Source organism: Phacochoerus africanus, chromosome 11 (assembly GCF_016906955.1).
Source record: "Phacochoerus africanus isolate WHEZ1 chromosome 11, ROS_Pafr_v1, whole genome shotgun sequence".
NCBI lineage: Eukaryota > Metazoa > Chordata > Mammalia > Artiodactyla > Suidae > Phacochoerus > Phacochoerus africanus.
In genome coordinates, this window is record NC_062554.1 from 49,574,551 (window position 1) to 49,862,908 (window position 288,358).

The 288,358-nt window shown below is 44.5% G+C and overlaps 2 protein-coding genes and 3 non-coding genes across 6 annotated transcripts; all 5 read right to left on the reverse strand.

The window, feature by feature from the left end:
- Positions 1-46,742: 46,742 nt before the first annotated feature.
- On the reverse strand, positions 46,743-51,321 carry HSPA8 (heat shock protein family A (Hsp70) member 8). The gene is made up of 9 exons (XM_047752604.1): positions 51,166-51,321; positions 50,225-50,434; positions 49,722-49,927; positions 49,352-49,504; positions 48,709-49,264; positions 48,308-48,510; positions 47,879-48,077; positions 47,442-47,674; positions 46,743-47,158 (listed from the first exon to the last, which is right to left on the reverse strand). Exons 2-9 carry the CDS (start codon positions 50,427-50,429, stop codon positions 46,973-46,975), a joined length of 1,941 nt encoding a protein of 646 aa, XP_047608560.1. The 5' UTR covers positions 50,430-50,434; positions 51,166-51,321; the 3' UTR covers positions 46,743-46,972.
- LOC125112301 (small nucleolar RNA SNORD14) lies at positions 47,274-47,357 on the reverse strand. Its single transcript, XR_007131095.1, has one exon. It is a non-coding gene; the product is annotated as a small nucleolar RNA SNORD14 (small nucleolar RNA).
- LOC125112299 (small nucleolar RNA SNORD14) lies at positions 48,158-48,243 on the reverse strand. The gene has a single exon (XR_007131093.1). It is a non-coding gene; the product is annotated as a small nucleolar RNA SNORD14 (small nucleolar RNA).
- Positions 48,578-48,664, reverse strand: LOC125112300 (small nucleolar RNA SNORD14). Its single transcript, XR_007131094.1, has one exon. It is a non-coding gene; the product is annotated as a small nucleolar RNA SNORD14 (small nucleolar RNA).
- A 5,216-nt stretch (positions 51,322-56,537) lies between the features above and the next one.
- Positions 56,538-157,800, reverse strand: CLMP (CXADR like membrane protein). Of its 2 annotated transcripts, XM_047752826.1 has the most exons (8): positions 157,694-157,800; positions 156,827-157,165; positions 80,638-80,795; positions 61,916-62,117; positions 60,515-60,682; positions 59,919-60,041; positions 58,193-58,334; positions 56,538-57,660 (listed from the first exon to the last, which is right to left on the reverse strand). In XM_047752826.1, the coding sequence occupies exons 2-8, from the start codon at positions 156,852-156,854 to the stop codon at positions 57,363-57,365; spliced, it is 1,119 nt and encodes a 372-aa protein (XP_047608782.1). In that variant the 5' UTR covers positions 156,855-157,165; positions 157,694-157,800; the 3' UTR covers positions 56,538-57,362. The 2 variants fall into 2 exon arrangements, with proteins under 2 accessions (XP_047608782.1, XP_047608783.1); XM_047752827.1 differs by lacking the exon at positions 157,694-157,800 and having other exon boundaries at positions 156,827-157,206.
- Positions 157,801-288,358: the final 130,558 nt, after the last annotated feature.

Sequence of the window (288,358 nt, forward strand, 5' to 3'; positions counted from 1 at the left end):
CAAGTCACCTAACCCCTCCCAGTTTCAGCTTTCCCATTTAAAGAAGGGGGACTACACAAATGTTGTAGAGGACTTTTCAAGAAAAAGAGTGTGACATCACTCTTTATTTAGTTGCACAAACAATGCCTTGTTTCAGAAAAGATCTGGGGCAACCAGAAAGCACTTAAGAAAATGTCAAATACTGGACACGTTTTTTCACAGTTTCACGTTTGCACATTTTAAAATGCACATCTTCAGATCTTCCTGGTGGCTCAACAGGTTAATGATCCAGCATTGTCACTGCTATGGCACAGGTTCCATCCTTGGCCCAGAACTTCCAAATGCCACAGGCATAGCCAAAAAATAGCACTAATAAAATAAAATAAAATGCACATCTTCAGTCTTGAGTTTCTCTGCTTCCTTTTACTCCAGTCTTTCCCAAGCCTGACAGGTCATTACCTGGAAACAAGCTCTAGAAGAGTTTCCTTTTAGAGGATGGTTCTTATCCCCAAAATTGCTTGTCTATAAGATTCATAGATACTGAAATAGAGTTATATTAAATCTAGTTATATATTTCAATCTATATTAAAAGTTATATTAAATTCATAGATACTGAGATAGAGTTATATTAAAAAGTACATTTTTCTGCTTTTTAAAAAATTAACTGAGGGAGTTCCCACTGTGGCACAGTGGGTTAAGGATCCAGTGTTGCTGTAGCTGTGGCTTAGGTCTCAGCTCCGGTTTGGATTCAGTCCATGGCCTGGGAACTTCCAAATGCAGCAGATGCAGCTGAAAAAGAAAAAGAAAATTTTGACAGAGAAAATTAGTTAGTAGCTCCAAACCTCAGAAACTTCATCTGTAAAACGGAGACAATAATAGTCCTTGTCACATAGGATTAATGTGAAGATTGAGATGGAATATACAGAAAACATTTAGGGAGTTCCCTGGTGGTCTAGCAGTTAAAGATTTGGCACTCTCACTGCTGTAGCTCAGGTTGGATTCCTGACCTGGGAACTTCTGTACACCGCAGGTGTGGCAAAAAAACTCACAAAATTTAGTATGATGTCCAACTCACAGAAAGCTCTCTCTGTATGTAATCATTACTTTTAATTATTTTATTAATAGTAGTACATTGTATTGTTATTTTATTTATTTATTTATTTATTTTGCCACAACCATGGCATATGGAAGTTCCCAGGCTAGGGGTGAAAAATCAGAGGTACAGCTTGCCAGCCTATGCCACAGCCACAGCAACTCGGGATCTGAGCCATGTCTGCAAACTATACCACAGCTTATGGCAAGACTGGATCCTTAACCCAATGAGGAAGGCTAGGGCTCAAACCTGTGTCTTCGTGGATACTAGTTGGGTTGGTTACCACTGAGCCACGATGGGAACTCTTACATTGTATTATATAAGTAATTCTATTGCTAATTATTTATTACTACTAATTATAAAATAATAAGTAGGGATATAACTGTGAACTCCAGGGAACCGGGAAAGTTAGAGATAATTGCAACAAACATTAACTCTTTTGATTACCTTCCTGCTGTCAAGCTGCCTACAGAACTGTAGGCTGTCATTATATGTCCACAGCATCCAGAATTTGTGAAATGAGGACTATAGAAATAAGAATCGCTAACACTTATATAGCACTAAATACATGCCAGACACTCTTCTAGGCACTTTACCTATGACATTTAATTCCTACAACATTTCTCATGAAGTGGGCCTTGCCATTCTCCTCATCTTAGAGAAGAAGACACTGAGGCAGAGGGAGGCATATAATTTGTCCCAAGTCACAAAGGCAAAACAGTAGAGCTGGGATCAAAATCACGTAATCTGGCTTCAGAGTCCACCCATGCCTTTACAGAGCAGATGAACCACACCAGGCTGCTTCCTTACTATTAGGAATTCACAGAAAAAGAGGAATTCTGGGCCCATTCCCCTCGATCCTCCTCCTTGGGAACTAAGACCCTTGCAGTGACTGACCCAGAGCCTTGCACTGCTCAGCAGTGTTTTTCAAAATGTTTTTCTCCTGAAAGCCTTCAGGCAAAATGTGTGCTCTTCTAGTCAAGACAGGGGGCACCACTCACTCACTACTGGCTGATACCTCTGTTATTTCCCAAGGATATCTGAACGTGTAACCCTGTGCTCTGAGAAATAGAATTGGAGCCTGGCATTTGGATTTGAATCCAAGCAGGTCTTCTGCTGTGAGGGGGATGCAGGGCTTTGCTGGTAGGGTGGAAATGAGAAGCTGTGACATGAGGGAAGAATGTCCTCTTCTCAGTCTTCATTCAAGGCAAGCACCTGAGGCTGGGAGGTTGGCAGGGGCCACAGGGCGTGCTTTACTAGAGAGTTTGGGCTCTGGGTTCCAGGCCATTGCCCCAGTGGCAGACCTGAACGTGCCTTTGCCTCTCTCAATCTGCTGCACATCCCATTTCCCTGGTAGACCAGGTGCCCCCCAACACTGCCTCTTTCCTCTGCACCTCCCTCTGCAGCCAGGTCAGAGCTCTCACCTCGGGGCACCCCTACCTGATGCGGATCCAGGCTCTCTCAGCAGGTAACTGGGAGACGGAGGAGACCCAGGCTGGGTGGTTCTCAGCAGCAGCACCTGCACTTGGGTCTTTGCTCAGGTGCTGCCACTGACCCAGCTCTCTGGGGGCAGCCAAGGGGCAGAGGAGGTGAGAAGCTGTGCAGCACATGGGTGCGAACACAGAGGTAGCCCCAGGAATGTCGAGGCCCAAATTTTGGTTTCCCTTCAATTCAGTGGTGGGACCTTGGCCAAATACTTAACTTTTTAGTGGCCCTATTTCCCTCATTTTTAAAAATGAGAACTAATAAGAATACCTAACTTGGAGAGTTGTGGCGATTAAATCTGCTAATCTGTTAATCCATCTACAGCATTTAGAACAGTGCCTGGTGCAATAATAAGTGCTCAGAAAAGATTCTTTTTTTTTTTTTTAATTCTTTTTCATCACATGTAAATCAGATATCTAGGTAGTTCCTTCATGGATGACCTCTGACCCCTCTGGCCAGCCACCCTCTCTCCTGATTGCCTTCTTCTAGGCTTGAGTCAAAGGAAGGATGGGGCCCCTTCCCCTCCCTACCCCCCTCTCTTGGGGCTGCAACTAACAAATGATAATGGCACAGGTTGGACTCAATTAGGACCAGATCCCAAAGCAGATGCTGCTTATGTGCAGAGGATGGAGTAAAAGAATTGGCTCCAGAAGGCTTGGGACCTGCTTGCAGAAGATACTAATTGGTTTTTTGCTGGTAATTTTTCACCCCCAAGTGAACAAGAAAGAGGGCATCTCAGAGGCGCATCTGCTTTGCAGGTGATCAGACAAATGAATATCTCTGTCCAGAAAGAGGTGAAGATTGTCTTTTTATTTTTCCTCTGAAGGGAACATAATCTCATTTGTCCCAGGCAAAGACTTAAGCCCCACAAGTTTGCTGAGCTGAAGGGGGATAAAAGTCACCTCCAAAAATGCATGGGGGGCTCTGACGCCTGCACACTGGCGGAAGTCCTAGGCTTGGGAAGAGTTGATAGGCACCATATCACTGAGGAGTTTGGGGAGGCATGAAGAGAGCTTGGCTGTTAGGGGGCAGGATCAGGTTGAACAGCAGACGAGCATCCATAAGAATCACTCCCCTTTAGGGCCCTTTCTTGCCCATATGCCTATTTCTGCAGTGTCCTGCTGGACTGGGCGACTACAGTTACATGGTGGCGTCCTTGAGGGGAGGGGCTTTGTCTCACACATCACATCAGCAAACACTTACCAATTACTTACTACCGTACCTGGCAGGCCCCATTCAATCTGCTTAACCCATATGAGCTCACCAAATCCTCATAGCACTTCTGTAAGACGGCTGCAATGATTATTTTAAAAGACTCAAATTCATTAATAGTTAATTTCCTCCCTATGGATAAATTTGTGATATATAGTCCACTAAACTTAATCCCACAAAAACATCCTTTTTCAAGCCTATATTGGGTGAGGGGATCCTTTTTATTTATCTCCCAAGATACATGTGACAATGAAAACTTAAAGGGTTTCCCAGACTTTCTTTGGCCTTATATTTATAGGTCAAAACATGAGGACTATATCGTGGTTTTGAAAGTTGCAAAAAAAGTAGATCCTCAAAGTTCTCATTAAAAGAAATGTTTTCTCCCTTATTCTTGTTCTTTTGTTTCTTTGGTTTTATTGTATCTATGTGAGATGACAGATGTTAACTAAACTTATTATGGTGATAATTTTATGATATGTGTTAAGTCAAGCCAGTATGCTGTACACCATAAATACATACAGTGCTATTTGTCAATCAGATCTCAATAAAACTAAGAAAAATCAAAGACAAAAAAAAAAATTCCTCCTTATCCATGACACTTCTTCTAAGTCCATCCACCATATGCCTATCTCCCCATGATAAACCTCCAAAGCTCCTCTCTTCCACATGTAGGCTTTATAGCCTACTCATTTGAGGGTTAGTTTTTTGCCACCTCAAGACCACAAACCCTTTGGAGGCCTTTATCATGTTTTCACCGCAAAGCAACTAACAAAACATCTTGCTTCTGGAAGACACACTATCACTGTCACCACACTTCTCCTTCCCTCTCCCTCCTTCTCCCCTTGCACTCCTTATCTGGCTCAGTCTCTTCTCTACATCCAGAGTGGTCCTCCCCCACCAGACTTCTCTCCTCTTAAAACAAAACTAGCTGGACCACACAGAATCAACCTTACAGCTTCCACAGAGGAGGCAGCTGCTTTTGCAAAGTAACTGCGAAATATTATGTGGTTCAGGATGCAGGTTCTGAGTCAGACTAACCAGATTCCAACTTTAATTCTACAGGCACACCTCCTGAGGGCTTGTGGCTTTGGTTCCAGAACACTGCAATAAAGAGAATATCACAATAAAGTGAGTCACTTGAATATTTTGTTTCCAGGTGCATATAAAAGCTATGTTTATTGGGAGTTCCCATTGTAGCACAACAGAAACAAATCCAAATAGTATCCATGAGGATTCAGGTTTAATCCCTGGCCTTGCTCAGTGGGTCAGGGATATGGCATTGCTGTGAGCTGTGGTGCAGGTCACAGATGTGGCTGGAAACATGTGTTGCTGTGGCATAGGCCGACAGCTGTAGCTCCGATTCGACGCCTACCCTACCCTTGGAATTTCCATGTGCCGTGGGTGTGGCCCTAAAAAGCAAAAAAAAAAAAAGTTCTGTTTATTTATTTTATTTTATCGTTTTGCCTTTTTTTTTTTTGCTATTTCTTTGGGCCGTTTTACTGTTCACAGGATATTTATTTATTTTGTCTTTTTGCTATTTCTTTGGGCCGCTTCCCCAGCATATGGAGGTTCCCAGGCTAGGGGTCTAATCGGAGCTGTAGCCACTGGCCTACGCCAGAGCCACAGCAACGCGGGATCCGAGCCGCGTCTGCAACCTACACCACAGCTCACGGCAACGCCGGATCGTTAACCCACTGAGCAAGGGCAGGGACCGAACCCGCAACCTCATGGTTCCTAGTCGGATTCGTTAACCACTGCGCCACGACGAGAACTCCCAAAAGTTCTGTTTATTAACCAAGGAGGTGAAAGACCCATATGCTGAAAATTTGAAAACCTTGCTAAAGGAAACCGAGGATGATTCAAAGAAATAGAAAGATACCCCATGCTCCAGGATTGGAAGAATTGATATTGTTAAGATGGCCATAATACCTAAAGCAGTCTATAGATTTAATGCAACTCCTATCAAATCCCATGACTTCTTTTTTACAGAACCAGAACAAATAATCCTAAAATGTATATGGAACCACACACACACACACACAAAATTTCCAAAGTAATCCTGAGGAAAAAGAACAAAACTAGAGTTATAATCCTTATAGAATTTACACTATACTACAGACTACAGTAATCAAAAGAGCATGGTTTTGGCACAAAAACAAACATATGGATCAATGAAACAGAATAGAGAGCCCAGAAGTAAACCCATGCACATAAGGCAATTAATCTACAACAAAGGAGGCAAGAATATACAATAGAGAAAAGACAGTCTCCTCAACAAGTGGTATTGGGAAAACTAGAGAGCTACATGTAAATCAATAAAATTACAATGTTCCCTCACACCATATACAAAAATAGACTCAAAATGATTTAAAGACCGAAATATAAGACATGATACCATAAAACTCCTAGAACATAGGCAAAACATTCTCTGACATAAATTGCAGCAGCATTTCCTTAGACCAGTCTCCTAAAGCAGAAGAAATAAAAGTAAAAACAAACAAATGGCACCTAATCAAAAGCTTTTGCTTTTGCACAGCAAAGGGAATTGTAAAAAAGACAAAAGACAATCTATGGAATGGGAGAAAATATGTGCAAATGACACAATGAACAAGGGGCTAATACCCCAAATACACAAAGAACTCATAAAACAATATAAAAAAACCAAACATCCAATCCAAAAGTGGGCAGAAGATCTAAAGAGACATTTTTCCAAAGGAGATAATACAGATGGTCACTACAGAAGGCACATGAAAAGATGATCAGCATCACAAATGATGAGAGAAATGAAAGTCAAAACTACAATGAGGTATCATTTCACACTGGTCAGAATAGCTATCATCAAAAAGTCTACAAATAACAAATGCTGGAGAGGGTGTGGGATAAAAGGAACCCTCCTGTTGGTGGGAATCTAAGTTGGTGCAGCCACTATGGAAAACATATCGTTTCCTTAAAAACTAAAAAGAGAGCTACCATATGATTCAGCAATCTTAATCCCAGGTAAATATCTGGAAAAAATGAAAACTAATTCAAAATGATACATGCACCCCAACATTCATAGCAATACCATTTATAATAGCTAAGACATAGACATAACTCAAGCACTCATCAACAAACCATTGGCTTAAGAAGATGTGTGTATGTATATACATAAAACATATATTGGAATATTACTCAGCCATAAAAAAGAATGAAATGTTTCCATTTGCAGCAACATGGATGGAACTAGAGATTCTCATACCAAGTGAAGTAAGTCAAAGACAAATACTATATAATATCACTTATATGTGGAACATAAAAAATAATACAAATGACTCTATATACAAAACAGAAACAGACTCATAGACAAAAAAAAAACAGAAGCAGACTCATAGAAACAAAACAAAATTATGGTTACCAAAGGGGAGGAGGGGAGGGACAAATTAGGAGTATGAGAGTAACATATAAACTACTATATGTAAAAGAGATAAGCAACAAGGATTTACTGTATAGCACAGAGAATTACATTCAATATATTATAATAAGCTATAATAAGCTATAATGGAATATGATCATAAAAAAACTGAATCATCATGCTACACACCTAAAACTAACATAGCAGTGTAAATCAACTAAACTTCAATTTAAAAATCATGTTTACACCATACTGTGGTTGAGTAAGTATGCAATAGCATTACATCTAAAAAAAACAATGTGTATGCCTTAATGTTAAAATACTGCTAAAAATTGCTAGCCATCTTCTGAGTCTTCAGTGAGTCATAATCTTTTTGCAATATGAACATGAAAGATCACTCATCGCAGATTACCATAATAAATAGAGCAATAATGAAAAAGTTGAAATACTGGGAGAATTACTGAAATGTGACACACAGAGTTCCCGTTGTAGTGCAGCGGAAACGGATCTGACTAGGAACCATGAAGTTCTGGGTTCCATCCCTGGCCTTGCTCAATGGGTTAAGGATCTGGCTTTGCCATGAGCTGTGGTGTAGGTCGCTCGGATCTGGTATTGCTGGCATAGGCTAGTGGCTACAGCTCCGATTAGACCCCTAGCCTGGGAACCTCCATATGCCATGGGTGCAGCCCTAAAAAGACAAAAACAAAAACGAAATGTGACACAGATGTGAAGTGAGCAAAATTGTTGGAAAAAATGGCATCAAGATATTTGCTCTATGCAGGGCTGCCACAAAACTACAATTTGTAAAAAACAATATCTGTGAAGCACAGTAGACGGATATGCTCCAAAGAAGAGGGCCAAAGAACGCATGAGAAGATGCTAAACATCACTAATTATTAGAGAAATGCAAATTAATACATTGAGGAATCACCAATCAGAATGGTCATCATCAAAAAATCTACCAACAGGAGTTACTGCTTGTGGCACAGCAGAATTGGTGGTGTGTCTCTGGAGCCCTGGGATGCAGGTTTGATCCCTAGCCCAGCACAGTGGGTTAAGGATCCCCCATTGCCACAGCTGTGGCATAGGTTGCAACTGCAGCTTGGATCTCACCCCTGGCCCAGGAACACCACATGCCCTGGGGCAGCCAAAAAAGGAAAAAAAAAAATCTACCAACAAAAAATTCTGGAGAGGATGTGGAGAAAAGGGAATCATTCTACACTACTGGTGGGAATGTAAATTGGCGCAACCATTATGGAGAACAGCATGGAGGGTCCTTTAAAAACTAAATATAGAACTATCATATGATCCAGCAATCCTATTCCAGGGCACATATCCGCAGAAAATTATAATTCAAAAAGACAGATGCACCCCAATGTTCACTGCAGCACTATTTACAATAGCCAAGACATGGAAGCAACCTAAATGTCCATCCACAGAGGACTGGATAAAGAAGATGTGGTACATATACACAATGGGATATCACTCAGCCATGAAAAAGAATGAAATAATGCCATTTGCAGCAACACGTATGGACCTAGAAATTATCATACTAAATGAAGTCAGAGAAAGACAGATATATGAGATCACTTATTTGTGGAATCTAACAAAAAAGATCGAAAAGAACTTACAAAACAGACTCAAAAATTTTGAAACCAAATTTATGGTTACCAAAGGGGAAATGTGGGCTGGGAGGGAAAGTTAGGAGGCTGGGATTTAATATATGCATGCTACTATACATAAAATAGATGGGTAAGAAGGACCTACTATATAACTTGTATACCCTGTACTACTCAATACTGTATAATAACCTATTTGGGAAAAGAATCTGAACAGAAACAGGTACATGTATAACTGATTGACTTTGCTATGCACCTGGAACTAACACAACTTTCTAAGTCAACTATACTCCAATAAAATTTATTATAAAAAAAAGAGAGGGGGGAGTTCCCGTCATGGCGCAGTGGTTAACGAATCCGACTAGGAACCATGAGGTTGAGGGTTCGATCCCTGCCCTTGCTCAGTGGGTCAAGGTTCCAGTGTTGCCGTGAGCTGTGGTGTATGTAGGTCGCAGACTTGGCTCGGATCCTGCGTTGCTATGGCTCTGGCGTAGGCTGGCAGCTGCAGCTCCGATTCGACCCCTAGCCCGGGAACCTCCATATGCCGCAGGAGTGGCCCAAGAAATGGCAAAAAGACAAAAAAAAAAAAAAAAAAGAGGGGGCTATGCCTGTACCTTCTTCTCTCACTGTAATCTTGGGCAACTTATTTTACCTCTTTGGGCCTCTGTTTCTTCGCCTGTAAAATGGGAGAAATATACAACAGCATTAATTTTATAGGGTCATTGGAAGAATTAAAGGAGATATCATGCAAAATCTTAACACAGTGCCCAGTATATTATAAGCACCCAAGAAATATTAGCTATAACATAAGGGCACGAAAAAAGGCTGCAAATGTCATTCACCACCTGCTAGCTGGTACCTAAACTCTACATAGTTAAAGAAAGTGGGCAAAGGAGCCAGGCTGCCTTGGTTCAGGCCTGCTCCCCTAATACCCAAAGCAGTATAGCTTTGGGTAAGTTCCCAAATCTTTTCTCATCTTTTACATGGGGATGATGCTGATAAGGTTCTTCTTCTTAAGGGTATTATGAGGATCAAATCAATGAATCCACGTAAACTTCTTAAGATGAGGCCTGCTACACAGTAAATGCTCAATAAATATTGGAATTCAAGTCCTGCCACCACTGCTCCATCCCCCTGCCAATGGTTGTATCCATTTGTTCCCACTGAGGCAGAGAAGACAGACATTTTCATTCTGGTCTGCCTCTGAACCCCCAAAGATAATGACTCTTCAGTCCCATTCTATCAGAGAACCGGAGCAGGAGGCTGAATGCAGAGATGACTCAGACATGAGTCCCATCCTCCAGGAGTGCCTGATCTGGTCCAGTGGATCTGGCCCATAAGGGCCTAATAATTAGGTAGCAACTTGCAGTTTACGAAGCACTTTCCATTACCATTCTCTGCTTGTTCACACCTCTCGAAGACAGATGCTATCAGCCCATTTTGTAATGGGGGAAACAGGTTCATTTAGTTTAAGTGCCCCTTAAAGGTCATACAGCCAGGGAACGGCTGAGTCACGATTAGGATGTGTGTCCTCTCCACAAGACACGCTTGCAGCCCAGAGGAGGGATTCTGGTAGGTGGGAAGGGGACCAAGGACCTGGGATTCCTGAGGAGCCCGGAGGCAGCTGAGAGCAGGAAGGGGAGAGCAGGATGCCAGTCACCGGCTGCTCTTACTTCATCCGCTGGCAGTGGAAGGCAAGTGACTGTTTTCATAGAAACGGCCTTGGGGCAGATGCTAGAGGAACAGGCCAGGGAAGCCTGCAGGACTCCCCTCCCCACTTCCTGTCCACCCCATCCCAGTTTTGTCAAAGGGCAATTAAGCCCCACTCTCCTAACTGTCTAGGAAGCTGCACTTGCCATTCAGTCTTTGAATTTCACGTCTGTGTTCTCCTCCCTTGTTTGGCAGCTAATGAGTCCTCCTCTAATTAGAGTTTTACAGTCACCTATAATTAGGCCCCTTCACGGCTTTCGAATAGGATTCTTTTAACCAATTTTGTAATTGGAGGGCTCCATCCAGGTGTAGACATGGCAGTGGGCACAGGTGAGGGTTGAGGGGACAGGGGCTGGGTCAAATGTACATGTGCATATAGACACATATGGACATAGACATATCTACACATATGCACATACATTAATGCACATAAAAACACCCATATTCACACATGGGACTCTTGCTGGGTACGTGCATGGGGATGTCTGTGAGGACAAGCAAACACGATGTCTTTGTGTGCAGAGTCAGTATACGGGTCAGCATCTGACTATATGCTAACTGTTCAGGTGTGCTTGTGGAAGGAAGGGGCGCGTGTGCAGAGTTCTAGTTGCAAGTGTGTTAAGGGAGGGGATTAGGGGGAGTTCCTTCATGGCTCAGTGGGTTAAGTCTCTGGTTGCAGTTGTGTCAATGGTTCGATCCCGGATCTGGGGGATCATGCTGTGCGTGCGGTCAAAAAAAAAATTCCCACTGTGGCACCATGGGTTAAGGATCTGGCATTGCTGCAGCTGCAGCCCAGATTCAATCCCTGGCCTGTAATTTACATATGCTGTGGGTACAGCCCCCCAAAAGGGAGGGAATTAGGGAAACAGGATAATGGTGGTGAGCTCCTACTATCTCCTTGCAAGAAAGGAATTCACTTTTAAAACAGGCACGTGGGAGTTCCCGTCCTGGCTCAGTGGTTAACGAATCCAACTGGGAACCATGAGGTTGTGGGTTCAATCCCTGGCCTTGCTCAATGGGTTAAGGATCTGGCATTGCTGTGAGCTGTGGTGTAGGTCGCAGATGTGGCTCAGATCCAGCATTGCTGTGGCTCTGGCGTAGGCCAGTGGCTACAGCTCTGAATGGACCCCTAGCCTGGGAACCTCCATATGTCGCAGGTGCGCCCCAAAAAGATAAATAAATAAATAAATAAATAAATAAATAAATAAAACAGATACATAGATTTTCAAAGCACGAAAGATACACAGTAAAGAGAGCTCCCTCCCTTGCTGCCCCCAACCATCAGGGGCTCTTTCCCAAAGACAATTTTTAATACCAGAGATATTCTATCCTCTACAGTATTTATTGACAACAGTGATATAGCTAAGTGTACACATTGTTCTGAACCTTGCTCTTTTCCTTTAAAAATAGATCTGTTGTCCTAATACTCCTAACAATCTTGGTCAGTGTTCCACATCTATATAGAGAGCTTTTTCCCTGTCTCTCTTTTTTAGGGCTGCACCTATGGCATATGGAGGTTCCCAGGCTAGGGGTTGAATCGGAGCTACAGCTGCCGGCCTACGCCACAGCCACAGCCACACGGGATCTGAGCCACGTCTGTGACCTCCACCACAGCTCACAGCAATGCCGGATCCTTAACCCACTGAGCAAGGCCAGGGATCGAACCCTCATCCTCACAGATTCTAGTCGGGTTCATTAACCACTGAGCCACGAAGGGAACTCCCTTTTTCCTGTCTTTTCAATGACTGCATATAGTGTATTGTTTTCATTCTATTATTACTTGACAGTATGCTTATGAAGTAAATGTTTCTTCTCTCTTTAAAAAAACACTTTTTTCTCCTTTTGATCCTAAGGAAGCTTAGTTTGCTCTTAAGCATGCTGACCAGAGTGACCCAAGCAACTCTAGATTCTGAGAAAAGGCGGGAATTTCCAAGGAGGGGCTGCAGGAGAGCAGGGAAGCTGACAAAAGACCCAGAGAATCTGCCTCCGAAAGACTGAGGCTGCTGCACCGTCTGAATTCTGGACACCAGAGAAAAAAGGAGTGGACGTGCCCCCTCTGGGTGATCGGCTCTAGGGCAGCGAATCAATCCTAAACATTGGCTGAGCATTTTCTCCATCAGTGACATTTTGCAGTGTCACAAACCGCCTCCGAACTCAGTGGCTTAAAACGATAATCATTTCTTCCCTCTCTTGATGTCTGGGACTCAGGAACTTGGGAGCAGCTGGTTGGGTGGTTGGGCTCAGGATCCCTTGTGAGGTTGCAGGTGGGATGTTGGCCGGTGCTGCACCTGAAGGCTTGAGTGGGGTGGGAAGGTCCCTTCCTGAAAAGGCTCACCCCCCCACCCCCCGCACCCCCCTGCCCTGGCTGTGTAGCAAGTGGAAGCTCACTTCTACCTGGAGGCCTTAGTTCTGCTCCACATGGGTCTCCCCATAGTGCTGGCTGAGTGCCTATGTTAGGTTCTTATTGCTGCATAACGAATGACCACAAACTTAGCAGATTCAAACAGCACCCATTTATTGTCTCACGGTTCCAAAGTCAAAAGTTCAGACAAGCTCGGCTGGATTTTCTATTTAAGGTCTTACAAGGCCAAAGTCCAGGTGTCAGCTGGCCTGGGCTCTTATTTGGAGGCTCTGGGAAAGAAGGTGCTTCCAATCTCATTCAGATGTTGGCAGAATTGCTCCTTGCAGGGGTATAGCACTGAGCTCCCCATTTTCTTGCTGGCAGTCAGTCGAGGGCTGCTCCCAGCTTTCAGCAGCCAATGCCAGGCCCAGGTAAGTCAGCAATAATGCACCAAGTCCCTCTCAGGCTTTGAATCTCTCTGATGCCATCTTTTACCACCAGCTGAAAGAAAGACTCCCTGCTTTTAAAGGCCTCACACGAGTAAACTGAACCCACGCAGATAATCTTTCCATCTTAAGGTCAGCTGATTAGTAACTGTAGTCACATCTGCAAAATCCCTCTTGCTGTGCAATGTTAAGAAGATGGGAATCACTAGAGGGCAAAGATCTGAGGCCAGCAGAGTATGAGAGTCACTCTGTCGTCCCACACATTTGGGATTGACTGTCTTTTTCATTTTCATTATTTTGGTACTTATTTAAGAGCATCATTCAGCAAATGTTTATCAAGTCCCCACTACTTCTTGCTGAGTGTAGTGCCTAAAACCATGTCTAGCACAGAGTAGGAACTCAGTAAATATTTAACTGATTTTCCAGATGGTGAAGATACAAAATTCTATGGTTGGTTTTTGTTTTTGTATTTTTTCGGTTGTGCCTGTGGCATTTAAAAATTCCCAGGCCAGGGGTAGACCAAACTCAGACATGGGCTCTGCCCTCAAGGAGCTTAACAATATGTATTTAGGGAAAAACTGGTGACCACAATACAGTGAAATAGCAATAGGAGCCATAAAGAGGGTATGTGAGAAAGCCAGAAGAACTCAAAAGAGAAACAAAATGTTTAATTTAGAGAGGACAAATTAAGGAAAACTTCCTGGAGGAGGTGGCACTTGAGCGGGGTTTTGTTTTATTTTGTGTCTTTTCGCCTTTTCTAGGGCCACCCTGGCGGCATATGGAGATTCCCAGGCTAGGAGTTGAATCAGAGCTGTAGCCGCCAGTCTATGCCAGAGCCACAGCAACGAGGGATCCGAGCCTCGTCTTCGACCTACACCACAGCTCACGGCAACGCCAGATCCTTAACCCACTGATCAAGGTCAAGGATCAAACCCGCAACCTCATGGTTCCTAGTTGGATTCGTTAACCACTGAGCCACAATGGGAACTCCTTGGTCGGGTTTTGTAAGAAGTTAGGATTTAGACTCGCAGAGGTGATGGAGAAGGATGGCTGTGGCTAGTAGTTCAAGCAGAAGAGTATTCAGAGAACCTCAGACCTGAAAGAAACCTTAATGAAAGATTCTCTAGTTTGTAAACCACAAATTAGTGGCTTTCTGGACACACTCAATGTCCAAAAGTAATTTTGTTTGGTCTTCTCAGTGTTTTTAAAAAATCTAAATGTGAATGCATTTTAGTAGGGCATACACTTTGCGATTCTAGTTTAGTCAGACTCTTCATAGACTTATGTTATCCCCACCCCCAGTCTTGAGGGATTTATGTTTAAGACCCTAAATTTTACACATAAGAAAACTGAAGTCCAGGACTGCTCAGGGAACCCTCCAGGAGGTGCTGACTGTGGAGTTTTCTGCATGAATTACAGCGCCTTGATGTCTAAGCTAAGCTTTTTTTGCAACAAAGCTGACAGATCAAGCCCCCCACCCCAACCCCCACCCCAGTCACACTTATTGTGAAGAGTCCTGGCAGGTCCTGGCATTATGGCTGTTAGCAAACAATAAAAGTTTGTTTTTCCTTGGAAGAAGTTTTAATGAAAGGAAAGGGGAAGGATCACACGGTTTCTAGGCAAAGACAGGACAGAGGCTAAATCGTGCTTCCTGTGTCGTTCTGCTGAGGCTGAGATGAAGACCTAAACAGCAAGAAATTTCTTAACTAAATTAAAAATCCAACAAGAATGTCTCTCCCACTTCTCAGGAACGCCATCGCTTCCTAAAAGCCAGACTCACCACTGGTGAGGCTGACTTTTAAAAGGAACTGCAGGGGACTCTCAGGCGCCACCTGGTGGCCTCCTTCAACTCAAGAGAAAATAAAGGGGGTTAAATTTGTTTGATCCAGGTAGAACCGATAATGGATATGGAAAACTCACCACGGATGAAGGCGGTCCGACAGGTATCAAAACGTTTTAGTTGGGCTGAGGCCAAACCAGTGGGGAGTTCGGTGGAGGCGGGCTAGATTGAAATTCAGGATTTTAAAGCACTTCTCAGAGCAGTAAAGAAACAGGTGATACTGGAACAGAGAAGGGTACTGGTGAAAATCATAGGGCAGGAAGTAATCAGGGTTTGAATCTCCCTACAGAAGAACAGGTAGAGACACTAGGAGTACCTAGCCTCAGAATATTTCTGGGTTATGAGCAAGAAAGAGTTTCATATACAGAGTGTTTTTCAAAATTTTTACAAATATTTTTCATTTTTAAAAACATGTGTTGACTTTATTACAACATAAAGTAACATAACCTAACCGCAGTAAAAGGTGCCAAGGAAGAAGAATTAATCTAAATAACTTCAGACAGCAATTTACACTATATTCTTTAAGGCTAAAGAGTACTGTATTGTACTCCAATTAGTAAATATGTGTTTCAAATAGTTTATAGATTAGCAATTCTAAACCTGCTTTATGTATGATCTAGGGTTGAGCAAATGTCAACAAATTATGCATAATGAGGCCCAGGTTTTTTTACTGTCAGAGGATATAATCACAAATAAGAAAAAGAAAGGACAGAATGGAACCCTGAGTGTGGAAATGAAATGGGAGGTATCGGTATAACATCATGCTTTTAATAAGTAGACAGACAGATGTGGAAATAAGAACAGACGTGTGTATGTCATACATAGATATAGCTCCGAGCTCTGCCCACTGAGTGAAGACACAATGACACCCCAGGAGCAATGAGCACCTAGTATCCAGATCTTTGTTTCTTTTTTTTTTTTGTCTTTTTGCTATTTCTTGGGCCGCTCCCGTGGCATATGGAGGTTCCCAGGCTAGGGGTCGAATCGGAGCTGTAGCCACCGGCCTACACCAGAGCCACAGCAATGCGGGATCCGAGCCACGTCTGCAACCTACACCACAGCTCACGGCAACGCCGGATCGTTAACCCACTGAGCAGGGGCAGGGACCGAACCCGCAACCTAATGGTTCCTGGTCAGATTCGTTAACCACTGCGCCACAACGGGAACTCCCAGATCTTTGTTTCTAATCACCAATAAAAAGAGAGCAGGCATTCTTAAAGAGATGGATGATTATATGACTGGGCAGAAAAAGTACAGAGTGAACATGGTACATCTTGTGGGACCAGCAAGGAAGGAAGGACTCAAAAAATCATGGGGATGGAGTTCCCTGGTGGCTCAATGGGTTAAGGATCCAGCACTGTCACTATTGTGACATAGCTTCAATCCCTGACCAGGGAAAACTTCTGCATGCTGGAGGTATGGTCTCTCCCCGCCAAAAAAAAGACCCAAACAACAAGAAAATGATGGATGGGGACATATTGAAATAACATAGGCTAACTTAACGGGGCTTTGAAATCTGGGACAATTTGGGCAACAAAATAAGAAATGATAAAAATGAATTATAAATGTACAGACTAAAACAGTAAATAAGAGTCCACGTTAATGACTGAATAAATAAACAAATAGATAAGTGGAAGAAAAGGGAAAGTTCTTTCTTACTATAACATTCCAATAAATAAATGGGGAAGAGATGACGGAAGTGGAATATCACCAATTGCAAACACCATGGTAATAATTATTTCAAGGAAGTATCATCAAGGAATGCTAAAATTTGTGGCTGAAAATATGACTGGGAATAGGATATTTACATAGTATCAAAGAACCTCTACATGAGATGCCTATTAATTACAGTGAGAAATAGAACAACTTTGGAGTGAAGAAACCCTGTAGATTTCTCCTTAAGCAAGTGGTCAAAGTAACAAAACATGCTGACAATCTGTAGCTCCCTGTGCAACGTATTGAGAAGGACCCCCATCACTTGGTGGAATCCTTGCCAAAATGAACAAACTGAATTTAATCGCAAGGAAACTCATACAAACCCAAATTGAGAGATAATATACAATTTAACTGACCAGTGCTCTTCAAAATTGTCAAGGTCAGAGTCCCCTGATGGCTCAATGGGTTAGGGATCCAGCATTGTCACTGCTGTGGCCTAGGTCACTATGCAGCACAGGTCACTACTGTGGCATACGTTCAATACCTGGCCTGGGAATTTCCACAAAAAAAAAAAAAAAAGGAAGCAAAGAAAAGGGTCAGTGTCATGAAAGATGAGGAAAATCCAAGACATATTCCCTTAAAAGAAACTAAGGAGACATGACAAATAAATACAAAGTGTGATTCTGGATTGGATCCTGTACCATAAGCAGGACATTAGTGGGATAGAGAAAATCAAATAACGTCTGTAATTAGTTAATAGTATAGTTGCAATGTTAATTTCCTGGTTTCATCACTGTACAGTGGTTATGTAATATGTTAACATTGGGGATATTAGGAGTTTCTGGTGTGGTTCAGCAGAAACAAATCTGACTAGTATCCATGAGGACACAGGTTTGATCCCTGGCCTTGCTCAGTGTGTTAAGGCATTCGTCGTTGCCGTGAGCTATGGTATAGGTTACAGACATGGCTCAGATCCCGCATTGCTGTGGCTGTGGGGTAGGCCGGCAGCTGCAGCTCCGATTCGACCCCTGGCCTGGGACCCTCCATATGCCACAGGTGTGGCCCTAAAAAGACCAAAAAAAAAAAAAAATTGGGGGATATTAGGCAAAGAATATATAGGAATTCTTTCCAGTATTCTTGTAGTTTTTGTAAATCTTACATTCATTCAACACAAAAAAAACTTTAAACAACTATTACAGATCATCCGCTATGCATATAAATCACTTTATCAGAATGTAAGTTCATGAGACAAGTTACCTGCAAATTAGAGATCTTTTACCACAATATCAAATAATTATCAGAGCATTGTTCTACTAGCTAGAAACCCAATGACTCTCTTCTTATACATCTCACACATCTGTATTAAAATTTATTGTTTTGTTGACTTTTTTAAAAAGTCATTCATTGACCTTTAAAATTAAAGGGCTATGGAGTAAGCCTCATGCTGGGAATACAACCATGAGTAAACCTGACATAAATCCTTACTTTCAGTGAACTAAAATCACATGGAGGAATTCCTGTTGTGGCTCAGCGGGTTAAGAACCTGAATAGTATCCATAAGGATGTGGGTTCAATCCCTGTCCTGGCTCAGTGGGTTAAGGGTCCGGTATTGCTGCAAGCCGTGGTGTAGGTCAAGGATGCAGCTGGGATCTGATATTGCTGTGGCTGTGGTGTAGGCTGGCAGCTATGGCTTCAATTTGACCCCTAGCTCAGGAACTTCCATATGCCACCGGTTTGCCCCCCCCCCCAAAAAAAGATAATAAAAAATAAATAAAATTGCATAGAGATAGAGTTAAATGGTCAGTTACAAGACAGTATAATATGATGTATTAAGCAACCAAGGCAGTGTACATAACAGTGTAAACTCTAGAGCTATATTTTCTGGATTCAAATCTAGGCTCCACTAGCTGTGTGGCTTTGGGAAAGTTACTGAACCTCTCTGCGCCTCTACTGCCTCATTGTACAATGAAGGTGATAACAATAGTATCTATATCTATGGTTGTTGTGAAAATTAAATGAGTTGATTTTATAAAGCATTGAGGATGGTTCTTGGCACACAGTAAAATTCATAAAAATAAATGGGAACACATTGTTAGGGAGCATCTAACCCAAATGTGTAAAGAAAGGGAGTATTTAAGAAAAAATATTCCAGAGCAAGTGACATAATAAGCTGAGATCCCCAAAGCAGAAAGATCAGCCTTTTCAAAGTTCCATAAATGAGATAGGGCAGAGATTCACAAACCAGAAAGAAGACATAAATGTCCAGAGTTATGTGTGGGGAGTGATAAGAAATAGGTTAGGAAGATAGCTGAGCCGGGACCAGATCGTGCAGGACATTTTAAGCTGGGTTAAGGAGTTTGGAGTTTACCTCTAAGACCATGGGAAGCCAGGACAAGATTGAAGCAAGAAACAATGTGACCAATTTGCCCTAGAAAAACAGTATGAAGATTCCTCAAAAAACTAAAAATAGGACTACCATACAATCCAGCAATCCCACTCCTGAACATCTATCCAGAGAAAACCATAATTTGAAAAGATACATGCACCGCAATGTTCACTGCAGCACTACTTACAGTAGCCAAAACATGGAAGTAACCTAAATGTCCATAGACAGAGGAATGGATAAAGATGTGGTGCATATTACTGGACTATTACTCAGCTGTAAAAAAGAATGAAATAATGCCATTCACAGCAACATGCATGGACCTAGAGATGATCATACTAAGTGAAGTTCGACAGTGAAAGACAAACATCATATGATATCGCTTATATGTGGAATCTAAAAAAAAGGATACAAATGAACTTATTTGCAGGGTAGAAACGGACTCACAGGCTTTGAAAAACTTACCATTACCAAAGGGGACAGGTGGTGGGGGGTGGGGGGAGGGACAGACTGGGGGTGTGGGATTGATATACACAAACTGAGGTATATGGAATGATTGGCCAATGGGGACCTGCTGTATAGCACAGGGAACTCTATCCAGTATTCTGTGATAATCTATGTGGGAAAAGAATCTGAAGAATAATGGATGTGTGTATATGTATATCTCAAACACTTTGTTGTACAGCAGAAATTATCATAGCCTTATAAATCAACTATACTTCAAGAAAACTTAAAAAAAAAAAAAAAAAAGCTCCCCAAGACAGCAAAGTGAAGACTGACACAGGACCCAGGACAGTTAAGAGGCATTTGTGGTCATCCAGATAGGAGAGGGTGGCAGGCTGGTCAGAGAGAAATGAACGAGTTTGAAAGGTACTTAAAAGGCTGAATCAATTTTCCTTTCACTAAAATATGAACACTATGAGAGGAGAACTTTTTAAACATCTTTATTGAGATATAATTCACATACACATAATTCACCAATTTAAAGTACACAATTCAATGACTTTTAGAGCTGTGCATCCATCACCACAATCAACTTTAGAACATTTTTTTTTTGGCGTCTGTGGCATGTGGAAGTTCCTGGGCCAGGGATTGAACCTACACCACAGCAGAGACCTGAGCCCTTGCAGTGACAATGCCAGATCCTTAACCCACTGCACCACAGCAGGAACTCCAATTTTAGGACACTTTTATCTTCCCATACCCTGTTTCAGTCACTCCACATTTCTCTCCAAACCTCTCCCCCCCAAACCCCTCTCCCAACCCAAGGCAACCATCAGTCTTCTGTGGCTATAGATTTGTCTATTCTGGACATTTCATATAAATAGAATTATGTAATATGTGGTCTTTTGTGACTGGCTTCTTTCACTTAGCACAATTCATTCAAGATTCATCTACATTTAAGCATGTTTCAGGACTTCATTTGTTTTAATGGCTGAATAATATTCCACTGTATGGATATACTACATTTTATTTATCCATTCATCAGCTGATGGACATTTGAATATTGATACTTTTTGGCTATTATGGACAATGCTGCTCTGAACATCTGTGTACAGGCTTTTGTGAAGAATATATTTTCATTCCTGTTGGGCATACAATTAGGAGTGGAATTCCTGAGTCATATGGTAACTCTATGTTTAACTTTTTTAGGAACTGCCAGACCATTTTTCAAAGTGGCTGCACCATTTTACATTCACACCAGTAGTGTATGAGGGTTCCAATGTGTCAACATCCTAGTCCATGTGAAATGGTACCTTGTGGATTGGGGTTGCATTTTTCTGATGGCTAACAGTGTTGAGCATCTTTCCTTGTATGTCTTGGCCATCTGCATATCTTCTCTGAAGAAATGTCTAGTCAGATATTTTCCCCATATTTATATTGGGCTATTTCTCTTTTTACCATTGAGTTGTAAGAGTTCTTTATGGGTTCTTGATACAAACTGCTTATTATATGTATGATTTGTAAAATCTCTCTCCCATTCTTTTGGTTATCTTTCACATTCTTGATGATATATTTTAACATGCAAAAGTTTTTTCATTTCTCTTGCAGTGCAGGGGGTTAAGGATCTGATGTATCCTTTTAATAACAGCCAGAATGGGAGTTCCTGCTGTGGCTCAGCGGTTAACGAACCTGACTAGGAACCATGAGGTTGCAGGTTCGGTCCCTGGAACTCGCTCAGTGGGTTAAGGATCTGGTGTTGCCGTGAGCTGTGGTGTAGGCTGCAGACTTGGCTCAGATCTGATGTTGCTGTGGCTGTGGTGTAGGCCAGCAGCTACAGCTCCAATTTGACTGCTAGCCTGGGAACCTCCATGTGCCCTAAAAAGACAAAAAGACAAAATAATAATAATAAGAAGAAGAATAGTCAGAATGGAAATTACAACTCATTCTTAGTGATCCACTATCTTCTTTCAAAGGCTCACAAAACATTTTTTTTCCATCTTTTTGTCTTTTTGCCTTTTCTAGGGCTGCTCCTGCAGCATATGGAGGTTCCCAGGCTAGGGGTCGAATCAGAGATGCAGCCGCCATCCTCTGCCAGAGCCACAGCAACACCAGATCTGAGCCAAGTCTGTGACCTACACCACAGCTCACAGCAACACTGGATCCTTAACCCACTGAGCAAGGCCAGGGATCGAACCTGCAACCTCATGGTTCCTAGTTGGATTCATTAACCACTGCGCCACAACGGGAACTCCTATACTTTTCAAATATATATTTCCCCTCCCATATTTACCTATGTCTTGCTTTCTGAAATTTTTTTCCCACAATTCTTTAGCCCAGACTGACATTATTTCCATGATTAAGGAAGTGGTTTCAAGAATATGGTTTCAGCAATACATAAGACCAACAACAAGGTTCTACTGTACAGAGTAGGGAATTATATTCCATATCCTATGACAAACCAAAATGGAAAAGATTATGAATAAGAATATATATGTGTATAACTGAATCACTTTGCTGTACAGAAGAAACTAACACAATATTGTAAATCAACTACACTTCAATAATATTTTTAAAGATAGATAGCAAAAGAGAGAGAGGGAGAAATACACATTAGCTAGAATAAATATCCTGATGGCCTGTTTTGTTTCCCACCCTTTGTAACTTCCAACTTGTCCCCATCTGCTCAAAGAACAAATATCACTTCACAGACAACTCTTAGAAAAACTCCCCAGCTTCTCCTTCCTAACATTAAATACAGCTTGTCATGAAACCCAACCCAAGAGAACCTGGATACATTTTGTTACCCAGTTTTATCCATTGCCCACCCTCCCTTTCCTTGAGCTCCACTGCCTGGTTTTCAAATCGGACTCACTCTGATTATCTTTCGGCATATGGGGCCAAGGCTGATTTTCCGAACTTGTTTTCAGCACAATAGGGCATTCTCACTTCAAACGACAACAACAAAAAAAACCCATCATGCTTTCTTCACCTGCTCAAAGATGCAGCCCCACCATCCCCATCTCCCTAAAAGCTTTCTGCAGCCCACTAAAAATATCCAATGTTGACAGATGCAAGCTATCAATACAGAGACTCAAGACCCCAGGGTGAGAAGAGGCCAGAGGCGAAGTCTTGATAAACAGCTCAAATTGGCTCTTACTCCACAGGTGACGCCTAGTTTATCTGGGTAATTGTAAAGGGCATTTTACAGCAAATCAATTAAATGAAAATCTTTTAAACCCTTTTTAAATGGGAGAGAAAGGGGAGGGTGGAAAGGGCCAACCTTTGTAAGCTAACAGGTGATTTTAATTGGAACCAGCAGTGTTATACCATGGTTTTGACCCATTCGGTAAAGGCAGAAAAAGAAATCAATAAATTTCCATCAGCATTTGCCCTCCTGGAGTCTTATAAGTAGAATGGAGACACGAACCCCAGTTAATGGCTTCATCAAGCATCTCACTGATTCTCTAACAGAATTAAATAGGTTGCAAGTTTTCTCACCATTGTCCTCCACCACTGAGACTCAGAAGGCCCTCGTGTGCTGGGTGCTGCTAGGTGACACATCATACCAACCTCCCCTTCACAAGCACAGGCTCCCAGCCCTCCGCCAGGACCAGTCATGGCAGCACCTCCGAAAACAGCCCTGGGTCTGGGATGTGACATCCACATGTTGATCTTTCATTAAAAGCAAAACACCGGAGCTCCAAGTTTCACTCCGGAAACTGATCCACAGAGACTCCACAGGGTCTAACAGGCAGCTTGACTTGAGCCACATGTTAGCTGTGCAGCTTTGGGTAAGTTATTTAACTTCTCTACACTGCCCATTTTCTCATCGTTATAAAGAGAAGTAATGATACCAGCCCCTTACCTCATTGGTCGCTATGACATTATTACTTTATGTCCGTATACTTAAAAGTCCATGCAAAGACTTGACCAGGCAGAAAAGTAAACATGGTCATGCAGCACATGAGGAGATGAACTACCTCACTCATAATGAGGGCAAAGCCAAAGAAAGCTACACTGAGATACTGCTTGACATCTATCAGATTGGCAAAAACTCCCAAGTTCCAGAGCACATTCTATTGATGCAGTGGTGAGGAGACAGGCATCCACTCGTTGCTGCTAGGGGCTCAAAAAGGCATCGCTCTTTTCTAGAAGGGGCTTTGTAGTGATCTTGAAAACATGTGCATTTACCTTTTGACCCAGAAATCTCACTGGTAGCCGTCTACCCCAAAGATACACTAGCAAACATTCAAATTGACTTAGAGTTAAATCTTTGCAGCATTATGTATAATTGCAAATGATCAGAAACAACTCAAATGCCCATCAATGTCTAGTTGAATGAGTGTGGTATGTGCATGCAATAGAATACTCTGAAGTTTTAAACAGTAATGAGAAAGAACTGTATATGCTGAGGTAGATGGTGCCACCTTTTGTATAAAAGGGGGGGAACCAAGTACAGATATGCATGTGTATTGGCTTATGTTTGCAAAAAGAAACACTGGAAAAATAGATCAAAAGCTAATAAAAGTGGGGGAGGATTCGCAGGATGACAGCTGGAAGCAAGATTTCTTTAAGTACACCTTATATAAATTTGATGTTGGAAACATATAAATGATTTATACATTAAAAAATGACAACATGTATATAAAAATCCCTAAAAGCTAAAAATGAGCAAAATTAACCATAAATCAATATGATGAATAAACACTCAGAGAAAATTATTATTGCAAGGTACTTCAGACCACAGTAACAGAGAAATGTATTCTAAAGGCAAACAAATCTGGAGAGAAACTTTAAACTGCATTTAGTAGTCCAATTGTCAGTACTAACATTAGCGGATTGTTTTAAAACCATTTTATGCATTGTAGACAATGCTAATAATAATTATTACTAATGTTGTCGGAAACCAAGATTTTTTAATGTAAGAAAAAAGATGTAAAAGGTACATTTTTAAAAGCTACTAAGAGCTTGGCAAATAGAAAGTGATTATGTGATAAATCATAAATTTTTTACATTTTGAAAAGAGATCTTCCACCTGAGTTGGAAGTGGACCAAGGGGTACAGAATACACTGGGTTTCTTCCCTTTACTTGAGGTTCTTTTATCCTGACTATTCATTGCAAGCAAAAGAGATTCACACTGCCTTTAGAGGAAAAATAACTTATTAGCATAGTCACAGGATCATAGGAAGTGCTGACTAGTCACACTTGGAGGAGAGTTCTTTGAGCAGGGAAGGTTGGGGGCTGTTTTATTTATTTATTTATTTAATTTTTGGCTATGCCTATGGCATGTGGAGTTCCCGGGCCAGGGATCAAACCCAAGCCACAGTGGTGACAATGCCAGGTCTTTAACCACTAGATCACCAGGGAACTCCAATTTTTCTACTGCAGCAAAATAAACCACCACTGAACTTGGTGACTTAAAGTAATAACATACGATTTCTCGTTTCCCTTATGGGTTGGCTGGAAATACTTCGGTTTGTTCCTTCTGGACCCACTCGTGTGACAACATTCAGCTGGTGGACAGACTGGGGCGGGAATCAGCTGGGAAGGTGGGGCCTCTCTTTCCACCTGGTCTTTTATCTTCAAGGAAGCTAAACTCTGCCTCTTCACTTGGTAATGGGAAATGCTTTATGGGAATGAGAGAGGAGCCATAAAGCTGTACTTCTGTTATGTTCTATTGGTCAAAGAACCTCACCAGACTATCTCAGATTCCAGGGTTAAGGAAACAGACTCCACCTCTTAATGGGAAAGACCCAAACAACTAGTGTCTATTTTTAATCTGCCAAAGTCCGTCCTGGCCACAATTATTTGCAGCTTCTCCTGTCAAGAAACGGAGCCCATGTTTCCACCCCTTGACTCTGGAGTGGCTTGAAGCAGGTTTTGAATGACAGAATGTCGGGGACGGCTCAGGCTGCACTCTCATGCCTTTTCCTTCTTGGAAAGCTGTCTTTGCCACATGAAAAGAAAGCCACCCAGACTCCCAGCTGGGCTCAGTGTGGGTCTGCCACCTGAATGGAGCTGTGTGAATGGGTCCAAATGAAAAGCTGCCCAATGAACTCACAGAGTCATGGGGAATCATAAACTGCTATTTTAAGCCACTACACTTGGGAGCAGTTTGTTACATGGCAATAGATAACTGTTACAGGGCCTCTCCATGGCAGGAGTTGTACAAAGTCTCTGAGCTGTCATTTAAGCGACTGCTCCCAAGTCTGGTGTCCAGGTGTCTTGGCTCCACATGTGGAATCTAAAAAAAGTCAAACCTGGAGTTCCTGTCATGGCTCAGAGGTAATGAACCTGACTAGCAACCATGAGGACATGGGTTAAGGATCCATTGTTACCATGAGCTGTGTTGTAGGTCGCAGATACAGCTCAGATCTGGTGTGGCTGTGATTTTAGGCCAGAGGCTATAGCTCCGATTTGACCCCTGGCCTGGGAACTTCCATGTGCCACAGGTATGGCCCTAAAAAGACAAAATAAATAAATAAATTTTAAAATAAAATAAGTCAAACTCATAGAACAGAGAGTAGAATGGTGGATACTGGGGACTAGGGGGCAGGGAGAAATGGGGAAATGTTAGTCAAAGGGTAAAAATTTCCAATCATAAGAATATGTTCTAGCACATAAAATGAACACAACATTGTAAATCAAATAAATTTTTTAAATAAATAATAAGCTTTTTTATTTATATTCCAATAAGCTTTTTTAAAAAGAAGAATACAGAGTTTCCATCATAGTGCGGCAGAAACGTATCTGACTAGGAAACATGATATCGTGGGTTCGATCCCTGGCCTCACTCAGTGAGTTAAGGATCTGGTGTCACCGTGAGCTGTGGTGTAGGTCGCACATGTGGCTTGGATCCTGTGTCGCTGTGGCTGTGGCATAGGCCGGCAGCTCTAGCTCCAATCTGATCCCTAGCCTGGGAACCTCCATATGCCATGGGTGTGGCCCTAAAAAGCAAAAAAAAGAAGAAGAATACGTTTTGGGGATCTAATGCACAGCATGGTGACCTAGAGTTAATAATACTGTATTGTACGCTTGAAAGTTACAAAGAGAGTAGATCTTACATGTTCTCACCACAAAAAAAGAAATGATAATCATGAGATGTAATGCAGGTTTCAGCTAGGGCTATGGTGGTAACATTTTTCAACATATCAATGTATCAAATCAATGAGTTATACACCTTAAAGTCCCACAATGTTCGATGTCATTTAAATCTCAATAAAGCTGAGGAAAAAACAACCAACCAGACAAAAAAGTCTACTTCTGAATCAACCAGCTATGGCAGAGGGGTCAGAGGCCAAGTCTCCTACCCCAGACAAGGGCCCAGGAGTCGCCCAAGTCGATAATTTTCCATCACCTCCACGCTGTGTCCCAAGGCGGCTGCCATCTCTGTTTTAACCTTCAAACCCAATCCCAAGCAGGATGAGTCTCCTTCCTTGTTTTCCTTTAACACAACTGAAAAATGTTGAAACTTTAAAAAAAAAAAAAAAAAGGCGAAACCTCAAGAGGAACCAAAGAGATCAAAATAAAGGAAATCATCCTGCTGTGTAGCACTGGGAACTATGTCTAGTCACCTATGATGGAGCATGATAATGTGAGAAAAAAGAATGTATGCATGTGTGTGTAACTGGGTCACCTTGCTGTACAGGAGAAAACTGGCAGAACAGTGTAAGCCAGCTATAATGGAGAAAATAAAAATCATTATAAAATAAATAAATAAATAAATAAAGGAAACCAAGAATCATCTAATAATCTAAGTAACAAGGTATCTGATGTGTGCTGGCCACAGAGTTACGATGGTCGTTGTGATGAATCCTACTAGCGGAGAATAAGCCTGTCCCTGCAGCAGATCGGACAGTATATCAATATTCTTGACTGTGCTGATACACAGGTCTGTAGAGCCTGGGTCTGTTCCGGGAATTTTCCATTCACAAATTCCACTAGGGGATGTCTCTTTTGAGGGAGACAGTGTTTAATATTATGAATATTAAAGAGACTAGTCTTCTCATTTCTAAAATGGGAATAAAATGTATGATTTAATGCCTAAACCTATGGGGCAGACTAAAAGAAAAACACAGGGAGTTCCCCAGTGGCCTAGAAGTTAAGGATCTGGTGTTGTCACTGCTGTGGCTGGGATCATTGGGTTCAATCCTGGGCCCAGGGAACTTCTGAATAATTTAGGAGAAGCCAAATAAGCAAATAATAAAAGAAAAAGCATGTACAGTCATCCCTCAGTATCTATGGCGACTGAGCTCCAAGACCCCCTTGGATACCAAAATCCACAGAGGCTCAAAGCCCTTATGTATAATAGCTTACTATAGCTGGCCCTTCATTCTGGATGCAGAGTCCATGGCAAGGAAGGGCTGACACTATAGTATTTAGCAGAGACAGCAAAAAGAAAGTGCTCAATAAATGTTTACTGTTAATAATAAACTGAGGAGTTCCCGTCCTGGCTCAGCAGAAACGAACCTGACTAGCATCCATGAGGACACAGGTTATATCCCTGGCCTTGCTCAGTGGGTGAAAGATCCAGTGTTGGTGTAGCCTGATACGACTCAGATCTGGCATTGCTGTGGCTGTGGTATAGGCCTGCAACTACAGCTCTGATTCAACCCCTAGCCTGGGAACCTCTATATGCCACGGGTATGGCCCTAAAGAGACAAAAAGAAAAATAATAATAATAAACTGAGAACAGCTTTGAACACAGGGGCCTGGCTCATTCATCTTTGTACTCTCAGCATATCCTAGGGCTTCAATAAATGTTCACTGAATGAGTCACTATATCCAGTGAACAGGGAGCACAGGGAGCATGAGGACACCAAGCAATAAAGTCATTGGCTCAAGGTCACCAGGCCACATTGTCCTTTCAAAGCAGTTTCTACATTTCTTTACTGTGGGTTTCCCTTTAAGTCTCTCGCTTCCTGCATGTTTAGATTGTACCTGACTGAGCATTCGTCTTGGGGAGAAAGATTCAATCAAGGTTCCAAGTCTGATTCTATTCCAGCCAGAGCTGAGTGTCTGTCTCTCCTTTTCCCTGGGCCTGCAACAATCTCGACAAATAGGCTTTTAAATTAAGTAGTGATTTGGAATGTAAGTGAGTGCATTTAAGATGATAAGAGACAGAGAGATCCTAATGGCTGAAATATTTGTCATATCACAAGTAAACGGAGTGTTTCAGGGAGTCGCTAATATAACTAATTTTTCCAAACCCTCCTCTGCTCTGTGTGAGAAGATGAGGTCACCTCGGGTTGAGCCAGCCCGCAGCGAGCAGCTGTTGGGGGAATGAAGAGAATACTGATGGATGGCCGAGGCGCCCGGACTGTTTTCCTCAGGAAACTGGAGCCCGATTGCTCAAATTAAGCTGTGGCTGCCCAACAACCAGCAGCACGTTGCTGCAAATGAAAAGGTGGGGGAATGAACTGCAGCCCAGATGGCCCCCCTTGACCCCAGAGAGCAGAGATGCTGATGGTTTGGGCTCAGCCCTGGGCTGGGGGTGTCTGAAGGGAAAGTGCAAATAATCTCACCCAACTCCCTCCTATCCACTCCCACCCTCCACTCTTTTTTTTCGGCTTTTCTAGGGCCATTCCCGTGGCATATGGAGGTTCCCCAGGCTAGGGATCTAATCGGAGCTACAGCTGCCAGCCTACACCAGAGCTGCAGCAACTCGGGATCAAGCCTCGTCTGCGACCTACATCACAGCTCATGGCAACGCCGGATCGTTAACCCACTGAGCAAGGGCAGGGACCGAACCCGCAACCTCATGGTTCCTAGTCGGATTTGTCAACCACTGCACCATGACGGGAACTCCCTCCACTCTTTTTTATTTGGCCGCAGGTGCAGTAGCTTGATGTAGGATCTCAGTTCCCAGACCGGGGATTGAACCCAGGCCACAGTGGTGAAAGTGCCAAGTTCTAACCACTAAACCATGAAGGAGCTTCCCCACTCTCCCTATTCATTTTCCTCTGCAACAAACCCAGGTGATATCAGGCAAACCTCTTTCGACCGCTCCCAGAGCCTGAGATCTCACTACCTCCAAGACAGCCCATTTCAATGAACATATTCAGCAGAACCCAGCAGCCTCCCCTACGGCAGCCTTATTAACATTTTTGTTCGTATTGGCGGTGAGCCCCAAGGTGGACAGCCCTGGTCAGCTGGGCTTGGCACGTGGAGTGTTTAGGCTTCTAGCCAAAAATGTGAGTTCAGGTCTTGACCCCACCACCAAACTTGCCGTCATGTCTTTAGCTAGGAACAACACTCTCTCCTGGTTTGTAAAAATGGGAGTGACATCTACCCCACAGACTTCCCCAATGAGAAGGGTTGGTGGAGAGAAAGAAAGGGTCATTTTACCTGTCTCACATTTTCTTGGCTGTGGCCATGGCATGCAGAAATTCCTGGGCCAGGGATCAAACCTGCACCACAGCTGTCATCAGAACCACAGCAGTGACAACGCGAGGTCCCCAATCCACTGTGCCACCTGGGAATTCCTCACCTGTCTCACATTAATGAAGCTCCCCAAATTTAGATTTTGACATTATCTCAACTTAAGTATACTATTCGGCAGCAGAGAAATACTGACAAGATTGAAAGAAGATATTCATCCTCCATTTGAACCTGATGTGTCATTTTTGGACCATACCTTCTCAGGCTCACTCTGCAGGATTTTTTAAAATAAATTTTGTCTGGGACAAATATGCCATTGCACTTTTTAAAGCATTCATTTATCCCATGTAATAAAAATGTAAGTATATCACAATTTTTGTAATCTCAATATGGCATTCCTTAATACCTTCAGACGCACCCCCACCCCCCACAAAAAAGGAAATGATCCAGGCCTCTCTCTAAAAGGCTCTTTCCCACCTGCTTATAAGATTATTATAATGATAAGATTGAGCATGTAAAATTAGTTGGTTAAGAAAAGGTTTTATTCATTATGTGAGGTTTCTAGAATAGTCAGAATCCTAGAAACAGAAAGGAGAACGGTATTTCTAATTTCCTGGGGTTGAGGGAGTGGGAAATGGGGAGCTATTGTTTCGTGGGTACAGAGTTTCAATTTTATAAGATGGAAAAGTTTGGAGATTGGGTACACAACACTGTGTATATAAAACAGTGAAACTATGCACTTAAAAATGGTTAAATATGATAGTTTGTTATATGTATTTTATTCCAATTAAAAATATTTTAACCATAATGGAAAAGAATATGAAAAAGAAAATATAAATCTATATAACAATCACTTTGCTGTATATCAGAAATTAATATAACCTTATAAATTAACTATAAGAAAATAAATTTTTTTGTTGTTTTTTTTGGGAGGGGGTGGTGCCACACCGATGGCATATGGTGGTTCCCAGGCTAGTGGTCAAATCGGAGCTAGAGCTGCCGGCCTATGCCACAGCCACAGCAACAAGACTCACATCCAAGCCGAGTCTGTGACCTACACCACAGCTCATGGCAACACTAGATCCTTAACGCACTGAGTAAGGCCAGGGATCAAACCCACAACCTCATGGTTCCTAGTTGGATTCGTTAACCACTGAGCCACGATGAGGAACTCCCCCCAAACCCAATTTGTTAAAGAATATCTATAAAAACCCAAAGTTAACATCATACTTAATGGTGAAATAGTAAATGCTCCCCTCCTAAGATTGGAAACAAGGCAAAGATGTCTACTATCACCATTCTACTCAACATTTTACTGGAGGTCTCAGCCAAAACAATAGGGAAAGAAAAAGAAGTAAAGCATGCACATACTAAAAAGGAAGAAATAAATTATCTTTACTTACAGAAAACATGATTGCTTATGGAAAAAATCTTACAAAACTCTGCAAAATCAGTACTGGAATAAGTGAATTTAGCAATCACATAGTACATGATCAATATTTAAACTCCACTGTACTCCTACAAAGTAGGAGCAAGTAATTGGAAAATGAAATTTTGAGAAAGTTCTATTTACAATAGCATTAAAAAAATGTAACTAGAAGCCAATTTAACAAAAAAGACAAAAGATTTCTTCATCCTAACTACAAAGCATTGCTGACAGAAATTAAAGACCTAAATAAATGGCAAGATATGCCATGTTTATGGGTTGTTAAAATATTGACTTTGTACAATTTAACCTACAATCAAGAAAATCCCAATTATAATTCAAGCAGGCAGTTTTTTGAGTTGATTTTTTAAATTTACATGGGGAAAAAAGATCTGTAAGAGTCAAAACAAACATGAAAAAGGGAAACAATATTGGGGGTTCAGACTACCTGATCTGAAGACTTACTATAAAGCTGAGGTAGGGAGGTCCTTTTGTGGCTCAGCAGTTAATGAACCTGACTAGGATCCATGAGGATGCGGGTTTGATTCCTGGCCTTGCTCAGTGGGTTAAGGATGCGGTGTTGCTGTGAGTTGTGGTGTAGGTCACAGACTCGGCTTGTGTCCCGCTTTGCTGTGGGTGTGGTGTAGGCTGGAAGCTGTGGCTCCAACTTGACACCTAGTCTGGAAACTTCCATATGCCATGGGTGTGGCCCCCCCCCCCAAATGCTGAGGTAATCAAACTTCAACACAAACTTAACCAAATTTGACTGTTCCAACTATCTATCACTGTGTAACACATCACCCTTAAACAGTAGCTTAAAACAATAGTAATTGTTTATTTTGCCCATGAACCTGGAGGTTGATTGGGCTCAGCTGAACTAGTCTCACTCAGGGGCTCTCTGAATGAAGATGTGGTCAGTCAATGGCTGGGGCTGGAGTCATCTCCAAGGCTGCTTCATTCACATGTCTGGTGCCCAGTCAAGGACCACTCAACAGCTGAGGCTCCTCAAGCATCTCTTTCTCTTTCTATGTGGTCTTTCCACATGGGGGACTCAGGGTATCAGACTTCTTACAGGGTTGCTGAAGACTCTACAGTAAATGTTCAGAGAACCAGGTGGAAGCAGCAGGAATTCAGTAATCTGGACTTAGAAATCACTCAGAAGTACGTGTTCCACCTTCTCTCCATTAGAAGTCAGTCCCTGAGGGACTCTACCTCAACATAGCAAAAGCCATATGTTACAAACCCCCAGCTACGTCATATTCAATGGTGAAAGCCTGAAAGCATTTCCTCTAAGTTCAGGAACAAGACAAGGATATCCACTCTAGCCATTTTTATTCAACATAGTTTTGGAAATCCCAGCCACGGTAGTCAGAGAAGAATAAGAAATAAAAGGGATCCAAATTGGAAAAGAAGAAGTAAAACTGTCACTGTTTGGTGTTCCCACTGGGTTAAGGATCCAGCATTGTCACTGCAGGAGCTCAGGTCACTGCTGTGGTGCAGGTTCAAACCTTGGCCTGGAAAATTTACATATGCCACAAACACTGCCAAAAAAAACCCTGAAACTGTCCTTGTTTGCACACAACATGATTTTATACATGGAAAATCCTAAAAATGATACCAGAAAACTACTACAACTCATCAATAAATTTGGTAAAGTTGCAGGATACAAATTTAATACACAGAAATCTCTTGGATTTCGACACAGTAAGAACAAAAGACCAGAAAGAGAAATTTTTAAAAATCCCATTTACCATTACATCAAAAAGAATAAAATACCTAGGAATAAACCTACCTAAAGAGGCAAAAGACCTGTACTCCAAAAACTACAAGATGCTGATGAAAGGAATCAAGGATGATACAAACAGAAAGATATACCACTTTCTTGGATTAAAGAATCAATATTGTCAAAATGATTAAATTACCCAAAGTAATCTACAGATTCAATGTAATCCCTATCAAATTACCAATGGCATTTTCACAGAAAATTTCTGAATTTTTATGGAAACACAAAAGATTTCCCAAATATCTAAAGCAATCCTGAGGGAAAAAAAAAAAAAAAAAGGAGCTGAAGGAATCAGGCTCCCTGGATGACTTCAGATGCTACCTCAAAGTTGCAATCATGAAAACAGTATGGTGTTGGCACAAAAACAGAAAAATAGATCAATGGGACAGTATAGAAAGCCCAGAAATAAACCCACACATCTATGGTCAATTAATCTATGACAAAGGAGGCAAGTATATACAATGGATAAAAGACAGTCTCTTCAATAAGTGTTGCTGGTAAAACTGCACAGCTACATGAAAAAGAATGAAATCAGGACACTCTCTAACTCCCTACACAAAAATAAACTTGAAATAGATTAAAGACCTAAATGTAGGACTGGATAATATAAAACTCTAGAGGAAAACATAGGCAGAACACTCTGATATAAATTGCAGCCGTATCTTTTTGGATCTACCTCCTAGAGTAATGAAAATTAAAATAAAATAAATGGGACCTAATTAAACTTAAAAGCTTTGGCACAGCAAGGAAACCATAAACAAAACAAAAAGACAACCCACAGCATGGGAGAAAATATTTGCAAATGATGCAACTGGCAAGGGCTTAACTTCTAAAATATACAAACGGCTCACACAGCTCAATGTCAAAAAACAAATAACTCAAACAAAAAATGGGCAGATCTAAATAGATATTTCCCCATGAAGATATAAAGATGGCCAGGAGTTCCCATTGTGGCATAGCCAAAACAAATCCAACTAGGAACCATAAGGTTGAGGGTTTGATCCCTGGCCTCACTCAATGGGTTAAGTATCCAGTGTTGCCATGAGCTGTGGTGTAGGTCGCAGACATGGCTTAGATCCTGCGTTGCTATGGCTGTGACATAGGCCAGAAGCCATAGCTCTGATTCGACCCCCGGCCCAAGAACCTCCATATGCCACAAGTACAGCCCTAAATAGCAAAAAAAATTAAAAAAATAAAGCTGGCCAGAAAGCAAAGGAAAAGATGCTCAGCATTGCTAATTATGAGAGAAATGCACATCACACGAGTTCCCTGGTGGCCTAGCCAGTATTATCATGGCTTTGGTCTAGGTTTGATCCTTAGCTTGGGAATTTCTGCATGCTGTGAGTGTGGCCAAAAAAAAGCCAAACAAACTAAAAATAGAACTACCATATGATCCAGTAATCCCACTGCAGGACATATATCTAGAGAAAACCATAACTGATGCACCTCAAAGTTCACGGCAGCACTATTTACAATAGCCAAGATATGGATGCAAACTGAGTGTCCACCAACAAAGGAATGGATAAAGAAAGTGTGGTATATATACAATGGAATATTACTCAGTCATAAAAAGGAATGAAATAATTCCAACGTGGATGGAACTATAGATTATCATACTAAGTGAAGTAAGTTAAAGACAAATATCATATGATATCATTTACATGTGGAATCTAATTTTTAAAATGGTACATATGAACTGACTTACAAAAGAGAAATAGACTCAGACATAGAATACAAACTTATGGTTACCAAAGGGGAAAGGGGGTTTGGGATTAGCAGATAGACACATATAGTTAAACAACAAGGACCTACTGTATAGCACATGGAACACTACTTAATATTCAGAAATAACCTATATGGAAAAGAATCTAAAAAAGAATATGTGTAAGTGACTCACTCAGCTGTATACCTGAAACTAACACAACATCATAAATCAACTATACTCCAATATAAAATAAATAGTAAATTTTTTTTAAAAGTCAATTCTTGAGGCCAGTCCATATTCCTGGAAAGAGGAATTACCTATACCTTGATGACAGGAAGGCCAAAAAACATTGCAGACATGTTTTAAAATTAACACACCAATCAAACTAGTGAAGGGCCTGAAATAAAAACCACTTTCAGCCCAGAAGAAAGTATGGTAGAAACATGAAAGTGTGTGATGAAATGATGGGAATTGTTGAGCTTCCTAAAGCTCCTGATAAGATTTACCAGCAGTGACAGGCAGGTAGAAGATCAGAACTCAAACAGGGAGGCAGCTGTCCCCACCTCATATGCTATGTTGGCCTCACTCTATTAAACGTGGGCCCCAAATCTCATGGGCCTTCTCAATAGACTGTTCCGCTGAGGCACGTGTCCTTCCTCTTTTCAATGACCACCTCTACTCACTCTTCAGGGTTGGTTTAGGCATCTGCCCTTCCAGGAAGCCCTCCTTGACCCCAAGCCTGGGTTAAGGCCCCTTCCATGAGGTGCCTAAACTACCTGTACTTTGTCCTTTCTCAAGACTCATTTAGTGTCTTGTTGCTACTTTTTATTTTTATTTATTTATTTTTGCTTTATAGGGCCACACCTGTGGCATATGAAGGTTCCCAGGCTAGGGATTGAATCAGAGCTACAGCTGCCGGCCTACGCCACAGGTACAGCAGCGTGCAACCCGAGCCACATCTGCAACCTGTATCACAGCCCACGGCAATGCCGCATCCTTCTTAACCCACTGAGCAAGGCCAGGGATCAAACCCACCTCCCCATGGATACTAGTCGGGTTCGTTAACCACTGAGCCATGAAGGGAACTCCCTTGTTGCTACTTTTTAAATTTTTTATTTTTATTTTTTGGCTACGCTCACAGCATGCAGAAGCTCCCAGGCCAGGGACTGAACCTGCACCACAGCAGCAACAACACCAGGTCTTTAACCCACTGAGCCACCAGGGAACTCCTTGTTGCTACTTATTTACTTACTGATTTTCTACCCCTTGCTAGAGTTGACCCTCTGAGGGTACAAGGCGGTTCTTTGAACCCCGGGAGGGTTGATGCATGACACATGATGAGGGTGTGGAATGTTCCTGAGCTACACCTGGACTCCAAGCCTCACAAGGAAGTGGCTGCACAGTCCCTGACTTGGTCCCGAGAGACTAGGCACCACTTTCCCACACAGGCAAACTAGAACCGGGCAGAGCAGCTCTGACCGAGTGATTAGCCAGTCCCTCAGGGTGAACAACCAACACTGCAATCTGCTCAACCGTGGCCTCCCCTCCAGCCTCCCCAAATCAGCAACTCCCCTTCCCAGCTCCTCTCTGAGAGCAGATCGACCTGCTTCCCATGAAAACCATAGACGCGATAATAGGAGGAAAAAAATAGGGTCGAGGGTAGGACAATTGGTGGCAACGAGATGAACAGAGATTAATGACGTGGGCCTCGCCCTGGCCACCCCGGCCTGGGCTGGCGAAGGTTCATAGTTGATACCCATTAAAGGACTTAATGAAATAATTATAATTCACACCCCAGAGCATCAAAGAATCAATACTGGGGAACTTTGGGCCGCTCTGCGGGTGGCATCCCACTGGCTTCACAGTTCAGCGCAGCGGGCAGAGCTGGTGGAAGCAAATGCAGTCGACGTGGAAGTTGCATTAAAAGAGGGCAGAAATAGATTAAAAGCTGCCGGGATCCTGGCGACCGGCCGTCAATATCCTTTATTCCCTACCTCGCCCCAATTCTGCCCCCTCCGTGCACTATTAGCCCAAATCGATGGGCTGTCAATTGACATCACCGGCTCCAGCATTAATGCGAGCTCACAAAAGAAGCCCTGCCCTGTATTATCACTTCTCTCACTTCCAAATTACCACATAATGCAGGCCGCGGGCAGCTTGTGACAAGTTAACACTATACACGATTTGTTGGGATTGAACTAAATATTTCATAGCTAAAGATTTCATCAGAGACTTGATGACAGAAATAAACTGCTGCCCATGGGGAAATCACTGGAAATAACAGAATTGGGCATTGTTTGGGCTCCGGAGGGACTAAGGGCTGGTAAAGGGATAGAGGGGAACACTGCCCACAGCTGGTGGCCTGCCTCAGGGAAAGAGGCTGCCACTAAAAGGATTTTTGATTGGTCCCACAAAAGAATAGGTATTGGGATTTCATCGTTTACTCTCTCTTAGGCGAAAGCTTGGGCAGGGATTCCTCTTCTGTGATAACAGGGACTGTTACAGGTGGAATGTGCTCCCCGCCTACCCCAGAGGAAAAAACCACACAACACTATACAGAATTCCAATTCCCACAAGCTCAGAATGTGACCTTATTTGGAAATAGCCTTTACAGAGGTAATCAAGTTAAAATGAGGTTATTAGGGTGGGCCCTAATCTAATACGACTTCTGTCCTCATACAAAGGGGAAATTTGGATCCAGAGACAGACATGTACAGAAAGAAGACACTGTGAAAACACAGGGAAAAGACAACCAGGTACCTGGAGTGACGCATCTAAAAGCTGAAGAACACAGGAGGCAACCAGAGGCTAGCAGGGAGGCACAGCAGCTCCCTCCCTGCGCACTCAGGGGGCTCAGCCCTACCGACACCCTGATTTCTGACTGCCCACTTCCAGACCTGAGAAACAATACATATTTGCTTAAGTTTTTGGAACTTGGTTATGGCAGACTTAGGAAATGTTAATAATTATTAATAGTTAATAATACTAACTAGTCCTTTATAGGAATCAAAAACAGTATCGTTTTGGCACAAAAAAATAGACATATGGATCAATGGAACACAACAGGGAGCCCAGAAATAAATCTGCACACCTACAGTCAATTAATCTTCGACAAAGGAGACACGAAAATACAGTGGAGAAAAGACAGTCTCTTCAGCAAGAAGTGGTGCTGGGAAAACCAGAGAGCCGCATGTAAATCAATGAAGTTAAAACACACCCTCAACACCATACACAAAAATAAACTCAAAATAGCTTAAAGACTTAAATGTAAGACATAACACCACAAAACTCCTAGAAGAGAACATGGGCAAAACATTCTCTGACATCAACCATACAAATGCTTTAAGTCAGTCTCCCATGGTAATGGAAATAAAAGCAAAAATGACACCTAAACAAACTTAGAAGCTTTTGCACAGCAAAGGAAATCATAAAAAAAAAAACAAAAAGCCTACAGAATGGGAGAAAATACTTACAAATGGTGCAACCAACAAGGGCTTAACTTCCAAAACATATAAACAGCTCATACAACTCAATATCAAAAAAACAAACAACCAAATCAAAAAAGGGGCAGAAGACCTAAACAGGCTTTTCTCCAATGAAGACTTAAAGACAGCCAGCAGCCACTTGAAAAGAGGTTCAACATCACTAATTATTAGAGAAATGTAAATCAAAACTACAGCGAAGCATCACCTTACCGTGGTCAGAATGGCCATCATCAAAAAGTCTACAGGGGTTCCCGTTGTGGTACAGTGGGTTAAGAATCCAACTGCAGTGGCTCTGGTTGCTGTGACGGCATGGATTCAGTCTGAGGCCTGGTGCAGTGGGTTAAAGGATTTAAAGGATTCAGCTTTGCCACAGCTGCCACGTAGGTCAGCAGCTGTGGCTCTGATTTAATCCCTGACCCAGGCACTTCCCTGGATGTGCCCATTTTAAAAAAAAAGTCTGCAAATAATAAATGATGGAGAGAGTGTGGAGAAAAGGGAACCCTCCTACATTGTTGGTGAGAATTTAAGTTAGTTCAGCCACTATGGAGAACACTATGGAAGTTTCTTAAAAAACTAAAAATAGGAGTTCCTGCTGTATTGTAATGGGATAGGAGGCTGCCCCTGCCCTGCAGTGCCAGGACGCACGTTTGATCCCTAGCCCAGCACAGTGGGTTAAACAATCCAGCATTGGCATAGCTGCAGCATAGGTCACAACTGCAGCTTGTATTCAATCCCTGGCCCGGGAACTCCACATGCCTTGGTGCAGCCAAAAAAGAAGAAAAAACGGAGTTCCCTTTGTGGCTCAGCAGTAACAAATCTGACTAGTATACATGAGGATGCAGGTTTGATCCCTGGCCTTGCTGGGTGGGTTAAGGATCCGGCATTGCCCTGAGCTGCAGTATAGGTCACAGACGTGGCTCAGATCCCAAGCTGCTGTGGTGTAGGCCAGCACCTGTAGCTCCGATTAGACCCCTAGCCTGGGAAGTTCATATGCTGCAGGTGCAGCCCCCCTGCCAAAAAAAAATGTAAAAATAGAGTGGCCGTATGATCCAGCAATCCCACTCCTGGGCAACTATCCAGACAAAACCTTAATTCAAAAAATACATGTACCCCAATGTTCATAGCAGCACTATTTACAACAGCCAAGACACGGAAGCAACCTAAATATCCATCAACAGATGAATGGATAAAGAAGATGTGGTGCATATATTCCTTGGAATATTACCCAGCCATGAAAAAGAATGAAATAATTCCATTTGCAGCAACATGGATGGACCTAGACATTATCATACTAAGTGAACTAATTCAGACAGTGAAAGATAAATATCATATGATATCATATATGTGGAATCTAAAATAGGATACAAATGAACTTACTGACAAAACAGAAAGACTCACAGACTTATGGTTACCAAAGGGGGAAGAGAATTGGGGGAAGGATAAATTAGGAGTTTGGGATTAGTAGATACAAGCTACTATATATAAAACAGATACTCAACAAGGACCTACTGTATAGCACAGGGAACTATACTTCATGTCCTATAATAAACCATAATAGAAAAGAATATGACAAAGAATACATATGTATGTATGTATAACTGAATCACTTTGCTGTCCACCAGAAACTAACACGACATTGTAAATCAACTGTATTTCAACAAAAATTTAAAAATTTAAATAAAATTAATAGTACTAGCCCTTACTGACTTACTCTATGAGTCAGACACAAAGCTAAACACTCCACACGTACTGACTCATTTCATCTTTGTAACACACCTAATGGTTGGTTATTATAATCCCCATTTCATAGGTAAAGACACTCAACTTCAGAAAGAAGAATCCGCCTAACGTCATACACCTAGTAAATGGCAAAGCAAGTCCCAGACAGACACATGAGAAACACTCAATCAACAAATAAATAAAAGGTCTCCACCGGATATTTCCAACGTCTTTTCAAGTGGTTACTTGTCTGCAGCCTGCTTTCTTTTCAGCCCCATCTAGTGTTTTCAACTCCCGGGTACGGAACCTCTATCTGCTTGGTTTGAGGAAAACACCAGCACAGGATAGTGGGCAAAGGGGAGGATTTGGTCCAAGTGTACACACTCTAGTCACAAGATGAGTAAGTTCTGGGGATCTCAAGTACGACCTGGTGACTACACTTAACCATACTGTCTTGTATGCTTGAAAGTGGCTAAGAGAGTAAATACTAAATTTCTCACCCCAAGAAGGAAAAGGTAAATGTGTGAGGTGATGGAGGTGCTTACTGTGGTAATCAGTTCACTGCATGTATCAAGCAACATGTTGTACCCCTCAGACTTACACTATGTCACACGGCAATTATGTCAATAAAGCTGGGGGATAAAAAGGAAAATGATGGCACAACATCATTATTAGATCCTTAAGAGTAAGAATCTTATCTCACATTCACACACATTCTCTCTCCCTCCCTCCCGCCTCCCTGCACTTTGGGGAAGCCAGCTCTGCAGCCTCTTGCTTTCCTAACTTAAAAGACTTTTTGGGGAGTTCCTGTTCTGGCTCAGTGGAAACGAGCCTGACTAGTGTCCATGAGGATTCAGGTTCGATCCCTAGCCTCGCTCAGTGGGTTAAGAAGCACTGCCGTGAGCTGTGGTGTAGGCCGGCAGCTGCAGCTTGGATTCGACCCCTAGCCTGGGAACTTCCATATGCCGCGGGTGTGGCCCTAAAAAAAAAAAAGGCAAAAAACCCTCCCAAAAAAAAGAAAAAATTTTTTTTCATTGTTATTGTTGGGTGGTGTTTTTTTTTGGCCACACCCACAGCATGTGGAAGTTCCTGGGTCAGGGATCAAACCCTGGCTACAGTTGGAACCTGTGCCACAGCTATAACCTATGCCATGGCTGTGGCAATGCCACATACTTAACCTGCTGTGCCACACCGGAATTTCCTAAGAAAGTTTTTAAAAGGTGCTTGTTGAGATACTGTTCATACATCAAGCAACCAATTAATCTATTTAAAGTGTGCCATCCATTATTTTTAGTGTATTCACAGAATTATGCAACCATTATCATCAACTTACCATCCCCAAACAAAAACCCCCTGTTTGCAAGAACTCTGCATTTCTCCCCAGCCCTCCTTTCACTCAGCCCTAGGAAACCACCTATCCACCTTCTGCCTCAAAAGATTTGCCTCATGACCACTGCACAACTATAAATGTAATAAATTCACTAATTTAAAAAAATTTGCCTTTTCTGGATATTTCATATAATCGTACCATGTGTAGGCTTTTGTCACTGCCCTGTTTTGAAGGGTCATTCATGTTGCAGCATATATCAGTACTTTATTCCTTTTCACAGCTGAATAATATTCCAAAGTATGGACATACTCACACTTTTTGGCTATTATGAATACTGCTACGGATATTTGTGTATAAACTTTTGTGTGCATGTATGTTTTAATTCCTCTTAGGTACGTAACTTGAAGTAGAATGCCTGGGTCATTTGGTAATTAATTCTAAGGTTAACTTTTTGAAAACTGCCAAGCTATTTTCCAAATTGGCTAGACCATTATACATTCATGCCAGCAGTGCATGAGGGTTCCAATTTCTCCACATCCTTGCCAACTTGTTCTTGTCTTTCCAATTATAGACATCCTAGTGGGTAACCCGCTGAGCCACGACAGGAACTCCCATGACCAAACTATTATGAAGCCCAAAGGGAGTACATTCTACCACTAACCTCTTAGGTGCTTGTTCTACCCCTTTTTATTCATTCATTTGACGACGTTATATGTTTATAATGTGCCAAATACTAGGTAGGACTACAAGAGCATGTGAATAGTCTTGCATCCATGGGTTTGAATTTGGTGGGGAATTCAAGCATTTCATACAAGTGAGAAGAAGCCCAGGAGTTGGTAGTTGGGTGATGAAACAAAATAGGGGCTTAAACTAGAAAAGAGTGGATCGCGAAGAACTATTTTTCTCTATTTATGGAGATTCATTCCCCTTCATGTTTCAAAGCTCTGTCTGTGTCTAACCTAACTGCCCAAGTACCCTAAAATCCCTACTTAAAGCCACATCACCACAACCCCAGCCCACTCCACCCTTCAGTCAGAGCTCTTGTTCAACTTACTCAGCTGGGAATGCTTTGCCAGGAACGTGAATGAATTTGGAGCTGACTTTTTTTTTCTCTGCATTTGCTGTGCTTCCAATTAAGCAACTTGTGAAACAAACAAAAAGCACAAACAAACCTTAGTGACCGTGTTCTAAGGAGCCTCTCCTAGCTACCCTGGTAATTTTCCAAATGGCTTACTGCCATCTAGTGGATAGAGATGGTCTTACAGTCACACATAAACCATAGAAGGGGAAAATACTCAGCCTCCCTCCACCTTGTTTTTAGGGCCAGTTTTAGGTTTTTAGGCCTATGTAAATTCCCAGACTAGGAGTTAAATCGGGGCTGCAGCTGCCAGCCCATGCCACAGCCACACCAGATCCGAACCATGTCTGTGACCTACACCACAGCTCACGGCAACACCATATCCTTAACCCAGGGGTTGAACCCACAACCTCATGGATACTAGTCTGGCTCGTTACCACAAAGTCACAATGGGAACTCCCTCTCAGCCTTTCTTATGTCCCACCAATCACTCCATTCTACTTTAACAGAACCCAAAGCACTGTTTTTCCTATGAAAGTACATTGTAGATACTCAACTATTGTTTGACAAAGGATTTTGCAGGCATTATCATTTTCTTTACAGTACATTTTGAGTCCATAAATACTGTAGCAACACTGTTGGGAATAAATGTATTGCTGTGGCTTTAAAGACAAAAATTATTCCTTCAGTAGCTTAAAAGTACCACTGCCATCGAGTAAAATGATCCATGGTAATAAAAATGCATTTTAAAACATGAACATATTGTTTATTGCTGAGTTCAGCTGAAAGCAGAATGTTTAAGTCTTAAAATTTGGAGTTCCCTTGTGGTGCAGTGGGTTAAAAGATCCTGCATTGTCACTGCTGCTGTGGCGTGGCTTCAATCCCTGGCCCAGAAACTTCCTCATGCCGTGCGTGCAGCTGGAAAAAAAAAAAATTAAAGTCTTAAAATTGGACCTGGAGATTGAGGGACAGTGAATTTTTTGCTCCCTCTTCCCAGTCCAGTGGTGGTACAAAACGTAAAAACTAGGCACCACAGCCTACGACTGAGATAGATTTAAAACCACAACCTCATTACAGTAATCCATGCAAAAGTAAAATTGCTTTTGTCACCCTCTATAGATTCACACATGCACAGACAGGCCATCCAATCATCCTGCTAAGTTTGTTTGGTTTTGGGGTTTCTAACAGCTGGGCAGATATAAGTTCCTGAGCCCAGACTGAATTGAAGTTAAGGTTGCACTTGGGGCAATGCCAGATGCTTTTAACCCATTGCACTGAGCCAGGTATCGAACCCACACCTCTGAAGCAACCCAAGCTGCTTCAGTAGCATTAACCCACTGTGCCACAGCAGGAAGGTTATGAAAACAGTCAAACCACCTAAGACAGGTGAAGCCATTTAACTGAATGCAAAATTGCAAATGCTGCTGCTTCAATTTCCTCTTCAATTTCTTCTAAGCTGTAATAAACTAATTTGTGATATTTATTGCCAGTATTTCCCCACATGTAACTGTCAGTCTTCTGGCTATCCTAATGAGGGGACAGGACATGTAAGGCTGAAACACATCTTTACCCACTTCTTAATCTACTCCTGCTGTCAGGGGTTAGGCCACAGCAGGAACCTAGCTAAAAAAGCATGGCAAAATTAAAGACAAAAAGTGACTGTCATTATGATCCTCAAATCCCCAGATTACTTGAGACTTCTTGCAAAAATTAAATACCCAAGTTGGAATACCAAAAGGACTGAAAGAAAAATGTGACAGTGCACTCAAACAAGGAATTATCAGATGAAGACTGCAACTAAATTGTTAATTATAAGGAGGTTCCAGTCCTGGCTCAGTGACTAATGAACCCAACCAGCATCCATGAGATTGCGGGTTCGATCCCTGGCCTCTCTCAGTGGGTTAAGGATCTGTCATTGGTGTAGGTCACAGACTCGGCTTGGACCCTGAGTTGCTGTGGCTGGGATGTAGGCCACCAGCTACAGCTCAGACTCAACCTCTAGCCTGGGAACCTCCATATGCTGTGGGTGTGGCCCTTAAAAAAGACTAAAGACCAAAAAAAGTTATTAATTGCATGTATTTTCAGAAGCAGATTACTAACTCCCTTAAAAATTCCTTTCAGTAAGCCTGAACCCCAAACACTGCACTGAGATAAGATGGTACCCAATTCACTACACTGGGATGCAGGAGCGAACGTCCAAGTTTTTGTTAACAGTGTACCCAAATTTGAATGCCAGGTTTCTCTCTGCCACTGTGGTTTACTCAGGATCTCAGAACTTCTGCTTTCAGACCTGGTCATTCTTCTTCAGGTTAATTAATACTAAGAAAACCTAGCAAAGGTGTAATTTCTAGTTCATTTTAAACCCCAATTATTTTCTACTGCACAGGCCCAGCAATGCCTCATACTTCCCACCTATGTAAAAGGACACGTTGTATTTTACCTTTGTCTCACGTTTAAGTTCACTAACCTGCTTTGTTGTAATTATTGAGGTTAACAATTTGCAGACATGGGTTCCCTGTCCTGGCTCAGGGGTTAAGAATCTGGCTTTGCAGTGAGCTGTGATGTAGATCACAGGGAAGGCTTGGATCCCATGTTACTGTGGCTGTGCTATAGGCAGCTACATCTCCAAACTGACCCCTAGCTTAATTTCATAACCCACAACCTAAGAAACAAAAAAAAGCAATTTGCAGTAATTGCTACCATTGCTACCAGTGACTGGCCTACACGTTTTTCACCAATCACACGCTCCCTTTTTCTTAGTAGGTTCCCACTTCAAACAGCAAAGTATTGCTCCTTATGAGCTAAATGGTCTCAAAACAAAAAAACCCAACATAACCCCCCCCAAAAAAACCAGAAAACCACATGGCTTGCTCCAATTCATAAAAGATGAAAGCTTCTCAGTCACCGAACACAAACGTGAAAAAGAAATGCAAATTACTTTCACTTTCCACCTTTAGTGAAAACAAATACACCTCAGGCTGCCACACATGCCCAGAGAGCCAGCGTTAAGTCAGTCCTACAACTAAGACTAGTTGTAACTACATACACTAACCTGATGTAGTGTTAGTGATCTAAGGTGACTCTTTAAATCCCAAACTTACTAGTTGGGTCGCCCAAGAATAGCTCCACAAAGAGAAATGGTGTCTGCTGCACTAGGGTGGGGCCACTCTCCTGAGCCTGAACTGTATTACATTCTACAAGACCCCACTAAAGCAGGATTAATCCTGGCCACCAGGCAGCAGGTTGGCATTACCCAGGCCTTGTAAAACCCAATTTCAAACCACAGGTTTAGAGTCCCATCAAGGAAATGACTCAGAGGTGATTTTAAGATTCATATTCCAGGAGTTCCCGTCGTGGCACAGTGATCTGACTAGGAAACCTGAGATTGCAGGTTCGATCCCTGCCCTTGCTCAGTGGGTTAAAGGATCCAGCGTTGCCATGAGCTGTGGTGTAGGTCAAAGACGCGGCTCGAATCCAGAGTTGCTGTGGCTCTGGCATAGGCCGGTGGCTATAGCTGCGATTCGACCCCCTAGCCTGGGAACCTCCACATGCTGTGGGAGTGGCCCTAGATAAAAGCAAAACAAAACAAAAAAAATAAAGTAAAAAAAAAAAAAGATTCATATTCCAAAGTCAAGTACCTTGGGCCTCTAGCTCGATTCGGTCAACCATAGTTCTACATACACTAAAACCCCACCCAATAGACAAAAAGCATCACACACTATTATCAGCCTTTACTCCTAAGGCTTACCTAAAAGGTAGTCCAAAGTAAAAGTTTTGGTAAGCACTACTGAGAATGAAGTTTCTGCCTCACCCAGCCTAAAGTTCCTCAGCATTTGTTACCTATGACTCAAAACCAGAATTAGGTTTTCTAGATGTCTCAAAATTTCAAGACATTTCACAATGCTAACCTTGGAAACTAGTAGACTTCTACTTTCAGATTACAGGATTTTAGGGGCACTCTGGTAGTTTCCTCATCCCAATTGGCCTCAAATGAATTTAAGGGATCATTTGGGATGCTGCTTTCCACTCTTAATATTTTAACACTGAAAAAGCACATTTATCTGTTACATCATTATTGTTAATAGCAGTCCATGTTATTTCCCCTCTCTGAAGCCTTTAGAAACTCAACTCAGATTGAACCCAGGCACTGTTGGGGGGTATGCAGCAGAAGGGGAAATCCACCCCCCAAGCCAAATGCTGTCTTACTGCCTTTGTAAAAAGAGCCAGACAATTGTATGGTGCCAATTTTAAATAGTTTTATTTAAGACATTGCATTTTCCACTTAACAATACAGTGCTTATAAAGTGCAATGTAATTTCCTTTCCCTGTGCATATTCCATATTCAAGTATCAAGAATGCCCAGTTATTTACTATAGCAGCTCAACTTTATAACTGCCATGGAATTTGCTACAAATTTGGGTCCTTCAATGTCATGTGGAACAATGCTAAATCTATACCAGTTTGGCTTAGTCAACCTCCTCAATGGTGGGCCCAGAGGACGCACCACCAGATGGAGGAGCTCCGCCCCCAGGGAAGCCCCCAGGCATTCCTCCTGGCATGCCTCCTGCACTCTGGTAGAGCTTGGTAATGATGGGGTTGCAGACTTTCTCCAGCTCCTTCTGCTGATGTTCAAATTCTTCCTTCTCCGCAGTCTGAGGAGGAAAAAAATTACACGTAAATTCTTCAAATAAAACTTTCAAGGCTGATGCATTGGGAAGACATGAGACACGCCAAAGCCTGTCACAAGTCTACATATAAGACCTTGGGTCACTCAGACATCCAAGGAAGGAATTGCCAACATCTGAGGTTCTGGTGGAAACCGCGAATGTTTTGGACCATTCATCATTGTGACCCTATAAATCCACCCACCCAAGATTTCCCAAAAGTCCTATATCCAACCCAACCCTACACCCCCAAACTTTCAGCAGTACAAACCTGGTTCTTATCCAGCCAGTTGATTATTTCATTACACTTATCAAGAATCTTCTGTTTGTCCTCATCATTGATCTTGCCTTGAAGTTTTTCATCTTCAACAGTAGCTTTCATGTTGAAAGCATAAGACTCAAGTGAATTCTTAGAAGACACCTTATCCCTCTGCTTCTCATCTTCAGCTTTGTACTTCTCAGCTTCCTGGACCATGCGCTCAATGTCTTCCTTGCTCAAGCGACCTGTAACATTAACCAATCTTTTAGACACAGCTTTAAAAGCTATCAGCTACTTGGCAGTTCTGTACCATGTCACTCCCGCAATACCATTTTGATCTCTTGGCTAAACACCCTCAAAGGCACTTATAAAAACAACCATTGTGATCTGAACTATTTTCTTTCTGTAAGACCAGTTATTAATGCCACAAATTAACAGTGCCAACTTACCTTTGTCATTAGTGATGGTAATCTTGTTCTCCTTTCCTGTGCTCTTATCCACAGCAGAGACATTGAGGATGCCATTGGCATCAATATCAAAAGTGACTTCAATCTGAGGAACGCCTCGTGGGGCCGGAGGTATGCCTGTGAGTTCAAACTTGCCAAGCAGGTTGTTATCCTTGGTCATGGCACGCTCACCTTCATAAACCTTGGTAGGGAATAGAAATGACTAAGAAACACGAAGGCTCTGTACTTTAAATTTGCATAAGCCTGACTGGAGAAGACTGATCGCTCAGACATCCAAGGAAGGAACTAGCCAACACAAAATTTCTGGTGGAAACTACGAATGGTTTTGGAATCCATCATCACAGCGAAACATCTTCCCCAGCTAATATAGCACCTCACTCAGTAAGCCAAGCCTACAGTACAGAAACATACCTGAATAAGCACACCAGGCTGGTTGTCAGAGTAGGTGGTGAACGTCTGCGTCTGCTTAGTAGGAATGGTAGTATTGCGCTTGATGAGGACAGTCATGACTCCACCAGCAGTTTCAATGCCAAGGGAAAGAGGAGTGACATCCAGTAGCAGCAAATCTTGAACATTTTCAGATTTGTCTCCAGATAAAATGGCTGCCTGCACAGCTAAATTAAAAAGCAACTTTTTAATAAAAAAAAAAGTACAACTTACTAGATAATTAATAGTTCTTAATCGCTCAGACATCCAAGGAAGTTGTGCCATCATTAGCTAAGCTTTTGGTGGAAACTACGAATGTTTAAAAATCATTCATCACAGCGAAACTAGCACAGGCTTGTTAAAGCTAACTACCATAGGGAAATTACCTGCACCATAAGCAACAGCCTCATCGGGGTTGATGCTCTTATTCAGTTCTTTCCCGTTGAAGAAGTCCTGCAGAAGCTTCTGGATCTTGGGGATACGGGTTGAGCCACCCACCAGGACAATGTCATGGATCTGAGACTTGTCTAGCTTGGCATCCCGAAGGGCTTTCTCCACAGGATCCAGGGTGCCACGGAACAGGTCAGCATTCAATTCTTCAAATCGGGCACGAGTAATAGAGGTATAGAAGTCGATTCCTTCATAGAGGGAATCAATCTCAATACTGGCCTGAGTGCTGGAAGAGAGAGTGCGCTTAGCACGCTCACAAGCAGTACGGAGGCGACGGACAGCCCTCTTGTTTTCGCTGATGTCCTTCTTGTGCTTGCGCTTGAACTCTGCAATAAAATGGTTAACCATTCTATTGTCAAAGTCCTCTCCACCCAAGTGGGTATCTCCAGCTGTAGATTTGACCTCGAAGATACCATCCTCAATAGTGAGGATTGACACATCAAAAGTGCCACCACCCAAATCGAAGATCAGCACGTTTCTTTCAGCTCCAACCTGCAATTAAAACACAAATTTGTTATTCCCTTTATCTGTACTTCTGATGACTCAAATCTTGACTGATAGGCCAAAACTGGTACATACCTTTTTGTCTAAGCCATAAGCAATAGCAGCAGCAGTTGGCTCATTGATGATTCTAAGTACATTGAGACCAGCAATAGTTCCAGCATCTTTGGTAGCCTGACGCTGAGAGTCGTTAAAGTATGCTGGTACTGTGACAACAGCATTGGTAACAGTCTAGAAAAACAAAAAGATTAAAACCTGTCACATCAACTGCTTGCTTGCACAGGCAATGCAATGATACCTCACATAATTAACATTCGAGTTTACCTACCCATTTTAATAGCTTTCTCTGTGCTGAGATCAGCCAAAATCCCACATTATCAGTAAACCTTCAAACTTGCTGTGGCAATCTCCACCCACATCCTCTCCTTGTACTACTGTATACACTTACCTTCCCAAGGTAGGCTTCTGCAATTTCCTTCATCTTTGTCAAAACCATGGATGACACCTCCTCTGGATAGAAACTTTTTGTCTCTCCCTTGTATTCTACTTGGACCTTAGGCCTGCCTGCATCATTCACCACCACGAAGGGCCAATGCTTCATATCAGACTGGACAACAGCATCATCAAATCTTCGTCCAATGAGGCGTTTGGCATCTGTAAGGCATCAAACACAACCGTTACCTTAAATTGCATTCATCAGCCTCTCCATCAAAAACCAAGACCCACCATTCTAAAACCAAGATCCTAATTCTCAGTATTAAATGGATTCAACTTCTGACGAAGATACTTCAAATTTTTTCCTTAAGAAGAAATGCCACTCACTTAAATTTTCTAACTTTCCCTATTCTTAAGGTTTTTAAAAGGTACCTAAAAACTGACTTTTTAGAATTACCTATATATAATCTGCCTAGATCAGTTAAAACTCATGCTGTTAACATTTCATTGGCTCACCAAAAACCGTGTTGGTGGGATTCATCGCAACTTGGTTCTTCGCAGCATCACCAATCAATCGTTCAGTATCAGTAAAGGCAACATAGCTTGGGGTGGTTCGGTTCCCCTGATCATTAGCAATTATTTCCACTTTTCCGTGCTGGAAGACACCCACACAAGAATAGGTGGTGCCAAGATCAATGCCAACTGCAGGTCCCTTAGACATGGTTGCTGTGGAGAGAAAAAGTCCATGTCGTTAAAAACCAGATTAAGCGCCCAAGATCGTCTATCTTAAAGACCACTCGCCATCAGCTCTCAAGACCACTCTTAAATACACATCGCTCGGAAACTGCCCTGGTCGGAAATAACCACGCGACAGGGTCAGAGCCAGCATGGCATGCTGCAGTTAAGGCTGCCATGCCAACCGCAGAGCCCGCCGCAGACTGAAAACAGCACCTGCCAAGAGGGTCTGCGCCATAGCCGACCACGTGGTCCGGTGCCCTGGACTGAACTTTCGCCCTCCCCCTTTCGCACCCTATTCTCCACCCTTGCAAAGGATGAGAATCCTCCTCCACCGCCTTGGGCGCGTGCCCATCAGGACTTCCTCTTTTAGAAGAGACCCGTCTACGCCGGAAACGGGGAGCGGCCGGGTCTAAGGAGCCAGCTCCACGCCCCGCAAAGGAGTGCAGCCCCTTCCCCCCTCTCTCTGCCCGCACCGGGTGCGGCCGCAATCGCGGTCACCTTCCTGGTTAATGAGGCCCTGCCCACCGAGCCCCGGTCCTCTATCCCGATTGCATCACTGCCTACCACCAGGAACAAAGCTCCCCAGCCTAGCAAAAGAATAGCTGCCCGCAGCCCGCCTGAGATAGAAAGCTGCAGGCCGCCACAAACTCAGGGAAGCTGGGGCGGGAAGCACACTGCGGCGGCACAATGCAGGCTTGGAAGATATTCAGAAGCCTTACCTGAAACGTAGGCCTGGTTTAGCTGGAGAAAACAAGCCGCAACCCGAAGCGCTCCCGACGGTTCAATGAGACCGGTTTCCGCCCGTCGCCCTATCTCTTATACCCGGCCTCAGAACCTTCCAGAAGGGGCCCGCCCCTGCCGGTGCCCATCACTGCTGCCTCAGCCAATGGGCGGGCGGTTACCTCCGCAAGCCCCAATGACGAACCCGGCTTGACTCTCGCACCTCCCCTTTCCCTCCGCAACACGCCCCGCCTCGGATGACGCACTCACCGCAGCGTTCTGGAACTTTCATTCTCGCCCCCGCTCTCTGAACGGCCCGGGGGAAAGGGAGGGTGGAGCCGACAGAGCCCGCGCGCGGGAGTCCTCAGTCACCCCGTGGGGGGGGGGGGGGCGGGAGGCGGGGAAGAGCGCGTCCGCCTCTGCGCATGCGCCCCCAGGAAGCGCGGGCGGGAGGGAACGGAAGGAGGGGGAGGAAGAGGGGCGGGCCAACTTGGAGCCAACCAATGACAGTGGCCGGAGCCGCGATCTGGCTCAGTGCGGAACCCCGGGAGGGTAAGCGCTCGGCCTGCAGGGAGGGGTCCGACTCCAGCAGCCCGGGAGAGAAGACGGAAGTGGAGCGAGGACAAAATGGCCGCGAAGGTTGTTGCGCCCCTCCCCCACCAGGTCCTCATTCTCTTCCCCGACACCCACTCCGGACATATAGACTGTCCCCCAGGCTCTCCTGGACTCCACATCCGCACATTTCGTGGCCGGCGTGACGCTGGTCTAGGGCTGACCGTGAGCGACAGGGCCGAAGGTTCCGACCCCGGGGCGCTGCTGGGGTAAATTCGGCCGGGACACCCAGATCTGGGGAAAGAAGGAGCCGCCCGGCTGCCGCCGCCGGTCCCGCCTCTGCATAGGGTGCGGCAGGGTAGCGTGGCAGGCCCCCGCGGCCATCCGTTCTCTGTGGCAGCTGGAGGCCGTCTGATCCCGACACAGGTTGGAGAGGCTCGATTTCTTAGCCCACTAGCCTGTGTCGAGACCCTCAGCAAAGTAAATGGCCAAGCACGCTCCTCGAAGGCCTCCGTTACCTCCGGCATCCCGCGGAGAATAGATTCGGCTTCTTTTCTCAGCCCCTCCTCCACCCGACCGAGCCCCGTTCTCTGTTATTTGTTTTAAAGGAAGAAAAGGTGGCGAGTTTTTTCCTTGTAAATGAACCAGACGTTAGGAACTTCGGTTCCGGTAGCTTTGTGTCCTTGATTTAGACTTCCTGAGCCTTTTATTTTCAGTAACAGGAGGGACTAGTTAGCCTGCTTTGATTTTCGTCAAAAACGAAAAGCGAGGCCAGGCAGAGATGCCTTGAAAACATCACTGAAGGAGTCTAGTGTACAAAGCAGTGGACCTAGAATTTTCAATTTTGTCTGGTGGCAGGTGTTTGGGGCCTTGTCATTCTAAAGGCTTCTAAGAGCCTTTCTTAGTACCATGAAGGCTTTCCTACGTGCTCTTTCAGGCAGGCAGGGCAAGTAATAAACCCATTTAGTATGTGTGTGGGCACGGATAGGTGAAAAGGTTTTTTAAGACTACCTAGAACTTTTATCGGCATCACTGGAATTAGAAAGGTCTCCAGACTTCCAGAAAGGCTGTTAGAAAAGTGAGGATGACTTGTCCTCGTCAAAGCCAGTAAAGCCTGGGGTTAGACTCAAATGTTTGATAAAAAGGGTATTGCCTTTTTAGGAGGGAATGTGGGCTTGAGTCTGTTGAGGAGCATACCTAATGCCTCCCCATCTCTCAAGAAGTTCATTTTACATGATGCTTTCACAGTGTACAGAGTGCTTTCATTTGCTACCTCATTTAGTCTTTTAAAACAATTCTCTGAGCTATGTATCATTCATTCCTGTGTTAGGAGATAAATGAGGTTCAGAGATGTCATTTCTGGGAAGATAAACAGCTGGCTGAGTTACAGTGGAATTCAGCTCTTGATTCCAGATTAAGTCTTTTTTTAAGTAGTAATTTCCTTTGTGGAAGCACGTGTAACTCAAAGTGCGGAAAGAGGAAGATGTGTACTGCGGGAGGCTTCTTTCAGTTTTCTTCAGCATCTGCAGTCTTCCTCTCCCCACACGATTTATCAGTACTATCTCTGAACCACTACATTTTGCAGCTTTATAACTTCTGAATTACCTACAACATTTGAACCACTGAACTAGTGGAAAATAGAACTGGGGCCCCAGTCCAGGGGTTTGATGTATTTTGCCAAACAGCAGTGATTAAAGAAAGCTGAACAGAGAACCTTTGTTTCTGGTTGCTTTCAATATATAAAGTTCAGATTATGATAAATGTCCTATCTCTACCTCTTCACATGCACAGGGTTTCAAACCCATTCCGGAACTAAAAGTTTGGGTGCTTGGGGCTGCAGAGTGGAGGAGTCTGAAGCCTGGGTGTCTGATTGGGGAATAGTGTCATTAACATTTTGGGATCCTGTTACATGCTGAGCTCTGTTCTGAGTGCTTTGCATATATTACCTCGTTTAATTCTCTGAATTTTTTTTCAGATTTATTTGAATTTCAGTGTTTACTTTTCAGATTTACTTGAGCCCCTTAGTGTGTACTTTTTTCCCCCCGCTTTTTAGGGCCCCACCCGTGGCATATGGAGGTTCCCGGGCTAGGGGTCTAATCAGAGCTACAGCTACTGGCCTACACCACGGCCACAGCAACACCAGATCCTTAACCCACTGAGCAAGGCCGGGGATCGAACCTGCAACCTCATGGTTCCTAGTCGGATTCGCTTCCGCTGTGCCATGACGGGAACTCCAGTGTATACTTCTTCGTTGGCACCTTACCTTGGCATAAAATACTTGCTTGGCAAATATTATTTGTTATTTTGATAAAGTTCTTAAGGGTAGAAACTGTCATGAGCTTTGTCATCATTTGGTATGTCCCATACTGCTTATATCTTGCTTTGTGAGGAAAAAAAGTATTGCATGCATTTATGACTGAAATCAATAAATAATAGATCATATTCAGTCTGAGTCCTTCTGTTCTTCACTTGGCAGCAAGCTAATAAGTAAATTTCCAGCACAGGTTATATGAGATTCAGCCTTTCCTACAGTATCACCTTTACTTATTTATTTTTAAATTGCTGATACAGATGCATCTGTAATAAATATTTGGTTTTTGTGATCAAACATAGTCCCAATTAGAAGTTGAAATATAAACAGCTTATCACCAGAAATGAGGCAAAGTTATGTATGTCTTTTTGTAATGGCAATTCTGAAATTGTTTTTATACAGTGTAACAACAAAGACACCACTTCCTTATTTACAATTGTAAGTTTAGTGTTCATATTTTATTGAATGGTTATTCTCTAAACATCCTCATCATTCCATCTGTATCTCTTCCTACAAACACTTTTTCTTACATGATTTATCCTTTTCTGTTTTATATTAAAGATCATATTATTTGACTTGCAAAGTTAATAGAATACAGTTTGAAACCAGTAGTGGCTCAGACTTTATCTTCACACCTGTGTATCTGAACCCAAAAGCCTGACTGAAGGAGAAGCACACTGTCATGGCTGAGACTTTAGCACCTTATCTCCCAGAATCTTGGATTCCTAGAATTTCTCAGATTTCAGGTTGTTTTGTGACATTTTTGTAGATTTCCTGTGTGAACTGATTTCCAAAATAATCTGGATATTCAATGGCATTTTAGTTTCCTAATAACTAACATGTTCAAATAATCTAAACCTTTTCGTGCAAAGGGGACTGATTCTGGCTTTCGGAGGTATAGGCAGAAATCCTTAGGCTCAAAGGTAATAAATAATGCTAAGAGCAAAGTGCCAGTGATGGTACAGCTGGAGCCACCAAAGCCTAGTCGTTGGCTCAGGTACTCTAGGAATGGGAAATCTCAGAATTACATAGCAGAAGTGCTCTGTTGCCTGGATACCACACTATCAGAATAAAGAAGTGAAGTAGGGAATTATATCTTACAATGAGGCAGTGTAGTATAAGAAGCATTCTGAATATGCTAGCCTTCTTAAACTAATAGCAGGTATTTTTTACATTACTTCCTTAATGTTTCTTATGGCCCAACTTTTTTTAGAGGAGGAAAAAACTCAAGATGAAACTTTCACTCAAGGGTAAACCCCTATTTTTTAAAGGATTTTGGAAGAAAATGGCATTTGTGCTATATGAGATGTAGATGTAGAGATGAAAATTAGAGAAATGGGACAGAATCCTGGATCAACCTTTTCCCTTTAAGCACCTGATTCCCATTTTAGAAACGGCTTTCATCACCATATTCAGTACTACTTTTTCTTTCCTATAGCCTGCTGCCCTTTTAATAGTAAGAAATGTTTTGCTCTACCAATGGTGATCTGTGGACATTTGCTTTAGAGTCCTTGAAAGGCTATTTCAGGTTTAGGCATTCTTGTCATCAGATGAATTTGACTATCAGAGTAGTCAAAAACTAATAAAAAGGCAAGTTATTCTACTGGAGGTTCTTATTTTTCAGACACCTTTCTTCTATGAGTCAGCTCTTCTGAGAGCTCTCCTAGTGAATCATTTCTGCACTTTCTTTCCAAGACGCTGACACTATTTAACAGGCACTAACCCAGATCTCTCCTGCCACCCACTAGTTACCTTCACCATCTCTTCCCTAAATGTTAATTTCCTTTCCTTCCACCCCAGAGCTAGGCTTCCTTAGAGGCTAAACTGGGAAAATGCAGAATTCCTCTGTCTCAGCCTTTCAGGAGGGAATGTTAAGACATCCATGTAGTGCCATCAGGAAACTTTGGCAGTCCCTGATTTTTTTTTTTTTTTTTTTTTAGTCTTTCTGCCTTTTCTAGGGCCGCTCCTGTGGCATATGGAGGTTCCCAGGCTAGGGGTCGAATCGGAGCTGTCGCCGCCGGCCTACGCCAGAGACAGCAATGCGGGATCTGAGCCGTGTCTGTAACCTACACCACAGCTCACGGCAATGCCAGATCCTTAACCCACTGAGCAAGGCCAGGGATCGAACCAGCAACCTCATGGTTCCTAGTCGGATTTGTTAACCACTGAGCCACGATGGGAACTACAGTCCCTGATCTTTTTGATAATTTATGGCCTAGAATTAACAAAAGTCCCAGGTTCACATCCTCCTAAAGTGAAAGACGTGAAGGAAGCTCCAAGTTTGGTGCAGTTTTGAACTTCTGATGCCACTCCTTGTCACATTTAAAAAAAAATTGATCTAATCTCCTTTTCTAGTCAGTCTTGAAATTCTCATTTCATATGTTCTCAGAAAGAAGAGACTGTAGCAGTATGTCAGATGATCTTGTAGCATCCTTAAAAGATCTTCCTAGGCTTCATTCTAAGGACATGCTTAAGTGATCCGGAGGGATGGTTTTTTTTTTTTTTTTGGCTCCAGAGATAGCCAGCAGGAAAGTCCTTAGAGACCTTTGATTTGAGGGAGAATCCTCAGTTGCTCCAGTATATATACTGCTGGTATCTGTAAATGACCCTCTGAACATAATTATGATGGAAAGTTTTTCAGTCGTTAGTTACATATTTTGGACTTCCTTTTTCAGTTCTTTTATGGTTTGGTATGAGGAAGATTAGCAATGGATAGAGTGGGAAAAACAATCATTCTTCTCCATCTCCCACTATTTCAACTTCTCTTGAAATTAATATCCAAACTTTATGGTAAATGAAGTCAAATCAGGATAGAAGAGACATACTTCCCTTTTTAGAGTCTCTCATGGTGCAGATAGGTGTAATATAAGGCTGTGGGTTCTGCTTGACTCTGAATAATCATAATAATCCAGTAGGTTTGCAGAAATGCATAGAAACATTATGAACAACACCGTATTTCTTCTTGACAATGATGAATTTAAAGTGTTGATACAAAACATCCCAAGTGAGAAGTTCTAATTGTGTTCACTTCCCCTTTCCCCAACTGTTCTCACCATAGGTCCAATACACAGCTTTGGGCCCCTACCTTCCCCCGACTCTGGTCTGAAGGCACAGTGAGATGCCTTTTTGGAGATGATCAGCTTACATCCTTTTCCTTTTTGGTGTCATAAGGAAGGTGTTCCTGTGAGTCTGTTCCATACAGTGGTCGATGCTACTTAAATGACCACTCATTTGGTTCAAGGGGGTTGTGTGGCTGGTGACTGAGCTTTAATGACTAGAAGAGTCCTAAGATCCTGACTCCCCGGAAAGGATGGGAGTCAGGTCCACTCTAATTCAGACAGTTTGGAAGGCTCTGCTCTGGCTGGGGGTTGTGCTGGGGGTGGTTTCTGCTCTGGTTGGGGCAGCATGGTGGGCTTTCTTCAGTTCGGAACTTCTCACGTCTGGCCCCACAAGGCTGTATGCGTGGGTGGCCAGCCCTGGCCGGGGAGCTTCAGTGGACAGTGTCCGATGGCTGCGGGAGGCACTGTTCGCTGTGGAGCGAGTGGAGGAGGAGCCAGAGCGAGAGCTCCGAGAGCCTGAGGAAGAGGAACTCGGTTTCACGAGGCGGGCTTTCGGGGCTTCAGCATCTTCTCTGAAGGGAAAAATCAGAGAGATAAATGTTAGCACCATGGGATTGTGAAAGCTCCCGCTGTGGCTGCTGCTTTCTGAGGCTATGGGACCAACTCCTCAAGCTGGAAACTCGGATTTCTATTAGAGGGCAGCCACTTACGGAAATAAGGACACCCCCACCCCCAATGTCCTGGGCCCAAATGGTTGACCCTGTTACTCTTGGGAGAACGGGCACTCACCCCTGGATGTCTAGACAGCACTCCCCTTGAGTTGGGGCTTGTCTGCATAAACCCTTTCATGGCCTGCAGGCTAGGCCCATTCTTTACTGCATGCCCTTTATAAATAGAAGGGAATCAGAACTAGTGCAAAGTTTCTCTAAGTCTGTGTTGCACAAGAAGGTCAAAATAAACCAGATCTGTCTCTGGGCTGGAACTGCTAATCTTTTTAACAAATTCATGGTCAAGAGGAAATGGTTATTTTCATTGGCTGTTCCTTATGGAGCTGGCCTTAGAAAGGCAGCCTAGTTGAGGAAGAGGATTTTGCAAGAAGCTTACCGAATTTCATTTGGTCTCTCTTCTTCTTCATATCTTGCTTTGTCTTTCCTTCGGATTAGCAGCCACACCACAAGGAAAATCAGCAGGGCTCCAGCCACCATACCTGTTGCTGCTCCTGCAACCATGCCGATGCTTTGTACATCTGTTTTCTCAGAAACAAAAGCAAAAGGAAAACCAAACATAAGCTAAGAAATACATGGACTTAACAAAACATCAGCTCTGGATAAAAATGAGTATTTCCAGATCTTTAAATCTATCCTCTTGAGTTCTCTATTTATCCTTTCTTGGTGTATGACTATCTGTCTTGATATTGAAGGGGAATAGAGTCTGTCACCCCAAAATCTGCCTTGTTCACATTAGGATTATTTTAGGCTGATTTTTTTTTTTTTCTTTTTAGGGCCACTCCTGCAGCATTATGGATGTTCCCGGGATAGGGGTCGAATCTGAGCTGCAGCTGCTGGCCTGTGCCACAGCCACCACAACACCAGATCCAAGCCACATCTGTAGCCTACACTGCAGCTGGCAGCATTGCTGGATTCTTAACCCACTGAGCAAGGCCAGGGATAGAACCCACATCCTCATGGATACTAGTCAGGTTCCTAACCTGCTGAGCCACAATGGGAACTCCAAAGCTGATTATTTTTTTGAGAAACAACAGGCACAGGAGAAGCTCTGAAAGCAGTAGAAGTTAACTGTTTGTAAGGGAAACTTATATTTGATCCCTTCCTGGATATAACACGTTTCTTTAAGGGGCTGGAAAATTCACACATACTTGTAAATATAGAGTTAGCTACAGCTGTTGAATAGTCCTTGACAACTACTGAATTTATTTCAGTGATAGCCATGTCTTTCTGGAAATAAAGATTTTGACCTGACTTTTAGTTGTGATTAAAAATATCTTAGGAGTTCCCGTCATGGCTCAGTGGTTAGCGAACCTGACTAGCATCCATGAGGATGTAGGTTCAATCCCTGGCCTCTCTCAGTGGATTAAGGATCTCGCATTGCTGTGAGCTGTGGTGTAGGTCGCAGACGTGGCTCAGATCCCAAGTTGCTGGTCTGTGGTGTAGACCAGCAGCTGCAGCTCCAATCGGACCTGTAACCTGGGAACCTCCATATGCCATGGGTGCAGTTCTGAAAAGACAAAAAGACCAGAAAATTAAAAATGTTTTAGGGAGTTCCTGTTGTGGCTCAGCAGTTAATGAACCCGATTAGCATCCATGAGTTCAATCGCTGGCCTGGCTCAGTGGGTTAAGGATCTGAGGTTGCCATGAGCTCTGTTGTAGGTTGCAGACTCAGCTCAGATCCTGAGTTGCTGTGGCCGTGGCATAGACCAGCAGCTACAGTTCTGGTTGGACCCCTAGCCTGGGAACCTCCATATGCTGCAGGTGCAACCCTAAAAATAATAATAATAATAAAAAGATTTTAAAATAACAATAAAAATATTTTAGGGAGTTCCCATCGTAGCTCAGTGGAAACAAATCTGATTAGTATCCATGAGGATGCAGGTTCAATCCCTGGCCCTGCTCAGTGGGTTAAGGATCTGACATTGCCATGTGCTGTGGTGTAGGTTACAGATGTGGCTCGGATCCTGCGTTGCTGTGGCTCCAATTTGCCCTTTAGCTTGGGACCTTCCATATGCCGTGGGTTTGGCCCCAAAAAGACAAAAAAAAATTTTACGCCAACCACAGCATAGAGACAAAACCAAACCAGCCCTTTGGCCACTTACACTGTACAGTCACTCGCACCACACAGCTCTCCTTCCCAGCCTCGTTGCCCGCTGTGCACTGGTAGAGCCCGGAGGAAGACATGGTGAGATTCTGCAGCAGCACTCGTCCAGGGTGGTTGTAGTCTACACAGGCAGAAAAGTGATTGTGATTCCCCAGTGACAGAGTCTATAGTTATCATTCACTTCATTGCATCATTGACCTAAGATTCTATAATACAGTTTTGTAAGGATGAGATGATAGAATTGATCCCTTTTTGGAATGTGGGAAGGAAGGTGAATATTCTTTTGAATTGTAGTGCATTTCTCAAAAGTTACAAAAGATTCTGAACATTTAAAGGATAGTAAACACAGTAATTAGTTATAATGGATTTATATAGTACATTCATTCCTAATTTCTTCACCACTTATATTTTTGCCATTTAAGGGAAGAAAAGACAGATTTTTCCTGTCTTCATTTAGGAATGAAAAATGGAAGTTCAAAGAGGTCCAGCAGTGTATTCAAGGTCACCTTGTGAGTTGCTGACAAAGCCAGATTTAGAATTCATGGAGAGAGTACTGTCCTGTTGTCTCAACAGATGGGTAGAAAGATGACTTACCAATCCTTGATTTGGGAGGCAGATGCTCATCTTCTCCCTCCTTTTCCCGGATTCGCTGCCAGTAATACACAATGGGCTTTGTGCCAGAGGATGACTCACACTGCAAGGTCAGGTCACTTCCTTCTGTCAGCTCTCCCTCCAATTCACACTTGGGCTTTGATGGTCTCACTGGCCAAAAAAAAGAAAAACAATATATGTGTGTGTGTGTATATATATATATATATATATATATATATGAGATCTTGTTGTAGCTCAGTGGAAATGAACCCTACTGGTATCCATGAGGATGCGGGTTCAATCCCTGGCCTCACTCAGTGGGTTAAGGACCCAGTGTTGCCATGAGCTGTGGTGTGGGTCACAAATGTGGCTCAGATCAAGCGTTGCTGTGGCTGTGGCGTAGGCCAAAAGCTGCAGCTCCGAGTTGGATCCCTAGCCTAGGGTCTTCCATATGCTGCAAGTGCAGCCCTAAAAAGCAAAAAAAAAAAAAAAAAGATCAAAGATCCCCAAACATCCAATTCAGTGGAAGAACTATATCCTGTTGTTTCTCCAGCCATATGATCGACGTTGAGTGAGGCTTCGCCAGCCCTTTGGTACCTTGCCATGCTTTACACCACCCCTGAATATACTCGCTTCCATCCCCTGTGAACATATCCACCCAATTCCAGCAGCTTTCAGAGGTGCTGTTGTAATTGTTGGAGGCTGCCCCAGAAGCTCACTTATCACTTCTCAAAGAAGAAACTTTTCTTTCGGCTGAGGCATGCAGAGGCTGGATGCGGGAACTCAGTTCCCAGACCCAGGACTGAACCTTGGCCACATCAGTGAAAAGCATTGAGTCCTAACCACTAGACCACCAGCGAGCTCCCAAGAGAAACTTTAATAGTTCAAAATTCTAGGAAAGTTGAGCGTGATTTTACTAATACTGAAATGGACAGAAGCTTATTAGCTTGGAAGCAATTAAATAGAATGTAGTAGCTCTTGCTGTCAAAACAGAAAAACAGATTTGAATCAGATCTGAGAAATTTGTTAAATATTAGGGTCCTATTTAAACATTAGAGGATATTTAAATTTTGTAAGGGGCTACCATGGAAAATCGTGATTGCTTTTTAAAATTTCATTATGGCTAAAATACAAAACACACACTTCCAGGGAACTAGACTGGGTGACCTCTATAGTACAAAGTACTAAACAAGAAGTTTTGTCCCACCATAGTGCATTTGCCTGTCCGTTGCAGAGACTTCCATAATGGCCTGATGGCCTAGCGGATAAGGAGTTGGAATCGTCACGGCTGTGGCTTGGGTCCCATCTGGGGCCCAGGGGACTTCCACGTGTCACAGCTGTGGCCAAATAACAATAACAATAATAATAAGATACCAGGGCATTTACCGGGACACTCTATCTTACCTAAGACTTTCAAGGTGACATGACTCCACACATAGCGCCCTGAATTCTTCACCTTGCAGGTGTACCGGCCCTCATCACTGGGCTTCAGAGGCTCAATCTGCAGGGAAGCATCTCCTGCCAGGAAATTGGAGGCAAAGGCCACTCGGCCCTTCTGTTCCTCAGTGAAGTTACTGTAGACATGACGGCTGGAGTAGGTGATCACCTGTGGGACAGATGAGGCAGAGTCAAGCTGTGTGGCTCTCAGTCTTGCTCTGCTGATGAGGTCAAGATGAGGAAAGGGAATCTCATAATGGAACAAAGCAGTCAAGACTGGGGCCAATGCCAAGGGTCCAAGAGAGCTCTGTTCTAAATAGTGAAATACAGTAGGTTTGTCCAGGCCTTCCTTCTCCTTCTAGGAATAAAAACACTTGATATCTGGTAGCATTTAAACTGTAAAATAGTAATTGTTTCATTAAATGCTTAGAACCCTTTCCATTTTATAGGTAAGAAACTTTTTATAAATGATTTTTATTTTTTTCCATTATAGCTGGTTTACAGGTAAGAGACTCTAAATTTGAGTTTCAGATTCAAGGTCTCATAGCCAAATCCAGGAAAGAAGGACATGCACAGAACCGTCTCCAGAGTGGCCTCTGAGGAGAACTGAGAGAGGGGAGGGTAAAGGGGAGGAGACTTACCTTTCCCCGCCCATCTTCCTCACTTTCGCAGTTCCTACCACTTGCACGTGATCTGGTCAAAGTACATACACTCCCTGTGCTAAGTGCTTTTACATCAAGTTTATGTCTCACACGGTGTTTCCAAGTAGGCTTTATCTATCCCCACTTCACAGGCAGGTGCCGAACTGGGATTTGAACATCCTGTTCATTATTCTGGTTACCACAGTGACCTCTCCTTTTCCCAACCGCATTCATTTGCTGCTCATAAACTGTTCTTCCATAAAGTTTGGAAGTAAAGGAGAAAATATGAAATGAAAAAATGTGTTTTGTCTTTACAAGAGTTTTTTTGTTTTTTGTTTTTCCCTTTTTAGGGTCAAATCTGTGGCGTATGGAAGGTCCCAGGCTAAAGGGCAAAGTGGAGCTGCAGCTGCCATCCTGTGCCACAGCCACTGCATGCCAGATCCAAGCCGTGTCTATGACCTACACTGCAGATCACAGCTACACCAGATCCTTAACCCACTGAGCGGGACCAGGGATTGAACCCATGTCCTTATGGACATTAGTAGGGTTCTTAACCTGCAGACCCACAACGGGAACTCCTATCTTTACAAAAGTTTGGAATCCAGCCAAAGTTACAGATGTTAGTAGTTAAAATCCAGGTCTAATACTGAAGGAGTCATTGCTGGCTTTCCTGCTTCTTTTGGCTTCACTGTTGATCAGTAAGAGTAAGTTAGGCGTGTTGTCGATAGTTATACTCCAATAACCTTTTTTTTTTTTTGTCTTTTTGCCATTTCTTGGGCTGCTCCCGCACTTATGGAGGTTCCCAGGCTGGGGTCCAATCGGAGCTGTAGCCGCCAGCCTACGCAACAGCGACAGCCACAGCAATGCGGGATCTGAGCCACGTCTGCAACCTACACCACAGCTCACAGAAACGCCGGATCCTTAACCCACTGAGCAAGGCCAGGGATTGAACCTGCAACCTCATGGTTCCCAGTCAGATTCATTAACCACTGAGCCACGACGGGAACTCCTCCAATAAAATTTTTGAAAAATACAAAAAATTTGTAAAACAGAGTAAGTTAGGTGGGAAAAAACTATGCCCTTTCCTTCCATAAAATACACGTGAGCTTATTTTGGTAGGGAGACCAAAGTTTAGATTTCCCCAAACAGAAAACCTTATTTTGGTAGAGAGACCAAAGTTTAGATTTCCCCAAACAGAAAAAATAATCATACTTTTTACTGAATTTACATCTGCCCGCATCACAAGCCCTAGTTCTTTAATGTTTTCTTGGTTCTCTTAGTCTATCACCTCCTGTTAATCACAAAAACCATGCTGATCTAGTCTACCAAGACTTCAAGTCATATAACTTCAGTTTTGCCCTCCCTGCCACTTAGGGATCGTATTCCTAAACTTACTGATGTAAACATCAGCACACATTTATGGAATGACTGCTCCCCATCAGGTCAGAAGGAAGCTTATTCAATGAGTAAAACCCTCTTCAAGTAATTTATAATCTAGTGGGATTAACAAAGGGAGAAGTATAAACACAGGAGTTCCCGTCATGGAGCAGTGGTTAACGAATTCAACTGGGAACCAAGAGGTTGCGGGTTCGGTCCCCGGCCTTGCTCAGTGGTTAAGGATCCGGCATTGCCGTGAGCTGCATTGTGGGTCGCAGACGTGGCTCGGATCCCACATTGCTCTGTCTCTGGCATAGGCTGGCGGCTACAGCTCCGATTAGACCCCTAGCCTGGGAACCTCCGTATGCCACGGGAGCAGCCCTAGAAAAGGAAAAAAAAAAAAAAAAGTATAAACACAGAAAAAGGAATGGTTAACTTGAAACAGTATCAAAGAGAACATCCTAGAAAAGTTGGTGGCATTAGAGTCAGGCCTTGAAAGATGAGTAGACTAAATAAGAGATGAGAGAGGCAGGGAGGAGATTGCCAGAGGGGCATTCCAGAAACACTGAAGGGCACTGAAAAAGGCATGTGAGCAGACAGGAGTCCCCCAAGCATATTTTTGGTTCCTGCCCCAGCTGTTCCAAGTGGTTTCACTCTAAGCCCTTAACCCCATCCTCAACCACGGGAAGCTCTGTAGCTCAGGAAATACTTTCCTGAAAAGATTTGAAGCCATCCAATAAAATGGTCATAAATTCTCCTACCATTCTAACAAAACCTTTCAGGACCATCCATTTTGCCTTTACCACCCTTCTGAAAAAAGTATTTTCTCCCCTCTCTGCAGTTTCTTTTTCTTCAGGAAATACGTATTGAGTTCACATGGCAGGGACAATGCCAGGTGCAAGAAAATGAGCAGGAATTGTTAGAGTGGAGAATCAAAGAAAAGGCAGGAGGCTGGAGCACTGAGACTTTAAGTGAGTTTTACTGACCCACAGATTGGCCAGGAGCACTGAGAGAGGGAACTCAGGCTCCCCAAGGCTTAGGGACCAGTTAGTTGTGTAGGAAAAGGGGTAGTTTCTATTTTTAGCACAGGTTTGTTCTTGGGCTAAGTCAGTATTCATGAGAGGCAGTCTCTTTAGGAATGTAGGTAATGGTTTGGGGTAGGGGGTTAGGGGGTAGGGGGAAGTTGCAAAGGAACATCCCATGACAAATGACATGTTTAAGTTTAATTGATCTCCAAGGCAGCTCATTGTTGGGGGAGGGATCAGCTTTCTAGTTTGGAGGTCTGATGAGAGTTTTGGTGGCCCCTAGCAAGCCATGTCGGATTGCCCACCTAAGAGGAGTAGACACAGTTCCTACCCTGAGGACCTCACAGTCTTGTGGGGAGAAGAGAAAATTAAGGTAAACACTGTAATTGATAATACATTAAAATGTTTTCAGTATTCAATTTTGCCCCCCTCCCTTCAAGCACTACCCCTGTTGTGATAATTCTGATATCTCTTTTGCCAACACATATTTGAGCTCCAGTTTTATATTTCCAGTGGCCTGGTCACTACAGACATCTGCCCTCTCCAATCTACCCTATATAATAACGAAAGTTAAAGCGCAGTTAATATTAATGGAAAACTCACACTATCTCTTTTCCAGACCAAAAAGCTCTCATGGCTCCCCACCACCTCTGAATGATGATCAGATTCAGTCCAGGGTCATCAAAATGACCTCTGCATTGCCACCTCAAAACTTGTTTCCTATTTACATTATTTCCCTTGCTTTCATAGGTGTGATTTCTTTGTACTCACATGCCCTTGTCTGCTGCATTTTCCCACTTAGAAACGCCCTTTTCTCAATCTCTCCACATAAAGAATCCCTCTTCCTCCTTTTAAAACTTCAATCAGGAGTTCCCATTGTGTCACAGCGGAAATGAATCCGACCAGGAACAGCGAGGTTGAGGGTTTGATCCCTGGCCTTGCTCAGTGGGTTAAGGATCCAGCATTGCCGTGAGCTATGGTCTAGGTTGCAGACACGGCTTGGATCCCGCATTGCTGTGGCTGTGGCGTAGGCCAGCGGCTGCAGCTCTGATTGGACCCCTAGCCTGGGAACCTCCATACGCTGTGGGTGAGGCCCTTAAAAAAAGTAAGACCTAAATCAACTGAATGCCTTATGAAACCTTCCCTGATGTGACACTCAGACTCAGAAAGCTCTCTTGGCTGTTATCCATAGTATGCCTTGGCACCATTTTTTTTTTTTTTTTTTTTACCATACTCATGGTATGAGGGAGTTCCAGGCAGGGCCAGGGATCAAACCTGTGCCACAGCAGTGACCTGAGCCACAGCAGTGACAATGCCAGATTCTTTAACCTGCTGAGCTTCCTGGGAACCCCTTGGCACCATTTTTATGTGAGGGGAAATTGTGAAAGACAAGACATTGAGCAAACCAGTTGCGGGATCCCCTTTCTACAATTCTGGGCATTGTCCTGGAGATTCTTAAGGCCATTCCAATTTTAGATACATCTGTTACCCTTGACTGTCTTTGGCTAGGGTTCTTTATTCAATTAACATTAGTTGAAAACATACTCTACACTTGGCACTGTTCTAGAGATGATAACAATACAAAGCAATGAGTTTTATGTGCTGTTGGGGACCAGAATCTGCCACCCCCAAATGTGCCACTTTGCATATGTGTAATGATTAATTTCAGCTGAAGACATCTGAGCTCCTGAAATCCCTTATCTGTCTAAAAGCAGAGCCTCCCAAAAGAATTTAAGTGTCCATAAATTCCCTTTCCCAGAGCAACTCTAATCCAGAGGTAGGCATCATACCCGGACAGATATTGTCACAAACCAGCATATTTCCCTTCTGCTCTTCTTCTTTTTTTATGTTGGCCAAACTCACAGCATGCAGATGTTCCCAAGCCAGGGATCAAACTGGTGCAACAGCAGTGACTCAAGCCACTGAGGTGAAAATGCTGTTTCTGCTGAGACACATGGGAACTCCTCTCATCTATTCTTCTAAGAGTCTGTTTATCTTTCCAAAAAGTGATTGGCTTTTTCATAAGTGCCCTTTCCTCCCTTCCCTTCCCCTATTAAATTAGGTACATATAATTGTCCCAATTCTAACCACGTTTCTGAGTCCCTCATCTCTGGCTGCTCCCAGGTGTTACTTAACACAATGCACGGGTTTATAAACTGCTTGCTTTTCTCTTGTTAACCTGTCTTTTGTCATTCTAATGGACAGTGCCCAAGCCTGAATACATAGGAGAGTAGAAGGAAAAAGATATTTTTTTCCTCCCCTAGTTTTTTTTTTCTTTAAGTGAGAATTGCAAGATTTTTCAATTTTTAAAACATTTATTTATTTATTGCTTTTTAGGGCTGCACCTGCGGCATATGGAGGTTCCCAGGCTAGGGGTCCAATCGGAGCTATAGCTGCCGGCCTACACCACAGCCACGCCAGATCTGAGCCGTATCTGCGACTTGCACCACAGCTCACAGCAACTCTGGATCCTTAACCCACTGAGCGAGGCCAGGGATCGAACCCGCAACTTCACAGTTCGTAGTCAGATTCGTTTCCACTGCACCTCAATGGGAACTCTGCCCCTACAGTTTTAGAGGACAACTTTAAAAAAAAAAAATTAAAAAAAAAGTAAAATCACAACTCTCATATTCTCATATACATAGAAAATAAACACATATCAAAGATTTTACTTAACTTATTAATTAATGATGGAACCAGAAAGCTGTTACAACAGGTTCAAAGGAGAACTGGACTAAAAGAGATTTAGATTCTCCTTTGGACAGAATTCATCTGCATCTCTATGAATAGGAATTATTTGCATCCTATGGATAAGAAACTGGCATAGCCCTGGGTATTCCACAAGTTAATTTCTATTTCTGCAGAAGTTAGTATAGAAGGGAAATTAGGACTCTAAGCAGAAAACCTGGACTCTAAGCATAAAGCTGATGTTCAGGGGAACCTCCCTCTGGCATATTGTCAGGAAGGGGCAAGTTTTCGGGCTCCGGTAAGGAGAAAGCCTCTACTGGTGTGACAATGAGGGGAATCAGATCCCATGAAGGCTGCTTCCCCCTTCCCTGCTGCTGCTGCCTCCCTTCCCTGTGGGCTCCAGGTTCCACTCAGAGTCTCTATGGTACAGCACCTGAAGTGCTGCTGGGAACTGCACTATGGGAATGTCTCCTTCTTACTGGGATGAGGGTATTGGGAACTGGGGTATTGTCACTAGGACAGCACCCCCAGGCTGCTCCCTGAGGCTAAGGTGAACTCTTCAAAGGCATCCTAAAGCAAATTGGCAAGCATGGGCACTTGAAGACTATTTAGGGAGGGAAGAGAAGTCAGGAGGAAGAGGAGCTGTCATCCATAGGTAAGGCTGGACATGTGACCAAAGGCTGAACTTGAATCTTAAGCTAAAGAGATGCAAGATGACAGTCATATATTCAACGTATTTTGAATCTCCACTACATGCTAGCACCTATTTTAGGCACTTGGGAGATACCAGCAAACACAACATGTAAAAATCCAGTCCATGAGAAGCACATGCTCTAGGGAAAGACTTCGAAGAACACTATATGGGAGATGTGACTCAGTGAAATACTATGAAACTAATCGAGTGGAGATGGGGAATTGTGGGCCAGGGAGACAGACTGCAATTTAAATAAGGTCATCCAGGAGTTCCCATCGTGGTTCAGCAGGTTAAGAACCAACTAGTATCCATGAAGATGCAGGTTTGATCCCTGGCCTCGCTCAATGGGTTAAGGATCCGGCCTTGCCGTGAGCTGAGGTGTAGGTCGCAGATGAGGCTCGGATCCAGTGTTGCTATGGCTGTGGCGTAGGCCGGCAGCTACAGCTCTGATTTGACCCCTAGCCTGGGAATCTCCATATGCCACAAGCACAGCCCTAAAAAAATAATAATAATAATAATAAGGTCATCCAGGTAGACCTCACTGGAAGGTGAAATTAGAGCAAACACACTTGAAGGAGATGTGGGGCCAGCCTTGGGGTTATCTATGGGAAGAGAGTTCTAGGCAGAGGAAATCGCCAGTGCAAGGATCCTAAGGTGGGAGTGCCCAGTGTGTCTGAGTAACAGCAGGGAGGCCAGGTCACCAGAGGACATCAGATGAAGTCAAGTGGTGGGACCACATCACAGAGGGCCACGAGGTAAAGATGGCTTTTACTCTGAGGGAAATGAGGGCTGTTTGGGGGTTTTGAGCTGAAGGGTATCATGATAGATTTATATTTTGGGAGCAGGCTGTGGGAGGCCAGAAAAACCAGTCAGGGGGCTACTGTGGTGAAGATTCAGGCAAGAGATACGCTGCCTGGAACAGAAGCAATGAAAGTGATAAGAAGTCATCAGATTCTGAATGTATTCTGAAGATAGAACCAACTAGATTTCCCGATAGACTGTCTGACCACCTACCTTATTTATTTATTTTTGCTTTTTAGGGCCGCACCCACAGCACGTGGAGGTTCCCAAGCTAGGGGTCGAATCAGAGCTGCACCACAGCCACAGCAACTCCAGATCCAAGCCGCGTCTGTGACCTACACCACAGCCACAGCAACGCTGGATCCTTAACCACTGAGCAAGGCCAGGGATGAACCTGCATCCTCATGGATACTAGTCAGGTTCATTTCCGATGAGCCACAAAGGGAACTCCCTGATCACCTTATTTACATGTATGTGGCATGAGAAAAAGAGGAGTCCAAGGCGACCCCTAGGCTTTTGTGCAAGGAGAGAACTGCCCTCGATCCAGAGGGGGAAGACCAGGCCGAGCAGGTTTGGGGTCAGAGTATGTAGAGTGAGGAGGGGTATCAGAATTTAGTTTTGGACGTACCTCATTTGAGACCCCACTAGACCCCCAAGGGAGACGTGGAGGAAGAGGCTACAAATGTATGTCTGGTGGTCAGGGGTGAGGCCTGGACTGAAATAGGCATTTGGGAATTATAAGCATGTGGTTGGTATGTAAAGCCAGGATGGCTGAGGGCATGAATAAGAGACCATGAACACAGAAGGGAGAATGAGGCTATTCACAGAGCGGACATGGACACATAAAGACAAGAATGCCAATAAAACCCCACCAGAGTTCCCGCTGTGGCTCAGTGGGTCAAGAACCCAACTAGTATCCATGAGGATACAGGTGGGATCCCTGCTCTTGCTCAGTGGGTTAAGGATGGGGCATTGCCACAAGCAGGCTGAGGCATAGGCTACAGATGCAGCTCAGGTCTGGTGTTGCTATGGCTGTGGCATAAGTGGGCAGCTACAGCTCCAATTCGATCCCTAACCTGTGAACTTCCATATGCTGAAGGTGTGGCCCTAAAAAGACAAAAGAAAAAAAGAAAAGAAAAAAGAATCTGACTACCGCAGCTTGGGTCACTGCAGAGGTGCAGATTCAATCCCCAGCCCTGTGCCGAGAGTTAAAGGATCACATCTGTGGCTCAGATGCATTCCTGGCTGGGAAATTTCCATATGCCTTGGGTGCGACCATAAAATTAAAACAAAACAAAAAACCACCACCAACCTCCAAGTAAAAGAGTGAAATAAATGACTGTTGTCTTGGATCTCTTTAGCTTAACTGAGTGTTAAGCCTTCTTCTAAGTCCAGCCTATTTCCCTCTGGATGACAGCTCTCTTCCTCCCTCCCTCCTTTCCTAGAGATTCAATAAATGAGTCATGGGTGAGCTCTCAGTGAGACTACAGACCAGGAGGAGGCGACGGAGGGAAACAGCTCCTGGGAGAGTTGACTCTCTTCATTATCATACCCTGAGAGGCGCAGCCAGAAACATTCCACACCCCTCCCACAATTTACATCCTAGGGAGGTGCCTCCTGAACCGGTCTTCAAGCTGAGGAATATTCTGGAAAGTACAGGAAATGCATGATGTCAATCAAAGGTCCGGTATTTACTCCCAGGCAGGCATTTTGTCCTGAATGTCTGCATTCTTTCCAACAGAAGCCCCAGGAGGGGGGTGGAGAAGAAGCACGCAGAGGGCTCTAACTCCAGGAATCTTGGGTCCAGATCCCAGCTCTGATAAGGCTTTCGCCACGGACAGTCTGTAAAGTTTAGTGTCCACATTTTCTGGAGATGAGGTAAGGTCTAATTTTCCTCAAGTATTAAAAGAAAATTACTATAGCAATCCTTACCTTACCTACTTCACAGGCTTATAGTAATGTGAAATAAAACTCATGTTTTGCGGCAAGAAAAAAATTTTGTTTGCTTTTTTGTTTTTCTGGGTGTTTCTTGTTTCTAGGGCCACACCTGTGACATACAGAAGTTCCCAGGCTAGGGTCTGAGTCAGAGCTGCAGCTGTCAGCCTACACCACAGCCACACTGGATCCTTAACCCACTGAACAAGGCCAGGGACCGAACCCACATCCTTGTGGATACTAGTCAGATTCTTAATCCATTGGCCCACAACAGGAACGATGTGGCAAGAAAAATTTAAACAGAAAAAATTCTTCCCTGCTGTCTGGCTTCCCCTCTCCCCCACTGCACATATGCATTGGCAGGGATCGCTGCTCAACTATAAGGAGCAACACTCTCCAAGTATCAACAAGAAAACGCCTTAAAAGACAGCATTTCTTCTTGATCTTGTAAGCGATCCCATGACCCACTAGGACGGCACTTAGATCTGGATGATGTAAGTGATCAATAAAAGGTCATTCGATGTACAGCCCTCGATCTCAAAAAACCTATAACCGTGCCTTGATTTCTTTCTTTTTTCTTTTTTTTTGTCTTTTGTCTTTTGTCTTTATAGGGCCGCACCCGCGGTGTACGGAGGTTCCCAGGCTAGGGGTCTAATCCGAGCTACGGCCGGCCGCTAGCCTACGCCAGAGCCACAGCAACGCCACATCTGAGCCGAGTCTGCAAACTACACCACAACAAACAGTAGCCGGATCCTTAACCCGCTGAGCAAGGGCAGGGATCAAACCCACAACCTCATGGTTCCTAGTTGGATTCGTTAACCACTGAGCCACAACAGGAACTCCCTGTGCCTTGATTTCTAAAGGGCAGAACAGTTCTCAGAGCTTTCTGAGATGCTCTTCTAGGGTTATAATCCTCAGATTTGGCTCAAATAAAAATTTCCAATTCTTTCTTAGATTGATTGATTACTTTTTCATTGACAGTAAGAATTAAACTTAAGAGACGAGGTTGGAGAAAGAGCACTGTTCCTTCTCTCAATGACTTTTAGCAACACCCCTGCCAGCACAGTGCTTGGCTCTGGCCTCAGGCATGTGAATTAGACACAGAAATGAAAATCCACCGACATAGTACAATACACCCAGAGATTTTTTTTTTTGTCTTTTTGCTATTTCTTTGGGCCGCTCCCACGGCATATGGAGGTTCCCAGGCTAGGGGTCGAATCGGAGCTGTAGCCACCAGCCTACGCCAGAGCCACAGCAACGTGGGATCCGAGCCGCGTCTGCAACCTACACTGCAGCTCACGGCAACGCCGGATCGTTAACCCACTGAGCAAGGGCAGGGATCGAACCTGCAGTCTCATGGTTCCTAGTCGGATTCGTTAACCAGTGGGCCACGACGGGAACTCCAGATTTTTGTTTTTATATAACAAACACATATACGGTATTTTTTTTTTGTGCTAGGCACTTTCCTAAACACTTAACAAATATTAACTCCCTACCATCAAGAAAAAAATAAAAAGGCAGGGAGTTCCCTTGTGGTGCAGTGGGTTAAAGATCTGGTGTTGTCACTTCAGCAGCTGGGGTTGCTGCGTGGTGCAGGTTCAACTCCTGGTCCAGGGACTTCCACGTGCCGTGGGGATGGCTGCAGGCTGGGGTTGGGGGAAAGGCAGCATGACACAGTGTAAAGTTTAAGACAAGATGAAGGAGATGAAGGCAGTAGTGTCTTCAATAAACTGCTTAGATTTAAGGCCATTTTGTTTGCTTGCTTGGTTTGGGTTGGGGGCGGAGGGGACGGTTTGGCCACAGCACTCAGAAGTTCCCAGGCCAGGGATTGAACCCATGCCACAGCAGCAACCTAAGCCACAGCAGTGACCATGGTAGATTAAGGCCATTCTTTTGTTTAATACACATTCGTAGAGTGCCTTCTATGAGGTAGGTACATATATCTTAACCTGAAACTGGGGCCATGGAGTTTAATTCTTCTCATGGGGTAGCTCCTTTGGGCCGCCTGTAGTCACTAATTAATCAATGCGTTTTCCTCTGAAGCTAGGCAACCCAGGGAAGGGCTCTTGGGAAGGGAGGTTTCCTCCTATTCTTAGGGAGAGGTTTCTTATCCGTTAAAATACAACCAGCCTCCTATGCCAGGATGTGACTAGCACAATTTCTGAATAACTTCTTAGTCTCACCTCAATTCTTTTTGCTTTCCTCTCAATCAGATAAAACCTATGAACTCTGACCCAGAAAAATGTACATAATAGATTATTTTCCAAATAATTCCTTAGGGTGCCTAAGATCCAACTTAAAGCCCTGTGCTTTCGATGCAGACCAGGAAGAGCTAGGATCACAGCCTTCTTCTCCAGATGTGGTAATTATTCATTTTAAATATTTGCAGACTATTCTTAGCCCCACATCCTGTTAGGAAGAATAGTTTTCTTTTGGGGTGGAAGGAGCTACCATAGAAATGCCAGATGGGTGGGAGGGTAGGCAGAGAATGAAATACATTGGCAGCAGGAAAAAAACTGGAAGCTTTAGAGTGTATCTCCTCTCTAAAATAGAGAATAGGGGGCTGATGTTTGAAGATAGAATAAGTAAGCTTGAAATATTAAAAAAAATTTTTTTAGGAGTTCCCGTCGTGGTGCAGTGGTTGACGACTCCAACTAGGAACCATGAGGTTGAGGGTTCGATCCCTGCCTGGCCTTGCTCAGTGGGTGAAGGATCCAGCTTTGCTGAGAGCTGTGGTGTAGGCTGGTGGCTACAGCTCCAATTTGACCCCTAGCCTGGGAACCTCCATATGCCGCAGGAGCGGCCCAAGAAATGGCAAATAATAATAATAATAATAATTAATTATAGTTGATTTACAATGTTGTGCAATTTCTGCTGTACAGCAAAGTGACTCAGTCAAGCTTGGAACATTTAATAGGCACTCAATATTATTTTCTTTCTTTCTGACTTTTTCATATTTATGTACATTTATGTAGGTACATAATCACCTATAAGGAAGTCAGTTTGTGCTTCCTAAGAAGAATGAGATTCTAAACCTATAAATCAGTACAGAGCTGGGTGATTTTTAGGGGCTTTTGGGTTTTGTGGGCTGTGGGAGATTGGTGACCCTGTGTGGTCTGGGGGATTTCTTCCTTGTTCATTTTAGTATTTGGACTACTATCAGAAGATACCTTTGTCTGGAAAGGTATATTTGACTTTGAAAGCCTTAGGAGGTGTGGTCCAGAATTAAATCTGGCTGCTGTGGGCTATTAGAAGTACACTACCGTAGGAGTTTTCGAACTTTTTGAACAGGCTCACACTAAGACGTACTTTTTTCTTTGGCCGAGCCTACCGCATGTGGACATTCCTGGACCAGGGACTGAACCCAAGATGCAGCAGTGACAACACTGGATCCTTAACCCGCTGTGCCACAAGAGAACTCTGAAATACATTTTTCTTCATGACCCAGCACACACATAGCACATACATCCATGACTGAAACACAGCTTTTCATGAAACTGTGCAGGTGCAGGACATTCCGAGATGTTCTAGTCTGTGTGAAAACAAAACATCTCGTAGGTTGGGATCCACTACTGAGTCACAAGTTTGAAAACTGCTGCACCAGGGCACAGTGATGGAGAGAGCTGGCTGGGAAGTGAATGCTCTTCTGTATTCAAATGGGAGCCCTCCACTTAGAGCTGTGCCTGGGCTCAGTTAATGAACCTTGACGGTCCCACGGGGATAAGCTGCTTCATAAGATGTCTGTAAGCCCTCGTGATCACTTTTATTAGGCTGATTCTGGGTTCCAGAAAGCCCTTAAGGTTTCGAAATTGGTCAGCCCCATTCATTTGTGCAGTGACGCTCCCCTGGCTCAAAGCCTGCATTGTTTCTCATCCCCTGTGCACACTGCACTCTGCAGTTTGGCCCCTGGGTGTGGCACCTAAAGCCAGCGAAGCCTGAACCATGACTCATCTTTGGCCCCTGTCCTCACATCTCGGAAGAGCCTGGTCCCCAAACTCGAGTCCCTTGATTCTGAACAATGTCTTCTGATGTGTCTTTGTCTTGGATCACACAGTCTTCCCCTGAAATGTCTCTCCTTTTCTTTTTACCTAAACAACACCAACACAGATCTCAAGATCACACTTGAGGGGCAACTTCTGTGTATACAGGCTTTCCTGGTATACTGCTTTTCTCTCCCTTTCCCCCAAACCCTGAAGAAAAAAAGAAATACCTACACTCAGTATTTAACAAGTCTGGAAAGCAGACATTACACAACTCGAAAATAATCTTCATGTAATTAAAAACTCCTTATTTAAGATGAGAATTTCACAACACTTCTGATACAGAATGGGGCTCAGTTACAGCTTCGCAATTTGGCTTTTTTTTTTCCCCCAGACATACATTGAATCCGGATGCTTGTAGGCCTCTCTATTTTATTTTATTTATATTATTTTTTATTTTTTGTTTATTTTTTCTTTTTGCTTTTCAGGGCCGCATGTGCGGCTTATGGAAGTTCCCAGGCTAGGGGGTGAATCGGAGCTACAGCTGCCATCCTACACCACAGCCACAACAACACGGGATCTGAACCTCACCTGTGACCTACACCACAGCTCATGGCAACACCGGATCCTTAACCCACTGAGAGAGGCCAGGTATTGAATCCTCCTCCTCATGGATACTAGTCGGGTTTGTTAACTGCTGACCCACAATGGAAACTTCTTATTTTTTTATTTTTAGGGCCACACTTGTGGTATATGGAAGTTCTCTGGCTAGGGGTTCAATAGGAGCTGTAGCTGCTGGCCTACACCACAGCCACAGCAATGCCAGATCTTTAACCCGCTGATCGAGACCAGGGATTGAACCCAAATCCTCACGGGTACTAGCTGGGTTTGTTACTGCTGAGCCACAATGAGATCCCCCCGGGAACTCTTTTTTTTTTTGTCTTTTTAGGGCCGCACCCACACACATGGAGGTTCCCAGGCTAGTGGTCGAATCTGAGCTGCATGTGCTGGCCTATACCACAACCACAGCAACGCCAGATCCAAGCTACATCTGCAACCTACACCACAGCTCATGGCAACTCCAGATCCTTAACCCACTGAGCAAGGCCAGGGATCAAACCTGCGTCCTCATGGATGATAGGTTCGTTTCTGTTGAGCCATGACGGAAACTCCTTATGTTATTTTGTTTTTAATTCTAAGAAATGTAGTGCTGAGACCAAGCTATTGATCAACTGGTGTGTGATAGGGGTACAGGAAATATCAATTTAATCCTTCAGCAAACAAACAAAAAATTAAATATATGAATTGCAGCTGTTGTGGGGCTGTCTGTCTTGTGACATTCCTGGTGGACTTGCTCCGGATGCATTTTTAGGGAGAGAAGGCAGGACAATTTGTTAGGACTCCAACAGAACAGACAGTCAGCTCAGCTTTCTGGCAGTTGCCCTGCTGTGCCATGCCCTGCATAGCAATGGTAACACTGCCTTTTTTTTTTTTTCTTTTTGGTTGCACCTGTAGCATGCAGAAGTTCCCAAGCCAGGTATCAAGGACCCATGCCACAGCAGTGACAACACCAGATCCTTAACTGCTAGGCTACAGGAAACTCCCCAAACTGCCTTGAAGGAGATGCATGTAGACCCTCCTAGGTTTTACATCAGGATATTTCTTATTCAAAGTCAAAGAGAAGGGGGAAGGGGTGAAGGGGTGAAGGGGTGGTCCGGAAGGAGGGAGGGTTGGTATGGGAATGAGAACATCTCTGGCCTGATTTTTCCATTTGAAAAGAAGAGGGGAAAGGCCTATGAAGGTTCCCAGGCTAGGGATCCAATCAGAGTTACCAGCTTCTGGCCTATGCCACTGCCAACAACAACATCAGATCTGTGACCTACCCCACAGCTCATGGCAAGGCTGGATCCTTAACCCACTGAGTGAGGCCCCGGGATCGAACTGGCAACCTCATGGTTCCTAGTGGGATTTGTTTCTGCTGGGCCACGACGGGAACTCCAGGGGAAAGGTTTCTGTTGTGAGTCCCTCACTGACCTTGGTGGAGGGGATCACTCTTACTATGTTTCCATCCCTGGAATCAGAAGGAAAGTTCCAGAGTTCTAGTGGCCATGTGGTCAGGAAATTCAAATATTCCTGAGGGTGCCTCCCCACCGCTAAACATCCTCTGCCTAGCTGAGCATCCTAGACAAAAGGGATGAAAATGTTTCTGCTTAGATGGAGATGCAGAGCCAACCTTGGGATCTAAGTCACTGGCCAGCCCACAGTATGTCCATTCCAGCCCCTCCTGTACTTCCTTCCTCAGTCCCCGTCACTGTCACTGTCACTGTCACTCCCAACACCCAGGCAATTAACCAGCTCTCGCAACTTTCCCCCCTGCTTGGTGGGCAGCTGCCCACATCCGTAGTTTAACCCTTTATTATTGTAGAGCCTGAAACCATTCAACTGATCTGGCTCCTACTCAAGTCCCCCTTAACTCAGCAGGCCACACAGTGCCAGAGTGATTGCTCTAGATACAAAGATGCCCTTTTGATGCTTAAAATCCTTCAGGAACACCGTGACATGATAGGAAAACCTCTCAGCTCCCGATATGGCAGACAAGACCTTTCCGTTTCTGGTGCTGCCCCTTCCACAGGCTCACACTTGCACTCCACCTGTACCAGCCACTTGGGAGTTCCCAGAATGTGCCTGCTTTTGTGACTTCCTCGGGGCAGTGCCTTCTGTCAACAGGGATAAGTGTGCCTCTGACAAGAAGCACACCTTGACCTCTACCCTCCTCCAACGGTTCTTAGCCAGTGGCTCCTTTGTTCTCATCTAGAACACTCTGTCTATCTCTGACATGATATGTATCTCTTCAAATAGCTTCTTTATGAGAGAGTGTGTGTATAGTGGGAATCCAATATTTTTTACATTTAATGAAATTAAAAAAAAAATCTTTTTAGGGCTGCACCTGCAGCATATGGAGCTTCCCAGGCTAGGGATCAAATCTGAGCTGCAGCTGGCTGGCCTACACCACAGCTGATGGCAACACCAGATCCTTAACCCACTAAGCGAGATCGAACCTGGGTCCTCATGGATGCGAGTTAGATTAGTTTCCATTGAGCCACAATGGAAACTCCTATCTAAATGGATTTTTGATCCTGCAGAACTTCCAACAGTGCCAAACTTTTTCCAGTGTCTGGGTCTTTTCATCATTAGTTCTGTCCGGAATCATTTTCTCCCCATATTTTCCTTACTTCCTATATAGCACATTTTCTAATTTCAAATTATTTATGAGGGTGGTGGTTAGTTGCTCAGGTACAGATGTCAGAGTGCCCAATTTCACAAGTGGGTGACTTTAAGCAATTTTCTCACTTTGCAAGTATATGTGCAAGATGAGCCTCAGTTCCTTATTTGAAAAATGGCCGTGATCATCCTGGTTGTGAGGATTAAGTTAACTGAGATAACATATGCCAAACAGATTTGGGCCTGGCATGTAGCTAATATTTACCGCTCTGTAATTTAAAAAAATTCTTTAAATTATTAAATGTCATTTCATTTTGAGCTCCAAGAAGGCAGGGACTCTGATGGCTTCTTCATTATTGTAGCCCAGCGCCTGCTGTGGCATACAGTAAGTGTAACCTAAATTCATGTCATGAGTCTCAGTGACTGAATAAATGATGATCCTTACTTTAGAGCATTCACTGAAGGTAAGCAGGGACCTATTCCTGCTGATCAAAATGCATTCAGAAGCCGTATCAGCGGCCTTCTTTAGTCGACTCTTATATACACTTGGTTACATAACCAGGCAACTTTTTTTTTCTCTTTAGTTTAAATAAAACCACTTGGGTAAAAATTAGATGAGTGATGTCATTCTTGGATTTTTCACGAGAGGAACATAGGCTCTTATTTACTTCATTCAGAACTGAGAGTATCATGTCTAGGATTGGTTACCAAGTTGTTGGAATAAACATCCCGAGGTTAAGGTGACCTTGCTCTGGCAAGAACAGGGTGAGTCTTAGGATGAGGTACGAAGAACAAAATGATGAGCAGCATCAAAACAACAAGGTGATGTAGGCAGCTGTATAAACAAGTTGAACTCGGACAGTGATCCTGAACTTTATCTTCAGCGAAAACCTTATCTTCTCCCCATCTTATGAAATTAGTGGTATAGATAGAAGGGGAGGAAAGGACAACTTTTCACTTTTTAGTAGGGAAAGGAATAAAGTTCTGAAAAAGAAGAAAGCCTAAAGTCAGCTTCCCTAGGTTATAAATTTTTGTTTTGTTTTGCTTTTGGTTTTTCTTGGCCTCACCCACGGCATGTGGAAGTTCCCGGACCAGGGGCTGAACCTGTGCCACAGCAGTTGACCTGAGCTGCTGCGATGACAACAGCGGATCCTTAACCCACTATGCCCCAGGGGAACTCTGGTTATAGATTTTGCTTTCCTGTTTTTGTCCACACCCATGGCATATGGAAGTTCCCAGGCCAGGGACTGACTCCATAGCCACATCTGTGGACATACACCACAGCTGCAGCAACACCGGATCCTCAATCCACTGTGCCACAGTGGGAACGCCATAGATTTCTTTTTAAATCACAAAACTTTCAACAAAAAGATTTCAATAAATAAGTCAATGGGTAAAGGGAGTGAGAATAGTTATGCCAGAAACCCAAGGTTGAGGAAATACAGAGGCTGAATGCAGCCAAGGCGAAAACGACAGTAACAGCAGGTTGCTTAGTTCTCATTCTCGGAGGAAGGCCAGCCCATTGGGTCGTCTGAAGCTGAGTGCTTCAAGTTCTGTTCACATGTCCAGAAGCTTATAAAAACCAAGAGGCCATCACGGTGGCCCTACTGAACCTGAGCACTGCAGACCCAGGGCCAGCTCCTTTATTTTCCAACACCAGAATCAGTATCTATTCTTTTGCTAACCAGTTATACATGTGTTATTCGTGTTCATTCATGTCCTGTACTTATTCCTCTGTATCCTGTGTTGCCGATCATATTACACAATCTTAGCGTTCAGAAGTCATGACTGTGCAGAGCCTAAGCATTGGCAGGTGGTAATGGTCTCAGAGGAGGAGGAGGAGCAGGCTTCCCAGTACGGGTGTGGTTCTGGCCCACTAGACCAGGCAATCAACGACTGCATTTTAGTTCTCTTCCTAGGAAAGATGCTCCTAGGGCAGACACCCTCCTTGGGCTTTCTTGTAGTTCTTACTTGTTCAAGGAACAGACACTCTCTTATCCTCATAACCATATACTCTTTCTTGTTTATTTATTTTTTTTGGCCACTCTCATGGCATGCAGAAATTCCTGGACCAGGGATCGAACCCAGGCCATAGCAGTGACCTGAGCCACAGCAGTGACAATGCTATATCCTTAACCACTCAGCCACCAGGGAACTCCCTTTCTTGTTTAAAGTTTGCAGTAGAGTCTTTCAAATATAAGCCAGATGAAAAAGCAATTCTAGCCCTTTCTGACACCATGAGAAAGACGAGCCAGTCAGGGGGCCAAAGGAAAGACACAGGAGGACAGGAGAAGAGAGGCAGGGCTCCAGCTTGGTGCACACTCACCACTTTTTGGTTCCCTTCATGATCAGTGAGCAGCCATTCGATGTCCAGGGTATCTTTCTCTGGGAGCCCCAGTTGATGGTGACAGGGCAAAGTGACCTTTTCCTCTGCCACTCTCTTGATCTCAGTGTGAGTCCCCAAGGTTCCGACATAGTAGGAAACTGGAAGAGGAAAACCTCTGATGAGTCAGGCAGGAACTGGATGGCAATGTGTGGAGAGCAGATATTACAACCAATAATTATCGGATGTTCCTGTGGGCAAGGGGCATATCAAGGTATTAGGAGAATCCTAGGCTGGAAGTACCAGAAGTCTCGGGGTCTCTGTCTGGCTCTTCCGTTAACTGAATTCATCATATCTTCCTTAACCTCTGCTCCCACTCCCAATTACACTCCTACTATAGCCCATCTCTCCTACCTTACTGGAGTTTTATGAACAATGAAATCACTCAGGTCAACGACTTTGGTTTTTTTTTTTTTTTTTTTTTTTTTTTAGGGATGCACCTACTGCATATGGAAGTTCCCAGGCTAGGGGTTAAATCTGAGCTACAGCTGCCAGCCTATACCACAGCCACAGCAACTCAGGTTCTGAGCTTGTCTGCAACCTATATGACAGCTCACAGCAATGCTGGATCCTTAACCCACTGAGCAAGACCAGGATTGAACCCACATCCTCATGTATACTAGTTGGGCTCGTTACCACTGAGCCATAATGGGAACTTCCAACAACTTTGTCTTTTAACCATCCTCTCCCCATCTAGCAAAGGCTTTTAAAAGGATGGAAACTAAAAGGGAAGGCAGGGGTAGGCATCCTCCCAGAACAGACACCAGATACTAGTTTAGTCTTAGATCCTAAAAACAGGCTGCCCGCACGCAACTCTCAGTGCAGCAATGCCTCTGGGAACAATGGGCTCTTTCTTACAGGTAGTTCCTGCCTCCCTAGGGATACTCTCTTACTCCCTAACTTCTACTTTCATTTTCTGTAGTTCCTTTTTCTTTTTCTTTTTTTGTCTTTTTGCTATTTCTTTGGGCCGCTCCCGTGGCATATGGAGGTTCCCAGGCTAGGGGTCGAATTGGAGCTGTAGCCACTGGCCTACGCCAGAGCCACAGCAACGCGGGATCCAAGCCGCGTCTTCGACCTACACCACAGCTCACGGCAACGCCAGATCGTTAACCCACTGGGCAAGGGCAGGGACCGAACCCGCAACCTCATGGTTTCTAGTCAGATTCATTAACCACTGCGCTACGACGGGAACTCCTTTCTTTCTTTTTTAAGGCCGCACTTGCGGCATATGGAAGTTCCCAGGCTAGAGGTCGAATTGAAGCTACAGCTACAGCTGCCAGCCTACGCCACAGCCACAGCGACGCTGGATCCGAGCCACGTCTATGGCCTACACCACAGCTCCCGACAACACCAGGTCCCTGATCCACAGAGCGGAGCCAGGGATCAAACTCGCATCCTCATGGATACTAGTCAGATTTGTTTCCGCTGCGCCATGGTGGGAACTCTGTAGTTTCTTTTTTTTAATTGAGTTATAATTGATATACAATTTTATTTAAGTTACAGGTGTACAATATAGTGATTCACAATTTTTAAAGGTTATACTTCATTTATAGTTATTATAAAATATTGGCTATATCCCCCATGTTGTACAATATATCCTTGTAGCTTATTTTACACATAATAGTTTGTACCTCTTAATCCTCTACCCCTGTATTTTCTCTGTAGTTTCACATCATGTGACTTCAAAGTATGAAGCAGCACTTGTTTGCTTGTTTTGGTTTTGTTTTTTTTCCAGCATGCAGAAGTTCCTGGGCCAGGGATGGAAACGGAGCCACAACAGTGACAATGCCAGATCCTTAACTGCTAGGCCACCAGGGAACTCCTGAAGCAGCACTTTCTATCTAGTCAAAATTCCAAGTTACCACATTTGGATCCCCTCACTTTATTCATCCAATATTCTTTAGGCCAATAGGAATTCAGTTCCACTTTTGCCTTCTTTTTTAAAAAAATTTTTTACTGCAGTTGATTTGCAATGTTCTGCCAATTTCTGTTATATAGCAAAGTGACCCAGTTATACATTTACACGCATTCTTTGTTCTCATATTATCCTCCATCATGTTCCATTGCAAGTGATTAGATATAGTTCCCCGTGCTCTAGGAGCAGGATCTCATTGCTTATCCACTCCAAACCCAATCATTTGCATCCATTAACCCTAAACTCCCAGTCCCTCCCACTCATGTTTGCTTTCTTTAGCTTTTTCATCTTTTTCCAGAATGGCATCATGTCAGCAACTTTAGTTTCCAAGTTCACTTTCTCTGCTTCCTATTCTTTTCTTTTAGTACCTGACTATTAAATCTACAGTATTGATGACTGATGAATTGATGTGATGAAACCTCACCTAATTCTACATATGATGTGTCCGGAACTCAAGGTGTGCTTTAGCTCTGATCTTCCTTTATTTCTTACATAGAAATAAGGAAGCTCTGCATGAAAAACGACCTCTTTCCAGCCATTCACAATATAACAAAATCATCCAACCTCTAAGCTGGAACAGCTCCAGGTGTCAGGGCTCATGGGAAATCCTCTCTCCTGCAGAGACCTCCCTCTGCCACTTGAGAAGGATTTTAAGTGCTGACGACCTAGGGTCGTGACTAATGAGAACATATAAATTACTCTCTTAGTTTCTGTTCATTTCCCAAAATTGATTAGCAGCAGATCTGTGGGAAGGAGAGAGGCCAGTCTTCTTGCCTTCGGAGAAAAGAAACAAGGAAGAAGGGAGCAGGGGAGGCCCATGGGCTGATATGCAGGGCTGGAGCCCTCAGGGGCCCTAAGAGATGCAGTGGGGAGATTCCCAAAAGCTCTGTTGCAAAGAAAGGAGACTAGAGAAATCTCTGAGCCTGAGAAGGGGCCTCAGAAGCAACAGGACAAGCCCCTTGTGGGGTCTTAGTGACATTCTCAGAAGGTTTCTGCTATTTCTGTTTAGAACTTGACACTGAAGCAGGAATGGCTGTCATGAACTAAGCACTTCCAATGGTGTGACTACACTGAGCATCTGTTCCATGAAGAAGGGATTATTATCCAGATCTATTGAGGAGACGTAAAGAGGGGGCTTAGCAACTTGCTCAATATCACACAGCTAGGAAGTGGCAGTGCAGGGCTGGACCCAGATCTGCCTCACTGTGAAACTCTTGCTGACAGTCAGGCTATGCTACTTTTGCCCTTTATTTTATGTGGCTTCCTAAATGCCTGGTTCTTCCATTAGCTTCTACACTCCTTGAGGTTAAGTTCCAATCACCATTGCATGCCCAGAGCCCTTAGCCTGGGCCTCATACACTGCAGGTACTCAATACCTACATGTCAGAGGGATTCAAATCTAACCCACGCACTGATTTTACCAGTGAGCAAAGTGAGGTCCAGGGATAAGGGGGACAGCCCAAGCTCCTACAATTCATTCAGTCGCAGACATAACCCGTGTAAAGCCCATCTTCCCTCAGTCCCCATAAAGTAGCTGTAGAGCAGCAGGGAAATGAGCTGGTTTGCACTGCACCAAGCTCAGCTTGTAAAGAGGAGCTCTGATCACTCCCCCTGGACACGATGTGCAAACGAAGCCAGTGTCCCACATCCCTGGCAAAGCTAGAGAACCCAGCACAAAGGAGGTACTCAGTCTTCATCGAATAAATAAATTCAAAGAATCAGCTATGAAACTTGCTGATTTGAGCCACTAGAGGGACTCAAAAGCTCAGATTTGGCTGATGTCACCAAAGCAAAGGACAGAGTGGTGGGTGGCAGGCTTTGCCAGAGGGCCAAGTTCTATTTATACTATGCCCAGAATTAAACACAGCGATGCAGGGATGGACCACTCGGTGAATGCAAATTGCCTTACCAATGCAGGGAGCCTCAAGATCAGGGCACATGCACCTCTAGTCTCCCCTGAACCTCAGTTCCCCAGGATCTCTGCAAATTTCTCAGGTCTTTCTGTGTTTTTAACCCACACCCTTGTTCTACAGTCTACAGGGACAGGGGCGTGGGCTCTGCATACAACTCCCAGGCTCAGAAATGCTCCTAGGGGTGGCTGAGCACTTGCCTGCCGCCTGGCAGGTGAGCAGGAAAAGGCAATCCAAACACCCAGGAGCCAGCCTTGAATTCCCTGGTAATGAAGGGTTTGTCTCCATTGAGAAAGATCTTAGGGATAATCAAAATTTAGCTACAGCCTGGAGAAGTGGAGTGTCAAGTCACCGAGGCAGTTGGTGGCAGAACCGCAAGTAAAGGAATCATCTCCACTGGGTGTCTGGGACTCTTGTGGCGTTTGATGGTGGGGAGAGGTGCTGGAAGGTGGTGGTGCTCCTTGACCAAATGCAGAGTCTTGGAAGCCGCCTCAGGTGCTTCCTAAGCTAAAGTCTGCCTACACTTGCCAAAGGACCTTTGCAAGCTTGGGAAAATGACCCGCTCTGAGCCTTAGTGTTATCACCTGCAAAATGGGAATTTAACAAGACCCTGGGGAAGTTAAAGTCCCTGGTGATGGCACACAAGAGTGTCCTCCTAAAATGCTCTTCTCTACTACAGACAGGAGCTTTTTCTCAGATGACTCTTGCCTATCTTCAGTTAAGATTAGTAGTAGTTTAAGGTTTATTCTCTAAAGGGCATTTACATTTAATAAAGTCTTTTGAACCTTTAAGATTTCCTTCAAAGAGAAGGGGCAGGAGTAAATTTTTTTTTAAGGGCTGCACCTGCAGCATATAGAGGTTCCCAGACTAGGGGTCAAATTGGAGCTTCAGCTGCAGGTCTATGCCACAGCCACAGCTGCAACCTACACCATAGCTCACTCACTGATTGAGGTCAGGAATCAAACCTGCATCTTTATGGATGCTAGTCAGATTCTTAACCCTCTGAGCCACACTGGGAACTTCAGGGGTGACTTTTTTTTTTTTCAACACAAATACTTGTATATAACTGAGGGAAAATAAGCCACATATTTTGAGGATGAATCCATTGAGAAGAAAATAGTAAATTTTGAACGGTTATTTCTATAACCAACTGACTATTCCATTCACATCGAAGCATCACAGTTGTGTGAGCAGCTCTTTACAGGAAAACCGCCCTCAACAGGGAGCTCCCTTTCCTTCACTCCCGGCAAAGTTATATTGTAACTAACTTTTAAACCAGGTATCTTTCTGCTCTACTCATTTCCTGCCCAAGCATACCTTTCAAATCTTTTTTTCTCTCCCACCATTCAAATCTTTTAATCACAAAATACCTTGCCTAACCTGTTGGTTCTTTCTGTAGATCAAAGCAGAAATGAAGAATAAGTAATTAACAGACGACAAAGTCTTTTCCCTAGCTTCCCCTTCAGTAACCTCCCAAAAAACTGTGTGACCAAACTGTGAATCAGACATCTATGCTGTAGAGCACAGGGAACTCTAGTCACTTGTGATGGAATGTGATGGAGGATAATATGAGAAAAAGAATGTACATATATGTATGACTGGGTCACTTTGCTGTACAGCAGAAATTGACAGAATATTGTAAATCAACTGTAATAGAAAAAATAAAAATCTTAAAAAAAAAAAAGTCTAGAGCAAGGTCACAGGAGTCTGACAAGACTGCACCTGGTGGGGGATGGTGACGACTCTGGCCCCCTATCTCAAAGATGACCTGAGATCACTTCTCTGTTTCTCTTTTTAAAATGTCATGGTGTGAACTGGGGATTGGCACCTGCCATCTGTCTCTGCACAGATTGAATTATGAGCCGCTGCAGCTGCTGACCCTCAACACCTCCCCTCCCCCAAAGGAGCTCAGGGTGGAGACCAGGAGGGAGACACTCTGTGCTCTGGGAAAACGGGCAGAACAGGTTTTCCGAGGGATATTTTCACAAGAAAATTTTATGAACCCAATTCTTGCATCTCCTCATACCTAGAAAAGCACTAAAATCCGGCGATGTCTGCTCCTCGAAACTAGCAGTAACCTTCATGAGACTAACAGCTAACTTTGGTAAACTGTGTACATGGTCGCATGTACCTCCCTCTTCACCAAAGTCACATTTATACTGACATGTCCCCTACCACTTGGGAGCAGTTTCTCAGAGCTCTCTGAAATGCTGCTTCCTGGGCTATAGTCCTCATTTTGCCCCAAACAAAACTCAACTCTCAGCTTTTAAGTTATGCAATTTTTTTTTTTTTTTTTTGCTTTTTAGGGCTGCACTGGTGGCATATGGAAGTTCCCAGGCTAGGGGTCGAAATAGGAGCTGAAGAGCTGCCAGCTTGCACACAGCCACAGCCACACAGGATCCAAGCCGTGTCTGCAACCTACACCACAGCTCACAGCAATGCCGGGTCCCCAACCCAGTGACCGAGGCCAGGGATGGGACCCGCATCCTCATGGATACTAGCCGGAGGATTGGTTTCCACTGAGCCATGATGGGAACTCCAAGTCGTGTGTATTTTTTTAAGTCAACAATCCCCAGGCAGAATCTTGGGAGGTGGTTTTGGGGGGGATGCTGAGTCTGCCACCTCTCCAGATTGCTGGCATTCTGATCAAAGGCACCTTTCTCCACTACCCTTCAGAAGAATGTAATTGATTTTGTAAGCGTTGAGCAGCAGGACCCAATTTATTCAGGAACAGTAGAAGTCCTTCTATAAATGGTACCTAGGAAGAGCTGGCATTGTTTCTGCGTGGCCCTTTCAAAGAAGTTCACTTAGTCTAAATAAGTACTTCATGTACTCTGTTTCCCTCACAAATTGAGGTTGTGTCTCTGGATCGGACTGTGTCAGTGTGAGCAGACGTGGCAGGAGTGAGAACCCTGGCAGAATTTTCTCAGATGGCTCCCCAGGGCTGCTGCTGACCCATTTGCTTTTGCAAATGCAAAAAGGCAAAAGCCCAGGATAACTTTTAATAGAAACTAGGATGCTACATGTAAAATCTCTCTCTCTTATTTCCCTAACCAAGAACTTTTCTTCTCAAATGCTTACTGAATGCCCTTGGGGCACAGGCTGCCCAGGGTCTATGTGTTACTCTCTCCAAAGAAGGGGTCCCTCAGTGCTGCATCATTGACACAGGTACCCAGGCTCCCCAGGGCCCCACCTAGGAGAGGCCACAGTGCTCTGTGCACAGGTCCTTCAACTATTTAACATACAGCAGGGCACCCACTGGGTGACGGGGGGAGGGAGTACCCAAGCATCCCTCCCACTCTTCATTGGGCCTGTTCACTTACCTGAATGGGAGGAGACTTTTCTTAAGTTTTGCCTTACACATATTTGAGAAAACCTCAGGGAAATCAAAATCATCGAACATCATTCAGAAAAATTTAAAGGATTTTGGAGACTTTAAAATAAACTTCTCTGATTTTGTAGGTCAAGAAATCGAGACTTAGAGAAGTGACTCACGCAAAAGCCTCCTGATTTCCAAACTAATATATATAAAATTCTGTGTGGGGGTGTGTGTGTGCAGGCCTGTACCTTCCAGACTGTTTTTGGAATACCATGCAATTCAAGAGGACTGGACTGCAATAGAAAGAGCATGTGTTTGGAGGCAGAGAGATGTGGACTTAATTGACCCTAAGGCCAATTAACTCCTTGACCACTGAGTCTTTTCTCCTCCTCTGTAAAATGAGTACAAAAATATCAACCATGAAAGGTGATCGTAAGGATTACGAGGGATGTATGTAAAGTGGCACTGCCCAGGGCATACAGTACAAACTCAACAAATGGTAATTATTGTTATTAATAATTGTACACACTGTATTTTGAAAGACAAGGAAAACCAGAAAAACATGCTGAGGAGGTAAAGCAGGATTTTGAGGAGTTTGAAAGTCATTTTGCTAGGTACATGTTAATATTTGCCCACATATTCTTTTCCTTTCTATATACATATGTGTGTGTGTGTTTGCTGCATATTTTTGCTGCTGCTACTATATTTCAACATCATGATCACACCTAGGAAAATTAATCATATTGTATGGAAGAGCAATCATTTCTGACAAGAGTGGTTAAGAAAACTACGATGAGTCAATAGGATTAAGCTAGTTCTGGAAAGACAGGCAGATGCCACCGAAGGGAGGCAGAAAGCACTCCTGGTGGAGGGAGCGGCCAGAGTGGAAGCCCCTCAGGCCCTGCCCACCGCCTGCCCCGCACCAGCCCCACCCCCCAGCCACCCAGGGAACCAGGGAAGTTTCTCTTCTCTCTCTTTTGCCTTCCCTGCCCCAGACCCAGGCCAGCCCTAGAATCCCACCAGCCAGCTGCCTTGATGAGGTCTTTGGAAAAGGAAAACCACATTCCCTCAGAGCTGTTAAATGACTGGTTCAGTTGATGGTCTTCTCAAAGACAAACGTATATTTGATATTTAGAGCGCGCCCTGAAGTCTGGCACTTGCCATCAGCCTCGACGTGGATTAAATCATGACCTGCAACAGCGCCTGAGCAGAGCTCAGGGTGCATATCAGGAGCGAGGCACTCTGTGCTCTGGGAAAACGGGAAAAACAGGTCATCAGATAGTCAGATATTTTTAGGAGAAAGTTTTTGTGTGCCCAATTCTTGCCTCTCCTCATACCTAGAAAAACACTAAAATCCTTCGCAGGGATGTCTGCTCCTTGTGACCTTCAGGAGATCAGCAACAAACTTTCATAAAATGTGTGCTGCACGCACCTCCCCCTCACCTTTACCACATCTTGATGTTCCCCCTTTTCCTCTGTGGATGGTATTGCAGCCCAGTCTGTAGTTAAGGATAAAGAACATCACGGTCATCTGTGAATGCCGTCACCTCCGAGGGTGAGAGCCTGGTGAGTCCAGTAGGCTGTGAAAACTCAGGATACTGGCCCTGATAGCGGAGGTGCATCTCAAAGGAATGGTTTCTTCCGAGCCCAGGCTTCTTTTGTTCCTGCTCCCTGCCCTCCGCTGTAAAAGCTCCTATATAATATATCCTATCTCCTCCCTCACGGCCTCGGAGCTGTTTCTCGGGGCCACCGGAGGTGCTGTCTCCCGGGCTTAAGCCCTATTTTACTCCAGATAAAACTTAACTCTCAACATTCAGGTTATATTTCTTTATGTCGACAAGAGAAAGCCTGGAGCGGCAGGAAGGCAGCAGTGGTTATCTGTGGAATTTCAGATGTCTGGGAATCAGTGAGATGCCTTGTTATTTTCCCCCCAGGAGGTGAGTATTTGTTCCTGTAATCCTAAAATTAGGGTGTGGGTGCCAGGACCAGGGTGGCAGCCTGAGTCATGGGCTTCAGTTGCGGGGGGCGAGTATAGAGCTTCCTCTTGCTTCCCTGTCTGGGGGTTGGTGTTAGAGGAGGAGAGGCGGGAAGGGAGGAGAAAGGTGGAGTTGGGGGTACTGGTTGGAGGAGGGGAGGAAGGGAGGATGCAGGGCTAGAGGCAGGACAAGAGGAGAGGGGAAAAGGAAAAGAGGAGAGGGAAACGGAGAGCCTTGTGCTCACAGAAGGTAGTCGAAGGCATTTCCAGACTAAACACAGGCTGATTAAAAATTAACTCACTTCCCTTTCCCTCCGTGAAAAACTGTCTCAATTTGTACTTTGTGTGTATTTATTTACATTAAAAAACTGTATGGAGCGCTTCACCTGTCAGGCACGCAGGGACTACAAAAGGCGGTAACAAACCATTTGAAAGCTAATGATTGGACTTCCGTCGTGGTGCATCGGAACCGAATCCCACCAGGAACCATGGGGTTGCAGGTTCAATCCCTGGCCTCGCTCGGTGGGTTAAGGATCCAGCATTGCTTTGAGCTGTGGTGTAGGTTGCAGATGCCGCTTTGATCTGGCATAGCTGTGGCGGAGGCCAACAGCTGTAGCTCTCATTAGACCCCTAGCCTGGGAACCTCCGTATGCTTCGGGTGTGGCCCTAAAAAAAAAAGCTAATGATTAAAGATACATTTATTTAGCAATTAGTTGTCAAATCCACCTATTCAAGTGCATTACCTCCTGTGAGCCCTCTGAGTATCCAGGGAGCTAAGGGTATTGGCTCTTTTCAGAGAAGAGAAAGCTGAGGACCACACAGCTGAGGCCACATGGCTGGTGGTGGCAGTGTGGGACATGGGCCCACCTCCAATTTTACTTCTCTTCTCTTTCCCACACCAAAGGTCCTTTGCCTTTAAACTGACTGATTGGAAACAGAGAGGTCATGTGTGTTAAATATGGATGGCACAGAACTAAGTCGCAGAGCTAATCTGAGCGGACACACTTAGGATTTATAATCATCTTTCTAGCTGGGGTTCTGAACCAAAAGCAAGATGAAATTTTATAGAGACAAGTGTTAGGGTATAGCTAGACACAAGTACAGGGTGAGAAAGACCCAGAGGACTGGGAGGCTACAAGGTTTATGCTGTCCACTAGTGTGATGTAACTGCTGAAAAAGCCCATGGATTTGGGGCTGCATTAAAAAAAGTTTAATGACCCAAATATGGGGCATAACCACTTCATTGCCCTCTATCTTGGTCAAATAAACACACCTAGAACTTTTTTTTTTGTATTTTTAGGGCCATACCTGAGGCATATGGAAGTTCCCAAGCTAGGAGATGAATCTGAGCTGCAGCTGCTGGCCTACACCACAGCCACAGCAACGCTGGATCCTTAACCCAGTGAGCAAGGCCAGGGATCAAACCTGCATTCTCATGGATATGAGTCGGCTTCATTACTGCTTAGCCATGCTGGGAACTCCAACATCTAGAACATTTATGTTTAGTTCAGATGCTTCACATGAGAGGGACATTAACAAAAAGGTGGCATCCAGGTTGTAATCCAGGAGATAATGGGATCTAAAAAACATGTCATATGAGGAACAGTTGACACAATTATCATTGAAAAGTTAGAAAAAGCAACAGGGTAGTCCCTTCCAACATTTAAAAGCCTGCAAAACAAGGAATAGGCTTACTGGGTGTTGTTCCAGAGAGTAGAATTAAGTCCAGATGGTGTAACAGAATTAAGCATAAAAGGATAAACTGGGAGATTTTCAACACCTCTTTCCAGTTCTGAAATGATAATGATTCTCTTACAAAGGATTTATTCCATTTGGCCTGAATATATGTTGATAGACTTTCTAACAGTCCCCACCTGATTTGAGAATATGCTGTATAATTTGGTGCATTTTCCATTACTGGAGTCACTCAAGTGGGGGCATGTTAGGCGCTGTGACAGGGATCCTTATGTGTGGATGTTGCACTCAATATTTCATGTCCTTCCTGACTGTAACATTCTATGAAATAATTATCTAGTGCTTGGTATAGTCAAGGCACTGTCCTAGAATACAAAGTGAAAGATACAGATGTATACTATTAGCTGTCAATATATTTTGTCAGCATCAATTAGCTCTTATACAATCTATACACATGGTCTAGCTTGCTCCACTCTCAACATTATTTTTCAAAATCCTTGAAGGGCTCTTCAACAGAATTAAAAGAAACTGGCCCTGGGCAACTATTGCATTTCTTTCTTATCTGTGGATATTTTAATCCGCAAGGGGGCAGAATTTACTTAGGATTAGCCATGCCTCATCCTGAATATAGTTCTTATACTACTAGTAAAAAGTATGAAAATTGACAAAGAATTATAGGCTATCTTGGATTTAAATTTGATAAGCACTTTGTTGCCATTTGTGGTTATACACTAAATTTCCAGCGGTATGCATTTAGTTTCCAAAGGGCATGGAAAAAATGGAAATCTTAGAAAATAAGGTCAGGCATTTGAGAGAAACTTTATTAAAGGAAGAAAAACATATGCCTTTTTCATAACTCCAGGTCACTGGTTATGGATGTTTACTTTGTCTAAGACCAAAGAACCCTTATTTTTATTGCAGAATTTATTATGAAAGAAATCAATCACTCACATGTTGTGAAGTTCCCTCTGCAGAGAGTCAGTAAGGAAAGGCAAGGAAGAAAGGAAGAAAAATCTGTCCCAGATGGCCTGGGGGGAGGGATCAGCAGAGGAACCCCCAGGGTCCTTTCAGTCTTGACGTTCAACCTTTGTTCTAGGCCAGGAATTTACTGAATTACAAAACCCTAGAATGCTCTGGTTCTCTGTAATCTAGAATCTCAAGTTTGGGAAGTCCCAGAGGGTCATCTCAGGCGAGCATTGCCTTGCCATTAAGCCTATTTCATATTTAAAACTAATCTGCTGAAACATATCAAACTGTTCAGACCTTCTCATTATCACTGAGAAACTGCAGTCTCAGCAAAACTGTTACAAGATCTTGACATGTCTGTTAGTATCAAACTGTTAATTATTGTACATCATAAGATATCATGAATACTGATTTCTACAGCATTTCCCTAAACGAACACCTTACCCATGAAGCTTCAGCTTCTGGGGGCCACAAACTAACAGGGACATTGATGAAAGATACAGATATATACTATTAGCTGTCAATATATGATGAAACCATGGCACCCAGAAGGGGGTAGCCAGGCGTGCACAACTCTTTGAAGAATATGAGAGGCACTCCTGTTACCATCCTAGGTGACGCCAGGGTACAAAGCTGAATGGCATTGCCTTTTGTCTATGAGGATGTCCCAAAATAGAGAAACAAAACAGGCACCCAACAAATCCAGTTCAGGACAGTGTGTGATCAATATGAATGTGAGGGCCAGATGTGCTTGAGGAATTTAGAAGAGGAAGTCACCAAGGGGATCAAGGATGCTTCATAGAAAAGGAGGTATTTATTTAACCTGGGCCTGAAGAATAGTTTGGACTTTTGGCAGCTCCAGTGGAGAGGTGATGATGTGGCAAAGACTGGCAATGGCAGCCAGCCTGACTGCTTAGGAAATGAGTTGCCGAGTTGACCTCAGGATTCAGCAGGCTAGACCATCACCATGGAGCCTCAGACCTGATAGCTCCCCACAGCCTGGTCAGTAACATCACATAATCACCATGCAAGCTCTACCACTGTCATATACCTGGGGGCTGACTCTCTGGGAGTAATGTTTTATCCTTATTTCTCCAGTAATAATTGTCAGGGGAAGGCTACCAATCTAGTCTCCAGGAATCACTCTGCCACAGAATTATTCCAGTTGTCCCTCAGAATGCTGTTCTCAGTAGTGTGCTTGTACATGTTCTATGTACGTATTCATGTTCACATATGCAAGGAAACACACACACACACACCTGTCTAGGGACCCCTACAGCCTGCCCATGTCAGGATGCAGATCAGACAAGAATGTAGCCTTTGATGCTGATACTCCGAGAACTAACCTGTTTCACTGACATGCCTATTTATAGCCTCTATCTCATTCCAAATGCTAAGTCGCTTTCTAAATCTAAATCTTTTATTACCTTTGGCAGAGAGTTGACCAGAGGAGAAAATTAAAAATAGACACAGGCTGGCTATTGAGGGAGCAGTAGTCAATTTTTAGGGATTCATGCCATAGAGAACTGAGATTATGTGGATAATTAAAACCCACTGATAAATTAAAGCCTCAGTTCAGCCTTTAACTTTATGCTTCCCCCTCTACCTTCCCATCAAAGCTAATGACAGATGACCAGAATGAACTTCATCCCATTTCCCCTCCCTCTCAAGGGGACAGACAAAAGAGCCATGAAACAAACAAAACTATAGTACGCATTTGTCACCCAATATATTTACTCCCCCATAGAAACACTCATCAATAATAGTTAACAATTTTGAATGCTTATTATGTATATACCATAGTTATCTCCTTTTTTTTTGGCCTTTTGTCTTTTGTCTTTTCAGGGCCCCACCCACGGCATATGGAGGTTCCCAGGCTCGGTGGCAATCGGAGCTACAGCTGCTGGTCTACGCCACAGCCACGCTGGATCCTTAACCTACTGAGCGAGGCCGGGGATCGAACCCGAAACCTCATGGTTCCTAGTTAGATTCATTGCCACTGCACCACGATGGCAACTCCAGTTATCTCCATTTTTAATGTCAACAATTCTGTGAGGTAGGTATTATTATTATTCTCATCCTATAGACAGAGATGCTAAGACAGATTAATTTGCCCAAATCACACAGTCAGGAGTAGAGCCATGATTCTAATCCAGCCATTTTCTCCAACACCCATACCCTTAACAGTATATTATACAGCCTCTCAGGATATATATTTAACAAAAATTTTAATGATCTAATGTAATGCTGGTATTCTGCTGAGTTTCTACAAACCTCACATCTTTCCTACTCTTGGTCATATATAGAAATGCTTCTCAATCTTTGCTCCCATTTTTCCATATACATCAAACTCTACTAGTATTTAGAATAAACACTGATGTCGCAAGACATGTTTCCTTGAAAACTCCATCTTGTCCTTCTTTACTTTATCCCATCTTCTTGTCTTATTTTATCCCATCTTCCTGCTTTGAAAAACAGTCACAGTACTGGTAAATGACTTAAGCTTAAGAGCAAAGACCTAAAGGCATAAGTGACTTAAGCTTAAGTACTGTTATGTGCCTAGAGGTCAGAGTAAGAGCTTAACCTTTTACCATCTAAGTGGCTTTTTATATAGTAAAAGAACTTAAACAAACCCTGTATCATCCACCCATAGCCACTCCTCATGTGATCTCATCTAACGAGCACAATAAAAGCAGTGTGGTTTCTTGAGGCGGCCGGCGCTCTTGGTTCCTGAGACCTTGTGTCCCCGGCTCCCACCTTTACTTAAGATAAATGTCTCTGTGTCTTGTTTTATGTTAATTATTTTTCCTTAAGTTCCACAGCACCCGTTCTTCAGCCCATCCTGCTGAGCTGGCCCCGGCACACTGCGATTAAACCAATGGCATTTTAGAGCAGGCTTTTAGAAACTAGACATAATCAGAGTTCCCTGGTGGCCCAGCAGGTTAAGGATCTGGTGTTGTCACTGCTGTGGTTCGAGTTGCTGTTGTGGATTCGAGTCATATCTGCAACCTACACCACAGCTCATGGCAATGCCAGATCCTTAACCCACTGAGTGAGGCTGGGATTGAACCTACATCCTCATGGATACTAGTTGGGTTCCCAACCTGAGGAGTCACAATGGCAACTCCCTGTATATTGTTTGTTACAAGCAATTAAATTATTCTAGCCCACACTCAAGGAGAAGGAAATACTAGGAGGCAGAAATTCTGGGAATGATCTTAGAGGCTGCCTACCATGTATTTTAATAAAATTTAAAAAAATTATACATTAGCTTCCCTACTTCCCCACTTACAGTGATAATCACTGTTGTATAGAATTTAAAATGCTTTAACAATTCACAAATTTTTTTGGTAACCACAATATCCCTAGGGGGTAAGTTATGACATAAATTCTTCATTCAGTTTTATAGAAATGCAATGACAAGCTTGATATTACCACTTTTATGTTTGCATAGCACTTTTTAGATGTTACAATTCTTTCCCGTATGTATTTTGAGTTTTATTATGCAGAATAAGTGGGAATTGTAGTTTAGTATCAGTCCATCTGAAAATACTCTGCAAATTATAAAAATGCTTTATAATATTAATAATACCCAGCATTGAGTGCTTACTATATATGCCAATTGCTATATATTAAGAAATATATACATACATACATATATATATATAAATTCATTTACTCACATAACCCTATGAAGCAGGGTTTGCCTCATCTTACAGAGCAAAACCTAAGACTCAAGAGAGATTAAATAATTTGCTAAGATGTCAGACTAACAAATTCAACTCAGTCTGACTTCAGACCTCCCATGCTCTACAAATGATATAAACTATGCTCTTCATATTATTCTGGTAATAAATTTTCCTAGAATATGTCATGGAGAAATTTTTACAGAAGCTGTGCCATCCTAATGCCAAGGAGGAAAAAGAAATTATCTTCAAAGATTATGGCAGGTAGAATGTGAATGACAGTAATTTCCCCAAATGGCATTTGTATCCAAAATTCAAGAATACAGTCTTTCTCCAAAAGACTAATGCTACTAACCTATTATCACTTGGATAAAGTGCTGGAAAATATCCTTACTAATATGTTCATGAAAAGGTGACCATACAATTCACTTAACACAGACTCTTTTTAAAGGGCTTAAAAATAACTAGTGCATTTAGATAAGATCTTAAGGACTGCAGTAAGCTTTGATTTTCTTCCTACATCAAATACCTGAGCACAACTCTCATCAGGCTTAGCTCATGCCTTGCAGGAAACATCTCAGAGGTTCTCATCTCCCAGAGATGGAGAACAGTAATTAAAAACCTGGACCTCGATCTTTATGCTACTTAATGACGGTAAGCAGCTAAATCGTAAACCAGACTTCAGCTCCTCGAATTAAGGCGGCAAGAGGAGACCTAGCATTGCAATTTTTTTTTCTTTTTTTTCTTTTTAGGGTCACACCTGCAGCATGTGGAAGTTCCTGGGCTAGCAGTCAAATCTGAGCGCTGCTGCTGGCCTATGTCATAGCCATGGCAACGCCAGATCCAAGCCCCATCTGTGACCTACACTGCGGCTTGCAGCAATGCTGGATTCTTAACTCACTGAGTGAGGCCAGAGATCGAACCCACATCCTCATGGATACTAGTCAGGTTCTTAACTTGATGAGCCACAACGGGAACTCCCTAGCACTGCAATTTGGCTCCACTTACCCAGTGTATATCCTTGCAGAAAATGTCAGGTCTCAGCAAGGGAGGATTTGCAAGGCCAAAGAATTTCCCCTAACTTTACTTCCTTCCTGTCATTCACCCATACCCAGATGACTCAAATGGCTGCTTCATGCTTATTTATTCTTTCATTTACTCATTTATTCAAATGACCTCATGATGAGTCTTGGCTTTGGCTCGCCAGAGGACTGTCTTCCAAACGATCTTTACAATTTTACCAGGGCAGTAAACGGGTTCTGGCTGATCTCTCTTTCTCCCTGCCTACTCCAGGCTTACAGGAGGGGAGTAGAGAACCCGAAATCACCCAAGGGCTTTCGATGGTTCCCAGATCTAATTGATTATTAGCATCATTCAAAAAGTGATTTTTTGATTCGAAACTTTTTGGAATGTTGTAATATAAGAACAAAATGATATAAGTGAAAGGTAAGTCTCTCCGCCGCACCTGGCCCTCGGTTTCCCTCCTACAGATAACACTTGTTACCAGTTCCTGTGGATTCAGTGTCTTACACTTGACTCCTGGTTTGGTTGCTATGGAATGTTCGGTTGGATGCAGTTTTTGCTCAAATTCCAGAAGGCATTGCTCCATTGACTTCTAGCTTCCAGAGTTACTACTGAAAAGTCTGATGTCTTTTTTTTTTTTTTTGTCTTTTCTAGAGCTGCACCCGAGACATATGGAGGTTCCCAGGCTAGGGGTCTAGTGGGAGCTGCAGCTGCTGGCCTACGCCAGAGCCACAGCAATGCCAGATCCGAACTGCATCTGCAACCTACACCACAGCCCACGGCAACACCAGATCCTTAACCCACTGAGCGAGGCCAGGGATCGAACCTGCAACCTCATGGTTCCTAGTCAGATTCACTTCCACTGCACCATGACGGGAACTCCTGATGTCATTTTTAATTCCAGTCTTTTGTAAATAACCTCTTGTTTTTCCTCCGGAAGTTTTTAGGGTTTTATTTCATCCCTGGAGTTGTAAAATTTTGCTAAGATGGGTTTGGTTGTAGGTCTTTTTTTTTCCCTATTCATTTATTGTTAAGCAATTTAATCTGAAAACTCATTTAAATGTCAGGAAATGCTATCATACTATTTAAAAGTAATTCCTTCCATTTTCTCTTCTTCCTCTTTGTACACATATGCACTGGATATTGGACCTCCTGGGTTGATCCTCTCATTTTCTTATCTTTTTCTCATGTTGTTTGAGTTGTTCCGAGAGGTTTTTTTTTTTTCCAAAAGATCTCTTAGAGGTCATTAAAATTAGCCATTCAAATATGTTGAGTACACACTTCTTTCTGGCTGTATAACCTTTGACAAGGTCCTTAGCCTTTTTGTGCCTCATTTTTCTCATCTATAAAATGGGGGAAATAATAGTACCCTATTCATAGGCATTTAATGAGGATTAAACCCTGCAATGAGGACTGAGTTTAAATACATCCCTGGTACATAGTAAATGTTCAATAAATATTGTTATTACTCCTTTTTTTTGGCTGTGCCCATAGCATGTGGAAGTTCCCAGGCCAGGGATTGAACCCACGCCATAGCAGTGACAAAGGTGAACTCTTAACCACTAGGCTACCAGGGAACTTCACTATTCTTTTTTTTTTTTTTTTTAAGGTTTTTTGAAGTATAGTTAATTTACAAGGTTGTGATAACTTCTGCTGTATCCACTCTTTTTCTTATTAATATGTTCCTTTTCCATAACATTCTACAATTTCTTCCCTTATGCCCCTTAGGATATTGATCACAGGGTTCCTTCTGTTGTCTCTGTCTTTATTTGTTTTCTTACTTTCCTCAAGTGTCTCAGGTTGGAGAGATACCAAAAAGCTCTGTGGAAGAGCTGTGAGTGCACAGGGCTTTTTGCACCACAGATTTCTCTGGAGGCTTTTTTTTATTGAGGGATTCCCACATGTTAGGGTCTGGTGGCTTTTTCTCTAAAGCTATTCTCTTCCTCCAGAGAATTCTCAAGGCATCCATCTGTTAGTGGCAGGTGGGTCACGGCTGCCAGTGATCTGTGAGCTGGGTGGCCGGCGGGGTGGGTAGGGGTGGGGGCAGGGGAAAGGGGTCTGGGAATCCTGTTCAGAACGCAAATCCAACAGCCTCAGAGAAAAGGCCTCCAGACCCTGACTTTGGTAACCTCTGTGTTTACAGTTTGGCCTTCTGCTCTTTGCTGGGCCTGATGTCTGTGAATCTGCTTCTCCAAGCTCCCTTCTCCTGTGGGAGCAGGGAGGACTTGGGGCTTCTCTGTTGAGGGGGCAGGAGAAAAATACCTTTTTTTTTTTGCTTTTTAGGGCTGCACCTGCAGCATATGGAGGTTCCCAGTCTAGGGGTCAAAATGGAGCGGTGGCTACCGGCCTACACCACAGCCACAGAGACGCCAGATCCGAACCATGTCTTTGACCTACACCACAGCTCACGGTGAAAAAGACCTTTTAAACAGATCCCCCAGCTTTAGGAACATACCTCAGCTCAGTTTTCTCCTGAACCAACGTAGCTTCAGTTCCTGAACCTTCCAGAGCGGGCTCCCCTCCAGAAGCAGCGTGTTTCAGCCCCCAGGACCTGTAAGTCAGTTCTCTCCTCATCTGCATCCCTTCATCCAAATACCTGTCGACATGTCTCTCTCCCCTCTATTTCCTCCCCCATTCTCTTGTCCTTGGCGGATTTACAGCTATTTTATGCCTTTACTTCCATCTGCATGGGATTTGAGGAGGAAACAGAAAAACACCTGTGTTCAACTCCCCACCAATAAGTGACTGGGGGCAGGGAACGGCCCTTGTCTTCAATTTTCTCTGCTCCATATTTGAGAACAGCTAACAACTTGGGAACACCTGTGGCTTTTTAGCCTCCCACTTCTGTTCAACAGATAGTCATCTTTGCAGGGTATGTCCCTTGACTGCGACATTACCATCTAACTGTGTGCCCCACAGGACGATCCTTCGGGAACAGAATTATGTGTCCTTGTCCTCAGGCAACTCCCGTTGGAAACGGGGGGGGGGGGGGTGTCACAGCCCTGCTGGAAAGCATTTCTGCTGCAACCTGCTGTGCTGCAAGCCACAGAAAAGGGGAAAGGATGTTTTTTGTCTTCCCCATAGGACCTTGTCTGAGAGCCGGGTACCAGAAAGTGTGAAAACAAGTCTCATCTGGAATGAGGAAATGATCAGCATTTTGTTAACCTATGGAACCCATAGAGAAAAAGGGTGTGGGATTTTTTTCAATGTCTTTCTTTTTGTTCCTTCCATCCCTCATGCTCACCAGACATGTTGTGTTTAAGCTATTTTGGTTGGGATTGGGGAAAAACAAATCCAGCCTTTCAGAATGCATTAAGGAAGTCCAGACACCTCTAGGGACGAAGCCATCCTGCCCAACATAAATGAAGCCCTGTTCAGTCCAGCACCCTCTGGCCTCCAATCTCATCTCTTTTGCTGCGCTTGCAGCTTAGAAACCCTACAAGAGAGTGAGGCCTTCATAGGAAAAATATTTGTTTAAAGCTTTCATTTTTCTCTGTGGTCTTTAAAAGCCACTGTGGTTCTTCGTCCCGGAATCAGCTTTTCTGGGCATATCATGTTCGCCTCCAGCTGTGACCCTTCTAGGGGCATGAACCCTACAGAACTCTAGCAGAGATCTGAAGATTTTTTTGTTCTTGAGAAATTGGTGGCGAGCCCTGCCAGGAGCTGCCTGGGACACGCAAGCAGATTTCCTTAACCGCTAACTCCTGTGTCAATCAGTGAGCCAACAGTGTGAGCATGTTAGGTTCCCACTGGTCACAGGGATTCTGTGAAAGAGACGAGGGTAGGATTAACATGGGATTCCTGATTCCCGCCCTCACCGAGTACCCAATATGGTTATAAGTTGTGTGAAAGATCAGAATACCATGAGACAGCACAAAATTGGCAAATCCTGTAAAGTCCCAGGAGCTCAGAGGAGATGGCAACTCATGGATGATGAGAATCAGTGCAGGAAGTAATCCCTGCGGTCTGAAAGAATCAGCATTTCAGGGGGGTGGATGAGTGACAGGTAGAGGGGAGCCAGGCAGAGAGGCAGGAAGAGCGCTGGATGTTGGAGTGGGAGTGACCACTCAAGGCTGGGTTGCAAGGGAAAGAGAAGAGGAACAGAGAGGAGGAATTGAGTCATTCAGGAGACAGAAGCTTCTGGAGAGATACTATGTCAAGTGGCCCTCAGAGAAGAGCTCTGATTTTTCTTTTGGCTGTTGTAACACTAGCCTGTGTTTTTATCTAGTTTTCCCATCAGACCTGGCTTACCATTCTTTGAGATTAATTCAGAAGCAGATGGAGACCTGATTTTATGCCCCCCAAAACCCCTCTGTTTTTTTCTTTGCCTGGGCAGCAGGTGGGGGGAGGGGGAGAACCTGTGTCCCAGACACGGCTGCTAGATCCTATTGTTACGCCACAGTGGGCCTCCACCCCTCCAAACCCTCTCACACCCACATTTTTTGTTTTCTTTTTTCTTTTTAGACTGCCCTGTGGCACATGGAGTTCTCCAGGCCAGGGATCAGATCCAAGCTGCAGCTGCAACCTAAGCCACAGCTGTGGAAACGCCAGATCCTTAACACACTGTACCAGGCTGGGGATCCAACTTGCGTCCCAGCCCTCCCAAGATGCTGCCAACCCCACTGCACCATAGTGTGAACTCCAATGCCCTGCATTTTAAAAAAATATTTAGTATAGAAGACTAGATTCATGTGATTTTTTTTTTTTTTGGTCTTTTTAGGGCTGCACCCGCAGCATATGGAGGTTCCCAGACTAGGGGTCAAATTGGAGCTGTAGCCCCTGGCCTACACCACAGCCTCAGCAACACCAGATCCGAGCTACATCTGCGACCTACACCACAGCTCACGGCAACGCTGGATCCATAACCCACTGAGCAAGGCCAGGGATTGAACCCCAGTCCTCATGGATGCTAATTGGGTTCATTAAAGGCTGAGCCATGACTGGAATGCCTATATATGCATTTTAAGCTGAAATAAGACTTTAAAGAAGTGGCTCACTTGTGGCAGATTGTTCTGGGCTGTTTTTCCAAAGCCCCAGAGGTGCATGCCCTTCTGCCTCTAGGAGCACTTGGGTGGAAAAGTCTGCAAAGCACTGTGCTACGTAACTTCTAGGGCCCTCAGCCTGGCCTACAGGATCGGGTAGAAACCCCTTTGTGAAGTTCAAGGTGCTCCAGGATCTGGACTGAGCCCACTTTGCACTCTCCCTGCTTCCTGCACCTGCCTCCTCCCACCGCAGGAGCAACTAGTTCCTAAACACACCAATTACACTGAACACACACCAGGCTCTGCACTGGGTGGGGGGTTGTATCTAATAAAACACACTCCTGTCCACCACCCACAAGAAGCTGCAACGCTCCACGGCTTCACATGCCCTGCCTGAAATCTCTCTCTCTCTTTCAAGGAAGCAGCCCAGGGATGTGGCTTTGCCTGAACAGCTTGGCTTTCTTTTATCGCCTTTCCCATAGTACTCGATAGACACCTATTAGAGTCTTTCTAGTTCATTGTGCTTGTATATTTGCTTATCTTTTCTCCCACTAGACATTAGCCTTCTCAGGCAGGGACATTTTGGTACCCATCTATAGTTATACAATGCTTATCACCAAATAGACCTATAATAAAAGGAAGCTGAACTAATTAATTTTTCAGAGGGACATGCACATTCTCTAGGAAGCTCATCTGAAAGCATTAATTAATTTATTCAGCATCTATCCATTCATTAATAAAGTATTTGTCAGTTTTCTACTATTGAGGTTTATGAAGATAATGGTAAAGACAGCAGGAGTTCCCGCTGTGGCTCAGTGGTAACGAACCCGACTAGTATTGAGAGGATGCGGGTTTGATCCCTGGCCCTGCTCAGTGGGTTAAGGATCTGGCGTTGCCGTGAGCTGTGGTGAATAGGTTGAAGATGCAGCTCGAATCCCATGTTGCTGTGGCTGTGGTGCAGGCCGGGAGCTATACCTCTGATTTGACCCCTAGCCTGGGGAATTCCATATGCTGTTGAGGGTGGCCCCCAAAAGACCAAAAAAAAAAGAAAGAAAGAAAAGAAAAGGTAAAGGAAACAGAACTATGCTTTTCCCTCATGAAGCTTATAATTGTGTGAAGAAGACTAAGAAAAGAAAAATAAGTATTAAATCCTGTTAAATGTGATCTATAATTAAAATCTGTAAGGGTAATAAATGTTTTAAAGGAAAAGTAGAGGAAGCTAGGAACAGGTATAATTCCATCTTGAAATGCACTTTGAGTTCTTAATATCCCACATAATTATATTGTTTGGATTATAGCAGAACTCTTCTTCCTTTTCCTTATCTTGTTCAAGCCCTTGTGAAGTGTATTTTTAGACTGTTCTACCTCTTGAGATAATGACTTCTTTTCCATTTTGGTAAATAAGACTCTTGTGCAGGGAAGGGGAGGAGTAAGAGGAAGAGTCTCTTGCACATTTAAAAAGGAGAGCCACACATTTCTGGAGAGGAGGAGGGATAGTAATTCTACACAACCTTGGTCAGAAAACAGAGAAGGAGGGAACACTTCCCAATGCACGTCATCAGTAGGGCCCTGGTCCTGCAAACCAGGCAAAGATATCACACACACACAAAGGAAAATCAGACCTATGTCCCTCATGAACAGAGATGCAGTCAGCTCTTAGTAAGACCAGATCAAGCAACAAATGCAAAGAATAATGCATCAGACCAAGTGGGTTTTATCCTCAGAATGTAAGATTGGGTTAACATTTACAAAATTGATCCTAGCAATTACTCATATTTACAGAAAAAGGGAAAAGGAAAAAGTTAAGTATATGAAGAAAAATAATTTAACAAATAATTTAACAAGTTCAACACCCACTGCCTTATTTATGGCCTCATCCATGGCGTATGAAAGTTCCCGGGCCAGGGATCGAACCTGTGCCCCAGCAACAACCTGAGCTGCTACAGAGACAACGCCAGATCCTTAACCTGATGAGAAACATCAGGAACTTTTATTTAAAAAAAAAAAAAGAAAAGAAAAAACTAAAATAGGAGTTCCCCGGTGATGCAGCAGGTTAAGGATCCAGCATTATCACTACTGTGACTCTAATTATATCTGTATTGCAGACTCGATCCCTGGCTCAGGAACTTCTGTATGCCATGGGTGCAGCCAAAAACAAACAAACAAAAAAAACCAAAACCGAGATAGAACTACAAGTTAAAAGGGAAGTGAACATTAATTAAAAATTTAACAATCAATGGCCTTTTTGCAAATTGAGTCATGAAACGTAGAGGTAGGAGGAAACTTGCAGAACGTCTATGCTAACAGCTAACTTCACTGAACACTTGCTAAGAGCTCTGTGAACATGAACTTAATCATCGCAGCCACTACAAATAGGTTCCGCTTTTATTCCCATTTTACAGATGATGAAACTGAAGCTTGGAGAAATCAAATAAATTGCCTAAGGAAATACCACTAGTAAATGGCACAGTCAGTATCTGAACCATAAATCTGTTGTCTGGAGTTTGTGGTCAGTACTATTTCTCATTTAGCTATTTCACCTTATAAATTAGGCATCGGAGTCTCAGGTCATGCTGATGCAGGTTGACAGCAAATTTAGGACGAGGACTCAAGCCTTCTGACTCCTGGGGCATTTATTTTTTTCTCCAGAAACTATGTGTTACGTTCACATTTAATCCTCCTACCCCTTCCTTTTCAACAAAACACACATTATTCCTCCTTGGAAGCTCCAGGCCCAAAATACTAGAAAAATAAATATAATTTAGAATGCCAAGAATTGCATTTCGTCTCCTGCTCTGTTTAGCCTTCAAAACCACTAAGCCACATAGAAGATGCTACCCACGCTCGGAAAAGAGCGTCTTCAAGTGGGATGGAGTGGAATCCTCCCTTCACAGGAATGCGGACGGTGAGAAAGGAAGAGTATCAAAGGGAAAAGGAGGTAAGGAAAGTTAGGGCTGCGTGGTTTTCACCTCTCAGATTTGAAACTCTGGCACCTGAACAGAGGAAAGCGGGGGGTATAAATGCTCCGGGAGGCCTCAAACTGGTCCTTTTGTGACAAAAATCAGTCCTCATCTTCCTACTCACAGCCCCTGGGGCTTCTTAGAATCACCTGAGAGGTGCTGGGAAGTGGTCCCAAAAGCATCAAGGCTCTGGAGCTCTGCCCTGCCCTCTGGAAAGGTTTGGCAAAGTCAAAAGGAAGGAAAATTCTTTGCTGTATTCCAAGCAATGTGAATTAAGAAGAGAGGGATTTCCCGTTGTGGCTCAACAGTAATGTATCCGACTAGTATCCAAGAGGTATCCAAGAGGATGCAGGTTCGATCCCTGGCTTTGCTCATTGGGTTAAGGATCCAGTGTTGCCGTGAGCTACAGTGTAGGTCACAGATGCAGCTCGGATCTGGGCGTTGCTGTGGTTGTGGTTTGGGCCAGCGGCTACAGTTCCAACTTGACCCCTAGCCTGGGAATTTCCATATGCTGCATGTGTGGCCTAAAAAGCTTAAAAAAGAGACAGAGAGAAATGGTATGGGCTTGATCGTATCTAAGCAGATCAGGAGGGAGAAGAACAATGTCAGCATCCTTCCTTTTACGCAGGCAGAGGTCCCCTAAGTGATGCTCCCACACAGACAAAAAGGAGTCCCTCTTTCCTGGCCGTACCCAGGGTGACTGGCATCATTCCTATGTCCCGAGCCACAGAGAGGAACATGCAGGGAGTGTTTTGAACGATCAAGGTTGCGCTGTTGAAAATGGTTGCAAAAAAAAAAGCACTTCAGGAGTCAGAAAATACTCACAAATCTAAAAAAACCTTCTTCTAAACATATTACAGTATACATGTACAAACAGCCTTCACACAGAGCAGAAAAAGTGTGCCCAAGACCAGCAGACTCTTTGTTCTTCTTCCCCAGGTGGATTTCAAAATTAATATAACTCACTTCAAAGTAGGGTGGATGTATATGATTTGTTTTCCCTTTCCCCCAAATAGTTTGATCATTTATGTTTTAGTCTTTTGTTCTCCTCCCTCAAACATAAAGGGTAGGAGTTCCCGTTGTGGCTCAGTGGTTAACGAACCTGACTAACATCCATGAGGATGTAGGTACAATCCCTGGCCTCGCTCAGTGGGTAAAGGATCTGGCGTTGCCCTGAGCTGTGGTGTAGGTCGCAGACGTGGCTCAGATCTAGCGTTGCTGTGGCTGTGGCATAGGCCGGCAGGGTAGCTCTGATTGGACTCCTAGCCTGGGAACCTCCATATGCCATGGATGCGGCCCTAAAAAGATAAAACAAAAAAACATAAAGGGTATAGAATTTTCACCTGCCTCATCAGTCGCATTAAGAAATATTTCCTGGTAGCCACAGAGGTTAGAAAGTTTAGAATAGATTAGGGGTTAGAAAATAAATATGGAAAAGAATATTTTGAGTATTGGCGGGAATTATTAACTTGCAGCAACACCAGATCCTTAACCTACTGAGTGAGGCCAGGGATTGAATCCACGTCCTCTTCGATACTAGTCAAGTTCTTAACCTGCTGAGCCACAACAGGAGCTCCTAGACCTGGTTTTATTATCTGTAAATTATATTGTAGTGGTCCCTAGTTCACAGGGCTTTTGTAAGGATTAGACAAAGGAATGTTTGTTTGAAAGCACATAGTATGAAATATATCTTAGCTGATATAGGACTACAAAAGTGGGGTAACCACCTCAAGGAAAGGGAGGACATATATGGAAGAAACCCCTAAAGAAGCAGCAGAACTGACCATAAGTGCTGAGGCAGGGCGTCTGCTAGCACAAACAGCACCTTTTTGGAGCCAGTTGCAGGAAGATATGACACATCTTCCTCCGGGCTGATTCAGTCTGATGCCAGGGCACACAGCTGGTGAGCGGGCAGCAGCTCTTATTAAGGGACTCAGCAAAGGAATGCTTGCTGGGGGACTGTCAGAGACAAATGCTTTATGATGCCACTTATTTGTGGAGTAGGGAAAGCTTGGGGGGGCGGTGGCTGTGGAGAAAGCTATTTCCTGAATAAGTTTCTCCAATGTCTCCTATGTCTCTGTGCGCTCAGGTTGTAACTGCTGACGAAGGAATTCCAGAGGTGCTGGGATGACCTGGAAATATGTTCATGGAAAGATGAGACATTTCCAGGAATTTCAGCAGGGTTGACAGGATCTAGTGACTGGAAATGAGCTGGAAAAGTAGGCTAGGCCGGAGCAGGAAAAGTTTGCATAAGATGCCAAGAAGGTTAGCGTTTATTCTTAATGGCGAGCTGCAAGAGTTTTTAAGCAGGGATGTTTCATGCTCAAATTTACAATCTAGCAGGAGAGCTCTGTTTAGCTGTGTGACAAATGGACTGCAGGGGAGGACTTGGTTCATGGAGGCCAGTGCAATAAATCCAGGGGCAGCAATAGATAAATAAACTATTTTTGACCCTGTAAATGTTTTCCTTTTTCTTCGAGGACAACATAAGACCCAAGAAAGTTGTTACACATCCTTGTAATGTTTTTGCTGACATTCTCAAAAGTAAACTCTTTCTATGAAAATGGTGATTTGATTTATAGAGGCTGTAAGGGCAAGGTTAAGGACTGAAAGTTAATGTCCCATGAAGGAAGGAAGAACAGTGGGGGAAAAAACTCCTGAATGAGGTGACAGATATTTTTCAGGAGTGTAGGCTGGGTATTGAATTGTTTGAAGATGACTGCCAGTAGGTTTTCTTTCCAGGTGTAAGAGTTCGTGGCTGGAACCTAGATTACTGCTTTTCAGCAATATATCTAAAATGTAGGCCCAAAGTGTAACTTTAATAACTTGCCATAAGTGAACTCTTCCTCATGGGCTGACTAACAGCCTTTGGTTTTAGGTGTGACAGGCTGCCAACATAGATTGACCGGTTTGTCCTCATTCCAAATTGGGGAAGTCAACCTCCTGTGCCCAGCTCCCTGAGCTCCAGAGAAGTCCCCAACAACCCTTCTTTTCTAGAGAAATAAATTAGCTTTTCCGGCTTGGAATGATGAATTTTCCTTGCAGATCTCTGTTTTAAAGCCCACCAAGTAGAATAAAATTCAGAGGAAAGCGGCTCCGAGGGAGGGTGGGAGGAGGGAAGGTGGGAGGAGGGAGGGAGCGAGGAGGAAGGCAGCAGAGCCGGCAAGGTCCCAGAGGGGAGATGGCCATCTCCTAAGAATAAACAGTTTCAGCAGAGGCGGCGCTGGGGACATCTGCTGGCTGTTTGCTTTGGACAGCGTCGGCCAAGAGGTCTCAGGGTTAAATGTCCCCAGAGATTCCGCGCGGCCCCAACCCAGCCGCCTGGCTCCCCCAGCAGCCGCCCGAGCCTGCAGCCCGTCGCCTGGGGCTGCCCAGTGATTTCCGGAATTTCACAGAAGGGGGAAGGCCGAGCCCCAGGCGGGCTCTGAGGGCGGCCACCCTCGCGGGGCCCAGCTCCTCGAGAACAAAGAAGTCAGCTGGGAGCCTGGGCTGGAGCTGCCCGGCTTCTGCGCGAGCGGCAGGCGCGGGGCGCGGTGATTGAAGCCACCGGGGCTGCAGCTTCCCGCGCCCGCCCAGACCTCGGGAGGGAGCCGTAGCCTCCTTCCTCACCCTTTGCTTCCATTGTCAGATGCTCTAAGGGCCCTAGAACCCTGGTAGGGCGGCAGAAAGAGCAGCAATTGGCTCCCCCCCCCCCCCTTTTTTAAGGAAAAAATGTGGAGTTCCCGTCTTGGCTCAGTGGTTAACGAATCCGACTAGGAACCATGAGGTTGCGGGTTCGATCCCTAGCCTCGCTCAGTGGGTTAAGGATCCGGCGTTGCCGTGAGCTGTGGTGTAGGTTGCAGATGCGGCTCGGATCCCGCGTTGCTGCGGCTATGGCTTGGATTAGATCCCTAGCCTGGGAACTTCCATGTGCCCCCGGTGTGGCCCTAGAAATGGCAAAAAGACCAAAAAAAAAAAAAAAAGTAATGAATGTAGTGTAATTCCACCCCCAGCCCAACAACTAGAAACCCCCAGGGCCCCACCTCTGCCTGGGAGCCCTCCACCTGTGGGAAACTTCAGTTCTCTCACATATGGAGGTGTGGATTTTCTTGTTTTCTTTCGGTGGTGGGGGAGAGAGTGGTGAGTCATCTTTGTCAAAATCATGTAAGATACACATTAACATTTTTATTTATTTTATTTATTTTTTTGTTATTTTTGTCTTTTTAGGGCGGCACCCACTGCATATGGAGGTTCCCAGGCTAGGGTCTAATCAGAGCTGTAGCCGTTGGCCTACCCCACAGCCACAGCCATGCCTGATCCGAGCAGTGGGGTCTGCGACCTACACCACAGCTCATGGCAACGCTAGATTTTTAACCCACTGAGGAAGGCCAGAATCCAACCCGCAACCTCATGGTTCCTAATCGGATTTGTTTCCGCTGCGCCACGATGGGAACTCCCACATTAACATTTTTAAAATTTAAAACTTAATGAAGTTCTAGGACTAGTACCTGATTATCATTTCTTTATAAAAAATAAAATGGAAACAATTTGAAGCCTCCCTTGACCCATTCTCTTTAATCCTCCTCTCCAAGTAATTCATAAAAGTTATTAATTTTATGAATATTCTAGATTTCTTCTTTCCAGGTTGAAGTCCCACATCTCATCTCTGGGCTCTCGATCGGTTCAGGGAGGGCCTATCCAGACCCTAGTGGAGGCTTCTGACAATCTATTCCCTGTGTGGGGGCACAGCTGAGTTCTAGGTGGTCTCCAAAAAAGCTTCCCAGTTTTTTTCTCATGCTGCCTGAGGGCAGGACCCAGGTCTCATTGTCCCTAAGCAGTAGAAGGAACAGTGGCCATGGAGTCAGAACACATGGACCTTGCTACCTACACGCCGAGTGACTGTTACGGGTCATTCTCCCCAACCCTCACTGCCCACTTCTGTTAAATGGGGATAATACTGCTGTAGAGACAGACTCACATGTTCCCACCACCTGGTGTTCATGCTTTTGTGTAATCACCAGCCCTTGAGAGTAAGCAAGACCTGTGTGTGACTTGCTTTTGAACAATAAACATGGCCATGGTGATGATGGGCTATCACTCATGATTATGTTAAATTGCAAGAACTCCCTCCCAGCAGACTGGCATTGGAAGCACTCTTGCTGGCCTTGAGCAACAAGCTGCATGTTGTGAGCTGTGTGGAGAGGGCCCCATGACAGGGACCCCAGGGTGGTCTCTGACCCATGGCCAATAAAAAATGGAACCAAGAACATGAATGCCGCCAAGAACCCTGTGAACAGGGACTCACACCCTTCCCCACTTGGGCCTCCAGATGAGAACCAGCCCTGGCTGACACCTTGCCTGCAGCCTTGAGAGACTAAGCAGAGGACCCAGCTATGCCACATCTGGACTCCTGGCCTGCAGAAATTATGAGATAGTAAATTGTGCTGTTATAAGCAGCTACATTGGTGGTAACGTATTACATAGCAATGGATAATCAGTATTTTTCTCCCTTTGGTTTGTGTGTGAAGGGCTTTGTAGTCTGCTGGGCACCGTATGGCCGTAAGACATTACTGAATCCAATATCTAGCACAGTTTCAGGTCTACTCTCAGTCACTATTTATTTTGTTTTTGTTGTTGGTTTTTTTTTTTGGGGGGGGGGAGGCTGTGCCCGAGACATGTGGAAGTTCCCACGCCAGGGACTGATCCCACACCATGGTAGCAACCCAAGCCATAGCAGTGACAATGCCAGGTCCTTAACCTGCTGCACCACCAGGGAAGCCCCCTCAGTGATGTTAAAATGGGCACCAAGGTGAGCACTGTGACAGAATCTAAGCTGTCTCGAACAGTTTTTTTGATGCACGAAGCCCTCCACTTGTAGATTTATAGGCTGACAGCATGTGGCACTCAGGTTACCAGCTGGTAGGTCCCCTTCTACCCCGTCTCTCTGGCTGTATGTGGTCTGCCCCTATTCCACTGCCTGACTGGAACCTGGAGGGCCTCTGATCACTCCTGCTGTACCCGCTGCTCACACTTAACAAGGCTCTAGAGCTGTGCCAGCCACTAAGCCACACTGGGAACTTGAAATTTGGCTAAGTGGAATTGAGATGCTTTTTTTTTTTTTAGGGCCAAACCTGTGGCATATGGAAGTTCCTAGGCTAAGGGTCAAATTGGAGCTGCAGCAGCTGGTATGCAGTTCAGGTCCTCTGTCGGTGTGATCTACGCTGCAGCTTGACACAACATCGGATTCTTAACCCACTGAGTGAGGTCAGGGATCAAACCCAAATCCTCGTGGACACTGGTAGGGTTCTTAACCTGCTCAGCCATAATGGGGACTCCCGAGATGCATTTTAAGTATAAAATACATGCTGGATTTTGAAGAGAGTGCAAAAAAAGAGTGAAAAATATCCTGCTAATAATTTTTGGTATTGATTACAAGCTGAAATAATCTTATATATTTAGGGCTACATAAAAATGTTAGTAAAATTAATTTCACCTGTTTCTCATTGCTTTTTTAAAGACTTACAACTTTATTATTATTATTATTATTATTTTTTGTCTTTTGCCATTTTCTTGGGCCGCTCTCGTGGCATATGGAGGTTCCCAGGCTAGGGGTCGAATCGGAGCTGTAGCCGCCGGCCTACGCCAGAGCCACAGCAACGCTGGATCTGAGCCGCGTCTGCAACCTACACCACAGCTCACGGATCGTTAACCCACTGAGCAAGGGCAGGGATCGAACCCGCGACCTCATGGTTCCTAGTCGGGTTCTTTAACCACTACGCCACGACAGGAACTCCTCACTGCTTTTTTTTTTTGAAGTGACTACAAGAAAAGGTTACATGACAAGCGGGCTTGCATTCTATTTCTGCATTTTCTTTGGACAGCATTGCTCTAGAGTAACATTAAAGGTTAGCTCCATGCTCCTGTCTGCTTCCTGACAGCTGGCTGACTGGAAGATGGAGCGCTGCAGCCCCGGGTAAGGGCTCTCTTGGGTCTTAAGCCATGGGAAACCAGAGTTAGAGGACGCGCTTTCTCTTGTGCATCCCGTGCTCCTCGGTGAGCGGGTTCAGCTCTGCTAATGGTTTTCATGTGCTGAGTAAGCGGTGCTCTTGACCCAGTTAATGCAGGATGACATGGAGCTTCTGAGCTCCAGAACACCTATGGCATCACCCCTGTCACTTTGCATATCCCCTCCTGCCAGTCAGCTCACACCTGTAGCCCTCCCAGGGGGAGGAGATTAATGGCACCAGCAAGCCCAGTTCTGGGCCAAGTGCAGGAGCTACCAGCTGCTTTGGTTTCTCCCACTGGTTAAATGAAGGACCACCACATGCAGGGGGTGCTCTCAGGCAAACCTTCCCAGTGTTATTCCCTTTCAGTTTTCATTGTAAAGGTTTAACGATGTTTTTCCTGGGAGGGGTAATGGATTCAGCCTGTATTTGTTGGTGGGCAGCATCACATAGCAGTTAAAAGCACTGGAGTTAGACCCCCCAGGTTTGAAATGAAGCCCCACTTCTTAATAGCTGTGTGACTTTGAGCATGTTTCTTTCTTTTTTTTTTGTCTTTTTGTCTTTTTGCCATTTCTTGGGTCGCTCCTGCGGCACATGGAGATTCCCAGGCTAGGGGTCGAATTGGAGCTGTAGCCACCGGCCTACGCAAGAGCCACAGCAAAACTCGGGATCTGAGCCGCATCTGCAACCTACACCACAGCTCACGGCAACGCCGGATCCCTAACCCATTGAGCGAGGCCAGGGATCGAACCTGCAACCTCATGGTTCCTAGTCGGATTCGTTAACCACTGAGCCACCACGGGAACTCCTGAGCTTGTTTCTTAACTTCTCTGTGCTTCACTTTCCTCATCTATAAATGCAGATAAGATCGTGTGCTATTTTATTTTTTATTGTGGTAAGAACACTTAACATGAGATCTACTCTCTTAAATTTTACAATGCTAAACAACAAAGCTCTACGGATAGCTCAGGACACTATATTCAATATTCTGTAATCAATCATAATGGAAAAGAATATGAAAAAGAATATATGCATAACTGAATCACTTTGCTGTGTACTAGAAACTACACAATGTTGTAAATCAACTATAATTCAATTAAAATACATTTAAAAATAAAATGTATAATACAGTCTTGTTAACGATTGATAACAACAGCAGGTCTCTAGGATCTATTCATCTTTCATGACTAAAATGATGCCTGTTAGGGAGTTCTCTGCTGGCACAGTGGGTTAACAAGCTGGCATTGTCACTGCTATGGCTCAGGTCACGGGTTTGATCCCTGGCCTGGGAACTTCTGTATCCTGTGGTTGTGGCCAAGATAAAATGAAATAAAATGCCGCCTATTGATTAGCAGCTCGCATTTCTCTCTTATCCAGTCAGTCCCTGGCAACCACCATCCCACTCTTAGATTATGAATTGGGCCATTTGAGACACCTTATATAAGTGGAATCATGCAGTTTTTATCTTTCTGTGGCTGGCTTATTTCATATAACGTCCTCGAGGTTTATCCATGGAATATTTACTCATATTGCAGAATTTTACTTTTTAAGGCTGAATAATATCCCATAAAAAAAGGAGAAAAGAGAGGCATTCCCTTTGTGACTCAGCAGGTTAAGAACCCGACATATTGTCCCTGAGAACGAGGTTCAATCCCTGGCCTTGCTCAGCGGGTTAAGGATTCCATGTTGCCGCAAGCTGCACTGTAGGACACAGATGTGACTTGGATCTGGTGTTGCCATGGCTGTGGTGTAGGCCAGCGGCTGCAGCTCTGATTCGACCCTGGCCTGAGACCTTCCATAGCCCACAGGGGCAGTCTTAAAAAAAAAGAAAAAAGAAAAACAAGAAAGAGCTTGTACCTAATAGTATGGAGGTGAGGATTAAATGAGATCACCCAGTGTTTTGTGCTTGGCATGTGTGCACACTCAGCGAATGCTGGCTGTTATGGCTTCCTTAGTCCTCTTGTATTAAGCCCTTGCTGTTTGGGGAAAATAGGGATGAATCAGCCCCAACCCTATTCTCTGGTCACAGCCTTGGTACCTAGTTGATCTGCTGACAAGAAGAAGTAGGCCCAGCCCTTGTGGGTGACAGGTCCTCATTCCTAGAACTCTTCCCTTAGCTTGTGTGACACCCTCTTCTCTGGGTTTCCTCTGCCCGGTGCCATCAACAGTTCTTCTGCGTGGGTACCTCTGTGAATGCTGCCGCTGCCCCAGGCTCCACCTCCAGCCCTCTTTCATCTCTCCCTCCGCACTCGCTGGTCTGCCCCCTGGGGCCTCCGAGCACCTAGAGCTGATAACTTCCTACTCCAGCTCTACCACCCGGACCTCTGCCCTAAGACCTGCAGCTGCAATGAAAGGAGCTCTCCTTCCTGAACCAGAAGCAGGAGTCACGTTCATTCATCCCTCTCTCCTCCCCTGCTTGATGTTCTCACCCCACCCTGGTCCTGTGGATTCTGTCCCCTGAAGGCCTTTGACTCTGACCCTCTCCATACTCATTGCCCTGCTGTAGGGCAGACCCCCAGGATCTGCCTTGAGATACCTCCAAAATGAACTCCTTGCTTTCAGTTTTATACTTTCCAATTCATTCATTATTATTTACCAAAAAGCTAATTTTTTTTTTCAGGTTCAGCTTTATGGTAAGATGACCCTGGGAGAGCTGACTTTGCTCTTCAATTTCATCCCTTGTACCTGGTCCACCCCCAAGTGACCTCCAGCCACACTGAACTGCTTTGTGTCTGCATGTAAACTGGTACACCTCGATCTCTGCACTCACTGCTCCCTCCACCCAGAGTGCCTTGCCCTGCCCTTCTGTCCTGCCTGTGACATCATGCTCTGCCTTCCACTGGTCCCTTGAGACCTAGGGGTCACATCCTCCCGTCTTTATTGTTCCTCCTCTGTGTCCCCCTGGCCCTGTCTGCACACCTTCAACCCAGCACTCGGAGTTCCCACATCTCCCCATCTAGACTGTCAGGGCCATATTCTTCCTCACTGCACCTTCAGCACCTTGTGCAATGCTGGTTCAGAGCAGGTGCTCAGAAAATGGCCTTTGAAGAAATAAATGAAAATATACTCAGGCATAGATCTAGAAACTTTAAAAAGACACATTACCTCAATGATCACAGCAGCACTATTTACAATAGCTGAAACACAGAAACATCAACAGACAAATGGGTAAAGATGTGGTACATACATACAATGGAATATTACTCAGCCATAAAAAGAATGAAATAGTGCCACTTGCAGCAACATGAATGGATCTAGAGATTGTCATACTAAGTAAGTCAAAGATGAATATCATATATCACTTATATGTGGAATCTAAAAAATGATACAAATGAACTTACTCACAAAACAGAAACGGACTCAGACACAGAAAACAAACTTATTGTTACCAAAGGGGAAAGGGTTAGGGGAGGGATAAATTAGGAGTTTGGGATTAACACATGCACACTACATATATAAAACAGATAAACAACAAGGACTTACTGTATAGTGTAGGGAACTATATTCAATACCTTGTAATAACCTATAATGGAAAAGAATCTAGAAAAGCATATATATACATAACACATATGCATTATGTATATAAAATATAGTTTATGTTATATATACATATGCTATATATACATATATATGGAATCACTTTGCTGTGCACCTGAATCATTATAAATCAGCTATACTTCAGTAAAAATGTTTAAAAATAAAAAGGTAATATGACTCGCTTTGTGGGGATGCAGCAGCTAGGGATGCTGAGTGTGGAATCAGACTTTGTAAATTCAAATCTTGATTCTGTGCCTTACCTAGAGGCAAGTGACTTCATTTTCCCATACCTCCGTATCCCTACTTATGAGAATGGGATAATGATAGTATACAACCTTGTAGGTTAGTGGTGGGATTTTCAGTGACTTTCCACAGGACACGTAGAATGGCAGCTGATATGTTTGAAGAGCTATGTAAGTGTTAGCTGTTATGTCTAGGGTTGTAGAGCTTTTAAATAGCTTTCAAAGCTAGCATCGGACCTAGGTCTGTCTGAGCTCAAAGCTTATGCTGTTTCCACTATGCCGTGCTGTCGCAAATTTGCACAATCTCTGCCCAGGAGCATCTGGGTGGATCTGACTAGTGAGGGAAAGAGCATCAGTGGTCTGAAGTTCTGGCATCTTAAAGCTTAGGGCACAAGGATGTGCCTGACTGTGGCAAGAGGATGGGGAGAAAATGTGACCCCATCAAAGGAACATCCTAAGCTTATATGTTCATAAAATGAGTTTGTTCCTACTGTAGTTTCCTCTAGTCACATGACATGGACAGATCATCTCTTAGCAGAAGGGAAGGGTACTGATGTCTAGGATCATTTCCTTGGGCAGTGAAGATCTTTACTCCCAGACTTCGGACCTTCTAAGAATGAACAGATGCTGCATTGAAGAATTCCAAGACCAAATGTCAAATCCTCTCAACTTCTGCCATTTCCTGCTAAAAGTCCCATCCATATCTCCCTGATATTTATAGTGGGAAGAGAGCCAATTAGGTGCATGACTCATGTTCTGGTCATTACCAAAAACAAAAAAATATGCAAGCCAAGTGATTCCAGCCCACCTGGACCTCTTGAAAGACACTGAGAGAGAACAAGTCACCCTGATGTATCTAGGGGCATCCTTCTTCCCTCACCATCTTTCTTTTTAAACTGAACTATATGCTGATGTACAAGGTTATTAGTGTCAGGTGCATAGCGCTTTGACATTTGCACACCCTATGAAATGACAACCTCGTAAGTCTCGTAACCAACCATCCGTCCCCACACACAGTTACTCCAATATTACCGACCACATTCCACACCCTGTATCTTACATCCCTGTGGCTTACTTATTATATAACTGGAGGTTAGGACCTCTCATCACCTTTCTTTTACGGGCACACTTGTCCACTCAGCAGGTGTTTTGCCCCCCCCCTCCCCCGGCATGTGCCAGGCAAAGATGCAGGAGGTGGGGGTGGAAGCAGGAGGGAGGACAGGAGGTCATCCAGGAGCTCATGGGAAGGACCCTGGAGCACTGACGGGGTGAGGCCTGGTTTCTGCCCAGAAGTCTATTCTTTTCTTTTCTTTTCTTTTTTTTTTAGTGCTGCACCTGCAGCATATGGAAGTTCCGAGGCTGGGGTCCAATGGGAGCTGTAGCTGCCAGCCTACACCACAGCCACAGCAATGCAGGATCTGAGCCTCATCTGTGACCTACACCACAGCTCACGGCAATGCCTGACCCACGACCCACCGAGCAAGGCCAGGGACCTAACCCGCATCCTCAAGGATACTAGTCATATTCATTTCCGCTGAGCCATGATGGGAACTCTTAGAAGTCTATTCTTTGAAATAAAGTATTTCACATCATTAGGCCATCTCCCCAGCAATTCTATGCAAAAAAAAAAAAAAAAAAAAAGTCCATACGTGGAAAAGGCTGCTGCCTGCAGTGACCTGGTGGGGAAAGCCACTTTCTTGAAGTTTCCCGGTCTTCCCGAGATGTGCTAGGGGCTGTCTGGGGACAACTGTGAAGTCACTAACACACATCCTCATGGTTCTTCGCCTCTTTTTATGCTCCTCCCCTACCACCTGCCCCTGTGTTGTTGTCCCCACCTGCTCACTCTCATTCATGCCTTCTTTCAAAAAGTGTTTGTTGAACTTCTAATTCCTGAGGCATTTTACTAGGTATCGGGTAAGCAAAGAGGAATCAAGTACTGTCACTGTACTGTCCCTTCCTGGAGGAACTCATGGTCTGATGAGGGAGCAGATATATGCATCTAATTACAGGCAACTCACTAAGTGCTTGTAAGAGACACACAGGAACATAGCTGCACTTATGTTCACCCTGCTCCTACTTACGGAAGTCAGGGAGGAATCTGATCAATTAATTCATGCTGAGATACGGAAGCCTGAGAACCAAACGCATTACGTTCCCAGGGGCATGTCTGCTAATCTCATAGCATCTTTGCTCTCAGCGTGGTTATTAATCAGAACCGACATACGATGTCTATTTAAATGTTTCCACTTCTGGTCCCACTCCTCTAATTCAGGCTTTCATCACTTCACCTCTGTTCTGGTTTCTAACAGCTCCCTGCCCCCTGCCTCTTCATTCTCCAAAGCCTTCTTCACAGCTTGTCAGATGAATGTGCCCACGGCACAGTTCTGATCGTAGCCCTCACATCTGCTGGTCGCGCAATTTAAACTCTCGCCACCTTGATCTCATTTATAGGACGGTTATAATGATGCCCTGCTGATTTTGTTAAATATCCGTGGCGAGGAAATGGGATCATGTTTATGAAAAGTCTTAATAACTGTAAGAGGCTGATCACATATGTTATTATTGTTCTCATTTTACTATCCGTTTAAAAGCCTTCAGTGGGAGACAGTCTCTCTGAAGCCCAGCCCCCCACACCCTGGTTTCACTCTTCTCCCATCTCGCACAGAATGAATGCTCCAATCTTACAGGATGGGTGTAGTCAGCATCCCCTGAGCATGTCTTACGGCCCCATCGGAACCATTTCCAAAGCCACTGCTTCCACCTGGAAGGGCCTCTCTCCTACCCCTGCCTGCTTCCTCTACTCTCATCCAAGCTTTGCTTTCCTTTCTAGCCAGCTGAGTCCTCACCTCTTCTGAAGGCCTCTTCCATCTCTGGAGTTCCCACCCACGCTACCACACACCTGGCAGGTAGCACAGCAGCCCTACTGATAAATGTACATAACTTTTCACCTGGGTTCGAACTGTTTCCTCCTCTAGGCACCCTTTGTTATGGGCTGAACTATGTCCCACTCCACTCCTGGGTTGACTTCCTACTCTCAGAATGCGAAAATATTTGAAGATAAAGTCTTTCAAGATTTTAAGTAATTAAGTTAAAATGAGGTCGTTAGGGTGGCCCTTAATCCAATGTGACTGGTGTCTTTAAGAAGAGCAGGTGAGGACACAGGGAGAAGGCAGCCTACAAGCCAAAGACAGAGGCAGTCTACAGGGACACAGGGACACAGGGAGAAGGCAGCCTACAAGCCAAGGACAGAGGCTGCAGAAGCAACCAACCCTGCTGATACCTTAATCTTGGGCTTCTAGCTTCTGGGACTGTGAGAAAATTGATTCCTGTTGTTTCTGTCACCCATCTGTGGTACCCGGCCGTAACAGCCCTAGCTCACTAATAGGTCCCTGAGGGGCAGCCACTTCTGATTTTCTCCAAAGCTCAAATTAGTGAAATCTTTGCCAAGTACCTCGTCATTTTTCTCTTCTGCCTCCGTATTTCCCCCTGTATACCACACATGTCCCAGCTAGACTGTACATTACGAAAGCTCAGGGCCATGTCTTCTCTTATGCACACTCAGTAAGGCCCAATAAGGGGCTTGGAGCACAGAGGTTGTGTAAGAAATGCCTGAAGGGGAAGCACGTTGAAAATAGTGTTGCAGCCACTGGGCTGATAGAGACTGCCCTCAAAGGAAGTTGACTGATGCCATTTGTTCTTTTTTTCTAAAGGTTTTCTCTAGGAAACGAAATCTCTTGCCTTGAAACGCATCTGGCTGAGAGAGTACAGAGCAATGACATTAACTGTAATTGACATTAAAGCATCCCCCTGGACCGATGGGGCTCCAAGGTTTCAGGGCTCGTGTTGCAGGAAGCACTGACATTCAAGCTTGCCCATCGTCTGGAACACTGAGCTCCTCTCCTCTCCCCGGGCACAGAGCAGCCTCCGGGGGTTGGGCAATGAAGAGCTTCAGCTCTTTTCTCTTTATGGAGGAAGGCATCACTGAAAACTTTGAGCTTTTTCTCTGAACTTCCTCTTTTCTCCTGCCAGCTTTTCTCCATTGAGTCCTATTGCCATGACCACAACTGTCCCCAGAGATTTACTTCTCCCTCTTAAAATTTTGGCCCAAGGATGTAAAATAGAACTCTTCTCTATGCCCACTAATAAAGCAGATGCTGGCAGAAACATTCAAAAGGAACTTTACTGTGAACTAATATATGTAACTATTATATAATACATATATTTCATATTATAGTTCTCTATATAATGAACATATGAAATAACATATATGTGCATCTGAGCATAACAACATTTGTGAAGTATCTGTTTTTATTTATTTATCTATGTATATATTTTTTTGCTTTTTAGGGCCACACCCATGGCATATGGAGGTTCCCAGGTTAGGGGTCAAATTGGAGCTGTAGCTGCCAGCCTACAGCATAGCCACAGCCATGTGGGAGCTGAGCTGTGTCTGTGACCTACAGCACAGCTCACGGCAACAATGGAGCCTTAACCCACTGAGCGAGGCCAGGGATCGAACCTGCAACCTCGTGGTTATTAGCTGGATTCGTTTCCACTGTGCCACAACAGGAACTCTCCGGAAGTATCTGTTTTTATAGTTGGCCCCCTCAACTTGCTCACAGTTATTATCCTCTCCACCTCTAGGCTGAGGAAATTCTTCTTAATTCTTCCACTTTTCTTTCTTTCTTTCTTTCTTTCTTTCTTTCTTTCTTTCTTTCTTTCTTTCTTTCTTTCTTTCTTTCTTTCTTTCTTTCTTTCTTCCTTTCCTTTCCTTTCCTTTTCTTTTCTTTTCTTTTTCTTTTTTTTCTTTCTTTTCTTTCTTTTTTGTCTTTTCTAGGGCTGCACCCATGGCATATGGAGGTTCCCAGGCTAAGAGTCTAATCGGAGCTGCAGCTGCCAGCTTACGCCACAGTCACAGCAACGCCAGATCCAAGCCGTGCCTGCGACCTACACCACAGCTTACAGCAACGCCATATCCTTAGCCCACTGAGCAAAGCCAGGGATCGAACCCACAACCTTATGGTTCCTAGTCGGATTCATTCGGATTCATTTCCACTGTGCCACAATGGGAACTCCTCCCCCCCCCCCACTTTTCTTTCTTTGGTTTTTTTCTATTCCCTCTCAGAGAAGGTACTGGAATTAAACAGCTGTCATATTCTGATCTGCTGGTCAAAAAGCGGGTTGATGGCCCACCCCAGGTGAATCCTGAGCCTTACACTTAGCTCCCATTCTGGGTGGTAAGGCAGGGCATGCAAAACCATGCCCTCCCATCCCCTCATCCACGTGTTAAGGGTGGCGTCCTTGCTCCCATCCTGACTTGTCTTCCGTCTGTCAGTGAGAAGCTAGTTTCTCTTTGTGGTTGGAGTATGGACCAGCAAACCTGAAGACAAAACCAGCTCCCTATCGGAAAGCTCTGACTCAATCACCCTGGAACTTACAGGTATGCCAGTTAGTGGACAGCACCCCCTGGAGGCCACACAGGTGATGGCCTGTTCTGGGGTATTTCTGGGGCCACACTGGAGGTCTTGGAAGTCCTGCTTCTGTGTGGTGTCCATGCAACCTGGGCCTTGAGAATGTGGGTGTTTTATCCTGGGTTTTTATAAAGTTATACTTCAAGACACCATAGATCTCTTATCAGGTCAGATATCAGGAACTATAGGTTGGCACAGAAAATCTATGAGGTGACAACTTAGCATCAGGGGCTGATCACTGGTTTGGAATGAGGAGGTCCAGGTTCGAGTCTTCCTTCAATCGTCAAATATCTAAATGACCTTGGATAAATCACTTTCATCTTTATGGACCTCTGAAATGATAACTGCTCTGCTTTTCACTGATATGATCACAACTCAGTGTGTAAGCACTGATGGTGTCTCACTGATGAGAAGTTCTGATGGGCAGTTACATATGCCTTTAATGAGTGTAATGGGAAATGTAATACATAGTTAATGTAATTTGGGGATCAAAAGTATTTCAAGGAGTTCCTGTCATGGTGCAGCAGAAACGTATCTGACTAGGAACCACGAGGTTGCGGGTTCGATCCCTGGCCTTGCTCAGTGGGTTAAGGATCCAGCGTTGCCATGAGCCATGGTGTGTAGGTTGAAGATGCGCCTTGGATCTGGCACGGCTGTGGCTGTGGTGTAGGCCAGCGGCAATAGCTCTGATTAGACCGCTAGCCTGGGAACCTTCATATACAGCGGGTGCGGCCCTCAAAAGACAAAAAAAAAAAAAAAAAAAAAGACAAAAAAAGTATTTCAAATTATGAGTCTCAGGAGAAAAACAATAGAAAGAACACTGGTATTTTATTTTTTGTTGTTGTTTGCTTTTTAGGGCTGCACCTGTGGCATATGGAAGTTCCCAGGCTAGGGGTGGAATCAGAGCCGTAGATGCCGGCTTACACCACAGCCACAGCCACAGAAACACAGAATCTAAGCCACATCAGCAACTTACACTGCATCTCACAGCAACACCAGATCCTTAACCCACTGAAGGAGGCCAGGGGTCTAACCCACATCCTCGTGGATTCTAGTTGGGTTCTTAACCCACTGAGCCACAATGGGAACTCCAGAACATTGGTATTTTTAAAAGTTGAGGATTATTAGACTAGATGATACAGAAGTCCCCCAAACTCTGACATTCTAGAATTCTTGTCTATATCGTCACTGTACACGAAAAGTATGTGAAGACTGGGCAAATGCTGACATTGGGAACAGCAGGGTGGTGAGAGACAAGAGAAGGCTGGGAGGGAAAGAAATGACTGTGATTTGTGACTCAGCGAATCTGTTCTCTGGTTTAATACAACCATCCTATGAGGGAGGTGTTATTATCCTATCGATGGAGAAACAGGCTCAGAGAGGTTTAGGGTTTGAACAGATCACAAGTGGAAGAGTTGGGATTTGACTCCAGCAACCAAATCAAAACCTGGGATTTTACCAGTTCTGCTGGTTTTTAAAACAATGTTCTCTTTTTGATACCATAATGTCTTTTCATCCAGAGACATGGTAGCCAGCCTCCAAGACAGCCCCAGTGACTCTTGCCTCCTGGTATAGTCCCTTCCTACACTAAACAGGACTGACCTTTGTAACTAACAGGATTTTGCAGAAATGATGGTGTGTGACTTCTGAGGCCAGGTCATAAACATGCCGTGGCTTCTACCTTGCTTTCTTGGATTGCCAGGCATCACAGAGAGAGGACAATAAAGCAGCTCCTGGAGAGGCCCCTGTCGGGAGAACTGAGGCTTCCTGCCTACAACCAACATCATGTAAATGTGCCATCCTGGAAGCTGTCGTGGCCTAAATGTTTGTGTCCCCCCTAAATTCATATACTGAAGCCCTACCTAGCTCCCCCGGTGTGGCTGTATTTGGAGATGAGCCCTCTAAGGAAATAATTAAGGTTAAATGAGCTCATACCGTTGGGCCCTTAATCTGATAGAATTAGTGTCCTTAAGAGAAGATCAACAGGGGGTTCCCTAGTGGGTTGGTGGGTTAAGGGTCTGGTGTTGTCACTACTGTGGCGCTGGTTACAGCTGTGGTGCAGGTTCAATCCCTGGCCTGGGAACTTGAGCTTGCCACTGGCACAGCCCCAAAAAAGAAGAGGCCCCAGACAGTCTTCACTCCCTGTGTCTCTATCTCTGTCTTTATTTCTGACACACTCTCTCCCTGTCTCTCTCCCCCTGCACCCATGTACGAAGAAAGGCCATGCAGGGTCATAGTTAAGAAGGTAGCCATCTACAAGCCAGGAAGAGAAGCCTCAGCTTGCAGAAGAAAGACACCAATTTGCTCGTACTTTGATCATGAATTTCCAGCCCCCAGAACTGTGAGAAAATAAATCTGTTTCTTAAGCCATCTAGTCTGGGACATTTTATTATGGCAGCCTTCGCACAGTGATATCAAAGCAACAGCTCCTTCAGCCCCAGCCATGCCTTCAGGTGACGACAGTGCCAGCCTGACTGCAAATGGAGGACCCCAAGCCAGAACTGCCTGCTAAGCTGCTTCTGAATCCCTAACCCACAAAACTGAAATAAGAAATGTTTATTGTTTTAAGCCATTTAATTGGAGGGGATATAATTTTGCATGCAGCAATAGACAGCTGAGGCAGGAAGTGAGGGAGAGGGCCACTTATGCCCAGGCAGTACCCAGAGCGTGTCTTGCATAGCTGAAGGAAAAGCATCATCTGCGAGACTTTTCCTGTAGGACAGACCTGGCCCTGCTTCATCCGACAGGCAAAGTCTCAGACGATGCTTCCTTCCTAGCTATACAGAGGGAGAGGTGCGGTGGAGAGATGCCCAGCTGTGCACCATCCCAAAGATAATGCCTCCCAGATGATGCTTCCTTCCTCCCAGGAGTATCTGCGAAGCACCCCCAGCAGCAGTGCATATAGCTCCAAGGAAGTTCTCAGGAAACATCACCACGTGGACACTTTCTTTGCAGGACTTTTACTTTGCTAATAAGTTATTTTAGTTCATATTTCTATTGAATGCTGACGCTTCTGACCTACTTAATTTTTTAACAGTTTTAGGAGCAGAAGCCCTGAGGGGTACAGCTCCTTCCAGGAGAATGGAGGAATCACAGAGGTTAAATACCTGGGACCAATGGATCAGCTGGCTCCAAAATAAAATTTAGAGGAACTGGGAGAGGTGGTCACAGTGGTGGAATCTCCTGAGAAGGTTTAGGACATCAGGCCGAACCTTAAATCATCCCAGTTCAGGAGAATCCTAGAATGTCAGAGTTAGAATGTCTTAGAAATCACCCAGGACAACCTGTCTATTTCACGACAAAGAAGAAATGAAGGCCCTGCTGCTGAGTCACTTGCCCAAGTGTACGTGATGTTTGCGTGAATGATGGAGCTGGGCCTGGGGCTCTGGCCTTTGGACTTTTCGTGCAGCGTGTTCTGTCACCTGCCAGGGTCAGGAGGAGAGCGTGAAGCCATCGCCTTCTTCTAAGGGGGATCTCCACCTGACTCAGCTCCGCACCACCACCCTCCCTGCAGCCATTTCATTAAATGATTTCTTCCCCCCTGCTCTTTCCTATAGGGTCCCTTCTACACAAACCCCTCAGGTCTGGTCTCACAGGCTTTCTCACATAGATCACTCGGCCCACCTGCAAGGACCCCGTGCTGCTTTGCTAGAACTCTGATACCCAGCAAGCCTTTGTCAGGAAGATGGGGAAGGGTGAGGAGACAGGGGCTCTATTATTGATTGGCCACCAAAGATATGCCCTGGGATTTTTAGGCAAGTCACGTACTGCTTCTCAGCCTCCAAGTGCCCTTCCAATTATAGTCCATCGCCCTATCCATCAGGCGCCATCCCTTTTAATGAGTTAGTGAGCTAACTCCACAGCGTGCCTGCAGTCTTGATAAAATGCCTCTCAACTGGAGAAGGCTCTTTCGGAGTGAGAACAATGGTGGAGGATTCAGACACTGTGGAAGCTAGAGTGCCAGTCCCTGCGGGAAATCTGCTTGGGGTCTCCAGGGCCAGTGCTACCTCTGGCTGCCTGCTTTGGATGGACCCCGTCACCTAGCTGGGCTTCACTGTCTCCGCCTTAAAAGGCACTGTTCGTTCTTTTCTTATACATGTTATGCCATTAGGTATATTATTTTAGTTTTGCAATCCATCACAAACCCAGTAGAGTACCCAAATATTTCAGTCCCTAAAATCAGGGTTAGTTTAACTTTTTTTTTGGTTTTTGTCTTTTTTTAGGGCTGCACCTGTGGCATGTGGAGGTTCCCATGCTAGGGGTCCAATTGGAGCTGTAGCCACCGGCCTAGGCCAGAGCCACAGCAACAGGGGATCTGAGCTGCATCTGTGACCTACACCACAGCTCATTGCAATGCCAGATCCTTAACCCACTGAGCGAGGGCAGGGATCAAACCCACATCCTCATGGATGCTAGTTGGGTTCGTTAACCGCTGAGCCACAATGGGAACTCCAGTTTAACTGTTTTTTTCTTTTTAGGGTCACACCTGTGGCATACGGAAGTTTCCCAGGCCAGGGGTCGAATCAGAGCTGCAGCTACAGGCCTAGCCCACAGCCATAGCAACACAGGATCCAAGCCACATCTGTGACCTACATTGCAGCTTGCAGCAACACCAGATCCTTAATCACCTAAGCAATGCCAGAGGTCAAGCCTGAATCCATACAGAGACAACGCTGGGTTGTCTTAACCCGTTGAGCCACAATGGGAACTCCTGGTTTGTTCAACTATTGTCCTCATACTGGGCAATGTCCAACCCAGGGGCTTTGGAACTAGACAGACCTGGGTTTAAAACTGGCTTTATCTCACTTGCTGGCTGTTGGACTTGGGGAGGTTACTTCACCTCTCTGAGCCCCATGCTGTCTCCACCTACAGGGTGTGGTGCCAGGAATCTACAGCTCACGAGGTGGTTGTGAGGGTCACTGTAAGATTGTCACAGAAAGGACTTCCCGGTGTGTGGCACAGAGAAATGTCCAGTGAGTGTCAGCTGTGATTATTGCTCCTCCATGCCTAATTCACTGAGCTCCTTTACGTGCCAGGAACTGACCTTGTCACCGGGGACTCAAACATAAAAATGTCTGTGGTTCCCTCAAGAAGTTCGTGAAGTAATTGCCACACAGCTCTGGCTCTAAGGCATTTGGAAAGTATAGAGACCAAAGATCTGTCAAAGCATTAAAAAAAAATAAGTATGCTTAAATACGGATATTTGTGTCTGCTGGTTTTTTTTGTTTTTGTTTTTTGTTTTTTGTTTTTTTTTGTCTTTTTGCTATTTCTTGGGCCGCTCCCGCAGCATATGGAGATTCCCAGGCTAGGGGTCTAATTGGAGCTGTAGCCACTGGCCTATGCCAGAGCCACAGCAACACTGGATCCGAGCCGCATCTGCAACCTACACCACAGCTCACGGCAACGCCAGATCGTTAACCCACTGAGCAAGGGCAGGGACCGAACCCGCAACCTTATGGTTCCTAGTTGGATTCGTTAACCACTGCGCCACAACGGGAACTCCAAATATATATATATATATATATATATATATATATATATATATATATATATATATATATATATATATATATATATTTGTCTTTCTGCCTTTTCTAGAGAAAAGACTGGCTGCTTCAGTCTTGAGATAATGGTTTCTCACTGACCACAACAGGGGCTGGTCAGCTGACGTTGCAAAGCAGTGGGGTGAGTGCTGTCACGGCTGGGAAAGGCCGGGGGTGCTGTGGCCATGTGGGGGCCAGATGTGGAGACGCCCCGAGGAGGGCTGGGATGCCCTGTGCCTGCAGGAGAAGCAGGTGTTTCCAGAGCTCTCTGCCAATACTTCGCTGGTTAATACTTGTTGCTCCAAAAAATTATTTTCAGTTTTCTAGCCCAAAAGGGGAAAAAAATTGAGGAATTCACCCAATTTTGTTCTTAAATCTGCCACATTTGTTTGTTATTAAGACCTCCTGCCTAATGGTGATGATGATTGCATAACAAGCTATAAAATGTTCTGTGGATCACAAAACGGTCCAGCTACACCCTCATGAACTTAATTTTTTCCCTGAGAAGGTAAACAAATACTGACATGTTGGGAAGGACGGTTCTTAGAAGCATATTTTTTCCTGAGCGGCTTCTCTACACATTTTAATGATTTCTTCAATGCTGGCTCACGTGAACTCTATTTACTTAAGGGAAAACCAGAGAGCGCGGCAGATGTGCAGCACCAGAACCTTGGAATCGGGCTGAATCGTGCTGAATTACCTGGGATGGTTTGAGTCAGAGACAGGTCTTTAACATACTGATTTCCTAAAATACACAGAATGGCTTGGGCCTGCTGTAGTTCTCTTCACCAGAAACTTCCTCCCCGTAAACACCTCAAGCAGGAATGCTTAAAAGATGCTGACAAGGAACTTGCCTACTTATTATCCTATTTATTTATTCATTTTTATCTTTTCAGGGCCACACCCTCGGCATATGGAGGTTCCCAGGCTAGGGGGTCACGTCGGAGCTACAGTTGCCAGCCTACACCACAGCCACAGCAACACCAGATCCGAGCCACATCTTCGACCTACACCACAGCTCACCAACCACGCCAAATCCTTAACCCATTGAACAAGCCCAGGGATCGAACCCACATCCTCATGGATACTAGTCAGGTTCATTCGCCACTGAGCCACGATGGGAACTCCCAATTGTCCTATTCATTGATTGAAACATCAGGTCCCTTTAGGTTTCCTGGGCCTTCCTGCGACAGACATACTGAAATGGGGCCAGAAAAGCTGTTTCTCATTCCAAGGTACATAAGGATGCACAGCAAAGTCAGTGCCCAACCCCGGGCTCTGCCTGATGGAAGTAGCTGGAGACTTGGCCTCTAACTGCAAGTTACTAACAATCTACTTGGGGAGGCAGGACGAAGCTGGATGGAGCAAAGAATTTAATCCACTAAATATTTACGAAGTCCCTACCATGTGCTAAACCAGTCACGCTCAGCCTGCCCAAGAGACGCTCTGCAGCTTCTTCTCTTCAGATACAGAATGGCTGGACCTCTCCCCCAGAGCAGTGGCCTAAGAGCTGTTTTCAAAGCAGCATCAACATCATCTGGGAACTTATCACAAAAGCCAATTCTTGGTCCCACCCCACAGTCTCCAGGGTGAGGCCCGGCAATCGGCGTTTTAACAAGCCCTCCAGGTGCTTCTGATGCTCATGCTTGAACCCAAGAACTCCCGATTCAATAGGCCTGGGGTGGGGTGTGGGGTTTAGGCTCCTGAATATTTCCAGAGCTGCACAGAGACCCTGAGGTGTGGTCAGGATGGGAACCACTGGGCCGGTAGCATGCGAGATGCAAGGATGCTGAGAGTCTGGCCCTGACATGAAGAGCCTCGCAGTTCAGTGGATGGTATTAAACCGGATGCTACTGAAGGCCACAGAACAGCACCATCTGGGGTGGGGTTAGGGTGAAGCTCCTGGAGGAGCTGGAGCTCACCCTGCATCTTAAAGTGGAACGGGATTCCAAAGCGCTGCAGGAGGACCTTTGAGTAGGACAGGGCAGAGACAGGAAGGGGTGAGAAGAGCGGACTGCAACCTGCTTTTCACTCAGTCCTGAAGAAAGCACCCATTGATTCATTCAACAAACATTTTCTGAATGTCTCCTCTTGCAGCTGATTACTTATGACAGCTCCCCCATTTCCAAAAAGGATTTGGGGTGGTTCACAGCATTAAAACACCTCTAACACAGGAGCAAAATAATGCACATGGAACAGAGTTTCCTTAAAAGGAACTCGGAAACAGATCTTTCAGGCACCTGGGATGAATTAGTTGAGGGCTGGCTGGGAGCAAGCCCCGGAGAGAGATGCTATGGGGTTTGCGGAGAGATGAAGGACCCTTCCAGGGAAGACGGACGTGCACATAAATAACCATGTTTGAGCCGAGAGCTATGGCACGTTTGAGACCATTTCCAGCTGTGGAAACGGGTGTCTGTGCCTTGAAGGAGGAAGAGGGTTTGGGTGTTGAGATTTGTGCCATGGTTGGAAGCAGGAAGGAGCATCAGGGCAAGTAAGAGTATCCACAAGGCCCCAAAGCAAAGAAGTGATGGAGATCAAGAGTAGGATAAATCAATGGGAATGTGGGATTTCCAGAGAAATGTGAGAAATCCCAGAGGGTCTTAACTTCAGCTGGGAAAATTTGTGTCCAGTCTGCTAGTTAGTGGGGAGTCATGGAAGGCATTTTGGAGGGGAGCAACCTAGGGGCAGTCACATCTTACAAAGATGGATTTCGCCGAAGCGTGTAGGATGGAGTGGAAGTAGAATGGGTGGACGGGGAGACCCCTGAGGAGGTTGGGTCTAACCTAAAGGAGTGAGCATGGCCTGAGCTGGGGATGGCAGGAGCAAGAGAAAGGACGGTCATTGAAAGAGAGGCTTTGGAGTTCCAACAGACAGCTCGCTGCTCAAAGTGTGGTCCTGGGATGTGGCATCAGCATCACCTGGCAGCTTGTTAGACATGGAGAACCTTACGCTCCTCGCCGGTCCCCTACTGAACCAGAATCTCCTTTTTAACATCTTAGAGCTCCCAGGGATCTGCATGCACACCAGTGTTACAGAAGCACAAGGAGAAGATTCAAAGATAATGTCGGCTTTTTTTTGAGGACTGGATCATAAGAGGTTGGGGCTAGGGTCAGAATAAGTTTGTGTTGAGGCTGAAAGGACCAGACCTACACCAGCCACCAAGCCTCCTCCTTTTAGCACCATGACTTGCAGCTTCCCATCTTGCTAGCAATTCACCCAGCCGGCTTTGAGGATAGTGTCCTTTTACCCAACCCTGACTCTGCAAGACTGTTTCGAAACCTGCCTCTTAACCTCTCATCATCACAGGCACCAAGACAGCACAAGGTCTTCCTAGGACCCATGCATTTATCTAGTGCCCTCTCCCCAGCCAGATGCTGTGGAAGTCACAGGAACAGAAATCCTAGGTCACTAACCAGAATGACCTGTGGATGCTGTCAGGCCATCTTTCCCTTTCCTGAGTCTTATTAAAGGTGTGCTACCTTCAATATGCATAAGAGAGTCCTGAATTACATTTTAAGGGAAAATCAAAGATTCAAGGGGCACGGGGGCTGAAGTCCCTACCACAAAAGCCTATGGGCTTGTCCTACATTAAAACCCCTCTATCAATCCATGACTTGTGGCCACGATCCATCCCTTCCACCCTCCAACCTCTTTTTAGCACTGGCTTTTACATCTCAGCCCTGAAGGGGGAGCAGGTTCTGGGAAACCCAGGTTCTGGGAAATGTGCAGTGTTTGCAGGTTGGGAGGTGTCTGTAGTGACCCCCCCACCTCCCCACAGCCAGGTGCCTCTCCTCCAGCTTCATCACTTGCGCCCAACCCCAGGGCTACACTTGCTTCAGAGGGATTGACTATAAATGGTCATCAGGGGGAAGCGGCCAGAATGCCAAGAGCTACAAGGCCTGACAGAGCTTATGCATCAGCCTGACAGCTTCAATAGCCCAGAGTCCACAAGGAATCCCAAACAGCCCATGTTCCTTCCTCCCCAACCACAGGCCTCCTGCCTGCCTCGCTGGCCTTGTTTAAACAAGATGAGAGCAGGCTGTGTTTAGACCAGAAGCCGGGAGACCTCTCCTCAGCGCCCAAGGACAGGTCAGCAAGTCGAGGCTCAGACTGAACATGAACTGCTTTTCCTGCTTTAAGGTCTCCTGACTTCTGGAAACTGGGGCCCATGGGAGTTCCGTCATCTCAGAAGTCTGATGCCAAAGGTGTGGCATGTCCATGGCCAGCACCCATGGCTTGGGTCTGCACGTGGTAACAATTACAGGGAATGTGACTGTCTCCTGGGAACGGCGCTCAGCCCATCTAGCACTCCTCACAGTACCTGGCACACAGTAAGCACTCACTCAGTAAACAAGAGCTCTTATTATCAGTATTCTTACAGATCATCCTACAAAGACTTTTTTTTTTTTTTTTTTTTAAAGCAGCCACACCTGCAGTCCAGGCTAGAGGTTGAACGGAAGCTGCAGCTGCCAGCCTACACCACAGCCATGCAATGCAGGATCCATGCCACATCTGTGACCTATAACACATCTTGCAGCAACGCCAGATACTTGACCCAGTGAGTAAGGCCAGGGATTAAACCTACTTCCTCATGGAGGCTAGTCAATTTCTTAACCTGCTGAGCCACAATGGGAATGCCCAAAGATGGATTATTATTCATTATTTTTTTCTTTTTTGGGGGCAGCTGAGGAAACAGACTCTCAGAAAAGTTCAATAACTTATTCCAGGTTTCACTGCCATCAAGTCAGAAAGATGGGGTGTAAAGCCAGAGATGGTTCTGCACCCTTCTCTTACTACAGTGACCAGGGTCAGCTCTGAAGGGGTCACCTCCTCACTCTGGGCTTGGGGTATGAATTGAAATTGATGACCCTTAAGGATCTTCCCAGTATAATCAGCCATGACTTCAAGTTGATGGTCTCAGGGCCAGGGGAGCTCCTTCCTAGTGGAGAAACCTACCTCCTTCCCTGACCAAGAGAGGCTGCTGTGGACGCAGAGGTGGATTGTGGTCTCTGAGAAGCAGATGAAGAGCCTGGGCTCTCTGACCAGGCCCAAGGAAGAAAGATGGACAGACTCCTAGAGTGAAAGACGCGTCAGAGAGCAGGATGGCTGTTCCTAGCCTCACTGAGGAAGTGGGACCAGAGGAACCTCATTCAAAGAATCCGAGCTGCAGAGTTCCCACTGGGGCTCAGTGGTAACAACCCTGACTAGTAAGCATGAGGACACAGGTTTGATCCCTTGCCTTGCTCAATGGGTTAAGGATGCAGCATTGCTGTGAGCTATAGGGTAGGTCACAGATGCGGCTCAGATCCAGCATTGCTGTGGCTGTGGTGTAGGCGGGCAGCGGCAGGTTCTATTCGACCCCTAGCCTGGGAACTTCCATATGCCGCAGGTGAGACTCTCAAAAAAAAAAAAAAAAAAAATCAATCCGAGCTGAAAACGCTGTCAGAGCTTGGAAATCTGCCTCCATAATTTCCTCCTTCCACTTCATCCACTGCCCTCCTCCAGTCCTAAAGGATGCTTTTTTTTTTTTTGCAGAGCAAGCTGCAAAGTGAGGGTCATATATCTGGCCAGGGCAGAGCTGTGGCGCCACACCCTGAAGCTGGGGCCAGAAAACACCAAGGGATAGCCACCCAGTCCAGGCCTCCCCATATACGTCAGGACTGGATGCTTTTGGTGGCTTTCCTCTGAAAGCCCTTCTTTCCTTCCAGACTTGGAAATAATTGCGGTTGTTGGGCCGGTTGTTTTGGAATGAGATGGGACTGCTCTTGGGAGTGTGTGAACCTCTGGAGCTGCTTTCTCCCTGCCATTCTGATGGCCCTGCAGTGCCCCTGAGAGGAGGGAGGGCAGCTGCCCCTGCCCAGTAGTCAGTACCCTTCTCAACTGCCTCCTTTTCCTGTCAAAATTCACCTCCTGCAAAAAAAGCCCTGAGGTTAGATGGAGCTGGACTTCCTTCTTGCTCCTCCCCCTCCCTGGAATTTACAGGATTCACTCACTGCTGATTATCTTCTCATTTACATCTCTCTGTGGTTCCTGCTACGGCTCAGGTTTCTAGTTTTTGATTTTCCTGCTCTGTTTTGTATATTGCACTAGACTGGGAGCCCTTCAAGGACAAAAAGCCCCATGAGTGCTTAGTGCCTCAGCCCTGTGTTTTGCAGCATGGGGCTATGTTGCATCTATGCTGGGGGTTCACTCTGCCTTCAAATGTCCAGGATCAGAGCTATGAGGGGGACAGTGGGGAAACCCCTGGCTTTCAGAGACTTTGGGCCACCATAAGGAGGGGAGGGCAGAACCGAGCTGATCTCCCAAAGGATCAAGTGTCTATTTTCGCACCCTGCACATGAGCTGCTGGGGTCCTGCTGGGGAGCAGCCACACACCCCTGGGCTCCCTGGAGGCAGTTGGGCTCAGACAGCCTGGAGGAGGTGCAAAGAGGGGAAGATTTTACTCTGGCTGTGAGGGCCTCCGGGACTCCCGGGGAATCCACAGGCCTCATATATATTTATGTGAACTTCAGATGCTAATGAATGTTGTGGAGCCAAGAGCCCTGCTGGGCTTTGTGAGCAACTGGCCTGGCTCTTAACACAGTCTTCTTTGTCGGCAGGGCTTTACGTTCAAATTGCAGATCTGGGCTTGGAAATGCAGCTGACATGGAAACCTGCCCGGGCCTGGGGCAGCATCACAGTGGGCTGCGGGCACCCACCTTGCTTCCTCCAACAATACACGAAACCTTGGTCTGGCTGAGGTCCCCTTGTTCACCTTCTAGTCTCCAAGGACAACGTCCATCCGCTTGTACACAGGGAGGTATCTAACACCTTTTGAAGGCATCCCCAGCCCCGTCACTCCTCCACTTCAGTAGTGGCAAGCTGGGCAACTCTTAAAAAACCTGTTTGGCTGCAATGGAATGAAGGTCAGTTCACCGCCATATCTCACAGAGCATCTCTTGGGCACTAGAACTCCCTGCTGCCCCCTCTGGCCAAGCTCAGTCACCAGTTTCCTCATCTCCTCATCCCTGGACAAGGACCCTATACCAGGCACAGCAAGATGAAGAGTCTCAAACCTCATCCTCACAGTCCTATGGTCTCATATAGGGAGGAAGTTGGGAGAGGGGAGCAAGAGATATTCAAATACATTTATTGGAGTTCCCGTCGTGGCTCAGTGGTTAACAAATCCCACTGGGAACCATGAGGTTGCAGGTTCGATCCCTGGCCTTGCTCAGTGGGTTAACAATCCGGCGTTGCCGTGAGCTGCGGTGTAGGTCGCAGATGCGGCTCGGATCCCTCGTTGTGGTGCCTCTGATGTAGACTGGTGGCTACAGCTCTGATTAGACCCCTAGCCTGGGAACCTCCATATGCCGCGGGAGTGGCCCTAGAAAAGGTAAAAAAAAAAAAGACAAAAAAAATTTTATTACGATAAATTACATTTGTTAAAACAGAGCTATGGGCAAAGTCTTTGGGAATAGAGCCAAGAGCAACCTGCTCTGCGTGAGACTGACGGGTAAGAGGTCACAGAGAAGCTCACCTCTGGGCTTGATGTTAAAGGCAAGTAGGACTTTCCCAGGTGGAAAAGGAGGGACAAGGACGCTAAGCCAAGGGAGGACCAGGCCTGTGTGGGGAAGAGCAAGCCACGTGAAGAGGTTCGAACGCGATCTTTTAGTCTGAGGCAACAGGTAGCCAGAGCCTATATGAAACCAAAAGTAGTAAACCTAATTAGCCTGGAGTCAGAGAAGGTGACCCTGGAGGCTTATGGGCTACGCTGGGAAGCGGGTGGGGTCGGGAGGAGGGGGCAGTTGGGAAGCTGCTGTACTTGAGCAAGAGGGAAAGCCATTTAAGGACAAGTGGCACTTAGACATGTAAGCCATTTTAAAAGTAACATTTAAAAAAATAGAAGTTATACATACTTATTACACAAAAATTAGAAAACAGGGACGAAAAACACACAGAAAATACCAATCACCTGCAAAACTCCTTCCAGTCTTTTTTTCTATATATATACACAGTTGAGATTTTACTATCCACATAGTTCTGTAGTCTTTTTACCCCCTTTTATTTCAACAGCTGCACTTGTGGCATATGGAAGTTCCCAGGCTAGGGGGCCAGCACAGCTACAGCAGCGCCAGATCCGAGCTGCGTCTGTGACCTACAGCACAGCTCACGGCAATGCTGGATCCTTAACCCACTGAGTGAGGCCAGGGATTGAACCCACATCCTCATGAATACCAGTCAGATTCTTAACCCACTGAGCCACAATGGGAACTCCCTACTACTTTTTATATCATGAGCATTTATCCAAGTCATGAAAGTTCTTTTTTTTTTTTTTGTCTTTTTGCTATTTCTTGGGCCACTCCCACAGCATGTGGAGGTTCCCAGGCTAGGGGTTGAATCGGAGCTGTAGCCACCGGCCTACGCCAGAGCTACAGCTCCGATTCGACCCCTAGCCTGGGAACCGCCATATGCCGAGGGAGCGGCCCAAAGAAATAGCAAAAAGACAAAAAAAAAAGTCTGTGCTGTTAGAACCCCACTCTTTATGTGTAAGCATGGCACCCTTGGGTACAGACCAGGAATTCGCTCTCTCTTTATCACTTCCTAAAGTCAACACTCTTTCCCCAAACTTCCCCAGAAGAATGATCAATCAGGGCAGACAGGGTTGGCTTTAACCCCTTAGAAGAAACCCATTTCTGCAACAGGATGGTTGGGTTAGGCTCATCCCAGAGTGATCGGGTGTCAGTCATGCTGGAAAGATGAGAGTGGCATTAGTCAGAGCACCAGCAATGGTCCACAACCCTGGTTGGCTTTTCCATGGCTGGAACCTCGGTAAAGCCTGGATTTCTAGGAGGATCCCTGGGTCTGTCCACTTATTCCTAACATATTCCTATGCTGGTCAGAGCACGAACTTGCTTCTATTTGTAAAGCACAATCTAACATGAATGTCTTCGTGGACATGGGCAGAAGGGGGCTGACATGTCTTTTTGTCCATGCCAGATGGAAGTCTGTGCCTAATAACCACAGGGGATGGTTGCACAGTGCCTGGCTCATTACAAATATTTCAGTGCCTATGATCTCATCTTGGTGTGGTTAGGGAAAAAAAGCACAGGCTTCGAAATAAGACATGTACTAGGCTGTGGCTTTGGCCAAGTATCTGAATCTCTAAGAGCCTTACCTTCCTCCTTTGTAAAATGGGACTTAGTATCCTCATTTTGCAGATGAGGAAACCGAAGCTCAGTGATAAGTGACTTACCTAAGGTCACACAGCTGGGAGAAAAACGGAGCCATTCAGGGCTCCCCACTACCCGACTACCAGATTTTTAAAATTCCAGCCCCATGAGTCTAAACTTTCATAAACCTTCAGCTTTCCACTTTACGTAGAGGCTAGGACTCGCCCTTCAGAGTAAGTTCTAGTTACACTTACTCAAATGCTCTTTCTACTACATTATGCTTCCTCATATTTCCCTCTAAATCTAATTCTTTGGGAATAAGAACAGCTCGAAAATTTTGCATTGCATTCTGTATATAAGAGGAAGGTCCAACTGGGTCCTTCTTTCTTATTCAGGGAAGCAAGATGGTTAAGGGGAAGGGAGGACACAAACAAAGATTGTCTGGCTCCTTTTCCATCTGGATAGTAAAGCACTCTCTCCTGCATTGTAATAGTTCACATCTAGGCCTGACATTGGTTCTCCTTGAGCTGATTTGTTAAGCACTGGAAAAATAAATAACAGTGCCTCCCACTTGCTGCCTCCTTTTGAAGATGTGTCTGGTCTCTGGGGAGACCTGGCCAAGGGTGACCTTGCCGGCCTGCTCATCTTCTGAAGAAGGCCCTTCTGTCTGCAGGCAGCATCCTAAGGTCCTTTATATCCTCTATTTCAGGCCTCCATGAATTTCCTTTAGTCCAGAAATTAGGAAGCACTTAGGAATTTTTTTTAATATGGTTGCTTAAGGGTTATTTAATTCATACCCTGTTACTCAACCCAGCATTTTTTTCCCCTTGGCTTAAGCCATCTGGTTTGTGTTCATTGTGAAACACGATAGCAGGATATTAAGCTTTTCAAAAGTACAGGCAGGAAAAGGGGAAAAAAGGCTCTATCTTGCAAAAATGGTAGATTTTCCTTCATCTTTCATGACCCAAAAATGTAGTTGGAAGCACTTTATCTTGGGCTGGATTGTGATTTACTTGGGTCATTGCATTTGTCGATAAAAACTGCAAGCTTGTGAGTTTCCACTGCAACTGGGAACAGAACTCACTGGGTCCCACATCTCAAAGAAAACTCCAGAGGAAGATCTGTGTCATCTGGATCCTGTACTGAGTTAACCCTGAAGGATCGTGTCCTGGCCTCTGGATCAGGCGGAAACTTTAAGATTCATAGGAATTTGACTCCTAGGATTAGGAGTTACTTCTAGAAGTTCTCTCAGCCAATGATTTTCTAATTCTCAGATATAAACTGGTGCTGCTGGTCCATGATGAAAATTTCATAGCTGCATAGGGAAGGAAGAATGTAGATGATACAATATGTATGGTATAAAATGAGATGAAAGTAAAATATTGAGCATGGAGCTTGGCATACTGTTAGCACTAAGCAAATGTTCGCTGATGTAGACAGAGCGCTATCTGTGTGTGGCTGTCAACTATCTTTTTGTTACCATTATTATTGGTGTTGCAATGCCTTTTCTTTTTAGGAATAACCATAACAGTAGGATGGTAGCTGGCATTTCTGTTTAACATTGATAGACAGCAATATTTTAAAAGTGGGCACCTAATGTGGTACCCAAATTTACTTCTGACATTTCACTGGTGCTTGAAATCTGAAAGTCTGAGAAACAGTCATCTAGGTGTTCAAATCAAACAACTCTATACTTCAAATCAAATTTTGTCTAGTCCATAAGTGACTTCCTTCTCAGTGACCCAAAGGGCCTGACCCCTGGGACCTTTTCCCATTTGCCCACAAGAAACAACTATCTCTGGATGGGGAATTAGACCGAGAGGTACCACAGCTCTGAAAACTTCTTTCCAAAGGGGATCCAGCTGCTGAGGCGTCCCCCTGCCACCCGCAAGCCCACTCCCTTGGCTCAGAACTATTCTGCCCTTCAACTCCCAATTCTCCCCTGACTCATCGGCACCAGCTGGAACCACTGGTGCCAGGAGCTCTGTCTCCCAGGAGACCGCCTCACCGGTGACAGCAGTCCATTTCCTTCCTTGAGCCAAGCCTATCAAGCTAAGCCTCACCTTTGCTGAGAATTAACAGTGTGTGCAACGAAGGTGTATGTATCTTTCTGACTCTATTTATATCACCCGAGTGAGAATCACATTTGGGGTGTCATATACCAATACGTCCTGTGTAACATCTGGTGTGAGAGACACTGGGTAACACGAGGCTCAGTTCTGGGTCCTGCACAAGCAGAGTGACACAGCTCTTCCCTGAGGTTTAGGACAAGGTGGGTCATTCATTCATTTGTTCAAGTACCATGTGTCCTAGGGAGGGAGACAAAGACAGATTCACCCAGGATCATGTCTGAGAAAGCTTATAGTCCAGAGTTTAGAGCACACAGAGCTTACTTCAACAGAGGGGGATGAGGAAGATCTTGGAGTGAAGACAGTATTTAGGCCATGTAGCTATCTCAGAGCAAGCCTCTGTCTTTGCATTTGGATCCTTCTGTGGAATTTCATGACTCAGGATGTCTTTGCTCCCTTTAAGGCACTGTGTATTTGGGGATGGGGTTTCAGGAGGCAAGGGGGAGGAAAGACGGGCAGCTGGGAGATGGAAAGTGGATGCTGACCCTGGATTCCTATATTCTGGGTATCCAAAAATACTTAGAATTGGGAGTTCCTGCTCTGGCACAGGGGTTTAAGACTCCAACTTCAGTGGCTCAGGTTGCTGTGGCGGTATGGATTTGATCCCCAGCTTGGCATGGTGGGTTCAAGGATCTGATGTTGCCATAGCTGCAGCATAAGTTGCAGCTGTGACTCAGATTCAATCCCTGGTCCAGGGACTTCCATATGCTGCCATTAAAAAAAAAAAAAAAAAGCCACCAACAAAAGTTAGAATTGGTGTGAAATAACCTTCTCAAGAACAAAGCCCTGAATAAGTCAAGTCCCTCCTTCCTGCACAGATCTGGCTCCCCTGAAGGCCCTATTTAGGGCTAGGCTATTCTGTAAAGGAGGCCATGCAGCCAACACAATAAAGATGGTTACGATGGGAGAACATCCAAGTCCGCGTCATTTCTCACCCGATTCCCACTGTCCTCATTCCATCCCTCACCCAGCGTTCTTCTCATTTTCACAGTCTACAAGGCCCAAGCTCAAATCCTCGCTTTGTGTCACTTACTAATTAAATGACACTGGGCAAATTACTTCTCTGAGTTTCAGCATTTTGCTCATCTATAAAATGGAGATGTCAGGAGTTCCCGTCATGGCGCAGTAGGTAACGAATCCGACTAGGAACCATGAGGTTGCGGGTTCGGTCCCTGGCCTCACTCAGTGGGTTAAGGATCCGGCGTTGCCGTGAGCTGTGGTGTAGGTTGCAGATGCGGCTCGGATCCCGCGTTGCTGTGGCTCTGGCGTAGGCCGGTGGCTACAGCTCCGATTGGACCCCTAGCCTGGGAACCTCCTTATGCCGCGGGAGCGGCCCAAAGAAATAGCAAAAAGACAAAAAAAAAAGGAGATGTCTTAGGGTTCTTATGGAGATGAGTTCAGTCTACAGACTGGGTGCCTGGCTCATGGCATGGCTTCGAGTAATGATGGTTGTGAGAACTGGGGAGAAAGGTTAAAGGAAACAGGAGTGTTTGTAAAGGGGAAAAGCAGGAGAGGAGACAAACAGGAAAGCACTTGCTTCAACGATTTCTAGGGCTCTGGGGTAGGAGGAGGATGTGTTTGATGTAGTAGAAACGACCTCGGTCCTCTGTCTTAACCCCTCCCTCGGAGGCTCCGAGTCCACATGTACAATGGGATTGATGCTACATATGTCAGACTGTGCCTGTGGCATCACATGAGGTGATGTGTATGTGAAAATATCCAGCACAGGACCCATCACAGGTGGATGTTTTAAAAGCATCACTTTATAAGTCGCAGGGCTCTTTACTTGCAAGGCGATTATGGCCGTTCCTAATCTCTGTAGCCTTGCTGGATGGCAGTTTCCAGGAAAAGTGACCCCAGCTCAGGGTAGAAAGTCCCTCCCAGTGGTAAGCGCTGTCTCAGCGTGGATGGGGCTCTACAAGTCCTGAGTACCCTGTGATCTGTCCACTGGAGGATGGAGGATCATCTTCCAGAAGGGACTTCGGCTGGGTGGGGGGTGGAACAGACAGATGTGTAAAAGTGTTCAGCAATTTCAGCTTTGGCATCAGGAAGAGGGAAGGCTGGGCAAGGGCAGAAGCTGCTCCAATGAGCTGATGCTCCCTGTGATAAACACGGTAACGGCAAGCCCTTCAGCAGGCAGAAGGAACTCGGTAAGGCCCAGAAAATAGCACATTCTGTCCTGGGCATGACAGTTCTGGTTTTGAGAGATGAGTGGTTCCCCACAATTTCCAAACCTCCTCTGAGCATACACACTCAGTTGCCGTGACTGTGATCTCCAGCATACCCCTTCCACTCCTCTGCCTCGTGATGGAAAGAAGCCCAGCAGCAACCAGGGACCCTGGTCGTGGTCAGCAAGGGGCACAGGCCAGCATCATGGGCCTCCACTGGGGTTCTAATTCAGGTGGCTATGTTCCTGTAGATGGTCTATGAAGATGTGTACATGCTTTAACACCCTCGGGGTTGCTGAGCTGTTGAAAGAGCTTTGAGCTGGGAGCCAGGACTCCAGGCTGGCCATGTGATCTAGGGAAAGCCACCAGACCTCTCTGAGCCTCAGCATCTCTCCTTCCATCTCTCCCTTCCTTTCCAAGGGGTATTTCCCATGGACTAGAAGCACTGGCTGGAAATCTGTTAGAAATCAGCATCTCAGGCCCCCCATCCCAGACCTACGAAATCATATCTTGCAGTGTAACAAGATCCCCAGGTGATTCATAAGCACCTTAAAGTTGGAGAAGCACTGGCTTAAGTGACTTGAACAGCACATGAACTTAGGGCTCCAGCTCTGCAGACAGAGTGCCTGGGTTCAAAGCTGGACTTTGCAACTCACTAACTGTGTGACCTTCAGCAAGGACTTCACCTCTGTGACGTTCACGCCCTGCCCTGTAAAACGGGACCCTAAGGGTACCCACTCGGTAGAGTTATGAAGATTGAATGAACTAATGCATACAAAGAACTTTGCACATAATAAGAGCTCATTAAATGACTTCTTTCATTTAGAAAATGTCTCAGTTGCTATGTACACTGTAGGAAAAAAAAATACGTGTTTATTCATCATCTCTTGACTGAGCATCTATCTTTGTGTCAGGCTCTGTGGGGATATGGAAGTCAGTGATACAGAGAAAGTCCAGATTCTTGTAGAATCAGACTAGAGACACGTGATAAGCAGAGATGAAAAAGAATATTTCAGATTGTGGTACATGTTAGGAAGAAAATATAGCAGGGTAACATGAGGTGCCCAGGCTGAGACTCTGGTTAGAGGGGAGGCTGGGTGGAGTTCAGGCAGGGTCTTGCAGAGGCAATGTTTGCACTGAAACCTGGAAGGCAAGAGCCAGCCTTGCACAGACTAGGGAAAGAGCACCCCAGGTGAGGGAGAGGCATGTGCAAAGGCCCTGGGACTGGAGTGACTTCAGCACCTTCAGCAGCAGAAGCTTGGGCAGGTCAGACTGTGTGGGTCTGGTTCAGTGCCAGGGAACGCAATGAGGGCAGAGCCAGGGAGCTGGGGGAGCACAGAGAGACCTGGGGTAGGGGAACGGCTCACACTGCCAGCCTGGGAAGGGCGGTGAGGGATCCCTGGGCCTGCAGCCGTCCACTAAGGAATCCCGCAGAGCCCTCCTGCTCCATGAGAAGGAGCTATAACTTCACCCCTCTCATCTCTCCTCATGCAGGGTGACAGCTGAGGCCCAGGGAGTGAGTTGCCCAAGGTCAGTTCTCAGCACCATCTGAGATAGGTCCCCAAACTGGCCTGTAAACTGTGAATGTGTGTTATTTCCAGAGTGAGGCTGATACCTATTTCACAACCATCCCCACGTGTCCTCCCGGCCACCCCATGGCCCCAGCTCTGTGTCTCCAGACTCCCACCCCCTCCCACCCCCTGACGCCATGTCTTCACCTCACATGACACTTAACTCTTGCTCCACTATGAGCTGAAGTAAGATCTTACACCTTCATGACTCTCCTTTTCCAAAACCCACATGGCACTTCCTGTCTGTACCGAACACTTCGGCACTTAACTACATCCTGTCCAACATCGTTCACCACTTCCTTTTGCCTCCGATAGTCTGGTCCCCCAACTGGACTTCAGGAGGGGAATCTTGGCTCCCGCATTGCTCCATCTCCGCCCACGGCACCCAGCACGCAGGAGTTGCTTCATAATGGAAATCTGTATCTTATAAAACCCACCCACAACCAAGCCCTTGGAGGTCCCAGGAAAATAACACTCACACACAAAATTGTTATAAAACCAAGGTCAGAGACATCTCGCTCTATTACAAGGAAAGTGATGGACTGACTTCTCGGTGTTAGCATGGGATTCAAATCTCGGCAGAAATCAGCTTGGTCCGGAAGAGCTCTAACTGAACGGAGGGACAGGCCCATCTTCAGGCCCCTGCCGTCCCCTCCCCTGGGCTGCCCTTATTTCAGAGTCCCTCCTGGGCATGTGACTCTGCACAGAGAGGAAGCTGACAAATGTGGGTTAGGCTTCTTCTCTCTTGAGGCTGCTCCGCCACCCCGGACAGACAAAAGCCTGTTCCCACCTTGCCTGATGCCCATGGTTTTAACGTGTGACACTCGGGTTTGAGAGCAAAAAGGCTGACAGCAGGTGACGCAGCACCACCACCATTCAAAAGACGGAAGAAGCGCTTTGATCCGGGTTTACTCTGAGATGAGCTTAGGTCGAGCGGAGCTGCTGCGGCCTGTGAGGGGCTGGCGGACCACCTCCCACCCGAGCACAGGTTCGCTGACTTCTGCGCATGTCCGAGGCAAGTGCCCGCCGTGGGGAAGGACAGGCCGGTCGCCACGGACGGCTTGCTCACAAAGCTGGCTTAGGCTCCTGACGACGAGCCGGGCATCCCACAGGAAAGCTTGTAGGTTCGGAAGACCGCCTAACAGCCTATGAGTCCTTCAGCGAATACCAACGACAGGTCTGCTCTTGGGCGAGCGCGGTGCTTTGCCCGCTGTGCTGTCACTTCCCATGTCCCCAGGCCCCAGGGGATAGGCTGCTGCCTCGCCCCAGGAAAAGGGAAGGTGAATCCAGGAAACTCCAGACCCTTTCCAATAACACCCTCATTTCAAGGACAAACAGAAATGCTTAACCACGGATGACTCATGCCCGCCCAGCACCCAGACACCCTCCAGCCTCTCACCCCCATGGGCTCAAATATGGGATCTTTAACTCCTTTCTCCCTCAGTCTATAAGCCTAAGCCTTATGTGTCAGTGGATGTGACCTGAGGTTACAGCAGGTGATGGCCCAGGTCAGGGAACTCAGGTGTGCTTATACCACTTCCCCAGCTCCTGCCAGAGGCACCCGAGGCCCTGCTCTGGAGCCTCTCAGATGTTTCTCATGTTCTGCAGGAATCCTGCAGTTTTCAGATCAGTGGCTCTCGGTGGCTTGAGACTGCACTTCCTGCAAGCTCCCTGTGTTACCGCTGCTCACCTGAGGATCACACTTTGAGTGGCGACAGAGACTGCCACTGGGTGACCTATCAAATGGTTTTCTCAGGACTGCTCCAGTTTTAGCACTGAAAATCCTATGTTCCACATCCTGAGAAACTCTCAGTCCTGGGCAAATCAGGACAGAGGTCACTGTACCTATTAGACAAATCTCAAGCCTTCCCAGAGGGGAGAGCAGTTGTGTGGGACAATGATCTTTCACAGGGAGCCCACTCAATGCCCACTCCATGAGCTGGAGTGGCAATGGGACACCAGAGGGTGGAAGCCAGTGAGGACCCCAGCTGAGTGCTGTGGGGTGCTGCTGCCATGCACAGGGGCTCACCGTCCAGTGGAGGAGGGGTACCAGGACTGGTTTGGGAGCCAGAACACCTGGCTTCTTCTTTTGATTCTGCTACTCGCTAGCTGTGTAATGCCAGGAAAATGTCTTAAGCTCTCTGATCCTTTCCAATAAAATGGAGGCTGACAATACCCATCTCACAAAGCTGTCTCGAAGACTGAGTGGGCTAATATACACATAAGCGCTAAACTGGAAATAACATTTTAAAAGTCCCATCAACGCTTTCAGTAATCTTCCACTGTGTTTCCTCTGTTCCCCCTGCCTCAAGGATGCCCAGGGGGAGATAGTGACGTGCAGGGTCAATCAGCCAAGACAGAGGAGAAAGAGGGAGGAAAACGACCTTTGACCCCACGTGCCAGGCTAGGGGCCCCTAACTTGTCACTCACCGCAGAGGACCTATCAAGGGCCAGGGAGGGAGTCGCCCCAAACATGACTACATGCGAAAGACTGAAAGTCTGAAAGGGCTGAACTGCTTGCTCTTTGCCCCCCATGACCAGATCTAAAGCCCAGGGTGTCAGGATGTCAGGACGCCTCCTACTCCTGGACCTGCTCACTGTTCACCTCTAACCACCCTCTGCAATGATGAGGACGGGGTGCAGTTCTGTGCAGGGAGATATGAGTCTGTTTGGCCTCCCAAGTGACAGGCTTTCAAGGGGTGCTGGTCAGGTCTCTCTGCCAGCAAATATTTCCACCGTCTCCCATTCTGTACCTAAAATTGCCATTTCCTCTTTGGGGTCATTTTGATGCTAAAGAATCCTCACTGAAGATAGTCTAGGAAGAGGTAACGGTACTAAGCACTCCTATAAGGAGGTCATCTCTTTACTTTATAAGCTTACATTTTCCATTCCTTAACTTGTTCATTCATAAGCTTGTTCACTTGTATACTCACTGGCTCATTCTCCAAGCAGCTACTGTACACCAACCACTGGGCCTGGAATTACAGACGACATGACACTGTCCCCTGCTAGCAATCACACAGGAAAGACAGAGAACCCCAGACTCTACATAACCTCACATGAGCTGGTCCAAAGGTTGAACGCGGTGCTGGGGGGTAAGAGGGGCTGAAGCATTCTTTGCCTGGACAGTCAGGGAGCCTAAGTGCCTGAGATGACAGTGACCTCGGTGCTGCAGAATGGGTGGGTGCTGGTCAGAGAGATGCACTGAGAAGGCAACTGGGCCAAAGAGACATAAGATGCCAGAGAGGAGGAGTTAAAGAGCGTGGGGCGAGACCCGTGGACAGACAGAGCCGGGGTAGAGCCCCACCACTAGCTTAGGGTTGGTTGAGAGCAAAACCTTCCAGGAGGGGGTTCTCTGCAGAGGATGGGGGTGTGAATGGGGGAAGGTGGGGGGGGGTGGCAGGAAGATAAAGAGGCAGGAAGGATGAGATGTACGGAGTCCATACTTGCCTAATGTGAGTGTGTGTGTGTCTGCTCTTCTCTCTCCCTGTGTCTCTGTTTCTCTCTGTCTCTGTACACCTGTGCCTCTGTTTCTCTCTCTGCCTCTCCATCTCTGTCTGTATTGTTTCATTGGTTCCCACCCCCCCCATTTCTTTCTGTCTCACTCTTGTTTCTCTCTCTCTGCATGGGTGGGACTCTGTTGCCGTCTCTTTGATGAAGCTCCAGCTCTGAGAGCAGCCACGCTGGGCCCAGAGAGAGCGGAAAAGAGCAAGGGGAAGGTCAGGCGCAGGTGGCAGGCATGTGAGGGATGGTCACCTGGATTCCTCAGGGCTTGGGAAGCTGCAGGACTCCAGGGACAGGAGGGAGAAGCCGTGGAGCAGGGACAGTGGCTGCAGCGAGGTGGCCCCGTTTCCAGCGCTCCTCCTTCCCGGGTGGAGAGGCCTGAAGGCAGGAGTCTGCAATTCACTATTGGCTGGAGCGGGCGAGGTTGGACCTCCAGCGGAGGACGGCAGATGGAGACCAGGCCTCCGCTGGAAACCCAGCCTCTACCTGCCTGACACAGGAATTCATTCGGAGTGGGAATTCTAGGTCTGTGGAAATCTGGGACACCCAGTTTAGCCTCTTAAACAGGGAAGGCAATCACACTCTTTGCTGTTCAGGCCAGTGGAAAAAAACAGACATTTTTCTTCCCACCCTGAGGTCTTCCTTTCCTCCCAAATTTAAACAGGAAATATAATTCAATATGTGAGTGCTGGGCTCAGTGGATCTAATTTTGGTCAGGACAAGGGTGGAGGGTTGTGGGGCCTGGCAGCTCCTTCTTAGGTCAGATCCTCAAAGACCAAGTGGGTCCTGGTCCCTGAGTGGCCTCCCCACTCCCCGCTGTCTGTGTGTCTCCATAGGTATGCCATCACCTGTCTCTCCACTCCTGTCTTCTGAAGATCAGTGCGGAAGCAGAAGGCAAACTCAGCTCCAGTCTGGACAGCTGGACAGCCTAGGACAGAACACCTTCCCTCTGCAGTCTCACTTTTCGGACCCCAAATAGAGGTGATAATACTGGCCTTGGAGGTTGTTGTGAGGATACCAGAAATTTCTTATATGAGAGTCCCTAGCACGATGCCTGTGACATGGTATTACCTGACAGCAAAAGTGGAACAGAACCACCCACTGTTTGCCCAGGCTGGGCAGCCTGAGCCGACACAGGCCATGGGGAGCATGTGGTGGAGATAGCTGAGTGGGGGTGGGGGGAGTTGGGGGGGGGGACCAAAGGCCACCAGCCTGTGATTCAGCTTCAGCAACCTGCAGGCGGTACACACAGTGGCATAAGGAAGGGCACCTCTTGCCCGGGGCTAAATCACACACAAAGTTACTCTCCCAGAACAGTTGCAGGGGGGCACAGTCAGGGTTTATGAACCTCTTGGGCCCTAGAACAGGGTGACATTCCCTTAAGGACATTAGGAAACTTGTCTGCAGGGTGGAGGCACAGTGGTGGTCAGAGCCCTGAAGGCCAGCACTGCTGGCCTGGTGGTGGCTGACTTTAAGCAGACCCTCCACATATCCATGGGGTGAGCCCCTTCCAGCAAGGACAGGCATGGCCATCATCACAGCTATTTCTTAGCTTCCGATGTACCAAGCAGGATGCTAAAAGTCTTTACATGCCTTGCCTCATTTAATTCTAACAAACCTATGCACTGTGATTAGATGCAATGACTGGTGAGAAAACTAAGGTCAGGAAGGTGAATTAACTTGCCCAAGGTCCCGTGATTATGAAGTGGTCCAACCAGGTTTCAAAGCCAGAATATGAGGACCCCGAGGCCAGGCTCTTACAGAAGTGGCCACACTGCTGGTCTACTGGAAGCCTTATGTGCCTTCCCCCACTCTTCCCTTGAAGAGTGATTGGAAATAATTGGAACTGTCACTGGAAGTAATGAGAAGTGACAGACGCTGGGTTGGAAGGCTTATTGCTCCGAGTAAGAATGATCCCCACAAACCCAAGCCTAAATTTAAACAATGAAGTCACAAAGCAATTCCCCATCTCTGGGATTTGACACCCACCCCCACACCTCCCAACAAGAAAAGAAGCGAGGCTATGTCAGGGGAGGAGTCTGTTCAATACAATGGATTTCTTCTAGAACAAAAAAATTCCCCCTCAGTTTGATCCTATTCACTTTCCATGTGGACAAATGCTATCAAGACCTCAGGTGAACAGACCACTGACCTACGCCACAGCCACGGCAACACCGGATCTGAGCTGCATCTGCAATCTATGCCGCAGCTTGCGGCAATGCTGGATCCTTAACATACTGAGCAAGGCTAGGGATCGAACCTGCATGCTCATAGATACTACGTTGGGTTCTTAACTCACTAAGCCACAACGGGAACTCCCGGACCATTGTTTTTAATCAAGAGATTAAAATCCACTGATGTGTTTTTTTTTTCTCTTTTTCTTTTCTCTTTAACATCCCATGAGGGAGGAGGAAATAGAGGCAACTATGAAACCAGCAGGCTGTGATGGAGAAAGACTTTCAACAGGTCAGGACATCAGGAGATTCAATCCTCTAGAAAGCAACTGGCTGAATGCCAAGGGCACAAACCGCTGAACCTGTCCCTTCTGATGATAATGGGGTGAGCTGTCAACCCCCTAGCTGTTTATTTAGCCCCAGCCCCAATAATCCACAAGTACTACGGGCAAGCAGAAACCTCAGCCTCCATCCTGAAGACCCACTTGGGAAGACACATCCCGTCTCCCTAAGACAGCACATGACTGAGTAGCTTCCTCCTTGGGACTGCTAGAAACCTTGGTACTTTCCTGGATGGCAGCACTTTCACATATCTGCAATCCTTTGTTTATAACTTGTGTTGCCCGACTGGGCTGAGTCCTTGGGTGGAAACAGCATTTTGCATCATGGTGTCTCAGAGCCTAGCACAGGAGACCCCTTTTCTAATTGTTTTGTGAGTGAGGGTGCATGGATAAGCTCAAAAATATTACGGTACACACGTGAGAGTTACGGGAAGCTCTCAAATGTTGCAGCCCCCCTCCATGAACTTGGAAGCGCTCAGAGAAGTTGTTCTATGCATCTAGCTCTTGCATCCTCTGCTGTTGCTCTTTCTATGCCTTCCTCTTCCTCCTGCCCCTCCCCCTTCTCCTGTCGCCTAAACTCTCCAGATCCCCTTGCTGCCTCGCTTCAGAAAAACCTCCCATATTCCACGCTGACAGGGGAAGACATCGGCCCATTTTCTCTTCTCAGCGTGGGCACAAAGGAAACGACTTTCTCCCCTGCCTTCTGCTCAAACAAAGCTGCCTTCAGTCTTATCACCACCAGCCCCTGGCTGAGGCTCTACAGGCAGTGATCTAACCACTGCCACTAACAAAGTAAAGGTTGTTTGATTTCAGCATTTCCCCCTGTTCTGTTCTATACAGTGCCAAAGGAAATAAATTTTTATTTTCCCAGAATCGAGATAGTTAGGAAGATCAGACAGCCAGAATTTTTTTTTTTTGGGGGGGGGGGGGGTACAGTCTACATTCTTCTTTGGGGAGGGGAAACAAAGAACTCAAAACTGTTGAGAGGAGGAATGTAACTAGAAGAAGCAACATACAAGGTGAGTTAGAGCCAACCTACAGCTTGACCACCCACAGCCTCATGCTAATAAGGAGCTCAGGGGTCTGACCACCAAGTAGGGTGAGGTCTCCACCACAACCTTGAGAACTGCACGTCTTCTGATTCATTAGGAGGAACTAGTAACTCATGTACGACATATGTAGTAATTCTGGGTTATAAACAATGGACATTAACCCAAACAAACCATTTCTTACCCTTTTGAAAGGAGCCGGGGGGGAAGGGTGGGTGATAAATGTTCTAACTGAATTTTCCACTGTGGGATTTATGGTTTGGCATCCTATAAACGAAGCCTTGCTTCAGCCTGACCCTCTCTTCTTGGCAACACAGAAGGCCTGGTTTCAGAATAACTATGTGCCTCCTGATAACTGGAAAGCAAATGGTCTCTGGAATCCATAATACTGTGTCCGTGTCCTGGCTCAGCTGTTTATGAAGAAGGTAATCTTGAGAAACTCACTTTATTCCTCTAGGCCTCAGTTTACTTATCTGCAAAATGGCCTAACAATGACATTTACTCCCACGGAGTGATTGGAGGATCAGATTAGGTATGTTAATATATCTTGTAAACTGTGAAACCTTGTACGAATGGTAGAAATAAATTCTACTGTCCTAAGAATCCTGCACACATAGTCCTCTCTCAGGTACTATGAGTAAACTAATAATATACAATTCGTAGTTCGAAACCTAACCACAAGTTCAAATCCATGCAGGGAAACCACTAAGTTACACACTTAATGGGTACACTTTATTGTATGTATATTATGCCTTATTTTTAAAAACTGAACAAGGAGTTCCCGTCGTGGCGCAGTGGTTAACGAATCCGACTAGGAACCATGAGGTTGCGGGTTCAGTCCCTGCCCTTGCTCAGCGTGTTAACGATCTGGCATTGCCGTGAGCTGTGGTGTAGGTGGCAGACGCGGCTTGGATCCTGCGTTGCTGTGGCTCTGGCATAGGCCGGGGGCTACAGCTCTGATTCAACCCCTAGCCTGGGAACCTCCATATGCCACTGGGAGTGGCCCAAAGAAATAGCAAAAAAAAAAAAAGGTAAAAACTGAACAAGATGCTTAATGCCTACAAACAGTTTCATACAATAGACCTTCTACCCGAAGTCGACCCTGGGTGTCCATGTTTGGGGTTATTTTCTGGTAACTCAGCTTAAGATGAGGTCCTTTTTTTTTTTTTTTGGCTGCACCTGTGCATACAGAAGTTCACAGGCAAAGGATTAAACCCATGCCACAGCAGTGACCAATGAACAACAGTGCCAATGCTCGATCCTTAACCTGCTGAGCTACCCAGGAACTCATAGGATGAGGCCCTCTGGGGGAGTATTTCAGTTTCTAAACTTCCAGGGCAGAGGTCTCTGGCCACTCACCCTGGCCTTGAACTACGCTGTCTGGCTAACAGTGCCACAGTGCAGACACAGGAAGGAGTTACCACCCCTCTCTATGCATTAGGGAGTCAACCCTCCTGGATTCATAATCATATGCTACCCATTTCCATGAGTAGACAGTGCCTGAAAAAAGTCAGATAAGCATGGTGAACCCACATGTTCTGATCACAGCCACATCTGGACCAGCTGGCAAATTCTCAGAATTATCAAACAAAACAGAATGTTAATGGTATAAGGAAACTTAAGCGATAACCTGTCTCATACTCTTGTTTCACAGAGAAAAAACTGAGGCCCGGAGTGGTAATGACTTGCCCACAATAACCCAGCAAAATCATGAAGAAGCTAGAGCCACTGATTTCCCGTTCTATTCCCCGTGGGCACACCTACATCTTTAGGACTTTGGGTATAATCCTTTTGTCCTGAATATACCAAACATTATACAAGGCACTGCAGAAGTTTCCAGGATTTCCAGTTATGACGGCTAAATTGAAATGTTACGACATCTGCCCTATTTTTCAGGCAATTTCTTAACCTAAAAACCAATGCCAATTTTTCAGCATTTAGCTCATTTAATTGAAGCATCTGAAGAGCAACTGTGATCTTGGAACTTAACCACATGAGCTGAAAAGGAGAGAGAGAGATTTTCTATTTTGAGAATGTGTGATAGGACAGATTATGGAATGAGGGTCTTGGCCTGTCTACTAAGATACCTGTTTAACTTTAGCCAGATCACTCTGAACTTGGCTTCTTTGTCCATCATAAGAGAAAGAGTAGGTTTAGATCAAGGATTTAGTTGGGTTCCAAGGAAAGGTATTAGGAGGTCAATGAACCCCTAGAAGTTATAGGAAAATCTGATGTGTATGTGTCCTTTTTTAAGAAAGATTTAGGTTGTTCATCATATTCTCAGAAGATTCTGAGAGTGAAAAAAAAACTGGGGGGAGGGGAGTTCCCACTGTGGCATACTGGGTTAAGGATCTGGCATTGCTGGAGCTGTGGTGTAAGTTGCAGCTGTGGCTTGGATTCCATCCCTGGCCCAGGAACTTCCATTTACCCTGGGTAAACGGGGAAAAAAAAAAAAATTTTTTTTTTGGTCACGTGCCCACAGCATATGGAAGTTCCCTGACCAGGGTAGAATCTGTACCATAGTAGCAATCCAAGCTGCAGCAATGACAATGCCAGATCCTTAACCCACTGCCCCACAAGGGAACTCCTGGGATTCAAAATTTTAAGAACCATTCATTTAGATAGAGTCTTAGCTTTCTCCCATGTCTGACAATCTTTCACTCCACCTTTTAGAAATGTCTGTTGAGTTCATCATTATTAGGTATATTCATGAAATACACTCATGTGTACACTGCCCAGCTGAGCACAAGACAAGAATTGGACGAGACAAGATATGAGTCTACTGGGAATGTATCTTTATTATGACCATCACCAGTGATGTGGGAAGATGAGAGAAGGAGAGGGAATCCTACTGAGACCTGTCATTAAATCACAGGCCAATGGACTCTGCATTCAAGCCTTCCTCAAACTCATTTTATGGGAAACAAAGTTCCTTCCCCATTCTGACAAAAGTTTCAGTGACAGAGTCTATTGTTAATTTGTACTAACATACTCATTATACCAAGATAAGTTTGTATAACAAATGTATCATCTGGTCCCTGTCCATGTAATGTTCCATGTATAGTTTTTAAAAAACAGTACTGGGGAGTTCCCATCATGGCGCAGCGGTTAACGAATCCGACTAGGAAACATGAGGTTGCGGGTTCGGTCCCTGCCCTTGCTCAGTGGGTTAATGATCTGGCGTTGCTGTGAGCTGTGGTGTAGGTTGCAGACGTGGCTCGGATCCCGTGTTGCTGTGGCTCTGGCGTAGGCCAGAGGCTACAGCTCCAATTCGACCCCTAGCCTGGGAACCTCCATATGCCACAGGAGCGGCCCTAGAAATGGCAAAAAGACAAAAAAAAAACCCCAAAAAACAAAACAAAACAAAAAAAAAAACAGTACTGGTTGTATTTACATTAATGGATGTGGAAGCACAAAAGCAGAATGAGTTAAAGCTGGGCTCTTCAGGAGTTCCTGTCGTGGCGGGGAAACGAATCTGACTAGGAACCATGAGGTTGCGGGTTCGATCCCTGGCCTTGCTCAGTGGGTTGACAATCTGGCGTTGCCGTGAGCGGTGGTGTAGGTCGCAGGCGTGGCTCGGATCTGGCGTTGTTGTGACTGTGGTGTAGGCCAGGCAGCTGTAGCTCCAATTAGACCCCTAGCCTTCAAACCTCCATATGCCATGGGTGCAGCCCTAAAAATACAAAAACAAACAAAAAAACCCACAAAAAACTGGGCTCTTCACAACTGTGTTGTCCTACAGTCAAAGAGTAATAATGCTCCAAATCTTTCACCTCTCTTGACCTTAAATATTCCAACTATTTCAAAAATCCAATCATCTTTTTTTTCTTTCTTTCTTTCTTTCTTTCTTGGGCCACACCAGTGGCACATGGAAGTTCCCAAGCTAGAGATCTAAATCGGAGCTGCAGCTGTCAGCCTGTACCAAAGCTACAGCAATGCCAGATCCGAGCCACATCTGTGAACAACACCACAGCTTGTGGCAACAGTGGATCCTTAACCCACTGAACGAGGCCAGAAATCAAACCTGTATCCTCAAGGATACTAGTCAGGTTCTCAACCAGCTGAGCCAGGATGAGAACTCCAAAAGTCCAATTATCATAGCAAAGAGTTCACCAGCCTTTAGCTTCTGCAAGGTATTGAAAGTGTTACACAGATGAATGAGGCATGGAGCTCACACTTTAATTGGGGTGTTAGATAAGCGCTCAGATCACTATAATACAACATATCATAATAGAAATGCTACTAGGACGCAAAAGAAAGGAAGAGAGTATATTCTGTTGGTGAAATCATGGACAGATGTATGGAGGAAGTGGTATTTGAGGTGAGACTTGGAGGGTGAACAGGATTTTGATCCGCAGGGTCAAAAATCTGCAGTGAAGAGTAAGAGGTCATTTTTTGTGGAAGGATTATCACTTAAAAAAAAAAAAAAGCATAGGATCAGAAAGAAGCATGGGACCTAGAAACAATACAGGAAGTAATCCAGGTTTCCTGGAGAGTTGTCTGGGGGCAAGGAGGAGGGGAGTTGTGAGTGATATTTTGTAGAATCTTTAATATGAGAATGAAGTCTTTGTATTTGAAATTATAGGCAATGGAAACTACTATAGGTTTATGGAAGAGCAGAATAAGATAATGGAAACAGGGAACATTTGAATTCAAAAATCCTTCCACCCCCATTTTATAGACAAGAGAGCTTGCTAGATTCCTAATCCAAATTCTTTGCCTTATATCAGCTGTTTCACAAGGTTCCTGGGGTAGCAGTGTGTAGGACAGAGCAGAGAGCTCGGGCAGGAGACCTCCTGGCAGCTATTGCAGAAGTCTAGGAAGAGTGCGGATGGGAAAATGAGACCTGAGCATCAGGGGAGGGGGAGGAGTGGTGTCAGAGAAGGGGCTGGGGGAGCCCATGAAGTCACCCTTCTTTCTCTTCCATGAGGTTCAGAGTATTCCTTGTTCATCTGCATCAGAGAAGCAGGACTTTGATTTCACTCAGTGGAGGGTCCAGAAGCCTAGGAGTCAACTGGCCCATCCTTGTTCGGACTATGAACGCTTAGCCCTGACAACTCCCCTTCAATACTGGGTCATCTCAAGAAAAAAAGAGGCTAGAAATCATGCCAGCAGTGACCAGAAGCAATCCTGGAACTGTTCTTGTCAGGGGCCAGGAGATGACTTTTGGATTCAGGCAACTCTGAGGGTTCTTTCTGGCTTTGCTGGAGTGCCCACTCAGACTCCCCATGGCTCAGAACCACTTTGCAAAGGAGGCTAATCCAGCCCCCAGGAGGGTTGCCCAGGGGCTGCTGACCCACGCAGGGGCGTCCGTTCCTTCAGTGTTGCTCCCCTCGGATGCTGGTCTCTGGCTCACCAGCCTCATCTCAGGTCTCCTGCCCTGCCTCCTGTCCTGACCCTGCAGCTCCTCTCCTCTCTGACTTCTTACTCGGACAGTTTATTTTCATCTGAGAGTTGCAATGTCTTGAGGCTGAGTATGTCTGACAAAGGCGTCGATGCGGCAAAAGCTTTATTGCAGGTGAACATCCTACTCTTAGGTAAACAGGAGATGAACACCCAGTTATGCAGAAATCTAAGCCAGTGGTCCACTTTTCTACGTGGCCTTTGGTTTATGACAATATTATAAAGACAGACAGGACCCCCCCCCCAAAAAAAAGAAGTTGTGGGAGACAGCTTCTATGAGAAGGACAGAGCAGCAACCCAACAAATGATTTCTCACCAGAGGAGTGATTACACATCAGAAGCACTCAGTAAAGAGGGGCCAGGGACTCAATGACATCTTTCAAATCAAATCTTGGTCCCTTCTACTTTCTCATGAGCTAAGAGGCTGACCACCATCAAAGCCAGCTGATTTCAACTGACCATGTGGGCTGACGTCACTTTCCCCCAGAAACTGTACCCCAAGGGGGCTGGGATAGAGCGATACTCAAACACTCTAATAAGTTTTGTTTCCCTTCTCCAGCCCCCGTCCCACTGGGCAGGATCACGCTGACATCCCAGGCCTCACGAAGAGGACTGAAGTGGATTTCACTGCACAGAACATCTTTAAAAGTTCTTCTGTATACGTGGCGTGGCGGGTTTAGTGAACCATCTCTGGAGGCAAACTACTTACATTCAGATCTTATCTCTGCTAATTAAGAGCTTATAGCTTTAAGCAAATGACCTGATCTCTTAACACCTCAATTTCCTCACCTGTAAAACGAGGATAGTAATAGTAGGTGGCCAGTAGGGTTGGCGAAGAATAAATAACAAGCTAGCCCATATAATGTGCTCAGCAGAACAAGTACTTAACAAGTTTCAGCTGCCTTTAATAAGGCTGCTCCGACCTTTGAGTCTACTGGCATCTGGTGATTTGTAGCTTAGGGGTAAGGCCAGTAAAAAGTGACGAAGGTGCCATCCAGATATACCAGCTGTGCTGAGCAGTGGTACTGCAATGCTTGGCTGGTATTTAAAAGAGCTTAGAAAATAGTGCCTCCTCACCTGCCCTACTTGAGTAATAGTTTGGGTAAATCCACCTCTTTTATACCTCTCACCAGGGTGATGGGTTATTATTGGTCTGAGGCTGGCCTCGGCAGGCAGGCATATGGCCTAGGTGGTTTCTAAGGTTTCAAAGAGCTCTAGACACTTCAGGGTGATTCCAGAGCCTCTTCATTTTTGTTTTTTTGGGGGGTTTCTCTCCATCAGGCCCCCATCAAAATTCTGGTGTTTTAGGTTCTCAGAGCTAGAATGAATCCAGGAACCACCTAGTTTGCTTGTTTTGGAGCTAAGGGAACGGAATGCCTGGGTAGTGAGTTAAGTGTCCGAGGTCACCCAGCTAGGCAGTTCAAAACCAGGACTAGTTTTCTCCTGGCCTGGTCTCCAGGGCAGCATCACTCTGCCACACCCGCAGCTCTTTGTTTTCCTGAACTCTGGCTCACTTTTGGTCCTAGCTCCAGGTGTAGCTCCATCGCCCTGGGGCCACCACGACTTTTCCTTAGCCCCCCAGTCGGCCCTCCCTGCCCTGCGACCCTCACTCTGGTCAGCTCTTGCCCTCACATCCTTGATGGGCGCTGTCCTGCCCTGTCCTATCAACCTGCCTGCTTCCAACCCGAGTGACTCTGTGCCTTAGGGCTGCTGGGCCTCAGGAGTCCTGCCTGGGTGGCACCCAGAAGGGACAGGCAGGGCAGCACTTCTGGGGCTCTAGAATCTGTGTTCCTCTGCCCCGCCTCTCTGCTCCATTTTCCTCCTTGAGTCTTGCGGTTCTGCCTCACGCCCTCCTCCTCTTTTCTCGCTCCCTCGGAGCCCTTTCCTCTTCTTCCCTCCCAGGCTCTCTGCACCTTCTTGGTTCTCCTGGTGCTCAGCCCTTTCCCCTCTCCCGCTTTCCTCTCCCGCTCTCTTCCTCGCTCCCCTTCGTTTACCCTCCAACACATCTGTTTCTAATCTGGGCCCTCCAGGCGCCTGTTTGAAAAGAAAAAACTCCCCCCACCCTCAGGAACCTGGCACAAAAATTCCCGAATAAACCTTCCCTCCCCCGACTCTCCAGTTTCTCCAGATACTCTTGAAACTAAACACCACCCCCAAAAGGACTCTCCACACCTCGCGGTGTTCGGTCAAACTCGACCATGAAACCCCTCCACCCCCAAGCCTGCTCCGGGGCCCAGATGTGCGAGACGTTTTCGATGGCCGACTGGGCGGCCCTCCGCTGCCAGATGTGCTCCTGCGTGGCCGGCAGGCAGGGACAGAGGAGTGCGGCTCCCTCCAGGAGCCGCGGGGACAACCCTTCGGAGCTCGCGTCTCGGCCCGGGCGCGGGACAGTGTGTGCCCGGGGCCCTCGGCCCTCCCGCCTCCCCCAGGCACTCACCTAGCCCGAGCAGGACGAGGAGGGTCATCCCGATCCCCGGTCGCGGGCGCCTCCCCGCTCAGCCGCTGCCTGGCTCCGGGGCGGCGGGACGCAGTGGACGGACCTTCGGCGAGCTGGGCGCGGAGCCCCGGGGTGCGCGCGGGGCGGCTGCAGCCATGTGCCGGCGCGGGAGCCGCCCCGCGCCCCACGCCCCGCGCCCGGCTCCGGGGTCCCCACGCCCGGCGCAAGGGGCTTCTAACCCTCGCCCCTGGCGGCTTGCGCCTGGACGGGAGCCGGGACCCGCGTTAGCCGCGAATAGGCGAGGCAGAAAGACGCTACTGCTTCGAGGAACACTTTTCCCTGTTTGGAAAGAAAAAGAAGTGAAGAAAGAGAGAGGGAAAAAAATAGAGTGAGCTGGAACCACATGGTTGCCTCCCACCGGCAGCCCCTCCCTCCCTCGCTCGCTCGCTGCTCCCTCCCTCCCGGCGCCCGGCAGCGGCGGGGGTCGGGCCCGCGGGGCTCCGCCGGCCGCCGGAGAGAGGAGAGGGGTGCGGCCGCGCGGAGGCCGGGGGTCGCGCCCGGCGCTCGTTATGGGATCGAATCAGTAGGAGGGAACCGGGGACACTTGGGCCACGGGCGAAGATGAGGCCTTGTCAGTGTCCTCGGTCTCCGTCCTCACTCAGTCCTTCTCTCCACTTCTTTCTCGCATCCTTTGCTCGCTCACACACACACTGCTTCCGTTTCGCACATATCTGCGCTTTCTCCCTCTTGCATCTCCTCTCTCCGTTTCTCTAGTATTTACATTCTTCCTGCCTCTCCTTCCTCACGTCCTCCCTCCTCTCCCTTCCTTCCTAGCGCCTCTTTTCTCCTCTCCTCCGCCTTCCCTACCAGGTTTTGTCGGGATGAAACTCCAGACCCGCGGTGAGACAGTGCAGCCTGGAAGTGACAGTTGGGGCTGTCAAGCTGCAGGTCTGGTCGGGCGCTCCAGACTTCACTGCCCGTTTGGGTTGCACAGCCTTCTCCTTGGCCTTTAGCTCTCGCCCTCGCTCTTTCTGGGCGGTAATCACAGAGCCCACTCTCGGATCCAGCAGAGCAAAGCGAGCCATCGCCTCGGGGAAATAGGGTCCGGAGCTCGACGGAAATGGGTCCGTTAGCAAACCTGGAGCAAACAGCACTGCAAATGGCCCTGGGCAAAATGGGCATCACTCCCTTTAGAAAAGAAGGCAGAGGGCGCAGAATTTCCTCCTGCGTGGGAAGGACCCCAGCCAAGGAGGCCCGCCTCGTGCGCACTCGGATTGGGCTCTGAGGCTTTGCCACCAAGACCCTGCAGCTTGGAGGCTGGAGGGGACTAGAGAAGGAAAGGGCAGGGACAGCCACGGTCACCTCTCAACTGTCCTGGGGCTCTGAGACAGCCTGGACCAGCACTCTCTGGTCGCCAGACTCTGGGTGTCCCTGGAGGGTGTCACTGGAGCCTTTGTGGGGAGCTTCCCCCAGCAGAGCCTGCCCTGGGTCTAGTGGAGATGAACCCCCCCTGGCCTGACACGCTGCTCATCACACTTTCAACCCTGTTTTTCCAGTCCTTTCCTCAGGGGCCTTAGAGACCAGGAGGTATATAGTCCTATCTAACTGGCTAGTCCTTCCTGGTAATGAAACCAACTCGGTTTTACAGGTGAGGACAGCAGAGACCTGGAGAGGTTATGGTCCTCTCACCAGGTCATTCAGAAGGGCTTTGGGACTAACTGTTAGAGTGGCTTTTGAATTAGAATTAGAATTCGAATTCTGGCATTTTTTTTCCCCTTCTCCTTTACCCCCCCTTCTTCAATAGCTACTTATTATGCACCTAGTCTGGGCCAGATGCTTTTTTAGGAACAGAACTTGGTTATTGACATTTTCTAAACATTTGGATCTAGTATATCTTGGCACCAGCTATGGCCCAGGAATCATTAATTATCTAATATTTACCTTTTTGTGAATTCTTATGATAATGCTAAGGGATAAGCAATTTATATTCCATTTTAAACGTAAGGAAGTTATAACCTAGAGAGGTTAAATATCTTGCTCCAGGTCACAAAATACTAAAAGTCTTCTATTTCAATATTAATATCCTTTTTTTTTTTTTTTTCAGCTGCACCCATGGCATATGAAAGTTCCCAGGCCAGGGGCTGGATCTGAGCCACAGTTGCAAACTATGCCACAGCCGAGGCAACGTCGGATCCTTAACTCACTGTGCTACATTGGGAATTCTTATTCCAATATTAATATTCTAATATGTTATTTTTCCTATTAAAATATTTTAAAAGTCTATGAACACTTGTTTTCTATTTTATACTTCTTGTGTAATAGGAGAAATGAAATATTCCTACCTATAATGCATATATGAATGTTAATTCTCTTAAAGACTGAAGAAGGGAGTTCCTGTCGTGGCGCAGTGGTTAACAAATCCGACTAGGAAACATGAGGTTGAGGGTTCGGTCCCTGCCCTTGCTCAGTGGGTTAACGATCCGGCGTTGCCGTGAGCTGTGGTGTAGGTTGCGGACGCGGCTCAGATCCCGCGTTGCTGTGGCTCTGGCGTAGGCCGGTGGCTACAGCTCCGATTCAACCCCTAGCCTGGGAACCTCCATATGCCACGGGAGCGGCCCAAGAAATAGCAACAACAACAACAAAAAAGACAAAAGACAAAAAAAAAAAAGGCTGAAGAAAGTAGAAGGTATAAAGTGATTTTTTGTTATGTCTATCTTAAAATTTTATTTAATATTTTGGTATATTTTCAGACTTACAGAAAAGCTGCAAAAAATAGTACAAAGAATTCTTGGATACACTTCACCCAGATTTCTTCTTTTTCTTTGTTTCTAAAGGAGATATTTTTGTAAAAGTTTTAAGCCCCATCTCTACTCCTCCACTGCTGGCAGCCTTTCTCATGAGCCTGGCGACCCCACGTTTTGTGTGAGGACTGGTATGCACATGAAGACAGATGCATGTGAGTGTAGACAGGTGTGTGTTTAAAACCACATTGCTCAGGCTGAAGATAACAAGACGGCTTCAGCTCCAAGTTGTTAGCCAGTAGCATAAGAAAGGCCGATTTCTTATGATTTCGCCTGAGATCAGTTTCCCTGGGTCTAAAGTCTTGGAGCCAGTATATATTTGGCATATACTCCTTGGGGAGAGTCCTCGGGTCCCTGGGGAGGACCTTCTCTGAACTCTAAGCCTCTCCTCTGTGAGCCTAAAGAGCAGAGTGCTTCCCCAGGGATGGATGGCTCTGTAACTCAGAAACGCATCACCTACCTAGGCTGTGTCCATGCTGATTGGGCTTGTGCCATGGGGATCCAAAGAGGTACATGGCAGTCCTTACCCTAAATGGACCTCCACTGAGAGAGGAAACATCAACATACAAAATGTTTCCACAACAAACAGGAAAGTTATGTAGTTAAGGGCCAGAATAAATTATCCTGACAATAAGAAACACTGGGAATTCCAAGATATGGGGGGGGGGCACTGTAGGCCAGGGCGGTTTCGAAGGGAAGGTTCGGTGGAAGAGCACTTCTTGAGCCAGGCCTTGGGGAATGGAAAGAACTTCACTAGATGAGCGGGTGGGGTGGGGGTGGGTGCATCAGAGGACTGATGTGGGGGAGGGGCACTCTGGGACAAAGACATGGAATTAGGAATAGCTGTGGTGTATTCAGGGAGCACTGAATGGAATGAAATCCATGAAATGAAAAATTGGTGTTGGCATAAGATGCTTGGGAAAGGCCAGCTGGCAGTGACATGAGGACGAGCCCTGAGTGTGAGGCAAAGGATCCTGGAACTTGTTCTGCACCTTCTCCAGATTGAGTGAAAAAATTTTAGTGGAAAGGACCTTGATGAGAACCACATTTTAAGAGATATAAATCAGCAGCCCTGGAGTTCCCGTCGTGGCTCAGTGGTTAACGAATCCGACTAGGAACCACGAGGTTGCGGGTTCGATCCCTGCCCTTGCTCAGTGGGTTAAGGATCTGGCCTTGCTGTGAGCTGTGGTGTAGGTCACAGATGCAGCTAGGATCCCGTGTTGCTGTGGCTCTGGCGTAGGCCAGGGGCTACAGCTCCGATTCGACCCCTAGCCTGGGAACCTTCATATGCTGCAGGAGCGGCCCAAGAAAATGACAAAAAGACAAAAAAAAAAAAATCAGCAGCCCTGCCCAGAGGTGACCCCACAGGAGCTGGCCAAGGGTAGAGAGCTATAGTTCCCATTCCTAGCCATCAAGTTCCCTACCTTCACGGTCTAATGTGAACAACTGACATTTTCTCAACATTTTGTGAAGGGATGTGCTTATGCAGCTTGGAGACAAGTCCCTGATCCTCTCCACTCTGTGCGGAGCCAAAGACAGTCACCCTAAGCCTCTTCTCTATGAGAATTCTAGAACCATCAGGGGTGTGTGCATGAAGTATTGGAAGGGAAACTGAAGCAGAGGAACTGATTAGAAGCTACTGCATTAGATGAGGAGATGAGGTGTGGGTGTTGAAACATAGGAGATATTTGGGAGGAAGACCAGACAGGGTTAGATATCTGAAGATCATTGTGAGTGGGAGAGGGAGTGGAGGACAAGAGGCACAGAGGATGAGTATAACTGATCTAATGTGTTATTCTAGATGCTGAGCTTCAAGTTGCTAGTTACAGACCTTCTAGTATATTCCAAGGATTTACAAGTGTTATCAGTAGTCCTCACAATACCACATTACAATGAGGATACTAAGGCTTTGAGACTAAATAAATTGTATATCATTCCTTGGTTAGTAAATGATTGAGCCAGGATTTAAAGGTAGAAGACTGAAAACACTCATTGCCTTTTTTTTTTTTTCTTTCTTTCTTTCTTTCTTTCTTTTTCGGCTGCCCTGCAGCATGAAAGTTCCCGGGCTGGAGATCAAATCTGAGCCAGAGCTGTGAGCTACACCTCAGCTGCAGCAACATGGGATCCTTAACCCAGTGCCCTGGGCCCGGGATTGAACTGGTGCCTTTGTAGAGACAAGCCAGATCATTAACCCACAGTGCCACAGCGGGAGCCCTCATCGCTGTCTTCTGATGGTAACACAAACCAGGAAGTCAAGTTAACTTGTCAGGAAGGGAAAGATCAATTTAACTTGAGACATGATTCCTTGGAGGGGATGATAAACCACATCTATCCATTCATTCATCCATCCATCCAACCACTTTTTCTTTGAATCAATAATTCACTAAATCTTTGTTAGGTACCTACTATGTGCCAAGCACTGGGTGGTCAATGGTGAACAAAGCAAAAGTTGTCCTTGCTCTCCAGGAGCATATGGTGGGTCAAGGAAGATGACAACAAATAAGGAATTACCAAGCCAGTGAGGAATACTCCGAAAGTGAAAGTGCAGAGTGCAATGGAGCTGATGGCAGGGCCCGTACCCGACGTAGGGGATGTCGAGGAAGCTGCCCTGAGCAGGGGGGGAGGGAGATCTAGGCTGCTGTCTCTTCTCACAGGACACCTGGGAACCACGGACCATGTCTTTTCATCCCTTTGACTTTTGGTACCTCCCTGTGCCCGTTCTCTCGAGGAGGACAGACTCCTAAGGACACTTAGGACAGGCACTGCTGGACAATGGAAGGAGCTGTGATCTTAAAAGCAGACAGGCTGGGTTCTTAGTGGCTTAGTATAGTTCCCTTGATGTCCTGGAGGCTTCTTCTTTTCCTGATGCTGTTACAAAGAAGAAGTGAGATTGTGACGAAGGTGCTCAGCATAGTGATAACACGTGCGAGACTCGGTAAATACGTGTTCCGAGTAAAACTTCAGGGGAGCTCATAGGGTTTCATTCCCTGCCGTAAAGAAGAGGCCACGCTCGGTCTCATTTCCTTTTTCTAAGAAAACAAGGTTATTGTCATATATTCTTTCCTGCCCCACAAGGACACTGCCTGCCTTGGCTAGTCAGGGCGCTGGTTCTCTGCAGAGCTGGACATTAAGAGGCCCCAGCTGGCTGTCGGGGTTTTGCCTGGACGCCTCTTCCTGAGGCTGTGTCTGAGGAACCCCGTGTGCTCACAGGGGCTGGGGTGGATGGAACGACTGTTCTCCCCCAGAAGGCCTGGGGGCAGGGGGGAGGTGAGAATGCTGAGCCCCGCTCTATCCCACTCCCCAAGATGACAGTCCTCAGCTTTGATCTGTGTGGTCAGCTGAGGAGGCAGCGATTTTTTGGGGACTCAGGTTTCCTGTTGGGTATTTGTTATTGAACAAATGACCTCTGCTTCCATCTGCCTGCCCAGACCCAGGATGCATAGGTCTGTCCCTAGACCCCCATGGGGTTTTCAGAGGCCAGTGGGAGAGTCAAGAGGCAGATGAAAAGCAGAGAAGGTTTATGGAGCTGCTGAGCCTAAGAAGTGGCAGTCAGAGTCTGTGTCCTATATGCCACCTTCCTCTTGAGGTCAGCTCGATCCAGGGTTTCCCAGCTCCTCCCACAACCCACTTGCAATTTCTGCTAAAGTGACACCCTTAGAGGTGCAGGTCAGGCTTGGAGGAAGACAGGCTGATTTTGAATTCCTGCTACTCTCCTTATTGTGTCTAACTCGGGCGAGTTTCTAAACCTCCCTCAGACTCCATTACCTCATCTGTAAGAGTTCTCATGTGGTTGTTGGGAAGATTAGGCGGGAGTATGTAGAGAAAGCACCTAGCACAAGGTACCCTGGGGCTCAGCACACCTCAGCTTCCTCTCTGTTCCCCCTCAATTAATGCAAAAACGCATGCCTCCAGGTTGTGCTTTGTAACTGGGTCTGCTGGGGGCTGCTTTCACCTCTGAAGAAGGACAGAGAGCATCTCCTTCCTCTAAGGGTGAATGGGAGTCTAGTGCCTTCCTAGGAAACACACAGCAAAAAGGAGTAGTAAAAGGATTTCTGGGCTTTCTCCCTCATATCACTGCCTATCTCTAAGTTGAGATGAAAATCAGAAGGTTTTTCTATGGTTAATAATGCTCAGAATTGACCACAAGACAAGCTGTCCTAAGGAATCCACATGAGAGGGATCAGATGAAGTACTAAATTTCAGATCTTTTGATTGAGAAGTTTATCAAAAGTATCGGATCCAATGTCCTTATTTTACTGAAAAGAACTCAAGCTCAGAGAGGAGCAGCAACTTGTTCAAAGCCAGCCAGTTGGTGGCACAGAAATGATGAGAACCCTAGTCTGATGCCTCGTTCAGTGCTCTTGCCACCATCTCCTGCCGACCTGTTCTCAACACGAACGAGGCAGATGCGCAGACCCATCCCTGGCTTCATTCTGTAGCCAGAGACTGAGGTGATTTTCCTGAGAATCCAGCAGCATGTTTTCCTCTGTAACATGTAAGCAATGGCAGAAAACACAAACAGCCAAACCAGAAGGCAGAAATAGTTCCTATCTTCCCAGCTAGTACGAGCTCCCCTGTACTTTCCATTCATTCAGCCCTAACGGAAGTGTTCCAGCTGTGAGCCTGCATTAGTTCCACCTCCGTGCAGCTGCTGTCTCTGCCATCAAGCTGGATGGGTCTTTGGAGTTCCCTTTAGTCTAACTTCCTCACTTTGCTGATTGAGACCCAGCCAGGGACATGCTATTTCAGGGTCACATTCAAGTTAGAGTCAGAGCCAAGCTTGAGACCAGTTGCCTAGAGACAAGCCCATCCTCCTTGCAGCAGTGTGGACGCTTATCACACAGAGTGGCTCTGCCTCTTCCTAAGAGGTCAGGAATGAGAACAGAAAACTCCATGGTGTCTGCTGGCAGAAACAGGTGTGACAGGGCCCTGGAAAGAGCTAGGATTTTTTTTTTTTTTTTCTGGTAATGGATGAGGCTGTCGAAGCCATCAAAACGGAGGATAGGAGTTCCCTTGTGGTGCAGTGGGTTAAGGATCCAGCATTGTCACTGCAGTGGCTTGAGTTTGATTCCTAACCTTGGAACTTCCCCATGCCATGAGTGCAGCCAAAAAATAAGAATCTGAAGACAATATATCCAAAGCCTGATTATACCACTGGTGTCCCAGGAGGAACTCATATTTTTGTAGACCGAGATTCTGGGACATGTCAGCAGCTGTTTGCAGCTGCTCAGTGACAAGACTGGTGTCTGCAGTGGTGAAGCTGAGATGCTGGCAGGGAATGAGAAACATACCCCACCGTCCCAACCACCACACATGCACAAATGGGTGACACAAACTCAGGCCACTGTCTTATGTTGTCCTGCATCCTGCCTGACTACACGGTTCCCAGGAGGCAGAGTGAGGTATAGGACAGCTGTGGCCTGAAACCACTGTCTGAGAGGCCGTGGAGAGCAGTGGACAGAGACTGAGGTATGATATCAGACCAGGACTGAGCCCTTCCTGGCACTGGCACTTCATTGAGTTACCTTGAACGAATCATTTAATCTCTCTGAGTCTCAGCTTTTCATCTGAAGAAAACAGGGATGCTGGAATGTTATAAAATGTTAAGTTCTTTATGAACGTGAGGGAAGTATGATTAGGAATATAAATTGTAGGAATGAGGGAGTTCCATTGTGGCTCAGAGGGTTAAGAACCAACATAGTGTCCTTGAGCATGCAGGTTCCATCCCTGGCCTTGCTCTGTGGGTTAGGGATCCAGCGTTGCTGTGCGCTGTGGTGTAGGTTGCAGATGTGGCTCGAATCTGGCATTGCTGTGGCTGTGGCATAGGCTGGCAGCTGCAGCTTTGATTTGACCCCGAGCCCAGGATCTCCCGTACACCACGGGTATGGCCGTAAGAAAGAAGGGGAGAGGGGAATTGTAAGAATGGGCGTGATCTATTTAAATGGGTCATTCTTTTCTGTCTCTCTGTTTCTCAGCTGGAGTACGGAAACAATGAATCCAAGAGTGTTTAGTGTGTAGCCATGACAGACACAGGACAGTATGGGAAAGATACAGACTGGGGCACAAGACTCAGGGTGGGGCCTTCCCCTCTCATTTCACTGAGGGCGTGCCAAGCACAAACTCAGGGCTGGCCAAGCCTGTTCACTGGTTCCTAGCCCCATTCCCTACACAGCTCCACCACAGAGGCTGAAAAAAATCAAAGTACCTTCCCAGCCTCCCTTGCGCCAGGGAAGGCCATGTGACACAGGTCTAGCCAATGAGTCAGGTGTAGGAGAAGTTTGCTGGGGAGCTTTTGGTGAACATTTGATTTATACTCTGTGCAAACCAAAATGGGGTTTTCCTTCTAAGGGGCATCCAATTTCAAGGAGAGATATATTATATACTTTTAAATAACCATGAGCCCAAGATAAAGCATAGACTTTGGCTTAAGAAGGCATAGGCCTGGAGTTCCCGTCGTGGCTCAGTGGTTAGTGAATCCAACTAGGAACCATGAAGTTGCAGGTTCGATCCCTGGCCTTGCTAGTGGGTTAAGGATCCGGCGTTGCCATGAGCTGTGGTAGGGGTCGCAGACGCAGCTTGGATCTGGTGCCGCTGCGGCTCTGGCATAGGCTGGCGGCTCCAATTCGACCCCTAGCCTGGGAATCTCCATGATCCGCAGGAGCGGCCCAAGAAATGGCAAAAAGACAAAAAAAGAAAGGAAAAAGAAAGGCATAGGCCTTTCTATGCTATCAAATTTAAAATATTTCTTCCTGAGTGAAGTGATCAGCGGCTACTTCATGGAGGAGGTGGCGTTTGAGTTGGATAGGACTTGACACCAAGGATGGGAGATCCTGACATGGTTCCCAGTCTCAATCTCACCACTATCCTGAACCACATCATAGGGAATCCAAAGGTCCTTACCAGGTGAGGTTAATTACAACTCTGGACATGGTCAGATACAATTATGTCTGGTGCACATGCAGCATTTCCTTCAAAGTCCGTGAAAGATACAACTCACCCCTCTGAAGTGGGCAGGGGTAGATAATAAAGAAGCTCACAGACATGAACTGATGACCTAAGATCCTAGAGTTGTTTGGGAAGAGAGTCCATCAATCCCTTAGGCCATCTAGTCCTTCCTGAAACTCTGTACCTTCATCCATGTAGACGCACACTCTTGTGTGTTGTGCAAACGCACACATTCTAGTTATGCACCTTGTCCAATGTGCATCGAATAACTGATACTCACTCATAGTGAAGATAAATGAAATTCCTGTGAGGAGCGTCAGTGCTTTGGCTCATTATCCCTAAGGGCAAGTCATAGATTTGTGCAAGTTTTTCAAGTGCTTTCCTTGGTGTCCAGTGGCGTGAATGCTTCCCTGAGGTTGCCGGCTGGACTTGGAGCCGGCATATCAAGTGGAAGCTAGCTTGGTTTTGATAGGGATAGGGTAGGCACAGGTGGTTGCAGAAGTCCCAATAGGTGATCATAGGTAAAGAGGGAAACCTGGGAGATGTTGGGAGGCCAACAAGTTCAAGAAAACCAGCAAGGCAGGCTTGCTTAATTAGGGGAGGTGTGAGAATTGCCTCAGGTCATTGGGTGGGGGATGGGATGAGGCCTGCATTCAGATTCAGACCAAGGGCAAGAGTTTGAGGACCGCCCTTCAGCTGATTTGAATACATAGCATACTGGATACTAAAGAGGAGCAACTACTCCTGGAAAGGAAGAGGCGGGCCTTTCCAATCCCCACTCCTCTTGGATGATAAAACTATGGCCCACGCATCCTCAGGCGCTTGCATCTCTTACAAGTGTCCTATTCTAATAAATCTGTTTCTCGCCTATCACTTTGCCTCTCGCTGAATTCGTTCTACACAGAGGCATAAAGAACCTGAGCCTTGGTGAGTCCAGGCACAGGGTGAGTAACTTGAATTTAAAACCGTGGGTTTAAGTCCCAGCCTGGCTTTAGGTTGGGTTCAAGTCCCAGTCTGGGTTTTGGCTGGGTTCAAGTCCTGGCACGTGGGTTCAAGTCCCAATCTGTGTTCTGGCTAGGCTCAGCCCATTCGTGCTGTCAGTTTCAGTTTCACTAGGACCACTCTTTAACTCCTCTGAATCAACTGCCCTGGACAACCACATGGTTAAAAATCATTCATCTATACACTCCTTAGGATAACTAATATCAAAACACCAGAAAACAGCAAGCCTTGGTGAGGATGTAGAACTGAAATACTCTTGTGCAATGTTGGTGGGAATGTAAAATGCTACAGCTGCTGAGGAAAGCAATACGACAGTGTCTCAAACAATCAGACACAGAACTGCCATATGAACCCAGAATTCCACTTCTGGGAATACACTCAAAGGAAGTGAAGGCAGAGACTCAGATATCTGTACACCCATGTTTATGGCAGCATCACTTACAAGAGCCAAAAGGTGGGAACAACCCAAACGTCCATCAACAGATGAATAAATAAACGAAATGTGGCACATGGAATATTATTTGGCCCTAAAATGGAAGGAAATTCTGACACATGCTACGACATGGACAAACCTTGAGGACATTATGCTAAGGGACCTAAACCAGGGACACAAGGATAAATACTGCATGACTACACTTATATGAAGTACACAGAGCAGTCAAAGTCATAGAGACAAAAAAGAACTGGTGATTTCCAGGGGGTGGGGGACAGGGGGAATGAGGAGGTGGTGTTTGATGGATACAGAGTTTCAGTTTTGTGAGATGAAAAGAGTTGTAGAGATGGAAGGTGGTGGTGGTTGCACAACAGTATGAGTGCACTTAATGCTACTGAACTGTACACTTCAAAATAAGTGGATAAATTTCATGTTATGCATGTTTTACCACAATTTAAAAAAACCATGCATCTACAACATCCCTTACTTTAAAAACCTCTGCCCCTAAACTGTCCAGATCAAACATACCCTGGTTTATCTTTTGGAGATCATCATGGTCTAATTCAAAGAACTAAACCTTGAATCAGAAAGTTTAGATTCAAATATCAATTCTACTGCCTGTTAGCCGTTTGACCTTCCTTTTTTTTATTTTTTATTTATTTTTATTTTTTTTAGGGCTGTACCTGTGGCATATGGAAGTTCCCAGGCTAGGGATCGAATTAGAGCTACAGCTGCTGGCCTACACCATAGCCATAGCAACGCAGGATCCAAGCCCCGTCTGTGACCTACACCACAGCTCACAGCAGCGCTGGATCCTTAACCCACTGAGCAAGGCCTCATGGATTCTAGTCAGGTTCATTACTACTGAGCCACAATGCGAACTCCCTGTTTGACCTTATTCTTACTGAGCCTCAATTTCCTTCTCTCCAATCAAATATAATAATACCGATCTTGACTCATTTACTGGGCAGATGCTAAGATCCAATGAAATAATTTATGTGAATGTTCTCAGTAAACCACAGAACACTAAATAAATAGAAAAGTTTTTTCAAGAGAATGATTAGGTTTCCTCTGGGACCTACTGTAATATTTTCCAACTTACTTGCCAAGAAGTTCCTTCTATCACACCTAAATTCCTTCTAACACAGCGTCAACTAGCTTGGAAAGGGTCTTTCTGTTAGGACATTTCCAAAGCCCCAGTTTAGAGATCCTTCCCTCCGGCAGGTTTCAAAGGGGACAGCAGGAACCGCAAGCAGAACCGTGTGGAACCACTGATTTGGGGGCCAAGGACAGAATTCTTGTTTGGGTCTGGTTTGGTTTGCAAATTCCTGGCTGTCATAGCAACCCTGAAAGTAAAGGAGGACTGTTCAGCGTCATCTTTGACGGCAGCCTGGGCTGGGAATGCACTCAGGTTGGCCTGAGCAAGCAGTGTTCACTGGTTACCACTCTGGGCCTCTCTCTCCAGGCCCAGACATGGGCAAGGCAGGGAGCCCATCAGTCTCTAGCCCTTTGGCTGCCCAGCTGCCCACCTGGTGTCCCATTAGCTCTGCCCAATCAGAGTGGGGAGGGAGTTTCTGGAAGGGACCCACTGGGAGATGAAGTGAACACCACCAGGAAAGCAAAGGTCTGCATCCCTGTGAAGGCGTATGAAGATGCTTGGGGAGGGGGCAGCTGATGGCATTTCCATGATACTCCAGGTGTCCCCGTTAAGTTTGCCATTGAGCCCTGCTGACCTATTCAACCAGGGCTGTTTATCCTAAGGCGAGTGCTGGAGCCCTGAAAATGTTGAAGATCTAAAATATGTGATCAGCTTCACAACATGAAGAGACAATCATTGGAATTCCCTGGTGGCTGGCCTAGTGGTAAAGGACTTGGCATTGTCACTGCTGTGGCTTGGGTTCAATCCCTGGCCCAGGAAATTCCATATGCTGTGGGTGTGGGCCCCCAAAAAAGAAAATTGTGAAAGTGGAAGTATTAGGCACCTCATTACACCCACAAAGATGGCGTGATGCCATTTTTTTTCATTGTTATATTTATTATCTATCACAAGATTTTTACCTATTTGAAAACAATTTGCTGACTAGTTTTTCATCACTGGAAAATTCCTGATTATATGCAGTGATCACCAAGAAATCATTGCCAGGCCAAATTACAAATTGTAAGAAATATTGCAATATTTTTATTTAACTATAAAAAAGCTAGAGTTCAAGTGTATTTTAATATGCCTAAAATGATGTGGTGTGGGGCCAAAAGGCCTGGAAAGACCTCAAGATTTTTCTGCTTCTAATTTCGTTTCTCACACTTTCTTTTTTCTTTCCTTCTTCCTCCTTCTCCCCCCCATCCTTCATTTCTCTCTACCCTTCCTCCCTTCCTTCCTCCCTTCTTTCCTTCCTTCTTTGCTCTCTCCTTCCTTCCTTCCTTCCTCTCTCTCAAGGGTGCAGCATCATTGCTGTCTGATACTGAAGTGGCATAAAATAGTGGAGAAGCTCCATGCCCTCAGATGACATATGTTCTCACTGAAGGAACCTGGGGACACAGCTATCTATCAATCTAGTCTTCTGGGACTATCTGTCCACTTGTAAAATGAAGTAATACCAGCTGCTTCCAAGAGTTCTGGTGAAAATTAAATTAGGTTAATAAAAGTGTGTTGTCAAATTTGGTTGTCATTATTACTAATACTAATAGTAACACTCCCCTGTGCTTCACTAGCCATCACACAAACATTAACACGACCTCTCGCCACTGGAACATTACTATGCTGAGGTGTGCAGAAAGCACATCTATGCTTCTTGTTGTTTCTGTGCCTAGATGAGAGCAGCATCCTGCCTAAAAGTCAACCTCATTAACCCTGTTTGATTACGCTACTGCTCCACCCCCTGGGTGATAGTCAAAATTTCTGTGGAGGCACTCTGGAGACCTGCGGTGTCAAGAATGCCCTCTTCAGGAGTTCCCGTCGTGGCTCAGTGGTTAACGAATCCAACTAGGAACCATGAGGTTGTGGGTTCGATCCCTGGCCTTGTTCAGTGGGTTAAGGATCCGGCGTTGCCATGAGCTGTGGTGTAGTTTGCAGACGTGGCTGGGATCCTGAGTGGCTGTGACTCTGGCGTAGGCTGTTGGCTACAGCTCCGATTAGACCCCTGGCCTGGGAACCTCCATATGCTGCAGGAGCAGCCCAAGAAATGGCAAAAAGACAAAAAAAAAAAAAAAAGAAAAAAAAAGAAAAAAGAAAATCCCCTCTTCAGCTGCTGGGTTGTGCAGGGTGTTCAGGGGTTCTTGGAGGAGGATCCAAGGCAGCTGGGGGGCAACTAGGGGCCCAGGGCACTAGCTGCCTGAATTTACTAGCCAGGATGGAAATATTCCATTTGCTATTGCATATGTAATAATGAGTGTACACTCTGAATGCTGGCCTTCCTTGCTCCCATATAATCTAGTCAATTTCTTCATTTATTCAGTCTGTCAATACATAGAGTTTTTGAGCAGCATTTTTGTGCAAAGCATTAGGTTAGACAAAGGGGCGGATACAAAGAGTAAAGAAACGTAGCCTAAAGAAACATATGGTCTCATAAGAGCATTATGGTATATAATCAAATAAGCTCAGTAAGAACAGTGCATGAAAAATGTCCTGAGAAAAGTGTACTCATCTTGAGAGTCGGGAGCATAAGGTCCTACCTGGCTGGCAATCATGGAAGTTTTCATAGAGAAGGTGACTTTTGAGTTCAAGCCTTGAAAGTTGCATAACATTCCAGTACATGAGTAAGAAGAGGGTGGAAGTCCAGACAGAGGAAAGGGCAAGGCAGAGGCTCAGAGGATAGGAACGGGAGTGACTGTGAAGGATCTGTGAAACAACTGCCTGGCTGCCCTTTCCTGACGTAGGTAACTGATAATCCAGATTCAAGCCAGAATACCAATGACCATCCCACCCAGTGTCCTGCAGATTCCTCAAACTCAACACACATGAATTCACTGGGGTCTCCTCTCTCAATCAACTCCCTCTTCTACCTTCTACATCTCTTTCTAGTCTTAGAACCATAAGTCTTCTTGTCTCCCTGGCTTGAAATCCACATTGTGACTGACTTCTCTCCATTCCCTCCCCATCCTCCCTGCTCTCTCTAATCAATCACCAAATCTCATCACGCTGTTCAAAAATTTACTTTCCTCATCTCTCTCTTCTATGCACATGGCCTCTGTCCCAGCTCAGCCCTCTTTACCTCTCACCTGGAACACAGAATACCTTAGAGGTGAACTTTCCACCTGCAGTTTGTCCCGGTGCCCTCTCCCCATGGCTACCGCTTTCAGCCCCACCTCCTTCCTTTAAGATATTCACAAGAAAATCCGACCAACCACTCTTCATCAAGGCCATGTTGCTTTCCAGATCAAAAAACTTGAACAGCTTCCCTTGCTTACTGAATAAAACCTAGAGATTTTTTTTTTCAGTGATTTGGTCCTAACTGGGCTTATATCCACCCACATGTTCGTATGTTCCCACAATAACATCTTACCTCCCCAGCCCCAAAGTGATGCGGGTGGGACCTGGATGTCTGCATTTTTAAGTTTCACTTTGGATTTTGTTCTCAGGCATTAGTCTATCAAGGAATAGTGACTCTCATCTCTGCTCAGAATTGGTCTTGGCTGCTCACTGCAGGGCTGATCCCTCAGGTGAGAATATAGTGGCTCTGGTCTTTCCCCTTCTCCCCCTTTCCCTTTCCCTGTCCCTCCCCTCCTCTTCTTCCCCAGTCAGGGAAGAGAGCCATTTAGAGAGGCTGCTCCTCAGATTGGCAAGAGTTCTGCAGAAAGGTGAAGGCAGAGCCCTGCCAGGGAGCCTTCTGCAGAGAAGTGGACCAGCCACCAAAGGATGGAGTAGAGAGTGAAAAATTCAACAGAACCTCCATGAGAGCAGAGCTTTCTTAAAAATCTCTTAAGAAAAATTCCCAGCATAAAAAAAAAAAAAAAAAAAAAAGGAGAGAGGCGTTCCTGCTGTAGTACAGTGGGTTAAGAATATGACTGCAGTGGCTGTAGTCACTGTGGAGGTGCAGGTTCGATCCCCAGCCTGGCACTATGGGTTAAAGGATACTCTATTGCCACAGCTGCAACGTAAGTCACAGCTGCAGCCTGGATTCAGTCTCTGGCCCAGGAATTTCCATATGATGTAGGGGCGGCCATTAAAAAAGAGAGAGAGAGAACCCCCCGAGTTCCTGACACCCCACCTCAACCGTTAGCCACAGCAGACTGACCCGTTTCACCTAGTTCATCTATGCCTGGCATTCCCTCCCCAGCCTCTACCATTTTGAAGTGAATGGAGAAAGTCATTTTATGTGCTCTTCTGATCTATTTTGCAATCTTCCAGCCCCTTTGCTGGTAATAAAAACAAGCCCCGAGGGAAGAAGGGATCAAAGAAGAATCATCAGTTTACCCCCAATTCCTCTTTGAGACACAAAGAGGCAGTCATGAATTTTGTCACCACATCTCAGAGCAAAATATGCAGCTTCTAACAAAGGAAATTACACAAGCTGGTTAGAAGGGCTGTGTCTGAGTTTACTAGAGTTTTCTGCATTCAGCAGCCTGGTCCTAATCATTAACAAGTAATAATTCTGCTCCAGGGGGTGAGGCTCCATAAAGCAGAAAAATGTGCATGGTTTGAGGGCTCTGTGAAGTAGGTAAGGGGCTGCTGAGTCTGGGTGGTCTCCCAGTCACAGATTTCAGATCGCTTGTCCCTCCCGTGGAAATACATGTCTGTTCTGAGTCTATAGCGCCCCCCACCCCTGCCTTGCTCTCTTCTATGGCTTCACTTCCACACCAAATTATAGAGCAGAAAAACTAGAAGGGGCAAAAAAAGGAGGAAGTCAAGTACTCATAGATCTCTCTAAACCAGTTAGAACTGGTCAAGAAGGGGTCAGGCTGGGGGGCCTCCAGGTGGTGGCTGTCTGTGCAGAGAGGAGCATAGCTGTGGGGTGAATTCCTGCCTACAGCAGAGCCCTCATCTGAGCCGCTTTCTGAGTTCTAGTTCCTTAAGTGCCAAGGGACCTCAGTCAAGTGTAGAATCTTCTGTGCAGTAGCCTTTATCATTGAGATGTCATGAACAGTATCATAGTAAGGTGCTAATAGTACAGTGCTTTTCAGATGAAGATACTTAAACTCTTGGGTTATGGGAACCAGAGAACAGATATGGAACGTTTTTGGTGGAATTCAGTTTTACCAAAAAAAAAAAAAAAGTGCATGGTTTGAGGGGCTCTGTGCAGTAGGTAAGGGGCTGCTGAGTCTGGGTGGCAGCAGGATTGTAGGGAGACTATTATTCTTCATATTAAAGTAACCTTGGGAATGTGGTGGAATAGAATGTAAAATTTTCATGAATTTATGAATAAAACACAATAATTTTAATAAAGAAGTGCCCCAATTGTAGTGACCTATTTGGAAAGTTATTTTCTTTCTTCTGTCCTGAGAGGTGTTTGTGGGAAACTGTGACAGGCGCCTCCCTGATGTCTCTTGCGATGGGTAAGTTATGATTCTGCAGTGTGCCCACCTGATTTGTCAGCTCTCATCTCCCATAGCTGGTGAGGCTGGCAGTTTTGTGGTCCCCTGGGATGGGCTCACCCTTTCCCTTCTCTGAGCCTTTGTCCAAGCTGTCACTTATGTCTGGGACAACCTCCCACCTCCTGACAGCCATATCACATCTCTTCCTCCCTTTACAATGCTGTTCAAGGTCATTTTTTTCCAGAAAATTTTCCCTAAGAATTGACTCTTAAAACAGAACCGGAAAGTACCAGGCTGGAATGCCACAAGTCCATCCTATTCACAACTATACAAATCTTCTTTAATATTTGTATAGTTGTGAATAGGACTTAGTGTATGTAACTGACACATGTGCATCATCTTATTTAGTAATCATTACAACCCTCTTTGGTAGGAGAATCATGTCTCTAGAAGTTATGCTTTGGCAACTCCACATTCTAAGTTCTTTCCATCACATCATGCCACCAAAGTTGCTCTGCTCCTCAACCTGCCAGCTGGGAGCGCACACCAGGTCTCTGCACTGATATCTGTGCATGATAGGCACATCTGTTAATTTCTGTCTTGTCGTTCTTTGTACCTGGTAAATTCTTCTAAAATTGTATTTGCTGTTTTTAAAAATAGACAATATATCCACTTGGTTCAAATTCAAAAAGTTAAAAGGGTATATCCTGAAGATTTTGCCTCCCATCGCTATCCCAAACACCCAGTTTTTCTTCCCAAAGTCAACTTGTATAACGTCTAGTGTTGTTTTCTACATATACTAGCAAGTATGTTTATATATTTTTTGTTTGTTTTTTTAATAAATGGTAGAATATTACCAAGTCCTGCAACTTGCTTTATGGGCTCCTATATACTATTCCACTGGATAAATCTACCATAATTATTTAACCATTCTCTTATTAATAGATATTCAAATTATTTCTGATCATTTGATATAATAAGCAATGATGTATTGAATAACTGTGCACATATATAATTTTGTTCATCTACGTAGATTCCCGGAAGTGAAACTGGTTAATCAAAGGACATATGCATTTATAATTTTTGAAGTTTTTGAGAAAGTGCTTTCCTTGTGGAAAGTTGTATCAATTTACACACCTGCCAGAAATATAAGAGAGGCTTTGCTCTCAGAGTTGTGAAAATTTTGAACTTTGATGGGGAGATAATATCTCATTGTAGCTTTTACTTGTGTTTCTTTCATTAATAATGAGATGAAGCATTTTTTTCATGTATTTGAGAAATGTATAATCTTTTGGAGGGAATTGCATGTTCATATCCTCTGTCAATTTCTTATTGATTTGTTAGTCTAAGATACAAGTTGCAAATATTTTCTCCAGGTTATTTTTAACTTTGTTTATGGTTATTTTTAATACATGGACTTTTTATGTGATGTTGAATTTTTGAACAACAAAGTCTTCGGTTCAACAGCAAATTTCTCCTATGCCCTCTGTGTTATATCATAGTTAGAAAGGTCTTCTCCAGTTGGGATTATAAAAGAACTTGCCTAGGTTTCTTTTGGTAAATTCACAGTCCCATATTTCAGAGGAGTCCCTGATTCGTTTGGAGTTTATTCTGGTGTTAGGTATGAAGTATGACCCTTGCTTGATATTTTCCCCAAGTGGTTATCATATAGTTCCTAAGTCATCTATTCAATAAACTGTCTTTCTACATAAACATCGTGGGCACTGGAGATCCCAGACTGATTCTACACCAATTTTCCATACGTATTTGTTTTTTTTTTTTTTTTAATTTCTATTTCATGATCTGTCTGCTCTTTACATGAGTATTGCATAATTTAAATTAATGTAATTTTAGAATATATTTATTATCTATTAAGGCTTTCATTCTTTTTTTTTTAAATGGCTATTCCTGCAGCATATAAAAGTTACCAGGCTAGGGGTTGAGTCAGAGCTGCAGCTGCCAGTCACAACCACAGCCACAGCAACACCAGATCTGAGCCACATTTGTGACCTAGGCTGCCACTTGTGGCAATGCCAGATCAACCCACTGAGCAAGGCCAGGGATTGAACCAGCACCCTCATGGATACTATGCTGGGTTCTTAACCTGCTGAGCCACAATGGGAACTATTATTATATTTCCCTTAAAACATTTTAAGGATATTCATGCATATTTTTCCTCCATTTCAAGTCTAGAATCAGTCTGACTTTTTTTTCCACAGCCTCGTGGAAGTTTCCCACAGGGATTGTTTTAGGGGGACAGAAAGAGATGACAGGAGTCCTAAGGTCAGATGGCTTAAAAAACAAAAACAAAACCAGAATAGTAGTGATTACTCTGTTAAGGTTCCAGTCTTAGGGTCTCAATTTAGAGTCTTCAGAATTTGGCTAGAATTCTAAAGGGTTAAAAGAATTCCTAGCATTTGACCTAAATGCCTAAGAATGCCCTCTCTCTGGCAGTATTTAACACCTCAAAATGAAAATACATGAGTTTATTGGGATTGCTAGGAAAGGGCACAGCAGTGTTTCACACTTCTTTTGCCAGCAAGATAACACTTTAATTTGAGCCTCTGGCTTTTTCTCACCCTGGAGGCGGAGGTGGGATTACTTGTTGGGGCTCTGGGGCCTCCATTCTGCCTGCTTCTTTTGGTTGGTATTATTAGCCTAAGAAAACACAAGTGTGCTTCCTATTTTTTTCCATGACCCTTGAGAATCTAAGGTTCCCACTGCAGCATCAGGGAGCAAAGTTAGGTACAAGGTCTCAAGGACTCTATGGGTCACTTTCCTTTACTTCCTGCTCTTTGTTACAAGTCTAGCTAAGAGGGAAAAATAAAAATAAAAAAATTAAGTTTAGAAATTCAGGTAGAACTCCCTGAAGTCTGTGACCTGATTTTCTTCAGCTTGAATCTTGTGAGCTCCTGCACATGGAGTTTTTAGTTCTTCTTTAAGGTTTCTTGAACCAGGGTGCTATGTCACACCCAGATGGGGATGTGTTGTCATCCATAACTGCTGCAGAGAAAAACAGGCCAACCAGTCCGGCCTGGTGCCCTCCTACTTATTGTAGTGACACAGGCTCAGTCAAATCATCTAACCCAAGATTTCTACCACTCTCTTTTTTTCCGGGTTTATTTCCCTCACTGCCCTGAGACATCCAAGTCATGCCTTCCCATTTACCCTCTTCTGCACCAAAACGTTAAGACTATGCAGCAAGAGGGAAGTCAACTGGGGTGGCCGCCGTTCAGCAGTGTCTCTGGCCTGGATCATGGACATCCTTGCTCTTACTACTTTTCAGACGTGTCCTCGGCCTGGGCCTCTTTGTTTTCCTGGCCACTCCTTTGGCTCAGCCTCCTCTGACCCATTTCCATCTTGCCTGCCTGCTGCCCCACCCTCTGGCGTTGTTGCCCGGGGCTCTATCCTCCAGCCAACCCCAGTATGACAGAACCTGTGGACCTTAAACCTTAGACTCACCACAGCTCTTCAAGGTGCCCAGAGAAGACACAGGCCACAAGGTGCAGGGTGCTGGGGGGACAAAGATGAACCAATATGCACTCTGGCTGCGAAGAACATGCAGAGCTGCGGCCCTTGGTTCAGTTAGGTCAGGCCTTTATCACAAAGATTCAACTCAAGTTGAGGCTCCCATCTCTGAAGGAATCATACCAGGGACTTAGAGGAAGCCCAGGAGAGAAGCGAGGAAGATGACTGACAGCTTATCACATGGCCTCCACGTAGAAGGTGCAGAAAAACTGGACATATTTTTTCAAAAAGTAGACATACATTTTCACAGCAACTTGAAGGAGAATTGACAGTTGCCTTTCCCTGCCATTTCTGGTCATAGAACACTTTCAGCTCATTTCCCGAGTCTCATTTATGTATACACACAGGTGGTTTTGAAGTATTTATTTGGGCACCATACAGTGCTGGAAAAGCCTGGTCCTGGGAAAAGGGAACCCTGGGTTCTGACCCAAGCCATCCATTCATTGTGTGGCTTTGGACAAATGCCTCACCTGTCCTATGGGATTCATTTCTTTGGGAAATTTCTCACCCTATCTCATCAGGATACTGTGAAAAAAATCACTGCAGCTGTATATATGTGTGTAGATATATACATATGTAAATATATAATACCATAAAATATATACAACTTTAAAATTTTGATAATATATCCTTAGTTATCATTTATTGAACACCCCTTATTTACTAGCAACTGTTCATTCTTTTTTTCTTCCCACTTTTACAGCTGCACCTGCAGCATATGGAAGATCCCGGGCTAGGGGTCGAATGGGAGCTGCAGCTGCTGGCCTACACCACAGCCACAGCAATGCCTATTCCGAGGTGCATCTGTGATCTATGCTAAAGCTTGCAGCAACCCTGGATCCCGACCTCACTGAGCAAGGCCATGGATCCAACTTGCCTCCTCATGGACACCATGTCAGGTCCAGAACCTGCTGAGCCACAATGGGAACTCCTGTTCATTCTTTTATATATTACTTTGCAGATCTTCACAGTATTCTTGCAAGGTGGGTGATGGCCACTACTCTCCCCTCCACTACCATATTGCAGATTAGGAAAGTAATGCCTAGGGAGGCAAAGAAATTTACTCAAACTTACACAGAGAATGTTTCTTGTGAACAGCAGCCAGCTCTGCACCACACATAACAGGCCCTGCCCTGGGTAATGATGATTTTCTTTCTTTCTTTTTTTTTTTTTTTTTTTTTTGCTTTTTAGGGCTGCACCCATGGCACATGGAGGTTCCCAGGCTAGGAGTCCAATCAGATCTACAGCCACCAGCCTATGCCACAGCCAGAGCAACAAGGGATCCGAGCGGCATCTACGACATACACCACAGCTCATGGCAATGTCAGATCCTTAACCCACTGAGCGAGGCCAGGGATCAAACCTGCATCCTCGTGGATCCCAGTCAGGTTCATTAACTGCTGAGCCACAATGGGAAAATCCTATAATGGTGATTTTTCAATGGCAATAATGAGGCATTCCTATCTGGATACATCCTTCCTATGGCACCATTTTCCTATATTTGGAATACTGTCCTAGCACCCTTCCTGAGGTGCTACAGAAGCTCCTAATATGTGTTAATGGAATCCTTGCATGCACCAGGCTACATAAGCACAAAAGGCACTTATAAATGTAATTATGATGTGGATTACATTTTCAGAAGTAAAAATCTTCTACAAGGTAGAAGTATCTGCTAGGAGGTGACTGGTGTTCAAAAATACACACACCAACAAATCCTGTGTTGCCAACAGTCCTGTGAAGCCTTGGTTGGTGGGGACAGAGATGGCGCCCATGACCTCTGCCAACTAGGGGACGTCTGCCGGTGGCCTGATGTCCGGAGCCTCTTTCAGATTGCTTCATCACTCGGCATTCACAAATATTTCCATCACCACTTCTTACTCTTGCCTCTCTCCTCACTTCATGCCCCAGCAAGTGAACTTTACTCTGTTCCAAGTACATGCCTCAGGCTTTCCCAATTTTTTGCTTTTGCTCAAATTCTTTCTTTGCTCCATCTGGAATGCCCTTCTGTCTTTTTCTTTGCCAAGTTTCTAAATATTACTGATCCTTAAGGATTTGTGCAAAGTCCTTTTTCTCCATGAAGTCTTCTTTAATCTGTTCAGCTGGGAATGGTCATAGCACATTCTCTCCTTCTTTCTGGTGGAACATCATTCCTTCTTTTTTGAAGATATATGTTTCCTGAAGGCTAAGTTCCTATCTAATTCACCTTTGTACTCTCCATAACATATGACTTTGTTTGAAGGAGTCATTTATTCATTTACTCTATGAATGAATGAACAGATCTTGAAAGAATGTTGAATTGTGTGTGGTGCTATACTGTAAGATGTGCCAGGAAAATTAGATTTTTTAATTTATTAGGCACCTACTAGATTTAAGGTCCTCATCCAAGATTTATTACAAAATTTATTCTGTCTTGGAATTTGTAGCCTCTAACAAACAAATATGAATGACAAAGAAAAGACTTCACAGTCACCAAGAGAAACATATTAAACATATTAAAGTTCAAAATAAATATGTGTTGTATGTTGGGTGAAGGAGGGAAGGGTAATTGTGATAGAGGTTGCAAGTGGGAAAAAGAATTCCAAGGTTTAACAAAAAGGAGGGAAGAAGGAATGACTATAAGAAAGGTGAGTTTTGAGAATACAAGTTGGAACCATAGAGAACACTCACTGTTCTCTAAGACCCTTCACAGTAATAGGATGTGTTTCATAAACCATCCATGCCGCTTACAAACATCTGCTGAGAAAATACCTTGAACTACAGGATGGGGTTACAAAGATCAAAGTGATGTATCTCTTGACCTTGGGTAGTCACAGTACAAATGAGAGCTGTGATGAGGATTCTACAAAAGTTTGGGGGTGCTCTGGGAAGAGGCGTGGAGAACTTTTAATGCCCTTTAGTGGGCAGGGAGCTTTCATAGAGGACATGGACCTCCAATAAGGTCTGAAGAAGCAGTATGGGGGTTCAGGATACAAACTTAAGAGTTAGGCTGCTGAGGCAGGAGTCAGACTTAACATAATTCTGATATGGAACTAAGACTTGGTTTCCCCTTCTATAACATGGGATAATTATATTACCTGTACCACAGAGTTATCATGAAGATTAAATGAGAAAATTCCCAGGCTCAGACTGATTCTTCGAGATTCAAGTGAAAGAAGAAGACCCTAAGGACTCCAAACAAAAACTACTCGAACCAATCAACAAATTCAGCAAAGTAGTAGGATACAAGACTAACATTCAGAAATCGGTTGTATTTCTGTATACTAACAATGAAGTATTGGAAAAGGAATATAAAAATATAATACCTTTAGTCGCACCCCCCCCCCCAAATTAAATACCTAGGAATAAACCTGACTGGCAGTGAAAGACATGCTGAGAACTACAAAACATTAAACAAGGAAATTAAAGAAGATTCAAAGAAATGGTAAGATATTCCATGTTCCTGGATTGGGATAATTAATATCATTAAAATGGCCATACTTTTGAAAGCAATCTACAGATTTAATGCAATCCCTATCAAATTACCCATGACATTTTTCACAGAACCAGAACAAACAATCCAAAAATTTATGTGGAGCCACAAAAGACCCAGAATTGCTAAAGCAATCCTGAGGAAGAAAAACCAAGCAGTAAGCATATTACAGGCAATATTACAAAACCACAGTAATCAAGACATTGTGGTACTGGTACAAAAACAGACACACAGACAAATGGAACAGAATAAAGAACCCAGAAATAATGGTCAATTAATCTTCAACAAAGGAGGCAAGAACATAAAATGGGAAAAAGTCTCTTCAGCAAGTGGTGCTGGGAAAACTGGACAGCTGCATGTAAATCAGTGAAACTAGAACATACCCTCACACCATGCACAAAAATAAACTCAAAATGGCTTAAAGACTTATATGTAAGATAACACACCATCCAACTCCTAGAAGAGAACATAGGCCATATAAATGCTTTCTTAGGTTAGTCTCCCAAGGCAACAGAAATAAAAGCAAAAATCAACCAATGGGACCTAATCAAACTTATAAGCTCTTGCACAGCAAAGGAAATCATAAACAAAACAAGAAGACAACCTACAGAATGGGAGAAAATAGTTGGAAACAATGCAACCAACAAGAGCTTAATCTCCAAAATATACAAACAACTCATACAACTCAACAGCAAAAGAACCAAATAATCCAATTGAAAAATGGGCAGAAGAACTAAATAGACATTTCTTCAAAGAAGACATACCAATAGCCAACACACACAGGAAAAAATGCTCAACATCACTAATTATTAGAAAAATGCAAATCAAAACTACAATGAGGTACAACCTCACACTGGTCTGAATGGCTATCATTAATAAGTCTACAAATAACACATGCTGGAGAGGGTATGGAGAAAAGTGAACCCTCCTACACTGTTAGTGGGAATGTAAATTGGTACAACCACTGTGGAAAACAGTATGCAGATACCTCAGAAAACTAAATATAGAACTACCATATGATCCAGCAATCCTACTTCTGGGCATATACCTGGACAAAACTTTCATTCAAAAAGATATATGCACCCCTATGCTCACGGCAACACTATTCACAATAGCCAAGACATGGAAACAACCTAAATATCCATTGACGGATGAATGGATTAAGAAGATGTGGTACATATACACAATGGAATACTACTCAGCCATAAAAAAGAACAAAATAATGCCATTTGCAGCAACATGGATGGAACTAGAGACTCTCATACTAAGTGAAGTAAGTCAGAAAGAGAAAGAAGAGAAAGACAAATACCATATGATATCACTTATATCTGGAATCTAATATATAGCACAAATGAACATTTTCATAGAAAACAAACTCCTAGACTTGGAGAACAGACTTGTGGTTGCCAAGGGGGAGGGGGAGGGAGTGGGATGGACTAGGAGTTTGTGGTTAATAGATGCAAACTATTGCATTTGGAGTGGATAAGCAATGAGATCCTGCTGTATAGTACAGGGAACTATAACTAGTCACTTGTAATAGAACATGATGGAAGATAATGTGAGAAAAAAATATATTTTCATATATATATTCATATGTATATATGTGTATTCATATATATATATGAATATATATATATGAAAAAATATATATGACTGGGTCACTTTGCTATACAGTAGAAATTGACCAAACATGTCAATCAACTATAATGGAAAAAATAAAAATCATATAAAAAAATAAATAAAATATAGGAGCTAGGATATGACTGGGTCACTTTGCCATACAGCAGAAATTGGCACAATATTGTAAATCAACTATATTTAACTTAAAATATAGGAAGTAGGACTAAAAAACAGATATGAATTGCTTGTTTCTTTTCTAGAATTTAGGGATTCCTGGCTCTGGTTAAACATAGATGCAAACTATTGCATTTGGAGTGGATAAGCAATGAGATCCTGCTGTATAGCACAGGGAACTATATCCAATCACTTGTGATGGAACATGATGAAAGATACTGTGAGGAAAAGAATGTGTGTGTGTGTATATGTATATGTATATATATATGTATATATATGTATATGTATATGTATAACTGGGCCACTTTGCTGTACAGCAGAAATTGACGAAACATTGTAAATCAACTATAATAATTTTTTTTTAAAGTGATTCAAGTGAAAGAGCCTGCTGGTTTACTCCGGAGTTGATTTTTTTTTTTTCTTTTTTGGCTGCCCCTGGGGATACGGAAGTTCCTAGGTCAGGGATTGAATCCCAGCCAAAGTTGTGACCTCTGCCACAGCTATAGCAAAGATGGATCCTTAACCTGCTGTGCCACAGTGGGAACTCCAGGAGCTGATTTTTGTTTGTTTGTTTTTCTTAAATTTGTAGCCCCAGAAGTTGGCATCCAATGGAAGGGTTGGCTGGCTAAGCACATAACTTTTCTCTGAAGAATATCAAAATTGGGTTAAGCGATTTTGCAGGCTGCAAATCACAGACTCCCAAATTGGCACTTTACATAAAATGAAAGTTTATAGACATATAAAGCAGCCCATGCCTTGAAATGAACAGGCTTGCTTTCTAAAATGCTGTCAAATGAGGGAGGAGAGAGAGTGAGGGTCTTTATACAGCCATGGGGACTCTAAATTTTGCAGGTTAGTTCTCTGTGGGGAAGATATGGGACTTCTGAGAGCATTCCTACCCTATGGCATTTTTTATTGGAGAGTGGATGATTTTTTTTTTTTCTTATAGAGCTCACTGGCATCCTATTGCAACGAAAGTGTCTGACTGTTTACTGTAACACTGACTCTGGGTTAAGTGAGCAGTGGCCCATTCCAACAAGGGAGAGTGTACATACATCTCTAATTTCTGCCTTCGTCAAAAATTGCTTTGATACAGAATTTATGATAGCAACCATGTAAAATTCTGCCCCTCTAAATAGCAGGATTGAACGCAGTTCGAGATTAGAGATAATTAAGTGTGTTTCTTGAGGGAGTGGGAGTTGTTTTTTCATTTAGTAGCAATCTCTTGTCACAAATGAATATCATATTTTAGTGCTATGATGAAAGAAGAAAGAAAGAGAGAGGAAAACAGAAAAGAGCAAGAAAGGAAAGATGGTATGAAGGTGGAAGGGAGGAGTGGAGAGAGAAAGCAGTTAAAGACAAAGAAAGAAAAAACTTTGGAAAGAGGAAGGGCCTCAAAGTAGCTGTGATGTCTGAGCAATGTTAAACACTGCCAAAAAATAAGACGTCCATTCAAAAGTTTCCCTCATTCATTTTGGGAGACCATTCTGGGAGGCTTTATTTAGTTCAGTTATTCTTTATAATTAACCTAGTCTATCCCAAAGCCAGAAGTCTATGAGTTTTCTCCAAGGTTTTTTGTTTGTTTGTTTGTTTTGGGGTTTTTTTGGTCTTTTTCTTTTCAGGGCCGTACTTGAAGCATATGGGGGTTCCCAGGCTAGGGGTCTAATCAGAGCGGTAGCCGATGGCCTACACCACAGCCACAGCAACGCCAGATACGTGCCACGTCTGCGACCTACACCACAGCTTACGGCAAGGCCGGATCCTTAACCCACCGAGTGAGGCCAGGGATCGAACCCGCAACCTCATGGTTCCTAGTCGGATTTGTTTCTGCTCTGCCAAGACGGGAGCTCCTCTAAGTTTTTGCATTAAGTAAAGTTCATCTCTCCAGGTAGATTGTGGTGTCCTGCAGACAAGGTCCAGCGCCTTGAATCTCAATTGTATACCCTCTGCAGTGCTTCACAATTCTGTCCACATGCACTTAGACAATGGGGTAAACAGAGGAAGCACTACCTCAGCTGCCTGCGTGGCTGCTATAAGGGACTCTGTCCTCTTTACCCCACCAGCCACACCAGCCACACCATTCCCAGGGAAGCTCTTTGCCCATGATACCCAGCATCCCTGGCATGGAAGGAACATTCAGTGGACCCTTCTGCCTGGTTCGACCTTCCCATTTCCTGCCAGTCTATGGTCCTTGTCTATTTCCAAATGTGAAAAGCACTTTTGGAAGCACTCCCAGACATCGATACATATTAATAAAAATTCTACAAACTGTAATTAACTTATTTTGAATCATATCTGCTTCCTCTTGAATTGTGTGTTTAGGTATGTGTTCATGAATATTTATTTATGAACACTGAAATCTGAATTTCATATAACTTTCATGTGTCACAAAATATTCATTTGCTTTTTTCCAACTATTTAAAAATATAAAAGCTATTCTTAATTCTAAGGCTCAGCAAAAATATGTGGTAAGCAGGATTTGCCCTGCAGCCTTAGTTTGCTGTACCCTGTATTAAATTACCGATCACATTTCCTTTAATAAATGACTAAATTTTATATTGCTTCAGAGCTACTGGCAGAACTTAGCATTGATTAATACTTTAGTTAATATGGCTTAAATAGCTCAAAATCCTGTGTACTTGAGAGTCAAGGATGGAAAAGATTGCAATGAGTCTGTCTACATAAGCAGCATGGCACAGCAAGCACTCAAGCGTTACAAGGAGAATGACAAGTGAGTGGTGTCTTGTGCCTATTGAATTTTGATTTGTCACTCGTTCATCAGGCTGCTTGCTTCCTGAAGGCTTACAGATTATATCTTCTATGCTTCTTAACCTCTATTTCTGGCACAGGTATTGTCACAAAGACACAGGATCAGACCTCCTTCCACTTCAACTTGCACTTGTCTGGTTCTCTTTCCCCCATCTCGGAGGAGGGCTCCTTTTCTCTGCCTCTGCTCCTGGGGCAGCCCCTTACTCTGGGACCCCATTTCACTTGTCTCCGCCTCTTCTATGTTCTACAGTTTCTCCTCCAATGGACCCTGCCCTCAGCATAGGCTTAGGCTGCTTTTGTTTCTCCTGTTTAAAGGAATTCCTCCCTCCCTCACCCCCAGCCTCCTCACCCCCTTCCCTCCCTCCGCTTCACATCCAGGTGCTCTGGAAGAGGAAGGTGGCCCATCCTCAGCAGTTTACTTCACTGCTTCTGTAACCAGGAATCTTATTCATCCTTGTTATCACGTATTTATTTCAAAGTAAAACGTCTTATCGATTTTTCTTCTGCTCATAAAAGCAGGATATTTTCATTTAAAAGTTAACAATACATAAAGAAAATCAAATTAAAAATACCAATAACCATTAACTCCAGAGTGAAGAGACAGTGGCTACATGCATTGTTGGGTGCTTTACCAACAGCTGTTTTCCTGCATCTTTCTTCTTGGCCAAGTTTGGTGTCTATATCTCCCCACACCTGACCAACAACATGGCTAGTCTTATTTAAACTTTTTGGTCTCAGGATCCTTTCATGCTCTTAAAAATTGTGGAAAACCCAAACAGCTTCAGTTTGTGTAGGTTACATCTGTTAATTTTACTGTATTAGACATTAAAGCAAAATTTTAAAATATTTATTAATTCATTTAAAAATAATAATAATCAATCTGTTGCAGATTAACACATATAAAGTTTTTTATGATAAACAATCCAGGTATTTTTCAAAACAAAACATATTTGATGGGAAATGTGGCACTGTTTTACATTTTTGCATGTCATTTTAATGTCTGGTTTAATAGACAGCTGGACTTTTATCTGCTGCTACGTTCAATCTGTTGTGATATGTTGTTCTGTTTTTAAAAAAATGTGTGAAGAAAACGTGGTCTCACAGGTGGTTAGAAAAAAGAGAATTTTAATGCTTTATTTATTTATTTAAAAAAAAATTTTGGCTGTGCCCACACCATATGAAAATTCCCAGGCCAGGGATCAAACCCATGCCACAGTAGAGATTTGGGGCCACTGCCATAATGACACTGGATCCCTAACCTGCTATGCCACAAGGGAACTCCTTAATACTCTTTTTAGATAATTATTGATATTCTGGTTTGGTACTATATCAAAACTCAAAAAATAGGATATAAAAAACTAGCAGTTACCAATGGGAAGAGGGAAGGGGGAGCGGCAAGGTAGCAGTAGGGAATGAAGAGAAGTAAACCACCTCGTACCAAATCAGCTACAAGGATATACTGCACAGCGCGGGGAACATGGCTAGCATTTTATAATACCTGTAAATGGAGTAGAACCTTTCAAAATTGTGAATCACTATGTTGTACCTCTGAAACATACTGTACAGCAACTATACCTCAAATATATATATATATATATATATATATATAAATAGAACAAAACGTCTAAAAGCAGTCGTTTCATATCTATAAACCTTTTGTAATTTCTGTACACTTGTAAGAGAGAATGAAAATGAAAAAGGGAAAAAAAAACCCTTTCGTATTATTATGAACATAGTTTTGACCTCACAGACCCCTCTGATGGATGTCGGGGTACCACGGGGGTTCCTGGAGCACACTTTGAGAACCACTGGTCGAAACCAGTGATATTGTTCCCCTTATCAATGATTCAGAATGGACATGTGACCCAGCTCAGACAAAGGAGAAATGAAGGGGATTCTTCAATCACTTTGGGAACATTTCCTCAAAGATAAAAGTGGTCTCACAGGAAGGCAAAGCTATGCTACTTCTGCTGGTCAGTGTCACATTTTTTGTATCTGTCTTGGCTTTGCAAAGATGGCAGCATGGACAGCACCAAGCCAGAACTAGCTCTGACTTACCTTCACTCAGGAGTTTTGTGAAGCTAATTTTACTTAAGGAAGAAAAGCCGGGGGGAAAGTTTGGGGGACATCCTTCCAGACTTTTTTCTAAATGTTTATACATGAAAGTTAACATTAATTTCTGCAGTTCTTGCACTTAGCTCATGTATTGCCTGTTACATCTCAGTGCTTAATAAATGTTCCTTGAAGGAATAAATAAATGAGCATGTGGTGTTTATTGATGACAACAATTTCCTCTCACTCTCTTCTTTTTGAGGATGAGGAAAAGCAGATCCCTCTAAGAACGACGAGTTTCCTGGCTGTAATGAGACAGATTTAAACAGATATCTGCAAAGAAGGCTATTTTCTCCATTTCTAGATACTAAACACCCCACCTCCCCAGCCTTTTGTATCCTGAAGGAAATCAGGCATTTGCCAAACATCACCTAAAAATGTAGCACTTTGTGCTCCCATGGTGATTTACCAAGTGCTTTCATGATTATTTCAGTTAGTCCTCAAAAGTCAGGTTGTGATGTAGTGCTATTCTTCTCCTCTAAAGATGAGGAAAAGAGGTACATGAGAGGTTGAGTGGCTCAAAGTTAGACCAGAATTGCAAGCCTAGTGTTCTTGGGGGTTGAGCTTTGTCATCATGGGGATGTGTCTGACCACCCTGGGGGGTGGGGGGGGGGGAGAGGTGCAGGGGAAGAGGACCTTTCTCCCAACCCCCCCCCCCCAGAATGGCCCTGTGATCCACCTCAGTTGAATGGCTCTAAAATGACAAACCTTTGTTTTGAATGACTTTACCTGGAGGTGATCTCTTCTGCTAGGCTGACTGTGACATTAAAAATGGACGAAGCCAGGGACATTTTTCACTCGGAGCTCGATGGGAACTGGCAAGTGTCAGATTTGAAATTTCTCACTGCAACTCACAGGCTTCTGCTGACGGGGACTTGAAGGCTCCAGCCTGGAAACAATCCAGAATTAAATGTTGACAACCAACTCAGGGAGACAAAGTATGCAAAATGCCTGGGCGTGACAGCAGCAAAGGGACTCAGTCTTTACCTCCACCATAAGCAAGTGGAAAACAGCCCAGCCAGAGTCTGAGACCTGCCACTCATCCAGGCCCTGCGTTGTACAACCCAAGGCAGACGGTTTACCCTCTCCAGAACTAGGCTTCTCAACTTTTAAGAAGAAGGTAAGAATTAAATGGTCTTAAAGAAGATAATGTCTGGAGCTCCTCAGTGGCAAAACGGGATCGGCAGCATCTTGGGAGTGCTGGGACACAGGTTCGATCCCTGGCCCAGCACAGTGGGTTAAGCATCCATTGTTGCAGCAGCTGTGGCTTAGATTCAAGGCTCGGCTCAGATCTGAGCCCTGGTCCACGAGCTCCATATGCCTCGGGTCAGCCAAAGGGGAAAAAAGGGGAAAAAAAAAAAGGAGATGTCTGAAAGCACAAGGAGTGTCTACATAATCTTAAGTCCATTTCTTTAAAGAGAAAAATATTTACTCATAAAGTAAAAAATGAATTGTGGGTTACACAATTCATCCTCGTGGATACTAGTCACGTTCATTTCCCTGCGGCACAATGGGAACTCCCTCAAAAAGTTTATAATCTTGGAGTTCCTACTGTGGCTTAGTGGGTTAAGAACCTGCTGTAGTCTCTATGAGGGTGCAGGTTCAATCCATGGCCTCGCTCAGTGTGGTAAGGATCTGGCATTGCCACATCGGCATAGGTCACAGATGTGGCTCAGAGCCGGTGTTGCTGCGGCTGTGGTGTAGACTTGTAGCTGCAGTCTCATTTCAACTCCTAGCCCAGACACTTCCATAGGCCGCAGATGCAGCCTTAAAAAGAAAAAATAAATTCATAATCTCATAGATGAGATATACTGGTGTTGTTGAAAATAGGAATTCATTACCTGTCTGGTTCCATACTAGGGTCTCAGCCTCATGTCTGGTGCCTGATCTATACACATAAATGTGTGAATAAGAGTGCCCAGACCTTATCTCTTGTGGGATAGCTTGATGTAATAGGAAAAGATCTGGGGTCCAATAAACCTGCTTTCAATTCCCAGCTGTGTGACCTTGGGCACAATCTCTGTTACTTCTTTTATCAAATGGGATTGTTCTGAGGAGCGAAGACTGTTTGCGTGAGTTCTCTGGAGCAGTCCTGAGCCTGAGGCAGGTGCCCGATGCATGGCAGCTGCCTTCTGTAACATGAGGCTGTATAAGGTAAGCACTTCAGAGCTAGAAAATAACAGAGAAGATGTAACTATTTCATGTTGGGGTAAAATCAGAGCAGGATTCCTAGGGAGGAGCATTTAAGTATGACCTAGAAAGAGAGTTCCCAGTTTGATAAGTCTAGATGGGGAAAGGCAAAAGTGGTACAAGTGAAGGACAGCAAAGGCCAGGAGGCAGGAAGGTAGAATGAATGCTGAGGCAGTGGAAAGGAGGATGGTTTTTCTGGACAAAAGTGCTACTGAAAAGGGAAATTGGGTCAGGCTTTTCAGGGTTCCAAGTGACAAAGCATTTGGATTTTACTCCAAGGAAAATGAGGAAACTTTGGAACTTTTAAACAGAGAGGTGATGGGTTCAAGAAGCTACCTTTCTATCAGACAAGCTGTAGATGTTGCCAGTAGCTACAACTCAGAGAAAAGATGGGTACAGCCTTTGGAAATGGACTTTGAAGCAGGCATCACTGAAATCATCCTATGCAGCTTTTATGGCTGAGACACTTGGTAACATTAATCTTTAATAAAAATCTTGGGTGTTTCCAATGTGGCTCATTCAGTTAAGAACCCAACATAGTGTCCATGAGAATGTGGGTTGGATCCCTGGCCTTGCTCAGTGGGTTTAGGATACATTGCTACAAGCTGCAGTGTAGGTGGCAGATGCATCTCAAATCCAGTTCTACTGTGGCTGTGGCCTGTAGCTGCAGCTCCAATTCGATCCCTGGTCCAGGAACTCCATATGCCATAGGTGTGGCAGTAAAAAGAAAAAAAGTCTTGGAAGAGAGAGTGGAGTCATCTTGGGTTAGGTGGGGTAGGACAAGATGACTTAGGATACATTTTCAGGAAGAGGCAATTCATGCAAAGATTTCTGGCTCTCACTGCTGTGGAGCTTAATGGATTAGTCATGTTATGATCTTAAATGTGGACCTACAGTCAGTCTTCAGGGACCCAGGGTGAAAAGGCAACTTCATTTCAGCGAAAAAGCAGCATGTTCTTTAGTCTTGAGTAAAACTGCTGTTGAATTATAATTCCTGAGCACAGGTTAAAAAAAAAAAAAAAAAGATGAGAAAGAAAAGTGAAGGAATCAGGAAAGAGGGGGGAAAGGGAGAAAAAAGAAGGTGCTGGAGAGAAGAGCTAAGAAGGAAAAAATGCAGGACAGATCAAAACCGAAAGGAGCTGGGCTCACAGTGGCTATGCCCAGCGCTGCCCAAGGTGCCTGAGCTGGCCGAGCAGAGATGGGAGGCTTGAACACTCTACTCAGTTCCATCTCTTTGACTGTAAACAATTCAAATGAAGATGTTGGAAGAGACTCCTCTGGCTCAGTTTGGAAGGAGGAGATCTATCATCAATCTCAGAGCTTTTTCACTTCTGGCGATTGTCACACATGTCAGATCCATCTGGACATTTCTGAGTTTTTTTGTTTTGTTTTGTTTTCTTTTTTTTTCCAAATGTCTTGCCAGGAAGAATATTTAACACATTTAGATGTAAGAAAGTAGGACACAGAGGGAAGAAATTGGGTGTTAGCATCAATTTCTTCTTTCTTTCAGAGAGCCCAAGTGTTCTTATGGGAGTCTCAGGTCTGCTAAACAATTTACTTCTCATCCATTCATTCTTTTATTCAACAACTATTTATCAAGGGCTTGGTTTATACCAGGCACTGTACAGGCTACTGTTTGTTGGTTTTCTAGCAGGATCACCTACGCCATAAAGATGAGATCACGCAATGGACCAAAGAACAGAGAAGATACTGCAAGACATTTCCTTGGTTACATTTCTGGTGACAACATAAAACACAAACAAAACAAACTAAAAACAAAGCTCACTGTCAGGAATGCCTCCTTAGAGTTCTGCCTTTCTCTTTTTTCCCCTAGTCCTGTCCATACTTTCTATACGTAAAAGTACTTCTGCTTGAAAGCAGCTGCTGGGTTAAATCATGATTTTCGTTTTTGTTTCGCTCCACCTTCCATCTTTGTAACTCTCTGGTTAATAACGGCTGCGGGTTATTCAGTCCTTTCTAGGAGTCAGGCCTCTTATTTTCATTGTTTTTAAGCCTCACAACAACCTCTTGAAAGAAATGAAGACTCAGCTGGGTTTCATTACTTGCTTAGAACACACAGCTAAAAAGCAGCAGAGTCAGGCTTTGAGCCTTCCTCTGTCGACTTCCAAGAGTGGACTCTTTCCCTGACACACGGCAGCCTCCCCCATCCTACCTGTGACTTATTCCCCACAACCCTTGCCTAGCTCTTGCCCTTGCCAAGAAATGAGAGAATTTCAATTGTGCCCCTTGGTTCTCTAGTAATAAATGTTTGATTGATTCTAAATGAGCTGTCACTATGCCTTGGAGTGAGAATTACAAGTAGCTCCATAAGCCGATTGTAAATTGACAGCCCTGTGACCCAAGCCGTTACTGTGACAACAGCTGAGCGGGAAGAATATTTAATTACGGAGATGGGGAGGAAGAGGACCAGAGGGTCTTGGGGGGAGAGTCAGGCATTCCTGGCCCTGTGGAGGCTTCAGGATCAAGAAGCAGTCTTGTCTCTCCAGGTTCTTTTGACTTTTTCAATAAAATCTCAAGTTGAACCTCCTTAGTGCACTGAGCAGTGCTTTTGTTCCCCTAGTTTTCTTGGGAAATAGGAATATTAAAGTGTGAACTCTAATCATCTATGAAAACTTTTTGCCTGAGGATCTTGGCTCAGATCTACAAGCATAAAGCATTTAAATAGCTTTTTTTTTTTTTTTTTTCTGTTGATTATCTTGAGGAGGCGTCCCTGAATTAAGTTTCTGAAGCTCACTGGCAGCAGCACCTTGCCGGTGCGGGAAAAGTTCTGACCCGCTGCGGGAGACAGAGGGGCAGACAGAGGCGTCCTGGGGGTGGAGCTAGTGCGTATTCACACCCGTGGGACTCTGTCAAATCACTTCACCTCCTTAGGCTCTGCTGACCTCACCTCTAAGATGACACAAGAATGTTTTTAACCCCTGGGGTCCTGGTACCTGAGACAGCACAGATGCGTGGCCCCCAGGTACCTGATGTGAAAGAGGAAGAGGCGTCTCGGCCAGTGCTGCTTTCGAGGCCCCAAGGGAGTGTGGGGGGGTGTTGTGCAGGATTTTGAAATGGTGCCCCTCCAGGTGAGCACGCCCTGGGGTGGGGGTGTGGGGGCCAGCGCGGGAAGGGAACCAGACCCGACTCTCACTTGCTGGGCGCCCTCGGCAGCGCCCATCTCCCCACACCCAGCTGACCCATTTAGCATCACCTCTTAACCAGTTAGGGTTTGTGAACTGCCCTTAGTCTTATTTATCACATTTCCGTAGTCAGTACCTGTTAACTGTTATCAGGATTATTTTCCATATGTTTATCAATACCCAGGGAAACGGGTGAGGCTGAAAGGTCTTAAGGGTTCACATTGTCACTATCAAAGCCCATCCACAATCCCTGGGAAGTAAACACAGAATCTGGGGAATAAAGTCTAACCTTCTCTTTTCCTTTGCGCGTCGTCTAGTTCCATTTGCCCATAGGGGGCTGTCGACAGAGGTTCGGCCAGACCTCAGAAGAGAGTTCCTCATGGTGATGCTGACACCTCAGCTCCTCAGCTCGGCTCGGCGGGCTGTGTGCACAGATGCACACTTCAGACAGCTCACCTGGGTTCAAGATGGTGGCCGCGAGCCTGGGCGGAGAGGCTTCCCCTTGCAGTGCGAGCAGACTGCAGCATGAGCAGCAGGTGCAGGGGTGGCGTGAACCCCGCCCCCACCCTGGAGACCCTATAAAGCAGCTCTGCCCACCACCTGTCAGAGAAGCATGTGCTTTACGGCCCTGAGCTCGCACCACTCCATTCTCTGGTCGAAGACTAAAGATTTGCTATTATTTTTTTTTTAATTTTATTTTAGGAGTTCCTGTTGTGGCTCAGTGGTTAGCAAACCCAACTATGATCCATGAGGATGCAGGTTTGATCCCTGGCCTCGCTCAGTGGGTTAAGGATCTGGCATGGCCATGAGCTGTGGTGTAGGTTGCAAACTTGGCTCGGATTTGGCGTTGCTGTGGCTCTGGCATAGGCTGGCAGCTATAGCTCCAATTAGACCCCTAGCCTGGGAACCTGCCGTGGGTGCAGCCCTGGAAAAAAGACAAAAAGGCCAAAAAGAAAAAAAAATTATTTTAAGGTTGAATTGCAACAATTTTTAATTTTTAGTTATTTATTTAGCTTTTGAGGGCCATACCCACAGCATATGGAGGTTCCCAGGCTAGGGATCCAATTGGAGCTACAGCTGCCAGCCTACGACACAGCCACAGCAACGAAGGATCCAAAGCTGTGGCTGTGACCCACACCACAGCTCACAGCAACGCAAGATCCTTAACACACTGAGGACAGGGATGGAACCCACAACATCATGGTTCTAGTTGGATTCATTTCCGCTGTGCCATGACAGGAACTCCAAGATTTGAAGTTCTCTTCTGGTCCAACACTGGGTTAAGGGTCCAGTGTTGTTACAGCAGCAACCTGGGTTGTTGATCAAACGTGGGTTTGATCCCAGGCCTGGGAACTTCCACATGCCATGGATGTGCGCTTCCCCCCCAAAAAAGAATGAAGTTTTCCTTACCTTTTGAACCCAACTAGGGTCTCACTCTATTGGCTCCAAGGGGAGGAGGACCCTTGCTGGGGCCCAACTCAGTAACACTGTCATCACCAACGAAAGGAAAGGAACGTTGTCGCCCTACCTGTTTGCATTCAGCTTCTGAGAAGATTGCAGCCCTGCAGCCCTGGATGCTGATCCTTAGGGCGATTTGGAAATAAGTGTGTGGGGGGTGGGGGGTGGGGGTGGGGGTGGGGGTAGGTGCTATACCAGCAACTAGGGTCAGCACGACATCACCCAGAGGCCAAGGTTTCAAATGTTCCAGATCTTCCTGGGGAAGCAAATGTGGTGGCAGAGCTCAAGGTCTGGAGTCAGAAGGAACGAGTTCCAGCCCTCATTCCTCTGTGACCCTAAGAACAGGTCTACAACGTCCTTGGTTTCCTATTTTAAAAATCTGGGCGACAGACCCCCTGTCACGGCTCAGTGGTTAAGAAATCCGATTCGTATCTATGAGGATGTGGGTTCGATCCCTTGCCTCCCTCAGTGGGTTAGGGACCCGGTGTTGTGGTGAGCCGTGGTGTAGGTCGCAGACATGGCTCAGATCCAGCACTGCTGTGGCTGTGGCATAGCCCAGTAACTACAGCTCCTATTTGACCCCTAGCCTGGGAACCTCCATGTGTCATGGGTGCAGCCCTAAGAACACAAAAAATAAAATATAAAAATTCGGGTGATGACCTCTCTCCAATTTACATTACAGGGCTTCTGAGGTTCAAACAAGATAATTCATGGAAAAGTGCTGTAAATTCTGCCAGACACAGTATCTGTGGAAATTGCCATTTCTCCTCTCAGTGGATCTGTTAGGTTTGCAGAGCAAGGAATCAGGCTTTGGAGCTGTGTCTTGGGGGCAGAAGCCTCAGCTTTACCTCTTCTTTTCAATTTAATGTCATAGCTTCTGTATGGACATTGGCCTGGCTGGGTGTCATCTGCTGTTGAGCAGCACCAGCTAGACCTCGATGGACTTGTGGTGGGAGGACACGCCTTGGAGTTGTCACCCTGCCTTGCAGATGATGCTTGGTTGCCTCTGATGTGGAGGTCTTGAGCATCCTTTGCCATTGTAGACCATCTCTGCATTTTTTGTTCTGCCAAAAGAGTCATACATGTTGAAACCTATGGTTAATTGCTCATATGGAGAGTTCCTGTCGTGGCTCAGTGGTTAATGAATCCAACTAGGAACCATGAGGTTGCAGGTTCGATCCCTGGCCTTGCTCAGTGGGTTAAGGATCCAGCGTTGCCGTGAGCTGTGGTGTAGGTTGCAGACGCGGCTCAGATCCCAAGTTGCTGTGGCTCTGACATAGGCTGGCGGTTACAGCTCCGATTAGACCTCTAGCCTGGGAAACTCCATACGCCGCAGGAACAGCCCAGGAAATGGCAAAAAGACGAAAAAAAAAAAGCAAAAAAAAAAAGCTTTTATGGAACACCTAGATTTGATGCAAATTCCCCAAAACTACTTTAGGGGAACCTCACCTGAACTCTCAAACCCTCTCCTGTCATTTCCACCCCATATGCTCACGTGTTCACAAAGCTGAACCATCACCACAAAGACCCACAGGAAAAAAAAGAGTTACAGAGAAAGTGATTAATAGCTCATTTCCATAAAGTCTGGCTGTGTCCAACACTGAAATGCTAAGAATCTCTGACTTCACCTTTTTTTTTCTGACACACTCCTAAAATGCACTACTGGGCACAGTTCCACTGGGAAACTAAATCAGGAAGATGGAGTTGCCTGTGAGAGGCTGAGAATTTAGCATTCAAGAGAGCTCCAGCTTTGATTTGCCCTTCTTTTTTCTTAATGGATGTTCTCTTTCATTTTTATAGATTTGTGAAATACATGTCATTGTGGTTGAATATACCAATTTTTCCTGTAAAGCAAGAAAAGGTTATTATTATTTTTTTATGCTAGGAAAACGGAGGCCTGGAGAAGGTAAGCAATTTGCTTGAGGGCTTCTAAAACACAAGTCTCTTCGTCAGTGAAGCTTGTGGACCAGTAGTGAGTTAGAAGTCAGCAAAAGGGAGTTCCCGTTGTGGCTCAGTATTTTAAGAACCTGACTAGTATCTGTGAGAATGCAGGTTCGAGCTCCTGCCTCACTAGGTAGGTGGGTTAAGGATCTGGCATTTCTGCAAGCTGGTGAGGCTCAGATCTTGCATTGCTGTGGCTGTGGCATAGGCCGGCAGTTGTAGCTCCAAATTTGACCCCTAGCCTGGAAACTTCCACATGCCACAAGTACAGCTCTAAAAGAAAAGAAAAGAAGAGAAGAGAAGAGAAGAAAGGAAGAAAGAAAAGAAATAGTCAGCAAACATTTAGCCTTCTTTCACTGCCTGCCATATTCTGGAACCAGTGAATGGGCTGATTAAGCTGTGATATTAAGAGAAGCCTAGATCTGGCATTTTCTCATGAGGTGGAATTAGCTTCTGGGAAATGCAATTATGAGTAGAGGTGTTGATTTAAACATTAGCTTTGGCATAAGAGAAATGCAAACCATTTTTCTTAACTACTCTCTGATAATATGGGAACCCTCATGCAGAGTATCCAAGTACAAATGGGAATGCAACGGTGAATTCCTCTTGTTCACAATGGTCTAAAAATGAAAAACAAGGCACTAGGAACAACAGTTTAGGTCAGAGGGGAATTGGAAGAAATCCTTGGGCATAGAGGTCTGGTCTGCGTGGTGGCCTGTGAATTATGTTTCTTACCCTGCATTTTAGTTTTTCTTTTCTTTTGAACTTAGGCCATTGTATGGGCCACTGTGCTGAGTCAGCCCCTGGCCTGCCCCAAGCATGCTTTCCCCTGAGCTGGAGCAGTTTGAAGAAGCCTCTCTGTTGCCCTCCACTTGGTTCCAGCCACTCTGAGACCACACGTTCCCACAGATGACACTTGTGTTCACATGAGGCCTGAGCCTGTTCTGCCACTGGAGCCACCTTGTAGAAAAAATTGCCTGATTATGAGGACTTGGGATTATTTGGTAACTGAACTTCTCTGCACTGGTCTCTGGACCAGTCTTTCTTAACTGGGAGTGATTTTGGCCCCTAGGGGCCATTTGGCAATATCTGGAGATTTTTTTTAATTGTCACAACTAGAGATGCTAATGGGTACCTCTAGTGGGTATAGGCCATGGATGCTGGTAAATATACTGTAATGCACAGAGCAGCCTCTGCAGGAATGATCGGGTACATGTCAATAGTGTCAAGTTTAAGATACCCTGTCCTGGACCAACTGAATCTTGCATTCTTTTTTTTTTTCTCTTCTTTTTAGGGCCATACCTGCTGCATATGGAAATTCCCAGGCTAGGGGTCGAACAGGAGCTGCAGCTGCCAGTCTATGCCACAGCCATGGCAATACTGGATCCAAGCCACATCCACGACCTATGCTGCAGCTTGTGGCAACGCCGGATCCTTAGCCCACGGAGTGACGCTAGGGATGGAACCTGCATCCTCACAGACACTACATCTGGTTCTTAACCCACTGAAACACAGCAGGCACTCCCATTCTCTTCTAAAACAAGCAAAGTGTAGTAGTGTTACAATGCAGTCTGCACCACACTGGTTTCAGTTGTGTAAAAGAGACTACTACCTCCATTATGATAATCCTGCTGTAGAAAAAACCACCACAGAACCTCAGTGACATAACACAATAAAATTTTGCCCTTTGCTTGTGAGGCCAGAAGTCAGCTGGGCAGTTCTGCTTATCTGGGCCTGGCCTGGCTGACCTTGATGAGCTCGCTCTGGTCTCTGCAGTTAGCTGGTGGGTTGGCTGGGAGCTGGCCGGTTTAGGATGGATTCACTTTTATATTAGATGGTTGAGGGGTTGCTGGCTGAGTTGGCAAGCGTGACTGGATCACGTGGTATGTCATCATGGGGGGTGCTAGCTCAGGTATTTCACATGTCAGTAGCAAGGTTCACGAGAGAGAGAAAACACGTGGGGCTTCTTGAGGTCAAGGCTTGGAACAGGCACCATATCACTTCTACTATACTTTATTGTCCAGAGCAAGTCCCAAGATTCAAGGTATGAGAAACAGGCTCTGCTTTCCCATGAGAAGGGCTGCCAGGTCAAGGGGCAAGAATGCAGGAGGACTGAAAAATTGTGGGCATTTTTGCTACCAATCTACCATACGCCTCTTTTCCGATTCTAATTTGCATGTGTGCTTCAAAATTTGACAAGCAGTGCCTTCCCCAGGAAGCATTATCTAACCCCTGCTCATCCACCCAAGGAAGCCAGGCTGACAGCTTTCAGAGCTTTCCTCATACTGTGACACCAGCATGGCACTGCCACTGGCTGGCCCCCACTCCATCCAAGCCATGGTGTGATCCCTGCCCTCAAGGGGCCATGAATGAGTGTGCCATTTCCTTTCTCGGTGTGTGTCTTAAATGTTTTGTAGATCTGACTATGGAGCATGAGTTAAAGAGCTTGAATTACGGAGTGAGAAGGCCTCTGTTCCAATCCTACCTTTGCCTCAAGCCAAGCAAGCAAATTAATCTGTTTCTCTGTACAGTGAGGATAGGGTTAGGGTTGGGAGGGTGAATGAGATAATTCAGGACAAGCACTTACAAGGAGTGGCCAGCCCACAGCAGTCCTCAGTAACGGCAGCTCTGCCATTATGGATGCCTTTTTCAGCATCTCAACCCAGCACTTAGTTTGTGGAGAACTGTGACTTCATTTATTAATTAATTCATTACTCACACATGGATGCTGTACTCTGGTGCTCCTTCTCACACAGGAAATGAACAACATACGTCACTGACCAACGGACTCCTCTGTGGGTGAATTCATTTTGCTTCTATAGCTGGTTCGGCTTTCGCTTCCGTCCCTGGAAGAGATTCATTCCTCCTCCAGAGGTCACTGGAGCTGAGAAAGTCAACTCGCCACCAAAGATATGCTGTGCTGGGGGGAAGGAGCCTGACAGCCTATTCCTAGCCTGACTCATCCTGGGGACGTGGGCTGGGCTGGATCACAGAGACAGAGAAGAGAGCCGAGGGGGCGGGGTCTTTAGCCAGCTTAAGGGCTGAACTCCCTGTTGCTGTAACATTTTGGGAATTGTTAAAATAAGACACGTACAATTTCAGACAGACTCTTAAATGGCAGCATAAAACTGCTGCTTCTGCCATGGGCTGGGTCTGTGGTTTTGTAAAGTAAAAAATTAGAATCTGCCTCATGAATAATTCACTGATTCAGTTCTGGGAGTCCCAATGCTCCTCACAGGGTGACTGTGTCTATTGCTTTTAATATCCCGTAAATTGGCTGGTGTCTCTCACTTGGTGGATCTCTGTAGAAATGGACTCCGGTAGGATAATGACGTCTGCAGCTTCTCCCACCTCCCAAGCCAACACTGAGTCGATGCTAAATTCATGTTTGTAGGTAAGCACGATGGATGTTCTCTGAGACAGTTGTTTTTCCCCGGGCACTTTTCTGGGAGGACTCGACCAATTTTATGGCCCCATGGCTGGTGCCTGAATCTCCATTTAGCATTTGATTACAATCACAACTCTCTCTTTACTTTTTGTTCTTTATAATCATTGTCAATAGGTGAAGCCTCTCAGACTTTCAAACCTTGACTCTCTCCCTTTATCCTCTGCACAAGACTCCATGTGTTTGTTAAGCATCTGTCTGCTTTTTCATAAGCTGGCTAGATGTTTTCCCGAATTAGTTCAAGTGTGGGAGACAGACCGCAGCAGGCATGGTATTAGACACATCCAGTAGCATCATGTTCTTCAACCGATAGTTATTCAGCACCTACTTTGTGCACTGCACTGAGTGAACACGACTGGCAATGCACGACGAAGGCATTTTCAGGAGAGCTGGAGAAATACTACACACATGCATGAAATACACACAAAATTCAAGACCCTGTGTACAGTACTAAAGTATCAGTAAGAGCTGTGAGGTCCGAGGAGGGCAGTGTCTCTAAAGAGCCAGGAGAAGGTGTCAGAGGGAGCAGATCAGTTCTGGGCCCTGGGCACACATAGGATTTGACATTGAGCCAGGAAGATACATCAAGAAAAGGCGGACAGTTTGTAGTGAGAAAATCTGGAGTTTTAGAATCACATTCAGCCCAACACTTACCATCAAACCACAAGTTTCTGAATCGCATTCCTTATTTGACAAAGATCTTGCGGCTTTATCATGAGGATTGAACGGCCAAAGTGTGGAAACCTCGGGTGTAGCGGCTGATGCCCAGCAGCTGATCAACAATGACTTGTTAGCTTTATGGCAACTGTCAAAAGGGACTGAAGCAAGTAAGTGGAACAGGAGATCAGGACGGTCTAATTGGGACACGGAGGGAGCAACGGGACATACCGGTGGGGGGTGGGGGTGGGGGCTAGATTCCCTGTAGGTCACCTGTTGGAGAACTTCGATGTCTGGATAAGAGTTTGGGCTTTAAGCAGTAGGCTGAGATGCACAGGGCAGCACTGATGACTTTTTAGATTTTCCAAGTTCCTAAACTGGAAAGTATGCCTGTGGAGGGTTCACGTGTGGAGGCACCGGAAGCCGTGGGTGGCACCAGAGGGTTGCGTCTGACTCTACCCAGTATGCTCAGGCAAGTGAGGTTTTGTCTCCAACGATGTGAGAAACACTTATGTAAAAGCAAGACTTCTAAAATAAGAAAAGCCTGAACTCCTAAAATCCGGAAATCTAAAATAATCTTAATGTGAAATACTGAATTAAAAATGCTGAAAATCCACAAGGACCCGTCTCCTCTCCAGCCTCTCCAGAGCCTGAGGTTCGGAGCAATTCCTCTCTGAATCATTCAACCATTCTGGACTCCAGGAAGCCAGCGTGACAGTGATTCTCTAATTCTGCCCAGTTGGAATCAATTCTAGGCAAAAGTACTGATTAAGAGCTGACAATTTCTCTGGCTCATCAGCTTTTAACTAAATAATATATTTTCTATATATTATTCATGTACACAGCTATTGTTTGTGAGCTGGTAGGTCCTGCCCATATGCTTTGCCAAGTGCTGTGTGGCTGTTGTTCTCAGAGTAACAATTAAATGTAATAATTTTCCTGAGCAGGCTTGAACAGCTGGTAAGCCATTTTGGTGAGTGGAGGAAAAGAAATGAGGGAAGCACTTTACAATTTATATGCATCCTGCTATTTTACTTTATCATTGTCAATCTTTTTTTTTTTTGTCTTTTGTTGTTGTTGTTGTTGTTGTTGCTATTTCTTGGGCCGCTCCCGCGGCATATGGAGGTTCCCAGGCTAGGGGTTGAATCGGAGCTGTAGCCACCGGCCTACGCCAGAGCCACAGCAACGCGGGATCCGAGCCACGTCTGCAACCTACACCACAGCTCACGGCAACACCGGATCGTTAACCCACTGAGCAAGGGCAGGGACCGAACCCGAAACCTCATGGTTCCTAGTCGGATTCGATCACCACTGTGCCACGACAGGAACTCCTATCATTGTCAATCTTAAACAATAACCCCAAACTATGTTTATAGGTCAGAGGAAATCAATGATCTTACTTTACCTTTGTTCAAATTAGAAAAAAGTAGCCATGTGGCCCAAACAGCATGACAGGCCAAGTGGCAAAGGAGAAGGAATAAGCCTTATAATCAGAAGGTGCATTTGTGTTGAGGTCTGGGTGAAAAACTGCTAATTAGTCTAAAGAATCTTGGAGGAGAACAGATGCCATCACTTGCTAAACCACAATGGATCCAATAATATTAGGAGGCATTTCACACCCAGTTGGCCGAGCTGTTTCTGATGGTTCCACAGCCAAGAAGCTCCTACTAGGGAGTTCCCATTGTGGTGCACTGGAAACTAATCCAACTAGTATCCATGAGGATGCAGGTTCCATCCCTGGCCTCATTGAGTGGGCCAGGGATCCAGTGTTGCTGTGAGCTGTGATGTAGGTCAGAGATGTGACTTAGATCCCGTGTGACATGGCTGTGGTATAGGCTCACAGCTGCAGCTCCAATTCGACCCTTAGCCTGGGAACTTCCATATGCTGCAGATGCAGCCCTAAAAAAAAAAAAAAAAAAAGAAGCTCCTATGATTCCAAGCTTGGTCCCCTTTGTAGGGCATGCCTTCCTAACCTGAGAAATAAATACAAGTAGACTGAAAGGGTGCATCCCCCACTGCAGCATTGTTGTGTGCTGACTTTGGAAGGAGCAGGGCATTATCCTGTTGGAGAAAAACAGATGCATCTACTTGAAAAGTCTGTAGGTGTCCAACTCTTTACTATTATTCTTTGTTACTCCAAGCAATTCTGAGATGATTTTGTCAGGTATCTTGGATGGACCTAAGTATGAACTGGTGAACAAGGCTTCATTTGTTTTTGCTTTTGTTTTTCAGGGCCACACTGAGGCATACGGAGGTTCTGAGGCTAGGGGTTGAATCAGAGCTACAGCTGCCGGCCTACACCACAGCCATGGCAACACCCAATCCTCAACCCACTGAGCAAGGCCAGGGATCAAACCTGCATCCTCATGGATGCTAGTTAGATTCGTCTCCACTGAGCCACGATGGGAACTCCAAGACTTGATATTTTTAATGAAAGACCTAAAGTTGGGTGGATGTATTGAGGGCCTCCTGCGTACCCAGCCTGTGCTGAATACTGAGGATATGAAGACAAATGGTCCACAATTCCTACTCTTAGGAGTTGTGACAAGTCATGAGAAGGACACCCTGAAGCAAATATTATCTTGAGGCAGCATATGCAAATACTGGAGGAGTGGTACAGTCCGTTCCGTTGGATTTTGAGTGGGAAGCTTGGCAGTGTGTTTACGGACAGAGCTTATGTATCAATCTGACAGTGAAGAGTGAAAGGGGACAGTGTTGGCGTGGCGTTTGCAGCTGAATTATGGGGGACTTGGACAGCCAGGATCACTTCAGTTTTGCCAGCAACTAAGAGCCTTGGAAAGACTCTGACCGGAGCATCAAACTGACTTTCATTTAGGAAGATAAACCCGGTAACATTGTGTTGGGTAAAACAGGGCCAGGAGTAACCAGGCCATAGGAGAACTGGAATCTTTTAGATGGCAGCTGGCAGAGAATAAGCTGGGACAGGACTAGAAAAAGACACATGAGAAGAATTATCAAGAAAGAAGCAATTTTTGTTCTTTCTTCCTTCCCGGTTGGATCACAGTTACTATCTTGGTTCAGGCTGTTAAAACAAGATACCACAGACTGGGGGTCTTAAACAACAAACATTCTGAAGCCTGGAAAGCCTAAGATCAAGGTGCCAGCAGATCTGGCGTCTGGTGAGGACATACTTCCTGGTTTGCAGATGGCTGTCTTCTCATTGTGGCCAAGAGAAAGACCATTTCTCTTATGTATTTTCTTAGAAGGGCATTACTTCTGTTTGTCAGGACTCCATCCTCATGACCTCATTCTCACCCAAAGTCCTCACCTCCAAACACCAGCATGATAGGCAGTTAGGATTTCAACATGTGAATTTTGAGGGGTTATAAATAATCAGTCCACAACAGTCACCATAATTATTAATATATCTATTACACTACTAATTAAATTGCAGGTTTCTTGAATGTAATGCCTTGTATGCAAAGGGGGCTCTGTTGGTTGAATTGTGTATAACCTAATATGTTGAAATCAGATTTTTCTTTACACTGATTATTGCCACTAACGAAAATCTGTTTAGCTCTTCCCTAAGACGCCAACAATAAGTCTGTTTTGGATATCAAATGGTGTATTTCCTGATAGTGCATTACTTAGAATAGAAAACTACCCCCCCAAAACAATCAAAAGACTCAGAATCAAAATGCTTACCATTTGCTTAATAGAACAGAAAGGGAAAGCTTAAGGAAGCAGGCATTTCTGTTTGAGGTAGAAACCCAAAAGCTCCAAGAGTTGTTCATCAGTTTCGGGCATTTAGGCATTTCATCACAGTTTGTTTTTCTACTTTTTAAATTCATCAAGCCTCCAGCTTGGGAATTCTGATCTGTAAAAAGCTTTTTAACAAACCTCCCCAACACCCTTTTCTATGAATACCGCTTCTCCTCGGAACACAAAAATAGAAACTACTTTCTATTCTGAATAATGCATAGTGTTCTGTCCTATGAGACAGTTCTGGCTGGAGTACCTGCTTTGTCTAAACAGTGGTGAGCTCTTTGCTTCGCCTGGCCCTCTCTTCCAAGGGCTGTGTATTTCACGGGGCACTGGGGCAACCTGGTATCCACGGCTGATACTACTTGTGACTCCAAAGTTTTCCTACACCGCTATTCACTTTTGTTTACAAACTGCATATTTTTACACTTTTGTTCATTGTAGATTATCCACTGTTCATCTGGGAAACAGAATATTTGTCATGACTGTTGAAGCTTGATCACATCCAGGTTTTAATACTTGGTAGGTCCTGGACCTTGATGAAAATCCTCTGGAGCATTTTGAATGTGGGGACAATGACCCTTCCTTCCCAAGAATTTGTACAGATTAAATAAAATGAGATGATGAAGGTGAAGCATCCAGCATAAAGTAAGCTCAGTAAATATTAGTTTTTTTTCCTTATTGAGTGAGTATTTGTTCCTGAGCATCCTAGTGCTTCAGGGTGTGGAGGGAACAGAGAGAGAGGCAAATTCCTGCATGCTCTGTTAGTGATAACAGTGGTTCCCAAAGTGTGGGCCCCCAACCAGCAGCACCCACATCCACCTCGGTCCTACTGAATCAGAAACTCCAGCTGGGGCCCAGCAACTTCCTGGTGATTCTGACACACACTGATGCTGGAGAACAATTGGTTCTAGATGAAGGCCAACACAGTGTGTTTGCAGGTTTACAATCAGGGAAAAGGCGGGTACGTCGTGTGCATGCATGTGAGTCTATGGGCTGGGGGGGTGACTCTTCACTATCCACAAATGCAGCTAGAGGAAATAAACCACGGAGGCGGAACTGGAGAGGAACTAAATTATTTAGATGTCGTCTTCAGTGTCTGGTCACATTATTTGTTCTCTCGCTTGGTCAAACTAAGTCTTAGGGACCAGGGATTTAGGAGTAAAGTTTGATTCCTGGGTCCTGTTGAGATCTGGAGATTGAAATGGTCCTGAATCCTGGCCTTAAAAGTCACAGCTCTGCTGTCTCCAGATGGGTTTCCTTGTCTTGGCCCAAGGGTGGGGGGGAGGGATGAGCTGTCACTAGGACAGGCAGGTCACCCTCTAGTCAGATGAGTTTTTTTGTTTGGTTTTTGGGGTTTTTTGTTTTTTGTTTGTCTTTTGTCCTTTTAGGGCCGCACCCGCGGCATGTGGAGGTTCCCAGGCTAGGGGTATAATCAGAGCTGTTGCTGCCGGCCTACGCCAGAGCCACAGCCACGCCAGATCCAAGCTGCGACTGTGACCTACACCACAGCTCACAGCAACACCGGATCCTTAACTCACTGAGCGAGGCCAAGGATCGAACCCGCAACCTCATGGTTCCTAGTTGGATTTGTTTTCGCTGAGCCACAACGGGAACTGTGGTCTTTGGGTTTTTTGTCTTTTGGGGGCTGCACCTGTGGCATATGGCGGTTCCGAGGCTAGGGATCAGATCAGAGCTGCAGCCTCAGGCCTACACCACAGTCACAGCAATGTGGGCTCCAAGTTGTGTCTGCAACCTACACCACCACAGCTCATGGCAACATTGTAGCGTTAACCCACTGAGCAAGGCCAGGGATTGAACCTTTGTCCTCGTGGATACTAGTCAGGTTCATTACCACTGAGCCATGACGGGAACTCTCATACGAGTTAATTTTTTATTTTGTTTCATTTTGTTTTAGCGTAGGTCATTTTGCCACCTTCCCGTGGCTCTGAAACAAGGCCTCATTTGAGTTTTGCGTGTGATGGGGCAAGGAGGTCATCAGAGTTGACACTAAATGCTGTTAGTCTCATATGAGAAGCTATTTCAGAAAATGGACACAGTATTTTGGTTCATAATGATAGCAAAAGAGACACATAGGCAAATCAATGGTTAGAGGTTCTGTGTCTCTAGTACCATCTTCCAAGTTCGCAATTGGTTGGAATCTGCCCTCTGGTGGACAACTGCTCTCACTGCATCCTACCTGGAGCCTGTAACTTGCTTCCTTAGGGCGCTGGAGTCTAAGACTTGCCTTTCTCTTCTTTCTCCTGCCCTGAGCTTCTGTGGCCCTGTGACTTCTTCTCATCCACCCCATGCTGATTTGAGGAGATAGAAATGTTGTCACCTGAATGACACCATTACCGGTGTGTGGATTAGGTGCTCATTGCCAGGGATATGTGACATCTGGCACAAGTGGTTTCTGCAAATACATATGGCAACCTTCATGATCGAGGTTCTTTTAATATAATTTTGTGGCATTGGGTCCTACTTTCTCTGCCCTCAAGGGTTGAGATGAGTGGTTGGATAATTCGATGAGGCTTAGGAAGGAGACAGCAGCAAGTGTAATAAAAAACTGGGCACTTTTTTATCTGGGGTGTGATAGGTGGAATTGTCCCCAAAGACGTGTTCAGGTTCTAACCCCCAATACCTATGAATGGGATTTGTTTGGAGACAGGGTCTTGACAGAGGTAATCAAGTTAAGGCGAGGTCATTCGGGGGGACTCTAACCCAGTATGACTGGTGTGCTTATCAGAAGGGAAATTGGGACACAGGCACACAAGGAGGATGTCATATGGTGACCAAGGCAGCTGCAGATCAAGAGTGCTAAGGGTCCCGGCCAACGCCCCATGCTGAGAAGAGGCGAGGCAGGAATCTGCACAGGTTTCAGAGAGAACAAGGCCCTGCTGACACGTCATTCCAGAACTGTGAGAGAATACAATCCTGTTGTTTGAAGCCACCCGGCTTGAGGGGCTTTGTTATGGCACCCCCCAGGAAACGAACACAGGTAGTAAATCCCAAAGGGGCCATCAACGGGATGTGGGAGCTGGGAAGCTGGCTGTAAGTCTGAGCCACATTGATGGGAAAATCGGGATCCAGAATGAGAGAGGGGGAGGTTTCCTTCCCTCTGCGCTGTTCATCCCACATTCACTTCCGGGCTATAGCGTTGGCAGGACACTGACAAGCTAGAAATTGTTCAGAAAGTACCCAGAGCAGAGAGGGGAGCCTGGAACGCTGCCCCTTTGACGCCTAGACGATCGCAATATGGTGCCTTATGGTGCTTCCCTTATTACTGTCGCTTTAACTCACTTCGCTTCCGTTTATGTATTCAGTATATATTTATATATTCTGTCCTTCATTCCAATAGAGAGAATCTGTTTTTCAAGCTGCCTTCTTTTCTCCTCCCACGAGTTCATTCCTGTGGCTTCAGTTGTCATCTCCGGTGCCATTTCTTCCTTGCGCCCCAGAACCATGTATCTGCCCACCCCCTGGGCATCTCCACTCTACTCAGTGCCCGCCTGCGTCAGCGTGACTACCATGGGACTCACTGTGTGCCCATCCCTCCAGACCCGCTCCCCTGCCCTGGGCACCTCCTTCAGAGAAGGGCGCCCGCCCACTGGATTGCCCAGTCACATGTGTGTCATAGGTGCCGCGGGGGCCCTGGAAGCTCCTGGAAGCTGGGCCTGGGCCCGCCCTTCCCCTCTCCCTCCAGGCAGGTTCTGCTCACTGTGCTCAGCTGAGGGCACCGACCGCCCCTCTCCTGCTTTAGCCCCCACAGGAGAGTTTATCTGGGGAGAGGTCTGCCTGGGGATGCCACACGAGCTCGGTTATTTGACGAATAGATTTTTAGGGGGTATTTTAAAAGACTGATGATCAGAATGGCACAGAAGAGCATGTGATTTCTGAACAATAAGAAAAAAAAAAAACCTCAAGGCAGAAATCATTTTTCCTACCTGTTGTCTAGCACAGAGAATGCTACCCAATATTCCGTGATCATCGATGCGGGAAAAGAATCTGAAAGAGAATGGATGTGTGCACATGTACAACTGAATCACTTGGTTGTGCAACAGAAATTAGCACAACCTTGTGAATCTATACGTCAATAAAACTTTACAAAACGTGAGAAAAAAAAAGAAAAAAGGAACAGTTTGTCCTATGGTATTGTGAATAAATTTTTCAGGAAGAGCATTAGCTCCTACAGTCCTCAAACAATTAACTTGAAGATTAATCTGACACTGTGGCATTACCTTCTTGTAAGCCTCTAGAAAAAGTTCCATGACAGAGAAAAATAACAGCTAGCCCCTCAATCGCTGGCATTTGGTTTTAAGATAATATTCTTCTTCCCTTTTCTCCTTCCCTTCCTTCCTTCTCTCCCCACCTCCATCCTCCCTCCCTCCCTCCATTCTTCCTTCCTTCCTTTTCTTCCTCCCCTTCCCTCCCTCATTTCCTTCCTTTTTCTCTTTCCTTCCTTCCCCGGCTCCTACCTCCTCTCATCCTCGCTCTGCCGTCTTCCACATCCTGAGGTGCCCTCACCCAGTCTCATCCTCCCAGAAGCCGGCTCTGCCTCCCCTGCAGTCTCTTGTGACTTTGTTTCTTGTGAGTAGAAGAGCTGCAGGGTCCCCAGACGGCAAGCAGCTCTGGGACATGGGACACAATCCCGGGACAGAGGGCAGATCCGCTTTCTCCCAGAGATGACGGCTCACTGTCTGAAGACTCTGAGGTTTACTCCTCAGCCACCTTCATTCTTTACAGTAACGTGTTTTTCTTGGGTGTATTTTCTTCATTCTAAACTTTTTTTTAAAAAACTTGGAGAATGGCTTTTCTCTCTTTCCAACTAATGAATCTGCGTCACCTGTGCCTGGAATGGGAAACAGATGACAAGCCGTGAGGGCGGAGATGGACCAAAGGCGAGGGCAGAGGCTCCTGGGCAGGTGGCACTAAGCTGAGAAGGTGTTTTTTTTTTTTTTTTTTTAATTTATTGAGGGTGGATTGTACAGTGAAGGATACGCAAGGTTTTGGAAATGAAGACCCCTGCTCCAATCCTATCTCTGCCATTCAATAGCTGTGTGGCTTGGGCATGTCATTTAAGTTCTCACTGCCAGTTAGGTCTCTGTAAAATCGGGATATAATAATTACTTCACTACGAGGTTATGAGGATTAAATAAGTAACCATATAGGAAACATCCAAGTAGTGGTACTACTCCCAAATGTGGGCCCCTGCCTCTGCCATCCAGATCCTCACCTCTGTCCTCTCCTCCAGACAATACTTTAAGGACAGAGACAAGTTTATCCATTTAGCTTAGGGCAAGGCATCTATTAGGTGCTCAAGACACATTTGTGGACCACTTGAGGATGAAAATGAATGTCCCCCTGGCTGGGATCAAGTGGAATCTTGGTCCAATGAGCTGCCTCCCTCTCTCCTCTTCCCTCCTACTCACCATGTCCTCATGTCCTCTGGTCCTTTCAAAACAGACCCCTCCTCGGTCTCTTTCTCCCCTCTCATTCATATTCATGGGGCAATGCATTTTTTCAGAATGTACTTAAGACCCAAGCTTCTCTAAAGCCTCATTTTGACTCTCCAGCAAGAGGCTCAGAGAATCACCTTAATTGCACAGGCATTGAGTTAAGCCCTTAAACCAATTGCCTTTCATTCCCAGAGTGCAGAGATCTCTAATGGGTGGCACCCCCGAGTTCCTGCTGTTGTCATGGCAATGACAGGGGGTCTTAGGTTCCAGTATCCTCTCTCCCATCTGCTGCCAAGGACACACACACCTCTTGCCCCATAAGTCCTGATCTGCTCTTTGACGGCTTTGAGTTAAAAGTCTAGGGGGCAGTGGCACTTCTTGAAGTGGATTTAGGAGTAACTGTATATAAAGCAAAGGTGCTATCACTCTGAGTAATACTGGTGCAAAATCAAGGCCCGGGCAAGACTTCATAGTAGCCTCTCACTTTACCAGGACATGTCTGGCAAACAGACAGCAATGTTAGCAGCTTCTGCTTACCTCACCCCTTCAGGCTAAAGTCACTGATGTCCCCAAAACTGCAGAGCTCACGTCGTGGCAGAGCAGAAATAAATTCGACTAGGTACCCTGAGGTTGTGGGTTTGATCCCTGGCCTTGCTCAGTAGGTTAAGGATCCTGCGTTGCTTTGGGCTGTGGGGTAGGTTGCAGATGCGGCTTGGAGCTGGCATTGCTGTGGCTGTGGTATAGGCTGGCGGCTACAGCTCCAATTAGACCCCTAGCCTGGGAACCTCCCTATGCCACCGGAGCGGCCCTGAAAAGCAAGAAAAAAACAAAAAACAAAAACCAAAAAAATCCCCACAAAAACCTGCAGCTTCAGCCCCAATTTCCTGAACAAATCTGTGTCTAGATGGAGGTTACCCACAGATTCAGGCCTGCCGGGATCTGAACAAGGTTCAGAGCCGAAGGGTTGGAGAAGTGAATAGAAGTTTGACAAATATCTTCAAGAGGTAGAATGAGCTAAACTTGGTAAAAATTGGAAGTAGGGGGTGTGGAAGAGTGTCGCCCGGGGTGGGGAGCAACAGCGCAGGGTGTTGGGGGGTGTTCCATCAAGACGCTGCTAAGCCTGGGATCCTATCCAAGTTCCCACGGGAGGAGATAAGGGTGGGGGGTGGAAGGAGATTTCCACGTTGCACATGCTGAGGTCCCAGCAGACAACGCGGTCACTTTTCACCTTGAACTGAAGAGAAGCAGTTTAGCTCCCCCCATCCTGGCTGAGAAGAGGAGTCGAAAAGAAAGGAGGAGGGAGAGGACTTTATTCATGAGGGTCTCGTAATTTTGAAAACTCTCTCATCTGGATCTCAATCCCATGTCTCTGCATTTGTAACTGAATTAGAGTCATGTCTATCCACTAGCTGGCCTGCCCAGAGTTACAGAAAGAATCCTTAACCATCGTGCGGAAAATAAACCCACTGCAAATCCACACTTAGACTCTTTAACTGTCTGCCCCTCTTGTGGTTCATGTCAAAACCTGTTTGCTCCCGAGGTGGCAGGTCAGTGCCTTCAGCGCCCTGCGCAGGACACCACTAAGACCTCTGACTGTCTTCAGGAGGATGACTGTCTAGCTCCCTGTGTCATCCCAGAGTGAATTTCCTTTATTCCCTGGGGCTTACCTTTTTTTTTTGTCTTTTTGGGGACACATCCACGGCATATGGAAGTTCCCAGGCTGAATTGGAGCTGCACCTGCCAGCCTATGCCACAGCCACAGCAATGCAGGATGTGGGCCATCTCTGTGACCTACACCACAGCTCACAGCAACACTGGATCCTTAACACACTGAGCAAGGCCAGGGATCAAACTCAAGTTCTCACGGATAATAGTCAGGTTTGTTACCGCTGAGCCACAACGGGAACTCCTTGAGGCTTATCTTTTTAAGTCTGACTATCCCAGATGCTCTCCAAATGCAGGGGAAATAAATTCAGGTGTTTTTGTGTGATGCATTTAGAAATTAGGGTAAAAAAAAGGTTAAGGGCTTTATTTGAAAAACAATACGGGAGTTCCCGTCACGGTGCAGCAGAAATGAATCCTACTAGGAACCATGAGGTTGCAGGTTCAATCCCTGGCCTTGTTCAGTGGGTTAAGGATCTGGCGTTGCTGTGAGCTGTGGTGTAGCTCACAGATGCGGCTCGGATCTGGTGTTGCTGTGGCTCTGGCATAGGCTGGCAGCTGTAGCTCCGATAGGATCCCTAGCCTGGGAACTTCCATATGCCATGGGTGTGGCCCTCCAAAGACCAAAAAAGAAAAAGAAAAATAATACAGAGTATTTTCCAAAACTTTCCTATATTGATGATCTAAGTTTGACCCTATAAAAACGCTGTGATTTATGGGAACAGAGGGGCCCATCTTCCTGATGTGAAAATTGAGGCCCAGGGAGGCTGGACTTGCCTAAGGTCACCAGGTGAGTCAGGAGGTACCCAGACGGGCATGCAGAGACCAGCACTTTCCCTGAGACCAGCTCCTTGTGAGTGATGACAAGAGTCACTGTGGCCAACTTCACTTCATAGATGAAGAAACAACCTCAGACATGAGTGAATTGCCTGAGACCAGGGAGCTGTAAGTAGCTATTCTGATACCTACTGGTGAGCTGCAGTTCAACTGTGCATTAACCACTCAGAATTCACATAGACTCCACAACTTAAAGGCATGGTCACCAACAAGACTGTCCCCAATTAGATGTCAGTTGCAACTGGAGGTCCCAAGCCACCCACATTTTTGACCAACTAGCTACAAATCTGGGGGATCCCCACTATCTCCCTCAAGTTTAAGAATTTGTGAGAATGACTCCAAAAACTCAGGAAAATTCTATGCCTACAATTAGTTTTATTCTAAAGGACATGAATCTGGACCAACCAACCAAAGAGACACACGGGGTGAGGTCTGCGAGGGTCCTGAGAGCAGAGCTTCTGCATCTCTCCTTGTGAGGTTGGAGCATATCACCCACCTGGCCCAGCCAGGAAGCTCACTGAGCCTCAGCGTCTGGAGCTTGTACTGGGGCTTCATCACCTAGGCATGACTGATAACTCAGCCCCCACTTTTCCCAGGCTCAAAGCCCCACCCCTCTCGTCACATGGTTGGTCTTTCCTGTAACCAGCCTCCATCCTGAGCCATCCCATTACCACAAACTCAGGTGTGACCCAAGGCATTCATGAATAACACACTCCCGTGGCTCAGGAAATGCCAAGAGTTTTAGAAGCTCTGTCCTAGGACAAAGACCAGACAAACCCATTACTATGCAGCAGAGCCTGGTCTGGACCCCGTGTCTGCAGAACCCAGGTCAAATGCTCTCCCCTGTGCCCCACATCAGACCCCCAACACCTGGCCCCCACCTGGCTTTCTGGCTGTGCATTTAGGGGAGGAGTGAGAAACCATGAAGTAGTCTGACGTTCCAAAGACCTGGAGAGAGGCAACAGATATTTCAATCCCACCTCGTTCTTCCGTCTTGCCTACCTGAAACCAGACCAAACCCACAATCCAACTTCCACATTTCTAAGGTGACAGAGCTAAAGCAGGAAGGAAGCTGGCACTTGCCCCACTCCTCTCCTGCCTCAGCGGAGAGCTTGTCCTCAGGACAACGCAGGGCTTTTGAGAGCAAGTCACACAGGAGGTGTGAGTACGGACCTTGAATGCAGAGCTCTGCATTTATCCTTAATCTGCATTTATTTAATTATTTCGTTTTTGGGGGTCACACCCACAGCATATGGAAGTTCCCAGGCTAGGGGTTGAATCAGGGCTGTAGCTGCCGGTCTACAGCAATGCAGGATCCAAGCCGTGTCTGCAACCTACACCACAGCTCTCGGCAATGCCGGATCTCAAACCCATTGATCGAGGCCAGGGATCAAACCTGTGTCCCCATGGATATTAGTTGGGTTTGTTACCACTGAGCCACTATGGGAACTCCAATCTGCATTTTAAACAAAACCCCTCCATCCCATACAGCTCTCTGCCCTAGGTAGCTGTATTCTGAAAGCTGCAAGCCAAAATGGATGGTAGATGAGAAATGATTTCAGAGGAATAAAATCCAGGGCGTGCTGGCTGCAAAAGAACAGTGTATCCACTTTCACTATCAATGCAAAGCTCTGCTATTCAGTGAACTGGGGGAAGGATTTTCACTTACTGCACACCAACTACACTCCCTGCAATGTACTAGGCATCTACAGGTGCCACACATCATTTAATCCTTACAGTTCTATGAAGTATACCTCACCATCCTAATTTAACAGACAGAGAAACAGGCTCTAAGAGATTAAAGAACTCACCCAAAGAGAAGCAGTTAGGAAGGAGCAAAGCTATGATTCGAACCCCAGTTCAATTCCGAGACCTATTCTTTTGCCTATATCAGGCTGCTTTCAGTAGCTGGTAAGAGCTTGGAAAATATTGCCATCTTTTTTGTTTGCTCACTACTTTATTGAGGATTATTTTTGTACAATTAGGTAATTAAACTGTGATCTTCAGAAAACCTGCAATTTCGAAAACCCAGGGCAACAAACAGAATGAAGCTCACCAAAGAAAAGCTTCATTTACATTAATCCTGCTGGGAGACGGCTCCAGTCATTTCTCTGAAAGCCCTCATGACCTTGCTTCCTATAAACATTAGGCTGGTTTCAGTTCTTAAAACCACTGCTAATTCAGGCTTCTGGTGCAGAACAAATGCCCTATTAATGATTAAAGTTGCAATTACATAAAGAGCTTGCTGTGGGATTATAAGAGCAGCCCTATTTCCAGCTCCAGTTTTCATTATACCTATTGGCCTCTGTTGATAAATGTGATGGCCACCCTGGCAAGGTGGGCAGAAGGCCGAAGCCACAATCAGCTCAACACTAGTGCCACCTGGTGGCCACCCAAGTGTCTGCGGGTCTTGGCCTTTCAGACTATGTGGCGGGGTAGGACTTTTGGTCTCTGCCCTCTTCAGGTTTTCAAACAGGTGGTTTCAAAACAGCACGAGAGAGATTTTTTTGGGGGGGAGAGAAGGGATGAATGAGGCAACCACCTGCTTATGTAACAGCAGATTTCTAAGTAACTGTGGTGACCCATGCTGGGACATGGACAATGGTGTTTGCCTTGACCTCATGCAGGTAGAGCACAAGAATGTGCTGCCCCTGCTTCTTTCATTCTGGATGTAAACCCCACCAATGCACAGGTGGTGACGCCTTCTTCATACTCGTGTCCAGAGTCTATACCACAGTCCAGGAAGAAAATGAGAGAGTTCAGTACATCCCAGGCCATTCATGTAACTGATTTTATTTCTTTCTCAAGGGTTTTCTCAGTCACCTGCCAGGGAAGAAAATCAGACGTTTCCTTTGCACTATTCCTCAACAAGATTTAGGAGTGTCAACTACGTGTGATGCCTTGAGTTAGCGCGGAGAATACAAAGTTTTAAGTTATATTTCCCAACTTTGAGAAAGGCACAGGCTGGCCAGGGAGATAGCCTTGTTAAGACGTAATCGTAGTAGGAGCCAATAAACACCATGCTTGAGGTATAACAGAGCCAGTTCAGGATTTGGAGTCAGATTTACCTGGGTTTGAATCCTCAACCGGTCACTTAATTGCTATTGGCTTAATTATTATTATTTGGCCTCTCTGAGTGTCAGTTTTCACATCTGTATAATGGACCTAAATTATGTGTGCTTTGCTGGATGATACTAAGAAACAGATGACGATCACCCAAAGAAAACAAACAGAACTTGCCACATCAGGGGAGTCATCACCGAGTCTGTGGAGACTCACAAGCAGGCAGGAGTGGGAAAGCTATACAGTGAAGAGAAGCTCTGTGGGGAGGTTGTGGGCGTGGAGAAGCTGGAGGTGGGCTAACTAGAAGCAGAGCATCTTCTGTGATTGGTTTGGAGAACATATTTGGCTTTCTTGGATTGGTCCTGATTTGGAAGCAGAGGCAAGAATTAGAGAAGCCGGTAGCCAGTGACCGAGTCCTGCCCATTCTGGGTCCAGCATTGCAGAGGCTGTGGTTGGTTTCCTGTGCTGGTTGCTGCAGAGATTGTGGGTCAGAGTTCTGCTGTCACAGGTGGTCTGGCCACTGTCCTGCACAACCAGACTCTTATAACACACTTAAAGCTTGTCACGTCATGTGTGGCATGTACCAGTATTCAGTACACAGTGATCATAATCACTACAGTTCACCTCGGTCAGGGGTGCCTTGAAAGCTGTAAATGAGCAGGACTTCGGTGGCAGCTTCCCAGGAGCTGTTGTCCCTGTACCAGTCAGGGTCAGATGGGGAAAACAGAAACCATACCAACTATTTTAACAGAGATAATTTAATCTGGGAAATGGGTTATAGGAATTGGAAGACTGGGAAAGTAAAAGGGGGACCATGAGGTATGCAGATTTAGCCTCTGCAGGAAGCAACTGCTGATCTTCTGGCTGGAGAAACAAGAAGAGACTGAGGCTACTGGAACTCAGAAGCCTCGAGGGGAGCTTGCCAGGGTGGAGCCCAGACCTCCCACAAGGGCTGTGCTGCCCGGCTGATGCTGGCAGCTCAGGAGCCCTGAGGAAGGGCTGGAGGGATGGGTCCTGGACATCTAAACAGCAGACTGGGCAGGGTTCTCTTGGACGGGTACCAGGGGGGCTGGTCCAGGGAGAGAGGAAAACCCCTAGAAACTGGACCCATTATTTCTGAAACTGACTGCTGATTGCTGCTGCAGAGTGAAGAAGCATGACTGCAGTGATGCTGGGAGCCCACAAGAATGGGATTGGGGCAGCCTCTGCTTCCTCTCCTCTTTTTTTGATCCAGAACCAGAGGTTCCTGGAGAAGTTTCCATGGGGTCATGGGAGAGAGGGGCACAGGAGTTAGTCTACTTCTGTTCCAAGCTAGGTGTTTCCAGTCTACAAAGTTGGATTCTTCCACACAATTATTGAGATGGGGATCTGGAATTTAAAGGGGCAAACAAATCCATTCCATTTAAAGGAGGCAGGGCTCTGGGTATACTTCAGTTCAGAAGCGACTACCAATGCCAGAAACAATACCGGGCATTAGGAATATCGGAATGAATCAAATATGGTCCCTTCCCTAGAGAAGTTCATATCTAGTGGAGAGAGATTCTAACTAGTCAGCATAACACAAGGTGAACACAAATGCAAGTTGATGGTGTCCTAGAATCTCTAGTGCCTAACTGTGTGTGAAGGTTTCAGGAGACTTCCCGGGGGAGCTGGCATGTGACTTGAGCCATGAAGTAGACGTCTGCCAGGGGGGTGAAGGAATGAGAGGGCACTCCATGCAGAGGCCAGCCTGTGGATGGCCTGGAGGTACACAGGAGCATCTCTGCTTAGGGCTCTCTAAGGAGGTGTGTTAGACTGGGGCAGAGGGACAGCTGAGGAGGATGGGGCTTGGGGATGATGAGCCTGCAAGGATGGAGAAGGGGCAGCTCCCCAAGGACCTGAGATGCTACCCCACAGAGACAGGGGAGGCTGGGGAGGGACATGACCAGCCTGTGGTTAGGTACACCCCTCTAGAAGCTGTGTAGAGGGTAGATTGGGAAAGGAAGCTGGTGAGATTTCAGGCAGAAAAGCTGCTTAAAGGCTGTGTCATAATACTCATCAGTAGCTTTCAAGATGCATAAGAAACCTTCCTAGATTCCCTTCAGTTCAAGAGTGATTGAAAGCAGGCAACATTATAAACACAGGTGGAAGGAGTGTGCCCAGGCTTTGCAGGTAGCTCCTGCCTGGCTGAGGCACCTTGTTAGACCTGCAAATACCACGTTCCAAGGACTGATGGGACATCAGGGGCACTGAATGGAGGGGGAGGAGGATGCATCTTCTTGTGTGTGCCAGGCACACAGACTGCACACCATTCCTGGGGTGGCTGAAAGGTGCTGACTCTGAGGCAAAGAAATGACCTAATCAGAGGCTGTGCTTCAGGAAGATTAGCAGGGAGCTGTAGGTAGGATAGATTCGGGTTAACACTCTGTCCAGGCAAGTGAAGACAGATCAGAATCAGCCTGGTGACTTTCGGAATGGAGAGGGTGGGTGACCAATGGAAGGGAGACTGTTCTGATTGTGGAAACTGATGAGGGAATGAGGAGGTAGGAACAAAATGCTCCCAGTTTTGTTGTTGTTGTTGTTGTGGTTCCCATAAATGAGAAGGAAATAGAAATTGGAAAGGCAGGAGAAGGAGCAATTTCAGTGCCAGCTATTGGTATCTGAATAATGGATTGCCCTTTCCAGTTTGTATCCATGTTGCTGGTGTCCTGTAATGGAGCCAAACTCATCACTTGTGACCTCACATGAGGATGTTACAGAAACAGCGAAGGGAACCACAGAGAAATGAGGGGTAAGATCTCCAAGGACATTTTGGTTCCTGGTAATCATTTTTGTTGTAACAATAACCATAAGAGTATTCCCTTTATTTTATACTGTTGCTTGAATGTGCTCCATTAAGCTAATTTTATGGGGGATACAGTGAAATTGGGCTACTAATTCACTCTTGGTATTACTGTAAGTTAGTACAACCCTTTTGGAAAGCAATATGCAAATATGTGGCAAATCCCACGGCTAGGAATTTATCCTCAGGAAACTCATGTTTCTCAGGCAAAAGCTGAGAGCCCAGAGAAGTTTATTACGGTGCTGTCTATGCTAATCAAAAAATAGGGAACAGATAAAACTCCTAAGGAAGGAAGGAAATGGTTTGGTAAACGATGCTATGACGATTCAAGGAAACATTATGAACCTATTAAAATGCAAATTGCAATTATACTGATGGGGGAAACATGTAAACATGTTTGATATGATAAGTGGGAGTAGAGAGCAGAGTAAAAAACACTTTGTACACTTTAATATAACTGTGACTTTGTGTGTGCATGTGGGATAAAGACCGGGGGGTAAATGGTAGAAATGAAAATAGGTATTGGAGTAAATAGCATGGACCCAGGGGTCAGAATGCTGGGCTCAAATCTGATGATTTACTAGCCCATGATACCTTGGGTAATGTCTTTAACTTCTCTTAGCTTCAGTTCCTTATCTATAAAAGGGGGTAACAAATGGGTGTAATAAAAACACCCACCATAAGGAGACGAGAGCATCCAAATGAGATAATGCACATAAAGCTCTGGGCTCTCGAAAATGCTCCATAAATGGGTGACTTCTAGTTTAAATATATTATGAACAGATTACCTCAATCTTTTAAGAAATGCACAAGTGATATATCATCATCATCACTGAACTTCTGTAATGGAGTTAAATAGACCCAAGTGGAATTAAACAGAACATTGAGAAGAACACACTAGGTTCTGGGTTCTCTGCTGTCTTTCTGGCTTTGTTTCTGTTTCATCCTTGCATTTTAACCCTACTTGACATGTCGCCAACTCTGAGAGTGAAATAAATGCAATACAAAAAAGAAAAAAATTCTTACTCAGTGCCTTAGCTGGAACTCTTAGCTGCTTTCCTGTTCCTACTATTTGAAGCACAGATTTAAATAGTTTAATCTCATCTACTTTCCTTCCCAAAGGGTAGATGGTCAGGGATCAGCCAGAAAGCTGCAAAGTGGACAGTGGGTGGGCACAGGGGATGGGCACAAACCAGGAAGGGACTCTTTGTGAACTAGGTCACTACCATGTCAGATGGGTATTACTGGGCAACCAGGGGGCTGACAACCAAACTTGAGACCTACAGTCATGACCTACAGTCATGCCTTCATCGGAGTTGGTAACATCTCCCCTCTTTTCCTTTTATTCTGTAAGAAGCGTGTTCAGAGTCACCTGAAAAGACAGTCATTCCTTGTCATGTGATCATATTCTCTGTGCCCAACTTCAGAGAAAAGAAAGGTACAACTGTTTCCTCTTCAGGGCCACTGCTTCTCTCATCAGGGCAAAGATTTTAAACTCCTGCAGTGTAGACCATGCCTCATCTTCTGCTGTACATCCCTGACTACTTTGAGCACAACCTTGGGATCAATACTCTGCTCATAATGACCTAAGGGCTCCATCTGCATCAGGAAGAAAAGGCTGCTGTTTCCCAGCATCAGGTTTCAGTGAGAACCCACTGGACAACCCCCCAGGACACCAGATCTGTGAGGCAGAACCTGAAGAGCTCAGGCACCTGCTGCTCCCTGCACACTTCTGAAAGCAGTAATGCACACCTGCAATGACACTACTCAGACCTGCTGTTCAAAAATATCCACCAGTGTTCACAGAGATGCTCTCATGCATTATTGTAATAGCAAAGGTTTGGAACTAATACAAATGTCCGTAAATAGGGGATTAAGCAAATGAGTTATGTACAACAATAATAAAAATAAGCAAAAAATTTCTCCACTGCTCTGGAAAGATATTCTAGATATATAGGTTAGCTAAAAAATAATAGGTTGGGAGAGTTTTGGTAAAATATGGTAGATTAAACACTTATGCTAGTGCCACTCTGTTCCAAACTAAAGTAACAAAGTATAAAAATGCACAAAACCACAATATGAAAGAGAACAGGAAAGGAAAAGACAGAATGAAATTTTGAAAATTAGAAAGTTGAGGAGTTCCCGTCGTGATGCAGTGGTTAACGAATCCAACTAGGAACCATGAGGTTGCGGGTTCGGTCCCTGCCCTTGCTCAGTGGGTTAACGATCCGGCGTTGCCGTGAGCTGTGGTGTAGGTTGCAGACACGGCTCGGATTCTGAGTTGCTGTGGCTCTGGTGTAGGCCGGCGGCTACATCTCCGATTCGACCCCTAGCCTGGGAACCTCCATATGCTGCGGGGAGCGGCCCAAGAAATAGCTAAAAAAAAAAAAAAGAAAAAAAAAAAAGAAAGTTGATGGCCGATTTTGTTTACCAGGTTAAGCTAAAACAAATTTTTCTTGGCCACACCCGTGGCATGTGGAAGTTCCTGGTCCAGGGGTCAAACCAGAGCCATAGCAATGATAACACCAGATCCTTTACCCACGGAGCCACTAGGAAACTCCAAGTTAAAATCTTAACTTTGCAGTGAGAGAGGCCCATAAATAGGACACTCATGCCATGGAGCTTCAGAATGGTCCAGAAATAGGTGGCATCTGCTACCTCTGAGGGTGAACTAGAAAGCAAAGCATTTGTAGCAAGTCTATATAAGAAGCAGGTGGAGCGCAGATTCCCACCTCAACTTGACTTTGCGGGTGCCTTTCCCTCTACCAACCAGCAGCAGCCTAAAGGTTTACTTGCTAAAGAGGTTGAACCAGAGACATTCTGGAATCAGGGATACCAGGCATAGCTGAGGCAAGGGAATCATCCTAAGAACAAGGATTTACCAAAACAGTGAGATTCCCTGGCCCCTTCTTTCACTCGATCCCTTAACATTTTTTTTAAGTTAAAATCCAAAAAAAATCGATGTAGAATACAATTAAATTAAAAATATTGAATTAACAAGGCAACATGTCTTTAGGTTTACTTACATTACCACATTGTGTATCAGTTATACAAAATAATATATAAGGATATGTAATACAAGCACTGTAAATGTGAATATACATGTGTCTAGACAGATAAACACATAGATTGGTAGATAATTAGAAAAAACATAAGGAAGAATCAGGCTGAATATACCTTCAGGCTGTTAATAGTTGGCATCTCAGGAAGTTTTGTTTTGTTTTACTTTCTATACCATTCATTTCTTTGTTGTTTGAAATTTATACCATTACTGTTGTAATCAGAAAAAAAAAACTGATTTAAATTAGAAAAAACTGAGGTGAGAAAACTTGTCTTCTCATCTACACTTCTATGAACAAGCTTTTTCATCAATTTTAGACAATGGGTGGTTCAAGCAATCCTGGGTGTCTTGCTAGCTTCTCCATACTCACGTCAAAGGATTCTTTGACTATTCCCATTTTGACTACAGCCTAATTTCGATTTGACCTTGGAAATAATATGGGTTCCTATTTCTCATCTTCTGTTCATTCAGTAAAAACTTTGGAGGGTAACTTGCAGTCTGGTGAGGCACTTCTTGTTCAGAGCTGTACTTCTAATGAAGCATCCTATGAGTTATAGCATTATGATGGTTTCACAATATGTGGAATTTCTAGTTACAGAGATTCCACAACTAATGTTTGGCACCAGGAGATATTTTGCTTCCAAAAGCACTGCATTATTTCATAACCATCACAAAAACACTTGATTTAGGTAAGAATCATCAATGGACGCTAAAATCATTGAGAGAACAATTTGGGGGGAACAGGATACTCACACAGTTGCAGAGAATCACATCATAGGTTATTAAATACAAAGAGAAAAGGACATTTTTTTTGACTGTGCCCATGGCATGTGGAAGTTTCCCAGCCAGGATTATACCCGCAGCACCCCTGCAGTGACCTGAGCCACAGCAGTGACAACGCTGGATCCTTGACCCACTGAGCCACCAGGGAACTCCCAAAAAGAACATTTTTGATGTGGGTAAGTTTGGCAGACATTGCCTTAACTGAGTGATTCAACTTTGCATTCCCAGTAAGGAGACAGGCAGGCTCATTTGCCTTCCGCTGTGATCCACAGAAAATACAACATCCGATATAAGGTCCTCCTGTTAAAAATGTTTCACCTGAAGGTAAAATGAGGAAACAGGCAGGTCCAAACTGAGAGACACTTTTCAAAACAACTATACCAAGTGCTTCAACATGTCAATGTCACGAAAGTCATAATGAAGCTGAGGAAATTTCCAGATTAAAAAAATACCAGAGGTGGCACAATGGGCTAAGGATCTGATATTGTCACTGCAGAGGCTTGGGTCTCTGACGTGGTGTGGGTTCAATCCCTGACCCAGGAACTTCCATATGTCACGGGTGCAGCCAAAATAAATCAATAAATTTTAAAAAATTTTAAAAGATAGAAAAAAATACCTGAGACAGAACCATTAAATGTGTGATTCTAGACTGGATTTTGGACTTTAAAAGAAAGAGAAAGCTGAAAGTGTGCTATTAGGACAATTGGAAAACTTTGAATATATTGGGTCATAGCATTCAATCAGTGTTAATTTCTTAAAAGTGAACATTTTAGTATGGTTACATAGGAGAATGTCCTTAAGTCTTAGAAGAAGACCTCAGTATTTCTAGGGGGAAAAAAAGTGTTATATTACTACCCTCACCAACATGTGTAAAGCAATCAAGAATTATGCAGAACAAAAAGGGTTAACTCATTCATGTTACTTCAACACCCATACACTGAGTACCTATCTATGTGGCCAATGTTATTGTAGGCACTGGAGATACAGGTGGATCACAAACTTGTATTCTGAGGAGTAGAAAAAAGCAACCACAGTGAATAATGTGGTGGGCTACCTGGGCTTCCCTTTCAGGACCAAGACACTCATCCCCCCCCCATTTTCTGGCCCCCACGTCCATCCTTCTCTGGGAGTTGCACTTGGCTGCAGGCAACTGCTTGGTCCAAGGTTATATCTCCCTGACTGAAGGCAGTCCACATCCAGGACCAGTCTAGATGGAGCAACAGAAGCCAGAGCCTGCATCCTAGTTTAGGAAAACTCAGAAGGGCCATCCCAGCTCGGGGGGTACTACCTGTGGCCCCCAATTGCAACTGCTTCCCTCGTTCCCTTACAGTTGTTGTTTCCCAGAGCACAACTACATTGACCTCCTGCCCTCAAATTGCCCTCTTGGAGTCTATTTCCTGGAGAACTAGACCCAAGCCACTAGCCATGCAAAAACATAAGCATGAAAACACAAACATGAGATGTGACAGGGCCAGGTAAGGACCAGGTGGATGCAGTCTTGATGTCTCAGGGGAACCCTTGGCACGATCTGGTAACAGGAAACCATATGTCCAAAACAAAGCAAAAAATATTTTGGCTCTAGTTATACTCTAATCTCATGTCCCTCCCCAGCCTCTGCATAGTTTTCAAATTAGAAATACTTAACTAAAGTCATTCGGCTGTCTTTTCACTTCACTTTTAAGATTTTTTTTCTTGGTTAGAAAGAGAAAGCCAGAGGCAAATTCTCAGATTCAAGCTTAAGGAACACATAAACAAGCAAGTATTCCTTGCTCACCTTCCCCCAACCTCTCCTCCTCCTCCTATTTTTAAACAAGAGGACAAAGCAGGCTGGCCTTGGCAAGTGGTTATTGATAATGGGTCTGTAAAAGTACCACCCACCTACCCTTACTCCTCTTAGTGCTTTGCATCTAAAAAAAGCCAATTATAAGAGAACTAGAGCATCGTGAGTGCTGAATCCTGGCAGCCCCCACTCTCTCCATCTCCATAATGACCATGCCTGGGGCACTGAAGAGGAACTGGAGAGTCACTTGTATGGGAAGACATGCCTCTCATTATGTAAGGTTATTATGCCTCACGGCAGTTCCAGGCAGAAGACAATGGTGCCAAAAACTGTGTGGTGGATCTGGTCCTTTGTTCCCTTTTGACAGCATGCTCGTGTTGGTGAGAAGGAAATCTTAGACGGGCAGTCACATTGGATACTGGCAACTACCTTTTTGATCTACACCTGTCGAAAAGGACAGTGGCATTTTAATTTGGTCAATATGTTTAGAAGAGTTAACCCTCCCGATAGGCGGAATAAGTATCTATCCTCTTACGGCTGGTCATGGCCCAGGGTTTTCTTCTAAGATGAGTGAGGTTAAGTTGGGAAGAAGAGGCTTACCTGGAACTCAGGCCTGGTTTTATGGGTGACAGATTCAAATTCCTCCTGGAGTTCATTTCTTTCTCTGCAACGTGTGCAAAGTACCCCTCAACATTCCTGATCATGAGGACAATCTGAAGCTAAGATGAGATCATTTTTGAAATGACTCTCCTGTAGGCACACTGTGTGTCACTTGGGTAGTTATGATTTCAGAGAGACAGCAGTGAGTGATGGTTTGAAGCAAGATTTTTTTTTTTTTTGGTCTTTTTGCCTTTTCTAGGGCCGAACCCGCAGTTCCCAGGCTAGGGGTCTAATCGGAGCTGTAGCTGCCAGCCTACACCAGAGCCATAGCAATGCAGGATCCGAGCCACATTTGCAACCTACAACACAGCTCAGGGCAACGCCGGATTCTTAACGCATTGAGCAAGGCAAGGGATCAAACCCACAACCTCATGGTTCCTAGTCGGATTCATTAACCATTGAACCACGACGGGAACTCCTGAAGTGAGATCTTAATTCTCTGCTCAGGAATTGAACCTGGGCAGCCTGGATGGAAACCAGGAATCCTAGCCCCTAGACCAGCTAGAGGCGTAGAGCAGAATTGCCCTGATTCTTGCCCCCTATTGAAAGCAAGAATGTTTCAAGGAGGCAAAGACTATAAAAACAGGTATAATACTTATTGTTAGAAACACAGTACAACATGTGGGAGAGCACAGAGAGAATTACTAAGGCAGAAGCAAAGCAGTAATACACACCCAAAGGAGGAGTAGGGGTGCGGGCGTCCCCTGAATGAGGAGCTGCCAGAGAGGCGATTTAAACCACTTATATGGGGCAGTTCCTCTGGGTCTTTCTTTGGACAATTATCTTGTTTTATCTTTCACACCTGACCAGACCCAGGGTCCTCCCTAATCTGTGTGCGCACCTTTTGGCCAAGATGGATAACAAAGCAAAGCCTGCTGGGAAGGTTATTTCAACTTCTTATGGCCTGGCACCCCCTCCCTTTCTGACTCAGAGGTGTTTCTCTGCATGTGTGTACTTGGGGTCTCTGTGACCCTGAAGATGGGGAGTATGTGACCTCTTGGTCTTTTTTTGCCCAAGTAGGACTCAGCCCCTCTTTTGATCCTGTCTTTACCGTTATGTAACAGTTCACAGAAGAAAAGCACCAGTTATTTGCCTTGTGCCTGTTGTTATTTTTATCTGGGAGTACAGACAGGAGTTGGTTGTAAATGTCTGTCCTAGAGCCCATCTATCTCCTGCCTCATTTAGGCAGCAAGGCTTCAGAATTCAACCTTTGGAGGAGATATGACTTTATGCCAACTTCTCAAGGAGCTGTCCAGTGTGGTTCTGTATCTTCCATCAGGGTGGCTTAAAATTGGCCCTGGTTGTTGTTCATTTTGTCAGGATAAGAAAATAATGCAGTGGGATGAGATGAAAACCTTCTAAGTAGGATGACGAATCTCTTTATTTGGTGTTTTGAAAGGATTTTATAGTCACGAAAGGAGAGCAGATAAGATGATGATTATAGATCAATCTCATTTTAGGATAAGAAAGGTAAAGCTCTCACTGTAATACAACTTCTGATCCTAACTGCCATGTGGAAATGGAGATTGCTGTCTCCCAGTGTTGTCATGAGGACAAAAGGAGAAAATACATAATGTGCCTGAGCAGTGCTGGACTGGTAGGGCATGCTCTGTTGGCTTAGCTTCTTCTGCGAAGCAAATGAACAGGGATCAGGCTCGCCCTTGATGTTTGTGGACCCCAGGCGAGACTACAAAAGGAGGCTCACTTGCCTCTGAATGTTTAAGGTTTTGAACAAGCCAACAAACTGTTCAATCAAATATGTTGTTTTCCTGTCTTAACAAACAGACTTCCTGATCTGGAAGGCCCAGGTCAGGTTTAGAATTCTCCGTCTCCTTGGAGCTCTGTGTCAGAACATGGCAGTGTGGTCGTGAGGGGCTGTGCTGGCCCTCGACCCCCACTCCCCTAACTTTCTGCTGCCAGATCTGACCTGACCCGTGAGGATACCTTACCCCACACATCTGGGCCCTCTTGGTTCTCAAAGTGCATAACTGGGGGTGCAGTTGTGCCTTAAAGGGATGGACCTGAGAAAGAAGCCTGTGCACCTCTGGAGGCAGACTTGGGGGTATCGAGGAAGAGATACTGGGTGGGATTAGGTACCTGGTATAGGATTCAGGTGGTCATGGCTTCTGGGCCCAGGGCCTCTTCTTCCCACAGGAAGAGGTGTAGCTAGAGGGGGGATGGGGGTGGGGTGGGTCCCCTAGAGCATAGGGCACAGAATGGGAGTCTTTCTTGACTAGGTCTAAGGGCTGCGCTGGCTGATGTTTTAGAGTGTTGTCATAAGAGCTGGGCTGCTTAGGGTCAAACCCTGGCTTCATCATTTGATGGAGTATGACTTTGGGCAATTTACATCTCTCTGACAAAACTTCCACATTTGCAAAATGGGTAAGTGTGTTTGCCTCATAGGTTGTTATAAGGACTTAATGAGTTAACACATGTAAAAGCTCTTACAAATGCCTGACACACAAAGAGAACTCGAAGTATCAACTACCACTCACAGCTCCCTCTTTTGTGAATGACTGCTTGACTTGGAACGATCACAGTCATCAGTATCCCATTCCAGACTTTTCTTGGCAAAAGAAAGAAAGGAAACATTGGCTTCATTCAGTGGTTTGCACACGTGCCCCTTCTATTAGCTTGTACTTTTGAGCAAGTTTTTTCTGCAGGTCTCATTTTTTTTTTAATCTGTAAATTGGGACTAATACTCACAGGATTGCTGCTACAATTAAGTGAGATGGTATATGTGGAAAAATCAGGCTCTTAAAAAGCCATTCAAGATAGGTAACTTTCCATGCCTTCCCCATTCCTGAAATACACTAAAAGCAACCTAGGATGAAGGATGAGCCTCTGCACATGGGAGGGGTACACAGACATGCCCCACTTCAGACGTGCCCAGAGTGCGAGATTAAAATTTGCCCGAGACCAATTAACCAGTCATTCGTTATCTTTTAAACATGTTCTCACTTTACCAAAGGATAAATTAGAAATAGAAAGCCCAACTCTATGCCAGTATTTACAGGTAGACCCTGAGGCCAAAATGGATGTGTTGATGAAGATAATCAACAAAAAATTTATAATAGGAATAGAAAAGAGTTTTATCTGAGCCAAACTGAAGATCATAGCACAGAAGATAGCCTCTCAGATTACTCTGAGAAACTGCTCCAGAGAAGCATGATTTTCAGCAATTTTTTGTTTGTTCATTGGATTCTTTTTTTCTTTCTTCTTTTTTTTTTTTTTTCTTTTTACAAGTACACCCTCGGCATAAGGAAGTTCCCAGGCTATGGGGTGGAATCAGAGCTGCAGCTGACAGCCTACACCACAGCCACAGCAACGCCGGATGCAAGCACATCTATGACCTACACCACAGCTCATGGATCCTTAACCAACTTAGCGAGGGCGGGGATTGAAGCTACATCCTCAAGGACACTGCAGCTTCAACTCAGGTTCTTAATTCACTGAGCCACAACAGGAACTCCTCAGCACAACTTTATATCTTTTCGTAACAAAGAGCATCAAACAAGTCAGGAATACATTCCTTAAAGGTTTCAAGAAAACCAGCTCAGCAGATTCACAGAGTCAGTATGGACTTGGCACCTGGGAAGGGAGTTTTATCTTCCAAGAAGGACCAGCACTGGCACCCCAGGAACGAAGACATTTAATTGCTATTTTTAACATGTACATTCTTTATGTCTTGAAAGTGTGCCCTTTTGTTTAATAGTTAAAGCAGATGTATAATGTGTGTTTGATAGGCCACAGATAGGCTTATTTAATTAGCATAAAACTCAAGTTAACTTATGTATAAGCCAGAATGACTTCCCCAGACCTCCATATGTTAACGTTTCTTTCATCAGATGGACACCTGAAGTTGAAGCAGTGTTAAAGTTTAATTAGAAATGAAGATGAGACTTCTCTGAAGTCATCAGGTGTCCTTGGGTTCCCAGTCTTAGAGTGAAAAACATGGTTCTATTTATAGACATGAAATCAGCTCTCCTGCCTGCAACACTCCCTCCCCCCACCCCATTCCATCCGACACACCATGCCTATTCGTCTTCCTTCATGTCTCACCCTCTTCCCCTCCCACTGAAAAATCCTCAGTTCCGGATGGGACATGCTACCCTGTGGTCCTGGCCACAGCTAATGTTATGGCACATCGCCAGCTTCCCCATTTAGCTCACACAGTCTCTCCTGCCCAAACCCTCCTCCCTCTTCTCCATTTATCTGTCATCAAATCTTTCATCACTCATCGGCTGTCCAGCCCCTGAATGGTGTTTCCAGCAGGCGGCACCCTAAAATTCTCTTGTCCTGAAATCATTTAGCGGTGATTGTCTTTATCTTTGTGTTTACACTCGGTCTCCCTGACTAAATCATAAATTTCTAAAATGCAGAGATTCTAGACATGAATCTGCATCTTCAGTGACTTAGTGTGTGTATAAAAGTGTTTTGTGACAGTAAAAGGTAGCGTCATATACAACTTTTTAAGGATCTCATCGATTGCATAAAGGTTCATGACATTTAATTCACACAAGGACGGGGGAAGGCAAGGATAGAATATAGTTGGGATAAACATCTGGAGCTAAGGATCTGATCAGTGCATCCAGGGTTTGTTGAAAATCTGCTGTCACCATATACTTGTCAGTATTTTTTTGCAATAGTATAATGATGTAGCAACCTCACAGCTGTAAAGGGAGACTGCCTATTTGGTTTTGCCCACAGTGAATAACAGAACTTTGTCTAAAATAGAGTCCACCTTCACAGAGATATAAAACTATATATAACATAAAATTGTATATGTATATATAATTGTATATCTAAAAATATGTAACAATATTTAGGGACTGGATGAAAACAAGAAGGACTTGACACACACCTTGAGCTGAAAACTCTATACAATTTTCTTTACAGTTAATTTAGGCATAAATAGATGCAACTGGACAAGAAGGTCTGAAATCAAATTCCAGTTCCTCTCACCTGAAGAGATGGTGGTCTAGGGAGCCACCTTTGGTTTGATTTGTTCTCCTTGTTGCCTTGCTTCTTCCAAGTTTTCTCGATGTTATTCTGTGGTTTTGTGCCATTGCAATTCTTTGTTGGGGCTATAGCATCTTTATTTCAAGCTGTTAACGTGTACATTCTCATTCCTGGATGTGCAGGGGATCCGACCTGGTAACTGAAACTGTGTTTGGTCACCAGGGTTGATCAAGCTAACTTGGCTGATGGGCAGGCATCCTAGGGTCGTTTGCCACCGTATTCACCTCTTTCTTGAAAGTATGAAAACATTCAGGATGACTGACCCTTAGAGGATGGGTTTTCAGTTATAGGTTTGGCTCCCTAAACTATCTTCATTTTAAATATAATCTACCTCTGCAAAGGCTTCAGCCACTGTCATTGGCAAGATATCTGCTGCCTGCTTTGCTGGTTAGCCTGGAAAAAGATTCTCTCTGTAACCTGGGTTCTTATTATTTCATATCTTAGATCTTAATAATCTTCATCATTAGTCTTCAAGATAATCTTTTTTTATCCTCCTGGTCATTATAATAATAGTGGGAGAGAATGATATTTTTATCATTGCTTTACACGTAGCAAACCTACTGAAAAAGATTTCTTATCTTTGTGCATCCAGATCCCCATGGCTCTCCTCCCCCTTGCTTCCTAGGTCACATCTTCTTTAATCCCCACAAACTTAATATTAAACCCAATCTCCTGACAGCAGCAGGTTAGAACCATAACTGCCTTATGTGGGCTACAATAGCACAATCTCATTCGTAAAGAACTAACATGGCGGAGTTCCGTCATGGTGCAGCAGAAACAAATCCTACTAGGAACCATGAGGTTGCGGGTTCGATCCCTGGCCTCGCTCAGTGGGTTAAGGATCTGGCATTGCCGTGAGCTGTAATGTAGGTTGCAGACGCGGCGTGGAACTGGTGTTGCTGTGGCTGTGGTGTAGGCTGGCAGCTGTAGCTCCTACTGGACCCCTAGCTTGGGAATCTCCATATGCTGCAAATGTGGCCCTAAAAAAAAAAAAAAAAAAAAAAAAAGAACATGGGAAACTCGGAATAGTACAAAATAAAGCAATTAATTACTAAATTATTGATTAGATTCTGCAGTAGAGGCAGGAGAAAAAGAGAGAAACACAAGAGCAGAAGTAACAGGAAAACACTTCTAAAAGAGCAGACTTAGGAACCTATTCCAAAGAGACACTGGCAAAACTATAAGAAAGTATATGCATCCTATTTCCTATGCACTAGTTGTACTGTTAAAGACTAGACAGAGATAACATCAGTAGGCGACTGGCTGAACAGCCTGTGGATCCAATAGAGAGTGGAATACCAAGCAGCAGTTGAAAAAAATAGAAACTATCTCTATACTCAGCTTTGGAATGATTCTCCGTAGATACTGTTCACCAAAAACTACAAAGTTCAGAAGAGTGTGTGTAATATATTAATTTTTATCTGAGAGTGGATGATACAAGTATATACATATTTGCTTATATTTAAAATTAAAAAATGGAAGAACAAACTAGCAAGTTTAAAAAATGCTTATCTGTAGGTGGGATGGAGGAGCCAGGAATGGAAACTAGACTTTTCTGAAGGGACGTGTATTAGTGATTGCCTGCTGCATGATAGAATACTCCAAAAACTTTGTGGCTTAAAAAAGCAATAAAGTTCCTGTTATGTCACATGAGTTCAGAGAGTCAGGAATCCAGGAGAGTTTTAGCAGGGTGGTTCTCACTCAGGGTATTTCATGAGATTGCAGTCAAGGTGTTGGTCTGTGTTCCGGTCATCCCAAGGGCTTGACTAGGTGAGAGAATCCACCTGCACGATGGTTCCCTCACATGGCTGCAGGCAGAAGGCCTCCATTCCTCACCACATGGGCCTCCTCTCTCCATAGAGCTGCTTTAGCATCCTCATGATAAGGCAGCTGGTTTCCTCCAGCACAAATTATCCAGAAAGAGCAGAGGGAACCGTAGCACCTTTTATGGCTTAGCCTTAGAAGTCACATACAGCCATGTGTATCTTATTTCATTTGTTAGCAGCAAGATACTGGGTCCAGCCTACACTTGAGGGGAGAGGAATGAGGCTCCACCTTTGCAAGAGTATGTTAAAGAATTTGTGTATGTGTTTTTCTTTGGCTGCACCCGTGGCATGAGAAAGGTCCTGAGCCATAGCAGTGACAACACTGAATCATTAACTGCTAGGCTACCAGAGAACTCCAAGAATTTGCGTATATATTTTATTATTACTACTGTCATTGTTATTATTAAGCCATGCCCATGGCTTGTAGAAGTTCCTGGGTCAGGGATTGAACCTGCACCACAGCAGTGACCTGAACCCCCACAGCTCTTCAACCTGCTGAGCCACAAAGGGACTCGTCTATACATATTTTAATTCATTACAGTATCTAATTTTATAGACTTGAGTTTGGAACCATATTAGTGTCTTTTGTAATTATAAAAGTAAATCGAATAAAAATTTAAAGGGAAAATACAATCCCTAAATCTTAAGAGCAAAATAAAAGAATTTAAACATATATTAGGTTGATGGTTTAAACACAGAGATAGTAATTACTTCAATTATTTTAAAAGAATAATTTGACTATACAATCCTAGAAGAATATATCCAAAGGATTAAAAGAATTGTAAGGAAATCTCTAGCTGTTTTCAGTAATTATAATATTAGTGTTATTATTCTGAAACAATCACATACATATATATTTCAGAACATATATTATCTATATATACTTCACTGTTATATATTCTGTGTTAGTGTCATTCTGAAACAATTGGGCTTTTTTTTTTTTTTTTTTTGGTTTTTCGGCCATGCCCATGGCATGCAGAAGTTCCTAGGCCAGGGACTGAACCCAAGCCACAACTGTGACAATGCTGGATCCTTAACCCACTGTGCCACAGGGGAAACTACTGTGTTTGTGTGTGTATAGTAGGATAAATCAAATAAATAATTCTGTTAAAAAATTGAGAACCCTTGGAGTTCCCATCGTGGCGCAGTGGTTAACGAATCCGACTAGGAACCATGAGGTTGCGGGTTCGGTCCCTGCCCTTGCTCAGTGGGTTAACGATCCGGCGTTGCCGTGAGCTGTGGTGTAGGTCACAGACGCGGCTCGGATCCCGCGTTGCTGTGGCTCTGGCGTAGGCCAGTGGCTACAGCTCCGATTCGACCCCTAGCCTGGGAACCTCCAAATGCCGCAGGAGCGGCCCAAGAAATAGCAAAAAGACAAAAAAAAAAAAAATTGAGAATCCAAACCTTTTAGTAGAAGAGGAGAGATAAAAATGTAAAATTGAATGAGTCCAGTGGAACATCTTATAATCTTAAATTTGATTTGAAAAATTAAGAAGAGCTTATGAAGTATTTTCTTTTAAAAAAAATTTTTTTTTTTTGCTCCGTTCATGGAAAGGTCTAGAACCATGACTAACTCCCAAATAATGAACATCCCACACCCAGACTGTGTTCTTCAAGTAGAATGTAAACAATGCTGATTGTTTGGGGGGCAGGGTAAATGCAGGATAAACGCTGATTTCCAGGCTGGGGCAGGAAGCATCTAAGGAGGGCTTGTAACAATCTGTTGAAATGGATGGCAAAATGGCCGTAGATCACAGGGATTGTGTCAGCGAGATCCAGAAGCCCACGTAAATCATCTCCCACTGGTCAAGATGGGATAAAGTGAGCATAATAGCAGTACTCATTATAACAGTAATAACTACAGTGTCACAGAAAATATAGTGAAATCCATGAGTTCAAAATGATATTTAAAAAAGTAAATAAGTAAAATTAAGTAATATCACCTTTGGGAGATGCTAAGGAAGCAACTCATTACTATGAAAACTGGTAAAGAAGGACATTGAAGGGAAAAAAAGGAAGTATGGCTTCTGCTTTTCCTATTTAGAGGGCAGCTAAGGAATTTGAGCTAAAAATTTCAACACAAGAAATGCCACAACTAGAAAAATCACCACTTTACAATCCCTGATGAAAAAATGGATCCAATTTGTGGTTAGAGATTCAAGTCCACAGGGTGGGTAGTTGGGAGAGAAGATGGATGTAAACTACAGGACAGCAGGACCAAGCAGGAGTCCAGGAAGATGGACGGGGACCCTGGGCAGTCTCAGCTGTTGCTGGCATGGTGTCCCTGGTGTCCAGGGCCTTTGTCATGCGGCCAATACACACAATAACCCAGGTGGTGGAGAAGCTGAGAGGGTGCCATGTAGGATGGCTGCAAGCTCGGCTGATGTCTCCTGGTGATGAGGGGAACCCACAGCCAAGCCACACATGTGCGCTCTGCAACGCGGCTTCTGCCAAGAACTTCTATCCTGCACATCTCCCAACCATCTCCCCATGGCCCATCCTAACCAGAAACACACAGAAGAAGGGAATTCTCAGAAATATAGTCCCCCCTGGCTATGCCTACACATTACAAAACCACCACATTCATCAGCAGTTGCTACAACCAGTAGGTGAGCAGCAGATGGGGAGTTCGACCATGTAATGGATCCAGCTGGCATATCCTGACTCCACTGATGAAAGTTAACATCATGAAAACAGAAGCACCACAGGTCATATGCCTCCTGTCACAAGGCAACAGGATGTGCTCAACCAGACCACAAAATATTCTTACCAAAAAAATCAAATCGAATCTGATCTAGCCTTAGGATCCAACTGTCACCAGCAAAGCCCATTCACAATTCCCATAAAATAAAAATAGAAGCTAGGTAATAAAATAAAGTCTAACCTTTTCCTTTCCTTTGTGCTTAATCTAGTTCCATTTGCTCACAGGAGGGCTGCATGCACAGGTCTCCTTCTCAGGACCTCAGACCAGAGTCCCTGTTGTGAAGTGGCTGCACCCACACCTCAGCTCACTGGTCGTGTGCAGAAACACAGCACAGGACACGTCACCTGGATTCAAGATGGCTGCGGTGGGCCATGTGCAGAGCCTGCAGGAGCCTAAGCAGCAGCTGGGCACCACCCAGGGAGAGCCCTGCCCCCTCCCCTCCGCCTTCTGGGGAAGCCTGAACTCTAGAGCTGGAGCTGGCACCTCCGCATTCTCCCATCAAAGAATAAATCTTTCCTTTGCTTCTGGACCGAACTCATCTCATTCTATTGACTTAAAAGACGTGGGGCTGGAGGACCCTTGCTGAGGGGGGAGGTGGGTCAGTAACACAATGATGTGTTTACAGGAAATGCAGCGGAAGGAGGAAAATATTAAATAACAGCACAGGGATTGAGTCCACCAAATCCCAAATGTGGTAGGTTCCTATACTCACTTTCTTCAACAAATAAATTTCAAGGAAAATAATAAAAGTATAGACAAGTCATAGGGAAAAAAGACTAGAAAGACATATCTACCAAAAACAAGGAGTGAAACTGGTTTGAATTTTTTTTTTTTCCTTTTAGGGCTGCACCTGGGGCATATGGAGGTTCCCAAGCTAGGGGTGCAGTCAGAGCTACAGCCAAGCTGCATCTGTGACCTACACCATAGCTCATGGCAACACTGGATCCTTAACCCACTGAGCGAGGCCAGGTATCGAACCCGCAACCTCATGATTCCTAGTCGGATTTGTTTCTTCTGAGCCACGACAGGAACTCCTGGTTTGAATGTTGATTCAAACAAACCAATATACAGGCACACCTCGTTTCATTGTGCTTTGCTTTATTGCACTTTACAGACACTGCATTTTTTGCAAACTAAAGGTCTGTGGCAGTCCTGCATGTAGCAAGTCTATCGGAGCTATTTTTCCAACAGCATTTGCTCACCTTGCATCTCTGTGTCACAGTTTAGTAAATCTACTGATATTTCAAAAACTTCATTGTTACTGTATTTGTTACGGTGATCTGTGATCAGTCATCTTGGATGTTACTATTGTGGTTGCCTGGGGGCACCACAAACCATGCCCGTATAACACAGCAAACAATCAATAAATGTTGAATGTGTTCTGACTGCTCCATTGTCCAGCTTCTCCTTAGGCTTACCTCCCCCCCTTTTTTTGCTTTTTAGGGCTGCACCTGCAGCATATGGAAGTTCCCAGGCTAGGGGTTGAATTGGAGCTACAGCCTGCTGGCCAAAGCCACAGCCACAGCAACTCAGAATCCAAGCCATGTCTTCACCCTACACCACAGCTCAGAGCAACACTGGATCCTTATCCCACTGAGCAAGGCCAGGAAATCAAAGCTGCATCTTCATGGATTCTAGCTGGGCTTGTTAACTGCTGAGCCACGAAGGGAACTCCCATCCTCAGGCCTCCTATTCTCTGAGATACAGCAATATTGAAATATGCCAACTAATATTCCCAAAATGGCCTTGAAGTGTTCAAATGAACAGAAAAGATGCATGTCTTAGACCTTTGTTTTTTTGTTTTTTGTTTTTTTGGCCTTTTTAGGGCCGCACCTGCAGCATATGGAGGTTCTCAGGCTAGGGGTCGAATCAGAGATACAGCTGCTGGTCTACACCACAGCCACAGCAACACCAGATCCGAGGTGCATCTGCAACCTACAGCATAGCTCATAACAACACCAGATCCTTAACCCAATGAGCAAAGCCAGGGATCAAACACACAATCTCATGGTTCTTGTCAGATTTGTTTTCACTGTGCCACGACAGAAACTCCTGTCTTTGACTTTAAATCAAAAGCTGGAAATGTCTAAGCTCGGTGAGGAAAGCATGTCAGAAGCTAAGAGCCCTAAAGCTAGGCCTATTGTCTCAAACAGTCAAGTTGTGAATGCAGAAGAAAAGTTTTTAGAGAATTAAAAGTGCTACTCTAGAGTACACACAAGTGATTAAAAAAGCAAAACACACTTATTACTGATACAGAGAAAGCTGTAGTGGTCTGGATAGAAGATCAAATCAGCCGCAACATTGCCTTGAGTCAAAGGCTAATCCAGAGCAAGGTCCTTACTGTCTTCAATTCTCTGAAGGCTGAGAGAAGTGAGGAAGCTGCAGAAGAAACGTTCGAAGCTAGCAGAGGTTGGCTCAAAAGTTTAAGGAAAGAAGCCATCTCCATAACATCAAAGTGCAAGGCAAAGCAGGAGGTGCCAGTGTTGAAGCTGCAGCAAGTTATCCAGGAGGTCTAGCTCAGATAATTAATAAAGAAGACCACACTAAACAACAGATTTTCAGTGTAGACTAAATAGACTTCTTCTGGAAGAAGATACCATCTAGGACTTTCACAGCTAGAGAGGAGCCATTGACTGGCTTTGAAGCTTCAAAGGACAGGCTGACTCTCTTGTTAGGGGCTAATGCAATTGGTGACTTTTAAGTTGAAGCCAATGCTCATTTATCATTCTAAAAATCCTAGGGCTCTTAAGAATTATGCTAAATCTGCTCTGCCTGTGCTCTATAAATGGAACAACAAACACTGAATATCAGCACAGCTATTGACAGCATGGTTTACTGAATATTTTAAGCCCACAGTTGAGATCTGCTGCTCAGAAAAAAAGATTCCTTACAAAATAATAATGCTCATTGACAATGTGTCTGGTCACTCAGAAGCTCTGATGGAGATGTACAATGAAATTGATGTTGGTTTCATACTTGGTCACACAACATCCATTCTGTAGCCCATGGATCAAGGAGCAATTTCAAATTTCAAGTCTCATTATTTAAGAACTACATTTCATAAGGGTATAGCTTCCAAAGATAGTGATTCCTCTGATGCACTAGGGCAAAATATATTGAAAATCTTATGGAAATAATTTACCATTCGAGGTTCCGTTAAGGATATTCACAATTCATGGAAAGAGGTCAAAATATCAGCATGAAGAGGAGTTGATTCCAACCCTCATAAATGAGTTTGAGGGGTTCATGACTTCAGTGGAGGATATAACTTCAGATGTGATTGAAACAGTAGGAGAACTAGAATTCAAAGTGGAGCCCAAAGTGACTAATTGCTGCCATCTCATGATAAAACTTTCAGGATGAAGATGGCCTTCTTACAGGTGAACAAAGAAAGTGGTTTCTTGAGATGGAACCTACACCTCATGAAAATGCTGTGAAGATTGTTGACATGACAAAAAGGATTTAGAAAATTACATAAATTTAGTTGATAAAGCCGTGGCAGGGTTTGATCAGATGGACTCTAATTTTGGTTCCTAGTGGGATTCGTTTCCACTGAGCCACGACAGGAACTAGGATGGACTCTAATTTTGAAAGAGGTCCTACTGTGGGTAAAATGCTGTCAAACAGCACTGCATGCTACAGAGAAATCATTCGTGAAAGGAAGAATCGATTGATGTGACAAATTTCATTGCTGTCTTAAAAAAGAAATTGCCGCAGCCACCCCAACCTTCTGCAACCATCACCCTGATCAGTCAGCAGCCGTTAACATGGAGGCCAGACCCTCCAACAGTATAAAGATTACAACTTGCTGAAGGCTCAGAAGATGGTTAACAGTTTTCTTTTAGCAATAAAGCATTTTTTAATTAAGTTATCTACATTTTTTAGACATAATTCTACTGTACACAATAGACTGCGATATAGAGTCAAAATAACTCTTATATGCACTGGGAAACAAAAACATTTGTGACTCACTTTATTGCAATATATATATACAGCAATGGGAAATTTTTATTCTGACCAGATATTTGATGATATTAAGGAATTACTGTTCATTTTTAAATGCATGCTATAATATTGTGTTTATTTTTTAAAAGAGTCCTTATCTTTTATCTGCCCAATTTTTTTTTCTCAAATAAGTTGGGTGGGGCAGGTGAGAGTATTAATGAAACAAGATTGTCCATATGTTGCAATCTTGAAGCTGGGTGATAGGTATCTGGCAATTCATTATGCTGTTCTCTCTGCTTTTGTAAATGTTTAACTATTTTATTTTGTGTGTATGGGGGGGGAGGGTTGTTGTTGTTTTGGTTTGGTTTAGTTTTGGCTGCCCCAGTGGCATATGGAAGTTACTGGGCCAGGGATCGAACCTGTGCCACAACAGTGACCCAAGCCACCGCAGTGACAGTGCCAGATTCTTAACCCCCTGAGCCACATGGGAACTCTCAATTGTTTTCTTAATAAAAACGAAAGAGAAAAAGAGTGGAGACCGATAGTGATCACTGAAGGATGAATCGGACCTGGTTGACCAGGAAGAAGGGGAAACTTGTCCTCGAGGTCAGGAAACAAGCACTGTCACTCACTCAGAACTTAGAGACCACGAACATTCCTCATTATCATTCTGTAATTGTAGCCTCCCTCTGGCTGTGAGTTAGGCTGGCCAGGCATTAAGCTACTGACAGGGAACTGAAGTTCAGGGACACTGAGAGATTTGCCAGAGCTGGCAAGTGGCCCTGCTGGTATTAGAACCCAGGAGGCCACCCAGATAGAAAGTCAAGGTCCTTAGGGAGACTCTCCTGGCCAGAGCCCAGCCTCCACCCTGGGGGAGGACTGGGTATACAGGGCAGCACCAAATTAGGGAAAAGTTTGAAAATCAAAAAGAAAAGTTTAGACTCAAGTCAAGCCCTTGGGGTTATTTTTCTATCTACACACTTGTTTTTCCTTTAGGGGATGCAAAACGCTCAACGCTCCTGCTTTTAAAATTAACAAATTAACAGAAACAGACTCATAGATACAGAAAACAAACTTGTGGTCACCAGCAGGCATGGGGGTGAGGAGGTGGGCAAAATAGGTGAAGGGGATTCAGAAGTACACTTCTGGCTATATAATAAATAAGTCACAGGAATGAAATGTGCACAGAGGGAATTTAGCCAAAACTGTAACAACTTTGCATGGTGACAGATGGACTTGTGGTGATCATTTCATAATGTATAAAAATATCAAATCTCTATGTTGTATATCTGCATGTATCAAAATATTGTAAGTCAACTACACTTCAGTTGAAAAGTCAAAAATAAATAAAAAATAAAATTAAGACAGGAGAGCATACAATTTTCTTCAAAAAAATTTTTTAAAGGAGAAATCAGTTCCATCGGGTATTTTAGTCAAGGAAGATGGAGGAGGCAGGAAAAACAAAGACGGGGGAGAGAGGTGGACAGGGGGAGCATCGAGAGAGATTACCAAGAAATATTTTGAGGAGAGAATTAGTGATTATAAACAGTCCTTATTTTATAACTGCTATTCTTGAGCCCAGGCTTCAAAATGGATTTTTGTCTGTTATGTCTGTCTTTTGAAAATTGAGCAGCTGATTATACTTGTAGGGTTCTTAGGAACCCAGGTTCCCAGTGTGAAGGAGAAAGTATGAGGGCAGCTGGTACACACAGGGTTGACCAGTCAGTGTCTGCCAGAAGACGATGCCTGGGGGGTGGCAAGTCCCTAGACCCCTTGTCCAGGCACCTGGCCTCACAAGGTTTGGCTGGTCATCAGGGAGGAACCCACAGTCTCAGGAGCACCAAGGCTGACCAAGAGCCAGGAATCCCTAAATTCTAGAAGAGAAACAACCATTTCATATCTGTTTTTTTACTCCTACTTCCTATATTTTATTTTATTTTTAATTAAATATAGTTGATTTACAACATTGTGCCAATTTCTGCTGTACAACAAAGTGACCCAGTCATATTCTAACTCCTATATATATATATATTTTTTTTGTCTTTTTGCTATTTCTTGGGCCGCTTCTGCGGCATATGGAGGTTCCCAGGCTAGAGGTCCAATCAGAGCTGTAGCCGCAGGCCTACGCCAGAGCCACAGCAACGCAGGATCCGAGCCGCGTCTGTGACCTACACCACAGCTCATGGCAACGCCGGATCGTCCACCCACTGAGCAAGGCCAGGGACCGAACCCACAACCTCATGGTTCCTAGTCGGATTCGTTAACCACTGCGCCACAACGGGAACTCCCTAACTCCTATATTTTAAAAAGTCTTCTCTGAGTATTGAAATCATGCACGTGCAATGACTTGCTCACCAAAATCATGGCGCAGATTGATCGACAGACATTTGGGAGCCATAAAGTATTTACGGACATTATCTTATTATTCCCAAGAGTTTGGAGGGGACAAGATGCTCCCTCCTGTGTTTAAAAATGCTGAAACACTGACAGGATGGAACCGAAAAGTGTCTTTCAATGTCTAGAAGCTTTTATGCTGTATTATCTTTTTTTTTCTTTTTTTTGCTTTTATTTTAACTCAGTGAATTTCATTACATTTATGGTTGTACAAAGATCATCAACACTCAGTTTTACAGCATTTCCACCCAAACACCCAGCTCATTCCCGCCCACCCCAACCTGTATTTGTATTATCTTTCTTAGAATGGAGAAAAAGATGAGAAACAGTTATCAACAACTGGCTTGACAGAATCCCAACCCCTGCCAATGATCAAGGACACCTGTCTGAAGTCCTCATGGGGCGGAAGGGGAGGAGGGATGGATCTAATTTACTTCTGGGGAAACGAAGAACAAACCCATCGAGGGATCAATCAAATGTTCAAAAGTAAGTTAGTGATGGTGTTGAAACAATTTTAGACTCTAAATGTATTGATCTGCAGATCAGAACTCTTTCCACTCATCCAACAGACATTTGTTGATTTATTCATTGGTAACAAGTATTAGAAACTCTTCTAGCCTCTTAGAACAAAGATGAATAAGAAAGAAGGGAGAGACAGAGAGGTAAACAAATGGTTCACAGACTCCCCCTGTGAGTGTTTCGTGCCAGATCTCCTGGATTCTGTGTAGGGTGAAGGTGAGGATGGGGGAGAAGAGAAGAAATTGAGGAGAGGAGGGTTGGGACCAGATGCCTGGGCCATCTTGGGCCAGATGGTACTGAGGGCAGCCTTAGTGCTGGGGCAGGTGGTTAGGAAAAAGCCATCTTCCTGACAGAGCAACTTAAAAATCAGTACCACAGGGCTGAGACCAAGCTATCGGCTGAGGAAACTACATAAGAGAAAATTATGACTATAATCCTGGGACTGAGCAAGGCAATGCCAATCAAAGGGACAAGGGATCTTTGGCACTAAAGCTGAAACCGGACAACTTGCACTGCAGCCTGGCTGAAATCATGCGAGGAAGCAGAAGGGGTGTGGGCAGCCATACGTGTGTCTCCAGCCCTGACCTGGACTGGGGGTGCCCTGAATCCTGTACTGGAGCCATCAGGCTAGTGTTGTGAGCCCTCTCGGGTGTATTTTCACAAAGCATCCCTCTGACCTGCCCCGATACTTTTATCCAATGCCCCTTACTCTGATTCCACGCCTACCAAGTGACTGAAGGTGGTTTCACCTACAGATCTTTACAAGGGCAGAGGCTGTGTTGCATCTGTAACCCAGCAGGACCCTGTGCGGCCTTCCAGGGGCACGCCCCTCCCCCATAACCTCTGCTTTAGCTCCTCTCTCAAGTACCAAGGTAATAGTATCTGATACACATTTCCCGAGTTGTTTTACCGATGTTAAAACCATCAGCAAATGGAAAAATTAACTATTTGATGAACTTGAACTCCCAGGCCTTCTGGTGCCTAAGGATTCATAATATTAACACCTGTGACACCACCCTGTTACCACACCATCAACCAATCAGAGAATTGTATAGGAGCTGATCATTTACCTTGCAACCCCCCTCCCTCACCTGGCTTTGAAAATGCTTTACATCTGCATAGAATGACAATTTTACCTCTTCTCTTCCAATTTGGATACTTTTCATTTCTTTTGTTTGTCTAATTGCTGTGGCTAGGACTTCTAGTACTATGTTGAATAAAAGCAGTGAGAATGGGCATCCTTGTCTTGTTCCAGATTTTAGGAGGAAGGCTTTCAGCTTATATTGGCTGTGGGTTTGTCATAAATGGCTTTGATTATGTTAAGGTATGTTCCCTCAACACCCACTCTGGTGAGAGTTTTTATCATGAGTGGATTTTGGATTTTTTCAAATGCTTTTTCTGCATCTGTTGAGATGATTATGTGGCTTTTGACATTTCTTTTGTTAATGTGGTGTATGACGTTGAGGTTAATTTGTTTGCGTGTGTCGAACCATCCTTGTGAACTTGGGATGAATCCCACTTGATCATGGTATATGATATTTTTTATATGTTGTTGGATTCAGTTGGCTAAAATTTTGTTGAGATTGTTTGCACCTATATTCATCAAAGATATTGGCCTATAATTTTCTTTTTTGGTAGTATCTCTGTCTGGTTTTGGTATTAGGGTGATGCTGCCTTCATAGAATGTCTATGCAGATGACTTGATACGATATATAGAAAACCCTAAGGACTCCACACAAAAATTACTTGAACTGATTAATGAATTCAGCAAAGTAGCAGGGTATAAGATTAATATTCAGAAATTCGTTGCATTTCTGTATACTAACAATGAAATATTAGAAAAGGAATATAAACATACAATACCTTTTAAAATCACACCCCAAAAAGTTAAATACCTAGGAATAAACCTGACTGGTGGTGAAAGACTTATATGCTGAGAACTACAAAGCATTAATAAAGGAAATTAAAGAGGATTAAAAGAAATGGAAAAATATTCCCTGTTCCCAGATTGGAAGAATTAATGTTGTTCAAATGGCCAGACTACCCAAAGCAATCTACAGATTTAATGCAATCCATATCAAATTACCCATGACATTTTTCACAGAACTAGAACAATCCAAAAATTTATGTGGAGCCACAAAAGACCCAGAATTGCCAAAGCAATCCTGAGGAAGAAAAACCAAGAAGGAGGCATCACTCTCCCAGATTTCAGGCAATATTACAAAGCCACAGTCAGCAAGACAATGCAGTACTGGTACAAAAACAGACATACAGACAAATGGAGCAGAATAGAGAACCCAGAAATAAACCCAGACACCTACAGTCAATTAATCTTTGACAGAGGAGGCAAGAACATAAAATGAGAAAAAGACAGTGTCTTCAGCAAGTGAGGCTGGGAAAACTGGACAGCTGCATGTAAATCAATGAAACTAGAACACACCCTCACACCATGCACAAAAATAAACTCAAAATGGCTTAAAGACCTAAGTATAAGACAAGACACCATCAAACTCCTGGAAGAGACTATAGGCAAAACATTCTCTGATATCAACCTTACAAATGTTTTCTCAGGTCAGTCTCCCAAGGCAACAGAAATAAAAGCAAAAATAAACCAATGGGACCTAATCAAACTGACAAGCTTTTGCACAGCAAAGGAAACCATAAAAAAAAAAACCAAAAAGACAACTTACAGAATGGGAGAAAATAGTTTCAAATGATGCAACTGACAAGGGATTAATCTCTAAAATATACATACAAATTATATAACTGATACAACTCAACAGCAAAAAAACAAACAACCCAATTGAAAAATGGGTAGAAGATCTAAATGACATTTCTCCAAAGAAGATATACAGATAGCCAACAGGCACATGAAAAAATGCTCATCACTAGTTATTAGAAAAATGCAAATCAAAACTACAATGAGATACCACTTCACATTGGTCAGAATGGCCATCATTAACACATCAACAAATAACAAATGCTGGAGAGGATGTGGAGAAAAGGGCACCTTCCTTCACTGGTTGATACAACCAGTATGGAAAATGATATGGAGGTACCTCAGAAAACTAAATATAGAACCACCATATGACCCAACAATCCCACTCTGTGCATACATCTGGAAAAAACTTTCATTGAAAAAGATACATGCACCGTATGTTCATTGCAGCACTATTCACAATAGCCAAGACATGGAAACAACTAAATGTCCATCAATAGATGAATGGATTAAGATGTGGTACATATACACAATGGAATACTACTCAGGCACAAAAAGAACAAAATAATGCCATTTGCAGCAACATGGATGCAACTAGAGACTCTTAGTGAAGTAAGTCAGAAAGAGAAAAACAAATACCATATGATATCACTTATATCTGGGATCTAATATATGGCACAAATGAACCTATCTACAGAAAAGAAACAAACTCATGGACATGGAGAACAGACCTGCAGTTGCCAATGGAGAGGGAGAGGGAGTGGGATGGACTGGGAGTTTGGGATTAGTAGACACAAACTATTGTATTTGGAGTGGATAAGCAATGAGATCCTTTGTATAGCACAGGGAACTATATCCAGTCACTTGTGATGGAATATGCTGGAAGATAACGTGAGAAAAAAAGGAAAAAAAATATATATGATTGGGTCACTTTGCTGTACAGCAGAAATTGACAGAACATTGTAAATCAACTACAATAAAAAATTAAAATCTTCAAAAAAAGAAAAAAAGAAAATGCTTTACAATTTTGGTTTGGGGAGTTTAGGCTTTGGGGGGGGGCGGGGCACAGACCCCCATCTCCTTGCATAGCTTGTGGTTTGTTTGGTCTCACTGTGCGTCGGACACCTGAACTTTTGGACAGATCACTTAGCCGTAATAGATTTGACTGTCAGTAGACATAGTGCCACTCTGGGTAATATGAATCTGTTATGTCAGCCAGATAAGCTGAGAGGGAACTCATAAAATCCAATTTCCAGGCCTGCAAAGTTAAAGATCAGAAACGAGACTTTTCAAGATGGTGGTAACTTGCTCAGCCACCCTGGTCCCATTTCCAGCCTGGAACACTGCCTAGCATTCAGTTAAGTGCTCCTAGTGTTGCCATTATCACTACAAAAAATATTGCTATTTGTTTGTTAAAATATGTTTATGGCCAAGGGAATGTTAACCACGGGAACGTCTACTCTTTTCTTAAGCCCTACATCTCTCTGTCCCTGCAAGGCAGCGTGTGCCTGGAAGGCAGAGAGCTGACAGCGCAGTGCCCTTACACAACAGGTGCTCATGACCTGTTGGTGGTAAACAGCCCACCTCGAGCTGGAAGACCTGCTTCAGAGGCTGCTAAGTTGTGAAAGAGGAGACCAAGTTGGTCTTCCGCTCTTCTGCCTTCCCTTCAGCATTTTTCTGCTTCTGTTGAGTCTCACTGTTGTTCCCTCTCAGTCCCCAATTAGACAGTTGGAGTTACATTCCCGTCTCCCTGCGTCCCCAAGCTGTGCCCCTTAGGCAGCACCCACGCACTACCTTGAACTCTTCCCTGCCTTCCCCATGGCAACCCACCCAATAAAGCCATGCATTGTCACTGGAAGAGGAGGAGAGGGAACATTGGGTGCAAGGTTATAGCAGAGCAATAATTAGATAGGCACCCTATTAGCTCACCTTCTAAATTGGACGTTCCTCCCTACATCGGTGTTGCTGGCCATCATAAGCAGTGTGATGAGTTTCAGATGAGTGTGATATGGGGAGGCCTCTCCCTTCCCCCCTCCTCCACCCCCAAACTAAACCACAAGTCAGCATAGAAAACTTGCTGAATTGTGCTTTGGTGAATAATCCCAGGCTTTGGCACACAAAGATGGGAGCAGGGGGCCCAACCTTGCTTTTTACTAGGTGTGTGTTCCCAAGCCAGCCTCCTGTTCTGTTTGTCACTGTCTGTAAAATAAAAGTAATCTTAAGGCTTCTCTTCCCTAGGGAACACAGAGATAAGGATCCGGAAGAAATTCTACATTCTATGTGTGTGCATGGGAGTCACGTTTATCTAGAAGATGCTTTTTGTGTGTGTGTGTCTTTTTTTTTTCTTTTGAGGGCCACACTGGCAGCATATGGAGGTTCCCAGGCTAGGGGTCTAATCGGAGCTGTAGCTGCCATCCTATACCACAGCCACAGCAACTGGGGATCCAAGCTGCATCTGTGACCTACACCACAGCTCACGGCAACGCCGGCTCCTTATCCCACCGAGCAAGGCCAGGGACCAAACCCACAACCTCATGGTTCCTAGTAGGATTCATTTCCATTGTGCCACAATGGGAACTCCCTAGAAGATGCTCTTAATGGTTGGTGACTTGACAGAAAGAGAAAGACAAATATCAAATGATATCACTTGTATGAAAGAAATCTAAAATATGACACAAATGAAACTATTTACAAAACAGAAAGACTCACAGACACAGAAAACAAACTTTTGGTTATCAAAGGGGAAAGGGGGTGGGGGAAGGATAAATTAGGAGTTTGAGATTAACAAACACAAAGTACTATATGTAAAACAGGTAAACAAGGTCCTACTGTGTATTGCACAGGGGACTATATCCAATATCCTATAATAAACCATAATGGAAATGAATATGAAAAAGAATGTGTGTGTGTGTGTGTATGTGTGTGTGTGTGTGTGTGTGTTGTGTGTAACTGAATCACTTTTGTGTATACCAGAAGCTAACACAACATTGTAAATCAACTATACTTCAATTAAAAAAAAACGTATTGTTGACTCGATGAATGATAAATGGTGGACTGGGTCTCCTGGATCAGTGATTCCTAAGCTTGAGTGTGCACTGGGACCACTCGAAGGGGTTGTTAACACACAAACAGTTAAAACCCACCCTACTCAAGTCTGGAGTGGAGTCTGAATTTGTACAGCTAACAAGCACCAGGTGATGTTGATGGCATAGGTCTAGGGACCAAACAGCATTAGATTTGGGAAGGAACCTAGTGGCAGACTGCAGTATGAGAAATGGCCAGCAGATGGTGCTAACATCGAACCCAGGCCTCCCCTGGGAGCTGACAGAAATGGGTCAGTTCTGGGCTCAACTATTGAAACACAAGTTGTCCCAAGGGGTGGCTTTGGCCTGGCAGGCTGATGTGCAGAGCTGAGAGCCGAAGGAAGCGTTAGGAGCAGCTGGTATGGGGGAAGATCATTAGCTCGTTCCCCTTTCACTTCTGGTTTCCCTCAAAGGAGGGCTCTGACCTCTCTCTCCATATACGTTTCTGCCTGGCCAGCTGCCAGAAGCAGTGGCATCTATCTCAGTGAAGTAAAAGCCAACCCCTCGAAAAATAGTCATGGATTTTCTTTTTCTGCACTCCCATCTTGCTACTGAACTTTAAGAGTCAGTATGTTCTTCCTGAAGTTTAATAAAAATACCATACTTGTTTGGCAAAGCCCTTCTTTTCTCCCTGAGTCTGGTCCCTATTTACCTTCCCAATATGATCTTTCCATCACTACCCCTAAGCATGTGGCTTAAGAGTAAGAGTATGGACCAGATGCGTTGGCTGTCTGAACTTCAGGCTCCTGTTACGAAGAGAAAAACACGCCCTGCCTTAAAGAACTGTCATGTGGATTAAATGAAACAACACATGACAAGTGCCATACACAGCAAAAAGATTAAATTAACATTAATGAGGTAGGCAGGAAAAAGTGATAGCCGAACAGGCAGTGACACAGTCTCTTAGGGGAGAAATTGGTCCTGATTCAGCTAGAATGCCATCTAAAGGAACTTTCTGCTGTTTATAATGTCTCATACTATAGCCACTAGCCATATATGGTTATCAAGCCCTTAAAATGTGCTGGAGCAACTCAAGACCTGAATTTTATATTTCATTTCATTTTAATGAAATTCACTTGAAATATTAGACAGCACAGGTTTAAAAGAACATCTTGTTGCATCACTTTGGGCTGTGAAAAGGTGTCCCTTGGGTCTTAGGATATGGGTGGGAAGGGGTACGAGGTAGCTACACTGTTCTACCTAAAAACGTCTAGCGAGTTCCCTGGTGGTCTAGTGATTAGGATTCATCACTTTCACTGCTGAGGCCTGGGTTCAACCCCTGGTCTGGGAACTGAGATCCCACATCAAGCCACTGCATGCTATGGCCAAAAATAATAATAATTAAGAGTAGACGTTTTTAAAGCATGAAAAAGTATAAATATCTGGGGGTGGGGTGGGGCAACCTCACTAGGAAGGAAAGGGAGAGCGGTTAAAGAGGAAAAGGTCCAGCTGCACTGAAGAGGTCAATGACTAAGCAAATGAAAAAGGCATTCATAAAACCCTTGTGGTGGTGGCAGTGGCTCGAGGGAACTCTGAAAACTGGAATACCACCTATTCATCCTTAAGTCAGATGCTCCCTGTCATATTACCTCTCTCTGTTGCCCTAAATCTTCAGAAATGTCTGCTCCACACAGCACCTGGATGTGGCAGCCTTCAGAGAGTGAGGAAATGGAGAGACCTGAGGTGTCCAGTGGGATGAGTCATTAAGGAGAGGTGACAGCGTGCTCAGGAGGGAGACAGAGAAGGGATGAAAAATCAGGGACCCAGAGGATCTCTGATGATACTGCAGAGATGCTTGCTTTTCTGCTGCAGAGGGAATGGAGATTTTGGACCCTGTTTTAATAACATCTTCAAAGTAACGGCAGCCCTAGCAAGGGAAAGGCTTTGAGCCTGCAGACAATGGTTCAGAACTTTTCTAGATGGATGCTCAGCATCCCAGAGCAGCCATCTCTGGAAATCTCCCACCCCAGACCTCACTTGTGAGTGAGAAGTAGGCAGAGAGGGGATGACAAACAGCTACAGCAGTCAGGAAGCAGAGACAGCAGAGTCTTGCTGTACTTATAAAGTGTAAAATCTTTTTCTCTGAATCTTTGTCTCTCTCTGTGGTGACTAGCAACGATGGACCACTGTCCACCCGTTCCCAACTTCTGTAGTCAATTGTGTGAGTGTGTGAGAAAGAGAGACAAAGATGGAGAGAGAGAGTGTGTGTGTGTGAGATGGAGAGAGAGAGTGAGAGAGAGATAGAGAGAGAGAGAGAAGTGGAATGCAAAATGAGGTGCCGCTTAGATGATGGGCATCCTTCATGTGCAGAAACGAGCACCTCCCAGTTGCTATTACTCAGTCTTGGAAGATGACTCGAGTGTCAAAGTGTGGAATAAACATCCTCATGCAATGGATTCCATGGCAAAACTCTCAGATGAGTCCCTGTCAGCTGTCCCTTCCCTGCCTGTAACTTGGTGGGAAATAAAAAATCTGCTGCTTGGAAGCCATCTGCGGCTCATTGCCACAAGAACTGCTTCTGTGGCCAGAAAGGCTCTGGACAAATCACAAGGGGAGTGAGAGAAGGCAGAGAGAGAAGGGACTTCTGTTCTTCCCTGGTCCCACTGGTCCTGTCCACATCAAGCCAGCTCTCCAGCTCCAGGGCACTGTAACTTCTTTGATCTTATCTTTGGCAGCATCATCTCCCAGTCTCTCCTAATAGTACCCTCACCTTGTTCTATATGAATCTCTGTGATGAATTGTGCTCCCAGTGAACCTTCTGGCTTTGCTCCTGTGATCACTCATGCTCCCATCAGCATAGTTGCTCAGGGCAACTGCCAGTGGAGGTGGGACAGGCAGGTGATCGCCAGTGGGATTTGTGAGTATCATATTCTTTCCAGAAGTCTCCTACTAAGATGACTAAATTACCTGGGGGTGGGAGGAAGGAGGAGAATGGTGGTATTAAGCTGGCAAACTGGCAAGGAATATTTCACGAGGTTAACCAGACCTCCCTGAAGAAGGGAAGCCTTGGGTCCTCAGAGGATGTGATGGAGGAGAGTGCAGTTTAACAGCGGTGATGTGGGGGAGGGGCAGGGCAGGGGGAGAGGGGAATGAGAAAGACAGGGTGGAACCCTCTGGGCGGAGCTAGACAAGGAGGACTATATTTTGCCCGGGAAAGGAAGGAGAACGAACCCCAAGTTCTCCGACTCAGATCAACCTGGATTCATGGTGCGGCCCAGCCACTCACAGTCTGGGGGAGCCCCTCAGAGGACCGTGCTTTTCCTCACAGGTACCAGTGCTCATGACGATCACATGAGATGCCATATATGAAGCCTACATCTTAGAAGGCACAATCACACATCATTTTTGCCAAAGGTTGACCACCCTTTCTGCCGGAGGCCTAGAGAAAAACGTTACCACAGGAGTAGTTGTCAAGTGCATTTGTGTGGGTCCCTACACCGACAGAGCACTTCCCCAGAGAAGGTCATGACTGCTCCTGTTGTGGTAACCCTAGAAGGTAGGAGGTCTCTGTTGCCCTACCTGCAGAGAGGCTCAGGGAGGGTGAGACCATGTTAGGACTCCATCAGCTCAGGGGTAAACCGGATCAGAACTTTTGCATCTTCTGAGACCTGAATTTGGGCTGATTCTAACAGGCTTTCTGATAAGCCATGTTCCACCTCCAACTATGGAGGGTTTAGTGCAGTTAATTAGCTGGGCAGAGAATAGCATATGCACATCGGAACAACACTGATTATGCATCGTTAATTAGGAACTTGTCTGGGTGTGTGGTATCTGCTCTGCATCACGAAAGGCAGTGTCTGCAGTCTTTGGGGGAAGAAGCGTTTGGCATGGTTGTTTTCCTGTGGTGCCAAGTCAGCCAGAAGGAGCTTTGCCAGCTTCTTCAACACTTGTGAGCCCAGCTTAGCTGATGAAGACACAGTAACCTGAAGTGCTCTGATGAGATTATTGCAGACCACTTTGGGTTCATGTCTAGCTTTGCATGAATGGAACTTCAAGTGCCAGAGGTAAAGAAGCGCGCCAGACTCCGTAAGGGAGGGGCCAAAAGCAGCAGGTGTCCCAGTGAGGTGGCCTCACCATCAATTACCTCCACCCTTTACCTGCGACTAACACCTCCATCTACTGAACAATTACCAGGGACTGTGCTGAGTGTTTTTCACGCCTGGCCACTTAATCATTCATTTTTACTACCCCATTAGCAGACGAGGAAACCAAAGCTCTTTTGACAATGTGGAATAACTAGCCCAAGAGTATATAATGGTAAATATGGAGGCATCATTTGAGTCCAGGGATTTCCATCTTCAGCTCGTTTGCTCTTTAAATCTGCACTATCTTATCTCTCACCAAACAGATAATATGTTTGTTTGTTATCAGACAGGCGATAAATGACCTGGATCACCATATTGACTGGCAAGGAGGGGAAAATAATTTATGGCATGGATATGTTGTTGGATAGGGTTGAATTGTATTCATAGGAAAGACTGAGTGAATTCCCATCACTCAAGGCAGCACTGCCAAGGGCTCCAGTCACACTGTGTCCTTTCTCAATTCCCCTAATCCACTGAATACACAGGGAAAGTCCACAAGACAGATGACTATTTAGATGACTTTGTCCAGAGTTCTCAAAGGATTTGGGTGAGCACCAGGATGTGGTCATGGTTAGGAAGAAGGTGACAGTTGTCCTTGGAATAATAATATTACGAGCTGCCAATCACTAAACACTTACCATGCGCCAGATATAGCAATGAGTGCTTAATATGCCTCAAGTTTCCTCATATAACCCTGAAAGGGGGGCCTTATTACACCCATTTATCTTTTTAAAAATGGGTTCAGAGAATTTAAGTAATCTGCCTAAATTTTTACTGGAAATGCATCTGTGATCCAAACTCTGAAGCCAAGCTTAGCCTCTTAACCATGATGCTCTGCTACCACCGTCCAGGCAACAGATAAATATTGTTGAATTGATTTGAAAAATAATTATCACCACCACACCTTCTTCCCAATAGAATGAGTGGCCTTGCAAATCTGCAGGTTATGCTCAGCTAGAGTCTGTCCAAGAGATCTCACCTGGAGGGAGGTGGGTCAAAGCCAGCCCTATAGCCCCATCAGATCTATCAGATCCTATGCAATCTACTTTTGGGGTAGGCAAGGCAGGCTCAGACGGTCTGGAAAGCCATATTAGCAATTCTCAGAAAATCTTCCATAGTTCTCTGTACTCAAAGAAGCACTTCTGAAGCAAAGCTCCAGGTGGTCCCTACTACCTTATCGTCTTTTTTGTTGTTGTTTTTCTGAGACCAAATAACAAGGGGCTGGGAGCCAGGGTGATGATTACTTCTCCCAAGCCCTTCCTGTCTGCAGTCACTTGGCTGACCCTTCCAGAAAGAAGCCTCTCTTCCCATATGACCTCGCCTCAGCTCTGTCTTTCCAAGATTCCCTTTGACTGTATCTTGAGACAATAGAACTGAAAACATAGAAATTCAAAGTGAAGGCTTCATACATCCCAGCAGCTCCCACAGTATTTACTAAGTTATGTGGAGGGATAAAAACATTTCATGAGGCAGCTGATAAGAATAACATTTCTTACCCTGACACCTATGGTCAATTAATCTTTGACAGAGGAGGCAAGAACATAAAATGGGAAAAAGACAGTCTCTTCAGCAAGTGAGGCTGGGAAACTGGACAGCTGCATGTAAATCAATTAAATTGGAACACACCCTCACACCATGCACAAAAATAAACTCAAAATGGCTTAAAGACCTAAGTATAAGACAAGACACCATCACACTCCTGGAAGAGACTATAGGCAAAACATTCTCTGACATCAACCTTACAAATGTTTCCTCAGGTCAGTCTCCCAAAACAACAGAAATAAAAACAAAAATCAACCAATGGAACCTAATCAAACTGACAAGTTTTGCACAGCAAAGGAAACCATAAAAAACCAAAAAGACAACTTACAGAATGGGAAAAAATAGTTTCAAATGATGCCGCTGACAAGGGATTAATCTCTAAAATATACACACAACTTATACAACTCAACAGCAAAAAAACCAAACCAAACAAACAAACAAAAAAGCCCCCCCCCCAAAAAAAACCCAATGGAAAAAATGGCCAAAAGACCTGAATAGACATTTCTCCAAGGAAGATTACAGATGGCCAACAAGCACATGAAAAAATGCTCAACATCCCTGATTATTAGAGAAATGCAAATCAAAACAACTGTGAGGTACCACCTCACACCAGTCAGAATGGCCATCATTAATAAGCCCACAAATAATAAGTGCTAGAAAGGGTGTGGAGAAGAGGGAACCCTCCTGCACTGTTGGTGGGAATGTAAGCTGGTACAACCACTATGGAAAACAGTATGGAGCTACCTTAGAAAACTATACATAGATCTACCATATGACCCAGCAACCCCACTCTTGGGCATATGTCTGGACAAAACTTTCCTTAAAAAAAAAAAAAAAACACATATGCACCCGCATGTTCATTGCAGCTCTATTCACAATAGCCAAGACATGGAAACAACCTAAATGTCCATTGACAGATGATTGGATTAGGAAGATGTGGTATATATATACACGATGGAATACTACTCAGCCATAAAAAGAGCGAAATAATGCCATCTGCAGCAACAAGGATGGAACTAGAGACTCTCATCCTGAGTGAAGTCAGAAAGAGAAAGACAAATACCATATGATATCACTTATGTCTGGTATCTAATACACAGCACAAAAGAACCTTTCCACAGAAAAGAAAATCATGGACTTGGAGAATAGACCTGTGGTTGCCCAGGGGGAGGAGGAGGGAGTGGGGTGGTTTGGGAGCTTGGGGTTAACGGATGCAAACTATTGCTTTTGGAATGGATTGACAATGAGATCCTGCTGTGTAGCACTGAGAACTATGTCTAGTTATGACGGAGCATGGTAATGGAAGAGAAAAGTATGTACACATGTATGTGTAACTGGGTCCCCAGGCTGTACAGTGGGGGAAAAAATTGTGTTGGGGAAATAACAATAAAAAATAAAATAAAATAATGACTTGATAGACCTTCAAAAAATAAATAAATAACATTTCTTGCCAAGAGAGCCTTTATGGAAAAGAAGGACTGGCCAAAAAAGAGAGTCTCTATGGCTTTGAGCGTCAGTAAAAAGAGCAACCTTTTGGAGAGGACAACAAAGAGGTTGGTGACAGCAATAGAAATAGCCAGCGGGAAGTGCTAGGAGTGGGGAGGGGGATTGCTAGGGGAAGAAGCAGCAAAGAGTTTCAGGACAGATCCATATTACAGCTCATTAAAAAAAAAAATCAATCAGTAAGCTTTTACTGAGTGCTGGGGGCACAGTGGCAATGTGAAACTAAAAGAGCAGGCTCATTTGCAAGGAGTGTGCAGGGTACTGGGTAGATAAAAATAGCCCACTTGAAACAATTAGAGAGCAATTAATGCCAAACTGTCTGGTTCAGGCTGGAGTACAACAGACTCCAGTGTGTGGAGAAAGCCTGATGAGCTGGAATAGCCAGACAGGGACAGGAAAAACTCTGGAGCCCCAAGGTCCTGGGAGCGGAATGCTTTGAAGGAAAGTTCTCTTCTGTGGGATGCTCAGCCTGGGCAACACAGCACCAGACAGCAAACCACAGCCCTGCCCTGCCGGAAGTTTCCAGTTAAAAAGCATAGCATAGGAGTTCCTGTTTTGGCTCAGTGGTTAATGAATCTGACGAGGAATGATGAGGTTTCGGGTTCAATCCCTGGCCTTGTTCAGTGGGTTAAGGATCCCGCACTGCTGTGAGCTGTGGTCTATGTCGCAGACATGGCTCAGATCCCCAGTTGCTGTGGCTGTGGGGTAGGCCGGCAGCTGCAGCTCCAATTGGATCCCTAGCCTGAGGAACTGCCATATGCCGCAGGTGCAGCCCTAAAAAGCCAAAAACAAAAAAAACAAACAAAAAAACATAGCACAGAGCTTGACCTATGATAGCTTTGCTACCATCCAGTGTTCTTGGCCTCCTTAATCAATAGAAATTGCTAAGAGCCCAGACAGGAAAATTCGGGCAAGTCTTTACTGGGGCCCTTGCTGAGTGGGTGGGAAGCAAAAACCAGCAACAAGTCCCCTTTCTCCCTGAGTGGTGGGGGGTGGGGGTTCCCTTATACGGGGTGAAGGTGGAAGTGGGCCCAGGGGTCAGGCCAGAGGGGTGGCTTAGGTCATTTGCCCACTCCTTTGCTGAGTACCTGAGTACCCTGCTTTTGCTCACCAATCCTCAGAAGTAGCAGTTACTCTTTTAGTTTTTTGTATCTTGTCCATAATTTGCCACAACTGTACATACATACAGTTATTTTTAGTCCCTTATAGTTTCTTTGTGTTTTGTTTTGCTTGAGGATATGTTTGTCCATGTGTAGGCACTGCAGTCACTGCAGCAAAGGGTCCCAGGTCCCAGATCTCAGCCTGACTCAGCTTTGTTCAATAAATGAAAATAAAGAGCAAATGACTGGAGTCCTAGGACTTCCTGATGACAACTGAAGAAGCAGAACACAATAGCACCTATATGGAAACATTCCTTGGGCTACTGTATACTTAGAGCCTATTTATTTATTTGGCCATACCCGTGGCAAATGGAAGTTCCTGGGCCAGGGGTTGAACCCAAGCCACAGCTGCAACCTAAGCCACAGCTGTAGCAACACCGGATCCTTAACCCACTGTACCATGGTGGGAACTCCTAGAGCCTAATTATTTATACCATGCCTCAGATCGCTGGATCTCCTTAAATACATTGGCTCAATCAATCATTAATTCTGTAAAAAGTATGCACTTACTATGCACACTAGATAATGTGACAGGCGCTGGATAGAATCATTAAAAAACAATGTTTCTGAAAAGACGGCATACTGTATGAATCCAACCATCTAATATTCTGGAAAAGGCAAACTATGGAGAGACTAAAAAAGATCCGTGGTTGCCAGGGCTCAGCGGTGGGGGAGGGATGACTAGGCAGAGCTCGGAGGATTGTTAGGGCAGTGAAAATACTTTGTGTGATACCATAAGGGTAGATACACGCCCTGATGCATTTGTTCCAACCCCCAGGTTGTACAACACCAAGAGTGATTCCCTAGTGTAAACTCTCAGGGACTTTGGGGTATAATGATATGTCAATGGAGTTTCATAGATTGTAACAAATGTCCCACTCTGCTGGGGGATGTTGATAATGAAGGAGGCTCTGATGTGTGGGGGGAGGGGGTACATGGAACAATCACTGGGCCTTCCTCTCGGTTTTGCTGTGAACCTAAAACTGCTATTAGAAACTAGTCTTACAAAGCAGACAGTGCTTTCCTCTGGAGAGAGTTCATTGTCAAGTGAGGAGATAAACAGTCACACACGTTTAGTTCAGTATAACTGCATAATTGCTTTCATGGTATGTTGTGCAAAGGATAGGAAGGAGTCTGAGGAAAGGATCCCCCAGGCTGTGCAGAGTGAAGGGCAGACCTCACAGAGGAAGACCCACTGAGTGGCTCTGGTGCGGGTTCATCAGGGGCAAGGTGTGGCGAGTGGGGATCACATGTAGGCAGATGGAACAGAATGTGCGAAATCTGAAAGCAGGAGAGAATTGAGTAACATGTTCTGAGATCTATAAATAGTTGAGAATTGCCAGAGCACACAGTTCTGGAGGGGGAGCAATGGAACATGATGAGAGACAGATCAGCAGGAGCCCAATTATGAACAACTCTGGTAGCCAAGCAAGTGGGACAGATTGTGTCTTGTTAATGACTGAGAGGCTATGGAGGAATGTTGAGTGGTGGGATGATGGGATCAGATTTATGGATCAAAAAGAACATGTTGTCAGCTTCATGAAGGATGGATGGGGTGGGAGGCAGTGGGGAAGGATAATTAAGGTGGAGACAGGCCAAATGGGAGAGCGTGGCAATGATCTATGTAAGGGACCACAGGAACCTTGTTTAGGGCACCGGCAGTGGAGGAGGACGGGCAGGGAGAGACCCCTAAGCTACTTAGGAACTTAAATCAACAGGCCAGGTGGATGCAGGGGTGAGGGAGGGGAGACCAGGACGAGTGTGAAGACGGCAGTGCTGGTCACAAGCACCACCTCATGGTTTTCCTTCCCCTTGGGCCTGCCTCCCCTGACATCTTTGCTTTCTCCTCTAGGACCCCTGGAAAATGACACCAGAGTAAATAAACTCCCTTACATCCTCAAGCTCTTCCTGGAAACCTGACCACTTCTTGCTTTGAAATGGAACCTGGTCTTAGGTGAGGGCACAGCTTTGCCAACATGGTCTGTTCTGGATGATGCGCACTCTCCTATCCCCCAGGCCCCACCCAGACTAGCAGCCCCACCAACAACCTTGGGAGTTTCCCAGTTCTGCTTCTAAAGCACACGTTCTCCTTCCTCATAAATGTTGCCCCTCGGAGGTCCATGCCCTTCGCCAGACCCTCCTTATTGCTTTCACCTGTCTCTCCATTTTCAGCCATCTATCAATCCTCTAAATTTCTTTCTGCAACTGGTCTAAAAAACATATTACTTCATAACTATCTTTTGATTATCCTCACTTCTCTGTCTCCTTTGCCATTTTGCTTTTCTTCTCAACAAAATCCCAATCTCTGGAATAATCCAGCCATCTACTGTCTTCTTGATATAATGCCTAGTGGTGGACAAAATCACTCTTGATTCTTCTCTCTCCCTCACTCCATCTGATTCCCATCCTCTCTACCCACACTGCCCCGCCTTAGGTCAGAGTTTCAATATTTTCCGCTACATTAATTCCACTTAATTGAGCTCCCTCTTACAGTTTTGAACAATGAAGTTCAAAATAGTTTTCTGAACCATGCTCTGATCTTATCTCTTTATCATATTATATGGTCCTTTGATCAAATCACTGTAGCCAGTGTGATCTTTTTTTTTTCAGCTTCATTCTTTTCTTTTTATTTTTTTATAATTATTATTTTTTATATAATGATTTTTATTTTTTCCATTACAGCTGGTTTACAGTGTTCTGTCAGTTTTCCTCTGTACAGCAAAGGTGACCCAGTCATACATACACGTATACATTTTTTTCTGACATTATCATGTTCCATCATAAGTGACTAGATATATTCCTAGTGCTATATAGCAGGATCTTATTACTTCTCCATTCCAAAGGCAATAGTTTTCATCTATTAACCCCAAATTCCCAGTTCATACCACTCCTTGGCACCACAAGTCTGTTCTCCATGTCCTTTTCTCTGGAAAGGTTCTTTTGTGCTGTGTATTAGATACCAGACATAAGTGATATCATATGGTATTTGTCTTTCTCTTTCTGACTTCACTCAGGATGAGAGTCTCTAGTTCCATCCTTGTTGCTGCAGATGGCATTATTTTGCTCTTTTTATGGCTGAGTAGTATTCCATCGTGTATATATACCACATCTTCCTAATCCAATCATCTGTCAATGGACATTTAGGTTGTTTCCATGTCTTGGCTATTGTGAATAGAGCTGCAATGAACATGCGGGTGCATATTTTTTTTTTTTTTTTAAGGAAAGTTTTGTCCAGACATATGCCCAAGAGTGGGGTTGCTGGGTCATATGGTAGATCTATGTATAGTTTTCTAAGGTAGCTCCATACTGTTTTCCATAGTGGTTGTACCAGCTTACATTCCCACCAACAGTGCAGGAGGGTTCCCTCTTCTCCACACCCTTTCTAGCACTTATTATTTGTGGGCTTATTAATGATGGCCATTCTGACTGGTGTGAGGTGGTACCTCACAGTTGTTTTGATTTGCATTTCTCTAATAATCAGGGATGTTGAGCATTTTTTCATGTGCTTGTTGGCCATCTGTAATCTTCCTTGGAGAAATGTCTATTCAGGTCTTTTGGCCATTTTTTCCATTGGGTTTTTTTTGGGGGGGGGGGCTTTTTTTGTTTGTTTGTTTGGTTTGGTTTTTTTGCTGTTGAGTTGTATAAGTTGTGTGTATATTTTAGAGATTAATCCCTTGTCAGCGGCATCATTTGAAACTATTTTTTCCCATTCTGTAAGTTGTCTTTTTGGTTTTTTATGGTTTCCTTTGCTGTGCAAAACTTGTCAGTTTGATTAGGTTCCATTGGTTGATTTTTGTTTTTATTTCTGTTGCCTTGGGAGACTGACCTGAGGAAACATTTGTAAGGTTGATGTCAGAGAATGTTTTGCCTATAGTCTCTTCCAGGAGTGTGATGGTGTCTTGTCTTATACTTAGGTCTTTAGGCCATTTTGAGTTTATTTTTGTGCATGGTGTGAGGGTGTGTTCCAATTTAATTGATTTACATGCAGCTGTCCAGTTTTCCCAGCCTCACTTGCTGAAGAGACTGTCTTTTTCCCATTTTATGTTCTTGCCTCCTCTGTCAAAGATTAATTGACTGTAGGTGTCTGGGTTTATTTCTGGGTTCTCTATTCTGCTCCATTTGTCTGTATGTCTGTTTTTGTACCAGTACTGCATTGTCTTGCTGACTGTGGCTTTGTAATATTGCCTGAAATCTGGGAGAGTGATGCCTCCTTCTTGGTTTTTCTTCCTCGGGATTGCTTTGGCAATTCTGGGTCTTTTGTGGCTCCACATAAATTTTTGGATTGTTTGTTCTAGTTCTGTGAAAAATGTCATGGGTAACTTGGGATTGCACTGAATCTGTGGACTGCAGTGTAATCTTTTAAGATGCAATCATGTCATTCCTCTACTTACAATATCTTAATGGCTTTCAAACTCTAGAGCATCACATAGAAGACCCATTGTAACTGCACCCTGCCCATCTCTCCAGCTTCCTTGCTCTCTATTCTGTCCTAAACCTTATATTCTTCATTCTATCTTAAGCCTTAATGACTATCGAGTTCATAGTGGGTCGTGCTCTTTCTCTTTGCTGTACATACTATTTCCTATACCTCTTCATTGTATGGCTAACCATTCTTCAAGATATAGCTGATGGCCATCCCAGAATCTGGTACCTTAATATATTCTCAATAAATGAGTTCTTTGCCAAAAGATCCCTAATATTTAATCTGCCACTCTGAGTGTTTGGAATAGTTGCTGCTCCTAGGTTGATAAACTCCATTATTACGCATTTCCCACTTTGTCATAGTTTTCTCTTGATGTTTCTATCTTCTACCCTAGACTGTGACCTTGTTGGGGGTAGGAACCTTACCTTTTTCACCCTGGAATGCCCAGCACCCAGTGCAGCCTCTGGCTCAAGCAATATCAATGCACAATTGTGAATGAATAAATTAATGAATGAACAGAGGCTTCAGCTTCATCCTGTACCTGGACCATGCTGCTCTCCCAACCCATCCTAGAAAAGGTCCTGAACTCTCAACCTCTTGGGGACTGCCCAGGTGATGGAGAAAACCATTTCTGTCTGCCTTGGAAATGCTGGTGTCTCAAGGAAGACTCTTTCTAACATGTTGTACTAGAAAAGCCTTCCTTGTCATTCAGTGCAGTTAAAGTGCTGCCTTTATCCCTGCAGGCTTCCCCCTCAGGGACCTGAGAGGAAGGTCAGGAGAGATGATGCGTACTAGGAGCACTTTGAAGGACCAGACTCAGCAGCTTCCTATAAATGCCCTTTCCTGCCTACTCAAAGGTCCCCAAGGATTCCAAAGGTAGGTGTCCTGCAAAGCAGATTAGAAGAACCTGGGTTTTGTGGCTTCCCTCTCTCCTTGCTGCATCCTTTACACAGTTGCCAGAGGTGACACCCTAAAACAGATGTGATCAAGCTGCTTACCTACTAAAAAGCCTTTAGTGTCTCCCCACTGCCTCCAAGACAGAGTTAAAATCCACAGCTTGTCATGCAAGGCATCTAACCTTCAAGGTCACCCTACTTTTATAGCTCCTTTGTCCCTGGGAATCCCATTCCGTGCTCCTGTACGGACAGTCTAAGTCTTTTCCTGAACACACTACATGCCTTCCCACCTCCATACCATGTCTTCATTTGCCCCCAATGCAAAGAATGCCCTTCCTGTGCCTTTCTACTGGACAACCCAGAGAGCCTAGTCTGAAACTCTTGCTTCTGTAAAAGGCCCCAGACTTTCTTCTCCTCTTCCCTGATGACTCTTTCTCAGTCCTTGCAGAAAGAAGCCTTCCTCCTCTGTACTCTACTGGAAGTTCATTCTTGCTACACAAAAAGACTATCACTCCAGCATTCAACTTAGATGCTCATAATTCTCTCTCCCTGGGCTGGATTAGTTGCTCCATGAGAACTACCATGGTACAGCTGTAACATTTGGGAAAATATACTTGGATCTGTGGAGTTTACAACCTCTATACTTAATAACACAGGTTTTTCTGGGGCTTCGTTGATTGAGATTATAGAGAAAAGACCATTAGTGTTGGAGGTAGACAGATACCAGCCCATCACATAGTCTCTGACTTGGGTCTCTTAACTGTAAAATGGGAAATCACCATCATCACCATCATCATCATCACCACCACCATCATCATCACCATCATCATCACCACCACCATCAATCACCATCATCATCACCATCAATCATCACCATCATCATTCACATCATCACACCATCATCATCACCATCATCATCACATCATCATCACCACCATCACCATCCCATCATCATCACCATCATCATCATCATCATCATCATCACCATCATCATCATCATCATCACCATCACCATCATCATCATCATCACCACCATCATCATCATCATCATCATCCATCATCATCAATCATTCACCTCATCAATCATCCATCCATAATCATCCCCATCATCATCTACTCACCATCATCATCCCATCATCATATCCCCATCATCCATCACCATCATCAATCATCACCATCATCATCACATCATCTCATCACCTCATCATCACCACATACCATCATCACCCTCTCATCACCACCATCATCATTAACCACCATCCCATCTCACTACCATCATCATTCACCACCATCTATCACCATCATCATCATCACCATCATATCACCATCCTCATCATCACCATCATCATCACCATCATCATCTCAGAGGACTGCAATGGGGTTAAATGCAATAATAGATGTAAAGACCTCAGTCTGGTATTTGGCATATGGTAGGTTAGGCCAAGGAAATAATAGTTTCGTCCCCCTTTCCCTCTCAGTGCTCTTCAGTTTTCACACTTAAAAAGCTCTGTCACAACTCTTTCATTTGACTTCTACCCTCACCCCTCCTGTGCCAACCTTTTCTTAGAATCTTCAGATTCTTTTTATTGTTTTGATCACTGCCCTTCTTGGGACACCCGTCAACCTCTGCACTTCCTTTTCAAAGCATGGTAACCCTTCCTAGGTGAAGGCTCTTCAAATAGCAGAAGCAGGAGGAGGAGTAAAAATAATAATGAATGATAAAAAGTGACATTTATTGGGGGCTTACCAAGTGGCAAGCTCCATGCTCAGCTTTTTTTTTTTTTTTTTTTTGTCCAGTATATTTGCTTCCCTTATAGCCCCCTATGGCATAATGACATAGGTATTATCTCCATTTCACAAATGGGGAAATGGAAGCTTAGACTGTTAAAGAAACTTGCCCATAGCCAGATGGCCAGAAGGTGGTCAAGGCCAGAGCCCAGACAAAAGCCACAAGCACCTGGCCTAAATCCTTGCCTGTAATGACACATTCTTTGCACACTCTGGAATCCTCAATGGCCTTTTGGATTGCTACAGAGGGATCCCCAAGCATCCAGGCCAGCTCATGGGCTGTCACTGGGCTTTATGACGCCTCCTTGGTGTTTGTGTTTGGACATTGTGGCATCACAGGATGAGTGTTCTGAGCCCACCAGCCCCATTCCAAATATTCCCTGAGAGGCAGAAAGGGTCCAGGCTTCTTTCCCCCAACTTTTCAAACTGCAAGCGCCTATGTCAATTCATGCTGTTCTCCTAGGGCTGAAACGCCAGCAGCTGACTGGGATTAGATGCTCTGTCTCAGTATAAAGAAATCCAAACGAGGACAGGACTTCCCCAGTGGATGTTCAGGGAGGGGGTGTGCCAAGCGCCGGCTCTCCCATGCCACTTCCTTTGATTCCTGCCAACTACAGAGAACATTTAGTACCCAGAACACCTGCCAAATATCACACTTGGGGTCTGGCCCAGTTTCTTTGACGTCCTTCTCAGGGGCCCCACTGTCCCATACTGTTTCCTTGCTGCCAGCCCCTGTACAGTGCCTCAGCAGCACTTTGGCCCTGCTGGCTCTTCTCCATGTTCCCAGGCTTGCGAGGAACTACCGCCGTGCCCCTCTCTTCTCCCCTCATTTCTTATTTTGGTCCCACGGCCCCTCAAGCTGCTCCTGTCGTAGGGATTCTGTCAGAGGTTCCTTCTGTGTGAGCTCTCTTCCCCAGACTGGTGTGTGGCTTCCTCCCCATCTCCAGTCTGGTCTTCACTCCAATGTTCCTCCTCTAAGAGGCTTGTGTTGACCATACCAGCTAAGCAGCTCCTCACCCTAGTCATTACGCATCACCCTATTTTATTTCATCAAGGCACTTCTACTTCCTAGAATGATCTTTACTTTTAAAATGAGCGTGTTTAGGATGGCTCTTGCCCTTGCAGAATATTAGCTCCCTAACTGGGAGCTCTCTTCTTGTTTGTCACTATAATCCTAGTTCCTAAAATAGTGCCTGGCACATGGTGAGTTCTCTGGATATTTTAATTTTATTTTATTTTTGCTTTATTATTATTTTTTTAAGGGCCACACCTGCAGCATATGGAGGTTTCCAAGCTAGAGGTCGAATCAGAGCTACAGCGGCCAGCCTATGCCACAGCCACAGCAACGTGGGATCTAAGCCATGTCTCTGACCCACACCATAGCTCACCATAGCAACGCCAGATCCTTAACCCACTGTGCAAGGCCAGGGATCAAACCCGCAACCTCCTGGGTCCTAGTTGGGTTCATTAACTGCTGAGCCACCAAGGGAACTCCTAGATGTATTTATCAAGTGGTCAAATGACCGATGCAATGACCGACTGACCCGAGGTCTAGATGTGTAGGCAAGGAAAGATGGTAATAATGGAATCCATCATTTCTCAAGGTATTGTCTGTGCTAAGGGCTTGACATGCATTGTCTCATTTAATTAACTCAACAATCTTATTGTTATTCCCATTTAGCAGATAATAAAACTGAAGGTTAGGAAGATTTTTTTAAAAATTTTTACTCAAGAAGTATACCTGCCTCAGGGCTGTGCATAGCAGAGCTGGCCAAAACTTAGGAATCTCTCATCAAAGTCAAACACTTTCAACTATTTTGTCCAAGAATCACCAAGTTCAAGATATACCCACTGCCGGGAGAGCCAAGAAATATCAGGTAGGATGTTAACAAGTTTTGACCAGGATATGGAAATATTAGAACTCTTATACATTACTGGCAAGACTATAAAATGGTGCAGTTGCTTTAGCAAATGGTTTGGAAATTCTTCAAAAAGTTAAACATAGGGTTATCTTATGATCCAGCAGTTCTATCCCTTGGTACCTACCCAAGATAACTGAAAACATATTCACAGAAAAACATGTACACATATGTTCACAAGAGTATCAGTAATGAGAGCCAAAACGTAAAAGCAGCCCAAATGGACATCACCTGATGAATGGATAATGAAACATGGTTTATCCACACAATGGAATATTATTCAGCCACAAAGACGAATGTTTTACTGTGTCATGTTGTGAAACGGATTAATTTTCAAAACATTATACTAAGTGAGAGAAGCCAGACAGAAATGAACAAATATCTATGATTACATTTATATGAAATTTCCAGAATAAGCAAACCATGGTGACAGAAAGTAGATTAGTGATTGCCAAGGGGTTGGAGGGAGGGGAGATGGAGAATGACAGGTAATGAGAATGGAGAATCTTTATGAGGAGCTTATAATATTCTAGAATTAGATAGTGGTGATGAGGGTACAACCTTGTGAACTCTAAATGATTAAGATGGTAAACTTTATGTTATATGAATTATATGTCCAAAAAAAACCCTCAAAGAATTTCTTGGCTTATCTGCCTATGGATAGAGCAGTTTGGGGAGTGCAGGTGTGGTGAGTGGTCAGGTAATCAGTCAACTGAGAGGTCTGTCCTTGGTGGCCTAGTTCTGAGGGTCGCTTAAGGAGCAATGCTCTTTTCAAACTGGGGAGAGGGACTGGGAAGTGCAAGGAAAGGACTAACCGATACACCAGGATTGGGCACTAGAGAGATTTCTAGAACTGGGACTTGGAAGGCAGTGTCTGTGTAGAGGCCCAGCCATATAAATCCCAGTGCATGGGGGAATCTGGGTAAAGAGGCAAGGCCTCAGGCCCCATTAATAAGACAGAGGGACCACACAAGGGAAGACATGGGTGCAGCCACGTGGGAGCTCAGGGGCCCATGTTAGAGCTCTGAAACCTGGATTAGATCAAGGGCTGAGCATTCCAAGACTCAGCCTCCATTTGAAAAGCTCAGCCTTTTTTAGGACCTCCTTCCTTAGAACTGGTTGAGCCAGAAGGCTGGGCCTGAGAGCAGGAGGTGAAATCAGTGTCTCAACTGGGGGTATGTTCCAGGGACATGGGGAGGGCACCCACTGGTAGGTTGAGATAGCAAATTCCTCCAACTGAGAGTTGTTCCCCAAGTTTAAGACTTTGGGGCTTATTACAATGCAAATGCCCCTGAAAAGTTAGATAATGAGCCCAAGATCATACAACTGAAACTAAAAAAGCCCTTATTAAAGCCAGGTTTGCCTGACTCCAATGTCCTCGCTTTTGACTCTGTGGAAGAGAGGCAGTCTGACAACGTGGCGAAGAGCATAGGCCAAGAGTACAGATCCCACCACTGTGTGACCTTGAACAGGTTCCTTAGCCTCTCTGTGCTTCAGCTCTCTCCTCTGTAAAAAGGGATGGCAATGACTCTGCCTGTCTCAGGTTGCAGCGAGGATTCAAGGATAATACACACAAAGCATTTAGAATAATGCCCAGAACTCAGTAAGAACTAACCATTATGAGTAGCGTGCTCTACTCCAGCCAGAGAGACCAGGTGTTCCCGCACAGATTGAGGATGGCATCACAGTTTTGTCTACCATCATCTATGTTTTCTGTTTCCCCATGTCTTGTTCTGGAAAGACATACTTTGGGTGTTTCTCTAGGGGTTATACTGAATTGGTCGCATCATAGAATGCCAGACATTTGGCAGCTCACTAAGAAGAGAGGTGGGGCAGAAATCACCAGTTAGTTCTAGATGGGAGTCAATGCTTCTGCAGCTAATCCCCTATTGGTGGCTATAATCATTTCTCCCATAGACTGATTATGTGGGAAATCAAGACCTTCTTGGGTACTGAAGGAAAAAGCTTAGATACTCTCAATTCACAGGAGGAATATTATTGACCTGCCAAGCACAATTGCTGTGCAGTGGAAAATATTAGAATTATCTGCTGTCAAGAGACAGTACTTGATACTCACAGAGCCTCTGATGAAGCTCATTGATAGTTATCCTCATCACCTTTCTTCGAAAGAGGTCCAGGTGGCTGGCCCTATGGCCATTCTTGAAGTCTCAACTACCCCTCTGTGTTCAGCCGCACAGTTAGCACTAAACCATCTCCTTCCCTCCCCTAGTTGAAATTAATCGCTCCTCCTAGGTGCTCTGTATCATTTTTTGCTTACTAGCTCACTCAGCATCACTTTCTGCTTGCTAGTTCACTCACACACCCCACAAGTACCACTGCATTGGTTGTGGTTTACTTGTATTCTGAGTAGGACTCCCCCTTGAAATTCTAACATATCCCTCTACGGAAGGCTACCTGCTAATTGAGAAGCATTCTTCTAATAATACAGGCCTTCCACTTAATAGGAATTCTACATTTGTCTGTATAAATAAATAGACCAAACAAAAAATTAGAGAATTTTGGCCATTTGACCAAGCTTGCAAAACCAAGATGAACCTTGGAAATCTGTCTGCCGAATTTTAGCTATTATGTCAAATGGTGTTGGTGCTGTGTGAATATGGGCTGTATGGATCCTAACATTCCAGAAGGGATTCTATTGTTTTGCTTCTTTCTCTCCTTCCATTCTTTCTTCCCACACATGTTTATTGAGCAATTATTATGCACCAGGCATTGTGTTAGACAATAGCAATTCAGTGATGGGCCTTTGTTCTTATGAAGCTTAGAATCGTACCGTGCAGGAGATAGTCATTGATCAAATAGTGCTGGAAGGAATGTACTTACAAAGGGTGGAGTCCTGCAGCAAAGGAACACCAATCCAGATTGGCTTATTCCAAAGGAGGCTGACCAAGCCTGAGTGGGTTGTGGGAGGCAATCAGGGAAGATTTTGTTGAGGAAGCAATGCTTACTGTGAGAGCTGAAGGAGAAAAAAGAATTGAATAGGCAGATGGAGTGGGAGGTACAAATGCACCCAAAGATTTTGCAGGGGAAAGACTTTTGCATTTCAGGAATGGAAGACACAGAACATCTGGCTGCAGCCCAGAGAAGACATAGGAGGTGGGTCTATATGAGGCTTGACTATTTATGCAGGATGACAGAACATTCAAGGCCAACTAGGCCAAGTTAGGAGATTTTGTCTTCTTTCCACAGCAGAAAGTCATTCAAGGTTTTAAGATGAGGTGGAATATAATTAGATTCAGAGCCTGACTGCTCTGTGGGAAATGGATTAGGATGTGGGGAGGATGCAAGAGAGAAAGAAAGGGACCAGTTAGGAGGCTCTGGCAAGGGTCAGGTGATAAAATGATGGCCTTAATCAGAATGGTAGCAATGAGAGTGACATCTAAATAGCTAGAATGTAAACATCACCAGGGCTTGAAGAGGGTATGAATTAAAGCCAAGAACTTGTTTCAAAGTCATTTCTGGAGTTTCCGACTAGGAACCATGAGGTCGTGGGTTTGATCCCTGGCCTTGCTCAGTTAAGGAGGGTTAAGGAGCCGGTGCTGCCTTGAGCTGTGGTGTAGGTTGCAGATTCAGCTTGGATCCTGAGTTTCTGTGGCTGTGGCGTAGGCCTGCAGCTATAGCTCCAATTAGACCCCTAGCCTGGGAACCTCCATATGCTGTGGGTGTGGCCCTAGAAAAATACCAAAAAGCAAACAAACAAAAAAACACAACAAAATCATTTCTACTCTTGCCCAGCTACGGTGCTCATGGGTTAACTAAAAATAAACACTAATGCATTTATTCATTTATGTATTCATTCACTTATTCCTGGATTCCACAAATGATATGCAGGGCATTTGAGTTGGAGACCATAAGTGATGGAAGGAGGCACAGGGAATTTAAAAATATATTTGTGTCTAAAGATTTGGGTTTGAGATCCAGCCTACTGATTATGTTTCTTTTTGTTATTACTGTTACATATGCATAACATAAAGCTTACCATTTTAACCATTTTTTTTTAGTCACAAGCATTTATTTAAATAGAAACTATTGGTTTCCCTCCAAATAAAGAAATGTGTAGTGTATTTTATTTTGAACAATGGTCATAAATTCTAGGAGCTGGTTATAGGGGGTGGGAAGCTCCATGCAAGAGCTCTCTCAAGAGTCTGGAGAGACCTTTATCTGGGGTCAGACCTTAATCTTTGGGAATTCTCTGCACCTAGGTCATAACAGTATACAAAGTGGGCTTTATAAATACTTGTTGGACAAATACATGAATGGCACCATATTTATCATCCTGTGCCCTCCTGCCTTTACTAAATGCATTTTACCCTTTTCTTAAGTGTACAGTTCCATGGCATTAAATACATACACCATCACCATTGTCCATCTCCCGAACTTTTTCATTTTCCCAAAGTGAAACTGGGTACCCGTTAAACAATAACTCCCTATTTCCCCTTCCCACAGCCTCTGGCAACCACCATTCTGCTTTCTGTCTCTATGAGTTTTTATTACTTTAGCAACCTCCTATAGTATCATATAGGAATCATATAGTACTTGTCATTTTGCAACTGGCTTATTTCACTAGCATAACATCCTCATGGTTCATCCATGTCACAGAATATGCCAAAATATCCCTTTTTTTTTAAAGACAACAATATTGCATTGTATGTATACACTATATTTTGTTTATCCACATGTACTACAAATATCTATTTGGGGCACTATTTTCATTTCTTTTGGCCATATACCTGGGAGTGGAACTGCTGGATCACATGGCAATTCTGTGTTTAATTTTTTGAGGAATATTATACTGTTTCCAAAGCAGCTGCGCTATATTATATTCCCATCAGCAATGCACAGTTGTTGCCATTTCTACACAAGGTGGTCAACACTATAAAACAATGTTACAATGTTTTTACAATAAAAACATTTTGGGGGATACCAGTCATCCTAATAGTATTAGGTAGTAGATCACTCTCGTTTTCATTTTCATTTCCCCAATGACTGGTCATGTTGTGCGCTTATTGGCCATTTGTATATCTTCTTTGAAGAGATGTCTCTTCAATCCTTTGCCCATTTTTTAATTGGGCTCTGTTTGGTTTTATTGTTGTTGTTGTTGTTGTTGTGGAATAGTTAGGCTTTTTTTTTAAGTGCAACTTCAGAAACCTGACTCAGTCCCTGGTGACTCAGCAGGTTAAGGATCTGGCATCATCACTTCTGTGGCATGGGTTCACTCCCTGGCCTTGGAAATTCCACATGTTGCAGGCACAGCCAAAGAAATGGAAGGAGGGAGGGAGGGAAGGAGGGAGGGAGAGAGGAAGGAAGGAACCAAACTCAGTTCGGTTTAAGGTACAAAGTACACAGAAGAAGAAATTATTGCTTCATGTAACTGAAAAATTTAAGGCACATCTGTAGTTAGAGTGCTATGGGCTGAATTGTGTCCTCCCCAAAATTCATACAGTGAAGTCCTAATACTCAAATGCGACTGTAGTTGGAAGTGGGACTATTAGAAGATACTTCTGGTTAAGTGAGCTCATAAGGGCGGAGTCCTGATCTGATAGGATTGGTGACTTTTTAAGAAAAGGAAAAGAGTTCTCTCCACATGCACACACTCACACACTGAGGAAGAGCCATGTGAGGGTACAGTGAGAAGGTGGAAATCTGCAAGCCAGGAGAGCTTCACCAGAGCTCATCCATGCTGGTACCTGATCTTGGACTTCCGGCATCCAGAAATGTGAGAAAATAGATTTCTGTGGTTTAAGCCATCCAGTCTAGAGTATTATAGCAGCTCAAACTAAGACAAGCTTTTTTAAAGTGCAGAATTTTTTTTTTTTTTTGTCTTTATAGGGCTGAATCTGCAGCATATGGAGGTTCCCAGGCTAGGGGTCATATCAGAGCTGCAGCTACCAGCCTACGCCACAGCCACAGCAATGCCAGATCTGAGCTTCATCTTGGACCTACACCACAGCTCATGGCAACACCAGTTCCTTAACCCACTGAGCGAGGCCAGGGATTGAACCCCAGGCCTCATGGATACTAGTCAGGTTCACTACCGCTGAGCTACAACGGGAACTCCTCAAAATGCATGAATATATTTCTTCCCTCCTCATGCATCTACTTTCTTCTCTATTGTTTTCTTTTCCAGGTGGGCTCATTCCTATCTTGTCACGATGGGAGCATTTATTCATTAACTCAATATTATGGAACACTCCTTTGTCTCAGACACTGTTTTAATACTGAGGATAAATGGCAGTTAGTCAAATAGGAAAAGTGATAAGGCTTGCATTCTAGTGAGCAGAAACAGGCATAAAAGAAATAAGTAACTTCTCTAAGAGTAAATCATAAATGTTTTCACCACACACCAAAGGATAATTATGGGAGGTGATGCAAGTGTTAGCTAAGCTATGGTGGTAGTTATTTTGCAATATACATGTATCGAAGAAATATGCAGTGCACCTTAAACTTAATCCATGTCAATTACATCTCTATAAAGTTGGGGAAGAAAAGAAATAAGTAACTGTGAATGTTTAGAATGCACATTGAATGGAAACTAAAAACACAGGGGAAAGGGCATAAGTACTATGAGGGCAGTGGGTGGTGGGGGTGGGGGTGGTATGTGTGTGTGTTTGCATCTCATTGCTTATAAAGCACTATGAGGATTAGCATCCTGGGAACGTGGGATGACCTGGGAGTCTTGCACTTTTTTGGAGACTGAAAAAACAGATAATGAATATGTTGAGATAAATGTTGGTGGTCTTGAGGCAGATAGAGATGGTGAGTCAGTGAAGATTGAAAGGGAGGGAGGTGAGCAGCAAAAGATTTTTCTAGGAGCAGGCAGAGTTCAGAGTCCATTGTAGTTCTGTCAGTGGTGGGGTTTTTTTGTTTGTTTCTTGTTTGTTTGTTTTTTTGTCTTTTGCCATTTTTAGGGCCGCTCCCACAGCGTATGGAGGTTCCCAGGCTAGAGGACTAATCGGAGCTGTAGCTGCCAGCCTACACCACAGCTCAAGGCAACGCTGGATCCTTAACCCACTGAGCGAGGCCAGGGATCGAACCTGCAACCTCATGGTTCCTAGTCGGATTCGTTAACCACTGAGCCACAACAGGAACTCCTGTCAGTGGTGTTTTAAAGGCCATGGTTGGGGTGGTTTTTTGCAGAGTTGGGGAGCTCTTAGGCTCTCTTGTCAATTGCCCACGGAAGTCTGAAGAAAGCAAAGGCTGGTCTTATCCCAGAGCAATCAACTTAATGCAAGAAAAAAAAAAACGTTCCAGCAAAGGTCCTAGGACTGGTACTGATTAGCTCTGATTGGCCCAGCCTGGGTCACATGTTCACATCTAGACAAATCAGTGAGGTCAGGGGTACTTGGAATTCTTATTGGACAGGACTTAGTCATATTCCCATGGGGTCAGACCAGGACCCACTGTCTGTGAGGGGAAGGAATAGTTTCCCCCAAAAAATTCAGAAGAAAAGGAAACAGATACTGAGCAGCCCTAAACCACGGATGTCCTTCACATCCAGCTCCACGTTTAATGGCTGGCTGATCTTCGGCAAATCACAACCTTTCTGATTCTGTTTTCTCATATGATAAGGAAATTTTTTAAAAAGTAATTTAATCCAATAAGTAATTTAATCTAATAAGTAATAAGTAATCTAATAAGTAATTTAATCTAATAAGACCTACATCTCTAAGTTACTGAGTACTCTCTATGCTCATGTACATAAATGGGAGGTATACAAGGCTAAAAAAATATTATTTCTTTTTTTAATTTTCTTTTTATGGCTGCACCTATGACATATGGAAGAGGTCGAATTGGAGGAGCACTTGAAGCCCTAAAACGCAGCCACAGGAACACCAGATCTGAGCTGCATCTGTGACCCACGCAGATCCTCAACCCACTAAGCAAGGCCAGGGTCAAACCCACAACCTCACAGAGGCTATGTCGGGTCCTTAACCCATTGAACCACAATGAGAACTCCCATAAAGAAATATTACTTCTTTCAAAATTTTCTAAGACATGACAAGTGCCCCGAGGGAGCTTATACTTTTTAGGGGAGATGTTGCCATACAAAAGAAGATATTTGTGTAATTTTCCAATGCCTTCGTCTGGGTCACACACTCACATGCCTACATGTTAGCTAAGCAACTGACACAACCAAGGCAAGAAAGCTGAGCTTTCCTCAAATCAAGGACTCTGAAAACCACACCAGCAAGCCTCCAGCCAATGGCTGCCAGGCTTGAAGGCAGGCCCAGTGTGACTAGATGGCCCAGTTATTTTCAAAAGAAGCTGATAATCTGGATTTTGATGTGAACTTTTTTTTTTTCTTTTAATGTTGGCAATGCCTTCAAAATAAAAAAAAAAAAAATACTATGTGAACCAAACAAAATGCATTCTGCCTCTGAACTCAAGCCTGCCCACTCTCTGCTGATTAGTGTCCTTGAATTCAAGGTTCCTTCAGTGAATTTGACCCCACAACCCCTCTGCTTTACTCCCCCTCCACCATCCTTCTTCATATTGGAATTTTAGCTCAGTGCACATGTGGTAGGAAACACAGCTTGACTGCCAGGTGAGGAAGTGCTGGGGTTTCTCTCCAGCTATGAATCCTTGGTCATAGGATTCATATGGCCTGACTTCATCCATATTAACTAGGGGTATGGGACTAGTGATTTAACTTCCTACCATCTCTGGCATACTATCACCCATAATTTGTGGAATGCAAGGAATGAAACCAAGGTAAAATTCTTATTTTTGGAATGGAAAGTTCATTTCCAGTTGGGGGATCAGGGAGTGCTCTAGGGAGGGGATGGTTTTGAGGGAAGCATAGCACCCAGGCTGGCGGAGATTGTTGGGAGTGGGAGAGATGGAGGATGATTAAAAAGATAAGTACTGTAATAATTTATAATGGAAAAGAATCTGAAAAAAATATATAACCTAATCACCACTTTGCTGTACACCTGAAACACTATAAATCAACTATACTTCAACTGAAAAAATCATTACCTTGTTTTGAACATTTATTCTATTCCCAGCACTGTGATAATCTCTTTGCACACATTATTTTTCAATCCTCACAATCCTGAAGTACAAATTTTCACCCCCATTTTACAATGAGCAAACAGCTTACAATGTAGGAACATTTATAGAAAAGTTAAGTTTCTTGCTCATGTTCACCCAATTCGTCTATGGCAAGACCAGAATGCCAGCCTAGGTGTGCTTGACTCCAAAGTCCACAGCCTTACCACTGAGTGGGGGAACAGTGTGAGTAAGAGTGTGAGTGGGAAAGCTGCAAGCTCATCTACAGATTAGGAGGTTTTCAATCTGTCAGTGTATTTTCTATGCCTTAGCTATCCCTATCTATGCTAGGCACAATAAGAGACATAAAATTAATATAAACAAGGATTTGACCTTGGAGAAAACAGATGGAAATAAAATCTCTGTGACAGATTGTTTCCAAAGATGCCTAGAAAAATCCCTCCCATCCTACCTGTCCTTTGCAATGTGACTTTGACGCCTCTCTCATCAGGAGATGAATTTTTCCCCCTTCCCCTACATTCTGGGCTGCTCTTGTCACTTGCTTTGACCAATAGATTCTGGCAGAAGTGACATCCTGTGACTTCTGGGTGCAAGACTTAAGGTCTTGAAGCTTCTATTTTTTTCTCTCTTTGAAGCCAGCCACCTTGTAAAGAAGTCCAGCCACTCTTTGAGAGGGACCCAGAGAGAGGGATGCAGCTGGCCCCAAGCCACTCCAGCCTCCCTAGCTGGGGCATGAGATAAGAGCAAAACTTCTTTTAGCTTCTTTGTAGTTCCAGTTGAGTTGCCCCAGGCAACACTATGGGTAGCAGATGCAGGTGGTCCCTGCTGACCTATGCAAATTGCAGTCAGGAGCCCCCCAAAATGGCTGCTCTTGTTTGAAAATACTAAGTTTGGCAGTATTTATTATTACTATACCTTATGTGTAAAGTATATTATTTGTTAAACCCAGGAATCTAGGAGCTCAGAGGAAAGTTTGATGCTAATTTGGGAGCAAGGTGGGTGGCAGTAAGAAATGTGGGAATTAGGGAAGATAACAAGTTCCAACAACTGTCCTTAAGACAGCCCCTTAAAAGGAACTCAATGTGATGCTGTCTGCTGGGAGCAAGCCCTACTCTCACGTCATGTTGAGAAATCTTGACCTGTCATCCTGTTAACCTTTGCTGGTTCCTGACCCTATATCTGCTTGGGGTTCTGACTTTTGAGATTTGCTCCACTTTACTGTGGGTGCTATGGTAGGTGGGGAAAGCCCTAGATTGAGTCAAACAGAAATGAGTTTGTATTCTAATTATGCCAATCACTCAGTATAGGACACTGAACCTATGAGAGCTCTCAGAGACTGAGTTTCCTCACCTACTAAAATAAAGACAATAAGGCCTCACAGGGTTATTGGAAGGATTAATCAAGATAATACATGTACATGTGCCATATGCAGAACTGACACCTGGTTGGCCTTCAACAAATGCTAGGTCCCATCTCTTAGATCTACCAACTAGCAATGAACCTCTTCTATCATTTGGACTTTCTCAGCATTTCCAGGTCTGGCTTTCAACATTTGACCATGACCACACAATGATTGAATTAGCCTTTTTTCCTCAAATCCACCTTTTACCGCCAAGATGTATTTGAATTTTGCTTGCTGCTCCTTGTGGAGTGATTTCTGAGTGCTCCTAGTTTTTCACTCATTAAAACAGAAGACTTCCAGGGAAGGTAAAGTCTGAATTCCTTTTTGAAAGAAAACTAAAATTTTGGTTGGAAAAATCTTAGAGAAAGTTCAAGAAGGGGACAGAATAGATATCCTACATGGATGGCTAAAGAACAGGTGAGTTATGATTTGATAAGACTTTGCTCAATCAAGAGTTTTAGATTTGATCCTGTAGGCAGTAGGGAATCATTAATTATTTCAAACCAAGAAGGAAATAATCAGATTGTCTTGTGTGATTTTACTGGTGGCAATTGAAGGATGTTCTGGAGAAGGGGGAGAGATTTGAGGCAAGCAGAATAACAGGAAGCTCTTTTGACAATTTGGGTGAGAGAGGATAAGAGCTTGATTAAGGGTAGAAGCTGTAAGCGCCACCAGGACATTGGAAATGAGAATGAGAAAGGAATGGAAGGTAACATTTGGGGCTGAGGAGCTAGGGTAGAGCTGTAAACTGAACAGATAGAACAGAAGGGGGAGGACTGGGGAGGGGGGAGGGGGGATGGAGAGAATTATGGCTATTTCAGAATCAGAGTTTGTCACTCTGAATCCTTTGCTTTCTGCCTCCATTTTTCCTGCCTCCACTAGTTTCCTGGGCTCAGAAGGATCGGGTGACTGCTTTATGATGGTGACTGATACAGCAGGATGCCCCTGTCATACCCTGAATACTAAACCACAGCACCTGGGAGACTGAGCAGTCATGATGCAAAATGCACTCCCTCATATCAAAGGGGTAAGACGAGAGGATCCAAAACTGCTTCAAACTGCCTTCATCCGGGGGCTGCTGTTTTTAGGGATATTGAAGTGTTGCTGATGATTCCCCGAGATGAGTCAGAGCTCCCTACATAATCTTATTCCCCTGAGAACTGGGAGGCTTTCTTTGCTGACAGCCCACCTCTTCCTCCACATTCCTCCTCCCTCCACAAATCTGAGATCAGACACAAGGATGTGGAGTACTGCATGATTTTTAAGAATGATATCCTGTCCTCTGTTATTAATTTCTGCTCCGTTTAATCATCTGTCCAATCTAGATCAATCAACAAGCATCTCTTAAGCACTTTTCATATATTCATTCATTCATCTGACAAATGTTTTTTGCATGCCTACTGCATGCTAGACACTGCTCCAGGTGTTGGCAGTACTCCAGTGTTTTAGTCAGCTCAGGTTGCTATAACAAATACCATAGGCTGGGTGGCTTAACAACATATTTTTTTCTCATGGTTCTGGAGGCTGGAAGTCCAAGATCAGCATGCCAGCACATTCGGGTTCTTCAGAGGACTGAGCTTCAAAGACTGCCTTCTTTTCCTCATGTTCCCACAAGGTAGAAAGAAGACTAGAGAGCTCTCTGGGATCTCTTTTATAAGGGCACTAATCACATTCATGAAGGCTTCATCCTCATGCCATAATCACCCCTCATACCATCATATTAGGGGTTAGGATTTCAATATATGAATTGGGAGTGGAGGGACAGAAATATTCAATCCACAAAAATGAGTGAAAAAAACAAAGTAGGAATTCCTGTCGTGGCTCAACAGAAACAAATCTGACTAGTATCCATGAGGACACAGGTTCAATCCCTGGCCTCACTCAGTGGGTTAAGGATCCGGCGTTGCCGGTAGCTGTGGTGTAGGTCACAGATACAGCTCGGACCTGGTTTTGCTGTGGCTGTGATGTAGGCTGGCAGCTATAGCTCCAATTTGACCCCTAGCCTGGGAACCTCCATATGCCACAGGTGTGGCCCTAAAAAGACAAAATAAATAAATAAATAAATTTTTTACTGTGGTTCATGTTTTCCCAGGAGTGTAAAATCTATACATATAGTTTATTGTGAACAAGACAAGACAAATGACTGAGATGTTTTATACTCATGGATATAAGGCGGGTCCTGCTCTATCAGCTTCTGATGGATCAAAATACCCAGGACAGTAGGAGATAATTACAGGTTGGAATAACATAGGAGGGCTCTAGAGGGGAGGCAGTGTTTGAGTTGGGTCTTACAAGATAGAGAGGAGTTTAGGTGGGCAAGAGGAAGAGCAATTCTGACAGGGGGCGACATGACAGCCTGCACAGAGTTGGAGATGAATGGGCCTGACATGTTTGAGATACACTGATAAAACCAGATTGACTCGAGTGATGGGTGTCTATTAGCATGGAATACAAAATAAAGTTGAATGAATCTAGTAGGCAAAGATGAGAAAAAGCCTTTAAACTCAAGCAGGGAAACTTAGATGTAGTTCAGTAGCAAAGAGGAAGACACTGAAGGCCTGTGACCCAAGAATGACTTAGAAGCACAAACGTAATGTGTGACGGATGCTCTCTGGGATGGCACAGAGTTGCTGAATTTGGAATGTGGGTGATGACCACACCCTTTCTCCAATCCCTCCTCAGGACAGCCCAGGAGTCAGGATTGCATTCTGTACTGGGGTGATGTTTCAGGAGGACAAAAAACTGAGTGCATTCAGAGAGAGCAGCTAAGGCAGTGGAAGGCTTAAAGGTAAACTCAAGCATAGAAGCTGAAGGAAAAGAGAAGACTTAACGACAAGAGCAAAAATATCTTTGAATATCTGAAGGGTTTGGGGGGACTACTTTTGCTCTGAATGACCTGAAGTGGTACAGCTAGGACCAATAACAACACAGGGAGACACATTTTGGCTCCTTGCAGGGAAATGAAGTAACATATAAAACACTGACCAGCTTAAACTGATTTTGCCTCCTTAAATAGGTTGATTAATCAAATCTGGAGTTATTTTAGAGATAGCGCTGCACACATGCAAGATGGGAACTCACGTCTCCAAGATGACCCTATAATCAAGAATCTTCATGTTACCAAATTCTTAGAAATGTTGCCACCAGAACATTTTATGAAGCAGGAACTCCTTCAATAAGGAAAATCTGGCTTTCAGCCACAGGAGTATCCTATATGGATTAATTCAAGACTAGCCAATCAGCCTCAAAGTTTGAAATTCCTCTAATGTCTTAAGTTTCACGCAGAACCCCGGATCAAGGAGACAGATTTGAGAGCCTGGCCTTCTTTTTCCTTGCCAGTCAAACTCATACTAAAGTTCCCTCATTTCTCAAAAGCTGGTACCATGGGAGTTCCTGCTGTGGCTCAGCAGAAACAAATCTGACTAGTGTCCATGAGGACGCAGGTTTGATCCCTGGCCTTGCTCAGTGGGTTAAGGATATGCCTTTGCCATGAGCTGTGGTGTAGATCACAGATGCGGCTCAGATCCAGCGCTGCTGTGGCTGTGCTGTAGGCCAGCGGCTACAGCTCTGATTCAACCCCTAGCTGGGAACCCCCATATGCCACAGGTGCAGCCCTAAAAATACCAAAAAAAAAAAAAAAATGCTGGTACCATGGTGTTGGCTTCTATGTGTGTCAGGTAGCGAGCCCTTGCTCAGTAACAGCAGTCAGAGCTGTGCTCAGGAGCTAGTGAATTCCCTGTCCTTAGCAGAAACGTTGTGGAAGGGATACAAACACTGGACAAGTAGTTGCCTAGTTAAAATTTGAAGTCCTTCAAACATGAGAGTCTGTGCTTATCAAGTTCAAGCCCTCAAATGTCTGCAGTAGGAAGGACCATGTCAACTTCTGATCGTTCCTGTTTCATTAAAACAAGCCCTTGTTCTGGGGTCCCTGCCATGCTCTCAGACTGTGATCATCTGAAGATACCCTCTGCTTCTTCCTGCCACCCAAATGCAGGACACCAGGTTCGTCCCACATGGTAGATACCCTGAGTATGGGGCTAATGTTTTTATGAAATGAAACAAAATGAACACAGAGCCCTTCTTGCTAGCAAAGTGTGTTTTTTTGGTTCTTTTTGTTTTGATTTTGGACAGGTACCAAATTTTTTACAGCCAAGGAGAGAGAAGTAAGGGAGAAAGGAAATTTATAATGTGTTTCTAAGTGGGTTTACCACATTTTGATTAGCTCTTCAGGGGAAAGATAAACGTTTAATCGGATCATTTGAGAAGATGCACACAGAGAAAGGAGACTAGCTTAACTAATGATTAGCAAGTCTATCTGAGCTGGAGAGTATCTTCTTTGCCTTAAGTGGTGAGATAAGTACTATTATTAGAGGGAAATTCACACTATTACTGAATCCATAACTGTAACATGATTATGACTTGAAAAGGATTTCTCATTTTCAAAGATACTAAATTCTTGGGTGCCTAATTTACCAAGTTGCAATATCTCCATGTGCCATTCACATACCAACTGTAACACAAATGTGGCAAAAGGGGCCTTTGGGATAGAAATACCACCAAGAATCCTCCCTGAGTGAGCAGCACACACCCAATATCCCTCACTTTTTCACCAGCTGCTTGTTCCTTAACCCTCTGTAGCTGGACTGAAATTTTATTCTCAAGAATTGTCAAAATACTTTCTAATCACTAAATCCGGTGACTTTTCCCTTTGTCCTCAACTCTTTTGTTCCCTCTGCAGCATTCTATTCCACCATCTTCTTGAAAGTTCGTGTTTGCTTAGCTTTGGGGTTGCTTTGCTCTTATGATTTTCCTCCTTATCTGACCACTCCCCTTCTCTAGGGCATTGCCAGAACTGAACTCCAATGACCTACCATGATCCTCTGTTCTTTATCCATCCATTCAGATCTCACTTAGTATGTACATCATTAGCCAACACACCTGCGTTGATGATTCCCTGAAGCGAAGAGCATCTTATTTCTCTCTGATACTTTCACACCTTAATGCATACATCATATATACAGTAGTTGCTAAAGACAATGAATTCCTTTGTTGACATATACAGCACTCACTTTTTACTTTCTCCTTTCAGTTCTTACTGCTCATTTCAATTTGAATCTTCTCAACTCCCAAATTTCTAAAACCAAATTAATCATGTTTAAAAAGTTCAATGGTCAGGAAGCTACACTCATCATTTCCTCCCACCTAGGAGAAAAATCACTTAGCTCCTTTTCTGGTTTTATTTCTTTTACTCAGAGCCTTAAATTCATCTTTGTCTTGCTTGCCCCCTGCTCTCCAGCCAGTGTCATCATGCTTCTGTCCTACCACGCCACTGACATTGACCTCACTAAGGTTATGGCTGACTTTCTAATTGCCAAATCCAATGGATACTTGGCAGTTTTTATTTTAGTTGACCTCTTTTAGCATTATTTCACACTACTTCCTTCCTAAAACTTCCCTGTTGGTTTTTTTTTGTTCTTCTCACTTGCTTCCTATTTTTCTGATGGCTCTTTCATTGGCTTTGTCATTGTTAGTCCCCAAAATATGATTCTGATGCGTTCCTTCACTGTCATACTCTCTCTTGATGATGGCAAATAAATCTTTGATTTATTTGTATGGTCTCTATATTTGTATGACCACCCCCCAGGGAGCAAAACCACACCACAGCAGTAACAATGCTGGATCCTTAATCACTAGGCCACCAGAGAACTCCTAGAATATTTTTCTGTTAATAGAAGTTTGGGGAATTGAGAGCCATGTATTTAACTTGCCTATGTTTTGGCACTGAAGAAGTTTTCAAGATGATTGCTAAGGCCTCTTCAAGTTTTAAACATCTTTAATTAGAGGGTAGCTGCCATATGACGGGACTGAAGAAATCAAATATTTTTAATGGTCTCTGAGATTGATGTTCTTCTACAGCTTTAGCTCGAGACAAACAGAAGACAAAGGTATGATGTTATGGAAAAGAGGAAACGGCAGGAAAGGAGGGAAGCAAATATTCTAATCTTACAGACTATGCTGGTCATTGCCATTTGCCTAAGTCTGGCTCCAGAGATTCTGTTCTTTCCTTTTACTGTGAGATGAAACACTAATGTCTCTTCTCTTTCCATTAATTCCTTAGAAACAGAAGAAACTGATTTGATAACTTTGATCAAAGAGGATGTGTTCTCTTCCCTCCACAGACCTTTTAACTTTCAGGTTCAAAGAGGAAATCAGAGAAAAATCAGTTTTGAAATTTGCTTCTCAGAGTGGCCTATCTTGCCTTTTAATTTAATTTGTTAGAATTTCACCTTTTGCCTTTGCAGGACTGATTAGATAAAATAAAATTATATCTGGGGGAAATCTATGTTACAAAGATTGCTTAATCCTTCCTTTTGAAGTTGAACTGTCAAGGCTATAGACTATCCTTGGGTAACTTCCTAGATCACCTCCTGCAGCGATAGCTTCTGAGTTTGTGTATCTCTGATATATAAATAGACCCAGAGCTTTCTTAAAAGCAGAGCTAGACTACCCACTTAAGATGTTTCTGAACTGTGTACCTTTGCAACACTGGGAACTGTCTGTTCATTCCCAGTATTTTCAGCTGGCTATTTGACTCATAAAACTGTCCAAACCTTGGGACCTTGTGCAGAGCCTAGGACACAACAGGTTCCAATAAACCTGTTGTTGACTATATACTAACCCATCCACTCTCCTTCATAACACAGGAATTCCTTCTGCAGGACCCTGGACACGGCCATTGAGCTTCTGATCAAATACATTACTGACAAGGAACTTCATGAGATATCTTGCTAATTTTTCCATCAGTCTAATATCTTCCTCCCTGCCCCCAATGGTCTTTGTTCTGGAATCAGGAAAAAAAAAAAAAAAAAAGCAGCATTTGATAGAATTGCTCCTATTGGCAAATTGTGAACTTTAATTGACACCTGTTGTTTACAATACGTCCCTTCCCCCTTCTGTCTGTAACAACATCTTGGTTCTCCTTTGGGGAACCCAGTAAATGCTCCCGAGTCCTGCCCCTAACATTTTTAGGACTCAGGTACAGGAGTTAAAATGGAGCCCCCTGCAATTGTATACCTAATATCTAAAAGTTATAAATTGAGCAAATATTTACATAAAATGTGCTCTATTATTTTCCTTCCCAAATGCCCAAATTTTAAATTATGTGTAAAACTATGGGTTTTAAAAAATTTCATCCAAGTGTAGTTTATTTACAATGTTGTATTAATTTATTGAAACTCTGAGTAAAAGCCAGCAAAAATATCAAATACAACCAAATTTAGTTACATTTACACATGTCCAGATGTAATGTTGATGGCCTGTCAGTGTCCAAATATTTAGTAAAAACATGTGTCTTTGTTTTCATGCTAGCAATCACTGATAATGTTATAATAATATTTTCATAAAATTTGTGTTTTATTGACAGTAATCTAAAGCAAGGTGAGAAAACTTTTTCTTAAAGGGCAAGAGAGTAAATATTTTAGCCTTGCATATGGTCTCTATCTCAACAACTATACCCTGCTATTTCATGTGAAAGCAATACAATAAATAAATAGGTCTGGCTATATGCCAATAAAACTTTATTTACAAATACAGGCAGTCAGCCAGTAGTTTGTATAACTTGTCAACCCCTGTCCTAAAGAAATTAAGAACAGAATATAAATGTAAAAAAAATTGAACAAAACTTGAATGTGTATCCAGAAAATATAAACAAAATAAACATATAAAATTATTTTCATATGTTTTTTAAAGTGTCATTTTCTTCTGAAATACTCAAAATTCTCTAAAAATTAAAAGACTGAAAATTATAACTTTAAATGAAAATTATTTAAACAAAACTGAAATATTATTGGGGGAAATTACATACATCTCATTAGCATTTCTTACAAAAAAATTAAAACTTCACAGATGAGCATCTAGTTGCCTATGTAAAGAATCAGTATCACACTTCATGCATTCTGTGTTTATATCTATACCTAATGCATAGATAAAGGCTTAAGAGTAGTATGAATTATTTAATGTAAAATATTGCTCAGCCACCAGCTTGTGATTATGAAAGTAATTTGTGAGTATCCATGGAACAATAAAACAAAACATGAAAAGAAATAAGAATTTGGGCAATTAGAACTACTGGGAAAAAAATATTCATTAGGCTAAAATCTATAGCATTCATGGTATCTGGAAGGAAGAATATAACACATGAATAAAATATTAAAAAATATAAAATTACCTAAGTGCTTATTCCCTTTCCTTAAATAACTCTGCCACTGTAATCCTCTGCTTACTCCAAGGTATTATCTATCTCCAACGCCCCAGGGCAGCATAACCCACAAAACATAACATTTTGATGCAGTTTTTCTTTTATTTTGAGAATAGAGGCCAAGATATGTGAGAGTATTTCCCTTGTGTCTAACTGGTGAGTCACAGGAGTGGATGTTTAGGTTTATGGGTTGTTCTGTGCGGTGTTGAGATCTGATTCCTGAGTGGCAGAGTGCTCATAGATAAATATGTGGTCTGTTACGTGGTTTGTGATATGCAGAGTTCTCTAAAGTTCAAGTTCAAGGCAGGGCTGGCCAATGAGTATTTTCCATTCCCTTGGGTTAAGAACAGATTCAGGATTTGCAAAAGTAATAGAAGTCAGAACAATGAGCTTAATTTTGGAGCTTTACTGGAATTATTAGGAAAGTGAAGCTCTTTTTCCACTGAATTGTTAAAATGGAGGATTTAAGTTAGGGCTGCCGGCAGCCACCTCATGGAGAGAGCTTGCCTGAGGGTGAAAGCAAAGAAATTCCAAATCAAGAGAGGGACAGAAATTGAGTCACAATGTCACTATTTGAGGTTTGGGATCCAGCTGTGGCTGAAGCTTGATATATTTCCAGATTTTTTCAGTTATGTGAGCTATAAAGTTCTTTTTCTGCTTAAACCAGTTTCACTCGGATTTCTGTCACTTGCAACCCAAAATATTCCAATGAATATACAATATTCTGGACGCTGGAATCCATTTACTTAGTGAATCCCTCAGTATTGCCTGGACTTCTCTGCCTTTGAAGACATCTGGAAAACTGGACACATCTAACTGTTCACGCAGATCCCAACTTTTACTCTCTACTCTTATGATCTTGCCATAGCCACTGGGGGCAGAACTGCTAATAAACTTTACTAGTCACTTTACCAAAAAAGGTAAAATGCAAATATATTTGCATCAGGGCCAAGATTTATGGTATTTCCTCACCATCATATGTACCAACCCCTGGGCTCAAACCATTAATGATTGTATTAATGGCTCCAATTCTTCATATGCCTCTCTGTATCCATGTCCTTTGTCATGTAACTTCATAGGATCCTCCCACTCTGACTCTGGGTTTGGCCATGGCTTTGATCAACAGGATGTTGGCAAAAATTTTCAAAGTCTTGAAAAATGTTTGTGTACTTCTGTTTACCATTTTTGCCTGTGTATTTCCATTTATCACTACCATGAGATTATGACCTGGCTAACTTGATACAGGGTGAGAGACATGCAGAACAGTTTATTCACCCCAGTCGTCCCAACTGTGCCTTAGATCAGCCACCAGCCAGTCAACACCATGCTTGAGAGGGAAACCTAGACAAGTTGAGTAGAGTGACCCAGCCAACATGAAGCAGACAGACAGCCCCGATCAGGTAAACCCCACAGACTCAAGTGCTACATAAATGCTTATTGCTGTATGCTACTGAGGTTTCAGACTGCTTGTCACAAACCATTATTTTATGACAGAACATAAAAAATGTACCAGCTCAGGAGTCCTACATCTGGCAGGTTCTGTTGGTTTTGTTAGAATCTCAGTTTTGGTCTTTCAGATGTTGAAAAAAGGAGACTTGGAGTTCCCATCTTGGCTCAGTGGTTAACGAATCTGACTAGGAATCATGAGGTTACAGGTTCGATCCCTGGCCTCGCTCAATGGGTTAAGGATCTGGCGTTGCCATGAGCTGGGGTGTAGGTCGCAGCTGCAGCTCAGATCCCGCGTTGCTGTGGCTCTGGCGTAGGCTGGCGGCTACAGCTCCGATTGGACCTAGCCTGTGAACCTCCATATGCCGCGGGAGCAGCCCTAGAAAAGGCAAAAAGACAAAAAAAAAAAAAAGAAAGAAAAAAGGAGACTTGAAATATCATCTCTCCGGACTTCAGCTGCATCTGCATAATTATGAGTTATACTAAGTGTGATCAAGTTTCTTAAAACACAAGAGCTCCAGGTTGGAAAGGAAGAAATAAAGCTATCTCTATTCATAGACAACATGATTTGGGTAGAAAATCTGATGGAATTTACCAAAAAAAAAGCTACTAGAACTAGTAAGTGAATTAATCAAGTTTGCATGATATAAGATTATTTTTTTATTTTATTTTTTGGTTTTTAGGGCCACACCCATGGCATGTGGAGGTTCCCAGGCTAGGGGTTGAATCCCAGCTACAGATGCCAGCCTATGCCATAGCCACAGCAACACAGGATTTGTGCCATATCTGCGACCTACACCACAGCTCACTGCAACACCAGACACTTAACCCACTGAGCAGTGGAAGCCAGGGATCAAACCCAAATCCTCATGGATTCTAGTCAGGTTCGTTAACCACTGAGCCATGGAGGGAACTCCAGGAGTAATATTTAAAAATTTTTATTTCCATTTACTAGCAATGAATAGTTAGGAAATGAAATAATTTTTAAAATTGCTTATAATTACATTCAAAAAATGAAATATTGAGGGATAAATCTGGCAAAAGATGTGTAAGGCTTGTACACTGAGAACATAAGTGAAAGAATTAAAATACCTAAATAGAGAGACAGACTGTGTTCAAGGGTCAGAAGACACACTATTGCTAAAATGTTAATTCTTCCTAAGAGATTTACATCTTCAATGCAATCTCAATCAAAATCCCAGCAGACTTCAAAAATAAAGACATTGACAAGGTGATTCCAAAATTCATTTAGAAATGCAGAAGACCTAGAATAGCAAAATAACTTTGAAAAAAGAACACATTTGGAAAAGTTACACTACATGATTTCAAGATTTATTATAAAGCTACAAAATGAAGACAATATAGTAACTGGATTTCCATATGCAAAAACCCTTGTCATATTTTGATTCATACTTTGCACCATACACAAAAAATAATTCAAAATGAAATCACCGACCTAAATGTAAAACATAAAACTATAAAACTTCTAAAGGAAAACACAGGAGAAAATCTCTGTGATCTTGAGTTAGGCAATAATTTCTTATATTTGACACAAAACCATGATCCAAAAAGGAAAAAATTAATCAATTGAACTCTATCAAAATTGAAAATATCTGCTCTTCTAAAAACAGTTTTTAAAATGAAAAGAAAAGTCCTAGACTGGGAGAAAGTATTTGCAAAGCATATATCTCATGAAGGGCTTGCACCAAGAAAATATACATGTAAGTAAATAAATTGTGTGTGTGTGTGTGTGTGTGTGTGTGTGTGTGTGTGTGTGTGTGTGTGTGTGTGTGTGTATGCCAGATACATATAACCTGTCTCATCCTGCCTGGGCTTCCAAAACAAAATCCTATAGATTGGGTGGCTTAAGCAACAGAAACTTATTTTCTCACAATTCTGGATGCTGAAAATTTGAGATCAGAGTGCCAGCAGGGTTGAATACTTGTAAGGACCCTATTTGCAGCTTGTAGAGAGCAACCTGCTTGCTGTGTCCTCATGGAGCCTTCCTCAGGGCACATGCATTCTCTTTTCATAAGGCTGCCAATTCTGCAGGATTAGGACCCCACCCTGTGACCTCATTTAACCTTAATTAATCTCGAAAACTCCTATTTCTAAGTATAGTCAGTGGAGATTAACACTTCAGCACACGAATTTGGGGGGACGCAGTTCCGTCAATAGTAATAACTTAAAACGCAATAATTAAAAAATAAACCAAACAACCCAATTTTAAAGTGAGATAAAGATTTGGACACACAAAAGAAGATATATATCTGACAAATACACACATGAAATAAGGTGCCAAATCACTGGTCACAAGTGAAATCAAATCAAAACCACTGTAAGGAGTTCCCATTGTGGCTCAGCGGAAATGAATTTGACTAGCATCCATGAGGACGCAGACGCTCAAATCTGGCGTTGTTGTGGCTGTGGCATAGGCTGGCAGCTGCAGCTCCACTTTGACCCCTGGCCTGGGAACCTCCATTTGCTGGGGTGTGATGCTAAAAAGACAAACAAAAACAAAAGCAAAAAACCACCACAGTAGGAGATCACGACACACCTTTAAGAATGGCTGAAGTGTAAAAGACTAACCATACACAGTGTTGATGAAAATGCGTAGGAGCTAGAACTCTCACCACTTTTAAAAATAGTTTAATGAAGTAGTTAAACATACATCTATTATATGATACAGACCTTCCATTTCCAAATGTTTACTCAAAAAGAAGTTAGTAAATATCTTTAACCACTCAAAGACTTTAACATAGATATTCAGACTAGGTTTATTTGTAATAGCCCCAAACTGGAAACAACCCCAAATGTCTATCAGCAGGTGAACAGATAAACAGAGGGGTATATTTATGCAATGGAATACTATTTAGGAACAAATACACTGAATTATTGGTATACACAAAAATATAAATGTCTCAAAATAATTATGCAGAATGAAAGAAGCCAGACAAAAGAAATTACTATAGCCTTTCATATAAAATTCCAGAAAATGAAAATTAATCTACAGTGACAGAAGCAGATCAGTGGTTGCCTGGCGATAGGGTTGAAGAGGGAGTTTGGAAGGGATGGGAGGAAAGGATTACAAAGGGGTTCAAGGAAACTTTTTAAGGGTGATGCATAAGTTCGCTTTCTTTATTGTGAATTAAGTTTCCATGTATATATTGACATATATCAAAATTATCAAATGGTACACTTTAAATATATATGGTTTACTTTATGTCAATGATACCTCAATAAAGCTGGGTTTTTTTTCCTCTTTTCTTTCCTTTTATGTCTGCACTTGCAGGATATGGAAGTTCCTGGGCCAGAGGTCAAATCAGAACTGCAGCTGCAGCCTACACCACAGCCATGGCAACACCGGATGCTGGCCACATCTGTGACCTACACTGCAGATTGTAGCAACACTGGATCCCTAGCCCCCTGAGTAAGGCCAGAGGTTGAACCTGCATCCTCACAGAGATAACATCGTATCCTTAATCAGCTAAGCCACAATGGAAACTCTAATAAAGCTGTTTTTAAACATTTCCTTCAAATTATAATGGTCTCAGCAAATAGTTAAAATTCTTAGTGTAAGAAGGTGCTATTATATGGTGAAATAGACAAGAGATTCCTAAATACCCAAATACTAGATCACAGGCCATCTTTCCCATGGGAACATAGAATTTCAAGAATTGTCCTCTGCTGGATGAAATGAGAGTTCCCTTTCCCCCCTCTAGGCTAGTTGGGCTTAAATAACATGAGTCCCAGATTAAAACAAATTATGAGGTTTGCTCTGTTCATGTCTCCTACCTTGCTACCCTTTGCCCAAGGCCTAACCCACAGATCTTACCTCTAAGGTGGGCAGTATAAACCTACACAT

What these genes read in the sequence shown, in the direction of transcription:
- HSPA8 (XM_047752604.1), bottom strand. Translation starts at nt 50,429, where the DNA reads ATGTCTAAGGGACCTGCAGTTGGCATTGATCTTGGCACCACCTATTCT. An exon ending in CAGAAGCCTACCTTGGGAAG is followed by an intron (nt 49,505 to 49,721) that starts GTAAGTGTATAC and finishes TTGTTTTTCTAG; the next exon opens with ACTGTTACCAATGCTGTTGT. An exon ending in AGCCTGGTGTGCTTATTCAG is followed by an intron (nt 48,078 to 48,307) that starts GTATGTTTCTGT and finishes TTCCCTACCAAG; the next exon opens with GTTTATGAAGGTGAGCGTGC.
- CLMP (XM_047752826.1), bottom strand. Translation starts at nt 156,854, where the DNA reads ATGACCCTCCTCGTCCTGCTCGGGCTAG. An exon ending in ATGAAGGGAACCAAAAAGTG is followed by an intron (nt 62,118 to 80,637) that starts GTGAGTGTGCAC and finishes TCTGTCCCACAG; the next exon opens with GTGATCACCTACTCCAGCCG. An exon ending in GCCTCCCAAATCAAGGATTG is followed by an intron (nt 60,042 to 60,514) that starts GTAAGTCATCTT and finishes CTGCCTGTGTAG; the next exon opens with ACTACAACCACCCTGGACGA.